General features: G+C 36.0%; 16 protein-coding genes across 36 annotated transcripts; 9 read left to right on the top strand and 7 right to left on the bottom strand.

The window, feature by feature from the left end:
* Positions 1 to 8,338: 8,338 nt before the first annotated feature.
* On the bottom strand, positions 8,339 to 10,123 carry LOC133804825 (aquaporin TIP4-1-like). The gene is made up of 3 exons (XM_062242946.1): positions 9,951 to 10,123; positions 9,617 to 9,855; positions 8,339 to 8,827 (listed from the first exon to the last, which is right to left on the bottom strand). The coding sequence occupies exons 1-3, from the start codon at positions 10,075 to 10,077 to the stop codon at positions 8,450 to 8,452; spliced, it is 744 nt and encodes a 247-aa protein (XP_062098930.1). The 5' UTR covers positions 10,078 to 10,123; the 3' UTR covers positions 8,339 to 8,449.
* Positions 10,124 to 12,886: 2,763 nt separating this feature from the next.
* LOC133804724 (aquaporin TIP4-1-like) lies at positions 12,887 to 14,804 on the bottom strand. The gene is made up of 3 exons (XM_062242863.1): positions 14,678 to 14,804; positions 14,344 to 14,582; positions 12,887 to 13,264 (listed from the first exon to the last, which is right to left on the bottom strand). Exons 1-3 carry the CDS (start codon positions 14,802 to 14,804, stop codon positions 12,887 to 12,889), a joined length of 744 nt encoding a protein of 247 aa, XP_062098847.1.
* Positions 14,805 to 59,358: 44,554 nt separating this feature from the next.
* Positions 59,359 to 62,820, top strand: LOC133807293 (probable lactoylglutathione lyase, chloroplastic). Of its 3 annotated transcripts, none has more exons than XM_062245529.1 (9): positions 59,359 to 59,557; positions 60,122 to 60,263; positions 60,335 to 60,459; positions 60,571 to 60,635; positions 60,854 to 61,066; positions 61,219 to 61,266; positions 61,845 to 61,952; positions 62,040 to 62,180; positions 62,638 to 62,820. In XM_062245529.1, exons 1-9 carry the CDS (start codon positions 59,392 to 59,394, stop codon positions 62,677 to 62,679), a joined length of 1,050 nt encoding a protein of 349 aa, XP_062101513.1. In that variant the 5' UTR covers positions 59,359 to 59,391; the 3' UTR covers positions 62,680 to 62,820. The 3 variants fall into 3 exon arrangements, with proteins under 3 accessions (XP_062101513.1, XP_062101512.1, XP_062101511.1); XM_062245528.1 differs by having other exon boundaries at positions 60,092 to 60,263; XM_062245527.1 differs by having other exon boundaries at positions 60,068 to 60,263.
* Positions 62,821 to 62,844: 24 nt separating this feature from the next.
* LOC133807289 (VAN3-binding protein) lies at positions 62,845 to 66,254 on the bottom strand. Its single transcript, XM_062245522.1, has 9 exons — positions 65,612 to 66,254; positions 65,198 to 65,511; positions 64,891 to 64,956; positions 64,578 to 64,646; positions 64,110 to 64,482; positions 63,687 to 63,848; positions 63,548 to 63,597; positions 63,256 to 63,313; positions 62,845 to 63,168 (listed from the first exon to the last, which is right to left on the bottom strand). The coding sequence occupies exons 1-9, from the start codon at positions 65,616 to 65,618 to the stop codon at positions 62,966 to 62,968; spliced, it is 1,302 nt and encodes a 433-aa protein (XP_062101506.1). The 5' UTR covers positions 65,619 to 66,254; the 3' UTR covers positions 62,845 to 62,965.
* A 4,069-nt stretch (positions 66,255 to 70,323) lies between these two features.
* On the bottom strand, positions 70,324 to 77,304 carry LOC133807290 (casein kinase 1-like protein 3). 8 transcript variants are annotated; one of them, XR_009879251.1, is made up of 17 exons: positions 77,003 to 77,304; positions 76,840 to 76,880; positions 76,137 to 76,206; positions 75,872 to 76,020; positions 75,201 to 75,296; positions 74,904 to 74,974; positions 74,673 to 74,734; positions 74,515 to 74,578; positions 73,338 to 73,422; positions 73,110 to 73,236; positions 72,356 to 72,438; positions 72,078 to 72,132; positions 71,882 to 71,985; positions 71,364 to 71,516; positions 71,186 to 71,286; positions 70,838 to 70,982; positions 70,324 to 70,693 (listed from the first exon to the last, which is right to left on the bottom strand). XR_009879251.1 is itself a non-coding variant. In XM_062245523.1 (15 exons), exons 1-14 carry the CDS (start codon positions 77,076 to 77,078, stop codon positions 71,367 to 71,369), a joined length of 1,233 nt encoding a protein of 410 aa, XP_062101507.1. In that variant the 5' UTR covers positions 77,079 to 77,303; the 3' UTR covers positions 70,835 to 71,268; positions 71,364 to 71,366. The 8 variants fall into 8 exon arrangements, 1 of the variants encoding a protein (XP_062101507.1); XR_009879246.1 differs by having other exon boundaries at positions 71,116 to 71,268; positions 77,003 to 77,303; XR_009879250.1 differs by having other exon boundaries at positions 70,324 to 70,571; positions 71,116 to 71,268; positions 77,003 to 77,303.
* A 210-nt stretch (positions 77,305 to 77,514) lies between these two features.
* On the bottom strand, positions 77,515 to 79,901 carry LOC133807294 (5'-adenylylsulfate reductase-like 4). Of its 2 annotated transcripts, none has more exons than XM_062245530.1 (4): positions 79,509 to 79,901; positions 78,754 to 78,941; positions 78,502 to 78,635; positions 77,515 to 78,367 (listed from the first exon to the last, which is right to left on the bottom strand). In XM_062245530.1, exons 1-4 carry the CDS (start codon positions 79,689 to 79,691, stop codon positions 77,910 to 77,912), a joined length of 963 nt encoding a protein of 320 aa, XP_062101514.1. In that variant the 5' UTR covers positions 79,692 to 79,901; the 3' UTR covers positions 77,515 to 77,909. The 2 variants fall into 2 exon arrangements, with proteins under 2 accessions (XP_062101514.1, XP_062101515.1); XM_062245531.1 differs by having other exon boundaries at positions 78,502 to 78,626; positions 79,509 to 79,900.
* Positions 79,902 to 80,220: 319 nt separating this feature from the next.
* Positions 80,221 to 157,339, top strand: LOC133807292 (N-glycosylase/DNA lyase OGG1). 6 transcript variants are annotated; one of them, XR_009879255.1, is made up of 5 exons: positions 151,518 to 152,337; positions 153,150 to 153,360; positions 153,798 to 154,077; positions 154,236 to 154,281; positions 157,149 to 157,339. XR_009879255.1 is itself a non-coding variant. In XM_062245524.1 (4 exons), the coding sequence occupies exons 2-4, from the start codon at positions 151,646 to 151,648 to the stop codon at positions 154,062 to 154,064; spliced, it is 1,170 nt and encodes a 389-aa protein (XP_062101508.1). In that variant the 5' UTR covers positions 80,221 to 80,224; positions 151,588 to 151,645; the 3' UTR covers positions 154,065 to 154,336. The 6 variants fall into 6 exon arrangements, 2 of the variants coding, with proteins under 2 accessions (XP_062101508.1, XP_062101509.1); XR_009879254.1 differs by having other exon boundaries at positions 157,118 to 157,339; XM_062245524.1 differs by lacking the exon at positions 157,149 to 157,339 and adding an exon at positions 80,221 to 80,224 and having other exon boundaries at positions 151,588 to 152,337; positions 153,798 to 154,336.
* Positions 82,223 to 89,638, bottom strand: LOC133807288 (uncharacterized). 4 transcript variants are annotated; one of them, XR_009879244.1, is made up of 5 exons: positions 88,464 to 89,638; positions 87,682 to 87,826; positions 85,377 to 87,608; positions 84,445 to 84,891; positions 82,223 to 82,668 (listed from the first exon to the last, which is right to left on the bottom strand). XR_009879244.1 is itself a non-coding variant. In XM_062245520.1 (4 exons), exons 1-4 carry the CDS (start codon positions 89,585 to 89,587, stop codon positions 84,538 to 84,540), a joined length of 3,855 nt encoding a protein of 1,284 aa, XP_062101504.1. In that variant the 5' UTR covers positions 89,588 to 89,638; the 3' UTR covers positions 83,029 to 84,537. The 4 variants fall into 4 exon arrangements, 2 of the variants coding, with proteins under 2 accessions (XP_062101504.1, XP_062101505.1); XR_009879243.1 differs by having other exon boundaries at positions 82,223 to 82,585; positions 88,464 to 89,637; XM_062245520.1 differs by lacking the exon at positions 82,223 to 82,668 and having other exon boundaries at positions 83,029 to 84,891.
* On the top strand, positions 136,906 to 140,226 carry LOC133804443 (uncharacterized). 2 transcript variants are annotated; one of them, XM_062242607.1, is made up of 5 exons: positions 136,906 to 137,106; positions 137,413 to 137,857; positions 137,948 to 139,253; positions 139,338 to 139,484; positions 139,572 to 140,226. In XM_062242607.1, exons 2-5 carry the CDS (start codon positions 137,801 to 137,803, stop codon positions 140,105 to 140,107), a joined length of 2,046 nt encoding a protein of 681 aa, XP_062098591.1. In that variant the 5' UTR covers positions 136,906 to 137,106; positions 137,413 to 137,800; the 3' UTR covers positions 140,108 to 140,226. The 2 variants fall into 2 exon arrangements, with proteins under 2 accessions (XP_062098591.1, XP_062098590.1); XM_062242606.1 differs by having other exon boundaries at positions 137,410 to 137,857.
* On the top strand, positions 141,567 to 143,862 carry LOC133803937 (uncharacterized). 2 transcript variants are annotated; one of them, XM_062242080.1, is made up of 3 exons: positions 141,567 to 141,795; positions 142,122 to 142,451; positions 143,400 to 143,862. In XM_062242080.1, the coding sequence occupies exons 2-3, from the start codon at positions 142,154 to 142,156 to the stop codon at positions 143,450 to 143,452; spliced, it is 351 nt and encodes a 116-aa protein (XP_062098064.1). In that variant the 5' UTR covers positions 141,567 to 141,795; positions 142,122 to 142,153; the 3' UTR covers positions 143,453 to 143,862. The 2 variants fall into 2 exon arrangements, with proteins under 2 accessions (XP_062098064.1, XP_062098063.1); XM_062242079.1 differs by having other exon boundaries at positions 141,576 to 141,795; positions 142,075 to 142,451.
* Positions 154,445 to 166,493, bottom strand: LOC133805443 (beta-galactosidase 16). The gene is made up of 21 exons (XM_062243628.1): positions 166,473 to 166,493; positions 165,375 to 165,405; positions 163,737 to 163,825; positions 160,956 to 161,051; positions 160,497 to 160,609; positions 160,264 to 160,330; positions 160,052 to 160,144; positions 159,826 to 159,969; positions 158,313 to 158,407; positions 158,104 to 158,209; positions 157,937 to 158,021; positions 157,736 to 157,854; positions 157,110 to 157,274; positions 156,843 to 157,024; positions 156,304 to 156,395; positions 156,086 to 156,195; positions 155,905 to 155,997; positions 155,683 to 155,796; positions 155,437 to 155,582; positions 154,760 to 155,120; positions 154,445 to 154,631 (listed from the first exon to the last, which is right to left on the bottom strand). Exons 1-21 carry the CDS (start codon positions 166,491 to 166,493, stop codon positions 154,524 to 154,526), a joined length of 2,430 nt encoding a protein of 809 aa, XP_062099612.1. The 3' UTR covers positions 154,445 to 154,523.
* A 5,296-nt stretch (positions 166,494 to 171,789) lies between these two features.
* LOC133803864 (E3 ubiquitin ligase BIG BROTHER-related-like) lies at positions 171,790 to 172,720 on the top strand. Its single transcript, XM_062242008.1, has one exon. The coding sequence runs from the start codon at positions 171,966 to 171,968 to the stop codon at positions 172,641 to 172,643; it is 678 nt and encodes a 225-aa protein (XP_062097992.1). The 5' UTR covers positions 171,790 to 171,965; the 3' UTR covers positions 172,644 to 172,720.
* Positions 172,721 to 178,777: 6,057 nt separating this feature from the next.
* On the top strand, positions 178,778 to 180,658 carry LOC133805442 (receptor-like protein 7). The gene has a single exon (XM_062243627.1). It carries the CDS (start codon positions 178,778 to 178,780, stop codon positions 180,656 to 180,658), a length of 1,881 nt encoding a protein of 626 aa, XP_062099611.1.
* Positions 180,659 to 180,678: 20 nt separating this feature from the next.
* Positions 180,679 to 181,125, top strand: LOC133805441 (putative receptor like protein 25). The gene has a single exon (XM_062243626.1). It carries the CDS (start codon positions 180,679 to 180,681, stop codon positions 181,123 to 181,125), a length of 447 nt encoding a protein of 148 aa, XP_062099610.1.
* Positions 181,126 to 237,891: 56,766 nt separating this feature from the next.
* LOC133805178 (NAC domain-containing protein 2-like) lies at positions 237,892 to 239,764 on the top strand. Its single transcript, XM_062243287.1, has 3 exons — positions 237,892 to 238,175; positions 238,267 to 238,541; positions 238,845 to 239,764. Exons 1-3 carry the CDS (start codon positions 238,016 to 238,018, stop codon positions 239,268 to 239,270), a joined length of 861 nt encoding a protein of 286 aa, XP_062099271.1. The 5' UTR covers positions 237,892 to 238,015; the 3' UTR covers positions 239,271 to 239,764.
* Positions 239,765 to 245,602: 5,838 nt separating this feature from the next.
* LOC133804938 (uncharacterized) lies at positions 245,603 to 246,436 on the top strand. Its single transcript, XM_062243047.1, has 3 exons — positions 245,603 to 245,961; positions 246,079 to 246,126; positions 246,223 to 246,436. Exons 1-3 carry the CDS (start codon positions 245,794 to 245,796, stop codon positions 246,349 to 246,351), a joined length of 345 nt encoding a protein of 114 aa, XP_062099031.1. The 5' UTR covers positions 245,603 to 245,793; the 3' UTR covers positions 246,352 to 246,436.
* The last annotated feature ends 3,700 nt before the right edge of the window (positions 246,437 to 250,136 follow it).

Here is a 250,136-nt window from a genome sequence, read left to right as displayed (position 1 = left end):
TTAATAAAAATTAGCTTTTTACGCATTTTTGCAAGTGTAATCTTAAAGTAACCACGAAAGACCCTTTCCCAGTTACTTGGGGGGCATATGGTACCTGGATATAACCAGGTCTCCTTAACGACTTAGATGTTGATCCTTATCTATGTTTCGTTGTTCTTCTTAAAGAGCTCGAGATACGGATAAGGGCTAACGCTAACTAAGTCCTATCCTGGTTTTAACCGGGTCACAAAACTTAGAAGTTAATGTAAATCCATGTTTAGTTGTTCTACTTAAAGAGCTCGAGATACGGATAAAAGTTAACCCGAACTAAGTTTTCTAAATAAGTTCTTGGTTTTAACTGGGTCACAAAACTTAGAAGTTAATGTAAATCCATGTTTCGTTGTTCTTCTTAAAGAGCTCGAGATACAGATAAAAGTTAACCCGAACTAAGTTTTCTAAATAAGTTCCTGGTTTTAACCGGGTCACAAAACTTAGAAGTTAATGTAAATCCATGTTTCGTTGTTCTTCTTAAAGAGCTCGAGATACGGATAAAAGTTAACCCGAACTAAGTTTTCTAAATAAGTTCCTGGTTTTAACCGGGTCATAAAACTTAGAAGTTAATATATATCCATTTTTCATTGTTCTTCTTAAAGAGCTCGAAATACGGATAAAATTTAACCCGAACTAAGTTTTCTAAATAAGTTCCTGGTTTTAACCGGGCCATATAACTTAGAAGTTAATATATATCCATTTTTCATTGTTCTTCTTAAAGAGCTCGAAATACGGATAAAAGTTAACCCGAACTAAGTTTTCTAAATAAGTTCCTGGTTTTAACCGGGTCATAAAACTTAGAAGTTAATATATATCCATTTTTCATTGTTCTTCTTAAAGAGCTCGAAATATGGAGGAAAGTTAACACGAACTAAGTTTTCTAAATAAGTTCCTGGTTTTAACTGGGTCATAAAACTTAGAAGTTGATGTAAATCTATTTATCGCTGTTCTTTTTAAAGAGCTCGAGATATAAATAGCGGTTAACACAAACTAAGTTTATCAAAAAGATATATATATTGTAGCCAAAAGCATGAAAAAATATAAGTTAAGGGCGTCAGAACGAATTGTCTCGAGGTGAAAACACCTCATGCAAAGGTTACATATCAAAAAACTTAAAAATACTCAAAGGCAAAAAGAAAAAGCGCCCTAGGCTCCGTCAGTTGGCCCTTTGGAGGTCGCTGTTTCACCCTGCTCTGCCGCACCAGAGGCTTCCCCAATCTCCGAAGGCGGCGCCTCTTTCTCAAGGCGAGCTTGAAACTTCACCAGCAAGCTCGCCCAAAGGCTCGGTGACATGAAGGAGAAGTCAGCCTCCGGGTTGAAAGCCCAGCAGTGATAGAATAGATCCTGCATGGACTACTCCGATGTGGTCCGTTCGGCCTCCAGAGCGGCTTGGAACTCAGTCTTCGCAGCCTCGAGGTCTTTCCGCGAGGTGGCAAGAGAGGTCTCGAGCTCTCGGACCTTCATGCGGGTCTTCTCCAACTCGGCCTTCGAGGTCGCCAGGGCATCTTTAGTCACCTTAGCCTCCTGAAGAGTGGCCTGGTGCTCGGTCCTCATATCCTCGAGCTGAGTTTTGGCCCTGGTGATGCTCCGGTGAAGAGCGACGACGCCCTGTGGGAAATGAAAGATAAATTGCCTTAGAGGAAAAATAGGGCAAAGTATAATGGTAGAAGCCTAAGACAAAGAAAAAAGGAGGGGGCAGCTTACCGTTAGAGTCATGCCCATTGAAGACTCCATTACGTCAACCGGGCTCATCGTCTCAATAGCCCGGAGCTCCTTCTCGGTGAACTTATAAATATGGTCAACGGCGTAGTTCGCCGATTCATACACCGTTCCCCGGAAGGCCTCGGGGATCTTCTCCACGTTCTGAGGATTGACTGGGATGCGCACATCGGAGGCCACCGCAACCGGAGCCCCGAGCTCCGTCCCTGCGTCCTGGGTGACGGTTGGAGTTCGCTGGGGTGGTGGAGGCATTTGGCCTGCTCTGGTAGCAGGAAGAATCGCTCCCGCGTCCTGGGCTGAAGGGGTTTTCTCCTTCTCATTTGCCGGGGACTTGGTGGAGGTCCCAGCAGTGCTCCTGGACCCCCGAAGCCTTTTCAGTCTTGGCCTGGCTGAGGGATTTCCCCCGAAGACTGCGCCTCGCAAGCTCCCCTCGGGCTGAGACATCTCTTTTGTCAAACAAAAACATGGTTATTACAAGTTAACAATCATACAAAGATAAAGCCAAAAGGTTAAAGCTAAAAAAGTATACGAATACTAAGGGAACCCTACCCCCCGAGCTGGAAGAACCTAAGACGATTATTTCCCGAACTGGCGCAAGTTCTGGGTCCGGTTCTGACTCGGGGCTAGATTCTTCTACATACTGCCTAAGCCCCGGAGCATAGATACCCCTCTGGAGTGATGGCCATGTGCGTAGGTTGGTCCCATACTCCTCGAATAGGATCGACCTAAAGGCTAGGGTATTATCTACTACTACGGTACCCCTAGGCCGGCTCTCTTGGTGATCCAGCACGAGCCGGTCGACACAATGGAGCAGAAGTGTGTTCAGGTCCGGATCGCTCCTGTGACGATGGACGAGCTGCCTAGGATTGAACCTAGCCAGCTGGGGGTCTGCAGCGGCCCTATCTAGACTCCTAAACAAGTAAGGGTTACCTTGGCCAAAAGGACCCGCGGCTGCTCCGGATTAGATCCTCTCCTCGCCCATACTCTGGGCGACGTCCAAGGTCCTCTTCCTGTTCCTCACGAGCGGAACTTCGGCCGCCTCGTCCTCCTCGTCTTCCTCTCCCGCGACCTCCTCCACGATGACAGGTCTGGTGTCCCGAGCTGGGGGCGGCCCCCGGGGCCTCTTTAGGTTCAGGGTCTGATTTGGAAAAATCAGCTTGCAGAACACCATCGTCTCGTCTGTCACGAGCGCACGATAATCTTTCTCGCTTGGGGGCAAGCCCGCCAACGTGTCATATTGGCCCCCGAGGGTCACGGACTTTTCGGTCCTCGCGAAGATGGCTGCAAGATTAGTTTGAGTTAGAATGGAGTACGGGAGGATCTAAAACAACACTTAAAAGGCGAGCTAAGGACGAGGGCAACTTACGAGGACAATTGAAATAGTGGTGCTCGCAGTTCCAAAAACCAGTCGACATGAAGAACTGGTCCTTAAAGTCATTTGGGTGACTGGGAAGCTCGATGACCGCCGCCGTGTTGGGAAAACGGGTTAAATAGTAAAACTCGTCGCCTCGCCCCCGCTGGTCCGGGCTGGCTTTGAGGCAAAAGAAATATAAAATATCCGTAGGAGTGGGGACCTCCCACTCTTGCTTTTGGAACAAGTACCTCAACCCTGCCAGCAGACGGTAGGAGTTGGGGGGAGCTGAAATGGGACCAACCCCACGAAGTTCAAGAAATCAGCAAAGTATTGATCCAGGGGAAGGAAGGCCCCTGCCTTAAAGTGGTCACCGCTCCAGGCCGCAAACGACTCGTCGAGCGGCGAGCAGCTTCGCTCGCCCTCCGCAGCAGGTCGGGCCACCACGGACGCTTTCCCCAGAGCGATATTGTGGGAAAGGAAGATTTTGTTAATCTTCGCCTGGTCGGTTATCTTCGAGACGATCATTTCCGCCTCAAAGAAGGCGTCAGGGGCCACCTCGACCTCCTTCTCCACTATCAGCCCGAAGCGGGGGATCGGGGAGCTGGGCATCGCCGCCTTCCCTTTCTCCTGCTGGGAGGCCGAGCTTCCAATGTTCTTCTGAGGGAGATTCCTTTTTGGAGCCATCTGATCGCCTAGCGAACAAAAGAAAACACTTTAGAAAAGGTGGCCCAAGCAGGAGGAAGAAGTAATTATTATTTGCACGTGCTGAGGTAAGCCCAGCCCGTGGAGAGTGGAACCACGCGGTTCAGTGAACAAGCGCTTATACTCCCAAAAAATCCCCGATTACTCGGAATTCGTGTGTCAGGAGGTTCATAATAGAATTTGCCTTGGGGGGAAAGTTTCAATAGGCAGAAAATTACAAAACCGCTTATGAGGTGTGTTCCCTAAGCTACCCGGTTTTGCACCCAAAATTCCCAAAACTCCTACCTAGAAATTTTCCCCATAAAAAGTATCCTGAAACCCTTACTCTAAAGCGATTTCCTACAACGAATATGCTAAGACCTAAAAAAGGATGTCACCCTCCATATCCACAAAACTCAGCAAACCCTTGCATGCGGCTACAGTAAATTTTTTACCTAAGCTTCAGTAACATATTTTCAAAACACACAAGGTCAGGAAACTTACAGTGTGTGGCTGGGAGATAGACGAAGGTGTTGCGTGGGTAAGAGCTTCGTTGGTGTAATAGCTTCCAAAGCCTCAGAGAAATCCGTACGCCTAAGCTTCTTGAACGATGAAAATGGCAGCAACAGTTTCGAATGAGGAAAAGGGTTTCGTTCTTCTGGAATATGGAGAGGAAAGAGGAAAAGAGGTTTGAAAAATTTCGAATGAAAGGGTGGCTCGTGCGTAGGGTGGCCACCCCCTTTTTTATATGCGTGAAGGATCACATGTAGAAGGCTCCTGGATGGCCCTGATGAGGGATCCGAGGCCTTCCACTCGAAATACGAAACGACGGCTGGGCATAGGCTAGGCCATTAAATGCGGTTCTCGTAAGACGTACCGTCACCACCCACGATGTTCCACGTGTCAGGCGCCTGCATAAAGGGTGGAATGCGAAGAGTTTGTGGGGAGGTCTAAAAGCCCCTACTATGGTCTTATATACGACGTCATATACCACGAGCAGGAGCTTGGGGGGCAGATGTACGCCCTGATTTTCCCACGGGCTGATTAGCAGGCCGAGCTTCGGACTAATCATGGTTAGTCCATAAACATCCCCCAAATCGGAGCTCCTGTCTTGAGGTCGTACCCCCCTTAGCTCGAGGAATCCTCAAGGACTCGCCAAGACTCCCCAAGACTGGAGCAAGGAATCGGAAGGCCGAAGGTCGGGTCAGATGCACAGCTCGTGGTACGAGCTAGATATGGAGGCTATGACCCCTTGTAAAGTCAACACACGCAAGATAAACGTGCATATATCTGACATCACGTGTCCGATATCTCCCTGACTTCTCGGACACGCTGCAGGAACGTGCGTGTTCAGACACCCACGGCTGGGTTGGGCCGTCCGGCCCATTATCTCCTTACCTATCGATTTGACCATACTTATGTGTCAGGTTTAGGAATTAATCATGAATGTCACAGGATTGATATGACAAATAAGAAGGTCACGGGATGACCTCCTTACCAACTTTCAGGTGCCTTCTCCTATAAATATGGAGACCTTGGGAGTTGATAAGGGTTGGAAAAAATAGTCTCTGAAGAGATATATACTTTGTAACCAAATACCCAGAATATATCAATAATATTGACTAGTGGAGTAGAATGATTTTAACCTTTGAACCACTTAAAAACGTGTCTTGAGTCACCTATTTCATTCACTAAGATCTTATATCTGTTACGGTTCTACATTTGGCACTAATCATTTTCTCTCTTTCTCTTAATTACCTGTTGGCGAAGAACCGCGTCAACAACCACATTTCTCGACGTATAGCATTTTCCTATTGTCGGGTCGCAACATTTCCACCCTTTTCTTTGGCTGTCGTATCCAATGAAGATACACCGTATTGCCTTCTTATCAAATTTGCTACGTAGATGACTTGGCACAAACACGTAGCACACACAGCCAAACACTGGAAAGTGACTTACTGTAGGTTTATAGCCCCACAGTTTCTCAAAGGGTGAGACAAACCCTAACTTTGCTTGAGGAAGTCTATTGATCACATGAGCTGCTGTTTTCATACCTTCTACCCAAAATCTCCCTGGAACATTCTTTGAATGTAGCATGCTTCGACATGTCTCTGCAAGATGGCGATTCTTCCTCTCTGCTACTCCATTCTGTTGTGGCGTATTTGCACATGTGAATTGATGGCGTATGCGGCGTTCTCGAAGATACTCAGAAAATTCATTTGAGGTATATTCGCCACCGTTGTCTGTTCGGAGGCATTGGATTTTCTTGCCGACTTCTCCTTCCACTATTTCTTTGAATTCTTTAAATTTTGAAAAAGTTTCAGATTTTTCTTTCGTAAAGAAAATCCACACATACCTTGAGAAGTCGTCAATGAATGTAACCATGTACCGCATACCGCTGATTGATGATTGTTTGACTCGCCCGAATACATCAGAATGAACTAGCTCCAATGGTGCTTTGGTTTTGAACTTTGAATCTTCATACGGTAATTGATGCGCCTTACCGTATTGGTAGCCGGCACATATGGTCTCTGTTCTGACCTCGAGTTGAGGAAGACCCTTCAGCATAGACTTCTTCATCATTACCTTGAGTTTGTGATAGCTGACATGTCCTAGCCTTGCATGCCATAAATTCGTTCTTTCGAGTCTTGTCTACATAAGCTGATTCTGCTGACATTACATAGACAGACTCTAAATGTTGTCCTTTCATCATCGGTGTTCCAGAGATTTCAAGATCTTGGTAGATCTTGACATCTTGAGGACCGAATACGACATGGTGGCCCGACGTCGTAAGTTGCGCTACTGACAATAAGTTTTTCTTCATCCCAGGTACATGGTAGACATCCTGGAGTGAAACTTCTTTTGAGCTGAATCTCGGCGTGATTGTTGTTTTACCGATATGAGCAATCGGTAATCTTGAGTTGTTGGTTGTTACCACTACACGACCACCTTTATATTATGTTATGTTCTGCAGCTTCTCTTCGTCTCCTGTCATATGATTTGAACAGCCAGAGTCGACTATCCAATCATTATTGTAGTCGATCTTTCCTGGAACAGTAGCTGCTAGAGCAAATTCTTCTTCCTCCACAGCGAAAGATGCTTCTGCGTCCCATTCTTCATCGCTTGTCTTTTCTGCATTTGACGTGGCTGCATTACCTTCTGCAGTTTTCTTCTTGAACCAGCAACTTTTATCCATGTGGCCATACTTTCCACAGTTGTAGCATTTCCCATCAAATTTATTGTTATTCTTTAACTAGCCACGCCGGTTGTCTTTCTTTTGAGCTCCCCCTGTTTGGGAGCTTCCATGATGACTATCCTTGTCATCATTTTTCTTAAAATTTTTGCTAGCATTTGGTCGAGATCGACCTTTCTTATCACCACTAAAGAGTGCTTCTTCGTCACTCTTTAATGAGATTCCAGATGTTTGCTTAGCTAACACTTCTTGGTCAGCTAGCAAGTTTTCCAATTCAACAAGAGAAGGTGGGTTGGCCAACCTTGTATTGCAGCAATAAAAGTTCTAAATTCTGGCCTTAATCCATGAATAATAATTATTCTAATTCTAGCATCTGACATGCCAGCAGCAAAGTCTAATGCAGAGATTTCGCGACAAAGAGATTTTACCTTGGTGAAGTATTGGTTGATCGTCATGTCGCGCTGTTTGATTGAGAGAAGCTCATTCTCCAAAAGCTGCAATCTCGTATCATTCTTCTTGGTGAACAGTGATGCGAAAGTATCCCACGCTTCCTTCGGTGTCTTCGCCGGCCTGATGTGCTCCAACATTTCATCTTCAATTGTGATCTGAATCGCAAACATGGCTTTGCCCGCTTTAATCTTCCATTTCTTCAAAGCGATTGCATCCTCCGGTTGTGTGACTTCATTGCCACCAACGATCTCCCACAAGTCTTGGCCTTGGAGATATGCCTCCATGTGCATCGACCACGTGTTGTAATTTTGGTTGTTAAGTTTCTTAATTCCGCCGACCACTTGAAGGTCACCCATCGTGCAAACTCTCTAGTACTAAACCACACACGATCACTCTAAGAAACTCAACAAAGGACTTTTTCGGTACGACCCCGATCCGGCTCTGATACCACTTGTTAGACGCCACAACACGTGAAAACATAATTACTTTATTGATACAGAAGTAATTACACCAAGACTTGATTACAATTCTTGACCACACACACTAAACACTCTAGCTTACACTCTTTGGAACACTTTTAGATGCACTTTGTGTACTCACTTTTTTTTACTCACTTTTGGGACACTCACTTTGCTACTATCTTGGACACACATTACATTTATATTTATAGGCTACAAAGGAAACATCTACATCTTTCTAGAATTTTCTAACTTTATAATTTATTTAACTACTTTCTTTATTTATCTAAATGTTTCTAGAACTTTCTATATTGTCTAATTAGTTCTAAACTATTCAAGAACTTTCTAATATGTTCTAGGTTCTTCCTAGTATATTCTAGAACATTTTAGAATTCTAGAGCATTCTAGATACGGTAATGACTTTTAACATAAATTAATGAAAAAAACATAAAAGAAAAAAAAATAAGCAACTGATTTTTATTCCCTTAACAATAGCATACATTGTAGCATCATCTTCTACTTCTAGTAAACATAAACACAGACAATTATTGCCCACTGACTAAATTAGAAAGCTTCTTCGTCATTGGTAATACGGACATGAGTTCTGACGATAAAGAAGTTTTCATAGATGAATCCAGCAAGCCCACCACCGATGAGAGGCCCAACCCAGTAAACCCAATGGTCGGTCCAGTTGCCGCTGACCAAAGCAGGCCCAAAAGACCTTGCTGGGTTCATGGAAGCCCCAGAGAAGGCTCCACCTGCGAGAATGTTGGCTCCAACGACAAACCCAACTAGCATTGGGCCAAGCCCATCAAGAGCTCCCTTCTTAGGGTCCACCATAGTAGCGTAGACCGTGAACAGCAGAGAGAATGTGAGGATGATCTCCCATATTATTCCTTGTAAGTAGCCTACCCCAGTTGCCAATGAATGGATTGGAGTAACCTATATTTATTAACCAATAATTAAATAAATATTAATAATTTTTTTATGCTATAACAAAAAAAAAAAATTGTACAAATCCGAAGTGAGGCTCAAATATAATAATATGTGATACTTTTTTTAAATTATTTTGTACTATGAACTAGTTTTAATAATTTTTTATAAAATAACTTCCGACAATCTAGATAGTTGGTTAAAATTTTTAGACAGTTGATCAAAAATGTTAGATATATGTCATTTTACAAAAAAAAATATATATCAAAACTAAGTCAGAATGTAAAATAATTTCAAAAAATATACAATTTTCACAAATTATTATTATAAAATAGTGAAAATGGTTAGATTTTGATTTCTTTTAATCACTAGTTATATGAAATAAAATTGGTATGAAAATTTAGAAATGTAGAAGAAAAAAAATACTTAATCTATAGGAAAAAGAAATATAACTAGATTATTTATTTTTAATTATATTTGTATATACATAAATATATTAAATACTAAAAGAATGAAAATTCTAAAAAAAAAAGAGAGAAAGATTGTTGAAAAAATATATATTTTTATAAGAGAAATAAATAAATAATTTAGAACATATTATTAATACGATTTTCAATCCCAATCTATTCATCCAAATAAATAAAATAACAACTAAATTATTTAATAAAATAATTAGAAGAAAAAAAATCATTATTTTTTCAACACCCATAAATACATTATATATAGATAGTTGTAAAAAAAATTATATTTATCTTAATATATATATAATTAAAATGAGAATATAGTAATTTGACTTACAAGTCCTCCGGTGAGGTAATGCAGAAGGTAGCAAGCTGCGGTGGAAGCCAACAACTGGATGATCCAATAGAGAATGGATCGGACGACGGTGATGTGACCTCCGACAAGGAGACCAAGAGTGACGGCGGGGTTAAGGTGGCCGCCGGAGATGTGGCCGGCGGAGATTGTCACAGCCACTATGAGCGTGTGAGCCACTGCCACAGCAAGCAACCCCACTAGGGCACCTGCCTCTAGCTTATCTGCACGTTAATTTAATCATTATATCACATATTAAGTTTTGTAACACATGCATGTAAATAATAATAATGGATTAAATATATGTTGAAAATTATACCGGCGGCGATGGCGGAGCCGACGCCGGCGAAGACGAAGAGGAAGGTGGTGATGAACTCGATTATGAGAGCTCTAATGCAGTCTGGCTGAGCAGCCTCTTGACTGGTTCCTAAAGCAATTTTGGCCATTTTTCAGTTATTTATTTGAAGTGATATATCAACTAATAAATAGTTTAGATATGATGAATGAGAGTTTGAGCTATATATATATACAAGTTTTTAGTGTTATATATGAGTTTTTTTTTTTTTTTTGTCCATATACGACGAAAAATAGTGCTATTTTTTTAATGGGATAACAATAATGCCATTTAATAATGAGCATTATTATTAATTAGTTATATTCATTTTCTTTTTTATCAACATATGAGAGAACAGTTAGCCGCAAGTTATTATCAACCAACAAATTAATTAATCTCTTAAAGGTCATTACAATAAAACTCTCGTTGACTTTAAATATATTACTCTTAATTTAAATTTGCCATTTATAAAAGGGAAAATTGTTTCAAATGATTTTATTATTGTTGAAAGTTTGAAAAAGTTTAGTTTACGGGAATAATGGTGTGTGTCTTGATAATTTTATGTCATTCATACATGTGTCTTAATTTTTTTTTTTTTTTTTGAGATATTTATTATTTGTGTTGTGTGATAATTTTTTATATATAATAGCCAAATTATGTAGAGTATGATCTGACATGAAAAATAAAAATATGTATATATATATCACTATAAAAAATTTAGATATGAAAATTTTAGTATGTATTAATCACAAAAATTATAATTTGTTATGTTTTTTTATTATACACGATCAAACAATTTTTTATAGTAAATTATTAAGAATTTTTTAAAAATTGATGAGATATTTATATACTATATAACTACAATATTAATCATCATACAAAAAAAATTAAATTGAAATTTATTCACTTTCTGCAACACATAAACGCTCATAAAATAGGAATAAAAATAGCACCTTAGAGCACCTCCAACGCTAGTGCTAGAGGTATTGCTATAGTCAAATGTGAGTCCCCATGTAAGAATGTGGGTCCCAAAGTTAGATTGTGGCCACAAGAGGTTGTCAAATTTTGGCAACTATACTTCTTATTTTAAATTTTTATAAAAATATTTTTATTTAGATGGATGAAAGATAATATAAAATATTAATATTTTAATCTTCTGCATTGATGCTATTATACTTAGGGCTGCAATTCGTGTAAACGTGTCAGATTCGTGTCGACACGATTATAACATGACACGATTAAGGTAAACATGATCACGACACGATTATTAAACGTGTCAAAAACTCAAACACGAACACGACACGATTATTAAACGTGTCATATTTGTGTTTACCTTAATCGTGTCGTGTCATCGTATCATGATCCAAATTGTCACCCCTAATTATACTATAGAAATGCCCTAAATTTATATATATATATATATAAATATATATATCCTATTAAGGAATTTAGTTATGTAATGTATTCTAATGAAAAAAAAGGTTAAAATATTAATTTAAAAGTAAACGATGATGACGACACTCTACTTTGAAAACATTGTCTTATTAATAATTAATAATTAATAATGTCGTTTTCTCATAATGAACATGGCCATCATACATCTTTATGTCCAGTTGACATTTAAACAGTTAATTATTTTCTATAATAACTTAAAAAATACATGTAAATACAAAGAAACATTCAAATTACTTCCAAATAAATATAACAATCACATGTACATTAAGCTGGACTTCGCTGGTTTTCGTATAGAAACCAAGAAAGCACAAGATTTAATTGTTAAAAAAATAGACTATTTATATTATATATATATATATTTATTAAACAGCTCAAAACTAAGTATATACGTTTATATATAATATATCTAGTGTGCAGTCTATAATTATATAAATATATCCCAAAAAAATGGTAGCCATGATTCAAAAATTTGTAATTTAGTACATGATGATTTCACGATATAATAATAATTGTACCATTGCGCATGATCGAATAAATCGTTGTCAAATAATTTTGCATGTTTTAACTTGAAAGTGATACTCACTAGTCATGTTATGCTGAGTTTGCAATGGTGGGACTTTTTTTTCAACCTAATAATTCCAAAACTTTTCTAATGGAAAAGATTCTAAATATATTTGAAAATTTCACTCACTACATGTTATGCATTGATTTTTTTTTTTTTTGGGTTTTTTCTTAAATACATACATTTTTTTAGTTTTTTGTAGTTGTTAATTTTTTTTTTAAAATACGTACTCAAGTTTTTGAAAATAGAATTTTTAAAGTTTTATAATTACAAAAATACAGTTTTAAAAAAAACAACTAGAAAATAATTCATTGCATCAAACTCAAAATAATAAAAAATAAAAATATAAATAATATATATAAGAACAACTATACATAAAAAAAAACCTAAAATAACATAAAAATAATTTAAAAACAACATAAAAAAAAAAAGAGAAAACCATAAAAATGCAAGAACTTCCTTAAAACCCTAAAGGTGAAAAGAAAAAAAATATTTGACTGTAAAAATATAATTTTTTTGCCAAATTAAATATTTTCTGAAAAAAATATTGATTTATTGTTTTAAAAAGAATTTTAATCAAATAAATTGTGAATTAAAAATAATAAGTCCTGATTAGTATAATAAGTCCTAATAATAATTTATCAAATGATTTTGATTTGAATTAAAAATAATTTTACCAAAATTAGTATAAAATGTATACTTTATCGTATACAAATTATTAAATGGTATTAATTAAAATAATAAGTCCTAATTAGTGTTAAGATAACCAACAACAATGTAGTAAAATAATATTAATTAAACAATAAAGTATTAAATTAGTTCGAAGACAATCAACAGGTACTCAAATAATATATTCCCAAAAATAACAATTATTATTTATTACAATATGACTTAGGATTTAAAATTAGAAAGCTTCTTCGTGGTTGGGAATACGGACATGAGTTCCGAACATAAAGAAATTTTGATAAATGAATCCGGAAAGCCCACCACCGATGAGAGGCCCAACCCAATAAACCCAATGATCGGTCCAGTTGCCGCTAACCAAAGCAGGCCCAAAAGACCTTGCTGGGTTCATGGAGGCCCCAGAGAAGGGTCCACCAACAAGGATGTTGGCTCCAACGACAAACGCAACATAAATTGGGCCCAGCCCATCAAGAGCCCCCCTCTTGGGGTCCACCATAGTAGCGTAGACGGTGAACATAAGAGAAAATGTAAGAATTATCTCCCATATTATTCCTTGCAAGTAACCTACTCCACTTGCTAGGGAATGGATTGGAGTAGCCTATGTTCATCATCATCAAATAATCAAGCCTTAAGTAATTAAATAAATATTATTAATTTTTTTAATCAAAATTTACAAAAGAATTACGAAAACAACCTACTTTATATTAATATTATTATTAATTACATAATTTTTTTATTTAAATTTAAAAGAATGAGAATTTGAAAAAAAAAACGGTTTTATATTTTTTGAACCCAGTGTTTTGTCTCATTATCTGTTTGGATTATGTATTTTGACAAATTCATTTTTAGACTATATGTTTTGTAAAATTGTTCAAATAGACCCATAAACTCAATTTGATGAAGATAAAATTGAATATAACAACACAAGTGTTAGGCAAAATAATTTTGTTTTTGTTTTAAATTATTAGTTTGGTGATATATTTGTAATTTTAACTCAGAAAATTTTGATCAAACTCGAGTTTAAGGTTCTATTTGAACTATTTTACTAAATACAGGATCCAAAAAGTTATTTGTCAAAACACAGAATACAACACAGGTAATTAGACGAAACACAATGTCCATAAAAATATAAAAAAAAATGATAAATAATTATTCATGATAAGATTTTTTATAATCCTAACAATATATACATTATTAATTTTGTATGTACTTCCAAATAAACAAACATAACATGTTTCTAATAATAGTTGGAAAATATCATTACATTTTTTTTTGGAATATACCATTTTAGTATACATAGCATGTTATTTATTCTATTGTTAAATAATATACTATTTCAATACCTTGTATATGGTAAATTAGTTCAAAATTATACCTTCCCACCAATTAATATTTTTCTACATAAAGAATTTATAAATATTTATAAAATCTAAAAATGTTTAAATTAAAGAATTTAAAAAAATGTATTTATAATTTTTTTATATCAAAATTAGTGAAGAAAAAAAAAAGAACAACCATAGTGATATATATATATGACAAAAATGAGATATTAATTAAAATAGTGTATTGTTTTTTCAATACTACTATATATAGAACAACCATAAAATCGACCAAATTAAAACAAGAATTTATTGTTTACAAAAAATCAAAAATGGAGAATATATAAATTTGACTTACAAGTCCTCCGGTAAGGTAATGTAGAAGAAAGCAAGCTCCGGTAGAAGCCAACAACTGGATGATCCAATAGAGAATGGATCGGACGACGGTGATGTGGCCGCCGACGAGGAGGCCTAGAGTGACGGCGGGGTTAAGGTGGCCACCGGAAATGTGGCCGGCGGAGACGGTGGCAGCCACTACGAGGGTGTGAGCCACCGCCACAGCAAGCAACCCCACAAGGGCACCTGCCTCTAGCTTATCTGCAAGGCCACACATTCATACTATTATTTACTATATAAAATAATGATAATAATTTAAAACTTGTATAATAAAATATGTTAAAATTTATATATACCGGCGGTGATAGCGGAACCGACTCCGGCGAAGACGAAGAGGAAGGTGGTGATGAACTCGACGACTAGAGCTCTAATGCAGTCTGGCTGAGCAGCCTCTTGGCTGGTACCTAAAGCAATTTTGGCCATTTTATTTAGCTTATTTGGATTATGAGATAATAATTTGAGCTATATTTATACAAGATTTTAGTGTCATACATGACCTTTTTTATAAAATATTATTCATTTTTCTTTTGGTGATCAACATGGAAGATCAGTTGGACGCACGTTAATTATTATTATCGAAATATATAATTAGTATTTTACAATTAATTATATATATGTATAGAATAATTTTTTGGTAGGGCTTTCAAAAAGAGCCCTACCGTAGGGTTCTTTTGTGTTTCTCAATTTTTGAACAGTTTTCGGCGCAATTTTTTTTTATGACCATGTATATTGTAGTTATTTAGAGCATCCTGCAAATTTTCAGAAAATTCGGAATAATTTACAGTGCCGAAAACAGATTATTGCAGGCATGACTAATTTTTTTATGCGCGTGGAAAATAGCATGTTTGAACTTAGTTTTCGGCACTGTAAATTATTCAGAATTTTCTGAAAATTTGCAGGATGCTCTAAATAACTACAATATACATAGTCATAAAAAAAATCGCGCCAAAAATTGTTCAAAGGTTGAAAAACACAAAAGAGCCCTACGGTAAGGCTCTTTTTGAAAGCCCTACAAAAGAATTATCCTATAGGTATATATACTTGTTGACTGCAAATCTATTATTGATTATTGTTAGAAGTTTGAAATGTTTGGTTTATATGAATAATGGTGTGTGTGTTTATATATGTCGACTTGATATATAAATGTTATGCATGCGTTTTATGTACTTGTTTTTATTTTGATCTTTGGTGACGCCGCTTTTCGTCAACAGTGAATAAAGAGCACGAAAACAATAAATGGTTATGGCCAGAAAAATTCAATGAGACAAACAGGATTTTTTACGTGGTTCAGCAGTTATCTCTGCCTAGTCCACGAGTCTTTGTTATTAGAACTTAAGATGATTTCTGGAAATTCTTCAAGAATGAATTCTCCAGAGTTTCTCTCAAGATCACTAAATTTTCCTCATTTACAATGGTGCATGACTTCTCTATTTATAGAGGATATTTCATAATACTATCCCACACATTTCGGGAAGTTATTCTGTATATGTAAATAAATTTAATGGCATTAAAAGCCTGTAACTCCTATATACAAGGAAACGTCCCCTAAAAATCAGAGGGCGTATAACTGAATAATAAATACCCCTTTATTGTACGGGATTTACAACAATGAATGTAGACCGCGTCTCTCCAAAATGACTCATTAGGATATTCAAAGTTATCGATCTACATCGTCAGTGCCGTGCCCACCCAGGTCTCTTAATGACTTTCGAGCTGTAGCATTTTCCCCAAGATCATGTGGCTTCGAGCTCATACTTATGTCAGGCTCGAAGCCCCTGATCCGAGGTCATCCGAGAACAGACGTACTTCGATGTCTGCCTTTCGAGCTTGTGAGGATTTCGAGGCTACCATCTTCGAGGTTGCCCCTGCTTTGTAGGTTTGGTGCCTAGGTGGCGGACACGTGTTCCAGATATTACAAGCCCATTCCTGACGAATCCAGCTTTCGAGATCACAATTCTTAAGGCTCGAAATCTGGGTGTAACATTTTGCCCCCTCAAAACTATTTGTTCGAATCCTATGAGAATGAAACTTTTGAACTACTTTTTTCGAGAACCACACCGTCACACATACTTGAGGGTGGACATGTGTCAGTCGGGTATTGCTCATCCAAGGTACTCGAGTACCTTGGAAATCCGCCCACGATCGTTCGCCTGCCACCTTTTTGGTGCCATCTTGTCATTTGTCCTTGGCCGTCGGATTTTATAAGGATTCTGGCCAATGGCTCAGATTAAGCCCTTTTTACCACTTTTTACTATCTATATATAAGGCCCTAGACATCTTCTTCCTCTTATTTTACACTCATCAGAGAAAAAAGAAAAGAGACAAAACCAGAAGCCATCCCAGAGAGCTTTTTGCTTTTGCATGTTCTCCCAGCCAAAGCAACAAAGGACCGCCAGTTTGTTCGAGACCGTAAGGTTATACCTGCAGCCTCTCCTTCAATCAATGATTTCTCTACAATCGTCATCATTGTGTAAGTATCTGATGATCTTTTCGTTTTCCTTTATGCCTGTTTCTGTCTGTGTTGTTCTTTTATTTTTGGAAATGTACTAGTTTATTTTTTTAATTTGACATGCTAGGGAGCTTTGGCCGATAGGCATTCAAGTTTAAGTTTCCACGCTAGGTTTAAGTCACTGGTTCCAAATCTAGCTTTGATGTAGAACAAGTTCAAACAAGGTTTCTTTTTTCTGGGTTTTCAAAATTTAAAAGACATATCTTGCACACCAAGATATCGAGTACAAAATCTTTGTTTTAAAGAATGCACGATACCCAAGACTACCATTTCTGAATAACCATCACCTTTTTCCCTGATATTTCGGGATTCTGAAAAATTTGATCCACTCCCCTCCTTTTTCTCGTAGAATACACGTTCTGACTCTTAATCGGGTTTCCGGTATCGAGCTCGTTTCGTACCCAAGCACTCTCCGAGCTTGTCTTGCCAAGCTCGTAATTCTTGAATCCTTGCATGCATGACCCTCACCATTTTTTCTTTCTCGCTAGATGTCACAGAGTCTGGAAAGACGGTGGGGGTCGTTGCTGGCAATTCCGCATTCGCCAAAAACTCCGTGCCCAGAATCGTTGTTTGCTCGGAACCAACGCCTGATTCGTGAATACGATCTCACGCGCGAACAGGAAGAAATCCGAGCTCACTATCGCTACCAAATCGTCGAGGTCATAGAAAAGAATAGGAGAATCCTTCGAGAGGCTCTTTATCCGGAAACTGATTCAGGGCCCAGGCCGATCCCCCTCGACCCTAGGTTAAAAGTGACCATCGCGTACACCCCAGGAGAGCTCCAATTCTCACTGATGGGGGAGCCTTCTACCTCACAGTCATGGAGGGAGTTCTTCGAGGCCGAGCACTACTAGAACTCGGTAACCTCGACAGGTCAGATAAACGATGTCCTGGGCTTTCACGGCCTCAGACTGTCAAGCTCCTTAAGGTGTCGAGCCCCTACTTCCAGCGAGCGAAGCTGCCATGCCCCAGGAGATGGAAATCCTGATAGCAAGTTGAGGTACGCGGCTTGGAGCCAGGAGCATATGAAGGCAGGAGCATTACTGCCTTTGAAGTCTTTCTTCAAGGACTTCACAAACTTTGTTGGGTTGGCTCCATTCCCGCTCAACACTAATTCTTGCAGGGTCCTGTCTGCCCTGAAGTCGTTGTACCATGAGTTGAAGTGGGAAGGACCCACTCTAGAAGAGATCTTGTATCTAGGGGTGAGCACGGTGTGGTTTGGGCGGTTTGAACACTTTTTAATACACCACGCCACAAGTGCGGTTTAGTAACTAGAACACACCATGCGGTGTGATTTGGTTACACCAAACCGACCAAACCAAACCATTTTTTGCGGTGTGGTTTGGGCGGTTTTCCACGGTTTGTGTTAAAAAATATGTCATAACAAAATTTAAATTTTTAAAAAAATACTAAACCCTTAGTTCATAACAAATCCTTAATAAGTTCTAAACAACATCACAAGTTATCAATTAAGTTAAGTGAAACACAAAAAAAATATACAAGTCTCCCATATTGGGTAACTATAAAAAATGGTATATATGTAAATTTTTTCTTTTTAATATATTTGTAAGTATGCGGTGCGGTGCGGTGCAAACCAAAATTTCACACCGCCAAACCGCGCACCGCACGGTTTAGCTCAAATACAAACCATACCGAACCATTACACTTTTGACACCGCGGTTTGCGGTGTAGTATGGTGCGGTGCGGTCGGTCACCGCGGTTTGTCGGTTTAGATGCTCACCCCTACTTGTATCTCTTTTGTTTGAAAAGCAATCCCTCCCGAGCTCAGGGAGGGGATGGCTTATACTATCTTTCGAGCTACCCCAAGGAGAAAAAGGTGTTCGAGGATCTTCCCAACCATCCTCCTGACTTTAAGAAGGCCTTCTTCTGGACAGATGGCCTGTCCCCGTCTCGATACTATTCATTCAGACGGATTCGTAAGTACCCCAACCCTCTTTATCTCTGTGCTCGGACTTTTTTCTGTAGGCTCGTACTTAGTTGAAATGTATTTTATTTTCCAGCCAACTATCATCGTCCTACTCCCACTGACGTGATGAAGGAGCATAGAGAGGCTCTGCTCCAACTCCCTTATGGCAGGAGGTCTCCTCATATCTTTTGCATGAGAGTAAGCTCCAATCTTGTGGGCTTTTGGGAGATGGCCAGTCCACCTCGGATTGGTCCAACAAAAAGTACGACCTCTGGGAGCTCGTGCCTTTGCCAACAGGCATCCTCCCTCCAAGGAGAGAGGCGAGGCCCCCGCCTCCGGTTCGCCGACGGAGCCCGCAGTCGGGGAACGAGGCCAACGACGAAGCCTCGAGCTCGGGCTCGGATAATCAAGGTATAGTCATCCTAAGCTCGAAAATGTGGTCCCCCACCCTATTAAAACACAAACCCGATAGGTTAGTATTATGCAAGGACGATAGGGACCATTTCTATATATGGACTTGGGTAGATGATCGGGTTCATAGGTTTGATAGTTGGCTCGGGAAGTATGACACTATGTACAGTCTGAACGAGGTGTGGGACGGAATAGCCGTCTAATATGGGACCAATGAATATAGGGACCTTTCGAAGTTGACGTCCACCTATAGTGAAGGTACTCCCCCCGCCTCTTCTGAAGATGGGGGAATTTCATGGTTTCCAAGTTCAAGCTCAGAGGAGAGTTCCAGTTAGGTTTTTCTCCACTCGCCCTTTCATTACTTTGTATATCTATGCGATGCTGAGTCACTTTATATACTTTTTCTTTTTTGTTATAACTCACATTGTGGTGTGACTGTGTAGGTGAGATGGATTTCGACCTCGACAATATCCTTGAGAGTGGCGGTGCCAAGAGGAGCAAGCGCCCCAGGGGGTCGCGAAAGGTTGACCGGCCTACCAAGGTCCTCAAGAGGACCGAAAAAACACCTCCTCCCCCGGCTCCGCCTGCCACAAGCTCCATTGTGGTGCCGACTTCACAGGTCGGTGCCTCCGTTATGGCCGAGCCTCAACCTCCTGTATTGGTTCACCCGACACTCGGTCCACCTCCCAAAAAGCCTTATGCTTCTCTAACTCACAAGCTGTCAGTTTCTACTCACGTTGAGGAGTATGTAGTTGACAATGCTGCTGGATCTTATGGGGCTACGCTGGGCTCGGACGTCTTGTCCCGAATCGGTCAGAGCTTTAGCAATTTCGACGCTCCCCAATGGCAATTTTTGAACAACGCCCGAGACTGCACCGCCCTCTACGAGAAGAGTATCGAGCTTGCCGCCGCGATAACTTTTCTTCCCCTTTTTTTTTCCTTAGTTATATTTATAGACGGTCCGAGTGTTAATGATGATTTTTTTTTTGTGTCAGATTCTTGCTATTTCTGCCCAGCTTAACTATAAGTTGAACAACGAGATCCATTCGAGCAAGTCCTATGCTCAGGAGGCGAAGGATCTTCAACTCAAAGTGAGTGATGACCTGAAGGCAACAAATGCAAAGCTTGAGGCAGGAGCTGAGGAGCTTAAGGCCAAGGCATCCGAGCTTGAGAAGTTGATTGCTAGGCTTGCGGAGCTTGAGAAGGAGAATGCCAGGCTCGCGGAGCTTGAGAATGAGAACACTCGGCTCCAAGAGGCTAACAAAAAGCTCGAAGAAGACAAGGCCGCCACTTTCGATATAATTGAGGGTGAAAAGGCTCGCCTCCTTGCCGAGTATAAAGAGAAGAAGGACCAGGCGGTTGATTTGGCCATGTACAGAATGTGGGCCAATAATGAAGACCTCGATACCAGCTTCCTAGGTCCTCCTGAGGCAAAGCTCCTTGATAAGTGGAATGCTCGGCTTGAGGCGGAGGAGGTTGCTGGGGAGGCCGCTCAGAAGGATAGTCATGCTATTCATCCTGAGGGGTCTAGTGCCGCTGATGTTGAGAAGGCCAAGGAAACTGCTCCTTCTTGAACCTCACCTCGGAGCTGCGTCCCCTTATTTTTGTAATTGTTTTATTTTATGCCCGTAGGGCTGATACAATTTCTTTTTCTTTTAATACTCATGCTTTTTATTTCTTGGTTTGAAATATTTTTCACATTTTATATTAAAGAATCACATATGTTTATTTATTCGTACAAACATAGTTTGGATTTAGGCTCGAGGCTCAATGCATTCATGCACCGTTTGCTCGAATTATCCGCTTCCGATCTCGTTATTCATCAAGGTCGGATATTACTTTAACCATGAACCTGAAAGTACTTGTATGGTGTGTAATGCAAACGGTTTAGTTATATCTTATTGTTTAGTTACTTTTTCTCGTCCTTGGTTATCTCTCCGAGGTAATGAGTTCGAAACTATTTTTTATAAGATACTCCAGCCTCGATCTTGACTTATCTCGAAGTAGGTTTAAGTTCCAACTTATCGTCGATTAGTTTTAGCTGGTTTGCTCAAAACCTTTTAAGGTTGTGATTGGTTTGTAATCCATACACTTATATGTTTTTTGATAATTTGGTTTTATCCAAACTATCTTAGCTCACGCATTTGGTTACATCCAAACACTTATGTATTTTTTATAATTTGGTTTTATCCAAACTATCTTAGCTCGCGCATTTGGGTACATCCAAACACTTATGTTTTTTGTATATCTTAATTTATTTTTCAAGCTGGTGGTATTTATATATATACCAATGATGCCCCCTTAATATCCTATGAATGTGACCATAGGTTATTAGATTAAGAGAGATTGCAAAAATAAATTATATCAGACGAAATAACTCTTTATTTAACAAAATCCAAAAGTAGGCAAAACAATACAGATAAACAAGCATGGTTACAGGCAACATCCTTCCTACACTATTGAAAGGAAGGTCTTAGGTGTTCACCATTCCATGCTCGCGGTACTAGGCTCCCATCCAATCTCGCTAGCTTGTAGACACTGGGGCGGATGACTGACTCTATCTGGTAGGGTCCTTCCCAATTTGGTCCGAGCACGCCAGCTGCTGGATCTCGCGTTGCTAAAAATACACGCCTTAGCACCAGATCTCCCACACCAAAATTTCGATCTCAAACCCTTTTGTTGAAGTACCTGGTAGCTCGTTGCTGGTAGGTAGCATTCCTCAGCTGAGCTTCGTTTCTTCTTTCTTCGATTAAGTCTAAGGTTTCTTCGAGCTAAGTGTGGTTCGAGCTTTGGTCATAAATGTGAGTTCGAATTGTAGGAATTTCGACCTCGATAGGCAACATAGTTTTGCAACCGTATGCTAGAGAGAACAGGGTATGTCCCGTTGATGTTCGAGCTGTAGTCCTATATCCCCATAGGACTTGGGGCAATTCTTTGGGCCATCGCCCCTTTGCTGTAACGCCCTGGTGACCCCAGAACAGTTACGGTGAACCGGAAATTTGACCCGCTACCCGAGTCATTTGGTTAAAGACGTGATCTAAGTGTTAATATCAGGTTAAGGTGAAAAAAACCAGTAAAAAAGGAAAGGGTACTTTTCGTTAAGTAAATAAACTGCTCATGAGCCTTTCAAAATATTTACAAGTAGTTCGTAATACAAAAGAGTCACTACAGTTCCAAATTTACAATCCCCGCCGGCCTAAGCGGCAAAAATAGGGTAAACCCCTAGTCCCTCTGAGAACTCCTTGACCGTGGCGGTCAAGCGGCCCTGTATGTACATCACATCGGCCCAAGCTCTCCACTCAAGGCTGGTCAAGCTTTTCCTTTCCTTTACCAGCACCACATAGCACCCATGAGCCAAGGCCCAGCAAGAAAACATAATAAAACATGATGTAATATCAACAACGACCATAATAACCATTCAGGACTATCAGTCCAACAAATAGGTGACAATAGCCAAAAGTCACAGTAATGAGCATCGCTTCCTCTAGCCATGTGACGATAGGGTCACCAGGGCTTAACTGATAGGTGATTTCTTTCATAAGCATGTTCAGGACAGGTGCATGGTGATTGGTCACCAACATAACCTTCCTCACGACTCTAGGGTCGAAACTATGGACAACGTCCCTTAGCCACGTGACAAACGGTCACCGGGGTCATATACCTTAGCTATAGTCTTCTGGTCGTAGACCAGGCAAGCGCTTATAAGTTCATCGACCTTAGGGCCGGTCCCGCATTAATGTGTAATGACCCACTAATCTAGACTAATTGGACCATTATCGAAACTATACATAAAACTTACATTTTTACAAAAATACTATAATTTATTGAGTAACTTGAAAAATAAGAGTTATTTACAAAGAAACAGAATACTAAGAAGGATTATGGGATCCCATTGTTTTTAAAACAAAACATGATTTAAAATAAAAGACATTACATAATAATGCGGAAAATACACATAAAAACCATAAAAACATAAAAGGAGACTATATCCTCGAATCGAATAACGCTCGGCCCCTTGACTCCATTCATCATCGATACACATCCTCCAAGCGTCACGAATCTTACCGCCTCTAAACTTATTTTCCTGCACATAAACAGAAAGGAGTGAGCCTAATGCCCAGCAAGGAAAACCTAACACATAGTCATATACATAATTTCATAAGAAAACATAAAGACATATCATAACACATAATTCACTTATTATAATGGCCATTATTACTTGGGGTCCCATAGACTAAACAAGCTTATGCCCATGAGATTAGTGGGGTCCTACCAGCTAAATAGGCTTATGCCCACAATCCTTTTGGGGTCTTGTTAGTCAAATAGGTCATATGCCCAAGCCTACAAACATACACATATATCATAACACTTTTAATAACATAAAACATATAGATAACATAATCACATAACATGTTGATTCTAGCCTATTTCCTTACCAAAGTTACCGAGATTATGGACTGAGTTGGGATTGTTGGAACACTCCTAAAACCATAAGAAAGAGTAAGTCTAAAGAAAGGAGATGAAGTGAAAGAGATGGAAAGACTAAACCATAGAAAACATACTTACCGACTTATATGCTTAAAAGCTTGGATTCCCTAACCAAAATAAGAATAAGGTTAGGGGACTGAGTAGAAGGTTTTGAGAAAGGAAATAACATAAAAATACAGAAAAGAACTAGAGTTTTGGGTTTACCTCAAAGATTGCAAGATCAATCTAACATCCACCGAAATACTATAGCACTCACTTCCCAAAGTGTTTGATAAGCTTATGATGTTTAAGCTTATAGTTTTTCCCCAAACCAAGTGTTTACACTCTCACACTCACTTAACACTAGCAGCCTCTGAACTTAGAGCAAATGGTGAATAATGGCTGGGTACTAAGTCCTATTTATAGAGTTTGGGAATGAAAATATCTTGATTTTATAAAAATAATGGCTTTTTAAGTGAAAATCATTTGAATAATCGTTCAGCAGAGGCTGAAGACTCGTTCAGAAGATGCTGGACTGTTGAAGGAGTTTGAATGGCTGAAGGGAAAAGAATTCAAATGTATTTGAATTCATGCTGGTGGAGGCGATATATCGCCCCCTATAGGCGATATATCGCCTGGACCTTTGTTCCCGAGGCGACCGTGCATCGATTCGTGTTTTCCGTATCTACGTGCTGCGATATATCGCCCCCTATAGCTGCGATATATCGGCATACGCTGAATATTTAAACACGAATTTACACATTTTTAGCTGAGTTTGAATGGAGTAAACAGCCTTGACTAAGCCCTCAACGTGCTCAAAGCTGCTGACTGACCCTATACATTCAAACTTTTACCCTTATTTAATTTAATCCTCAAAAATACTTAATCCTTAATTACCATTCAAAACATGTGCTTAAAATCCTATTGGTTGATGTCTAAACCTTATAATATAATAATATAATCCTTAATATCAGTCACATTAATCAAACCTTAGGTTATACTTAATATTCTTAAACTATAGGTTAAACTTAGAAAATCTATAAGTACTACTATGAGTGTCCAAATAAGTCCCGGTCTGAACCAAAAATCCAAAGTAACAATGATAACACTAAACATACTATAATACTACTAAACAATTAGCTAAGTAAAGTTCTTGGACTCTACAATTCTCCCCTACTAAAAAGAATTTCGTCCTCGAAATTTACTTACCAAATAATTCCGGATACCGACTCTGCATGTCCTCTTCCAACTCCCACGTTGCCTCGCGTTCAGAACTATTGCTCCATAGGACTTTAACTATAGGAAAGCTCTTGGACCGTAACTGCTTCATCCCCCTATCTAGGATGCTAACCGGTCGTTCCTCGTAACTTAAGTCTTTCTGGAGTGCTATGGTATCGTACTTGAGGACGTGAGATGGGTCTGACACATACTTGCGTAACATCGAGATGTGGAAGACGTTGTGACTATCGGCTAGTGCTGGCGGTAGGGCTAGTCTATACGCAACTGGTCCCACTTTGTCCAATATCTCAAAAGGACCTAAGAATCGGGGACTGAGCTTGCCTTTCTTCCCGAACCGCTTGACACCCTTCATAGGAGATATCTTCAGGAAGACTTGATCTCCAACTTGGAACTCCACATCGCGTCGCTTGGTATCTGCATAGCTTTTCTGTCGGCTTTGAGCAGCAAGCATACGCTGTCTAATATGCGTTACTGCTTCTTGAGCTTGCCTAACAGCTTCGGGCCCTAGAAGCTGCCTTTCTCCTACCTCGTCCCAGTGCAACGGTGATCGGCACCTTCTTCCATATAGCAACTCATAAGGTGCCATTTCGATCGTCGACTGGTAGCTGTTGTTGTACGAGAACTCGATCAGCGGTAAGTACTTGTTCCACGATCCTCCAAAGTCAAGTACACATGCGCATAGCATATCCTCTAAGATCTGAATCGTGCGCTCTGACTGCCCATCTGTCTGAGGATGGAAAGCTGTTCTAAGACTTAACTTAGTACCCATGGCTTGCTGTAAGCTTCTCCAAAATCTTGACGTAAACACTGATCCTCTATCTGATACTATCGTCTTGGGGATTCCATGCAATCGTACAATCTCTTGGATGTAGATGTCTGCATATTGGTCTGCCGTATAAGAAGTCTTAACAGGCAGAAAATTAGCCGACTTGGTTAGTCTATCTATGACTATCCAAGCAGAATCATGCTGCTTATTTGTCTTTGGCAGACCCGTCACGAAGTCCATGGCTATATCGTCCCACTTCCACTCCGGTATGCTAAGCGGTTGCAATAATCCTGCAGGTCGCTGATGCTCCGCCTTCACTTGCTGGCATACCATACACTTAGATACATACTCCGCTATGTCCTTCTTCATCCCTGGCCACCAATAGACTGCCTTGATGTCATGAGTCATCTTGGTAGACCCTGGATGAACTGAGTACGGAGTATTGTGCGCTTCTTCTAGGATCATCTTCTTAATACTCTGATTGTCTGGCACGCATACTCGATCCTTATATCTCAATAAACCTTGACTGGATATTGAGAAATCTGTAGTCTTGCCTTCTCTGACTGCATCCATGTGCGTTGCTAGTGAATCATCATGTCTCTGACCATTCCGTATGTCTTCTAGCAGATTCGATTGGATAGACAAGTTAGCCAGCTTGCCTACAACCACTTCTATTTCGGCACTGATAAGCTCCTGCTGTAGTGGCTTTTCTATTCCGGATAAGGCTGCTAAGTTCCCATAACATTTTCGGCTAAGGGCATCGGCAACTACGTTTGCCTTCCCCGGGTGGTATAGGATTTCGCAGTCGTAATCCTTTACTAACTCCAACCACCGGCGCTGCCTCATGTTAAGCTCCTTCTGAGTAAAGAAGTATTTTAAACTTTTGTGGTCCGTATAAATCTCGCACCGTTCTCCGTAAAGATAATGGCGCCAGATTTTTAACGCAAAGACCACCGCTGCCAACTCCATATCGTGAGTTGGATAGCGTTGTTCATACTCCTTTAACTGGCGTGAGGCGTAGGCTATCACCTTGTCATTTTGCATCAGTACGCATCCCAATCCTAACTTTGATGCATCACAGTAAACAACGAACTTGTCGTTGGGTGTTGGGACACTAAGTACTGGTGTTGAGCAAAGCTTATCCTTAAGCAACTGGAAGCTTTCCTCACACTTATCACTCCAGTTAAACTTTTGTTGCTTCCGGGTCAGGTTGGTAAGTGGAGTGGCTATCTTAGAAAAGCCCTCTACAAACTTTCTATAGTAACCTGCTAGCCCTAAGAAGCTTCTTACTTCCGACGCGTTCTTTGGTCTAGGCCAATCTTTCACGGCCTCTACCTTCGATGGATCTACTGCAACTCCGTCTTTCGATATGATGTGCCCGAGGAACGCCACTTGTGAGAGCCAAAACTCGCATTTCTTGAACTTCGCGTAGAGTTGGTGCTCCTTCAATCGCGTCAAAATCATCCTCAAGTGTTCCTCGTGCTCTACTTCATCCTTGGAGTAAATTAGAATGTCGTCGATGAACACAACGACGAATTTATCCAGGTAGTCCTTGAAGACCCTATTCATTAAGTCCATAAACGCGGCTGGCGCGTTAGTAAGACCAAAAGACATAACCAAGAACTCGTAATGTCCATAACGAGTCCTAAAGGCTGTCTTAGGAATATCTTCCCCCTTTACCTTGAGCTGATGATACCCGGACCGTAAATCGATCTTAGAGAATACAGTCGCGCCTTGGAGTTGATCAAACAAATCATCAATCCGAGGTAGCGGGTATTTGTTCTTAATTGTTACTTTATTCAGCTCTCGGTAGTCTATGCACATGCGCATACTTCCGTCCTTCTTCTTCACGAATAGTACCGGAGCTCCCCACGGTGAATGGCTTGGCCTAATGAAACCCAAGTCTAGGAGTTCTTGTAGCTGCGTCTTTAACTCCTTGAGTTCCGTAGGTGCCATCCGGTATGGTGCCTTAGAGATAGGCTCGGTGCCCGGTACTAATTCTATCGTGAAGTCTATTTCTCTAGTTGGTGGCAATCCTGGCAAGTCATCGGGAAATACTTCTGGAAATTCTTGTATGACTCGAACATCTCCAACTTTGAGTGATGTCTCCTTCTCCACATTCGTGATGTTGGCTAAGAATGCTTGGCATCCTTTCTCCATCATTCTCTGAGCTTTGAGAGATGACACTAACGGTGTGCGTAGTCCTGAAGCTTGTCCCATGAAGCACAGTTTCTGGCCGTCAGGAGTATCGAATGTCACCTTCTTGCGTCTGCAGTCGATCGTTGTGCCATGCCGTGCTAGCCAATCCATGCCTAGTATGACGTCGAAGTCTTTGATCACCAGCTCTATCAGGTCTCCTTCTAGTTCCTTGTCCTCAATCTTGATTGGTACGCCTCGTACAATTCGTGATGATAGAACTACTTTGCCCGAAGGCAACTCGGTTGCAAACCTAGTTCTAAATCTTTCACTAGGTTTGTCTAGTTTATCTATCATTCCTAACGAAATATACGAATGAGTGGCTCCCGAATCAAATAATACATGACATAATTTATTGAGGATGGAAACTTGACCTGTGACCACCTTGTTGCTAACATCCGCCTCTCCTTGGGTTAAAGCAAAAACCCGAGCAGGAACCATCTTTTCGTCCTTCTTTCCTTCCGGCTTTTGCTGAGGACAATCTTTCTTGCGATGCCCCTCTTGACCACAATTGAAACACTCCTTGGTGTTGGCACGGCATTCTCCGGGGTGCTTCTTCTGACATTTGGCACAGGACGGCTATTCCACATAGCCCGACCTATTTCCCCCATTATTTGGTCGTGCCCTTTTATTGTTGTCGGCTTGCTTGTTGTCAAGATGCCTTCTCTTCTGTCCGTTACCGTTGTTGTTGGACTGACTGTTGCTGGACTGATTGTTGTTCCGACTGGCCTGAGGTTGGCTCTGCTGCCTAGGTTCCGGCTTGCTGGCTTCTTCTTTGCTCACGTTGGCTTGCAACCTTTCTACTTCAATTGCCATCTCAAGAACGTCGGCATATGAAGTGTTTCCCGGGTTTGCTAGTTTAACCCCCATCTCGATCTTCGGGCGAAGTCCTCTAACAAACTTGTTCACCCTTAGATAGTCGGTTGGAACCAACTCTGCTGCGAACTTCGCTAAGCGATCGAACTGACGAGCATATTCCGCCACTGTTAAATTCCCTTGCTTCAGATTGGTGAACTCCTCAACTCTCGTAGCAAGCACTGCTGAATTGTAGTACTTCTTGTGGAAGAGCTCCACAAATCGGGTCCACGTCATGGTGGCAGCATTGTGGGATTGCTGGACCAAGTCCCACCATATCCTGGCATCTTTCTTGAGCAAAGATGAGACGCAGGATATGCGGTCTGCATTACTAAGGTTCATGTGGGCTAGGATCGGCTCCACATTCCTTAGCCATTCTTCTGCTTCAAAGGGGTCCGTAGTCCCTTCGAAGTTCGGAGCGTGCTGCTTGCGGAACCTCTCGTACACTGGCTCCATGTGCTGAACAGGATAAGGAGCGTAGTTCGTCATAGGCCATCCCCCATACGGACCAACTTTTTGGGGTGCTGGGGCCATTGGCTGTGGCTGCGGCTGCGGCTGTGGCGGAGGCTGAGGCTGAGATTGAGCCTGTTGGCGTTGTTGCTGCAGAAGTTCCTCGACTTGCTGTCGTAGTCTGGCAATCTCTGCAGTGTTGTCAGCTGGCTGTGCCGGTGCGTTGCGGCGAGCAGTAACACGTACTCTCCTTCAGCGAACGGTAGGGACCGCATTGGTCGCTGGAACATCGTTGGAAGCGTTCCCGTTGGTGCGAGCAGATCTTCGGAGAGACATCGTAGCAGAGTTCTAACAGTTAAAAGAAACATGTTAGAACTTTTTTTTTTTCCTAATAGGCTCTAAGGCAAAAACTTATTCTAAAACAAACATATCTCGGACCTATTTATTATGACTTTTTATGAAAAATTATATAGGTCTTTATTTATTATTAGAGTGGGTTTCTATACTTAGAAAAACAAGTCATCTTTATTTTCTAAGTGTGTTTCTAATCATCCTATATGACTTAATTCTCAGGCTCGAAACTTATCTTTGTTCCAAAGTTAACCATATTGAGGGAGGGCTGGGATCAGTAAAATCGTTCCCACTACTAAGGCCCCCTAACTCTCAATAAGGAAACCAGGTTCATTGATTTGTATCCACCCTCACCGAACTCAGTCATTATTCATTTTATTTAGTATTTATTATGATTGTGAAAAGAAAAAAAATTCAAACTCACACATGATATTCAAATAGCATGTTTATTCATTTGGAAAACAATTTCACTTATTACAATCATAACATAAAAGTAAATAAAACAAATAAGAACTACTAATCTAAAAATCGGGATCTTCTACATCCGATCCGTCATCTAACATATCATCATCTATAGCCTCATAGTCATCATTATCATGAGCATCAAAATGCCCTCTAGGAAGGTTTGTGAGAATCCTATTCTTTTGCTCCTTGGTGAATTGAAATTCAAATTTTACGGTGAACCTAACTAAGAGGAAATAGTATCTCATTGCTAATGGTGATTCATCCTCATCATTCATTTCTTCCCATATTTCTTCTAAGGCTGCTATTACAGGATGGAAATCTTTAAACAACCTAATCACTAATACATATTGTTCTGTTGATCTTAGCATTATTTGTTTAGCCTCTTGAAGGCCACCTATTGCTTGGTGAAACAAAAGCAACCTTCGTGTAATCCTTTCTAAGGCTCCTACGGTGTTTCTTGGCTCCCTTATTCTTTTTAAGGCCTTAATGGCTCGGATATCTTGGTAGGTTAAGGCTCCGTTCATTCTTAACTGAAACACAAACACTAAAGTTGTTAGCTATACACATACACAAAGTAACTTGTAACTTGTAACTTAAACACTTACTTGGCGGTTCGATTCGGAGCTTTGAGCATGTGTATCGAGGAGAACTTCATGCGAAGGAACCGTTTTCTCTGATACCAACTGTAATGACCCACTAATCTAGACTAATTGGACCATTATCGAAACTATACATAAAACTTACATTTTTACAAAAATACCATAATTTATTGAGTAACTTGAAAAATAAGAGTTATTTACAAAGAAACAGAATACTAAGAAGGATTATGGGATCCCATTGTTTTTAAAACAAAACATGATTTAAAATAAAAGACATTACATAATAATGCGGAAAATACACATAAAAACCATAAAAACATAAAAGGAGACTATATCCTCGAATCGAATAACGCTCGGCCCCTTGACTCCATTCATCATCGATACACATCCTCCAAGCGTCACGAATCTTACCGCCTCTAAACTTATTTTCCTGCACATAAACAGAAAGGAGTGAGCCTAATGCCCAGCAAGGAAAACCTAACACATAGTCATATACATAATTTCATAAGAAAACATAAAGACATATCATAACACATAATTCACTTATTATAATGGCCATTATTACTTGGGGTCCCATAGACTAAACAAGCTTATGCCCATGAGATTAGTGGGGTCCTACCAGCTAAATAGGCTTATGCCCACAATCCTTTTGGGGTCTTGTTAGTCAAATAGGTCATATGCCCAAGCCTACAAACATACACATATATCATAACACTTTTAATAACATAAAACATATAGATAACATAATCACATAACATGTTGATTCTAGCCTATTTCCTTACCAAAGTTACCGAGATTATGGACTGAGTTGGGATTGTTGGAACACTCCTAAAACCATAAGAAAGAGTAAGTCTAAAGAAAGGAGATGAAGTGAAAGAGATGGAAAGACTAAACCATAGAAAACATACTTACCGACTTATATGCTTAAAAGCTTGGATTCCCTAACCAAAATAAGAATAAGGTTAGGGGACTGAGTAGAAGGTTTTGAGAAAGGAAATAACATAAAAATACAGAAAAGAACTAGAGTTTTGGGTTTACCTCAAAGATTGCAAGATCAATCTAACATCCACCGAAATACTATAGCACTCACTTCCCAAAGTGTTTGATAAGCTTATGATGTTTAAGCTTATAGTTTTTCCCCAAACCAAGTGTTTACACTCTCACACTCACTTAACACTAGCAGCCTCTGAACTTAGAGCAAATGGTGAATAATGGCTGGGTACTAAGTCCTATTTATAGAGTTTGGGAATGAAAATATCTTGATTTTATAAAAATAATGGCTTTTTAAGTGAAAATCATTTGAATAATCGTTCAGCAGAGGCTGAAGACTCGTTCAGAAGATGCTGGACTGTTGAAGGAGTTTGAATGGCTGAAGGGAAAAGAATTCAAATGTATTTGAATTCATGCTGGTGGAGGCGATATATCGCCCCCTATAGGCGATATATCGCCTGGACCTTTGTTCCCGAGGCGACCGTGCATCGATTCGTGTTTTCCGTATCTACGTGCTGCGATATATCGCCCCCTATAGCTGCGATATATCGGCATACGCTGAATATTTAAACACGAATTTACACATTTTTAGCTGAGTTTGAATGGAGTAAACAGCCTTGACTAAGCCCTCAACGTGCTCAAAGCTGCTGACTGACCCTATACATTCAAACTTTTACCCTTATTTAATTTAATCCTCAAAAATACTTAATCCTTAATTACCATTCAAAACATGTGCTTAAAATCCTATTGGTTGATGTCTAAACCTTATAATATAATAATATAATCCTTAATATCAGTCACATTAATCAAACCTTAGGTTATACTTAATATTCTTAAACTATAGGTTAAACTTAGAAAATCTATAAGTACTACTATGAGTGTCCAAATAAGTCCCGGTCTGAACCAAAAATCCAAAGTAACAATGATAACACTAAACATACTATAATACTACTAAACAATTAGCTAAGTAAAGTTCTTGGACTCTACATAATGCCATAGAGCCATTCAATGCGTGATCATCGACTTTAGAGTCGGTTCCTGACTAGTCAGTGTCTCAGACAGGTAATCAGCATTCATTAGCATTTAATATGCAATCCACGTTCACATATATCAACCAACATGCCCCAATATCAAACCATGCATTTCATATACCTGTACAGGGTGCAACTGTATCCATACACTGTTTTCTTACCTCAAGTTCGAGCAAGAAATATGATAAAGACGACCCCTGAGAACGATCGACCTTTTAGTTCCTTAGCGGTTACCTAATCACAACCAATTATAACCTCCATTAATGAGAATCCAAAATAATAGGGTCTTAACCTAAGCACCACCCTCGGGACCTCGAAACATGCCCACACGGTGAGTAGATTCGATCCCGGGCCTTAAGGATTGAAACCCCAAGTCAAAAACCCTTAAAAACACTCAAAACGGGGTTTGGAAGGAACAGGGTAGCGCTACAGCGCTCAACCTCTAGCGCCACAACGCTCTACTCAGAACCTCCCAAAGGCCAAAAACCCTCCTGAGGAGCGCTATAGCGCCCTAGGGTGGGCGCTGTAGCGCTACCTCCAGCCCAAAACATCCCTGAACCGACCTTCTTCATCTCCTTCGTTTCTAACTCGATCTCCAAGCTTCCAAAGCCTATTCTTGATGCCAAATGAACCCAAAAACCATTCCAACACACCCCAAACATCACAAGCATGGGAACCCTAGCCAAAACTCCCAACAAAACCCATGAATTCACCCTAAACATTTCAGCTGCAAAACTAAACCAAAACAGAGCAAACCAGAGAAACGATGGTTAGAAACTTACCCAATGCTCGGCTTATGAAGCTCTTCAATAGTGGAACACACTCCCAAACTCCCAAGGCTTGCTTCCCAAGCTAGAATCCTCAAAGTTGGCTCAAAAACCACAAAGAAAAATGAAGAAAAGAAGGTACGGGAGAACTCCTTTTTGCATACTCTGTTTTCATTATTTTCTTCAGCCAACAAGTGTTATATCTATCCTAGGGGTGAAATGTCCATTTTACCCCTAGGTCAATTAATACTTTCTAAAGGCTCCTAAGGGCATTTTTGGTACTTTCCTCCTAACTCGTTAATCATAATTAACGCTCTCCAATACCCGTTATTCTCGAAAATCATAAACACCAATAATTCACATCCCGTTACCCTTTATCTCCCGGTAACGCTCTAATCATCAAAATCACCCCGAGACTCAACCAAAGTCCCGACACTTAAACCTGTTGTGACTAAACCGCTACTCAATAATCTACGATCGTCTCATGTCAAATAGCTCGAGCAAACCCACATCATAATGTGGTCTCAACACATAACATCGATATGCATACAAGTAACATTATATTACAATATAATTCTCATAAATATGCACAAACACATTTAATAGCGTAATTAAGCAATTATGGCCCTCCCGGCCTACAAATCCAGCCGCTAAACCACAATAGGGAATCCGGGGCATTACATTTGCTTCCTCCATCTTTTTCTTTAGTGAACTCTTGAGAGTTTTGTTTACAGCTTTGACCTGGCCATTCGCCTGAGGATGAGCTACTGACGAAAAACACTTTATTATTCCATTCTTCTCGCAAAATTTGGTGAACAAGTCGCTATCGAACTGGGTTCCGTTGTCGGATACAATTTTCCTCGGCACCCCATATCAGCACACGATATTTTTTACCACGAAGTCAAGGACCTTTTTGGAAGTTATTGTTGATAACGGTTCAGCCTCTGTCCACTTTGTGAAGTAATCTACGGCGACTACAGCATACTTCACACCGCCTTTGCCAGTTGGGAGAGAGCCTATGAGGTCGATTCCCCATACCGCAAAGGCCATGGGGAAGTCATCATGGTCAGCTCGGATGGTGGAGCTCGAGGAATCGTGGCGAACCTCTGGCATTTATCGCACTTCTTTACGTACTCGAAAGAATCCGATTTAATGGTAGGTGATATCGCCCAATAAATTTCTAAGCGGTCGCAGTAGTAATCGGGCTATGTCGTATCCACAGAGAGGTAAAGTACAAAATTAAAAGAAAGATTAGTAAATTAAAAATAATAAACTTTGGAAAAATGTGAATTTGAAAAAGAATATAAACATTAAATGAATAAAATCGAAGGATTAGAATCAGAAAGAAAATATGGAAGGCATAAGTTTCATTCATGCAAACATATATATATTTTAATAAAATTGATTCATTATACTCAACTATAATTCTACACCATTAATTATAGTTGGAAAATATATATATTAAAGCTCACCTTAAAATATGTTCTTTAATTAAATTATACTAACTTCTAATTTTAAAACCTATCATATTATATACTTTAGAGCGACAAAATACCATTGGCAGAATGCAGTAAAAAGCATATAATATAACAAATATTCTAAATTAAATTAAAAACCTAAATTACATAAGAAGAGCATGACTAGACTTATGTAAAAGATAATAATAAATTTAGAACAAAAATTAGAAGAAAATAAATTTAATTGTAACAAATATATAGAAATGAAGAACAAAATAAAGAATCAATATATTAAAAATATAATGTAACACATGAACTCCACTCTAGCCTTTCCACAAGAAAATTTAGCCTAAAATAGGCATTGTTTTCACTCAAGAAAATGTAAAAGAAAAATAGGAAAAGTAAGTGTTTTTCTCTCCAATACTCTCTACACTCTCCTTTGCACAATCTGATATATTTTTCCCCATTTGGTACTCTATTTATAGTGTAAATAGGACCCAAAAACGTGCAAAACCGTGTAAAAAAATAGTGGGAAAGTGGCATAAAAAGCTGGTGAAAGTGGAGTGGCTGCTGGGATGGGACGTGCGTCAGATCGTGTCAGGCGCGTCAGGAGTTGTCGGGCGCGTGGGAGACAGATTCTGACGACATGGGACAGGTGTCGTGCTCGGGTTGGCTGGGCAGCTAGAGGCGTCAGTCGTGGTCGGGTCTTGGGGAAACATGGCAGGCGCGTCAGGCGGCGGTGTCAGACGTGGCAGGTGCGGCGTCAGGTGGCGGCTTGGCGGCTTCGACAGCGGCTGGAAGCTGGCAGCTTGGAGGCTGGCGGCTGGCGGCTTGAGTGGACGAATGGAAGATTGACACGTGGCAGCGAGAGGGAGCAGCTGAAACTTGGGTTTGGGCTCCATTTTGGGCCTATTTCTCCTTCAAAAATACCACTTTATCATCATATTTTTCAATTTTAATTCTTTCTTTCTCCTTTCTTTTTCTTTGTGTCAAAAATATATTTTATTTTCTGAAAATTAAACACAAATTAAATTAAAATTAATATTTTCAAATATAAAATATATGACAATAAATCCATGAAAATATTAATTAAAACTTAATTAATTTACACTTTTAAGACTAAAAAAATGATATTTTTGAGCACTAATCAGTAGGCCAGAAATATCCTTGGCGTATGATTTTCTTGGACAGGCTATGCCCCCCGGTATGGTCTCCACAGAACCCTTCATGAATTTCTTCAATGATCTTCTTGGCTTAGGGTGGAGTCACGCACCGAAGTAATGGCATGGAATACCCCCTTCTATACAGCTTTCCGTCCAAAATGGTGTAACGGGGAAGTTTATACATTAACTTTCAAGCCTGGTTCCGATCTTTTGGAAGGACTCCGGTCTCGAGATATTCAACTATCAGGGTCATCCTAGTAGGTTCGGACTCAATCATACACACGTCTTCCTCCTCCGGCTCGTTAATGCTAGGTGCCGAGAGGTGTTCTATTGGCACAATGTTTAGCTCATCACTCGGCAGAAGTAGCGAGTCGAGCTAAGGCATCTGCATTTGAGTTTTTCTCTCGAGGAATCTGTTCGATTGCATAAAACTCGAAATGTTCCAATGCGGTTTTTGCCTTCTCTAAGTAAGCTGCCATTTTTTTGCCACGAGCCTGGTATTCTCCCAAGATTTGATTAACCACAAGTTGGGAGTCATTGTAGCAATGTATTGCTTTAGCTTTGAGCTCTTTGGCTATACGATGTCCCACCAGTAAAGCCTCGTATTCGGCCTCGTTATTCGATGCATTGAAGTCGAATCTTAAGGCAGAATGAAATCTACTCCCTGCGGGAGTAATCAGAATGACCCCTGCCCCGGATCCATTTTCATTAGATGACCCATCGACATAAAGTTTCCACAGCTCGTGGGCCGGGGTTAAAACTTCATCGTTGGTCATGCTAGTACACTCCACTATAAAGTCTGCCAATGTCTATGCCCTAATGGTCGTCCTCGGGTGGTAGGTGATCTCGAATTGTCCGAGTTCAACCGCCCATTTAAGAAGTCGACCTGAAGCCTCCGGTTTAGACAGGACTTGCCTAAGTGGTTTATCAGTCAATACATGGATGGGGTGTGCCTGGAAGTAGGGTCGAAGTTTTCGAGACGAATGAATTAAGATGAGAGCTAGCTTTTCCATCATGGGGTATCTCGACTCTGCCCTCAGTAATCTCTTGCTGATGTAATATACGGGCATTTGTACCTTGTCTTCTTCTCGCACGAGCACTGCACTTATTGCATGCTCAGTAGTGGCAAGATACAAGTATAGTACTTCGCCCGTGACAAGCTTTGATAAGATGGGAGGCTCTGCGAGGTGCTTCTTAAGCTCCTGGAAGGCCAGTTCGCACTCTTCCGTCCATTCAAATTTCTTGCCTCCCCTCAAAAGGTTGAAAAACGGAAGGCAACGGTCTGTAGATTTCAAAATAAACCTACTTAGTGCCGCCATCCTGCCGATCAAGCTTTGGACATCTTTGTGTCTTCGAGGTGAGGGCATGTCGATCAGGGCCTGGATCTTGTCTGGGTTAGCTTCTATTCCATGAGCGTTTACAATGAAACCCAGGAATTTTCCTGATGATACCCCGAAGGAGCACTTCTGAGGATTTAGTTTCATGTTATACTTCCGGAGCACGCCAAAGCACTCTTCGAGGTCATCAACATGGTTATTGTTAAGTTAAGACTTGACAAGCATGTCATCAACATAAACTTCCATGTTGTTCCCTATCTGCTCTGAAAACATCATATTCACGAGCCGCTGGTATGTGGCCCCAGCATTTTTGAGCCCGAATGGCATGACATTATAACAGTATAGCCCCTTGTCCGTTATGAAGCTCGTATGTTCCTGGTCGGGGGCATGCATGGGAATCTGGTTATATCCATAATAGGCATCCATGAACGACATCAGTCCATGCCCTGCCGTGGCATCCACGAGCTGGTCAATCCTTGGTAAGGGAAAACAGTCCTTTAGGCAAGCTTTGTTGAGGTCCGAATAGTCAATACAGGTTCGCCACGTCCCATTAGGTTTTGGGACCAACACCGAATTGGCTACCCAGTCAGGGTAAAAAGCATCCCTAATGAATCAGTTTGCTTTTAACCTGTCGACCTCCTCCTTCAGTGCCTTCTTTCTGTCGTCATCCAACTGTCTTCGCTTTTGTTGCTTCGGAGGGAAGCTTTTATCAATGTTTAGCGCGTGGCTCGCTATGTTCGGACTTATTCCTACCATGTTCGAATGTGACCATGCGAAGACATCCTGGTTTCTCTTCAAAAAGCAAATTAGTTGCTATTTGGTTTCTTCCTAGAGGTGTTTTCCAACCTTTACCTTTTTCGAGGGATCAGACTCTTCGAGCTGAATCTCTTCGAGCTCTTCTAAAGGTTCGAGGTCAACCTTCTCCTCAACCCTTGAATCGATTTCTTCATCAATCTCCAAGACCGTCGCGTCTTTATTCTGAACAATGACAAGTGCTTGTGCACTCGTCTGTTTCTTTCCTCTTAAGGAAGCGTTGTAGCATTCCCTTCCAGCTAACTGATCTCCCTTCAACGTCCCGACACCACTAGGGGTCGGGAACTTAATGGCCAGATGCCTTACGGACGAGACTGCCCCCAGCCCAACCAGGGCGGGTCTCCCGAGCAGCACGTTATAGGCCGAAGGCAGGTCTACTACCACAAACTCCATCATCTTGGTTGTTGAGACTGGGTAGTCTCCCAAGGTTACGGGCAGTTCGATGGATCCCATGCAAACGGTCCCTTCTCCTGAAAAGTCGTACAGTGTTGTCGCACACGCTTTCAGGTCGCGAAGAGTGAGTCCCATTTTCTCTAGGGTTACCTTATAGAGAATGTTAACTGAGCTCCCATTGTCTATGAGAACCCGATGAACTCTCTTATTTGCTAGCTGGAGAGTGATGACCAATGGATCATGGTGAGGAAACTGAACATGGGACGTGTCGTCCTCAGTAAAGGTTATTGGCTGAGACTCTATCTTTTGAATTTTAGGAGCTCTAGGTTCAGGTTCATAAGGAGACCCGTCCTCAGTTTTTAGCTCGTTCACATATCTCTTTTGGGCATTTCTGCCCACTCCCGCGAGATGAGGCCCTCCTGAGATGGTTATCATGTCTTCTCCATCGATCGGCGGGGGCCTATCTTCTTCCCTGACTCGGGAATTTTTGTTTTGTGTGGGCTGTGGCGCGGCTGCCCTCTGGCTCGTAGACACCTAATTAGCATTCTGGTTTTTGACATATTGTCTGAAATAAACTCTCGAGATCAATCCTTCGATCTCATCTTTCAGCTGTCGACATTCATCAGTAGTATGCCCGGTGTCTCTGTGAAATCAGCAATATTTGCTGGAGTCCCTCTTGGACTTCTGATTTCTCATTGGGTCTGGACGTCTGAAGGGGACTTGGTTTTCATTAGCCAGGAATATGTTCTCCCGAGACTCGTTGAGCTCGGTGTACACTCTGTACACGGAGAAATATCTCTCCCCCTTCTTTTTCTTTCCTCCCTCGGCCTCGGGGTTACTCCCTTCGTTCTTTTCTCTCTTGGAAGGGTTTTCCGCAGCAGGCCTTGAAGCTGGTGGGTCCGTCGAGGTTGAGGCAGAGCTTACGTTTATCGTTGTAGTTACAGGCTGGGAAGTCACATTAAGTGTCGACCTCGCTTACTCTACATTGACAAACCTCTGTGCTCGTTTGTTAAACTCGGTTAGGGACCTCACCGGTTTTCTCAGCATGTCGTCCCAGAGAGCACTCCCTGGCATTACTCCAGCTTGGACAGCCATTAGATGACTACTGTCATCCACATTTCGAGCTTGGGCAACTTCCAAGTTAAATCTTGTAAGGTAACTTTTCAATGTCTCACCTGGCTGCTGTTGAACGTTAGTCAGAGTTGATGCCTCTAGTCTAACCCCCATCATGGCTCTAAACTGCTTCTTGAAGTCTTTAGACAGCTGATCCCAAGAAGTTATTGAGTGTCTTCTATATTTTTCGAACCAACTTTTGGCTGGTCCTGTCAACGATGCTGGAAATAACATGCATCTGAGCTCGTAACCCACGTTACTTGCTCTCATTATGGTATTGAATGTACTCAAATAGCTGTACGGGTCGGACTTTCCCTCAAACGTCAGGACGTGAGGGATCCGAAATCCTTGGGGAAATGGAGTATTAGAAATATGGGGAGCAAATGGTTCAAGCTCCCCATCAGAGTCTTCATATCGACCCTGACCTTGCTCATTTTTCAAGAGTCTGAAGGCCTTTTCTAACTGATCAATTCTTTCCTGGACCGGGTCCGTGAGGGGTCTTGTTTGGAATTGGTTGTCGTCGATCACAATTCCAGGTTCGCGCCTCCGCAGGGGGTTTTTACGCCTATTCAAGCGATCCCTCAGGTCCTGGTTCGTTGGGTTAACATTACCCCGATTCTGATTCAAATCCTCTCGCAGGTCGGAGCGAAGCCTGTGGCTCCCAGTATTCTTCCGACCTCAATCATGCATTCTGACTGATCTGGTTTCTCCAGAGTCGTCACTAGTAAGACTTGTCGCATGATTATTTTGAGATGGATCTTTTTTGTGCCGCCTCATTTCTGTCGTGCGAGACCGGGACATTTGACTTTTTTCAGATAGGGCGCCTCTCCGATCCCGGAAAGCTTCCCTGTTCCCTTGTCTCCTCCCCGCACGTCTTTCGTCCTCATCTCAAACTGGTTGAGCATTCCTACAAGGAGGTGAAGGATATCTTATAGGCGATGGAGGGAACCGTATGGGTGATGGTGGCTGCCACCCGTTTCGCGGCCTGGACGGTCCGGAGTTTGCCCGAGATGGGTTGGTTGCATTCTGTGTGTTCCCAGGGACTTGAGTCCGAGCCTCTGTAAGGGCTCGGTTGTTCTTAGTTCCCGCAGGTACCTCCGCAGGTGGATTAACCGGTGCCCTAGCTCAGGTACTTCTCTGGGGTCTCGAGGGAGCGGATGGATCTGCTGGTGCCGGAGGTTGTTCCGGCCTTCTTGTGGCAGCATTCTTTCGTGGACGCCCACGAGGCCTGCGGGGAGGAACATGCACGTCCCTCGGAGGAGGATCTTGGTTTTCGCGCTGAGGTGGGGGCTGAGCCGCCTGCGCCTCTGCGGCTATCCTTGCTAACTCCTCATTCCGCTTGTTGGCTTCTGCCAACTGCTATTTCAGCTGCCAGTTTTCAAGTTCCACAATGGGAACGTACCGTTCAGGATTGTAATACATATCCTCATCCCTTGGTGGTGCGGGTGGTCCCCGAGAATCAGAGGATTCGCTTCTCTCTTCAGCATCAGGGTTTACCATTGGCTGTTTCCCAGGGCGTCTCGGATAATTTTCTTCAGGAACATTCTGATCGTTAGTGGCCATAACTTGTTCAGGGATTGAATGCTTAAGGCTCTCAATGAAAGCACCAAACTGTTGACGCGGCTTTTCGTCAACAGTGAATAAAGAGCACGAAAACAATAAATGGTTATGGCCAGAAAAATACAATGAGACAAACAGGATTTTTTACGTGGTTCAGCAATTAACTCTGCCTAGTCCACGAGTCTTTGTTATTAGAACTTAAGATGATTTCTGGAAATTCTTCAAGAATGAATTCTCAAGAGTTTCTCTCAAGATCACTAAATTTTCCTCCTTTACAATGGTGCATGACTTCTCTATTTATATGTAACGCCCTGGCTACCCCAGAACAGTTATGGTGAACGGTGAACCGGAAATTTGACTCGTTACCCGAGTCCTTTGGTTAAAAAACGTGATCTAAGAGTTAATATCAGGTTAAGGTGAAAAACCAGCAAAAAGGAAAGGGTACATTTCATTAAGTAAATAAACTGCTCATGAGCCTTTCAAAATGTTTACAAGTGGTTTGTAATACAAAAGAGTCGCTACAGTTCCAAATTTACAAACTCCGCCGGCCTAAGCGGCAAAAATAGGGTAAACCCCTAGTCCCTCTGAGAACTCCTTGACCGTGGCGGTCAAGCGGCCCTGTATGTACATCACACCGCCCAAGCTCCCCACTCAAGGCTGGCCCAGCTTTTCCTTTCCTTTACCTGCACCACATAGCACCCATGAGCCAAGGCCCAGCAAGAAAACATAATAGAACATGATATAATATCAACAACGATCATAGTAACCATTCAGGAATATCAGTCCAACAAATAGGTGACAATAGCCAACAGTCACAATAACGAGCGTCGCTCCCTCTAGCCATGTGACGATAGGGTCACCAGGGCTTAACGGTTAAGTGATTCTTTCGTATGTTCGATCAGGATAGGTGCATGGTGATTAGTCACCAACATAACCTTCCTCACGACTCTAGAGTCGAAGCTATGGACAACGTCCCTTAGCCACGTGACAAACGGTCATCGGGGTCATATACCTTGGCTATAGTCTTCTGGTCGTAGACCAGGCAAGCGCTTATAAGTTCATCGACCTTAGGGCCGGTCCCGCATTAATGCCATAGAGCCATTCAATGCGTGATCATCGACTTTAGAGTCGGTCCCTGACTAATCAGTGTCTTAAACAGGTAATCAGCATGCATTAACATTTAATATGAAATCCACGTTCATATATCTCAACCAACATGCCTCAATATCAAACCATGCATGTCATATACCTGTACAGGGTGCAACTGTAACCATACACTGTTTTCTTACCTCAAGTTCGAGCGAGAAGTATGATAAAGACGACCCCTGAGAACGATCGGTCTTTTAGTTCCTTAGCGGTTACCTAATCACAACCAATTATAACCTCAATTAATGAGAATCCACAATAATAGGGTCTTAACCCAAGCACCACCCTCGGGACCTCGAAACATGCCCACACGGTGAGTAGAATCGATCCCGGGCCTTAAGGATTGAAACCCCAAGTCAAAAACCCTTAAAAACACTCAAAACGGGGTTTGGAAGGAACAGGGTAGCGCTACAGCGCTCAACCCCTAGCGCCACAGCGCTATACTCAGAAACTCCCAAGCACCAGAAAGCCTCCTGAGGAGCGCTATAGCGCCCTAGGGTGGGCGCTGTAGCGCTACCTCCAGCCAAAAACCTCCCTGAACCGACCTTCTTCATCTCCTTCGTTTCTAACTCGATTCCCAAGCTTCCAAAGCCTATTCTTGATGCCAAATGGACCCAAAAACCATCCCAACATACCCCAAACATCACAAGCATGGGAACCCTAGCCAAAACTCCCAACAAAACCCATGAATTCACCCTAAACATTTCAGCTGCAAAACAAAACCAAAACAGAGCAAACCAGAGAAACTATGGTTAGAAACTTACCCAAAGCTTGGCTTATGATGGCCTTCAATAGTGGAACACACTCCCAAACTTCCAAGGCTTGCTTCCCAAGCTAGAATCCTCAAAGTTGGCTCAAAAACCACAAAGAACAGTAAGAAAAAGGAGGTACGGGAGAACTCTAAAACATACTCTGTTTTTCCATCACCTTTTCCAGCTAAATAAGGTTATATCTATCCTAGGGGTGAAATGTCCATTTTACCCCTAGGTCATTTAATACTTTCTAAAGGCTCCTAAGGGCATTTTTGGTACTTTCCTCCTAACTCGTTAATCATAACTAACGCTCTCCAATTCCCGTTATTCTCGAAAATCATAAACACCAATAATTCACATTCCGTTACCATTTATTTCCCGGTAACGCTCTAATCATCAAAATCACCCCGAGACTCAACCCAAGTCCCGACACTTAATCCCGTTGTGACTAAACCGCCAATCAATAATCTACGATCGTCTCATGTCGAACAGCTCGAACAAACCCACATCATAATGTGGTCTCAACATATATCACCGACATGCATACAATTAACATTATACTATAATATAATTCTCATAAATATGCATAAACACATTTAATATCGTAATTAAGCAATTATGCCCCCCCCCCCCCGGCCTACAAATCCAGCCGCTAAACCACAATAGGGAATCCAGGGCATTACAACTATCCCCTCCTTACAGAAATTTCGTCCTCGAAATTTACCTGAACAGCTCGGGATACTGACTCCGCATATCAGACTCCAGCTCCCAGGTCGCCTCCTCGACCTTGCTGTTCCTCCACAACACCTTAACCAAAGGTATCGTCTTGTTCCTGAGGACTTTATCTTTCTGATCAAGTATCTGAACAGGCTGCTCCTCAAAGGAGAGATCTGGCTCAAGCTCCAGATCTTCATAACTCAAAACATGACTCTCATCAGATACATACCTCCGAAGAGCGGAAACATGAAATACATTATGCACGGCTGACAACGCCGGAGGCAAAGCTTGCCTGTAAGCCACTTGACCAATCCTTTCTAGGACCTCAAATGGACCTACAAACCTGGGACTCAGCTTGCTTTTCTTTCCAAACCTTCTCACCCCTTTCCACGGCGAGACTCTGAGGAAGACATAGTCTCCTACCTGAAACTCAACGTTCCTGCGTTTGGGATCTGCATAGCTCTTCTGTCTACTCTGAGAAGTAAGCATCCGAGCTCTAATCTTATCAATAGCCTCATTGGTCCTCTGAACTGCCTCAGGACCTAAGTATCTCCTTTCACCTGTCTCATCCCAATGAATGGGAGACCTACACTTCCTACCATATAGCATCTCATAAGGTGCAACTCCAATGGTAGACTGGTAGCTGTTATTATAGGAGAACTCTATCAAAGGCAGATACTTACTCCATGATCCACCAAAGTCCAGCACACATGCCCGCAGCATGTCTTCCAATATCTGGATCGTCCTCTCAGATTGCCCATCTGTCTGAGGATGATAAGCTGTACTGAACTTCAATTGTGTACCCATGGCTGTCTGTAAACTCTTCCAAAACTTGGAAGTGAATGTAGGGTCCCGATCAGACACGATCGACCTAGGAGCTCCATGGAGGCGCACGATCTCTCTCACATAGAGATCTGCATACTGGTCAACAGTATAAGTAGTCCTCACTGGTAGAAAGTGAGCTGACTTGGTGTAGCGATCCACTATCACCCAAATGGAATCATGCTGACCAACAGTCCTGGGCAAACCCACCACAAAGTCCATTGTGATGTCTTCCCACTTCCATTCTGGGATATCCAGAGGCTGCAATAACCCTGCCGGCCTCTGATGCTCAGCCTTGACCTGCTGACAAGTCAAGCACTTAGCCACATACTCTACTACATCCATCTTCATCCCTGGCCACCAATACAACGATCTCACATCCTGGTACATCTTCGTGGTGCCTGGATGCAAAGAGTAAGGTGTAGTATGAGATTCATCCAGAATCTCCCGCCTCAATGCAGTGTCCAACGGAACACATATCCGTCCCTTGTATCTCAATAACCCCAAATCAGACACTGTATAGTCTCTGGATGCTCCAGCCAAGACATCCTCTCTAATCTTGATCATCTGTGGATCACTCAACTGACCCTCTTTAACCCTCTCTAACATCATAGACTGCAGCGTAACATTGGCCAACTGGCCCACCAGAAACTCTATACCAGCTCTGGTCATATCATCAGCTAACTCCCTGGCTATCAGCCTAATACCATGAATCTGTCCCGGACCCTTCCGGCTTAAAGCATCAGCTACCACGTTGGCTTTCCCTGGGTGATACAGAATCTCACAATCGTAATCTTTTACTAATTCTAGCCAACGTCTCTGCCTCATGTTCAAGTCTTTCTGAGTAAAGAAATACTTTAGGCTCTTGTGGTCTGTATAAATCTCACACTTCTCTCCATAGAGATAGTGCCTCCATATCTTTAAAGCAAAAACCACCGTTGCCAACTCCAAATCATGAGTAGGATACCTCTTCTCATACTCCTTCAACTGACGAGAAGCATAAGCTATAACTCTCTCTGATTGCATCAAAACACAGCCCAAACCTTGATGAGAAGCATCGCAGTAAATCACAAACTTCTCTTGGTCTGTAGGAAGACTCAGAACTGGAGCTGTAATCAACCTCTGTTTCAACTCTTGGAAACTGTTCTCACACTTGTCTGACCACACAAACTTCTGACCCTTGCGTGTCAGCTTAGTTAACGAAGTAGTAATCTTTGAGAACCCCTCCACAAAACGCCTGTAATATCCTGCCAATCCAAGGAAACTTCTAACTTCAGAGGCACTCTTTGGCCTTGGCCAATCTCTGACCGCTTCAATCTTTGCTGGATCTACTGTAATCCCCTCCTTACTGACAATATGCCCAAGAAAGGACACCTGAGACAACCAGAATTCACACTTCTTGAACTTCGCAAACAATCTATGTTCTCTCAGTCTCTGCAGAACTAACCTCAGATGATGCTCATGCTCTGACTCAGTCTGAGAATATACCAGAATATCATCGATAAAGACGATCACAAACTGGTCCAAATAATCCTTGAACACTCTGTTCATCATATCCATGAAAGCAGCAGGGGCATTAGTCAACCCAAATGACATAACTAGAAACTCATAATGCCCATACCTGGTACGAAAAGCGGTCTTCGGTATGTCTCCCTCCTTAACCCTCAACTGATGATAACCAGAACGAAGGTCGATCTTAGAGAATACCGTCTTACCCTGCAACTGATCAAACAGATCGTCTATCATTGGCAAAGGATACCGGTTCTTAATTGTCAACTTATTCAGTTCCCTGTAATCTATACACATCCTCAGATAACCATCTTTCTTCTTCACAAACAGAACTGGCGCACCCCAAGGTGAAAAGCTAGGTCTGATAAAACCCAAGTCCAACAGCTCTTGCAACTGTACCTTTAATTCTTTCAACTCAGCTGGGGCCATTCTGTATGGTGCTCTAGACACTGGCTCCGTCCCTGGGGCCAGTTCTATAACGAACTCAATCTCTCTGTGTGGTGGCAACCCTGGCAAATCCTCTGGAAACACATCCAGAAACTCACACACAAGTCTAGTATCCTCTGGTCTCACTGGCACGACCTTGGTGGTATCAACCACACTGGCTAAGAATCCAATGCAACCCTCTTGCAATAAATCCCTAGCCCTCAATACTGAAATCATAGGAATACGGGGTCCATGCACAGCACCAAAAAATACAAAAGGATCCTCACCCTCTGGCTCAAAGGTGACCATCTTCCTTCTGCAATCAATGGTTGCCCCATACTTGGCTAACCAGTCCATACCCAGTATCATATCGAAGTCAGTCATAACCAACTCTATAAGATCCACCGATAACTCTCTGCCCTCCACCAGCACTGGCAAAGATCTGACCCACCTCCTGGATACAACTAGCTCCCCAGTGGGTAACAAAGTACCAAACCCCACAGCATAGAAATCACAAGGTCTACACAATCTATCAATAACACTACTTGCAACAAAGGAATGTGTAGCACCAGAATCAATCAATACATTATAAGCAGTTCCTGCACTAATAAGCTGACCTGTAACAACTGAGGGTGAAGCCTCAGCTTCTGCTTGAGTCAAAGCAAACACTCGCGCTGGGGCCGAGCTGTCTGCCTTCCTGGGCTCTTCCTTCCTTGCCTTAGGGCAATCCTTTTTCATATGACCCATTGCTCCACAAGAGAAGCAGGCCCTTGCCTTACACTCTCCCAAGTGATGCCTCTTGCATCTAGGACACTCGGGATAGGACTTCCAGGCTTCATTGCCCCCAGGACGACCTATTGTAACACCACGAGGTCTCCTGTCAGGACCTGGAACTGGGAAGGTGTCAGGAACCTTCCTCTTCTGATCACTGGGGCCAACACCTCTTCCAGAACCCATAAATGGAGGACCTGGCCTCCTAAAATCCCTTCTGGCTGCACTTTCACGCCAGATCTTAATCTCCGCTGTTTCAGCTGTAAGCGCCTTCTCCACCACCTGAGCATAAGTAGTCACTCCTGCCACAGTGGTGATGCGCACATCTCGGGCTAACCTGGGTTGTAGTCCCTGTAAGAAACGCTCTCTCCTGGTCCCATCAGTGGGCACCAGCTCCTTGGCAAACTTTGCCAAACGGTCAAACCTTAAGGCATACTCGGTCACTGATAAGTTCCCCTGAAGTAGCCTCATAAATTCATCAGCCTTCGCCGCTCTAATGGCGTCATTGTAATACTTTTCATTAAACAAGGTCTGAAATTCCTCCCAGCTCAGGAGATTAACATCCTTGGTCTGGCCAACCACTTCCCACCAAATCCGGGCATCTTCCCGAAACATATAGGCGGCACAGGCCACCCTCTCAGTACCAACTACCTTCATAAAATCTAAAACAGTGGTAATCATGCTCATCCATTGTTCAGCTTTGGTAGGATCGGCACTGCCTTCAAACACAGGAGGTTGCTGCTTCCTGAACCGCTCATAGAGAGGTTCCAATCTGTTTTCAACCCCAGGCAGTGGCCCAATAACTGGCACCGACACAGAAGGTGCCTCTGCAACACTGGCTACCACTGGCACTTGTTGCTGTCTTAGGAGACGAAGCTCCTCCCCTTGTTTCAACACTATAGCCTGCAAATCATTAAACAATTGTTGCTAGTTTGCAGGTGCTGGCTGTGGAACCTGAGATTGGTCATTCTCTTGACCCTGACTGTTATTATTTTGGCCTGGATCACTCTGGCCAGCTGACATGTCTGTCTGTCCTGAGTTCATTCTGTCACTGATACCTTACTGAAACAATAATCAATACGGCCAGTCAGGTAGTAATAACTAAGCCTCTTGCCGCCTCACGGTCCAAGAACAACAGACAACTATCACATTCCACCGTCATTCAGTATTCATAAGCAGATACATGTTTATGGCACTCAGCACTCAGCATGTATCACATAATAACTTATAAACAACCATACTAATAAGCAGGCACTAGCAATCTCAGTACTAATTAGTACACATTTGCTGAAGATATGATATCTCAGGGCACAAGCTCAACATATTATCTCATGCACACAAGTAAAGCATATATATCACATTTAAGCAACTATACATGTAACCACTTAGATAGTTACCAAACCATGAGTCGAGCTTGTCTTCGGTGATGTGTGTACATACCCAGCCAGTCTATAGGAACCCTAACCTTGGCATTGCTCTGATACCAAGTTGTAACGCCCTGGCTACCCCAGAACAGTTACGGTGAACCGGAAATTTGACTCGTTACCCGAGTCCTTTGGTTAAAAAACGTGATCTAAGAGTTAATATCAGGTTAAGGTGAAAAACCAGCAAAAAGGAAAGGGTACATTTCATTAAGTAAATAAACTGCTCATGAGCCTTTCAAAATGTTTACAAGTGGTTTGTAATACAAAAGAGTCGCTACAGTTCTAAATTTACAAACTCCGCCGGCCTAAGCGGCAAAAATAGGGTAAACCCCTAGTCCCTCTGAGAACTCCTTGACCGTGGCGGTCAAGCGGCCCTGTATGTACATCACACCGCCCAAGCTCCCCACTCAAGGCTGGCCCAGCTTTTCCTTTCCTTTACCTGCACCACATAGCACCCATGAGCCAAGGCCCAGCAAGAAAACATAATAGAACATGATATAATATCAACAACGATCATAGTAACCATTCAGGAATATCAGTCCAACAAATAGGTGACAATAGCCAACAGTCACAATAACGAACGTCGCTCCCTCTAGCCATGTGACGATAGGGTCACCAGGGCTTAACGGTTAAGTGATTCTTTCGTATGTTCGATCAGGACAGGTGCATGGTGATTAGTCACCAACATAACCTTCCTCACGACTCTAGAGTCGAAGCTATGGACAACGTCCCTTAGCCACGTGACAAACGGTCACCAGGGTCATATACCTTGGCTATAGTCTTCTGGTCGTAGACCAGGCAAGCGCTTATAAGTTCATCGACCTTAGGGCCGGTCCCGCATTAATGCCATAGAGCCATTCAATGCGTGATCATCGACTTTAGAGTCGGTCCCTGACTAGTCAGTGTCTTAAACAGGTAATCAGCATGCATTAACATTTAATATGAAATCCACGTTCATATATCTCAACCAACATGCCTCAATATCAAACCATGCATGTCATATACCTGTACAGGGTGCAACTGTAACCATACACTGTTTTCTTACCTCAAGTTCGAGCGAGAAGTATGATAAAGACGACCCCTGAGAACGATCGGTCTTTTAGTTCCTTAGCGGTTACCTAATCACAACCAATTATAACCTCAATTAATGAGAATCCACAATAATAGGGTCTTAACCCAAGCACCACCCTCGGGACCTCGAAACATGCCCACACGGTGAGTAGAATCGATCCCGGGCCTTAAGGATTGAAACCCCAAGTCAAAAACCCTTAAAAACACTCAAAACGGGGTTTGGAAGGAACAGGGTAGCGCTACAGCGCTCAACCCCTAGCGCCACAGCGCTATACTCAGAAACTCCCAAGCACCAGAAAGCCTCCTGAGGAGCGCTATAGCGCCCTAGGGTGGGCGCTGTAGCGCTACCTCCAGCCAAAAACCTCCCTGAACCGACCTTCTTCATCTCCTTCGTTTCTAACTCGATTCCCAAGCTTCCAAAGCCTATTCTTGATGCCAAATGGACCCAAAAACCATCCCAACATACCCCAAACATCACAAGCATGGGAACCCTAGCCAAAACTCCCAACAAAACCCATGAATTCACCCTAAACATTTCAGCTGCAAAACAAAACCAAAACAGAGCAAACCAGAGAAACTATGGTTAGAAACTTACCCAAAGCTTGGCTTATGATGGCCTTCAATAGTGGAACACACTCCCAAACTTCCAAGGCTTGCTTCCCAAGCTAGAATCCTCAAAGTTGGCTCAAAAACCACAAAGAACAGTAAGAAAAAGGAGGTACGGGAGAACTCTAAAACATACTCTGTTTTTCCATCACCTTTTCCAGCTAAATAAGGTTATATCTATCCTAGGGGTGAAATGTCCATTTTACCCCTAGGTCATTTAATACTTTCTAAAGGCTCCTAAGGGCATTTTTGGTACTTTCCTCCTAACTCGTTAATCATAACTAACGCTCTCCAATTCCCGTTATTCTCGAAAATCATAAACACCAATAATTCACATCCCGTTACCCTTTATTTCCCGGTAACGCTCTAATCATCAAAATCACCCCGAGACTCAACCCAAGTCCCGACACTTAATCCCGTTGTGACTAAACCGCTAATCAATAATCTACGATTGTCTCATGTCGAACAGCTCGAACAAACCCACATCATAATGTGGTCTCAACATATATCACCGACATGCATACAATTAACATTATACTATAATATAATTCTCATAAATATGCATAAACACATTTAATAGCGTAATTAAGCAATTATGCCCCCCCCCCCCCCCCCCCGGCCTACAAATCCAGCCGCTACACCACAATAGGGAATCCGGGGCATTATATTATAGAGGATATTTCATAATACTATCCCACACATTTCGGGAAGTTATTCTGTATATGTAAATAAATTTAATAGCATTAAAAGCCTGTAACTCCTATATACAAAGAAACGTCTCCTGAAAATCAGAGGGCGTATAACTGAATAATAAATACCCCTTTATTGTAGGGGATTTACAACAATGAATGTAGACCGCGTCTCTCCAAAATGACTCACTAGGATATTCAAAGTTATCGATCTATATCGTCAGTGTCGTGCCCACCCAGGTCTCTTAATGACTTTCAAGCTGTAGCATTTTCCCCGAGATCATGTGGCTTCGAGCTCATACTTATGTCAGGCTCGGAGCCCCTGATTCGAGGTCATTCGAGAACAGACGTACTTCGATGTTTGCCTTTCGAACTTGTGAGGATTTCGAGGCTACCATCTTCGAGGTTGCCCCTGCTTTGTAGGTTTGGTGCCTAGGTGGCGGACACGTGTTCCAGATATTACAAGTCCATTCCTGACGAATCCAGCTTTCGAGATCACAATTATTAATGCTCGAAATCTGGGTGTAACAATCTCTCTAAAATATTGCTTTCTTAATTCAGAAGTGAGCTTATATAGCTTAGTTTGTGTGAGTGACTGTGGAGGATACACTACACACTATACATGAGTTGACATTCTATAGTTTGTTAGTGATAACTCATAATACTTATTAAATCCAAATGTGTAGGATACGATATTGGATTGCACTAATAGCAGTATGCCACCTCCTTATGGTGTTGGGCACCAGTGGTGCCCCTTAGCATTTCTCATACTTATGACATGTAATTAGTTTTTTTTTTTGTTAAGGGTGACATACAAGTAGTTTTTAGAAACAAATATGAGAAAATTGATACTAAGAATATTTTTATTGAGAATTTTTTAGGTAGAGCATTGTCACTTTTGCTTCTACAAGTATGGGCGTCTTTGTTTTCGGTATATACGTAAAGAAATTATGACCCAATTTTTTTTATATAATGGTGTATATTATAGTTATAGCAGATATCTTATTAGTTTTCAAAAAATTTTGAATAATTTACAATATCGAAATCAATGTTTAAATAAGTTGCATGCTTGTTTTTAGGGTTATTAGGGGCGAAATAAAAACAAGCAAGAGTGCAATTGTCTATTTTAATAATGATTTTGACACCGTAAATTATTTACAATTTTTTTAAAATAGGTGAGATGACTCATATGACTACAATGTACTTCATTATATAAAAAATTATATTATTATTTCTCTACGTATAAAAAAAAGAGACGTCTCTACTAGTAAAGCAAAAATGACACCCCACCAATTTAAGGAAATTAGTATCCTAATAAAAAAAGTAAAATTAAGAGTAAAAAATAAATAAATAAACCCTAGCCTCTGATGCGGACACATCCTACTATATAAGCATTGTCTTATATATAATTAATAATGACATTTTCTCATATATTGAACATGTTCATTATATAAATATATATATATATATATTTTTTGATACATTTTAAATAATAATATAGCTTGTAAAATATCCTAAAAAATATGTAAATCAATCTAAAGAAACGTTCGTTTAAAAACTACTTCCAAAATTAATAATAATTAATAACATATATTAATTAATCACATGTACATTAAGCTGGACTTCGCTGGTTTTGGTATAAAAATTATTCCAAGAAAGCACACGAGGCTTAATTATTAGTTAAAAATTAGATTAAATATTAGTTAATTAACAGCTCAAAACTGTGTAGTCTATCCTCCATTATTGGACCCAAAAAAATGGTAGCCATGATTCAAAAATTTGTGATTTATACATGATCGATGACTCCATATAATAATTATAATTAACATATATATATATAATTATTGATCAGTCTTTAGTGAATAAATCGAGGTCATATAATAATTTTGTTTAAAGTTAACTTGAAAATGATAGCTCATCTCTACGTGTAGAGTACTGAATTTGCAATGGTGGGACTTTTTTTTTAACCTAATAAATCCAAAACTTATTATCAAATTGAAAAGATTCTAAATATTAATTTGAGCAACAAACTTTTTAAGCATTGGTTGTAGATTGATACTCTCATTACAGTACAATCTATATAATTAATATATATACACACATTAAACACATTTGAGATTAATTGAAAAAATTTGATGTGAATCTTAGATTGCATCACAGATTGGATCATAAAATTGTTACACAATTGATTCCTTATTTATTATCTTAAAAATAGTTTTAACTTCTCTTTTTTTTAGACTTTTCTTATTCTTTCTTGTCTTTTCAACCATTAATATTTTTTCTTCTTCAACGACGTTTTTCTCTAGCAGAATATTCTTCTCAGGCAACAAACATCGACTGTTAGAATTTTATATAAACTAATATAATCTCAAATGTTATTCCATAATCACCACCATTAATTGTAGTGCCTAATATTGTCGATAACCATAATGAGATGGGTTAACACTTATTAATTACATTAGAGACATATATTGGCACATCAATAACTATAAACTGCCCATTAAGCTTTAGTTCACTAGGCCCAAGAGTCCAATAATATCTCTTAGGATATTAATGGTGAATATGAAGAACATAATGGAGAGTGAGTGGTAGTAGGGAAATAGAGAGAAGGGGTTGCTCTCCATAAGTCCTCTCTTGCATGTACTTTTGATCTTGTGTGTTTTGGCAAATTTTTAAGGTGTGGAAATGGCTCATGAAGGGATAAACAATATGGGATGTATGTTCTTATTATTTTCTAATTAATGTGCTAAATAAAATGTGTTATTGGATTTATTATAAATATCTTTGATTGTGTTGAATCTGTCTTGAGCATTTATGATGCTCATATTGTGTTTACAAACTTACATCGACATCTTCTCTGGCACTAAGCAGGGGGACTTCTCTGGTGGTTGCGTTTTCTTCAAAATTATCTCATAAAATATTTTTAGAAGTTTCAATCTTTATCATATACCATTTCAAAATGAAGCACGAAGAACAAAATAAAAAAGGGGATGAAGAAGAAAATTGAAAAAGAAAAATCTTAAGAATGAAAAAAATAATCTAAAATTAGGAGGAGACTCAAAATTTTAGTCTACTCATGAGTCGCGACGTATATATATAAATTTATAAAACATGCGGTGGTCATCAGCATAGTCTAGTAGTGCTATATTTTTCTTCAAAAAAATGAGATCCCAAACTCGAATTCTCTTTGAGTGTCAAAAATAATTATATAAAATATGTTTATAAAAAAAATTAATAGGGATATATTAATAAAAATATATAATTTTAGAGATAAAATACAAAAAATTATATGTGAAAAGTGGTATATATAAATTCTATAAATAAGAAAACACAAAAATAAAAATTAAATTATATATAAAAAAAGTGATTAAAAAAATTGAGAAGGTCACCAACCCACCTAGGACTTACATAAGTCCGCCACATGTAAAAATTGATTTCTTAATATATAAAATAATACACATTTTATTTGAGTTAATTTTTTTGTTTCCATCAATCTATCTTACATAAAAATAAAGATTTAATTTATTTTTCTCCTTTGCTCTTTTTTTTATGTGATTTTTTTTCTCTCTTCTTTTGCCGATAAACATAAACATATATATATATATATATATCTTCTATACAAGAAGTATCTAGACAATATAAATTTTTTATTTTAACGATTTATTTTGTTAATTTTATCGGAATAATCTAAATATTTAATAGAATATACCTTAAAAACTAATTAAAAATAGATATTTATTAATTATATTAATATAAATTCAAATATTATAAAATATTATTATAATAATTGTTGTCCGTGATTTCATCATTGTACACGTGGCAGTAGTTAGAGGAGTAATTGAGCTCCTCGAGAGATCATAAAGCTCTGTAGATCTCGTCCAGAGCTCCTTGGAGTGTAATCTCCTCCCGGCAAGCCATGATCCATTTTCCGGCGTGGATGTCTTTAAGTGACGCCACGTCCCGAGGACCACACTAGCAGTCTACACTAGCGGTCCTCCCGTCTTCTTAACCTGATAGTCATCCACGTCTAGGAGTTTTTCCCTCGAGCATGGAGAGAGCGTCAGGTGCCAATCATTGTAGCCTTGGGCCACCACAAGATCGTCTGACAACTTTTTGGGGTGCCTCGAGTAGTGGCTTCAAGTTCGTACACTCGACAATTGGTATTTCCCACAACGCCACCTCACACGGAAAAATGTGCAGCCGCATTTTGACAATGTCAAAGGTGTGTCTTCCGTAAAGTTGGTGGGTTGTAACCTACGGATTGGGCCCCGTGCGATACGCTCGGGCCCACGGTCTTAATTAGAATATTCGGATGGGCTGAATAACAATTAACTCCCCAAATAATTGGGAGAAATATTTGTAATAAATGATATTAATAACCCAAGCCTTTATAAATAGGGCTAGGGCACCATTGTAAAATAGTTCACAATTTTTGTACTCAGAGATACACTGCCTAAGAAATATTCAATTGAAGCTTGCTTTCTCTGGTTTCAAGAATACCAATACTAAAGACTCGTCGACTAGGGTTGTTTTATAACCTGAACGACGTAAAATCTCGGTGTTAGTCTTCTTTATTTTATTTGAGTTTTGTTATTAAGTTGATAGCGAAAAAGACAGTCAACAATAATAATATATAATATAAGACTAGATATTTAATAATTATATTAATATAAATTTAAATGTTATAAAATATTATTATGATAATAATATATAATCCTAATTTTTTACTAATTATATTAATATGAATTCAATTATTATAAAATATTGTTATGATAATAATATTTAATAGAAGACTATATATTTAATACTTATATTAATGTAAATTTAAATATTATAAAATATCATTATAATATAATATTGTCTATGTCATTCTTTTATATATAATATTGTTTATTTATTTGACAATTATACAAATTTAATAAAAATAACTAATAAATTCTATAAAACTAAGCAAACATGCATTACACGTTATTTGTATCTAATATATATATATACTAGATACAAGCAACGTGCAATATGCATGTTTGCTTGGTTTTATTTATAGAATTTATTAATTATTTTTATTAAATTTATATTAATGTGATAACAATTTCAAACAAATATCCTATTTTAACTTAATAATTTATTTATTTTTGTTTAAGTTTATGTTTGTTCTAGTTTTTGAATTTATGAGTGACAAAAAGAGATTATATATTATATGTTTAATGTAATATTAAATATTATACGTAGATTTTAAAATTAAGTTTTTTGCTAGTTTTTTTTAAAAAATAATTTGTTGCTAATTCACAATAGATTATATTATATGTTTAATATGATATTATTCTACTAAGTGAGTTTAAGTTTAATTAAATTTTATTTAAGTTATAAAACGTATGGTTTATTATTTTTAAATAATTATTATTGTAAAATATCTCAAAAATATCATATTTTAATTTGTCTAATTATTTATCATTGTAAAATATCTAAAAAATATTATATTTTAATATATTTAATTATTTATTAATTTTAAAGAATTATCATTGTAAAATATCTCAAAAATATACTATTTTAATTTTTTTAATTAATTATTTTATTTAAATTTAAGTATTTATTTACAAACTAACATTAAATATAAAAATATTCTGTTAAATATAAGAATATTCCATTAAAGTTAACATTAAAAAAAACACCGTTAAAATCAAGAATTTCCGTTATCTACACACTTATTATATAGAAGATATATATATGTAAATCATTATGGGTTTACTCTTAATGATTACTACCTATAGATGGTTACTTTAATATTAACTATTAGATTAAGATCAATTGTCCATATTTATAGTTGTTAATTAATATTTCTAAAAATAAATTTTGATTTTTTTCAAATTTTTTGAAGGGTTACCTGATAAAAAACGTGTATTTATTATGAAAATATAATATTGTAAATTTTTCATTTTTCAAATGCATGTCAATTTCTAAATATAGCTAGTGTCTCTCATTGGTTGGAAACAACAATAATTATGGCAAAAAAATTAACTAAATTTGAAATTAATGTAGAAACAAAATATTTACATGTTGGTGACTTATTATATCAAGTCACTATGTTGCCACATCATCATAATTATAAGTATCCATCTAAATATAGCTAATGTCTCTACTAAAGGGAAGTCTTCCATCAATTTCACACAAATCCTATAATTACTAAAGTGTATTGGAGATAATCTTTGAAATAACTAAGAAATCAAAGAATAAATTAAAATCTTCAAATATAAACACATAATATCATTTAGTTATAATTCAATTAAAAGATGAATTGAAATGTTAAGAATAAAAATATCAAATTTTTTTTACTAGAATTAGATTCAAAGTTATCTCTAGTTCGTTTTAACAATGGTAGAGTCTGTTATAGATTTTTATTTTTAAAGAAATATAGAGTTATATCTAGTATTTAAATAAAACTCAAAGTATAAAATAGTAGAAGTTCTTCTTAAAATGATGCAAAACTTTTATTTTTGCTTATAGCTAAAAGCATAATATAAGAAAAAGTTTATTAACATCTTTTTGAATGAAAAGTTATTTTAAAGTGTTTGGATATCAATAAAAAAAATCTTTTATAAGTGAATTAGGAATAATAAAATTATTTTAATTTATAAAATAGTTTCTAAAAAGGTCTTTAAAAAAAAACAACAAATCCTATCTTCTCAAAAAAAATCTTTTAAATTAAAAAGAATTTTTTATTTTTTTATCAAAACACTCCCAAAAGTATTTTTTTAATTCTAAAAGTTAAAAGTAGCTTAAAATAAGCTAAGTCAAACAAGGAAATATAAGTGTTCTATATTCCTAGCTAGCTTGCCTAAGAATTTCATAAGTATTTGACTTGAAACTACTTTGGTTATCTTGGATAATTCTAGCATTTCAACTCTACAACATTTTTAATATTTTATTGTTTGTTTATCATTGACATCATATGTTGTCTTAGATAATTCTGAGTAAGATAAAACATTATCGTGGTGGTCTATTTCTCTGAAAATTTCGATTAATTTTCCATAAAAGAAAAATATTTACCATTTTGTTTAGTAGTAAAAACTTTCATCATTCTCATTATAAAGTGTTTTAAATATAACAATCCATATTTTCCTAGCAATGGCACTCAACGATTAATTTGTCCAATCAATTGATACCAAACATCATAATTTGTCTCTGAAGGAAAAATTCAAGAATTGAAAATGCATTTAGGCTGAATAACCATATTTACAATAACTTCTAAAAAAAGTTTTATTTTTAATTTTGAAATATCTTTTATTTATATTTTATAGCTAATTTCCACAAATTAAAATAAAATAAATAAGAAAACTAAAATCCTACAATATAACATATATTCTAGAAATTTTGGTTGCATTCATTTTATTATTTTTGCGACGAAAATACTTAAAGTTATACTGAAAGTTGTACTTAAGTACCGAAATTTATTTTTTGACATCAAAAGTACCTAAGATTAAATTTGTTGTTAGATAGTAACATGTCAGATTGATTTAAAAAGATATTTGGGGTGATATATCTTTAATCTATTCTTTATCTGTTTTATATATTTTAAACAAATGGATATTTATGGCAAAAGTTTTCAAGTTATTATGTTTTTAGCACTTAATACCCAAATTATTTTTTTGATGGCTAAAGTACTGTTCGTCTATATTTTTGTGCAGCCGTTAAGTCTGTTTATGTAACGTCAAATTTGCTTATAACTTGAGTATTTTTGCTGCAAATATTCATTTAATTGAGTATTTTCGTATATGTAGGAAAAGACAGCTATACCAAACTGCACAAAAATATTGATGGAAGATACTACAGCCGCCAAATGAGTAACTTGAGTACTTAAATAATACAAATATAATAAGTGAGTACTTTTGCTATAAATATAAAAAAAAATTAATAATTTCATCGACATATATTGGGAAGATTTCATTGAAAATTATTTGAGAAATTTGGAAAAATCCAAATCAATCCAAAGAAGATATAAGTTAAATAAAAGTACTCAATAGTGACATTTTTGTATTAACTAAAATTGATATTGATAGATAGTGGCTATTTTGCAAAAAAGTTTGAAATTTGAATGGCCCAAATTACGTTTTGATGTGGGCCTGAGGCCCATCATATTGGCCCAATCCAATCCTTCCACCAACTATATCTTCCTCAGTGTCACTCTTCCGAGCAAGGTTCAAGCGAGCCAATAGAGGAGAAAATGGCGTCTCATTCTTATGTATCAACTACTCTGAATCTCAATCTCTCAACTCTTACAGCTTCACTTCCTCCATTCTCATCACCTTCTTCAAAACTCTCTGCTCTTCGTATTTCTAACTCATCATACTTTCCTTCAAGAAGACTCGCTCTCTTACACCTCGGCTCAGGTAAGCATTCCAATCCTTACTTTACAAGTTTTTCTTTTTTTTTTTCATTCTTTTCTCTCAAAAACCAGGAAATATGAATAACCCATTTTCTGAAAAACCAAAATGTGTTCCTTTTTTATGAGTTTCTGGGTTGTCGTTATTCATGGAAATATGTAATCTGCAATTATAGTATGAATGTCTATGTTTGTGGATTGTTGGCCAACAGTTGATATGGGTGGAATTGGAAATGTATTTTTTTTGTATTTATATGTATATCTTATATTTATATATTACTCTCCATGTTTTCTTACGTAGCTCAGTAATAGTATGGGGAAGCTCTCATTTATATTTTTTCTCGTTGAAAATGTTGATGGAAAGCTTGTTAATAAAGCTTAAATAGTTGCAATGTTTAACTTACAAGATACACTCATGGAGGGAGGCATTTCACTTATGTTTAAAAGTTATTTAAATGCTTCAATTGTATCTTCCTTTTGGCTTACTGATGTTTTTTTTTTTTGGATGATTATTTAGTTCTTCCATACTCACCATTGTTAGATGTAAAAGCATCAAAATTATTAAGAGCAGATGGGAGCACTGCAGATAGACTTATGGCACAAGCAGCCACTTCTACTACCACAAAGGAAAATGTATTAGAGTGGGTCAAGAATGACAACCGAAGAATGCTCCATGTTGTCTACCGAGTTGGAGACTTGGAAAAGACTATAAAGTATGCCAGTTTGCAATTGCTTCTATTAAGAAAATTTTCCATAGATAGCTACTTATTCCCTTGAGATGCAGATTCTATACTGAATGCTTGGGAATGAAGCTCTTGAGAAAGCGTGACATACCTGAGGACAGGTACACGAATGCTTTTCTAGGATTTGGGCCAGAAGATTCTCATTTTGTTGTTGAACTTACGTACAGTAAGTCAATTTTTACTATAATGCAGTTAATATGATGTTGCTGTTTGTAATTGGCAGTTCTAAATCACTAGCTTCTTCTCACTTGAGTTTTCTATTTTTTGTGTGTGCTAGATTATGGAGTTGACAAATATGATATTGGTACTGGTTTTGGCCATTTTGGTGTAGCTGTTGAGGATGTAAGTTCCCATTCTTTGAAATGGATATGCTATGGTTTACTTTTGTGCCAAAGTACTGTACATATATATATGTTCTAATTTTATCCCACTTAAATATATATGAACCATTTCATGTAGGTTTGATATTATTATTTAGTAAAAGTCATATAATTTCTTGATAGTTCAGCATTTTAACTATAAAGGAGTAGCTATAATCTTCTAAACAACTTTATTTTTAGGTTGATAGAACTGTTGAACTTATAAAGGCAAAGGGTGGGACTGTTACCAGGGAGCCTGGTCCTGTTAAAGGTGGCAGTACAAAAATTGCTTTTATTGAAGATCCTGATGGTTACAAGTTTGAGCTTTTGGAGAGAGGACCTACTCCTGAGCCCCTTTGTCAAGTAATGCTTCGAGTGGGTGATCTTGACCGTGCTATAAACTACTATAAGAAGGTGTGCATGGTGTTTCTCTTTCTTACTATGTAAAAACATTGAGCAATTATTCTTTCTATTTTTGCTAATGCGGTTTGGTTATAATTGGTTTAAAAGTTCTTCTCTTCCCTTCCCTTCCTTTCTGTTTTGAATTTTAATCTATTTTAATTTAGGCTTTTGGCATGGAGCTTCTTCGTGTAAAGGATAACCCCGACCACAAGGTAAATACTAAATGGTCTCCCTCCATTGTCAACTAATGCAAGTAAGCCTCTGAGATGAATTAGATGCTTATGATGATTATGCACATTTATAATGCAAAAAGTGATAAAAGATTCAAAGCATGACATGGTTAAACCAGTCACACAAATTGCTGATATACATAGAGCTGTAGCTTTTTCTTTTCTTATTCTTTGGTTATGAAGACCCCTACTAAAGTTTTGAAGTGCTCATTTAAATGGTTATCACATTCTGATTAAATTGTCATTTTTTTGTACCAGCTACTTATGACCCTCTGTTTCTTCTTACATTGGGATTTTGAGTACTGGCTATTGCAAAGTTAGTCCGATTTTTTTATTTTTTATTTTACTTGGAATCAAGCTTTCAAGAACCATATCACTACTTAATGCTTGAATTCCTCTCACTCAAAGAAGCGAAACCACAACTTGTTATTAGGATGCTGATTATAGCAGATAGATGGCGAATTCTTACCCTGTGAAGACTCTTTGTGTTTCTATGTTTTAGCTATATTCTTATCTGCTTATTGCTACTCAACTTGCTTTTGGTTATGCTTGTTCTCCAGTATACAATAGCCATGATGGGCTATGGTCCTGAAGATAAGAACGCAGTGCTGGAATTGACTTATAACTATGGGGTCACAGAGTATGATAAAGGAAATGGTTATGCACAGGTCATTGTTTTTTTCTTCTCATATCACTTCCCATGAGCAGACTTTGTTTGCCCTATAATGGAGCTTTGGTTTTGTATTTTTTGACAGATTGCAATAGGGACAGATGATGTTTATAAGACCGCAGAAGCAGTTAAATTGTCTGAAGGGAAAATAGTCCTCGAACCTGGTCCCTTGCCTGGTCTCAATACAAAGGTTACTGCTTGCTTGGACCCAGATGGTTGGAAAACGGTATATGACTCTTCTTCTCATAAATAAATGTTCTGTAGGAAGCGTTAAGCCGTAATTTTCAAATTTGGCCTTACTACTAGGAAGGAATCAGCTCACAAATATATGCTTCTAACACCATACACTTGGCTGACATCTACACTAGCTCTCATACTTATTTACCTAGGAATCGTTTTATAGCAATGATTGTATGCTACCTTATCATCTTTTTGTTAATATAAAACTTGTGTTTCTTTTTTTTTTTAAAATAAAATAAAGTAACTATCAAATGTAAGAATGGGAATTCGCAGAGGAAAACCTTCTTTAGAACTATTGAAAACTTAAAAGTTGTTGTAAAAACGTTTACCATAGTAACCACTGCATGAAAGTTATAAAATATATTGATTTTTAAAATTCCTTGAATAGTAATGAATCATGTTTATTGATCCACACATTTTGAAAATTTATCTCTCTTGTACAGGTTTTCGTTGATAACATTGATTTTCTGAAGGAGCTAGAATGACCAACTGTCAAATAACAACTGCCAAAACCTCTATCCTGAACCCAAGGAAGCTACATTTTTTTCTGTAGTGCCATCAGTGAATTGAAGGAAGCTTACTGCTTAGGGTAATTATCTAAAAGCAGAACATCAGTGAACATACCTGATCCCAATTCGTAGATAGATCAATCTGTATATGATTGTAAAAGTTGAAAAACTGGCTTGCTTGCCCAGTGACATGTACACCTAGGATTATTTACTGCAACTGCAAGTTTATTTTTACAGAAGATCACAAGAATCATTATGCCACTTAAGATAATGTTACATTGGCATGACAATTCAATATGTGCTGGATTCCCTCTGTCCACATTAGTTTTTCTTCTTTACTTTTACATTCAAACTCAATGATCCTATCAACTGTCTTTATCCCAAAGTATGCCTTTGATTCTTTGCTACCGTCTTTCTCCCTTCCGGGCCATGCTGGGATATCACAACGAACTTCGGAGACTACACCTGCAACCAAAGCTTGTCTGAGAATAGCTTACAGAGGCAGAGGTAGCAAAATCACAGCTTTCTTATAGGTAATGAGTATTTGCTTACATTTCGTCTTTTTCGTAAATGTTCCACCCATGTACTTGCTTTTCAATTTTGCCACAACCTGTTTCCAGTTTTGTGCAATTTGCAACGAGAATTTAGAAACGATAGAGCACTAGACAAGCAAATATATAAATATATATATATATATATATTACTTAATGTGTTATTCTGTATGACTTGCACCAAGAAATCTCAAAAGAAGGTTGTCATATTCATTCCTTTGAATATCTTTAGCAAGGTTTGTTCTGTTTTTTAAATTAGATGACAAAAGAGTGTCTTTCTGATGCCTTTTTACCTGCCAATTTGAGTTAATGCTGAAAGAAACTTGCTTCCAGTGGAGATCTCCTGCAGCCATAATTATGCAGGTAGAGTTAAGATATTTAATTTAGTTATGCAGAAGTGATTGCATACCAACATCTTTCTAAAGCTTATACCTTTCCTCGTACGTTTGAGAAGTTCTCCTCCTCTGCAAACAAAGTTCAATGCTGTGAAAGCTTTTGATTCATGGCCTTCGCCTTTTTCCTCAGCCAAAGCAAATGTAGTACTTCCACAGCCTTTCTGAAGCCTTGCCCTTAGAATAGCAGCTCCTCTTAAGGCTGTAGCATACACAAAGAAAAAACCCCTCAGAATTTTCTACAAAGAAGCTATTGTTTTTACCAATTTTTACATGCTAATCTATTGTACTTGAGTAATTAAGAATGCTACTTATTCTGTAGCATTCTTTTGTAGATAGATTTTGCCATTTGCCTCAGCCCCATCATTCAATTCACAAATCTTCATCTCAATTTAGAAAGAAAAAAAAAACTGTTGTGTGCTCGAAATCTTAAGAAGCAACTAGAAAAGTCACTGATAGTTACCAGTAGCTGCAGCTGCTGTTAAGGTCATGATATCACCATTAGTCCTTGCATTAACTGCTGAGTTTACCACAGCTAAGATATGGTCGTGATCAGCGCCCATTTCCTCAGCAATCTCAATGCAATGAGATGCTACCAGACCTGCTGCCGATGCTAGAGCAGTGGATGTTTTTGAAGGAGTACTTTTCCGCTGAGCAGCTGATGATCCAGGTGATGCAGCTGAAGCTGCAAGTGCTGCAACAGCTGCGGCAACCCCCGCCACAGAAACTGCTGCGTGTAACTGGGCATTCTGGGTTCTGATTTCCTGCTTCTTTCTCTCCTTCTGATCTTTTAACCATCTCCCCATTGTTTTCTTCCTGATAATGCTCTTATACAGCTGCAGGGCAGTAATGAAATGAAAACAAATATATGATCATAGTAGTAAATATGAGAAGTACTGATCTTCATGACATGACATGATAATTAGATTACCCCATTTTTTATCAACTGTTGGCTGGAAAGGAACTCTGGATTTAGTGCTTGATGAAGTAGAAATAACTCCTGTGGAAGAAAACATATAAAATGGTAAAGTCCAAGTCCTTTGAGAGGTGTTTTCCCTCTTGTCTGAAGGTTTTTCAGGGATTGGGAAAAGAGATGAAGTCTTTTAGAGAAACAGAGTAGGCATTGCTAAATAACTATTAGCATTGTGAACTGATCAGATGTTTGAATTTGACCAAGTTAGGAGTACACTACAGACAAAACAATAAACTGAATAATACAACACTTGCAGAGAGAGAGAACTTGCCTTCATTTCTTCACTGGCTCTTGGTGAAATTGGAGGACTACTCTCACTTGACAGTTGCTGAAGTATCTGTAATAAGTAGAGTTTCAATCATGGCCAAAATAACAAAACAAGCAAACATATAGATACCCTTTTGAACAAAGTATAACACACCTCATACAAAGTACAAATCATCTATAATGACAACACTTATCAGGCTTAGTGTTTTTAAACTCTTGTATGTCCTTTAGTTACAAGATGGTAAATTTTAGTGGGACAGAATATTCACTTAGTTCAGGATCCTTTGCTATGCAAAAAGTTAGAGTCTTACAGATTCCTTCAAAGTGATAGTGGAACTTGCATCATCATCAACACCACCATGCACTTCAGAGCAAGCAGAAGAGACAGTGGTTGTTGAGTTGAGAGGATTCTGAGAAGCAGCAGCATGTGAAGTGGAAAGAGCTTTGGAGAGCTCAACGGCCGAAACACTCCATGATCTTGCTAAAAACTCCATGGATTCTGTAGGAGTTTCTGGTGGCTTGGCACAAGAGGAGATCACTGCCTCCCAATTTGCAGGGCTACTATTTTCCTCTATGCTCTTCAACCTATGCAAAGAACTGCATTTGGTAGTACTAGCACAACTCACTGGTACAAAAACCAGAAATTAGCACAACAAAGAAAATTAACAACACTTATCTTTTTGACCCCAAATAATAAAAATTGAGACTTACAATCATGAAAGTACCTTCCATACTCTCCCCAAAGCCAAAAATGAAGTAAACCCTTTACTTTAATCCCAATAAACTTTCAAAAACAATGCCTAACTTTTCAAGTCATATATAATACTTAAGGCACTCAGTTTGAGACACTTTGGAGATTAGACTATGGCAAGGTCATCTTATATATGTAAACTAAGAAAGCATAAAAGAGAAAATGGTGATGATGAATAGGAGGAAGTGGACTATTAGACAATCATTTAAAAATAGGGTGAAAAAGTAAATTTTGGGTGTATTTCTTTATTGAAAAAAAATGTGTTGTATATACTAAAACTAGTGGGAGTGGGACCCCATCAAAGGTTAATCAACTTCTTCTGCCTCAGTTATTTTATTTTCTTTTTTCTTTTTCTTTCCACTATCTGGAGCCATTTGATCATAAAGAGCTAAAGAATACTTTTTTTTTTCTTTCTTTCTTGCTCTGAGCGGCTGCATACATCATTACTAGGATTCTCTTGTCACCATTATCAGAAATGGTCCAAAGTAAAACACTGAGGCCCCTTCTGCACCCATTATTGTAGCCAATTTGGATGATAACAAAAACAAATTATGTGAAAGCAAATTTCATGCCAAGAGGACTATGAAGAATAAAACAACAACTGTGATTGAGGCTTATTGGTGTCTTTGTACTTGTTTTTTGTTTTTTATTAGACATGAGTCCATGTTCAAAGAATTTTTTATACATAATATATATATATATGTACATACTTCCTTTTCTTTTTTTAAATGTTGAGAGGAGAAAGTAAAAATAGAACAGTACTCACATCACAAAAACTACAATGTGATTACTAAATGATTATCAAATTATCTTATGATATGCCCTTAATAGCAATATAATTATTACTAGTGTGGCCATTTGATACGAGAAGTTTACAGTTTTTATATGAATTTTTTTTTTATTATAGAATGAGAATTTTTTTTGCGAAGTAGTGTATCGAATAAATTTGATAAAACCTTAAGAGGTCATTTGGTACGAAGAGTTTGCAACTTTCATATTACTAAGAAAGTTAAAGAAGGTAATACGACTATTGTAAACTTGTATCACTGTGTTTGATTGTACACTAGAATCAAATTTATGATTCCCAGAAATATCACTTTCCGTGTATGGTTGTGCATAATAATCTGTCATGTTTTTATATTTTAATAAAATTAATATAATAATATATTTTATCAAAATAATAAATAATATAATTACAAATAGCAAATGATATTTAAAAAAATTAAGATTAGATTATAATTTATAAAAAAAAATATACTCATGAAATATTTTTTAACAAAATTAAAAACCTTATTTTATATTTAATAATATTTCATTTTTTATTTTAACCGTGTGTGGAGAATACTATTTTGCAAATAATCATTAAAAGAATATTATATTATAAATAATTATAAATAAAAAATTATTTTCATAATTATGTGAAAAATTATTATGAGGTATGTTTGGAAATTTATCTTTTGAGTTTTTTCAATGATGGATGTTAAGATATTTTCTATTTTTATGTATAAATATATGACACACGAATGCTTTTTCAAATATTTTATATTTCTAAAATATTAATAAAATAAGTGCTTTATCACTTTTGTTAATCACATCGTACACCTTAGACAATTATATCGAATTTATAGCTTGATCTTTAAAATAAAAAAATTAGACAACTAACTAACATTAACAATGAATTATGCATTCTCATAAAATATTTCATAATAGATAGAAAGCAATCATACTATTTATATAAATATATATATATTGAAATGAAGAAGAATAGGTTATATAGGTTGTATGTATTGGCCACCAACCCCAACCGTGCGGCATAGGTCGTCCATCATTGCTAAACTTGATTGAGTTACCCACTTGATAATATTCCAATCTATTTCAATCCAAAATCCTCATCATCATATACTACGTTTAAAATATATATATTTATACATAGGGTTTTATATCATGATCATGGATTTCATTCTGCTATGCATTAGAGCGAGAAGTGTCTTCAAAGGAGGGTCAAAGTGTGATTTTTATTTTATGGGGACCAAACATGCAATTTACAAAGAAAACAAAAATCATATGGTGTTTAATTCTCATAGTAACAATATTGACAACACGTGTAAATTTCTTATTCCTTAGTTTCTTGTGTCTACTTAGGTGTAGAGTTGTAATACTTAAGTAAGAAGTAGAAAGAAACATAAAATGAGTTGATTCTTTGAGAGAAAATAGAGTAAGAGAGTGTGTACCATTTACTTGTTTGTCTTTTCAAAGAGTGATTGTTTACATAGTGTTTGAGAGATTTGTGAGAGTTGTCAAGAACAAATTGTCTTGACTAGGTTTGTATTGTTACTGTTCATAGTGGATTCAAGAACTCGTGTGTGGACGAGCTCTAGTTAAATGTAGGTTCCGTATTAGATTTGAACCAGGATAATTCGTGTTGTATCTGTGAATATTATAAATTAATCTCAAGCCTTATTATTGTGATATTCTAACAAATAATTATTAAAAAATATATATTTATAATTTGAGGGGGCGAAGCTGCCTCCCAATATCGTAGCTATTAATAGCTACAAAAAGCATATTTTTTTTTTACATAAAAAACATATAATTTTTTAATATGTCATATTACTTGGTACAATTTTCTAAAAAAATGTTATAACCACTAGATCAAAAATAGAGGGTTAAGATTATGAGAGAAATGGGTTAACTACTAGTTTAAATGCTAGCAATACAAATAGATGAGCTTCAACTCAAATTTGGTTAACATTTTTATCAAATTAAGTCGAGGACCAAAATACACTTGTATATATATTTATTTGCTAAAGCATATCCAAAGGAGATCTAAACATAATGACACTAATAAAATTGAATATTATTTATATTTAAGATTCCTTTAAGGTGAGTTTTACAAGGTTGATACTTGCCACTAAAGAGCCTTAATGGAGTTTATGAGTAGCTCTCAATAATTAAGCCATGCAATTATCATCTAATTTGGTCATTATCATCAAAACAATCCAAAAATGGGAACTTTTTAATATTTATTAACAAACAAAATTAAAATAATCTCTCTCAAACGCATCCCATTCTTTTGTCGTTTATGTTATTCTTTTTCTCCCAATTTCTTATTAAAAGGGTCCACTCTTTTAACTTAAACCAAAAATTGTAAAGAGAAAGAGGACCTAAGGTCAGAGAAGTACTATGTGACAAACAATAGTCATTGGAAACTACAACATATATTGCTCTTCCTTTATAATTTTGTACCAATATTTATCCATAATTTCATAATTAGAATTTAGAAATATATAATCACTTGATAATTAATACTTTGATTAGTCATAAATCCTTAACTTTTGAAGGAATCTTTCTTTCATTAGTGATTGTAAATCATTAATTTTTCTTAATCTTTTCCACCTTTGCTCCTTGAAAAAGATTGAAGATTATTCATATAATCAATACGAAAATAATGTAAAAATAAATTGAATCTTTTTGTTTGTTAATGTCATTATTGCGTAATTAATGAGTAATTAATTTCAACAATATAATTTAAAACAATGTGCTCCACTTTAAAAAATAGTAATTAAAATTAATTGTACATCACTTAGATGAGTGTAACAACCCCACTTGATTTTTTAAAGAACTAATTATATACTTAAATATAATTGTTACTTATATTAATAATTTAATTATATATATATTTATCTGACTTAAACAACTAACTCTTTCTTTCTTGATTATATATAGTTTAGTCAAATAATACTTCACAAAATTATATAAATTATCAATAAATAGAAAACAAATTATCTAATCTAATGAACATCAATAGTGATACCTGGCCAATCTTATATGGACAATTCAACTCTCATTTCATGTTACTCAATAAAACCACACACACAAAATACCAAAAATACCCCTAATAACTCTTAACATAAACCATCTTCCTTAACTCATAATCTCTCTCTCATTGTTGAATATTATAATTGTGTCAACAATGATTATGTTGTGTTTTACATAATTGTGTGTGGGAAAATAATTTGTATATAACTTTTGATTTGGTTTATTCTTAGTCAGTTGATTGATTTGATTTTTACTTGAAAAACATCCTTAACTTTTTCGGTTTGAGAGGGATGCTTTTCAAAATGCAAGAATATATATTAAAACAAATAATAATAATAAGAGGTATTCAAATAGCTAGATTATACAAAACAAATAGAAATCTTTTGTCTCTAAATTTGATGTCTCATATCTGTCCAACAACTTAAAATTTAGCATTTTTTTAAAATATGTAAAAGAAAAAAAAATACTACAATTTAGAGAGAATTTTTTTTATTCCTACAAAACCATTCTCTTTTTTCTTTCTTTTTCCTCAATTTATTTTGGACTCTTGTGGTGAAATAAATAAAAAGCTTAGAAAATCTTGAGCTTTTTCGTTTTTATCATATCATATCATGAACAATAATGAACCACTAGATTTATAAATTAACATTGCACGCTTACTTTTACCCTTTTGCTTTTCACTTTTCACTTTTCACTTTTTTATTATTATTATTATTATCTTTTTTTTTTTAAATATCATTATTATTATTATTTTGGTAATAATGAATATATTTGCATGATCTCACTTAGTATTGGTAGTAGTTGTAGTAGTTCTATATACTTATACCTAACCCACCATAAAAGGCTACTCAAAGACAAAGAAAAGCATACAAAAGAAAGTAGACAGGTGGTACAAGTAGTACTACTCAGTCAGTCTCATTCTGTTAAAGCTTGCCAAACATCAATGAGATTCTTATCTACTGTGCCAGTCAAAATGTCAGCTCCTGCAATTTTGTTTTTTTTCTTTTGGGAAAATTATATATGCACTGCATTCTTTTCTTCCCTTCTGAAAAAAGATTAAACCTTTCCCAGAAAACCTTGCTCCAATCTCCAATACTACTTACTTGCATCAAACCCTACAATGGAAAATAGATAATTTAACAGAAGATAGAGAGATACACTTCATTTGGCTCAATATTCCATAGAATGTCTCCCATTCATCCTGTAAACCCTTCCCCCTTCTCTCTCATATCAATATCTGGAGCAAAAAAGGAAAAGAAAGAGAAAAAAGAAAAGAAAAGAAAAGAAATGCATATGAGCATATCTCATTTTTTGTGACACCATAGTGTGAAAAGTCTTGCCTGTAAAGACATTTCAAAAGAAAATTATAGCAAGAGGATACCTGAAACACAAGGTTTACTTTTCCTGTTTTCTGAGAAGTACCAGGGTGTATGTACCTAGGGTTCAAACTGATCCAGGTGAACATCCAAGGCTTTGTTTGATCCAAATAAGATACAGCAATAAGAACAGAAGAAAGCAACTCACTCCTGAATTGAATGAAATACATGGTCAAAACAACCCATTAACAGCAAAGAAAAACTCTTTTTATCATATTACTGGCAACAGAATGTTCGGGGGAAGACGTTTACACATCATGAACACATGAAATTAGGTTTTTACATATGCTCACGAAAAAAAACCTCCGGGGTTGACAGGTCATGTCTAAGCAACATCCAAGTTAAGTCCTTACTTGGCCCAGCACCATCCACCGTAGGCGTCTTGTCTTCTGTTGGAGAAATGAGCAATCGAACTGATGAGCACTCCACTTCACACCTGGTAGTTGGAAAAGCACTAAAATTAACGGAAGATTAACTAAGTTATGAATTTGAAATCACACACCTTTATAAGTGATGTTAAAATTCTAGTACCTATTACTTTGCGGAAGAAATTCTGTTTAATGTTGGGAACCAGCTGCTTGAAGAAACTTCTCTCTTTTTTGCATTTTCAGATTGCCCTTCTGCATTGGGAAGGTTTCTTCTGCTACCAAATGAAGTGGAAGCAACTGGCACATTGCTCACAACCTGAAGCACATTTAGTGGTGAATTGAGTATCAAATAACTGTAAGAACACTCGCCCGCAGATTCTCGAGGAGGGCAAAACCATTAAGTGAAATACAAAAGGACACACCAAATGAAGTACTTAGGAAATTTACAAAACTAAAAATCATTAACATCACTGTCTCCTCGGCCAATGTACCAATGGTTTTACTTTAGTTAATTATTTATTTTTCTACCTAAAGATAAAACATGAAGATCTAGACAACAAAGCATATACATTTAGCTAATTGTAAGTTGTAAGAAATAGACGTACTTTCAATGCATATAATAAATAATCACTTGATGACATGAAACAGCCATGAGATTATCTACATCACAATGTTGCTTACATTTTTAGCGATTGACTTTTCAGCACCTGAGATTTGGGTTGCTGTTGGAGATCTGAAATGCGTATGAACATCTGGGTTTGCAAGGTTACTTGAGCTTCTAGGTTCTATAACCCAAGAGTAGAAGAATTATTAAATTAGATTACATAGTTAATCTAGACAAAATAACCAGGTACTTCCCAAACATGTAAAATCTCACCTTTAAGCTTACTTACTCCCATCTGCTGTGCTCGACTGCTACCTACACCAACTGGCTGTAAATTCCAATAGAATGCCAAAAGTATAAATAAACTTGAATGTGAATAGGACCTAAAGTTGCAATTAACAAATTACGCTTATCTGGAAAACAGTATCACTTAGTTGTAAGAAGAGCCTTAATATGAAAAACAAAACACGGTTTTGTAAATAATTGCTGTATCCTATCAGAGACATCTTACGGGAAAAGAAGAAGAAGAAAAGGCGCTTGGAAATACTTACAGATAATTGGGGCTGCGCTTTTGCTTGTTGTGACTGCTGGTACTTCATAATTGTCCAGTCAAATACATAATCAAATTCAAATCCTGTAAAAATGAATATTATATATCCACAATAAACAGGAGCTCCCATGAGCAAGAGCAATATAACAAAAATAAATTTAAAATCAAGATTGTTATTACGTGCTGATACTGGAAAGAACTGCCATCTCCATCTAGAACTTAATTACATACAGAAAAAAAAAACAGTTCTAATACCAAATGAGGCTCCGACAACAGCCAGATTCTCTTTTTATTTGCACATTATGTACTATTAGGCCTCTTGATGAGTAAAAAAAAATAGCATTGTATCAGATTATGGTAAAATGTCTTACCAATGACATATATCAAGAGAGGAGACTGAGTAAACTAAAATTATCTATCTTAATGAGACTATATTATTACATGTTAGTTGGATTAATTAAGTGGTTGGATTTGTCCAATGTGCTCTTTAATCCTGTCCTACTTTCCAGTATTATGAATTTGCATTAAAGTTTAAATCTATATTTACGTATAAATACTCTTATATATCGGGCTATACAACCTAAGTTATAATCAGCACATGTTGCCTTGCAGACAAGTATGTAAGTCAATACCAGGTAGTATCAACTATAGACAAAAGACAAGTTACGTATCATTCTACATAGACAGCATATTATACTGTTCTACAAAGAGAACTATTTCTAGAATGTAAGTCAATATAGTTTTAGTGCCAATACCTTCCCGAGTAAATAAATCGCGAAACAGGCGCTTCAAGAACCCATAATCAGGGCGTTGATCAAAAGTTAAGGAATGGCAATAATGGAAGTATGATGCGAACTCCACAGGATGTGACTTGCATAGAACCTTTGAACAATGTGGTGTTAGTTGAACTTGCATTATAATTTCAATGGTAAATGCCAAAAGAGTTCAACTAGCAACCAAATCGAAATGTTTATGATGCATACCTCAATGGGTGTTGAGACCTTCTTCTCACGTATCTTGTCATACTTTTGCTTTTTTGTGGCAGCTTTTAGACCTTGCCAAGGAAGGCTAAAATCAGAAACAAGTCAGCAGTCTGGAAAAATAATGGGTAATTAGCACTTGGGGTCCCCAAATTTTACTAGTTGTATCACTTTAAGTCCCCAGCCTTTTTTTTTATCAATTAGATCCCAACCTTTACTTTTTGGCCCAGATAGGTCTCAATGTTATATTTTATTAAATAAACCCTAATTTATAATGGTAAAATGGGATTTTAACAAACAAAAAAATAACATAGCTCCCATTTTTTTTCTCTTTAAGCCCATTTTAATTAATCAATTATTACCAAATATATTATTTTGGTAAATTGACCTAAATATTTTCTTCAAATATTAAGAAATAATAATAGAAAATATTTTCTATTATACCTCTAAAATATTTAATATATCACTTATATATTAATTAGTTTATTATTTTTAATAAAAATATTTATGTACTTTAAATTTTAGAAGCATGTATTATTAATGGTGCTTCTATCTATATTCTCATTTTTTTCTCACTACACACCTTTCAATTTAAACTCCTCATGAAAAGCAATAAAAAAATTATATGCGTAGAAAGAATTTTAACAATTCATGAATAGTTTAAATAGAAATGTATGTAGTGAGAAAAATGAGGGGTATATAAAAACAACCTTAATAAGTTTCATACTTCTAAAACTTAAAGTATGTAAATTCTTTAATTAAAAATGATAAAATAATTAATATATAAATGTTTTAGAGGAATAATGGAAAACAAATTTTTATTATTTTATAATATTTGATAAAAATATTTAGATCAATTTACCAAAATAATATATTTGGTGATGATTAATTAATTAAAAGTGACTTAAAGAGAAAAAAAAAAGAGTGATATATTATTTTTTTCGTTAAAATCCTATTTTGCCCTTATTATTTAATAAAATATAACATTAGGAACCTATGTGAGCCAAAAAGTAAATGTTGGGATCTAACTACTACAAAAAAATAATAGAATATTAGGGACGTAAGTGATACAACTAATGAAGTTTGGGGACCCAAGTGCTATTTACCCAAAAATATAATTGATGGACAAATGAAATTGTGCAAATAAAAAATTTCAAAATTAACACAATCAAATTTGTACCTTCCTCTTAAGAAGTACAGAAGAACATAACCAAGAGACTCCAAATCATCCCGGCGACTTTGCTCTGAGATCATAAAACCAAAAGAAATTGATACAACATTACATAAAGTTCTACCCAGCAAATGGAACAAAGTTATACATACACACATTCAGCTTACCAATTCCCAAATGAGTATTGCAACTTGCATAACGTGCAGTTCCTGTTAGGTTTTTGTTCTCTCTGCATAAGTTTATGAAGGGCAATGAAGATTTAAACAGTTCAAACCACATAATTTTTGCAAGACCAAAATCGATTAAATTAATGAGTACAGATAACACTCTCTCAAGAAAGAGCACTACAAACTCCAGATCCAAAAGTGAGCAGCTTTTAATTGGGTCACATAATTTACCTGTAAGGAATGTGTCTGTTTGAGGCAGGATCCCGATATCTTTTTGCAAGACCAAAATCTATAATGTAAACCTGATCACAAATATAAAGATACACATATAAGAGATGGAAAAAATAAAAACAGAGGGAGAGAAAAAAAAGAGGGGGAACCCCTGCAAGTTAGTTTTACGAAAGAACGAATGAAATTGAAATTAAAGTGGATGGATATCGACACAAGTATCCAGAAAACGATAGAAATGAAAAAGAAACCTAAGAGAACAAGTTCACTGTGTGCTTCCAAGTTCCAACCGAACATTACCTGATTTGCTTTCCTGCCAAGACCCATTAGGAAGTTATCTGGTTTGATGTCTCTATGCAAGAACCCTTTGGAATGCACATACTCTATTCTAGTGATCTGCAATTCAGAAAACAAAACAGAGATATATTATTCAAAAGAAAAAATTACCACATCAGCAAATAAACTTGTACGAACTACGAAGTAAGAGAGGGCCAAGGGGGGTTCACAACTCCAGTCCATGCAGGGCCTGGCTTTTAAAGTTAAAAAGTTTCTTCTAGAAGCGTTTAGAAATTTACACAATTACCCAAAAGCTTTTAGGCTATTAAAAGACTTGCACAAAAATTGTACAAGAATTATTTTATCCCATTTAAAATGACAAAATGTAACATACCAAGTACATCTTGTCAAGCTCTTTCACAATTCCAATTTTAAAGATGAATTTTGAAAACTACAATTTCGCTTTATCTTCTACTTCTCTACCCTTCATTTTACTTCTAAACAAAACTAAAAAAAAAATTGTTTTTACGCAAGTCCTATACAATGATATTATAAAATATTACGAAGAGTAAAGAAATGTAAAAATGACTAAAAATGCAGCATGAGCAGCTCACAAATACCAAAACAGAAGGTGGCAAAGACAAGCTTCTACAAGAAAGTCACAGCAACCTATCGTAAAACAGATTGGCAATTACCATTTGATCAGCCAACATCAAGATCGTTTTAAGTGAAAAGCTTCTCCCACAGTACACAAGGAGGTCTTCAAGACTTGGTCCTAAAACATCAAGGACAAGGATATTGTCATCACCGTCTACGCCGGACCATTTAGTATTTGCGATACCACCTTAAAGGTTAAGAAAATATAGGAATTAGATGAGAATAGCATAAAAATCAAATAACCATGTTTCTTTTAATAAAACAGTTTCAAATCAAAAGCTGCTGCAGCAATTGTATCCTTACTTCCACCCTGAAGAATTCTATACACCTTGGCCTCATAGAGAAGTTGTGGATGTTTTGTTTTGCCATTCTCCTACAAGGCTCAAAAATTAACAAAAAAATCAGTTACTAATCAGGCAAAAAGCATCCCCTCACCGAAATAAAGAGCATTAGCAATCAGGGGCAACATTCTGTAAGCAAATTTTTGAAATAATTTTTATCATTTGCTCTATAAAACATATCATGAGATGAACTCCCTAACATGACTTTCATTCTTCAAATATATTAACTTCTATTTTCTCTAAAGATCAAAACTTTTCATAATTTCGAATGCAAAAGTTCAAACAATTACATTGCCAAAGTTAATAGAACCTTATAGTATTACTCACTGACACTGTCTTGTCGAGTAATTAAATTACCATGTTAAGCAGACACCAATATCAAATTCCCATTAAAGCGTAACTTTTTTCTTAACAAAACTTCAGCTCCAAACAGTAAAGTAATTTGCAGTCACGAAAATGAATTTATGATCCGATATCAGAACACACAGCAAAGAAAGAAAAAAAAGAGCTTTATCAAAAATTCAAACAGACCCAGTCGAATAACGAATAAACGACCTGTACAATTACAACATGGGTTGCTGAAAGAAAATTCGAGCTGTAATCAAATCGATTATGTTCATTTGAAAAGAAAACGAAATAAAGAGAAAGAGAGAATCAGGGCTCACAATCTTGATCGCGACGATCTCGTTAGTGTCGACATGGGTTGCTGAAATAAAATTCGAAAACAATATTTTACAGAATCAGTTCTGAAAAAATAAATAATTAAAGCTGGAAACAGCCCAGAGATAATATATATAAATATATATATCGATGAAGCAATTGACGAACCAATAAATATTTCACCGAAGGAACCGCTGCCAATTTTGCGACCCAACTTATACTTTTGTCCAACTTTCCTCTCCATACCGAAGATGAATAATAATTTTTTGAGACTGGATCTGCCGAGGCAAGAGGACGAAATTGGGAATGAATCTATTGATAAAAGAGGGCTCTTGATTCGGGATTGATGGAAATTACAATTTTTTTTCTTCGAACGCTGATCTCTCGAAAACCCTAATTACAAGAAGAAGAAAACGAAAATCGAGTTTGCGTGAGGAACGAGCATAGTAACCAAACCGGTACACTTGATAAGACCACGTCAACCTTATAAAAAATCTAATTTTTAAGTCAGATAATTTTGTCGTATTGTAAGTTCATTTGTTTTTTTCTTTCCTTAAAATTAAGATTAAAAATTAATAATATTCTGTCAGTGATTGCTTTAAGAATATTATTTATTTATTCATTCTTATTATGAGAACCTTTAAATTGAATGCAAATAAAACCCATTTCTTAAAAAAAAAAAAAAAGCAAAAAGCAGAGGTTTTTGTTTTGGTACATATAATGAAAATTACACTAATTATTATCAATTAAACCTTATCTCAAATGGAGGTCTCCAAAGGCAAATCTGAATAACTACTCGTGCTTACTATATTGTAACCTGTTAAAAAAAAAGCATATAGACAAAACGAAAAATGAATTTCTACAGCATCATCAAGATTTAGTTACATATTTCACCTTCATGGCATGACCGTTGAACCCCAAAACTAAAACCCCTAATATCTCAAGAGCTTCAGGATGATTTTCTTAAAAGCTTCTAGCACAAACGCTCTTCTGTTTCTGCTGTTGTTGGACCATTCATGGACGACGACGAGAGAGTCGAAGGCTTTTTCGAGTGGCTCTGAGCTTTCTGAGAAGGTTAGTGGCATTCATTCACTGGCACACACCGGCTGCTGGTGCTTGCATCGCCGATTGAAACAGTGGCAAGGGACTTTGAAGCCCACGCTTTTGCATTCATGGCTCCTTCCTGCAAATTGCTCCTCTTACAAGGCTCCTTTAAGGAATTTGATAACTGTACCGCTCGCTTAAGATAGGCGATGGGATGCTCCAACAAGGCGCCGAATCTCATGTTTCGGATGTACCTTCTCCAAGCACATTGAGAAAATACAAGCAAAGTAGGAAAAATTAAGTAGAGCAATCTCAGTACCACGAACGTGGTGGCCAGTGCCAGATATGTTTCTTGACGGAGCAAGTTCTCTGGAGACCTTGCCCATGAGAATGGGCAGCTTTCCTGCTCGGAGTTGCCATTCTTCTCGTGATTTGACGAGCTTCCAATTTTGTCTAGTGACGCTTCATCATGCGATGCAGTCATGATGCCTACATTCATTCAACATGCCCAATAAACAACACTTGAAAATGACACGAGAAAGTAGTAAAACGTGGCCAAATCATTGAGAAAAAAGTTTCAGGAGATGACTTTTTTTAAAAGAGTTTTCATCCTTATGTCTTACCAGTAACATCGCTGTAGAAAGAAATCAGAGAAGAAGGGGTTCGAGAGCCATGATATCGAATACGCATTGTAGAATTTAAAATGAAGAGAGTAGGAAATCCATGAACTCCATACTTTGAGAGAATACTGCAGAAACTTCAACAATTTTATACTCAAAAACCAAAGAAGACAATAATGGCTATAATTTTAAATACCAAAAAAAAAAAGATGAGGCATATTATGCAAGTAATTCTTGGGTGTATCATTTGCAAACCTTGGCCTGATAGCTGATTCTTCAATGGCAAAATGCGGTATGGAAGGATATAGAGAAGACAGGATGGAGAAGGTTCGCCTAAAGGTCCTCGAGAAAGGACACCAAGAGGCATAGAAAAGCACAGCCACATAATCATAACTATTCTTGTGAACCATGTTCAGGGCCCTTTGTAATGAAACCTCATCTCCCTGCACATCACCATAAAGAGAAAGTCCTTCAAAACATGTAACAATTTTGCAATTCTCAAGTTCAACAACTAGACCATATGAGTAACAATAACAACAAGCTTTGAGAGAGCACTTTCATATGTAAAAATTCTCACCATCTAGATACTAATCCTTTTCCATTATTATGGCATACAATAAGTGTTTCATTCATAGAATAAGAAATCATCAAATTCTCGAGTCCATAGCAAATTAGACAGAACTTCGAATAGTTTCAGAACTAAAACCGATTGATGTTTAATAAGAGACAAAACGAAGTTGGCACAAAGACCCAATACAACAACATTTTGAAAAGCACTTTCTTTGGAAACAAATAACTAAACAAGACGTAGCTTATTTCAAATGCAAAACTTTCCAGTATACTAATCCAAACAATACCCTCAAAACCTCAAAAATCAAATTAGAAGTATTTCAAACAATCAGCTCAATCAACTTCAAAAATCCCAAATTCCAAATTCAAAAATTTCAATCCCACCTCAAAAATAAAATCAACCCAACAAATAAAAAAATATAACCAAAAAAAAAAAGTACCTCTGTAACACCATTGAAACCAAAGGAGAGCGAATCGGGGTAAAGAGGGCAGCTGGATTCTCGGAACCCTAAGATCGAATCAGTAACGGAAATTGGAGAGCAAAAGCCGGGTTCAGCAGAGGAGGCAAGGCTTTCCCATAAAAGCATCATAAGGATCCCGCTAATCCAAACCCTAACCCCCATTACAAAGATCGACGACGCTAGAAATCACCAGACCGGGTCCCCACCAAACCCAAATTCGAAGAAAGAAAGAAAATCCAAAAGGGACCTAGAAGAAGGCGGCGGAGGAGACGAGAAGTGGGGAAGAGAAGGTGGAGATAGAGGCGGAGGTGGGTGGCCGGGACATACTAGCGTCGAGGCTCCAAAGGGTTGAAGATAAAGAGAGAGAATAATAATAATGTTTTTATTTTCTTTATATATTTATTTAAATAATTATATTTGTTGGTGTAATATGATTGGATACCTTTTTTTCTGTTGAGAGTAGAGTAAGAGCACGAACTGGTGGTTTCTGGTTTTGGTCATTATTATTATTATTTTATTTTTTATTGCTAATTATTATTTTAATTTTTTTTAATTGGGAATGGATTATGTTATTATTTTCTTAATTAACATGGGGAATTGAGAATAACACTGAATTATATTGTCAGAAGACACGTGGCGACTCGTATTAATTCTAAGCTCTATTTAGTATTTATAACAAAAAAAAAAACGACAGAATATGACTTATCCTAGTTAGTGTTTGGGAAAAAAGAGGTTTTGGAGTAAGGTTTCCGGATTTAGATAATAACTCCCAACTGTGATTCAATGTAAAGCCAGTTTGACTTTGTTTGAAAACTAAAACAAAATGACTAGTGTAAAACACATTGAATTGGACTGATCTTCCAAAACAAATAACTAATAACAAAAGTGGGATTCAAATTCTAATCCAAACAAAATTTTTTAGTCATAATAATTTGATTTTGGGATACTGTAGACGATAATATTCAAAAAAAAATTCAAAAATTGTACTTTAATACTCAAATTTTTTTTTTGGCAATAATAATATCTAAATATATAATTTTGTTGTAAGAGCTACTACTCACCGTTAACTGTCAAGCTAAAATTTACAAATTCCAAACAACTCAAATTAAAATTGAAATTCAAAATCATTCCAAAATCCATATTATTAATTAGTTTTTAATAATCTTTTAGTTTTTTTATAATTTAAATAATTTAGTCTAAAATCAACCAAAAATTTGTATGTGTCATGTGGATACTTAACGAGTAGTTAAATGCGAGTACTAATGATTGCACCAAAATTGAATATTTAAGTGTAACTTTTGAAAAAATTTAAGTATTATCGCCGTTAATATTATTTTTATTTTAACGTGATTAATACATTTTATCGTGTCAAGTAGTGTTAGGTGTCATACGTTATTTTATAACAATATTCTATTTTATTTTAAGGAATAATTATGGAAAAATAAAATTCAAAATCTTTGGCATCCAAATTACATTCCAAACACAGTTATTTTATTCATAATGTTATTTTAGTATTATTATTAGGTGCCTAATACACTTTAATAATTAATACAATTTAATATCGAATCTCACGTATTATAATCGTCCCAATATCAGTACTTCGTGTCAAGTAGTATTAGCTACCACACTATGCTCTCTATTAAAATTATACTATATAAATAAAAGTCTCCAAATTATATTCCAATGAGATACATAAAGAGTGTTTTAGTGGAAAACTCAGTGGTTGCTCTTTTGTTAAGTTGGTGTAAGATTTAAGCAGACCACAAGTCACTTGACCCACACAATTGTGGAGACATTATGCACTATTTTTTTTTTTTTTGCAGAATTATTTTATTTAAAAAAAAAAAGACAAATTAAAAGCAAATTCATAAATAAATATATATATAAAAAAAAACCTTCACCCACCACGGACCGACAATTTAAAAGAGTGGTATAGAGTGTGGTGGGAGGTATCTGGTACCAGAAAAGTGTCTGTCGACTCCAAATATTAATTGAAAACAAGATCAGAGGACTTGATATACAGACGTACAGCAAATTTAATTTTATCTTACAAAACAAAAATTCCAAGTTTCAAAAGTCAATGATTTTGGACAGTACCAGAATCATCTCCATTATTTAGATATAGTTTCACATTATTTTGTCTGTTGTACTTTTACATCAAATTCATTCCTAACAATTATTTTCACTGAGTGTAACGAGTTCAAAAATAAAAAATTAGCATAACTGCCTCTTAAACTATTTGATTTAGTAATTTAGTTCCTAAATAATAAAATATAACAATTAAGTTCCTGAATATGATTTTTTTTTAACTGATTGATTGTATTGCATTACCAAATTGATAAATATGAATGAGCAAAAATACAAAATACATCAAACTATGGCGTCGTAAACAATTCGATAAACCCAAGATCTCTATATTGCCACTTTACCAATGCCATGCAATATTTTCCATCGATAATTCGTAAAAAAATTCACATACATAAGACTTAATTACCATTATTTAACGAGATTAGAGACATAATTACTATATTTTATAATTCATAGACCGATTTGGAAAGAGTTGAAATGCTAAAAACCCATTATACTATCTTAGTATAATGTAATTACATTATTATTATTATTATAGAGTTTTGGATTGGAGATGCAAAATCATATCACTTTCCAAAATAAAAACACAAGCCATTCATTTGGAGTTTCAACACAAATGAAGATCAATGTTACATTACAGTCCAGTGAGCAAGCAAGGCACTCTAGTAGTAGTCTCTACATGTACAGCTAACAGGCAAACTCTCTACCACAATATAGGCCAGTCGTTTTCCTACTTCTAAAGGCAAAAAATGAGTTAACCAACGAAAAGTTATATAAATTGTCACTAGTCAGTAATGAAATTATTGACTTGGAGAGAAAAAAAAAAAAAAAAAAGACCAACGGTGGTAAGTCAATTTCTAACTGCAAAAATTATGCCCTCAAGTAATGCATAACCTGACTTGACTGACCTCATTATATTTATACCAACAAAATCCTTCCCCCTTCCCAAAAGCTTCCACCTACTACGTCTGGAAAACAATGATTTAATCAGAAAATATTCCATAGTCATTGTCATCATCTAAACACAAGCTTGATTATCACAAATTTTGACCTGAAAAGCAACGACTGGGACTATAAATCTTTGAGCATTGCTATGGGGAATTTCTGATGTTAAGCACCACACCAATACGGGCAAGTTTTACAGCATTAAATTGTAATGTGGATTCCCTTTAGTATTTTCCTAAATCTTATTGTGTACATTTTCAAAACTACCACAAAAGTATAGTAGCCTTAGAAAGCAAAGGCGCCAAAATATAACTAACACAGAAAGAAACATTAGTACACTAATATACATGTCTCTACACCTTGGCATATCAAAACATGACTTTCCTAATTTCTTAAGTCTGCTATACATTACATCATAAGTTTGATCATAACTCCTCTTTAGATCTCCAAAGAAGGAAGTAGAGAGAAAATAAAACCAGATAAGGCTAACTATAAATCATCATATAAAATTAAAGATAAACATGTTTGAAAATTTTATTCATAAAGACTAAATGAAGCACATATATCACTTAGTTAGAGTTAGAGTTAATAGTGACCTTATATATTTCAGTGCCTAAAAATTTGATAATTTTCGTATGTGTTTGACGAGCTGGTAGAAATCTTGACACAAAAATTCTGAAAAGAACATATGGATTGGATTTGGATGCCACAACAATAGAACAAGTTACAATAAATACATAGCAGTATAAATAAGAAGCCATAGGTTGTTAACCAAAAGTTTTGTTCTAGTAAACATTAGGTCTAAAAATTTTGACCAGTTCTTTGAGATCTTAATTTGAAGTAAGAAAGAGAAGCAACATTTTCACACCAAAAAATAACTAATAACATAGAGGCAAATAAAAACTACTTTTATAAACAAAAGAAGAAGATCAAAGGATTAAAAGTACTTCAAGAAACAAAATGAAAAATGTTAAAAGTATTCATAATTACGAAAAGACTTAATGAGTTAGTTTGGAATTTAATAAATAAAAGAAGAAGTCTCTAAAGTTAAATTCCATTTTTTGATGGAAAGAAGAGAGGTGCTAGTCTTAGAAGAGAATATTAAAAAAGGAAAAAAAAAAAGAAATGCAATGTGGCATTCACCCACTTAGATCATCAAATTCTAATATTACTATATTAAGCTTGAGTGTCTTACTTCCTAAATAATAGAATATATTTAGGTAGAATAAAGAAATTAGTGCCCCATCAGTTTAATTTCTAACAGGAATCATTATGAAATTCAGGAACCCATATGAGGGCATGACACCATTCAGCATTATAAAATTATTGCGTCTTAATAAAATACTCCCTGCAATTACAATTGTAACTGAAAATGGCAATAGGTCAATGCAACAATACACTGACAGCATATTATACCAAAGGTCAACCATCAATATCATTATTATCAATACCATTATTAATATTGTTCTTACCCAAAAAAAAAAAAAAAAACTGACCAATCAATGGGTAGTAGAATAATCTCCCAAAGGGCCATTCTTTTTCTTCTTTTTTTAAGGAAAAAAAAAAGTAGAACAATCAAGAATAAAAAAAAACCTAATTCCAAATTTCATGACTCTAACATGTCCCACCCATCATTACATAACATCTAGTTTTTATTAATTGTATAATATAAAAAATTAACAAAACAAATAAGGCTAATAATTAAAAATAGAGTGATGTGTCATTTCATGATATGTGGGAGGTGAGACAAATTGGAGACATGAATTTTAGATTTCAATTATCCAACTATTAGATTATAGCATACTCGTCCAAAGGGTCATTATTCTTGTTTTTTTCTAATACATAAAAGACCAGAAGAAGCTTGATTGAGCAGGGAGATTACCTTGTATCTAAGATGTTCTCTTTGACAAGTGTTGGGTGTATAAAATTGAATCATCGGTGGAGCCAGAGCACTAGTAGACAACTGCCATGACTGTTAACCAGAGAACTTATCCTGGCAGTTCGCACACATAATTCCCATTGACTCTAATTCTGTTCCAGAGCTAACACCCTCATAATAAAATTCCTCTCCACACCAGACACAGACAGTAATGTTTTGATGCCTGCTAGATGTCTTTGGTGGAAAAGTTGATGCTTCATCTGAAAGGCCAAAAGAAGAATCAAAGCCTTGATTCATCTCTGTATGCGAGAAGCCCTTTGATTCATTAGAACGTGTTCCTTGAGCAGTCACAAGATTGAACTGCAACTGATCCATGCTGACTGATCCTAGCCCTTCCAGACCTGATAGGCTCTCAAACTTCTCCTCGGCACTCAGATTTCCATAGGCATCCTGCCCATAAAAGTTTAATTGTTAACTGGTTCTCATGACAAATTAATATGCCAGAATTTTTTAAAGCTTCTAGTTTTAGCAAAATTAAAAATTATTGCAAGAGTGAAGAAGAGGAAAACCATCAACAACAACTAACAAAATCTCTATCTAAACAATCTAAAATTCCAGGAAAGTAATTGAATAAAATAAATCTTACGGCAAAATAATTTCTTACGCACAAGTTGTTGTACAACAAGTAGACTATTCAATTCCACACTACAAATCTTCCGCTATAAAATGAATAAATATAAAAACATCTCTACACATGTTAAAAACAATTGTAGGACTTAATGAGCCATAAGCAGTAATCAGAACCCCCACACCTCAACGTAAAGTGATAAAAGCAACTAACTACGTCCAGATAATTCTATAGTCCTTTTAAATTTCCTTTACATAGTAGTTACTCAGTTGACCAGAATACTTAAAAAAATAATCCATTTTCATACCTTGTCTGAAATTACATTGGAGTTCAAATAAGGGCCCGACATTTGCATTGAAAGTGACAAAGTGTCAGCTAATCTTCTCGACTGGAAGATTTGTTCATTAGTTCTCCAGATATGCTCAGGCGTGGCATCTCCAAGTGTTTGTGCCTGCTTTACTGAGCCAGTAATAGGCATCCCGTTCCCAGACTTGGTAGTATCCTCAGATTCAGGCCGCTGCCAATGTGTGCCAGTAGAACCACCATCCAGATTATCTCCAACAGCATGTATTTTGTCTCTACCAGATGGATAAATTAAACCAATTTTAGAATCTCTTTTCGGCTCAAGCTCCTTTACAGTTCCACTGTAAATATCAGGCACATCATTTGTGATGGGAAATGTTTGGTTACTTCCTGAAATACCAAAGGAATACCCTTCGGAACTCATTCCCTCCACGGTGATTGTAGCAGCATTAGAACCCACTCCTGAATAATTGCCGCCAAAATCATGTGAAACCTCATTATTCGATAAGCACTTCACTTCCTTGATTTTGGAGTCATCCATTGAACTTGATGTTAGGTTATTAACATTATATACTCCATCATAGGGTTGTTCATAATCAAATTGGTTTAGCAGATCACTTTGCAAAAAATCTCTTCCCTGGTCAACTTTCTCTATTTTTCCACTGCAAGCCCCACTATCTTCTGAAGCAAACGTATGTTCGTATGAAGATAAAAGACGTGAATCTCTTCCATTGTTTCCAACTTGATCCATGCAAGAGATGGTCTGTGCTTGTACTCTCTGGCCCTTGCTATCAAAAGCAAGGTTAAATTCACTACTCTTACAGTTTGTCACATCAACAGCACCAATAGAGGACTTATTAACATTTTTTTCATCAACAAATGCTGAAAATACATCACCTTGGAAACTCCTTTCTGACCAGGGTTCCTCCATTTTAAAACTGGGCCTCTCTGTGTTAACAGCATAACTAAAATCTTGCTCATTTAAAGGAGGAACACCAAAAACGCTTTCCAAGTTTCTATCACCAATAGTAATAGCATCCGTGTTTGATGTAACACAATCACTGCTAGAGCCAATATTTTTAGACTCATAGAAAGTGCCACACGAAACATTACTGGCATTACTGACATCTTTGCCAACCAAATGTGTTTTCTCATCAATTAATGAACCACAAAAACCAAGTTCAGTACTTTTTTCATGCACAGAACCCAGAAATCCATTTTCATCCTTTACTGGGGCACATTCTTCTTCATTCCCAAGCCCACAATGATCAGATATTGACTCACCATTCCTATTTCCCACTCCACTAGCAAATTGCTGATATTCAAAATCATCAATACTACAAATATTTTCCTCGCTGGAAAATAAACCAGCTTGAGGATCAATAACTAATTTAGGCTCCTCCATAGAGCCATTAGGAATGCACTTGACAACATCCATTCCATCAGAACGTTCATAAATATCTTTGTCCTCATTGTTAGAATTCACAGCATTTTTAATAGCCTCCTCATGCCTTCCTGACTCATCATTGATCATATGACAAACTATGGCTTGTTTCTCACAATATTCCTGATCTTTTTTGTCTATGCTATGATCTGTAACTTGCTCTTCATACGAAATTGAAACAACTTCGCCTCTATCTGTATTTTGAATGCAAGAATCCTGACATCTAGAAGAGTGACAAGTTAAAGTGACATTATCTTCTTTTATTTCTCCACAACTCACTTCATCTTTAGCAGGCATGGTAGGAGGTTGTTCTTCATCAATTCCAAGTGATTCATTCATCTGCAAGGATGTCGGTGAAATACCACTTAGTGAAGGATCAGATTTCTTTGTTGTGCTTGTCGGTCCTTGTGAGACTTCAATGCTCTCCACATCATCCTTCACATGGGTTGCAACATGATCATTATGACAAAACTTTTCATCTAATATTTTGTGGCAGAACTGGCATTCATAATTCCCATTTTTAAATATAAGTCCCTCACAAAATACAGAATTACACCCATTCGCATCCTTATGAGATGAGAAAAGGTGATGGACTAAGTCATTTTTCTCATCAAAAGTCATCGCATGATGGTGGCATCTAATTAAGACATTTGCTATCGGAACATCCCACGTATTTCTGGTTTCCAAGAGCATGTCCTGCTTCCAATCATCAGTTGTAGAGGTACTTGGAACTCTTGAGCAGCTTATGAGCTCATTTGCATTCTTAGCATCTTCAAACAAAAGATTTGCATCCTGTAGTGTACGAAGAAATAAAAATTATGAATAAAATGGAATAAGAAATAAAAGATCAGCTATAATGACTTACATCTCCAGAACCCCCTTGATTAGCAACCTCCTGAATTTTACAATCAGCAAGACTAGGTTTTAAATGGCCTGCATCTTGAAGTCCAAAAGAGGATAGCAAGTAGGAGGAAACCTCTTTGTACGAGACAAACTGCTGCCCATTAGGGCTGTATAATACCAAATGACTAGCATTAGGTTCAAAATACAAGAACAAAGAACCTATCAACACAAAAAACTATCATAACTTTAGCTTAAACCATACAAAACCGGTAAAGACAGAAAAAAGCAGCCGGGTGTCTTAAAATGTAAAAGCTTGAAGTGTGCAACTGCGACGGTTCTTAAATTACTGAAATATCTATTCTAAATGTCAAACAATAACTCATTGTTTTGCCAAATGGTGTTATTGATTAGCACAGACAAGCATGGATAAATAAGATTATTGACAATATTTTCAAACAATTTGTCTCACAAACTATCTTTTCCGCCATCATGAGCTTACTTACCAGTTTTTCTTTTCCACTAGCGAACAGTATTTTACATTTTTTTTTTAACTAAATTCCCCCACCCCAATTCTGTATTGGGGACTAGTAAATTATAGCAATTGCTATGTAAGTCCCCAGACTCAAACATCAGACTTTGTTGAAAGACTAGAAAGATATAGCAATTACTAGCTAAGTGCCCAAACTCAAACCTCAGAGGAGCAAACCACAGGATGTTTGAAGTCAATACCATATTTTTTGTAGTGAAGCCAAATAACATACACATTATAAACAACAAATAAAAGTAGTTAGAGAAAGGAGAAACCTAACGAATCGCCTACAAAAGAGTGAGACACGGCCTTCTCTTCTCTTTAGAGAGAGCATAATCTTCCAACCATTCGGTAGAACGTTTCCAAACTCACTGGCCTGAACAATCTTCTTCTTCCTCCTCCAACTCCCCCACTCCCCTTCCAACCCTCCCAGAAACCCTAATAACTCCGCCTCTGTCTTCAACCCTTGCGTCCTCTTCATCAACTCCTCCTCAAATGGGTTCTCAGCATTCCCCAAAGCACCCAAATTCACACCATTTCCATTCCAATTCTCATTCACCAACTCCTCTTTCTTTTCCCTTCTTGCCTTTGCATCACAAACAGCCGCATCGCCACCCTTGGCATTCTCAACATAGGGAATTTCGTTCTTACGCGGCCGCCCTCGCTTGCGCTTCACCTGACCACCAACAATACTTGCCGCAGAATCTTCCAAAACCTTGTTCGACGCAACCGGTGCGGAAAAACTGCCAGGCTTAGCATTACTCAATTCTGCATTGGACAGTACCGAAACAGAACGAATGTCTCCACCGGAACTGTACAACAAAGAATTGGGCGAAACCAGCGACAGATCCCCCAACCCAAAAGCCCCATTCTCAACCTTACAGGATAACTCCGGAACCGCATTCTTCCGCGGACGCCCTCGTTTCCGTTTCTTGATAGCGGGATCGACCACGACGTCAATGGGGACGTTCTGCACCACATCACAGAAAGGCTCCGGAACGGAATCATTGTAATCGATAGGTACGCTAACAAGTTCGCCTCTAGATTCGTCGGTGAACAACTGCTTGAGGAGGCCGATTATCTGAAAGCTCTCCTGGTCGAGGGGTTCGGCGGGCGGTGGGGTAACGACGGCGGCGGAAGAGGAAGGAGACAATTTCGAGTTACGAGAGGCGAGGCGGAGGCGTGAGTAGGTCTGCTTGCGGCTTCCGGCGGACTCGTTGAAGACGGAACGGTCAATCTTGGGGATCAAAACGTCGTCGTCGCATCGGCGGAGGGGGTGAGAAGTGGAGGAAGTGAGAGATAGGGAAAAGAGGTCGGACTGAGAAAGAAGGCGGAGGTCGATGAGGGGGATCGAGTCCAGCCGGAGGTGGCGGTGGTCGGCGACGGGGACGGTAGCCATGGCATGGGGGAGGAGAGAGAGTAGTAGTAATAACTGACTTTTTGAATAAAGATTTGGACAAGTGGAGGAGTTGTTTATTGATGGAATTGATGGGCTATGATTAGATGAATCTAGTCTAGGGGTCTGTGACCGTGAGATCGCCTTACATTTCTTACACGTGTCGTCTTTTTATTGGCTTGTTATGTGAAGCGTCGTTTTTTGCAAACCGAGTGGGCTTTGCGTCATAGGCTGGCTTCTTCCCTGTTTATTGCTAAAGCCCAGCCCATTTACGAAAGCTAAAGGAGTTTAGCTAACATCATAATTAACTTTTAGAAAAAAAAATAATTAGAAGAATACTCAATTTTTATATGCCCAATTCATAACATATTTAATAAAATGTAAGACTGAATTCGTAAAGGGTAGACATTTGTAAGTTCAGCATGCAAAAAATATATATAAAGTTTGGAGAGTTAGAATTTTTCATTATTCAAGAATCGCTTAAGTTATCTTTTGGTTACATTTTAACCTATTTAAGATATCTTTTAAATTCAAATAACGATGACAAAGTAAGAGGAGTGAATGGTTGGTTTTTGTTCTTCACGATGTGCTTGCTCCAATAGTACCACCATTTCATCTTGGGGTAGCTCGAGCCTACCAAAAAATCCAATCAAAACCGCAAAATCATTCTTTGTGACGGGTGCATTTGGCCTCCTCTAACGTCGATTGGTGGTGGGACTTTGGCGGACGCTCTTCTATGGTGGTCGAGTTACGATTGAAGGTCGGGTGATGGTGTTAGGTTTTGACAGTTACTTGCATTGACAAGAATCATGAGGCTCCATCTAAAAATCAATTAGTGATTAGTGGAGTTACACATGTTTTTATTAATGGTTCAATATTCTTACACTTATTCCATGTGGGACACAATAGTCTAATATGAGTAAATAGAAAAAGAAAGAAAGAAAGGGAGAGTCTAGAAAAAGTGGGGGAAAATTGAGAAAAAGAAAGAGGACCTTGGCCTAATAAACCATTTCAACCACTATCTTAAAGCTTAAATTCCAAAAAAATTCTCTTACATTGACTCCTATTCTCATTTCCTCTCATTTATTATGCATTTATTTTACTAAATTTCTTGCCAAACTTAATCTTTGGACACTATTTGGCAGCTACCCAATTGTTTTAATTGTTTCTCGAAATATTAATAGTTCTTTTTTTGCTCGTAAATATCATCAAGATGAAATTATGTATCAATAGTAAGCATCGATTGAGATTTGATTTTTGGTTACTATTTGTTTTTCTTTTCGTAACAAAATATGGGAATTTGGTTGATGAGATGGCATATTTGGGGAATCTTTTTTTTTTTTGTGTGTGTGTTCTTTTGAATATTAAAATATGTTACACAAAACCTCTAGCCGTTATTCATAGAAAATGTTAGGTTGGACTTTCAGAGCTTATGTAGTATGGCTTTAAGCATAGGCCCAATTCATGACAATGAGTGGTAATTGAACTAGGCCCAAGCTGAACTCATTCTAGGGCCAATTTGGTATAGCTGTTATACGAGGAAAAATACTTCGGAAAAAGTAACTGCAGCTGTGTAGTGTGGAAAATTTATTCAGTGTTTGGTAAATTACCGATTTTAAAATGTCGTGAGTTGGAAAGTTATACCAAGGTGTCATATTTATTTTATTTTATTAAAATAAATTCATATATTTAAATTAAATATGATTTTGTCAAAATATCGTTAATGTAATCATAAACAAAAATATTATATTATATAATATATACATATTATTGTGTATATATATTATAACTAGTCGATGTAGCTAAGATTCGAATGATAATGACCATGGTATTATAATCTTGTTCACGATATAAGCACAAATATGTAAAACTTAAGTTATCTCAAAAACTTTTTATGTCTTTAATTATTTTTCTTTCTTTTTTAAAACATAAAATTGATATGTTTTTAATAAATTATAATTTAAGAATACTATGAGATACAAAAATAATGTTATAGTGAATAATAAACTATATATTTAAAATAATATATAATAAATATATATTATACAAATAATTTTTGAGCAAAAATAATATTTAAAAATTAAATATTGTTTATTTTATTATAATACTAATTTATTTTAAATATTTTTATTTTGAGTAATATATTGCAAAGTTTTTTCAAAATATTAATTTTATAAAAAAACAAAGATTTAACTTCTTACTATAACTTTTGTATAAATGATTCAAGAAGTTATTTTCTAACTGTTTACCAAACACCATTATTACACAACTTTTTCAAAAAACAATTTTTAACTTTTTAAAAGTTGTCTCAAACGGGTCTTAGTCACTAAGGGACTTTGTAACACCCTCTTAATCTAGGACTGCTACACTGTGTAATTTAAATTATGTTTAACTCGCTAAACGAGTCATTTGAGTTTAAATCGTGTAATTAAAACTAACCACAGGTTTAGGTACTAAAAATTTCAGTCTAAAATAAACCATTTCATTAAAAAGTTTGACTACAATAGGATCCCATCGTAGATTAAAACGGTTACAAAGCCCCAAAAATGAATACAAAAGCCACCTAGGCAGCAAAATCAGGGTCCAACCCTAGTTCTACTGATAGCCTCGGTCGTGGCGGACGAGCAGGCTGCATATGTACATTATGCCCCTGAAGCTCTCTAACTCATGGTTGGTCCAGCTTTTCTTTTCCTTTACCTGCACCATTTAGCACTTGTGAGCCAACGCTCAGCAAGAAAACATAAACATGCTTATAAGCAGTACATTATCAGATCGCATAATCATAACTAGCATGCCAGCAGTAATAACCCTGCTCATGCATGCAATTCATTCCTATAAGTGACTATAGAGTTACACTAGGGATTTAATGCCTATCCCTCACATAACTAGTCTTTGAGTTGGCCAAGCGGGTTTGATGCTTCACATTCTCGACGACCCTAGGGGTGTTCAAGTGTGTGTCTCGCTTCTAGGTCAGCTTAACCCTATCGGCCAGCATTCTGCACGCTATTACCGCCCTCGACTTCTAAGTTGAGCCTTTAACTCTCGACTCATAAGTCGAGTCTTAACCTTTGGCTGATAAGTCAAGTCTTAACCATCGACTGATAAGTCGAGTCTTTATCTTCGACTGATGAGTCGAGTCTTTATCTTCGACTGATTAGTCGAGTCTTAACCTTTGACTGATAAGTCGAGTCTTAACCTTCAGCTAATAAGTCGAGTCTTAACCTTTGACTGATGAGTCAAGTCTTAACATCTAACTATACCTTTGACTATTAAGCCAAGCCTTTCATCAGATAACATAGATAGACCTTCAGCTTATAACCTGAGCTTCCCCAGTCAGATATACAACTCAACAGTTATTGCATAACATAAGTAAACACAACACATTCAATATGTTTAATAAAACATTCTCAACATAACATTAATTTTGTACTATAATTGGGTCGAGCCCTAAACGCAAACCGGGTGCAGTTTTCTTACCTCAGGTCTGAGTATAGCGTAATAATAAGAATGACCCTCAATCACGATTCTGATTCTGAGCTCCTAATGATAACGTAGTCATAACCATAATATAAAATCCCATAAATAACGAGCAAATAAAGGCTTTCGGACTGAGCCCTAGCCTCTGGGACATCGAATTCTACTAAACTGGGTAGCAGGATCGATCCCGAGCCCTTAGGGTTGAGTTCCTGCACTCAAAACCCTTGAGCGTCGCGGCCCCAAGCATCTGAGCTGCAGACCGCCCAAGTCAGAGGCCACAACCTCTCTTCTCACTAAACACGCGTCCCAATGCGACCTCGCAACAGGAACCGCCCCTGACCTCTGGGTTCAAGAGGGCTACGGCACCCCAAGAACTGGGTCGCGGCCCGACCCTATGAACCCAGAATTCCCTGTTTTCTCTTCAGCCAAACTTAACCAAAAACTACCCCAAATCAATTCTAGAACCATAATTCAATCCCCAAAACAGATTCAACACATTACCAGCATCAAAACCTAAGCTTATCTCACTCAAAAACCTCCACCCAATCTCTAATCCAATACCTTACCTCAAGCTCAAGAACACTATAAAAACAGGGCGAAATTCACTTAAAACAAGAATTAAAGCTTACCTCAGCTGTGATTATGTCCTCTTATCTGCAACTAATCAAGCCTCAAAGTCAAGCCTTCAATTTCCCATGTGTACAACCTTTAATCCCTTTAGTTCCTCAATAAATCCTCCAAAAACTGAGAGAGAGTGCGAGAGAGAGAAAGAGTTGGTTGGGAGAGAGCTGGTGAGAGTGTTATTCTGAGTGTTTTGTTTTGTGTGTGGTTTACTTAAGGTTCAAGTAACCTTAAGTTAATACAAAAAACGTCCCCGATGGCAAAATGATCAAAATCCCTGATATCCTATCATATTCTCACTAACTCTAAATATATCATCAAATATTCATTCTTGTTACCTGATAACCTGGTAAGGTACCGATTACCCAAAATACCCATTGACTCACCCTGAGTCGGGTATTGGGTCCCATAGTGACTTTCCTGCTAACTTGCTCCCTAGGATCGTCTCGTGTCGAGTAACACAAATATATCCACATAATAATGAGTCTCACACATAACACATGTATGCCAAATATACACCTAACATGCCAAATTACGAAAATTGCTATTTTAATAAGAAACGGGTCCACATGCATATTTAATACACATGAACATACATATATAGTCATATTATCAAGTAACCCACATAATCACATAATTGCTTGCATACACATCACAAATATCTATAATTCTCATAGATTGTCATCCTTACCCCCTAATAAAGGCCCTAAGCCTTATTAGGTAATTTGAGACAAATGGTCTAAATTTCAACAAATTCCCAAGTTTAGTTTTACAAAAATATCTCATATTTCAAAAAGTTAATCATCATGATATCATATTTTTATCTTGTACTTTCAAATATCTCAAAAGATTTTGGGCATGCATTTGTGTGTAGTGTAATGCATAATAGTCATATTTTATTGGTGCTTTATTAGTTTACGTACTAAAAACTATTTAGTGGCATCCTCACTTCTTCAAATTTTCAAAGCCACTATTATGGAAGAACATACTCAAAATGCCATAATGTGAGCTGAGTTGTCATGCATTCTCTTTAGTTACATATGTTGAATTTTATGTTATGATTAGCCAAAGTGAACTTGAAAAATCCCAAGTTAGTGAGCTAGTACATAGTATATTTTTGCATTACAAATTAATTCTTAATATATATATATATATATATTAGCTGTACTTTAGATTGATTATTCATTGCACAATCTCTAATATCTAGTTTTTGAAAGGTTTCATCATGAATGTTAACAATAAGTCCAAATATTTTCAATATTTAAAAATAAAAACCTTATCTCAAAAATAAAAAATAATTAACTTTCTACACCATGCCTGACAAAAATCATCCTATATAATTTTTTTTTTTTTAGCATTTAACATCCCCACTAAAATCCCTAAATAAGTATTCAATATATATATTTATAATAAAGATTTTTTAGATATATAAAGATATTTAATGTTTTGATAACAAAACGAAAATATAATCTAGAAACAATAGCTTATTTATATTGAAGATAATATCTAGGTAGAATATAATCTAGAAACACTTTCATAGCAAATCTATATTTACTATAAAATATACATTTTAAATAAAATTAGGTAGAATTTATATAGATTGACTAATAATATTGTGATGATATCTATATTACTTTATGGGTGAATAACATAATTTAATAAATGGAAATTTGTAGCAAAAATTATTAAATAGTTTGAAAAGTTGCACTTAAGTCACTAAGTAGTTTCTTTTGTTGCAATAGTCAATAAATAGGGTGAAAAGTTACACTTAAACCATTAAATACATTTTTTGGTAGCAAAAGATAATAAGTAATTTGAAATATTACATTTAAGCACTAAGTAGTTTTTTTAGTTGCAAAAGTCATATTTTATGCTAATTTTATCTCAATTTTAATTAATTAATAAAAACATAAAAATATATAATTTTAACAATGAAAAATTATTTGAAATTTATTTTACAAATAAAAAGTTATAACATGAAAAATGATTTAATTTTAAATAAACTAAGTTTTAAGTCAATTTAAGTTGTATTATTTTCTAAAATTTAACTTAACTAATATTGAATGATATTTTTATATTAGAAATTTTAAAATTATTTTTTATTTTTAAAAGAGATCCCATTTATTATATTGATGTTATGAATATATATATATATTTTAGACATTTATTGATTAATTAAAATTAAAATTAAATTTGTGTAAAATGTAACTTTTGTAACAAAAATAATTATTTAATGACTTCATTAAAATATTTTAGACTATATACTGACTTTTGTCGCAAAAAAAAACTACTTAATGACTTAAGTGCAATATTTCAGACAACTTCCTAACTTTTTCCACACAAAAAATACTTAATGATTTAAGTGCAATCTTTTGAACTACTTAATGAATTTTACCGCAAATTTCTCTTTGATAAACTCTATTATGTCTCTTTGATAAACTCTATTATGTCTATGCAAGATGGAGCTCTGAACAACATTTTTGAGATATGAATACTCTTTTTTGTTAGAAAAAGTATGTTAATATTACATATTAAGCTATCAACTTTCTTTTGAAAATTCACTTGAAACCTAAAAGTTTAGGTTTTAGTGGAAGATCCACAAGTTTGGATTTTGCAAAATAGTTAGAATCGATTTCAAACTTTCTAGACTTTTTCCACATAAAACCATTATTAGAATTCACAATTTTTTTTTTTCAAAATTCAAGCTTTACCTTCAAACATAAATATTTTTAAAAGATTTTTCTCTCACTGCTCATTTTAAACATCTTCATTTTGGTCATAAATATATTTATGAATAGTCTCAAGTGCTCATTTAGAAGTAGATTGCTCTTTTGTTTGTAAGGGAATATATTTTCACAGAATGATGCATTATTTGCCTCTATTATTGTGTTCTTGAGTATATCCACAATATTATATTTATACACAAGTAATTGATACGCATTATTATTTTGTGCAAAGTTGATGTAAATACAAAGACAATTTTCAGAATAATTTTCACCTTTTTAAGTGGTGGTATCATCACTTTATCAAGACATTTCACATTTATAGGTAATTGTAAGATGACTTTCTTTCTCAAGTTATAAGAATAGCTTAATTATCCCCATACTTAGCCAAAAGTAATCAACATTGTATTCATCATTTCTTTTTATATACGACTTTTTTTGCTCAGTTACACTAACAAAATAAGTCGAACGAAGTGTTGAAATTTCATGTATAATCTCATACTATAAGTACAAAATTTCAACAAAAGGGTATTTATACTTACCACTTCGGTCGCTCCTCAACCCTTTTATTTTCTTGTCAAGTTGGTTTACAACTTCATTTTCTTTAAAGAACAAATTTCTCTACACCCAATCAAAATATGTAAAATATGCACAGTTACACATTGCAACTTGAGACAAAGATAAACACTTAAATCATAAAATTGTCCCTAATATAGGTAACAAAAAAGAAAGATTGCTTTAACCCTATAAAAGTGAAATATAAAAAGTTTGGTTAGTTCTCCATGTAAAGTATAAATTAAGTTATCTTAAAGTAAAGATGAAAAATAATAATGGGTCCCAATGTACATATAGGTACATATAGCCTATAAAAATTAAACTACTCAAACTAGTGTTCTTGGGATGTGATGGCCTTCTCAACCAAGGCCAGTCAATAAAATAGATATATTTTGTGGGCAATCTAATCTATGAGAATCTATAGAAGAAGAAGAAAAAAAAAATGGTATTCCCATGTGCCTGTCATCTTCATTAAAAAAATTATAATTTCAGTGTGAAAACTGAATGTTTGCACTTTCATTAAAAAAATTATAATGAAAGTATTTGTCCATGTCAATAATATAATATTTATAAAAAACATAAAAAATTTCTCCAAGTATTACTACTCCAAATAAAACTACTCTGCATGGGATAAATTTTACTCAGGGCCACTTCTTTTCTAGTAGAGTTTATTCAACCCTAATGTTACTTCACCAACAACCAAAATCAAGTATTGATTTTAAATATGTTTAAATAAAAATCCATCATTCTTAATTTGAAATATTATTTAGTTTTCCTTTTATATTTATAAATTTATACATATATAATATAGACTTTGAATGGTAGTGTTATATTTTTTATTATTATTATTTAAAATTAATTTATATTTTTGTCTTCGTGTATAAATAATTTTAATATGTATGAATTTTTTATTTTCTGTTAGAGACAATGTTATTGCCTCAATGGAAAATAAGAACTATTACAACTCTAAGCAAAAGAATACAAAAGACAAGATGATGATTAAATGAGTTTACAACTCTATGACAAAAATTACAAATAAACTAGAAATAGTAAAGCAAAGTATGTAGAAGGAAATAGAAGAAAGATAACAAGATGAACAATAGAAGAAATAATAAACAACCAGAACAATGAATAAATTACTCTCACTTACACAACCAAAGTGAAGAGTATTGTGGATCACCAACTTGAACAATGTTTACAACCTTTGTCCAAAAGTTTATTTCCCCTATCTCAAGCACTAATGAATTTTCTCAATATTGAAAATAGCTCTCTGGAATAATCAAATCTTTTGGTGTATTTCTAGCTAAGTGCTATAGTGGATAGAAATAATGTTGTTTTACAAGTGAGCAATGAGCTCCTATTTATAGAGTTTTGAGTAGAGGTGGCAATTTGGGTCACGACGTGATGACATGGCACGACATGACACGATTAAAGTAAACACGAACACGACACGTTTAATAATCATGTCATGTTCGTGTTTACCTTAATCATGTCATGTCATAATCGTGTCAGACACGATAACACGAATAATTTGCATATGTTTTATGATTTTTTTTCATATAGTTATGATTAATCGTGTCATAATCGTGTTATCGTGTCGTGTTGACCCGTTTAATAATCATGTCATGTTCGTATTTTTGACACGTTTAATAATCGTGTCGTGTTCGTGTTTACCTTAATCGTGTCGTGTCATAATCATGTCGACACGAATCTGACACGTTTACACAAATTGTCAGCCCTAGTTTTGAGACACTCTTTGAATTTCAAATTCCACCAACCCTCATAGCTGTTACCAATGTTTAATTTGATGTTTATGAAATTGAAAAAGAGTTTATGGAGTTACATGAGTTGTTAGAACTGTTCAAAGTGAAAAAAAAAGAGTATAAAATTGGTTGCACACGTCTCTGGTTGCGGCTACCAGCATTCCTGGCCACGACCGTGTGCATCTGTCCACCAGGTCACAGCCAGGGACACTGGTGGCCGTGGCCACAGGCCAATTTTCAGCATATCACTTTTGTGTTTTTTTCCAAACAACTCTATACTCTTCCCACATAACTTTGTAACCACCAAACACATTATGAGGGTTAAAACATGTCTCCAACAGTCATATCACTAACGACTTTGATCAATTCAAATAAAAAATGTGTAACATAAAATCTGCACATTATTGTGTGATATTTTTGAGTTACAAATTTGCAACTGATTTTGTAACTCCAAAATATGTTACATTTGGGTACACATACATGTGTCCAATTTGGTAACTCTTAATTATATGTTACAAGGTGTGACAAATCACATTTTGTCACATTATTTAATCTAATATTATATTTTATGAAAGATGAAGCTCTTCAAAGTTGGATTTCGAAGAAAAGTTATATGTTCAAGGGGAAGCTGCAGCATAATGCAGAAGAATGTTTGAGGTTGCTTTACAATTATACAGGTAGAATGTGTGGCTTTATTGGTGGTGTTGGATTGAGTTTTTCGTTTGGTCTCCTTTGGACTGCGTTAAATCTGATTATTTAGCAGCTACAACTACTCTTTCTAAGAGATTTTCCTCTTCTAGTGACTTAAGATTTGTGTTATAGAATATTAATATTGTAAATTTGTTGTCTAATTTTTTTGAAATTGTCCATAATTCATGTACATCGTATGATCAATAAGGTTGATCATGGATTCGGAGTACATGCTCTTAGAGTGGATAGTACGACTAGAAAATTTATTTTCCTTTTTTCAAGCTGCATTAGTCTTATAAAATTTCGTTGTATATTTTATATATACATAATCATTTGCCTATATATGGAGGATTGTTCTCCCAATATAGCAATACTTACTCTTATGACCAGGTTACGTATCTATATGCTAATATTAAGGGGGCTTCCTTCAATAATATATATATATTTTTTAAATGTTATTATTAGTTCCTAACAAAATTTAATAATTGGTAAAAAAAAATGCAATAAGAATCAGGCTATAATAATATTTATAACATGTTTTTCAGCTCTTGTATTGTTAATGAGTAATTGTAGAAACAATTGTTGTATTTGAATGATTTTTTTAATCAATTAATGTGGAAGATAAGAACGAGTATTTGGAAGAATAAATAATAAAATAAATCGTAATATTAATTTAAGAAGAACATAAAAAATGTGTGTGGGTGGTATGGAATAAGAATACGTAAGTGGTGACATGAAATTGAAAATGAATGTGAGAGTGAGTGAGTGAGAGAATTTGAGAAGAAAAGAAAGGCAATAACGTACCTCCACACCCCTTCATCATAATATCTGTACGCACGTGAGAATAACATGTCTCTCTCTGATTGATTACTATTTGACATATCAACTGTCAAACTGATTTTTTTTTCAGGGTTATATCTGTCTTTTTCCATAACTCATACATAATTGTTGTATGTGTGTAGTTGTTGCGTGTAAGTAAAAAATTTGACGGTAAAACTAATCACTATTACAGATTTGGTATGGTCTTAGGAAAGCCCCTCGGAGAACGTTTTCGTTGTCGTGAGAGTAACATGGCAATCACGTGATTGTACCTGATTGGTCTAATTAATTTTTAGTTTTAATTATTTAATTAATTTAAAATAATAAAATTTCAATCAATTAATTAAAATTTAATGTAAAACCTATTAAAAAAAACTTAAAATTTAACTAATTAAAAATTCCCCCCGACTATTCATCTTCAATCTTCTCATTTCCCTTGACAGATCAATCTCCATCTCCCATGACCTTAGAACCTATAGATTGGATCAGATTGAACCTAGAATCTCATTACCATCCTCCATTTCCAGCTTGTCATGAGTACTCGGCAAAGAGGTGTCGAACTAGAAGAACCAAAAAAAAAAATGTGAAACTCAATGGTGAACCAAAAGCTCAACGCGATGCTACTGTTGAAGTCGACCAAGAGATTCCATGGTGTCGAACACATCTACCTCGTCGTCCCATGCATGGACCCCGTTCACCTCTCTTCTCATTTTTCCCAAATCGCTAATTTAGACCTAGTTCCTCTCCTTGTCGACGTCGTCCCCAGTTGCCATCGACTTTGAGCGTCCCTAGCTTCGTTGTCGATCTCATTCAAGGCGTCATTGTTGAGAGGTTGAGATTGAAGATGTAGTCAATTTGGGGAAGAGGGAGAGGTTGAAGATGACTTTTTTTTATTTTAGATTTGGTTAAATAAGTTCTTACTTTTTTTTTGTTTTACAAGTTTTATTTTTTATTGAGATTTTTAATTTATTGAATGATTTATTATTTTAAATTAATTATATTTTTAGAAATGATTTTTTATATTTTTAATAAATTAAAAATTAATTTGGCCAATTAGGTGCAACCACGTGGCTGCCACATAAGTCCTTGGTCAGACTTTACAGTCAAGGACCTACAGCTACACCAAATCAGTAACGATAAATAATTTTCCCACCAAAAATTTTACTTAAGTATTTAAGTGTAATAAATCGAACTACATAAATATTTATGCCACAAATTGCCATTTTTAAAGTATTACTATAGTGTATTGGGTTGTGTTTTATTATTTGTTATTTGTTATTTATTATTATTGTTGACGCGATTTTTCGCCAACAGTATATTAAGAAATAAAATTGGTAGATTAGTGCTTGATAGTAAACCGCAATGAAAATAACAAGAACTCGCTCAAAAGCACAGAACTTTTACGTGGTTCAGTGGTTAAAATCCACCTAATCCACGAGTCAATATTATTAATGTTTTTCTCTCTATTTTGGCAGAGTTTTGGTATCTCAAAATATGGTCCCCTTCCCTGTCCAATATTCCCAGTATTTATAAGGGAATTTCATGGAAAGGTTTGGGTAACCGTGTAAATAAATCGCGTAATTATATATGGTATATAATTAATACAAATTATTCCCATTTACATTGGGATATGATTTGGTAAAAGAATAAACATGATCCTGCTATCTCGGGTAATAAATAATATAAATATGATATGGCCTGGTCATTAATGAGCGTATAAAGAATTCTCGAGTCTCTTGGGATCCTTCAGCATAGTTATATCAAGGTCCTCACGAGCTGAATGTCTCACTCGAGCTCGTGCTTGACAGGACTCCGAGCTTGTAGTAAGTCTAGGACGCTTAATATTGGGTCTGACCATCATGAGTCTCGACCTGTTCGCATGGTAAATAACTATATTTTACTGGGTTATCTTTCCACGTATTCAACTGCCAGCTGTACCCGAGCTGAGCAAGTGAACTCGTGCTAAGTTTAGGGTACAACAATTATTATTATTATTATTGCAACTTTTGTGATTTTTTTTATTTAATTAAAAACATAGAAAATTTTCCTATTATAATATCATTTTTTTTTGTTAAAAATTATAACATCAATTTAAAAAAAAAAAAAAAAAAACTTATACAATTTTATATATGGGATATTGACGGCATAAATACTTAATTTCACGCTTTTGTTGTTGTAATGTCCCAAATTACCTAATAAGGCTTAGGGCCTTGATTAGAGGGCCAGGATGACAATTTATGGAAATTATATGTTTATGTGATATATATGTGTGTAAGTATATGATTATGTGAGTTATATCATAATATGACTATATATGCATGTTTAAGTGTATTAAATATGCATGTGGGCCCGTTTCTTATTAGAATGGAAATTTTAGCAATTTTGGCTCGTTGAGGGCATAATTGTATATATGTGCATATATGTGATACATGTGAGAGAAGACATTATTAAGTGGGTTTATTTGGGTTACTCAGCACGAGACGATCCTAGGGAGCAAGTTAGCGGAAAAGTCACAATGGGACTCAATACCCGACTCAGGGCGAGTCAAGGGGTATTTTGGACATCTAGTGCATTACTGGGTTATTGGGTAAAGGGAATAAATATTCGAGGATATATTTGGAGTTAGTGAGATTAGGATGGAATATCGGGGATTTTGACCATTTTGCCCTCGGGGACGTTTTTGGTACCCCGAGCCTCGGGATTTGCTTAAGGTTACTTCAACCTTAAGTAAACCACACAAAGGAAAAAAATACAAAACACTCAGCTCTCTCTTGCTCTCCCAACCGACTCTCTCAACTTTGGTGTGAATTTATTGAGAAAACTAAGGGAATTGAAGGCTTGGGTTAGGATTTGGATTTGTTGTAGCTAGGAGGTCATTAAACACAGCTGAGGTAAAGCTTTAATCCATGTTTTAATTTAATTTTTGTAATGATTTTTCTAGAGTTCTTGGAGTGTTCTTGAGCTTTGTGGCTCAAGGTGTAGATTTTGTATTTTGGTAGAATTTTGGTTGAACTTAATGTTGGGTTTTGTTGCTGGTATCATGTTGATGTTATTTCGAGGATTGAATTATGGTTCTATGAATTATTTGGGAGAATTTTGGTGGGTTTTTGGCTGAGGAAAAACAAGGGGATTAGGGGTTCGTAGGGTCGGGCTGCGACCCTATTCTTGGGGTGCCGCGACCCATGTGAACCCAAGGCCAGGTGGGGCTTCTGTTTCGGAGGCGCGCCGCAACCTTTAGGGGCAAGTCGTTGCCCGCGTCTTGTTTCCAGACAGGAGGGGCTTTCTATTCTAGGAGTTACATCGCGACCCTTAGTGTAATGCCCCAAATTTCCTAATAAGGTTTAGGACCTTGATTAGGAGGCTGGAAGGGCCATAATTGATTTATTATGACATTTAATGATTATATGCATGTTTATGTGAATTATATTATTATATGATGATAAATGCATGCATATGGGTCTACATTTTATTATATGGGCATTTTGGTCACTTGGTCCGTTGAGGGCATGATTGTGTATTTTCGTGCATGTGGGTGAATTCTAAATAATACCACATTATATGTGGATCGGTTCGAGCCATTCGGCATGAGACGATCATGGAATGCAAGTTTTCGGTCTAATCATAACGGGATTAAGTTTGGGGCTCGGAGTGAGTCTCGGGGTAATTTGGTGATTAGAACGTTGCTGGGAATTAGAGGGTAACGAGATATGAATTATTGGTATTTAAGAATATTGAGAATAACAAGAATTGGTGGGTGTTAATTATAATTAATGAGATAGGCAGGAAAGGACGGTTTTACCCTTGGAAGTCTTTAGAAGGATTTAATTGACGTAGGGGCAATATGGTCATTTGGCAAAGGATATGTATCATTTAGAAGGCTGTGGAATTGTAAAAAACATAGCATCATTATCATCCTCATCTCCCCCTCCCGTCCATGTTCTTCTCTTCTTCTTCCTTTCAATTTTTGAGAGCCAATTTGAGGTAGCAAGCTAGGAAAGCAAGGCTTGAGGGCTTAGGACCTTGGTTCAATCATTGAAGGGGATCTAAGTCAAGCTTGAGGTAAGGAATTCAGCCATGAAAATCTTTGGTTTATACCCTGTTTTTCTAATAAGTTTTCAATTGAGGATTTTGATGTGTTAGTTGGGAATTAATGGAAGTTCTTGAGTTTGGTTGTTTGGGTTTTGATGAGGGTGTGATGTAGATGAGGTTTGGGGGTTGAATTTGATGTTTTGATGATGTTTAGGATTGGTTTTAAAGGGAAATCTCAGAGGAGAAGACCAGAATTTTCTCTGGTTTGCTGATGGCGCCCCAACGCTAGGCAGGGCAGATTCTGGGCTTCTCTGACTTTGGAGCAGCGCCCCAGCGCTAGTGAATTTTCCAGCAACCTATTTTTAGGGCTCAGGATGACTTTTAAGGCTCGGGGGTTGGTTTTTTTACCCCGTTTGGGTATATTAAGAGTTCTGAAAGTGCGGGATGGATCCCGAGAGTGTGGTTTTAGATTATAAACCATTTTATGATTTATTTTATTGTAGAGTCTAAGAACTTTACTTAGCTAGTTAGATAGTAGTAGTAATAGTAATAGCTAGTAGTAGTTGTAGTATGTTTATGACTGTGGATTTTGGTTCAAGCTGGGACTTAGTTGGAAACTCCTAATAATAGTTATGAATTTTATAAGTTTAACCTATAGATTAAGAATATTAATTATAACATAAGGTTTGATTAATATTGTTGGTTATTAATATGATAATTATTATAACCTAAGATTTAGATAGAGCTAATAAGAATATGACACTTGTCATGAGCATGGTTATTCCTAAGGTTTAGATAGAGCCAATAGGAATATGACACTTGTCATATGTATGATTATTAATGAATTATTATTTTAATGATAAAATAAGGGAAATATAAGACTTAGTCTTCACCAGAATTTGTTAGGAGCATGACATTTGTCACAATTTTATTTATTTGAGATTTAGATAATTAAATAGATTTTTCGTAATTTTAGGATACTATAACTTCCGACCTATTTTTGACCTATTTATGTTATGAGTTTCGAAAAATAGTATTTCTAGAAAGTTGTAGATAATTGAATTAGTTTTCTAACGATATAAAGAAAGTCTAAATCAGAGTCTTACAGCTCCAGATATGTTGATTGTACTACAGGAGAGTTTAGAGTTACGAGATTTAATAAGTTAGAAGTTAAGATTCTATTTGTTTTTATTATTTTTGTTTTAAAAAAATCAAGCTTTGACTCCTTAAATCTCTCTGAACAATTTGACCAAGTCCTAAGCCTTTGGCTAAAGGATATTCAAATATTTTCAATTAAATTCATTATTTTTATTCAAAGCCAAAAATAAGATTTTTATTCCTAGAACTCTATAAATAGGACCTAGCACCAAGCCTTTTCATTCATTATTCAAGCATTAATCAGAGCCTTCTAGATGCTAGTGAGACTATAGAGTGATAAACACTTGGGTTGGGGTTATAAGCTTAATAAACACTTGGGAAGTAAGGTTATAGTGTATTTCAGTTTCGAGGTATAGTACGGTCATAGAAGCATTCAAGGTATTCTTATTCTTAGTTCCTTTCAGTATTGTTTCATTAGTTTTATAGTCCTAACTCAGTCTTCTCTATTCTTGGTTAGGCATCTAAGTTCTTCGAACTTGAGGTTTCTTGTCGGTAAGAATATTCTCGGTGGTTTTTAGTTCATTCATCTCTTTCTTTTATAATACTCACCTCTATATTAATTGTTTTTAGGAGTGTTCCAAAATCCTGACTTTGTTCTCATCATCCTGGCATATTGGTAAGGAAAATAGGATAGTGGTATATGCTTATATGTTATGTTGATATGTTATGATAAGTTATGATAAAGTATGTTATGTTATGTTTTCTTATGTTTCATGGTTATGATTTACCCTACCTCAGATATTAGACAGGGGACGTAGATGGGTTATCATAAACCTACCATGTGATCTAACCTACCTCAGATATTAGAAAGGGGACGTAGATGGTTTATCACATGTTTTAATGAGGAAGGTTATGTTGGTGATTAGTCACCATGCACCTGTCCTGTTTAAGCTAGTGAAATGATCACTTATCTATAAAGCCCTGGTGACCCTATCGTCACATGGCTATTGGGAATAAACCCACCTTAGTGACTATTACAACTGTCACTCTTCTATTTAGGGCTAAAAGCCCTGGATGATTATTATGATCATTAATTGATGTGTTATACTCAACAATACGTGAATTCATTTGCCTGCTTGACTAGGGCTATATCTGTTAGGCGTGTGCCTTATGATTTGATGACATGTTATTACTGTTCATGAGCATATTGAGTTTTCTTGCTAGGCTTCGGCTCACGGGTGCTATGAGGTGCATGTAAAGGCAAAAGAAAGCTAGACCATCCTTGAGTTGGAGAGCTTAGGTGACGATGTGTACATATGCAGCTGCTCGACCACCACGGCCGAGGTTTGAAGAGGAACTAGGGTTAAACCTTGTTTTGCCGCTTAGATCGGCTGGTTGTAAATATTTTCTTGTAATAGACCTTTAAATTATATTTTTGGGATCCCAATGTATATATAAACATTCTAATAAAACGTTATATCTTAACCAAAATTTTTAATCCCTAAAATGCTAATCATACTTAGTTACACATTTTTGGCCAAATGACTCGATTAGCGAGTTTAGCACTGTTTACAAGGCACACTGTAACGGTCCCTGGAGTTGGGGCGTTACACTTAGGGTCAAGTCGCGGCCTGCCTGGGCATCTTTGGCCTCCTTAGGTCTTGAGTAACAGGAACTCAAACCTAAGGGCCCGGGATCGATTCTACTACCCGGTTTATTATAATTTGACGTCCCAGAGGCTAGGACTTGGTCTAGAAGCCTTTAATTTCTCGTTATTGACGGGATTATATATTATGGTTGTGACTAGGTTATCGCTAGGGGCTCAGAACCGGGAACATGCTTGAGGGTCGTTCTTATTATATTTTGCACTCGGACGTGAGGTAAGAAAACTGCACCCAATACGTGATATATGTGATTAGGGCTCGGGCTCCTGAGAATGAACGTGATTGAGTTATGTTTGTGCTTGTTGATTTAACATACTTGAATACTCCATTTCTGGCTAAGTGTTATATGATTGTTTGCATGGTCTGCATAGTTAGGGGTTGTGTAACGCCCTAATTTATCGTAGACTACCGAGAACACAGCGTTGGGTCATAATCGTAAATATTGCTATTTTATTTAATAAAAACTTAAAAAAAAATACATGGATCCATGGTTTTATAAAAAATAAAATACTTGTCTTTAACATAAAAATGAGCAACATTTAAATAAAACAAACTTTAAAATAAATAAATAAATAATTTGGCCCGCTTGATCTTGCTCGACTATATGGTCCCCAACGAATACATCACGAAGCTCTTAGGTCCCACTCGCCACCGGCCTTTCTATCCTTAATTTCCTGAAATAACAACATCATAAGGAGTGAGCTTCTAAGCCCAGTAAGAAAAATACAAACAATGGTTAGTCATATAATCAAACATAACATATATTCACCAAAGTCATACAAACACAAACATCTAGATCATATCATATCTTAAGTCATAATTCTAAATCATAAATCTAAGACATAGATCACAGGTCATACTCTAAGTCATAAGTCATAGGTCATAGGTCATAGATCATAAATCATATGTCATAAATCATAACTATAGGTCATATATCATAATCATAACTAAAAATAACAAGTCAGATATAATAAAAATATAAGTGCTTATACAGGGGTGGCAATTAAGCCCCGAACAAAAGTTTGTCATACACCGGACATAGGTCCGTCATAAAGTTTTGGCAACCGAACCTATCGGACATAAGTCCGTCATACATTATTGACACCTTAGGTCCAAACACACTTACTCCTTTATTGTACCTGAAATGTTAGGTCATACAAAACATAAGCTAGGTCATAAACAAAACTACCTGATTTTCCTTACTAAATTTAGGATATTGGAGACAAGTGCGGGATCGGAAACTCTAGAAACCAAATATTAAAAAAAAACATAAGTTCCCTAGAGAAAAGAAGATGAAGAGAAGTTCTAAACCAACGGAATAAAGACTTACCAAAAACCTTAAGTTTCAAAGAAATCGAGCACCTAACCAAACGTCATTATAACAAGTTAGGATTGAACTAAAAGAAAAGAATAAGAAGAATGGAAATGGACTAAACCTGAAGATTAAAAGTACCTTAGATAGCTTAGAGCTTTGATCTATACCTCAAACACTGAATCACACTATAGCTTACTTCTCAAGTGTTTAAAAGCTTAGATTTGAAAGCTTTAACCCTAAAATCCTAGTGTTTCTCTCTAGAACGAAAATAATAACTTGGAGGCTCTGAAAAATGTTTGAAAGATGATGAAAATGGCTGAGTGAAATGTGTTATTTAACAAGTCCAAGCTGGTGAGGGCTGTTTCTAGCTTCTGATTCCACAGAATTTCAAAAATGGCCACTAGAGCCGATATATTGCCCCTATAGGCGATATATTGCCTGTACTATATTCCCGAGGGTCTGAGGTTTCGTTCATGCAAAGTCGACGTACTTTTCCGTAAAAGCATAAGCAATATATTGACCTTTATAGCTGTGATATATCGGCTTATGCTGATGTACTAAACCACGTTTTTGCACATTTTCAACACACTTAAAGTTTTTTAAACCACTTTGACTGTGTAATACGAGATCCTAGCATCTGAGGGAAGATTCTAGACTTCCTAGACTTATTATTGATTATTTTGCTCATCTAAAACCTTAATTCTTTAATAAACATACATGTGACAAATGTCACATTTTTAATTATTCTATCTAAACGTTAGGTCATAATAAATAATATTTCTAGGACCATCTACATTAATCAAACCTTATGATAAAATTAATATTTCTAAGCTATAGGCTAAACTTATAAAATCCATAACAAGCTTTACGAGTTTTCTGACTAATTCCCGATGTTGACCCTAGATTTGGGCAACTGACACGAAATCAAAATACGCTTGACGTGTATGAATGCGTTGAAAAGAATGTGATGACGAAAATAATAAGAACACGATATTTTATAGTGGTTCGGCCCCAGGATCTGGTAATGACCTACGTCCACTTAGATTGTTATTAGATTGAGATTCAAAGGAGTGATCAAAGAACTAGGGTTCAATGAGTTTCACTAACCTCTGATGAAAAATACAAGTATTCTAGTGTCTTTTTCTCTAATCTCAAAGCTCAAGATACAAAAAATCAAATTTGGATCGGATCCCTTTCTCTGAGCCCTTCTTTTCTATTTATAAGCTCAGAGAAAGTTTACATTAATTGTTACAGATATCATTTCCTAAACAATCGGATATTCAGGAAATCATGGGAGAAAATCTCGGATTCTATCATAACTGCTTAAGATCTTTTCCGCATATAATGTGCGTACGACCAGGCTGGTCATATGAAGAAACCGATCGTATGATACGGGATGCTTTCCTGGTCGATAGTCGAACACAAATTCTTCCAGGTGTCAGCCACGTGTAATTAATGCTTGCCATGTCATTCACTTCTGATTTTTGGGATAACATTTGCCCCCCAAGTTTGTTTGTTGCGACCAACAATGAAGAAACTTAAGGGAACAACCGTTCATATCCCCACGATGTTTGTCAGAACTCTCGTGTGTTCTTGGAAACCGTGACATAATTATGTCTAATCAAGCCTTTTCAGTTTCCAAAAACGCAATTTTGACGGCTTGTCCACTTCCCAACGTTTCGAAAGTGGGAAGTGATGATTACCGTCTTTTGGCTGTCCCTTCGCTCCTTATAAGTAGGTTTTTCTTCTCTTTCAAGAAATTTTTACCCATCAACTTTGCTAAAATCTTCAAGAACTCGCACCAGTGTTCAGAGCTTCGAAAACTAGTCCGACGTCGTGTCGCAGGTCTTCCGATTCAAGTTTTCATCTTTCTCCGAATCCTCATTTTACCCAGGTAAGAATTTTGTTTCTTTAAGCTCTGTATTACGCCATGCATGCCGTTTTTCTACTCTGATATGTCTGCGTTCTTGAATAGGGTTTTTGGTATAAACCGCCTAATATTATGTAGAAGTGCGTCTTTATACCTTGTATGGGTTAGATCAATACTTTGATAGATAGAGTTTCTGATTTGGGACGTTAGGTTGTCGAAAGATTCAACCTTTAAGCTAGACGAAAAAAACCGAAATTTTTTCCCGCCCTTTAGGAGTTGAAAAAAGTTCTTTTTAGAAAACGTTCTTCTTTCCTTTTTTTTTTTCCCACGTTGAAGTTAGCGTAGGATTAGGATGTTGCTGGCTATTTAGGCATAAGCAACGTTATCCCAGCTTCTCCACACTACTTCGTGGATTGTGTCTTATCTCCTCCATTGTCTGTTTGCAGTTCATATGCAAGACCCTTGGGGGGGAGAGAGACCTATCGAAGACAAACTCTTAGCCCAACTGCTCGAAGGCGAAGAGAACCCATCCACGTTGATTCCAGAAATCCCATTTTCACGTTCTAACCCAAATCCTCCACCAGCTCCTACCCAGAAAATGGCCAGAACAAAAACCAAGGCCAGAAAAAGACGCAACCCTTCTCAAAGTCAGCCTCCTGCTGACGCCCCCTCGACCAGTGGTCGAGGGGAATTCCCTCCTGAGACCGAAGTTCAGGCACGTGCCCGTCCTCGTCATGCCAACCAGCCGGATGTCGAGTGGCACGTGGTATCTCCGAGCACAGTGACCATTCGTATGGTCTCCAATTATTTAAATAAGTATAATCTGACAGGGGTGACCCTAGTCAGACCTACCATCGACCAGCGAGCCAACCTGCCAGGGGGGGCTTATAGCGCCTGGTTGAGATACCACATTGAGGCGGGTGCCACCTTGCCTCTGCATTCGTTTTTCCAAGGGGTGGTTAATTACTTCGGGGTGGCCCCTTTTTAGATTACCCCAAACGGATATAGGATGCTGACCGGGCTCTATATCCTATACAAACTCAAGAAATGGCCATCCCCCTCCCCTCATGAGGTCAATTATCTATTTGACCTCAAGTCTAACCCCAACCAAGACGGTACGGGATTCTTCCATTTTTGCCATCAGGAGACCGGACGCACCTTCCTGTCCGAGACCACCCATATCTCCAATGCGGGGAAGTATCATCTGGAGTACTTTCTCACACCTGACATTGCTGCGGACAACCTGGCATTCACCCGAGGAGGTAAGGGGCTTAACGAGCCTTAAACCAATAGTTCTCGCCCTTTAAATTTTTCTTGTCATAATACTCTATTGTTCCATTGTATTCCAGGTCCATGGTTGCGTCCGACCCCCACTCCAGGAATGGAGTCGAGGGCAGCACTCTTAGCCAGTATGTCCAATGCTGCTAAGAGCTTGAAAAATTTGATTACTGAGGCTAACCTTAGGTTGGCTGGCCTTAAGGGTTCCCCACCTGCGACCAGCGAACCTGCGGCGGGTGGTGTCCATGCTGGGGGACGTGAGCAGGGTCCCGAGCAGCAACCTCAGTCACCCCCTTCTAGGAGGAGGCCAACTGGGGCTACAATCAGGGAACCTGCTGCTCCCCACCGAGCAGCAAAATCGTCGGTCCCCAAGGGCAAGGGGAAACAAAAGGCTGCTGATCCTGCCGAACATTCTGACGACTCGTCGAATGCATACGGTACACCATTCTCGTTTTTAAATAACTTGCCAATTCCCATCCACCTATTTGATGGGGACGAAAACTTTAGAAACGCTCCTTCTTTAAATTCAGATTTCTTCCAGGAACTAGGTAGTTCAGTAGATAATGTTATGACCAGTAGGTGTAGCTCGGGTATCCTACTTTTGCAACTCTTATACTCTAACCTCTGTTCCTCTGCGACCCTTTAATCTCATTGTTTGAAATGTTATTCTTTGTGCAGGCATGGATTCCGGGGACTTCTTTGCACACTACCAAGCTGCTGCCGAAGCTTCTGTCCTGAAGAAGGACAGTAAAAGGGCTCGAGGGGAAAGTAGCAAGACCCCCTCGAAGAAGGCTCGAACAGAAGATGCTCCTACCGACGCTCCCTCCAAGGAGAACTTAACACATCCGCCTGCCCCCGAGCAGCAGACTCCCACTCCTGCCGATCCTCGGTCCTCCTCGAAGGCCGTAGACAAAGAGACCACGGACCATTTGTCCGAAGGCTCCCTGCCCAGCCACATAGTTGGCATGGCCAGGGAGAGAATATATCGGCTCTCCAAGCATAAGCGCTCCCAGGTTGCCATCAATGATACTGCCACAATGGATATCAACGAAATCATTAACAGAGGGTTGAACGAGATAGCCAGTGTAAGTCGTCGTTTGCTGCTTTGTCATTTATGCTAAACTTCCTTTCTTAACCCATTTCTTCCTTTCTTAACCCATTTTTTCTTCAGGGGATTTTGTCCTTGACTGCTAGCTGGCGCCGAGCTGGGGCAATGGTCTCTCGAGAGAAGAACTTTGACTCCAGGCTTGCCCAGGCTAAGCAAGTGCTTGAGGATGAGAAGACCAAGCTGCTCGAGGAAAACAACAAGTTGCTTGAGGAGAACAAAGAGTTGGCTAAGCTGAACGAGCAGCTATGCGAGGACCAATCCACTCTTACCCGAGAGCTTTAGGAGAGTGAAGAGGCCCGAAATAAAGCCCTCGAGGAGCCGAAAAAATGGAAGGAGAGTGTTGTCCTCAATACCCAAGAGTGTAAGCAGTACAGTCTTTATCTGACCGCCAGCAGAAATGAGGCGACGAGGCTCGGGGAGCGGGTACAGGAACTCGAGGGGCGCATTAAAGAGCTTGAGGAGGATGGGGCCAGAAATCTGGAGAAGTATAAGGAAGCCACCTTCCTAAGCTTTTATGATTTTTGGAAACACAACCGGGGGGCTAGAATCGACTACCTAGCCGAGAATTTGCAACGGTCGCTAATGGCGCAATGCATTGCTCGGTTGGAGGCAAAAGAGAAGGCTAAGGCCAAGACCCCTGCTGCTGGTGCTAAGGTTGATCCTCCAGCTGACAAGAATGCTTCTGCTCCAAAAGACCCTCCTGCTCCAAAATAACTTTATTTTTTTGTTTTTATCTTTCACGGTTTTTTGCGGCCCACGGGCCTACTTGTAAAGACAATTTCATTCTATTGCTGCATGGGCAGCTTATGTTTGAACAATTACATCCAAGAAGTACTGCTCGAGGTGTAAAGGTTTTTCCTTTTAGTTTCATATTTACATCCGAGCACTAATGCTCGCGGTGTAAACGATTGCCTTAATGATATTATAATATTTATATTATAATACATGTTCGCATGACCGAACTTAGCATAGTACTTTGGTTTGATTTAACAAAATCATAAATTTTGAAAAATACTCTAAGTACCGTAGCATGCTTTCACTTATTTTGTTCATGTGTTTACATACCTCGTGGTATGCTTTGCTATCGATGTACCTTATATGCCCCCCAAGTGATCGAGGAGCTTTAGGTCCTTGGTCACTTGCCTTGACCACGACCTGCTCGAACATTATTGCTCGGTATTAAATTCAACACTTGTAATACAGCAAAACAACACACGTAATGAACAAATACTTGTAAAAATAAATTCACAAAAGTTGGCAAGAATGACTGGCTGCGCACAGTCCCTTATAATCTCGTATTAAAATGGACTAAACATGTATGTACGAGTGATCGTAAAAAGATCTTACACTTATAAGGATTAGCCATACAACGTGGCTAACCTTTTTCGAAACTTGTAAAAGTAAAAATTAATACAAGCCAGTCCTTTAAAAAGGATTGTTCATTGGTAATACTTGCACAGGTGTTCTCCATTCCAGTAGCGTGGAACGAGATCTCCATTCAAGCGTGCAAGTTTGTAGGTGCCCGGGTGAAGGACTTCTTCGATCTGGTACGGTCCTTCCCAGTTTGATCCGAGTACTCCAGCAGTGGGGTCGCAGGTATTCAAGAAAACTCATCGTAGCACTAGCTCTCCGACGTTGAATTTTCTTTCTTTTACTATTGAATTAAAGTATCGGGCGACATTTTGCTGGTATGCAGCCACTCGGAGTTGGGCTCTTTCTCGTATTTCATCAATTGAGTCTAGGGACTCCATCATCAGTTGGCTGTTTTGATCCTGGTCGTATGTAATTCGTCGATGCGAGGGCGGATCTAATTCGACTGGAAACATGGCTTCATATCCGTATGCTAAAGAAAACGGAGTATGACCTGTCGCTGTTCGGTGTGATGTTCTATACGACCAGAGGACTTCAGGCAGCTACTCCGGCCATGCTCCTTTAGCATCTTCAAGCCTTTTCTTCAGGGTATCTTTAAGAGTTTTATTCACGGCCTCTACTTGCCCGTTCGCTTGTGGATGCGCAACTGAAGAAAAGCTTTTGATAATCCCGTGCCTTTCGCAGAAATCTGTAAATAGATCACTGTCAAACTGGGTTCCGTTGTCTGAGACAATCTTTCGAGGTAAACCATATTGGCAAATTATGTTCTTGATGACGAAGTCAAGAGCTTTCTTGGTCGTTATGGTAGCGAGTGGTTCAGCTTCGGCCCATTTGGTGAAATAGTCGACTGCTACAATTGCATACTTTACTCCACCTTTTCATGTTGGCAATGAGCCAATCAGATCTATGCCCCATACAGCGAAAAGGCCATGGACTCTGCATCTGTTTCAATTCGTTTGGAGCTGCGCGTAGAATTTTGGAGAATCTTTGACACTTATCGCACTTCCGTACGTACTCCGCAAAGTCTTCATTCATAGTTGGCCAGAAATAGCCCTGCCTTAAGATCTTCTTCGCCAAACTTTGCCGCCCAGCATGATCTCCACAGAAGCCCTCATGTACCTCCTTCATCAGTTCCTTAGCTTTCTCAGGCGTGACACACCTGAGCAGTGGCATGGAATAACCCCTTCGGTACAAAATACCATCGACCAGTATATATCTCGCGGCTTGCCTTTGAAAAGTTCTGGCTTTGTTTCTATCTGTTGGTAGGGCCCCGCTGGTAAGATACTCCAAGTATGGTGCCATCTAGGTATCTCCCATCCGGATTTCCATACTAGTCACTTCTGCTCGGATGCTTGGCTCACTCAATCTTTCTACTGGCACGATGTTCAGAGTGTCAGCATCTTTTGCGCTTGCAAGTTTGGCTAAGGCGTCTGCATTTGAATTCAGGTCTCGAGGTATCTGCTGGAGGGTATATTTCTGGAACTGTGCTAATAGATCTCGAGTTTTATTTAAGTAGGCTCCCATTTTTAGACCCTGCGCTTGATATTCCCCTAGAACTTGATTCACCACCAGTTATGAATCATTGTAAATATCGAGCACCTTTATATTCATGTCTTTCGCCAATCTCAATCCTGCGAGGAGGGCCTCGTATTTCGCTTCATTGTTCGAGGCTACAAAGTCAAACTTGATGGCACAATGAAATCAATGCCCTTCCGGCGTTATCAATATCACCCCTGCCCCTGCATGGGATTCATTTGACGATCCATCTGTAAACAACTTCCACGAGGGAGATTCATCATGAGGCTCAGTGTAATGACCCACTAATCTAGACTAATTGGACCATTATCGAAACTATACATAAAACTTACATTTTTACGAAAATACCATAATTTATTGAGTAACTTGCAAAATAAGAGTTATTTACAAATAAACAGAATACTAAGAAGGATTTTGGGATCCCATTGTCTTTAAAACAAAACAAGATTTAAAATAAAAGACATTTCATAATAATGCGGAAAATACACATAAAAACCATAAAAACATAAAAGGAGACTATATCCTCGAATCGAATAACGCTCGGCCCCTTGACTCCATTCATCATCGATACACATCCTCCAAGCGTCACGAATCTTACCGCCTCTAAGCTTATTTTCCTGCACATAAACAGAAAGGAGTGAGCCTAATGCCCAGCAAGGAAAAACCTAACACATAGTCATATACACAATTTCATAAGAAAACATAAAGACTTAACATAATACATATAACATACACTTATTATAATGGCCATTATTACTTGGGGTCCCATAGACTAAACAAGCATATGCCCATGGGGTTAATGGGGTCCTACTAGCTAAGTAGGTCATATGCCCATAACCCATTTGGGGTCTTGTTAGTCATATGGGTCATATGCCCAAGCCTACATACACATATACATATCATAACACTTTTAATAACATAAACATATAGATAACATAAGCACATAACATATTAATTCTAGCCTATTTTCCTTACCAAAGTTACCGGGATAAAATGGACTGAGTTAGGACTTTTGGAACACTCCTAAAACCACAATGAACAAGGGTGAGTCTAAAGAAAGGAGATGAAATGAAAGAGAATAGGAAGACTAAACCATTAAACGAAAATATGCTTACCACCACTTAAGTGCTTAAGAACTTGGATTCCCTAACCAAAAATAAGAATAAGGTTAGGGGACTGAGTAGAAGGTTTTGAGAAAAGAAATAACATAGAATACAGAAAGGACTAGAGTTTTGGGTTTACCTCAAAGATTGCAAGATCAATCTAACATCCACCGAAATACTATAGCACTCACTTACTTCCCAAGTGTTTGATAAGCTTATGATGTTTAAGCTTATAGTTTTTCCCCAAACCAAGTGTTTACACTCTCTCACTCACTTAACACTAGCAGCCTCTGAACTTAGAGCAAATGGTGAATAATGGCTGGGTACTAGGTCCTATTTATAGAGTTTGGGAATGAAAATATCTTGATTTTACTTGAATAAAAATAATGGCTTTTTAGGTGAAAATCATTTGAATAATCGTTCAGCAGAGGCTGAAGACTCGTTCAGAAGATGCTGGACTGTTGAAGGAGTTTGAATGGCTGAAGGGAAAAGAATTAAAATGTATTTGAATTCATGCTGGTGGAGGCGATATATCGCCCCCTATAGGCGATATATCGCCTGGACCTTTGTTCCCGAGGCGACCGTGCATCGATTCGTGTTTTCCGTATCTACGTGCTGCGACATATCGCCCCCTATAGCTGCGATATATCGGCATACGCTGAATATTTAAACACGAATTTACACATTTTTAGCTGAGTTTGAATGGAGTAAACAGCCTTGACTAAGCCCTCAACGTGCTCAAGCTGCTGACTGACCCTATACATTCAAACTTTTACCCTTATTTAATTTAATCCTAAAAAATACTTAATCCTTAATTACCATTCAAAACATGTGCTTAAAATCCTATTGGTTGATGTCTAAACCTTATAATATAATAATATAATCCTTAATATCAGACACATTAATCAAACCTTAGGTTATACTTAATATTCTTAAACTATAGGTTAAACTTAGAAAATCTATAAGTACTACTATGAGTGTCCAAATAACTCCCGGTCTGAACCAAAAATCCAAAGTAACAATGATAACAGTAAACATACTATAATACTACTAAACAATTAGCTAAGTAAAGTTCTTGGACTCTACACTCAGGTGCATTAGGTTTTTTGCATTGCTCGTCATCTGGGAGTTCGGTGAATTCCGCAATGAGATCAGCCAAGACTTGTCCTTTTACTGCTGCTCGCGGTGAATATGTGATATCGAACTGCCCTAGTTCGACTGCCCATTTTAACAGACGCCCTGCCGCTTCTGGCTTCAGGAGGACTTGTCGGAGGGACTGGTCGGTCAAAACTATGATTGAATGGGCTTGGAAGTAAGGACGTAATTTCCTAGAGGCCAAGATTAAGCAATATGCTAACCTTTCGATGGGCGGATACCTCTGTTCTGCTCCGATTAGCCTTTTGCTTACATAGTAAACTGCTTTTTGTACGCCTTCTTCCTCTCGTACTAATACCGCACTCGCAGCAACTTCAGTGATCGCCAGGTAAACAAACAAAGTTTCTCTTTCTATTGGCTTCAATAGAACGGGAGGTTATGCCATATGGGTTTTTAAAGCCTGGAAGGCTCGCTCGCAGTCTTCCTTCCATTCAAATTTCTTATTGCCCCTAAGTAGATTAAAGAAAGGGACACATTTGTCTGTTGATTACGAAATAAATCTACTTAGGGCTGCAATCCTCCCGGTTAAACTTTGTACATCCTTGATCTTTTCAGGCGACTTCATATCGATCAGGGCTTTTATCTTGTCGGGTTTGGCCTCGATTCCTCTTGAATTAACAATAAACCCCAAAAACTTCCCTGATCCGACTCTGAAGGAACACTTAAGAGGATTTAGTTTCATTTGGTACTTGTTCAATACGTCGAAACATTCCTGTAAGTCCTTCACGTGTCCTTCTGCCTTTTTAGACTTTACCAGCATGTCATCCACGTATACCTCCATGTTTACTCCGATAAACTCCTTAAACATATGGTTAACTAACCACTGGTAAGTCGCACCTACGTTTTTCAGTCCGAAGGGCATTACTTTATAACAGTATAAGCTCGTATCGGTCTAAAGCTGGTGTGATCCTCATTAGGGGGATGCATGCTAATCTGGTTGTAGCCTGAATATGCATCCATGAATGAGAGGATCTCGTGTCCTGCAGTAGCATCGACCAACTGGTCGATTCTGGGGAGTGGGAAGCAGTCCTTTGGTCAGGCATTATTGAGGTCTGTAAAGTCCACACAGGTTCGCCATTTGCCATTAGGCTTGGGAACCAGCACTGGATTGGAGACCCACGATGGATAAAATGCCACCCTGATGAACCCATTCTCCTTCAACCTTTCAACTTCTTCTTTTAAGGCTCTCGATCGATCCTTATCGAGCAGCCTTCTTTTCTGTTGCACGGGTGGAAAAATCTTGTCTATGTTCAGGACATGGCTGATAACTGCAGGGTCTATCCCAGCCATGTCTTTGTGCGACCTGGCAAAAACTTTCTGGTTCTTCCGCAAAAATTCCACCAGTGTATGCTTCGTGGTTGGTTCTAGGTTTTTCCCGACCTTTACGACTCTAGTCGGGTCTTTTTCGTCGAGTTGGACCTCTTCCAGGTCCTCGACGGGTACAACGTTTTCTTCAAAATCCCCAAAGCGAGGATCTAGATCTCTATCCTCACTTTGGGCAACACCCTATTTGGTGACTTCATCACCGGATTGGGCTTGCGTATCTATTGCCATCTGCAACCTATCCGAGGTAGTGTTCTTTGACGTTCCCTTTTTCGCCTTCGCGACTGAGGCATTGTAACACTTTCTGGCCTCCCTCTTGTTTCTCAATACGCATCCTACTCCTGCGTCTGTCGGGAATTTCATGGCCAAGTGCCACATGGAGGTGATGGCCCATAGATCAACCAGTATGGGCCTCCCAATGACGACATTATACGCCGAAGGACAATCGACTACTATAAAAGTAGCGAGTAATGTCCTGGTAGCAGGCGCTGTACCTGTCGTCACTGGTAGTTTGATTGATCCTGCATGGGCGAGTCCCTCACCAGAGAAGCCGTATATCGTCTGGTTGCAAGGCTCCAGGTCCTTGACGGACAACTTCATGCGTTCCAGTGAAGACTTATACAGGATATTCACCGAACTTCCTGTATCGACTAGCACTCTCTTCACCATCATGTTGGCCATTTGGATTTCCACGACCAGCGGATCGGAATGTGGGAACCGGACATGTTGGGCATCGCTATCAGAGAAGGTTATCTCACCTTCCTCTAATCGAGCCTTTTTTGGCGTGCGGTCCTCCACAGTCATCATCTCGATGTCCTGGTCGTGGCGCAGAGTCCGAGCGTATCGTTCTCTGGCCTTTCTGCTGTTTCCCGTGAGGTGCGGGCCTCCATAGATGGTTAACAATGTGCCAATCACGGGGGCAGGCTGCAAAGGTGGCGAGCGTTGGCGCGTGGGCGCTTGCTCGTTGCCACCTGGAGCTTCTCGTTAGGAATTTCCCGAGGCCCGTACATATCTTCTCAAGTGTCTTTGTTTAATAAGGAACTCGATCTCATCTTTCAGCTGGTTGCATTCGTTGGTATCATGTCCGTAGTCGTTATGATAACGACAGAACTTGGAAGTGTCTCTTTTCGAAATATCTTTTCGAATGGGGGCAGGCTTCTTATAGGGCACATTAGAACTCGTGGCCTGATAAACCTCTCCCCGAGACTCAACAAGGGCAGTATAGTTAGTGAACCGAGGTTCATAACGATTACCTTTGGCTCGTTTATTGTCAGAGGTGGAAGACTCATTGTGTGGCCATTTTCCACCATTCTTGCCATTGTCGTTGCCGTTCCCGTTGCCTTTGCCGTTTCCGTTATGGTTAGACCCATTGGCGGCTTTGGCGGGCTCGGCAGCCTTCTTACCCTTGCCTGAAGGCTTTCCATCGTCGGCAATGGCATCTTCGAGCTTGATGTAACGATCAGCCCGGTCCAAGAATTCCTGGGTAGTTCTAACCCCTTCCTTTCAGAGGCTTTTCCAGAGGGGGGAGCGACGCCTAACCCCTGCGGTCATGGCCATCATTTTGCCTTCATCCCCCACCATTTTTGCTCCAGCGGCTGCTCGCATAAAGCGCTGGATGTAATCCTTAAGCGATTCTCCATCCTGCTGGCGAATTTCAACCAACTGGTTTGCCTCGGTCGGATGCACACGAACTGCGTAGAACTGTCCGTAAAACTCCCTTACGAACATTTCCCAGGAAACTATGCTTGCAGGAGGGAACTTGAAAAACCACTCCTGTACGGCATCAGAAAGTGTTGCAGGAAAGATCCTGCACCGAGCATCTTCGGACACTTTCTGAATGTCCATTTGTATCTCGAACTTATTGACGTGAGATACCGGGTCACTGTACCCATAAAAGTTAGGAAGCGTAGGCATTTTAAACTTGCTAGGAGTCTCTGCCATAGCTATTCTTTGGACGAAAGGAGTGCCTTTCCTCCTGTCGTGGTCGATGCAAGATGTTCTTCCCCCGACCAGCTGTTGCACTGCCTGGTTAAGGGCATTTATCTGGGCCTGCACCGTGAGAGGAATCGCTGTGACCTCCGTTGCTGGGGGGATGTTCTCGCCATGTCGCTCACGGCGATCATTGAGCACATCTCTCAAATCCTTGTCTCTTCTCCGTTGCTCGCTAGCTCCGAGCCGATTGAAGACGTTATTTTTCCTGGGCTGCCCCCCAGCGTCCCGTCTGTTGGGTTGGTCATCCTGAGGTGGCTGACTCCTGCCCCCACCTCTTTCTTCATTCCTCTGATCGGAGTTTCCTCTGCCGGAATCGGCTTCATCATAACCATTGCCATCTCTGAATCGTGACTGGCCATGACGGGATTGACTGTTCCCTCGATTTCTGTCCCTGGCTGAAACGTCCTGAGCGTTAGAGGATGGCCTGCGTTGGTCGTTGGGTCCCCGTGCATTATCATTCCGTTGGGGACCAGAGACTGCAGAGCCTAACTCTGAGTTCCTCCTGTTATCAGGAGGATGCTGTCCTCTGTTCGGAAGGTTCGGCTCGTCACCCCTATGGCGTCTAGGATTGCGAGGTTGATGCCTGGTCCTATTCTGCCTCTCATACGGGGGATTACCGTGATCAGCTTGGGATGGAGGCTGTGCCTCAGGGTCCTGCGGGACATCGTCATGGGGCACCTAAGGCTGTTCGGGCCTTTGGGGACTCAAGGGTTGGATAGGCGGACTAGGATTGGGACCCCTGTGGGGTGGCCCATTTGTGGGTTGATCAGGGTGTGTAACAGGTGCAGCCTGATTCCTAGCCAATTGCAAGGCTGCCTCTAGGGCTGCCATGGCTTCGCTTTGGCGACGGTCCATCTCCGCCTGCCTTTCGCTTAACTCCGCGTGCTGCCGTTCAATCTCTTGCTGCTGCCGCGCCATGATTTCGGCAGCACTTTCTTGACTGGCCCTCAGATTGGCCAGCTCTTCATGCAACGCCCCCAGAGTACTCTTCAGCGTCGCGTCATCCATTTCTTCCTCCTCAAAGTCTAAATGTGGCTCATCCTCAGCCACGCTTGCAGGAGGAGGAGGAGGCAGGTTTGTGGTGCAGCGGCGGCCGCTTGTCCAGTTTTCCTTGTAGCTTTCGCCATTGGTTTTCTCAACGGTGATAAACCAAGCTCTCAACGAAAGCACCAGAATGTTGACCCTAGATTTTGGCAATTGACACGGAGTCAAAATACGCTTGACGTGTATGAATGCGTTGAAAAGAACGTGATGACGAAAATAATAAGAACACGATATTTTATAGTGGTTCGGCCCCAAGATCTGGTAATGACCTACGTCCACTTAGATTGTTATTAGATTGAGATTCAAAGGAGTGATCAAAGAACTAGGGTTCAATGAGTTTCACTAACCTCTGATGAAAAATACAAGTATTCTAATGTCTTTTTCTCTAATCTCAAAGCTCAAGATACAAAAAATCAAATTTGGATCGGATCCCTTTCCCTGAGCCCTTCTTTTCTATTTATAAGCTCAGAGAAAGTTTACATTAATTGTTACAGATATTATTTCCTAAACAATTGGATATTCAGGAAATCATGGGAGAAAATCTCGGATTCTATCATAACTGCTTAAGATCTTTTCCGCGTATAATGTGCGTACGACCAGGCTGATCGTATGAAGAAACCGATCGTATGATACGGGATGCTTTCCTGGTCGATAGTCGAATACAAATTCTTCCAGGTGTCAGCCACGTGTAATTAATGCTTGCCATGTCATTCACTTCTGATTTTTGGGATAACACCCGACTTTAACCAATATCCACGAAAACTAAAATACTACAGTGTAAGCTACTACTATCTAACTAAGTAAAATGCTGAGGCACTGCAGATAATATTGATAGTTCAGGGGGAAATTTTAACAGACTGTATATTTTAGGGGGCATAATCTGGTAGTGTAAAAAATTCAAGGGACAAAAATGTTATTTATTCTTTTTAAAAATATAATGTTATACATATGCTGTTAAAACTGGTGTAAATTCTATAGAGCAAAAGAAAAAAAACTAGTATAAATTCTAAAAAGAACTATATATTTATTTTAGCCTAAATTTTGTATATTTTAAAGGTAATAGTTAAGATTATATAATTTTATTAGAATTTAAAAATTATAGATTTCTTAAATTCAATTTTACTTCTGCCTTTTCAAATAAAGAATTGCTAAGAGAATTACTATTAGTGACCAACATCACAAGAATGTGGCATACTGATATTGGTGCAATCTAATATCGGGTCCCATACATTTGAATTTAATAAGTATTATGAGTTATCACTAACCAACTCTAAGGTGTCATCTTGTGTGGTATTGGACATCTTAAAGTGTCAAATAACAATACTCTTTCAAATAATGGCTAAATGTTGAAGTGAGTATTAATAATTTATTAATAAATATGACCATAAGGTAGAAGAAGTTAAAGCAAATACATTTAAATATATATTATAAATAGAATAAAAACATATATCCTTGGATTAAGAGATCTTAATTTATTTTTTCATGCCACTTTTAAATAATATATATAACTTTTTCTAACTTTCAATAACAACAACCCTGGCCCTTCCCTAAAAATAGTATAATAAGTTCAAATAAAAATAATAATATAAAAGAAAGTTTATTGAAGAATAATTTAAATATTTAAATAAAAGTATGCATACAATAATGTAACGCCCCAAACTCCAGGGACCGGTACGGTGTGCCTTGTAAACAGTGCTAAACTCGCTGATCAAGTCATTTGGCCAAAATCGCGTAATTAAATATGATTAGCGGTTTAGGGATTAAATTTTTTTGTTAAGATATAACGTTTCATTAGAACGTTTATTATATATGTTGGGATCCCAAAAATATAATGTAAAGGTTTATTACAACAAAATATTTACAACCAGTCAGTCTAAGCGATAAAACAGGGTTTAACCCTAGTTCCTCTTCAAACCTCGACCATGGTGGTCAAGCAGCTGCATATGTACACATCATCACCTAAGCTCTCAAACTCAAGGATGGTCCAGCTTTCTTTTGCCTTTACCTACACCACATAACACCCGTGAGCCGAAGCCCAGCAAGAAAACTCAATATGCTCAAGAACAGTCATATCATGACATCAAGCAGGCAAGTGAGTTCACGTAATGATGAATATACAACATCAACCGATGATCATAATAATCATCCCGGGCTTTTAGCCCCAAATAGAAGAGTGACAGTTGTAATAGTCACTAAGGTGGGTTCCGTTCCCAATAGCCATGTGACGATAGGGTCACCGGGGCTTTATAGATAAGTGATCCTTTCACTAGCTTAACCAAGATAGGTGTTTGATGAACTAGTCACCATAGAGTCACAATTGTGGGATTCCGCTCCCTAGCCACGTGACAAGCAGTCACCGAGGCCTTTGGTCCTGACTCTGAGTAACTAGCCTAGACTAGTCAAGCGCTTATAAGTTTCATCGATCTTAGGGTCGGTCCAGCATCAATGCTCCCAGAGTCATTCAACGTTGATATTTATTAGATCTAATCTTTTATCGGCCCTGTGTTCAGGACGCTTATGCCGTTTCTAACTCTTAGGTCAGTAATATGCGACCAGTGCCGTCCCTGACTAGTTAGTGCCATACACAAGTAAGCAATGTTACCAAACATATATCATATGTCAAATATTCGAATGTAGGGCATTCAACATGCTTACTTAACAATTTATAGCATAATTAGGATCATGCATAAACACAGAGGCTCAAGCTCTGAACAATCTCATATTCAATATTCATAACATGCCCTAATCACATGTTTCTCGTGCAACACATGCATCACATTTAATCACTTGACATGCCTCAAAAATTACCATGCATGTCACATTTAAACACCCAACATGCATCAAGAATAACCATGCATGTCATATATAATGGCTCGGAGGTTGCCCTCGGAGGTGCGGTGGCTGATTTCTGAATTCCAGGCTCCGTTCTGACTTTTGTGTGATCGGAATTACAATTTTATGGTGTCGAAAACCAAATAAAATTACATAAATCCTATGCCCTTTAATGGCTTACACAATGATCTAATCATAAACAAATCCTAACCCAAAAACACCATACAATTAACGATTCAACATTCACCACGCATTCAATCACATTAAGCCATCCATTCATAAATAAATGCATAAAATTAAACCCACACAGATTCAATACATATATATGTGAAGATGGCTCTGGTACTATTTGTTGGTTTTTATTTATCAAATCAGAGATTATGCGCAGCGGAACAACAATCAAATTGTCAGATTAATCCCATATGATTTCTAGATCTACTTCTTCACACTCATATATATATTGAATCAAGGACAAGAATAGAAAAATTACCTCAGGTCCTTTCTTGCTGCTATCTTTTCGTATGGCTGAATCCTTGAAATCTCACACCAAGATCTTCCAAAATGTTCTCAGTCACACAAAGAACGAGTGTGGACTCGCTATACAAATAATAGGCAATAACTATTTATCAGATGTTCTCAACACATGAGATCTGATAAAGTTTGGACCTAGGTTTTGTGAAGAACAATGACCTTTGTTTTTGTCACTGTTCTCTTTCTTTGAGAGAATCCTAGATATTTTTCTATCCCTGAAAACTTACCTTCTGTGAAAACTGATATCCCATATTTAATAATATCCAATATATTAAAATATTTGTTATTTTAAACAAATTCAAAATAACTGATCAGTTATCAGATTTTTGTTTAAATAATAATATTTTAATAATATTAAAATATCTCATTATTTATTTAATATTTAAATAACTAAAATTGTGGAATCAAGAGACTCAGTCCACCTCTTATGCGTGTAGCACAGTGCCTGTGCACTATGCCACACGTGTACCACATGCATGTGCAGGCATGTGATTTTTCCCAATTTTTTATTATTATTTAAATACCAAAAATCCCAAAAATAAATTAATTCAAAATTAATTATATTTCTGATAAATCAAATAATTAATTAATTCTTAATTAATTAATTACACATAATTAATCAATAATTATGTTTGATACATAGAAAAATATTTTACGTATCACATAAGTCATTTTTGCCCATTTTTGTATTTGCCTTTGATAGTGATTGTTTGAGCCATTTCGGAGACCATGGACCTATAACATTAAGCTCCAATAAATTGAAACTAAATAATTAAACTCTTTAATTATAATAGTTAATTTATTAATTCTGATATTACTCCACTATAAATTCAGAATTGCACTCTTTATGTTATAGATATACTTTTACAGAAATTTTTTTCTTAAGTCGTCCATTGATATAACCATCTTGCAATAGTTCAACCCTCTAATTAATTAGTTCATAAATTAGAATGGAAGAATTACCATTTAACCTTTCTAATTTACTTTTTATTCCTTAAGTACCATTAATTCACTAGTGAATAATTAATCTATAATCTAATTATAGATTTGAGCTCAAAATCATTCAATTCCAGAATTAACCCTTAAGGGAATTAATATACGATCCGTTAGGAAAGATTAGATTCCGTATTGTTGATACATGTTCCCAACCATCCATGATATTAAATCTCCAAAACAAAAGTCATTAGCCTCATTCTTTGAAGAGACCTTAACGAATGAATCAAAAGATTTAATAAACATGAACATGAGTTCATGAACACTCAGGATTTAGGTTGATCTATAAATGATCATCGGTTATGATATGAATTACAAGTCTTCATTGTTAAATGATTTTTTTTTGGATAAAGACTTTAATTCACATCGGTCCATGTCATATATAATCATATTATATAAAGCACCTTTACCGAGATGTCTTACCACATCAATAATCCGAATTTAGATTATTTGTATCATTATGATACTTAGTAAACCGTACTTACAACTCCAATTAAAGAATTCCATAACTTTAATTTGTTGTTGTTGACTATTTTTTTATTCATTCATGTGATCTTAATTCTCTCGTACTAATACAAGATCACATCCTCAATAATGAATATGGAATTTTTCTGATATTTACAAAATTATTCAAACAATAATTTAACAATCTAAATATAAAAATAATAATAAACTATTGTATTTATTTATTCATAGAAAATCAAATGTCTTTACATGCTTTTAGGACACACTCCTAACAATATATACATAGAGTGCAGTTTTCTTACCTTTGGTCCAAGCACAGATTACCAATAAACAAACCACAAGCATGATCTTTACTCCAAGCCTCTAGTGATAACCTAGTCACAACCATAAACGGTGATCTAATGAGTTCAAGTACTAAAACCAATCCCGGAACCAAGACTTAGCCTCTGAGACATCCAATCCCACTAAACCGGGTAGTAGGAATGATCCTGAGACCTAAGGTTTGAGTTCCCAAGCTTAAAACATCATTTCGGCCATAAATACCTTAAAGCGTCGCGGTCCCAAAACCCTGAGCCGCGACCTTCAGCCAAAACAAGAAAACCAGGGGCAAGCGCCGCGGTGCCCTACACTTGTCGCGACCCCTAGAGCTCCCAAAGCACTCCACCAGCTTCATCGAGCTTGAGCCGCGGTGCCCAAGAACAGGGCCGTGGCCCGACCTCGGACCAGCCATTTTTCTCCGTTTTCAACCTTTTAAAACCTCCCAAAAACATATCCAAACATCTCCAAACTCAAAAATCAAAGTTCCCAAACATCCCCATGATCCAAAACCCAAGTCTCCAATCACCCAAAAACTCATCAAAGCATAAAGTCCAATTCAAGCTTAAAAACTTTAAAAAACTTAAAACTTAAAATTTGAATTACCTCCGATTGAGTTGTTTCCAACTAAATCCTTCGGCTAATAAACTTCTAATCTTCCCTAGGATCGCTATGCCTCGATCCTCGCTTGAATTTGAGTCCTAGAACTCGAGTTACCTTCGAAAAATATGATAGGGAGATGAAAATGGAACTTTGAGGGAGAGAGAACGTACAGAACATTCTTTTTATTTCTTAAAAGGTTACTTCAAGCTTAAGTAGCCTCAAACAAATCCTAACGCTCGGGGTCCCGAAAACACTCCGCGGGGGCAAAGTAGTCAAAACCTCCATAATTTCCCCCTGATCTTACTAACTCCTAATTTATCACCAAATATTGATTCCCATTACCCAATAACCCGGTAATGCTCTAAATACCCCTTGACTCACTCCGAGTCAAGAATAAATCCCGTTGTGACTTTCCCACTAGCTTACCTCCTAGGATCGTTTTGTGCTGGGTAACCTTGGTGTTGACTGTGAATTTAGCCAACGACGTAAGAATGTCAACTACGACAAGCCTTCAAGAGAATAATAAACGACAACAGACAATTTTTATCAATGAAAGTAAATAACACGAGATTTTATAGTGGTTCAGCCCCGATAATCGGTAATAGCCTAATCCACTTAGAGATTTTATTACTGTATTCACACTCAAGATCAGATGAACCGTGTCAACTGAGTTTCTTCAGTGCAAAATATTCCAGAATACAAAAAAGGGTTCTCTCAGGGAAAAACACTTTCTCTCTCTAGAACACAGGTTCACTCTTAATTTTGCCAAAAGTCCTTTTACGATCCTCCCAACTCTCTATTTATAGACCTGGGATTCTCAACTGATATCCCCCTTAGATAGGGATATTTCACTATTTACCTTATATTTATATTACAAAATAAATGTTTAAAATACAACTGATCCCTAAATTCGAGTGAAGAGTGAGAGATTCCCGGATGCTTAGACCAATTCTCACTGAAGTTGTTTTGGGCAGTTTGACGTAGTCTCTCATGCATGTTGATTACTCTTCAAGCTTTTCGTGGGTCAAAGGTGGTATGTGCATGGCTCTCCTCGAACCAAAGGTCATGTACATTTGGCTTTCCTTGGACCAAGGTGGTCCGAGGATACTTACTTTGCTTCTTACCTAGGGCAAATTCGAGGTATACCCCTTCATTGTGTCCGATCGGACACAATGGTTGTCTTCTTTGGCTTAAGGTGGTTCAAACCACCCTCTTTGGCTCCTTCAGTCAAGGTCCGATCGGACCTTGTACTCTCCTCCTCGGACCAAGGTGGTCCGAGCCATCTCTTCATGACACCTCCTCGAACCAAGATGGTCCAAGGCACCCCCCATAGGCATCATGTCTGATCGGACACAATGCTCCTCTCCTCGGACCAAAATGGTCCGAGCTTCCTTTGTTCAACCAAGGTCCGATCGGACCTTGGACCTTTCTCCTCGGACCAAGGTGGTCCGAGCCACCTTTTACATATCATCTCCTTGGACCAAAATGGTCCAAGGTACCTCTCCTATGAGTATGTCCGATCGGACATAGTCTCCTTCTCCTCGGACCAAAATGGTCCGAGCCTCTTCTTTTCAACCAAAGCCCGATCGGACTTCAACATATTCTCCTTGGACCAACGGACCAAGGTGGTCCGAGGTATACTTTCCTCCTTCTCACCTTGTTCAAGCCCAAGTACACTCCTTCCACAACTTACCCGATCGACCATTATGTGGCTTTCCCCTTGAGTAAAACTTGAGCCTTGGTCATTCTCTTTGAACTCATTCAAGCCAAACTTAACAAGAGGTCCCCTAAGCTTAGGTCCGATCGGACCTATTGCTTTTATCCTTTGAACCAAAATCCAAACCTCCCCTTCAACTTCTTGGACTTGGCTTCAAATCAATTATTAGGGTCCTTAAACTAAGGTCTAAGCCAAGCAACCCTTAGACCAAATATTCTCTTCGGTCGGATGTATCTGGTTTGATTATCTGTCCAATTCCTTAACTGATGTATTGGGCCATTACTAAGCCAGATCACCCCACGAACTCATGCCATGTGCCAATTTTACTGCCACGTCATTCTTTTCAATTTTTTGGGATAACACTTGGCATAACCAAAGAATAATAAAGCATCACACACATATCACATATATGCCAATTATGCCTGAAATTGACAAAAATATAAAAATCACCCAATTACTCAGAAATGGGTTCACATGCATATTTAATACACCTAAACATGCATATTATCATTTAATAACACAATAAATCAATTATGGCCCTCCCGGCCCCCTAATCAAGGTCCTAAACTTTATTAGGAAATTTGAGGCATTACAAATAAGATGTTTGAATTTTGTCTTAAACGCTTTAATAAAAAAAAATGCGAGAAGCATGATTATGTTTTCTAATTATATATACATTTTGAAAACAAAACACCTTGACAATTGTCAATCCGAATGAGCCCCAACACATGAATCATGTCTTAGTAGATCATTTCTAATATTAAAGAAAGCATGCAATGTGATTTTATATTTATAAGGGTTTATACTATTTTATAATTTAAGTTTAAGCTAAAAATTATTATATAATTTTGTATATTAAAATTTTCACAATAGATATTATAATTGTCAAAAATCAGAAATAACCTTGGACTTAATTTTAATCAAATTTTTTAATAATTTTTTTAGTAAAATATAAAATTGACCTAAATTACATTAAAACTAAATAATATTATGTATTTAAATTTGAAAGTTTTTATTAATTTTTTATTTTTAAAGGTATTATGTTTTCTTGCTGTATTTAATGTCTGGGTGCAAGTCGCGGCCCGCCCCTAGCACCCAGACAGGGGGCTGTCTGTCTGGGAGGCGCGCCGCAACCCTTGGGGGCAAGTCGCGGCCCGCTTGTTTCTTTTTGGCCAAGCTTGGTTTTAAGAGCGGGTTTTCAAACATTAAGGCTCGAGATCGAATCTACTACCTGGTCTGGTAGAATTTGAGGTCTTGGGGGCTAGGACTTGGTCTAGGAACCTTTTATTACTCATTTTATTGATGAGATTTCATATTTGGTTATGATTAAGTTACCGCTAAGGGCCTAAGGTCAGGATCGTGCTCAATGGTCGTTCTTAAATTATTTTACGCTAAAGTCTGAGGTAAGAAAAATGCACCTATTATGTGACATACATGATTATTGATGAAACATGTTGAGTGCTCTTTATTTGGATATTTTTTGCATTGTAAATGCTTGGTTGCATTGTTTACTTGAGCAACGCACTGACTTATCAGTCGGAAACGACAATAGTGCTAAGTGCTAGTCGTGAAGCTCTGACTTATCAGTCAGGATCGCCAATAGTACTGAGCGTTGGCGTATGACATTGACTTATGAATCAAGAGCGACAGTAGCACACTGAGCGCTGGTCAATATGATTAGATCTAATCAACAGAGCATTATATGCTCGTCCGACCCTATGGTCGAAGAAAACTAAAACGCTTGGCTAGTCTATGGCTAGTTACTCAGAGCCAGGGATAAAAGGCCTAGAGTGTCTTGATGGTCACATGGCTTAGGGCACAGGACCCCAGGATGACTCCACCATCATCTATTCAGAGCACATGACCCCAGAATGAATTCACAGTCATCTATCCAAGGCACAAGACCCAGGATGACCCATAGTCATCTGATTAGGGCTGCGAGCCCCAGAATGATTTTATGATCATTTATTAATACTTGTATACATGCAGTAATATGTTTTCTTACTGAGCCTTGGCTCACAGGTGCTATGTGGTGCAGGTAAAAGGAAAAAAAAAACTTACTTAGCCTTGAGTGGAGAGCTTAGGTGGCGACGTGTACATATGCGGCCGCTTGACCATCATGACCAACGTGTTTCTCAGGGGAACTAGGGTTTAACCATATTTTTGCCTCTTAGGAGCGAGATTGTAACTTTTGAATTGTATTGACAATTTTGGATTGTAAACAACTTTGTAAACGCTATTATGAGAACCCATGTACAGTTTAACATTTTCAATAAAATATCCACTCCTTTTGACCAAAATTTTAACCATGGCCATTACAACACTTAGATGCACGTTTATGTTCTAAAGACTCGTTTAACGAGTTAAATACTATTTAAAGTACACAGTGTGACGGTCCTGACTATCTAAAGTTTTACACTTTCAAATAAGAGCTGAACCTTGAAGTGAGTATTAATAATTTATTAATAAATATGACCATTAGGTAGAAGAAGTCAAAGCAAACACATTTTAAAAATATATATATATTATATATTGAATAAAAATATATATCCTTGGATTAAGAGATCTTAATTTATTTTTTCATGTCACTTTTAAATAATATATATAACTTTTTCTAACTTTCATTAACAACCCCTTCCCTAAAAATAATATAATAAGTTCAAATAAAAATAATAATATAAAAGAAAGTTTATTGAAGAATAATTTAAATATTTAAATTAAAATATGCATTAAATAAGATGTTTGAATTTTGTCTTAAACGTTTTAATCAGTCTTTATACAATAAACACAATCATAAAAAAAAATAGGGTGAAGACACACTCACATATGTGCATGTTGTGAAAATATTTCTTACTACACAATCTTTCCAAAAAAATAAAATAAAAATTATTGTTTAATCATTATAAAAAATTGCGTGAAGCACGATTATCTTTTCTATTTATATATACATTTTGAAAACAAAACACCTTGACAATTGTCAATCCGATAGAGCACCAACACATGAATCATGTCTCAATAGATCATTTCTAATATTAAAGAAAGCATGCAATGTGATTTTATATTTATAAGGGTTTATACTATTTTATAATTTAAGTTTAAGCTTGATATTATTATATAATTTTGTATATTAAAATTTTCACAACAGATATTATAATTGTCAAAAATCAGAAATAACATTGGACTTAATTTTAATCAAATTTTTTGATAAATATTTTAGTAAAATATAAAATTGTCCTTTAATTACATTAAAACTAAATAATATTATGTATTTAAATTTGAAAGTTTTAATTATTTTTTTATTTTTAAAGGTATTTTGATATCTCGCTGTATTTAATTTAGTTAAATAATAGTATATTATAAATTTCATAAAAAAAAATCTTATCAATAAGTTGACTTGAATAAAGTGGTTATCTTTAGTACATTTTATTATTAATCACAAATCTGTTATAGAATTTTTAAAAACATAAATTTATATCATAAAATTGTATAAATCCTATTTTTATTTCCAATTTTTTTTTTTCATATTGAAAAATGAAAATGCCAAGAAGAAACAAAACAAAAAATATTATATTTACCACCATCTTCTATTATTAATAATAATATAATTATTATTTGTTTGTTTGCGTGAAAGGAGGACAAATATAGCAATGGTGGTTAATACTATAAATCAAATCATAGTCATTAAATATGTTTTTAGGTTATGTCATATGTGACATGTGACATGTGACATGTAATGTGAAGCGTGTTAGATGCGCGTACACCCACCTAGTGTATTTTAGTATAGAATATTGTTTATGGTAATTCTCTTATAGGAGTCTTTTACCTGGTATTTTTTATTTGGGAATAGTTTTTGGTGTGATATTTTCGTATGATTGTGTATATTGTAGCTATTTAGAGCATCTTGCAAATTTTTTAGAAAATTTCGAATAGTTTACAGCACTAAAAACTAAGTTCAAACATGTCGTTGCACGCATGACTAAATTTTTTTATACGCGTGAAAATCAACATGTTTGAATTTAATTTTCAGTACTGTAAATTATTTGGAATTTTCTGAAAATTTGCATAATGCTTTAAATAGTTGCAATATACATAGTCATAAAAAAAATCGCGCAAAAAATTATTCACGGGTCAAGAAACATTAAGAATCCTGCTAGTAGGGTTTATAATAAAATCACTGTAAAAAATTGTCTTTTATTTTCTCTTCTCAAAAAAATATTATATAAAAATTTGAATTAAAAAAAAACAAATAATAGTGTAAAAAATATCCATAGTTAGTACTATCATTACTCAAAAGCAAAACCCACGTATCCAAACAATCAATTATTAAGTGTAGAATATTCCAATTTTTATTTTAAAGTTTTGATATTTTGAACAAATTATTTTATTAGAAGCTTTTGGTATGAGGAAGATTTAGTTGTAATCTTTTTGTTAAGGTAGGTTTCACATTACTTTTTAGAATTTCTAGAACTTGTGAGTCATTATATATATATATATATATATATATTTTTAATGTTACGATCTAACATAATTATAAAAGTTTCCATATAATTATTCATACATGAAATTCTTATGTTACAGCCAAATATACTTATACAAATTTCCATGCAATTATATTATATTTCTTAATATTTTTATTGATAAGATGATTAAAAATCCTTGAGCCATTCTTATTTATTAAGAATATTTATATGAATTCATGTCTTAACTTATGTCACAATCAAACATAATTGTCCAAAACAAAATTTCATACCATTATAATATCATTCTTAATATTTTCATTAATCATACATGAAATTAAAATTAATTATACGAAATTTTATACAATCATTAATAAAATGATTAAAATTCATTTATAAATATGTTTATATGAATTTATGTGACTTAATCTTATGTTACAATCAAACATTATTGTACAAAATAATTTTTCATACAATTATACTATCATTCTTAATATATTTTCATTAATCATATATGAAATTTCTATGTAACATTCAAAATTAATTATACAATTATATTATATTTCTTAATTTTTTTTATTAATAAGATGATTAAAACTCATTGAGCCACTAATTTATTAATATATTTATATGTCTTAATCTTATGTTACAATCAAACATCATTGTACAAAACAAATTTTCATACAGTTATACTATCATTCTTAATATTTTCATAAATCATACATGAAATCTCTATGTTACAATCAAAATTAATTATACAAATTTCCATACCATTATATTATATTTATCAACATTTTTATTAATAGGATGAATAAAAATCTTTGAGCCATTCTTATTTATTAAAATATTTATATGAATTTGTGTTCCTTAATCTTATGTTACAATCAAATATAATTGTGCATAACAATTTTCATACAATTATACTATTATTCTTAATATTTTCATTAATCATATGTAAAATCTCTATGTTTTTTATACAATCATATTATCTCTTAATATTTTTATCAACAAGATAATTAAAAATTCTTGCAATTTTATTTAGGTAATATTTAATAGCCAACATATTGTAGAGGTGATTAAAATTTAGCTAGTTATATTATAGTCTTACTTTACTTTTATTAGTTGTTACCTTAGCTCAAGGAATAGGTTGAAGCTAAATTATTATGAGAAACTACTAGTTTGGGTCCATGTGTTTTTTTCGAATACGCGATCAGTTTCTGTGTTTTGTTAAATGATACCATGTGTTTTACAAAATAGATCAAAATATTATACTAGACCCAATTTTTGTCAAAATATTTTCAAATATAATATTTCATTCTTAGCTCATCGACCACATTCTCCACTTCTCAGAATCCATTGCATCGGCAATGACCAAAAAATTGATCTTATAATTAAAAATACCGTGACAAAAATCGAAAGTCGGTACTATTTTGAATCATTTTGTAAAATACGGAGTCTAAATTTTCATTTAACAAAATACATAAGTTGATTGTGTATTAAAAAAAAAAATACATAACCAAAATAATATTTTCCCAATTATTATTTAGGTATGATTATTTTCTTATATACACATTATCAATGATGGAGTTAGAGAGGTGAGCATGGCTGCATGACCCTCCAAATTTTTCTATATTTCTGTACAAAATATTTTTGAAAAAATTGTTATAAATATATGTATCAGTTTATATTGGTTACTTTTAAAATAATAAAAAAAAATTAAACATTTTGTATATTCTGTGTAAGTATTAAAATAATCTTCATTAATTTTTTTGGCCAATTGAAAAAATGAAATATTATTTTCCCTAAAATACTAAACATGTGACTTACACATAATTAAATAAAATATATATTATAATAACACTATTATATACAATCAAATACAATTATTTCTAGGGTTATTTGGCAAAATAACCTACTATTTGAAGTCATTTTGTATTTTTGTTTAATTTTGATAATTTTTTGCAAAATGACATCCGACACTTGTGAAAGTTTGGTCAAAAAATTAAGACAACTGGTCAAAATTATAGACATGTGTCGTTTTGTAAAAAATTATCAAAACTAAGTCAAAGTTCAAAATAACTAAAAAAAAATCATTTTCACCAACTACTCTTGCTCTTATCAATAACTTTTTATGTACAAATAAGTAGTATTTTATTAGTTTATTTTTAGAATTGCTAAAAAGTACTACTGATGCCTAACACTACAAGAATCTGACATAAAATTATTGATATAATCTAATATTTCTAATAAGTATTATGAGTTATCGTTAATTAATAATGAAGTGTCAACTCATGTGTTATAGGTACGTTAAGGTAACAAATAACAACAATTTTTTTTTAAGGGTTTATACATTTTTGAATACTGTGTTTTGTCTCATTATTTGTTTGAACCCTGTATTTTGATAAATTATTTTTTGGACCCTATGTTTTGTAAAATGATTAAAATAGAACCCTAAACCCGATTTTAGTCAATGTTTTCTCAACTAAAATCACAAATAATTTACCAAACTAATAATTCAGAATAAAAATAAAATTATTCTACTTAAAAACTGAATTGTTATATATAATTTTTTCTTCGTCAAAATTAAGTTTAAAGTTATATTTTAATCATTTTATAAAATATAGAGTATATAAAATAATTGGTTAAAATATAAAATTCAAATAAGTAACGGAAAAAACAAAAAGATTTAAAATTAAATATTAAAGTTTAATGTGATACTTGTAAGGCAACCGTGGTCTCCATATTATTAGCGAATGAAGGCGGTGGAAGAATTGCCGTCGTCACCGGTGGGGGCAAAACGAAATAAAAAGGAGTGGCCCTTTCCACAAATTTCTCATATTTTTTTTATGCCTCTCTAGCTGTTTCCAGGCAAGTCCCATCTACCACCGCCTTCTCTCTCAACCACAACCTTATTCTCTCCCCCTCTCTCTTGTCTATTCTGGTCCTATTTCTCACTCTTAATATCTATACACACACATATTTATATCATTGACAACTCTATTATCATAGTTAAAAAAGTTATAGTCTCTCTTTATAATCTTCCATTAACGATCTGGCGAACCTCAGTTTCACAAGGTGCGCTGTTTGATATTGTCTTGTTTTGTTTTTAAAAAGAAAAAAGCTTATGTTTTGTTCTTCTGGGTCTTGTTGATATTCAAAAAGCTGATGGGTTCGTGTCTCAAGAAGGTTTTTGAGGCCTTTTAAGGATTTGGGTCTGTGTCAAATTGCGGTATTCGTAATGGGTTTTTGTCTATTTGTGTGTTGAAACACTTGCATGGTGGATGATCGTGAAGACTATTTCTTGATTGTATTGAAGCTTGTTTGTTATATGGTAGGTTTTTGTGGATTGAGTTTTGTTTTTTTTGGTTATGTTTTTAGCAGGAAAAAATATTGAACAATCTTATATTGGCGAAGCTTCTAAAAGGAAGCTTGAGGATATATAACTCTGGCCGATATTTTAGAGATCTTAGCTAAAGCCGGAGCTGGCGTTTTCCCTTTGTTTTCCGGTCCACGACTGTGTTTCAGTTGGCCTCTTTCACTTGTTTGGTGTCTTCCCATTGATTATGGCTAACTTTTGCTGAAGTTAATTCTCCTAATGTGAACCTCTACTTGAACAATGTTTACTCTGTGGTAGAGGCTCAAAAGTTAACCATTAGAGATGTGAGAATCTATACAAAAAAAAAAATTGCAAGAAAGAAAAAACTGTAGAAAGAGAAACCACCACACAAAAAAGCAGTGTCTTATTTGAGGATTTCAGTCGGTTAAAAAGATGTCCAAGTTCAGTTGTTTCTCTGTAATTGTTGGTTGGAAGAAGAAGAGTAGCAAGGTGAGAATACAAAGTTGATTGCTGTGGGGTTTGTATTGATTTTGCTACTTTGTGTATTGAAATTTTGTTACTCTTTATCTTTAATTTTAGGACAATGAAGAATCTGCAAAAGTTGCTGAGTTTAACAAAGCTCCAGGCACCCTGCAAATCAGGCTACAACAACCTGTGAAACCTTTTGAGACAGATGAGTTGAAGTCATCCACTTTTGGTGTCTCAATTCCATTGGGAATTGATCAGAATTCTGAGTGTAATATCAAGGTTATTAGCCTTGAGAGTCCTGTTGGGTGTGAGGCAGCAGAGGTAGCCTATGAAGGGGAAGACGAGCACGAAGAGAACTCGACAATCAACCGAAACCTTTCTGATTTTGATCTTAAAGTTTATGAAACCAACTCTACTGGAGACTTAAAGATTGGATTTTCCAAATCCTTTGATACTGAATTGAGCGAACAAATCACTAAAGTAACAGAGAGAGATGGTGAGGGGGATGTTGATCTTATGCAAAGTGGGCATGTTAGTGATCCAGGGATCAAGATGACAGAATTCTGGGCCTCTCCGAATCTTCAGCGGTCGTGCTCGAATTTGGAGACGAGTCTTGTGATTAGAAAGATAGCTGATCAGTTGCCTCCTCCCTCAAAGTCTCAATCTTTTGAACAATTGCAGGAATTAGCCGAGAGAATGACAAGAGATATTAACCTTGGATCACCTAAGTCTGTTATGAGCCATGGGAGTGCTGATAAGGTTATGCTTAAGAAGCACTCTTCAAGCCAAGTTCTCCCTTCTAGAAGCAGAAGACTATGGTGGAAATTATTCCTATGGAGCCACAGGAACACACACAAGCCATGGACCCCGAGACAGAAGGTGATTTCTGCAGTTTTGAACCAGCAAGGAGGGTACTCTTCAGATACTCTTGAACCAAATAGAGGTGTAGAGTTCAGTAAGATGGAGTCACCAGGATCATTCACTGGAGAATCTTTGTTCCAAGGGCAAACAATCCATGAAGATAAGCAGAGTTGGGATGGTTTTCATACCGGCGTCTCTGGTTTGTGGCCCCAAAACCAGTGGCTTGCTTTCCCAACTGAATCATCATCCTCCCCATATGCAAGAGTGGAAGAGTGGGTCAAACATATTGAGCCATTCCAGGGTGAAAACAATGAAGATAATGAGGAGGGAATTGTCTTCCCACCCGAGACTCCATTGCAGGCAAGGTTCCCAAACCACTCAACTAGGCGATCCGATATTAATCTGACCGAAGAGATCTTACATGCCAATAGTGTCATTCAGTCTCTTAATTCGTCCTCTACTGTGGCTCACATTGCCGGAATTGGTTTGAAGGCCATTCCCACCATTTCATGCTTTTCTAGTCTTAGATCAGTCAATCTCTCAAACAACTTCATAGGTAATAATGCTAGCATAAAAAAATGAAAGATTGGTTAGTCAATATTATTTAGTCTACTAGTGCTAATTCTTTTCTCTGTTGCAGTTCACATAACGCCAGGTTCACTTCCAAAAAGCCTTCATTCACTCAACTTGTCAAGAAACAAGATCAGCACCATTGAAGGACTCAGAGAGCTGACCCGGTTGAGAGTTCTTGATCTCAGTTACAACCGGATATCTAGAATTGGACATGGTAAAACTTTAGACCTTTGTCATTTTCTCAAACATTTTTTTTTATAAAAATCTTATATTTCCTAACAATACTTGATTTTTGTTTCAGGGTTATCAAGCTGTCAACTAATCAAGGAGCTTTATCTAGCTGGGAACAAAATCAGTGATGTTGAGGGGCTACATAGGCTCCTAAAGCTCACAGTTTTGGACCTCAGCTTCAACAAGATAACAACAGCCAAGGCGCTCGGTCAGCTTGTGGCAAACTACAACTCCTTGCAGGCTATGAACCTGCTTGGGAATCCGATCCAGAACAACATCAGTGAAGATCAGCTGCGCAAGGCGGTCTGTGGGCTGCTCCCAAAGCTTGTTTACCTGAACAAGCAGCCAATGAAACCGCAAAGGGCTAGGGAGGTACTCACGGACAGTGTGGCCAAAGCTGCGCTCGGTAATGGCGGATACAACTCTCGTAGAAAGGCTGCAAAGAAGATCAGCCAAGGCGGGTTGTCTGGGGCTGGACACAGGAGCAGCAGCACAAGTATTGCTGCACACAAAACCAGGCACCGGTTGAAGACCCGAGTTCATCAGCAGACACCTTTGATGAAGGCATCGCCTGCTGTTGCTTCATCGTCTCGTCAAGTGTTTTAATATGTTAAAGCTGTCAAAAGGAAAATGTTTATTTTGAGGGTTGCATTGCATGAACATGTTTTTTCAGTAATTGTACTTTTTGAACAGAGTCTTTGAAAGTTTGTGATTTGTTTGGACTATTGAGTTTGGAAGAGTTTCGGTTTTTTTTGTTGGAATAGACTTTGTCACTGTTCAAGATTGCAAAACATATAAATAGAAGAGCTCTTCTAATCTCGAAACCCCATTGTCTAGTCAAATGGTATGCTTATTTAATCTATAGGTCGACCATCTCAGAGATGTCCAGGAAGATTAGATAATAGATATTTAATATTAGTAAAAATTACACCGAGTTCATTCTGATTAACATTATTATTACTTAGAGCCAAAACCAGATAGAGAGAATTTGAAGACACATCCTAAACTAAGAAAGCTGATAAATTAGCTAGAAGTGTTTCAGTGTCAAATATACATGTATTGTATTATAAAGAAAGCAAGGCTTGTATTTTTCGTTTTCGAGCTCAAAAACAAACCTCTTCTCTATGCCGATACTTCTAAAACCTCTTCTCTATGCTGATACTTCGATAGTTTTATGGGTAAATACTCATTTCTTATCATTTGTTTTATCGAAAAACTCACTTAGTACCTTATGTTTATAATAATGATAATTTGACATCTTTGGTTTGCAATTCGTACAAATTTGGTACCCTCCGCTAGAATGTGATCAACCCATATTTTAAATATGACTATATTGTCCCTCTTTTAACGATTTATTTGATTTTTCTTTGATTTTTGCTATTTTAGAATGATTCAAAAATATTTTTTAAATTAGTAAAATAAAAATTGTTTTATAAAATGAATCAATTAAATGTAAATTTTTAAATAAAAATATATAAATTAATATTAAAACAAAAATATTTAATAAAACTATTTTAATTAATTAAATAAACATACATATGTTTAATTTGAAATATAAATTAAAAAAAAAACCAATATTTTTAAATTAATTAAAGTAAACTAAAAACCTAATAATTTTTTTAAGTTGTAATTAAACTATTTTTGTTTGAATTTATTTGAAATTTGAAATTTTAAGTTTAATGTGTTGATTTTAATTTTTTTAGTATAAGTTTAGGAGTTAGATTTAGTTTTTTTATTTAAATTATTTCAAAGTTTTGATTATACGTTTTTTTTTTTTTATTAATTCATAAAATATTTTTAAAACATTTTAAAATAACAAAAACAATAAGCAAATCAAATAAATCATAAAAAAAATGGGTAATATGGTCATATTTGAATATGAGTTGACCACATCCCAAGGAAAAGTACTAAATTGGTATGAATTGAAGGTACCAAATGATCATTATTACAAAAACATAAGGACAAGATCTTGGAATTTTATTTGTTGTTTAATATAAAATAACGACATGCCGTTTTTTATTAAATTATATATTTAGAACAATTGAACGACAACAAACTCCATTTACAAACGACTTGTCGTTATTATCTAAACGACAATAAATACCATTACACGACTCAATTATTGTTTCTTACAGAATCAAAATCCAACTTTTTTTTTTCTATCTGTTTCTTACAAAGAGCCACCGCCGGCCGCCCACGCACTCACCGTGGTCGTTTGCCCCTTTGTACTATCGTCACCGTCTGCGTCGGTCGCCGTTCATCTTCCACCGTTGATCGCCTTTCGTCCCGTCAAGGTACAATTTTATAATATTTGAAAATCTTATATTCAAATTTGTGTGAATATAGTTTGAACTTTGAACTCACTTCAAACACCCTAGGACCGAATCGTGTTCGATTTTAATTCAAATTTGGTTCGAATTGATTGTGTATTAGATTCAAATTTTGTGGTTAAATGTACTTCAAACTGATTTGAGTTCGAACTAGACTCGAACGAGAGAATTAAACAAATTCGAACTCTGTATATTCTCTATTGTTTTGAATTAATGTCATAATTACTAAATGGCCTCTCTCAGTTCATTTCGCTCAAGACTCAAGAGAGTCTAAATCATATTTGCCAAAGCCTTGGCGGAGTGTGTGAGCTCAGAGATAAAAATGGAGGCTGTGAACAGAATAGTGAACGCTGCAACGAGAGCCGCCAACAACAACACGGTGCTAAACGTGTGCTTGGTAGGGTCGTTCGTGGTGCTCTGCATAAGGTCGGTGAACCAGCAGAAGGACATTGAAGCCCTAGAGGCCCAGAAAGATTCTCTCATCAACTCCAACAAGGCCATCAAGAAATCCATCTGGGAATGGAAGCAAAAGCTCTATGCTGAGGCCGAATCTGATTCCCCTTTGGTCCCTCTTTCTCGCCTTAAAGCCATCTATGGCGAAGCTCCCATCCCCCAAAATGGTAATCTCTTTAAATTCTTGTAATTGTTGATGAACTATGGCATTCCAGTTTGTGCTTAAACTCTAATTTTGATTGAGAAGTGAGTTCCTTTTTGAGTTTGTGTGAGGTATTTTTCTTTGTCAGGAGTTTGTCAAAAATGACAATGTTAAAATGTGATTGCCCAGTGTAATTACGGTCGCTTTGAGCGATCATGGAGGTCATTTTGCGAAAGCCCTCTTTTTTTGTTGCTACTTTGTCTTGAATATTATCAATGATGATTTCTGAGAGCAAATGATCCTTATTGATGAAACTTGAAAATGGCAGAAAAAAGTTTCAACTTGAGAATCCTACTAGCTAGTTTAAAAGGTTGTTCTTGTTTTGAGTTGAGTGTTAAATGTGCACTATATTTGGCTCTTATATTGTTCCTCGCAGCTTACGCACTAGCTAAGCTTGTTTTTTGCTACTTGTTAGGAGACTAATTTTCTAATTTCTGCACTGATCAGAAGATGTACTTGAGTGTACCCGTAGTATAGTCTGTGGTGACAATTTATCTATTTAAATAAACAAGTTTTAAAATAAGGCCTGCCTAACTCACAAATTTTAAGACTGGTGAAGGTGAACTCAGTATATGGAGGAGGTAGCAATAGCAAACAACATGTCGACATGCATAAACACTCTCCTCATGAAAAATATGATGATTAGGCAATTATATTGCTATTAGGTGTGATAGGATAAAACTATTTGATTCATTTATCTGCATGACATTATTTAAATAAATAAACAAAAAGACATTGTATATACCACATTTTGTATTATTTGATGGGTGCATTGTTCTAACGTGTGATAAGCTAGATTTATAGACAAGAATGCAAGATAAATTGATGCTAATCTTTTGCTTTCAATTCATGTCTATGCTCAATGATGAATATCTCTCCTCTCTGATTGTGTCTACTTTTGTAATCCTGGCAGGTAATGCATCAAAAGAAGAAGCTAATTCTACTGCTTCAAAGTTTGTAATATGATGTTATTCTAGCCATTCTTCAACTTGGAGAACTGTTGATATTTAGACTTCAGTGGTGGATATTGTGTTGCCTATTAGAAGTCTCATACACATGGAGGTTGGTATTACTACTTAGGTCTTGAATAGTTCTTATTAGCTCATTCACCTGTGATGCCAAAGAAATAAAGCCAAATGGGTGTTTGAGTTTTTCATTTTACCTGAAAAAGCTTAAACCTTGTTTTGGGTTACAAATGATGTCAAAGCCATCATTGTGAAAGAGGAAAGAACATATAATTTAGGCTGTTGAGACTGTTTTGGCATCTTTGCTTTTTTAGATGAGTGATTTTCTTTGTTTGATATAATTTGATCATAGCGAACTTAACTGAAGGATCTTTTTTTCTACTTTAACACAGTTCCACTTTATTTGTTTTACACATTTGATGGATGTTCAGGCACCCTTGTTGTATTTCTTTGATAGTTTTCTTTCCAAATTCATGATGGACAAACTTTTAGTGTTCTTATCTTCACGTGGCTAACTGTTTAAAAAAGCTGTCTCAGTCCAGTATGCTCTCCAATCTTTACAGCTGAATTAGGCCATGGGGGAAGCACTTTTCAAAGCTTGAAAAGTAAAAACCTTGTTTGATGAACTTGCTAGACTTCTTTTCATAATAATATAACATAGGATATAATCAAACTGTTTTCTAAACTTTTGTTCTTCTTTTGCCAGTCACATACTCAACTCTTTTTATCCTCATTTTTATTAACATGAGAAAGGTAGGTAGGGTAAAATTAGGTAAACAAATTTGCATGCCTTCCACTTTCTAGATATTCCACAATAGAACACTCAGCAAGGTTGACTCGATCGTAGTTAGTTGTTTCGGTTAATCTTTACCTGTCAATAAATTTACTGAAAACAAATTCTGAGATTGTAACTGTATAATATACTCATTCTCCATACTTGTACTATGCTATTTTCAAGCTATCTTCTTCCCCATTATTATGATTGAATAGCTAATGGTTTTGAACTCGTAAGGGGATGTTTTGGTACTTTCTCTTTCTCTACTACTAGCATGATCAAACATTTTGTCTCATTTATTTTTTGAGGGGAAAATGGGAAGATAAGTGTGTGTATGTTGGGCATCAATTTTTTGTTTCCATGTGCATAATGCAGAGCATGTAATAGAAGAACTCAATGTGGTCTTAAACTTATTTCTTAAGACATTGTTTTTTCAATCCCATAAAAGCAATGCCCCAAAAATATGGAGATTCACAAGGGCATCTCCAACCTGATATATAGTAGAACAAAAGGCATATATTTATGGTGCTATAATGGCCACTCCGTTCAAGAGCTATACACATCACCAAATTAGATTGGTGCTGCAGTGTTGTGCCAAGTGCTTTTGGTGTAATTAATTAATGCAGTATCTAAAGTAATGTATTAGAGATGAAATAGTAAATTGGTGTGTATATTGCATTATTATGAATTATAATGTTAAAATTATACTATTTCCATTTTTTTTTTAAATTTTTGGCCCGAGACCTCCGAGTAGCTCCATGTTTTTGAGTCTATGGGAATTCGAACTTTTGAACAACGCAGGTTGTTGGAGATGCCATAAGACAACGATAGGAAAATAAATAAATAGTGAGAGATCCCATTAGAGAAGCCTGGTTTTTGGGTGGGTTGTCTGCATTTATATGTGCAATAAAAGTGATAGTTTTTTTGTTTTTTTTTAAATGTATATGAAAATATTTGTATAAATATATCTTATCTATATTATATATAGAGTGTATAAAAATTTGATATATTGTGTTTTATCGAAATACATACTTAGTACTTTATGTTTAATGTGTGAATAGTTTCTCAGAATCCCAACTAATTCTGTTAATGAGTTGTTTGGTTCTCAACAATCATAACAAACCTCATTAGCTTTCAGTCCTTGGTCTATAAAAGGACTTGTGGGTTTCACTTGTTATAAGACACAACAAAACAGAGAGAGAAAAATGTAGAGAGAAGAACACAGTGAAGAGCACTACACAGATGAAACTACAGAAAAGCCAGATTAGACGAGAGAGCTCAAGTGTGGAAATCAAGATTGAGTATTGAGAAAGATTGTGAGAGCTGGGTTTGGGGAACTGTATTGAGAAGCACAACTGTTGGGAAAGTGCTTGCTCAGGGATTGAGAGGAAAACACCTGTGAGATTGAGTGTTTAGAGAGTTTGATCCAAGATTGTTCCAAGAAGCTCCATTGAAGTCTTGTACTCATTTCATTGATTGAATAAAGAAGAGATAGTGGTTCCTAAAACTGGATTAGGTTCAAGATCACATTGATCTTGTTCTGAACCAGTATATATACTTGTGTTGATTTATGCTTTCATATTTTTCGTTTTCTAATTGTTTGATAATTAGTCTTACTGATTTGTGTTCTTAGATTCATCTCTGATTTTCCGAGATTCATTTGAGGTTCTTGAACTGGGAAATTTATCCTCATTTCCAACATTTAATAATGTTTATTTGGCACCTTGTAATTTGAAATCATACATATTTGGCATCCTATACTCAAAATTTGAACGATAAAATTTTATTAATATAACAAAATTGTACTAAGTTATATGTATTTAAGTAATTAAATTTAAATTTGAAATTCATATAATTGAGTGCAATTTGGTCATATTAATAAAACAAAATGTATCAAATGAGTATTTACCCATATATATACAATTAACTTTTAATTAAATATTAAGGGTTTGTTTATATACATACAACAAAAGTGAATAAACTACTATAATGGTAGAAATTACTATAATAATTCCATTTATACTATTGTACGCATACTGGTTGTCCCTCTGGTCACCAATAGGATATCCTAAAGTTCTAGCTGCTCCCTCAGGTCCGGGAGTAGAATATGGATCTGTAATGACAATCTTTTTAACAGGAGTGATACACAAGGCTAACATTTCTTTAGATGTCACTCCTAAGAATGTACGGACACCAAGATCACTTTCAACATGAACGGGTGTAAACGGTTGGTCACCGCGTGTGTAAGGAACCTCCAATTTCAACCCATACATTTGTTTATCAACTTTAAGTTCCTTGTGCAATATGTCAAGAAGTTGCAAGTACGTTACAATATCCTCCATCGATATCACCATACATTGAGGGCCCTTGAAAATCTATTTATTCCCTTGTAATTCCCAAACACCATTGTAGAATACAAAAATGTAGACAATGGAACCTATGTTAGAAAAAAAATATTGAAATTGTCAAAAAAACTGTCAATTTTTCAGAAATTCATGAAAAAGAATATTATCGAGCTTCAATCGAACTCTATCAAGCCCTCGTCAAGCTCTTATTGAGTTTGTATCGAGATAAAAGTTCTTAAATCGAACATAAAATCTAACCAAAACCTTCATCAAACCCTATCGAGCACGTATCGAGAAAACAACTAGACCAAATATTTTATAGTCCAATCGAACCCTTATCGAGTTTCCATTGAGCACAATCGAGCAACAAAGCGTAAAACTATCGAGCTATTATCGAACTATATCGAGCAACATTGGGCTCATAAAATAACATTCTTCTACATACCATCGAGCCCCTATTGAATCATTATCGAGCTCTTATCGAACAAAAAAATTACAGAAAACCCAGAAAAATACAGATCGCAAAATCTCTCTAAAAAACCCAAAAAACACACCAATATAGGCTCAGATCTGTTCGAAATAGCCAAAATTATGTAAACAAACAATACCCAACACATAAAATGAACAATCTTTTTACCCATGATTTTTCTCCTCCAAAAATCTTCAAAATAGATGTTTTTTTTCATATTGGCAACTTCACAAAAACAATGGAGATGACTAACAACGATTTCAGCAAGAAAATCATACGATTCTATGGGTTTTAGGGAGGATTTCATGAGAATGAGAGAGAGAGGAAGATAAGGTTTTAGGATTATTGATATAATGGAAGGGGTATTTTGGGTATGAGATGAATGTTTAGCATCAAATTGAAAATAATAATTAGGGGTGTTCGTGGTACGGTTTTTCTCTAATTTTTTGGACCGCACCGTATATGCGGTTTGAACAATTTTCCAAACCGCAACCCGCACCACATAGACCTCAAACCGCATAAACGGCACCGCAAAAATGCGGTGCGGTGCGGTGCGGTTTGGGCAGTTTATACCTATCGCCAAATAATTTAACAATTAAATATTATAATTAAGAAAGATTCATAATAAATCTCATAACCATAGAGTATTTAACAAAATAATTAAATGTACAACAAACTAATAAACTTTAAGTAAAATAATAAAAATATAACAAACTAATAACAAATAAAAATTGTAATATAAAAGTAAATATTATTTTAATTAAGGAAGAATATCTTTAGATTGAAGTAGAATATGTGTTAGCATCCTATGAAACATTATATTTCTTTCTAGATATTGTGTATATTATATTATGCTATATAAATATTTATGCATTAACTTTAAATGTAGTAAAATTAAAAAAATATATATATAATGATGCGGTGCGGTGTGGTTTGAACCACATTTATAAAATTTAAAACCGCAAACCGCACCGCACCGCACCGCGCGGTTTGGCAAAAATACAAACCGCAAATTACGGTGCGATGTGGTGCGGTGTGGGCAGTTTGTGCGGTGTGGGCGGTTTTATGAACACCCCTAATAATAATAGTGCTATGATTTTTTAGTAATATTAGACACTATTAAGTATGAATAGTGAATTTTCCCTTTCCATATCCACTTTGAATTATAAACTTTTTAATTGTTTTAAACAAAATTTTAAATTAATTAAACTTTAGGTTTTAACACCCAAATAGTTTCTAAGGCCCAATTTGAATTTGAATAATTTAATTCAAAAATAAATAAAAAATTAATTTTAATAAATTAAAATTGATAATAATTTAAATTTTGGATATTTTAATTATGAAATAGAACAATTAAAACATTTTTAATTAAGTAAAATAATCAATATTATTTCAATGAAAGAAATTTCAAAATTAAAACTGTTTTAATTCAATTTCAGATTTTTAATTAAATGAATAATTAAAACAATTATGGCAACAACACATCAGGGTTTGTAAGATACAAACCCTAGGTGTGTACCAATGTGGGTGGCGGCAAGGGTGTGACGGTGTTGCACGACCTTGGTGTGCGGCAGGCACGGCGTGTGCGCAAGGCACGAGGTGCGGCCGGGCGTAGGTGGGCACGAGGTACGACTGGGCGCGAGCCTAGGCAGGCTGGGCGCGGTAGGGGTGCGGGCCCAGGCAAGGCTGGGTGCGGCAGGGGCGCGAGCTTGGGCAGGCAAGCGCGCATACCAATATGAGATTAATACCACATAGATAAACTTTGAAATTTTATGATATTTACTTAATATTATCAACATAATATCGGACATAGTCTATATATATAATAATTCAATTCAATTATTTATTTCATTTTAAACATTTGTCAACTACAGTTGTTTTAAGAGCATTATTCCCAACAATCTCCCACTTGCCCTAAAGTAAATTGAGGCATCTCTCTCAATGTGTCAATCACATTATCCTTGACGAATTTGTCTAATAAAGTATTTGTTAACAGTTTTGAAGCTATTTTCAAGATCATTACATCAATTATGTAAAATTGTCTAGAATTTAAATGATACTTCATTTTATGTGCTATACCCTCTCATGATTTCTAGCTCTTCTAGAATAGGTGTATCTCCATTGCTTTCGCAATGAGATACTAGTAGTTTATTCTAGTCTAAATCTCTTTCCAAAATGGCAAAAGAACTCAATTAAATCAAATAGCCTATTTAACTGCTCGTAGCTATTACATTTCGGCTTCTATGGTGAAACATATAAATCTGAAATGTCCAATACATTTCCAGATTAATGTGTCTCTTCCACAGTTATGGAAACTGATTCTGATATCAATCTTTGAAGATTTCTACTTGGTTTAAAATCAGTTTTATCATTTGGGATTTTAGGTCACTTCCTAAATACACAAACATATAATCTCCATTATATTCAAAATACTCAAAAAAAAAAAAAAAAACTAAGTCCATATAATTATTCAATGACTCACTCAATCCATCATTTGATTGACAACTGCTGGCCCAAATGTTAATTCGAAGACATAACATTCGATACATTAAACAACCCATCAGAGTTGTAGGAGTACTATCTCATGTCCTTATTTTCTAGTAAAGTAATAAATGAATATTATTATTTAGATAATACATCCTCCTGATCGAGAAGACAAAAAACATTTCTTGGACTTTTGTAAACTAAAGTATTTAAGCGTAAGTCGATTGAGATAGTGCCAAAAGATTGTTCTTTCAATCTCTATAGATTTAAATGTATTGACGCGGTTCTTCGCCAACAGGTAATTAAGAGAATGAGAGAAAATGATTAGTGCTAAATGTGAACCGAAATAGATGTATGATCTTAGGGGACGAAAGGGGTGACTCAAGACACGGTTTTTAAGTGGTTCGAAGGTTAAAATCCTTCTACTCCACTAGTCAATATTATTGATCTATACTGAGTATTTGGTTACAAAGTATTTCTTACAAGGGATTATTTTTCCAACCCCTATCAACTCCCAGGGTCTCCATATTTATAGGAGAAGGCACCTGGAAGTTGGTAGGGAGGTCATCCCGTGACCTTCTTACTTGTCGTATCAATTCTGTGACATTCATGATTAATTCCTAAACCTGACACATAAGTATGGTCAAATCAATAGGTAAGGAAGTAATGGGCCGCCTGGCCCAACCCCACCGTGGGTGTCTGAACACGCACGTTCCTGCTGCATGTCCGAGAAGTCAGGGGGATATCAGACACGTGATGCTTGCTATATGCACGTTTACCTTGCGTGTGTTTACTTCTCAAGGGGTCATAGCTCCATGCTCAGCTCGTACCGCGAGCTGCATGCTGGACTCGACCTTCGGCCTTCAGAGGGCCTGCTCCAGTCTTGGAAAATGGAGGCGAGCCCTTCGGGATTCCTCGAGCTAATGACAGAAGCTCCGGTTTCAGGGGAGTTCATGAGATAACTACGATTAGTCAGAAGCTCGCCTTGCTAATCAGCCCGTGGGAAAACCAGGGCGTACAAAATGAATAGACCATTCTTTGATTTTCTAAATCTAATATTTAGAAATGTTCAGCTAACCATTTATTTTTCTATTGATAATTTCCTTACATCATTCCCAATGATCAAAACGTTATCAATATTAAGAATAAGAATCACAATAGAAACTTTATGGTTGAGATCTTCAAACAATTTTGTCATGTCAGCTATTCGATGTTCTTGCGATACAATCATGAAAACTTGATTTTTTTGGCCAAAACAATGATTTTTCGATGCAAAATCAATAGTGTTTCGATACTCTTGCGATGCAATCATGAAACTTGATTTTTTGCAAAAGCGATGCTTTTTCGATGAAAAATCGTTGGTGTTTCGATACTCTTACGATGCAATCATGAAACTTGAATTTTGGCCAAACTGATGCTTTTTCGATGAAAAATCGATGGTGTTTCAATGCTTTTGTGATGCAATCATGAAAACTTGTTTTTTTTTTGCCAAAACGATATTTTTTCGATGCAAAATCGATAGTGTTTCATGCTTTTGTGATGCAATCATGAAAACTTGATTTTTTGTCAAAACGATACTTTTTCGATGCAATTTCAATACCCTGCACTGAAATTTGACGAAAATTTTATTGGTTCATATTTTTTCACTCAAATGTCCGTTTCAGATGTTTTTTTTTTTAATTTTGATATTTTTTCGAGATCTACAATATTAAATGAGAGAGAGTGAGAGATGTTAGAGAGCGCTTGAACTGAGAGATAAATAAAATAAGTGTTTGAATACCATGAGTATTTTTGTCTAAAAAATTGAAATTATTATATATTTAGAATAGTAACCTATATTACCAAATTTGGCTAACTTATCTAGCATAAAAGATGAAATTTAATTTACGTAGACAGAAATGTTATGGGCCGGACTTTCCTGAATTCCTGGTCGATGGCCCATGTTAGTCTAGTAGTCTCTTTCTCCCTTACGGTGGAACCTCGCCAGAACTCGGGACAGAAGCAGGGGCAACGACAGAGAGAGAGAGAGCGAGAGAGAGGGGTTCAGAGCAAGTCGAGGCAACGAGAGAGAGAGAGGGTTGTAGAGATCAAATTCCAAATTCCAGAAAATATCGCATTCTCATGCACGCATTGAAACTGAGCACAGCCCCAATCATGAAGAAGAAGACGATGCCGACGACTACACCCATTCCATCTCCTCCCTTAACTCCTCCAACCCCACAACTCATCTCCAAAATACCCAAAAGCCTCCTTAAACCCACCTCAACCCCAATCACAAAATGGGCTCCTCTCAATCTCTCAAAATCCGAGCTTTCCTTGCCTCTGACGTTCCCCACGGGCCAAACCTTCAGGTGGAAACAAACCGGGCCTCTTCAGTACACCGGAGCCGTTGGGCCTCATCTGGTTTCTCTCAAGCACTTAACAAACGGCGACGTTTCCTACTGCCTTCACCGTACTTCTTCTCCCTCCTCCGAAGCCGAGGCTTTAGTGGCTTTGAGGGATTTTCTCAATGTGGGTATTTGCCTTAGTGACGTTTGGGAGGTGTTTTCGGCTTCGGACTCGAGGTTCGCCGAGTTGGCTGGACATTTGGGTGGTGCACGTGTGCTCAGGCAAGACCCACTGGAGTGTTTGATGCAGTTTCTTTGTTCATCTAACAACAACATTCAGAGAATAACGAAGATGGTGAATTTTATTTCGTCATTGGGGAATTATTTAGGGACCATTGAAGGTTTTGAGTTCCACGAGTTTCCATCTTTGGAACGATTGTCAACAGTAGCAGAGCAAGAGCTTAGAGAGGCCGGTTTTGGTTATAGGTTGGTGGTGGTTCCTTGTTTTAGTTCTTCCATTTGTTTAAGTGAACTTTGCGTTGTAGGTTGTTCTTACTTATGTTGGGTTTTGGTCAATAATTGAAGTATTGACTACATATATAATGTTATTCTAAGAATATTAATTCATAAGATCATAATGTTTCGCCTCTTCATAGCTCGGAAGAGCTCTATGGCCTCCTCACCAAGTCCCTTGCGAGCATATCCTGCTATGATAGATGTCCAAGTTACAATTATTCTATGATTCATTCTGTCAAACACATTCTTTGAGTCTACAATCTCACCACATTTTGCATGCATATCCATTAGGGAAGTGCCTATGAAAACATCATTCTTGTACATTTCCCTGACTATGGCACTATTGTCAATTGGTTTTGAATTGGAACTTTCTCGATCATGATATCAGAACCTAATTGCTCGAACCAGCATCCAGTCCAAAATAATAGCAATCTAGTTCAAGATTGGTGCTTGCATAGAATGGAAGTGAGAATACTATTACATTTACATCCATAGATTACACCACTCATTATCTAAAAGTACATACTATTACATTTACATCCATAGGTTACACCACTCATTACCAATTCATTTTGACTTAGAATCTATAGATCTTATCAAAAGTACATACTTTCTTTTCTGCCTAATTGTGTTTTAGATATAATGGTTTCATCATTCATGAAGATTTCAATTGTTGAAACTTTGCTTTCATACGATTGGATCATGAATATATTTCTAACCTCAGTGAAGGACTTGTCCCTTTAATTTTTTAGTCTAAATCTTTGGTGTGGTGAATAAACCAGGGCTAAATATATTACTGGTACGGTAAAGGCGCTGCAATCGAAACATGGTGGAGGCGTAGAGTGGCTTTTGTCTCTTCGTAAAGTAGATCTTGACGAGGCCATTGATGCCCTTTTAACTTTGCCTGGAGTTGGTCCTAAAGTAGCAGCCTGCATAGCTCTCTTCTCTCTTGACCAACACCATGCCATTCCTGTAGACACACACGTTTGGCAGGTACAATTACTTTATCACTTGTCACACAGTAATCCTTATTCATGTTATTATGTTTATGTTAAGATGATAAACTTTCAAAACAATAAACATGGTTTATTTTTATAGTTTGGGGATCTATGGCCATGGCAACAGACCTGTTTTTGGTGAATCAGAATGACTATTATAAGAGTTTAATGCTTCTTAAAGATTGCAAGGTTGATTAGGGCCGAAATTTCAATCCCTTGAGTATTCTTTGAAAGTAAAGTAAAAAAAAAACATCTCACAGTCCTCCTAGTTTTGTCAAACATCCATTGATTGAATATCTAGCCAAGTAAATAAAATAAAGAAGGAAAAAGTCTATGCAGTTGAGTGCTTAAAGTTTCATCTTACTGTTTTCTGAGTTTTTAGTTCAATAAGTTCTGACTTAAAATTGTTTTTGCTCATTGTGGTTGAGAAAGATTGCTACAAGACACCTGCTACCAGAGTTGGCCGGTGCTCGCTTGACACCTAAGCTGTGCAGCCGTGTGGCAGAGGCATTTGTGAACAAATATGGCAAGTATGCTGGATGGGCTCAGACTCTGCTTTTTATTGCTGAATTACCGTCACAAAAGGCAATTCTGCCATCTCATTTTTCTAATGCAAAAGGGAAAAAATCTGTCAAGAGAAAGATTGTGGAAACTAATACCACTTCAGAAAATGTAATAAATGATATCGAAGAGGGGTGACTCAAATGGTCAGGTATATGGTTTGCTCCCATAAGATTTGAAATTCGAGTCTCTCCTGGACATAATCGATATTGTTTTTTTCTCCCCAAATATCTTGGGTTAGGGGAGCCTAGTTTCGGGGGGAAATGTAACTGGTGATTGCTAATTCTTTGTAACCTTGAAAATTGTCAGATTGTTTCAGTCTTCTAGCTCCAGGAAATCAAACATCAATGTAAATGTAAGTTTTTTCTTGAGCAAGATTTACAAACTATAAAGATTGTATCGGTTTCCCATGATTGCTTTTACTTGAGCATTAAGATGCCAACTCATTTGTGATTATTGCCTTCTTTCATTTCTTTTACTTGGTAGAAGCCTGGACTGACATTTATATTCTATAGCCAATTATCATTTGGTAAGAAAAAAAAATTGAATAGGCAATCCCTTTAAGAGTATCTGTTTACACTTTTATCCTATGCTACTTCATTTGCATTGTGCATCAACCACCAGAGTTTTGGGTAGTCCTGGACATGGATCCCCAAAATTTTCACTTGTTGCTGAGATGGAACAGCTCTCCTTTCCCAAACAAGCCTGAAAATTTTACATTACATAACCAAGAAATCTATCTCAACATGGGAATGTGGATTATATAACAGCTCATATTCTTTGAAACTTTAACAATTATGAAGCTTGAACAATAATGGAGGAGGAAATCTTACCTGTTCTACAATTGTTTTGGAATTAAATGCATGGCAGCTTCCTTGGGCATAGCTTTGACAATTACCAGAAGGGTTTCCATAGCTTGCAAATAAGATCTGGGAAATGTTCTTTCTCTGAGGACAACGGAGTTGAATGGACGGCGACACCCCTTTGCGAGTGCGATATTTATTGTTCTTTCCTTCTCTTTGCTTCTCTTCTAGCCATGAACTCACTGGGGGTAAATGTGATTCAGATACTAGTCCACATGCTCTTGTTCTTAAAACTCTGTCCACAGATATCCCAAGTGGGTTCCCATTCTCTTCTTCTAAAAGTATCAACGAGTTCCTACTAGGCTTGAGGAAGGACCTAGGAACATTGTACCTGAAAATAATATGTTAGTCTATTGAGATTGAGTAATTAACACTAAACACATTTCCTAACATGTATCAAAATCACAACATCAACTTTCTAACTAAAAATATTTTAGGTGCATATATGAACTTATAAAAGACATGGAGATTACACGGTTGCTAATTATTTGAAGCCTAAGTACATAAAACGAAATTCAAGGTATATTAAATCTAAATATAATTACAAAAGATAAAGTCTAAAGTACAAATGAGATTTGTCCCCAAAAAGGGCAAAATCGAAAGCCATAAAAATATATGTAGAAAACTCGTTAGAGGTCTCATTTTACCATGTTTGAGATGAACTTCCTTTAGGTGTGTGGAAAGAGACCCAATACCGACCAATGCCTTTACCATTGACCCAAGCTTGACCTTTTCCCATTGAACCAAGATTCAATGCAAGAGGATCATTTCCAGCTGGTGCATCAAATTCAATCTGCCAAGGGAAAACGGTAAAAGAATCTCTTCATTATTACTTTTACTACTATATTTTTTCTCCTTTCTACTACATTACTACACAAAACCAGTGTTGATACCTTGTACCATGTGAGTGGTTGTGTTTGATTAGTCAAGCTTCCAAGCTTGTTCCATTGAACTTTTCTTGCTCCAACTTTTGAATAAATTTTTAGTTTCTCACCTACCAACCCAACCTTCGTAATAATATAGTTAAACAATAATTTTAGTACCAACATAAGATTTAGCAAAGGACAGTGTCAAAATGCTCTATGAAGTTTGAAAAATAACAAAAAGATGTTAACCTGGTAACCCCAGGAGTAACTTCTAAGATCTTTATCATCAATATTTACACTACGGATTCCAGCAGCCTTATTCTCCATATAAGCTCCTGAATCCTTTATGTTGAAATAAAATTCAGCTTATTAGTAACAAAACAAAAGAAAAAGGCAACAAAATTCAGAAATGGAGGCTGAGATTTCATACCACTAACCCAACCGTTTGACTAAGTAATGAGATATAGTTCACCCCTTTACTTAAAGCAATGGTACTCTCAAATGAAAAACTTGGATTTTGGTGAGAACCATGTGCAGCTCCTAAGCATAGTAGATAAACAAAATAAGGAAAAAAAAAAGAAAGAAAAAAAACTCTAGACAATATTTATGACAATAGTAGTTCAAGATAGTCTGAACAAGCTTTCTTGCCTACAAAATTTCCATTTACAAATGCGCGCAGAACATGACCAGCAGAAAATGCGCTGAGTGAAGCACGAGGATTCGGCGAATCCTGCTGAAATCTGCAGTTCAAGCACATTAGCTACTCATTAGGATAGGATTAGAATTCTCAATTCATCCATAAACATGAAGCATTCATAAGCCTTTAGAATACATAAAAATCTAAATAAATTTTAACTCGTACTTAATAAATCCCAAGATCTTCCATGTCAAGAACATTAAGAGTAACAAGAAACAATAAAAGAGAATACAGAGTGTTTCAAGAAATCCTAAGATGGTTGTGGGTTATATGTTTTCCTGTATAATATGTATTTCTACTAAAAAAGAGTTTTTAGGAGACCATAATTCTAAAGTATAATTAGTGATTTTTTACTTTTTGGTTTCTATACATAATATGATAACAATTATACATTGAATCACATATGTAGGCTCACTTAGATTATTTTCCAACAGCTCATGCATATGGCCATTTTAGCTAAGTTAAGCTACTACATTTGAGGGGTTGTTACCTGATAGTGTACCAAAGATAATCAGATTCATCTTTTGTTGTGTTCATATGTTCTAGTAACATGTTTGCTCTCACTGAAGTTGTGTCAAAGTTTGGAATAGCCTCTTTGAACACTGCCCATCTCGCTTTCGAATCGAATTTTTCACTTGGTACCATTGTTCTCACACCATATTGTGCACTAATCTGTCAAAAAAGGAACAGGTTCTGCTAGTTAAAAATCCATGCATTTCATCAAGTAATGCAGTGATGTCTGTTCATTATTTTTTACCTTGGCAGTATTGAAAGCAATGTACTTGCAATCTGGTAGGATACTAATGGACACACGAGGCAGAAAATAAGAGACATTATGAAAGAGGACAGTGGCATCTTTGCTATGTCTGTTCACTAGGAAAGCAACACATTCTTCTGAGTTGTAGTCTCCATACACATAAGCCTTGAAAAACAAGATACACCAGTTATATGTACAACCACTAATATGTCCTAAACTAAAGAAGAATCCCTCTTAATTATTGCATTTGTTAAGTTTTACTCCCTTTACTATTCATTTTTTGTTGCAAAACACCCTTTGAACTATTACTATCTTTGTTGAAAGAATTTTTTTGACTGATTATTGATGTTGTTCATCATAGTTTGAGTTACTTTCAGCTTCTATACTCCACTATAACCAGCTATCTCATTTATAATTATATAATTTATAAGAATGTATACAAATGATAAAGTCAGTAATTTATTATTGGAATTAGTAGCTATAGGCTGAGATACTTAAACTATGATGAACTATGTCAGTAATAATATATGATCAGTATATAAAAATAAATGAAACATAACATAAAGAGTATCATCACAAAGAGGGGAGACTATTTTAGTAGCTAGATTGTAGTTTGGTAATCTTACTTGGTGTAGCTCATCTAAAGGAAAAGTAGTTTGGTCTTTAGAAAGTAAAGTCTTTGAGCAAAGCTTTACTGCAGCATGTAGTTCCTTAAGATGACCCCATTTTGGTTCACTAATCAAACCTGGCAAATAAAAAAACAAGCTTAACAATAAGATTTCATATCAATTCTAAAAAGGAATTAGAAACTAGTACTTGAAACTTACCATACTCATCAAGAGGAGCCTGGTCATAATATTTGGTTGTAACAAATGCAGAGGCAGTTCTTCCAAAATTTGTTCCCCCATGATACTAAAATTTTGAACCCCATTTTATCAGAAGAGAAAACATTTGACTATTATTCATTTGACACCACATTTGAGTAAATTCTTACCATATAGTAATTTACAAAGCTTCCCTTTTTGGCAATGAAGAGTGCAACATGGAAGGCAATATCTTCTGCTGGTCTAATGTATTCTTCTTCACCAAATGCTTGATAGCTTAAAACCAAAACAAAAGAAGCTTTAAGAAAATGCTGGGTTTTATTATATATATATATATATATATATTTATATCATTTGTAATAAATAAGCATGCACTTACAAACTTGTCCAGTTTTCTGTCCAAAGAGATGGTTTATTAGGAGAGTTGGGTCCTACAAAGGTTTCTCCACACCTCATTCCATTGCATGTATTAATCTAAAAGAAATAAGTATGTACAAATATATGAGATATTGGTATAATGGTAAAATGTTATAATACTAATGTCTGTCCTTGTATAGCTAAATCCTATATTTTACCCTCTTTTGGTCATTACCTCCATTAAACCAAAAAGTTTACATGTTTTTCAAAAGACTTCTCTTGTAATTTTTGGTGAAATTAGTGGTGTGAAATGCTTATTTAAATACCCTTTGGTTTTTTTTTCCTCTTCTTCATTTTTAGTCACTTATGTCTCCTACCCTTAAAACAAAAAAACATAGGAGATTTTTTGGTGTGTCAAATTTGAAATTTAGCTGTCAGAAATGGGTGATGTTAGTATTATTATTGTTATCCCTGTTGGAAAACGTGGCATGGCATAATGTGTCCATGGGCTCCCTCAAAGAGATACAGGCCCATTCTGAGCCTGATGAACAGGGAAGAAGAAAGTCTTGATAGCTCAATCGTCAATGAACCCAACAACGTTCGATGGACGCGACCATAACAAAGGAACCGGGACCAAGGTGCAGGTCCAACTCATCTTCCTGGTCCCGACCTACTCGTATCCTCCAGGATGCCAATAGAGGTGGCAGGTTCACTAGTCTGGGAATAGACATTGTCGAGAATGAACTGTCCTGGTGAGCAAATCAGGACTCCGGTAAATGAACCGGGACATTAGTAAAGGAACCTGGACCAAATGTTCAGATAGGGCAAGTTTGTCCTTCCCTAACGCTGACAGGTCCCCGAGAAACATAGAAGTTGGTCAACTAACCTGCAGAAAATGGCACACACGGAACGTACACTGTTCCTAGGAAACAGTACTTCCACTACTTTGACAGATCATGTCCCCAGGATCTCATTAGAAGCCCACGCGGACCAGCTCGAGCTAACGTACTATGGGCAATTGTAAGGCTTGGCCATGCCCAAGCCAGCCCAATGGGCCCATATTACTATATTTTATTATGTAACATTATTTGTATTATGACTCCATTGGCGAGTAAACCGTGATTACATCCCTATTGGGTCCGGATTAGTCTAGCCCAAGCCCACTACACTTGACTGCCTATAAATAGGGCCAGTTGTGCAGTGTGGCGGGGATCCCATATTTTATTTTGTAAGCAATTACTCTGCCAAAACTTTAACTCTCTAAAATCTAATACAATACACTCGAGGACTAAGACTCATTAACGTCCCAACCACGTAAAAACTCTGTTTGTTTCTCTTTGATCCTTTCTTCCTAGCTCTTATTTCTTAATCTATTTTTAGTTTCCGAAAAATTCAGTAAAAAATTATTATTATAATAAAATTGAAGTTTTGCTTTTTTCTTTTTCATGGGTAGGGACTTTGATTAAGGTAAAACAAAATTTTAGAAACATAATAGATGGATTAATTAATTAATAAATAAATAAAAGAAAACATACAATTGGGTCAGGAGCATCATCCTGTTTACACATGATCCATGGGACACCAGTTTGAAGGCCCACTGCCATTGATGCAGCCCATTCAACATAAGACACTCCCTTCTCATGAAAAGCTCCTTCTACTGTTTTGTACTCATTCTCAATCTAAATCAAATTTAATTAACTAAAATTAATTGCATTATATAAGATGACAAGTATTTCAAATGTAAAATTGAAATGAAATTACCTGTGACATTATAATTGGTCCACCTTGAGAAGCATAAAGCCTCTCTACTTTCATCATGTCTACAATTTTATTTGTGAACCTTTGCATTTGTTCCTGTGGTTTGGTTCAACACAATAATAATATCTACAAGTGTTTACTAAAAAAATATGAAAATAATTCTAATGGAATAAATATCAATTAAAAACTACATATATTTTGTTTTTTTTTTATACCTTGAAGGGTTCATTCTCAGTTCTATACACAATGCCTGGAATGTCATGTAACCAAAAGGGCAGACCCCTACATCACCAAATTTTTGGTAAAATTGTTAGTGGAAATAGATATATTGAAATAATTTAACAAATAAGCTTAGTTTTTTTTTCTTTCTTTTTTACAAAAATAAAATTTTGTTATAATAATAATAAGAAGGTTAAAAGAGAGAGATTTTAGTAATTTTTAGGCATACCCATAAGACCATTCACTCTCAATAAAAGGTCCAATCCTAAGGCTTGCATATAGGCCTTGTGCTTGGATTTCCTTAATAAATCTTACAAGGTCTTTTCTTCCACTAAAATCATACTGCAAAACCCATATATTGCACCATATGCAGAATTAGCATATTTTTTTATTATTTTTTTTGTTTGTATAAAATGTTTTTGAGTATATTATCTTATTGACATTAAAAAAAAAATCCAAAATTGTATGTTGTAAAATAATAAACAAGTGACTAAAAATGGTCCTATTAATGTAGTCAAATAGGCTTAAAAAACAAAAATATAAAAGCAGTCCCAAAAAAGAAAAATTGAGAAAATCAAAATAACAATTCCCAAGATTATCTATATCTATATTTATATATATATATATATATATATATGGAAATGGATGAACAATAATGATTAAGAATTTTTTTGGAATTGAAAGTGACCTGTCCTTGTTTGGGTTCATGGATGTTCCAGAACACATATGTCTGTATTACATCTAAACCTCCTTCTTTGGCTTTACTTATCAGAGACTGCCACATCTGCAAATCAAAATTAAACACAAATAATTAAATAATTAATCCAACAAAGGATATAGAAATTAGTCATGATGTTCCATATGTAATTATAATGAAAAAAAATAAGCAAAGGTTTTTATTATCATTATTGTAGTGATGAAATCACACATGATATAGCTTATGTAGTAGACTTTTTTAAAAAATAAAAAAATAATAGTCTTATTTTGATATTTTTTTATAAAATGATATTTAGGCTATGTTTGGTAAGATAGATGGAGAATTTAGGAAGAATGAAGATGATAGTTGCTCTCCTTTATGTTGTTTGGTATTACGGTTGAAGTTGGAAGCATGAAGTGGAAATTAATTATTAAAATTACTATTTTATATTTTTAATAAAAATATTTATTATTTTTTAAATTTTTTTAAAAGATATATAAGTAATTTGTATAATATTTTTGTCTTTTTTTTGGATCCCTCCATTATTGGAGAGAATGAAAGATTCAACCTCTCATTCTACTACTCTCCCTCCAATCCTTTTCTTTCACCCATTTCTTATTCCTACCAAACATAGTGTTAAGACACATCGATATCTTATAAAGAATTTTATACTTTGTTAGAAATTCTCAACACTCTGATTGGTTTTCAGATAAAAATTGTTTAGTATATAATAATGTTATGTTTGGACTATGAGAAACAGGAGAATTACCAAGAAAGGAGATAAAAAAAGAAAGAACTCAATTTTTTCTTTTTTATAATTAAAATTGGTCGTTTCTAATCCAAACCTGTCATTAAAAAAATTCCAAATAAACAAAAGAAAAGAAAATATTTCTCTAATTTCCATTAGAGGAGTTCATATTAGATAATACCACCCCATGCATGAATAAAAGTTCTTTGTCAAAAGAGAAATTATTCAAAATGAGAGACAAATTTGACTTACTATATTTTAAATGACAATACTACTTACTATTTTAATGGATGATATCACAAAAATTGATTTTCTTACTTTTGATTTTGATTCTTATCTTGCTAGAATTAGACAATAATCATTAATTTCTAATTATAATTTAATCCATTGTAGAAAGTTATGGATTTTTTTCTTAAAAAAAGGAAAAATACTTATATATAAATATTTATGTATACATATATATATATACTATGTATACATATATATATATATACTAGATACAATTAACTTGCAATGCAAGCTTACTTAGTTTTATTTATAGAATTTATTAATTATTTTTATTAAAATTATATTAATGTCATATAAATTTTAAATAAATATCTTATTTTAATTAAATAATTTATTTATTTTTGTTTAAGTTTATATTTGTTCTAGTTTTTGAATTTAGAAGTGACAACAAGAGATTAAATATTATATGTTTAATATAATATTAAATATTATACGTGGATTTTAAATTTAAATTTTTTGCTAGTTGTTTTAAAATGTAATTTGTTGCTAATTGACAGTATATTATATTATATCTTTAATATGATATTATTCTATTAGGTGAGTTTAAGTTTAATTAAATTTTATTTAAGTTATAAAACGTATGATTTTATTATTTTTAAATAATTATTATTGCAAAATATCTCAAAAATATCTTATTTTAATTTTTCTAATTATTTATTTTATTTTACTTAAGTTTAAGTATTTACAAACTACCGTTACATATAAGAATATTCTGTTAAATATGAGAATATTCCGTTAAAGTTAACATTAAAAAAATAAAAAACCGTTAAAAACAAGAATTTCCGTTATCTACACACTTATTATATAAAAGAGATATATATATATCGTGGAAGAGATGTTGTGTAAGGTTTGTTAGGAGACTTGGATTTATATATATGAAAAAACAAACAATATAGTAGACAAAATAAAATTTAGAATAATAATTAAGTTCATTTTCATTTTCTCCAATATATATAATATATAATAGTACTAGTTTATAAGTCACGTTGTTGATATGACTTATATTTTGTCCTTGGACCATTGTAAAAAATGAATATTTTTTTAATCTTATATAATTAATAACCATAATGTGAAAACATTTAACTACTTTCCTTGTTTAATCATCACGATCAACCAATTAAATAAATATAAAATTGTGGCATATATACTAAATACTAGGCGTACTGAGATTGTGATTAAACACACAAAATATATTTTTCTTAATTGCCAACTACTCAAGACAATGAGAATTAGATGATTTCAATATTTGTTCTCTCAATATTTTTTTTTTATACTTTTGATCACAATGTTAATGTTTTGATTAAATATTATTGTTTGATAACTACAAAGTTATAACATATATTTAGGTGAAGAAGCCAACATATATATGTTCCAAATAGACTATTTTGAATATGTAGTATTCAAACTGGAGAATACTATTGTAATATATATATATATACCACTTTTGTGGCTGCACCGAGAGTGTACATTGTACTCATTTAAGATATTTTTTAAATTTTTAAGAAATTTCGAATAGTTTATAGTGCCAAAAATAAAGTTCAAATATCTTATTGCACGTATGTTTATTTTTTTGTATGCGCGTATAAACTATTTTCGGCGGCACTGTGAACTATTCAAAAAATTTTAAAAATTTAAACAATGTCTTCCATGACTACAATGTATACCGTCGTTAAAAAAATTATTTAGTTACCGAAATAACTCAAAAATTGGTTATACCATAATATATAATGAAGTACCTGAGGAGTGCTTCTGGGATAATGAATAGAACCAGAGAAAAGAAGTGTATGTTGGCCATTGATGACCAAAGATCTGCCGTCGTAGGTTACTTCTCCGCCCAAAGCCACCACCAACAACCACCATAATGCAAACCCTAAATATAACAACAACATCTTCCTCTTCTTCATCATCATCATCCTCATCCTCATATATATATATATATGTTTATATATATAACTAACTTAAATATATTTAGAGCTAGATACTCTCAATTCTCATCATAAGCTATATATATATATATATATTTGTGTATCTATGTTTGTGATTCTCTCTTGCAAGTAACGAAGGATATATTTATATATATATACAACTCATATACAATGTGGGGAAAGAGAAAAACAAAATTTTAATGCATCTATATATATTTTCTTTTCTTTTTATGGAAGATACATTATTCTAATATATGTCCTTTATCATAAAATTATATATATTATTTTATTAAAAAAAAAAACTAGTTATTACAAGAATGAAGTGGCAATTTTGTATGTTTCTCTAAGACCAAAATCTCCTCCTTGTTTTGTATTTTTTTTATTTGATTTGCTTTTTAGTTAAAATGGTCTAAATTGTCATTTTGAAGCATTATTATTATTTAAAAAAAAAAAAACATTATTTATGGATTTAGTATCTACTATGTACTATATCTTGTTTTGCTGCTCTATATAAGAGAATTGAAATCTAATTATGGAATTAATTAGTGTATTTTTTTAATAAGGTATATTATTGTTTATATGTATATGTACAATTAATTTCTTATTTAAGTCAACCGAACCAATATCAAGTTTGAAACTCTAACAAATATATATATATATATATATATCTTCACCAATAGGAAGAGAAAGACAGATTTGGCTTGAAAAGTAAAAATAAAATTTGTAATTTATCATTTAATACAGTTAGATTCTATTTGTTACTACATATCTAAATGTATTTGGACCAAAGTCAAATAATTATCACCTCACCCACTTTAATTAAGTCAATTACTTTTTTCTCTTTTTCCTTTTTTAAATAGATAAGGTTAAATGCACTAACGAATTTATGTCCAATTTATCACTTAATGAAATTCCTATTTTATAACATTAAAACATTGTGTAATAGTTTTTTTTTTAATCACACAACCTTTTCAAGAATCATGTGGATTTTTACTTTTTCCTTTAAAAGATGAATTTGTTTAAGCTTTAATTAAGAATTTGGAGGAGAATTTCCATTAGAAAACGTATCAATAAACTACAAATTTCAATTTGAGTGTCCCAAGAGATTTTAACCAGATTATTGTTTATTCATATTTGTGGTAAAAAAAAGACCCTTGAACTCGAAGATAAATTTCCATTAGAATATTAGAAAAGTCCAATCTTTCGGTCACTTGACTAAGTCAAAATGATACCAAAAGAAAATTCTTAAGCCCAACTTTACGGTAGTTTAGGTAATTATCCAAAATTTGAAATTGGCAGTGACCGAAAACATAAAATGGTATTTTCATAATTCTTTACAATTTATGGTCTTTTCAGAAACATTTATAACATGTTGATATTTCTAAGAGAATGAGAATAATCTTTACATGGGGTGAAATATTAGTAACCATATTTAACACTTTCGATTACCCGTCAAATCTACATATTGATATCCAAGTCCCTACAATGCCATTATATATTCTTTAAATTACAACTAAATTTGTTAGGGGTGTCTGGTCTAATTATTGGATATCCAATTATTATTGGATTGGATCGAATCTAATTTTTTAATATTTAAATTATATCAGATCAGTTGTTAGATGATATATGAAAAAATCTAATACAACTGCACCGATTTAATTATATATATTTAAAATATATTTATTTATTTATAATTAGGATTATGATTATAATATATGCTAAATTTGTATGGTGTTGTATCATTTTGAATAAATTAATATTTTTATTTATAATATTATGAATTATTTGAACAAATTCAGGTAATTAAATGCTCCAAAATATTAAATGGATTAAATATGATCCAATAAATAAGTAGGGGAATACATCCAATTGATAGAACCGATCAAATCCAATGGATAATTGGATCAGATCGAATCCATTGAGACAAGTTAATTTAATTGGATTGATTCATTTGGTTGTAAAAATCCAACATCCAATAAATAATTAGATAGGATCAGATAAACTTAAAAATATTGGATGTGAACCGATAAATACCCCTAATATTTACAATAAAAGAATTAATAAAAAAGCAAATAAATAATATTAGATAGTAAACAAATTAAACTCTATAAAAATAATATTCTGCAAAAATTCAGATTAATCAAACACAACTTCGATAAACCAAGTTGATTAACATGGCTTTGACATCAAATTAAGAATTCTCGTTATATTTTTGACATCAAATTAACTACAAATAATTGGTGTAAATATATATGTTTTTTTTTAAAAAAAAATCATTTTCTAAAATAGTATTCTTTTGATATTTTTTTACAAAATAGTATTTCAAATAAACAAAGGTGTGCTAATGATGTGTGCCTTGAATGATCTACATCTCAGGGTGAGACGCTTATGATCACATTGAACTAGTAGGATAAGTGAATTATTCTCGATCCATCTCCCAAAAGAATCGAACATGATAATTTTTCATCATCTCGTTGCGATCTATTGTATTTCAAATACTAAGTCTCACAAATAGAATACGAAAACTTTCTTTAAATTTTGAATTACAGTTTCTTTCGCTTTTGGCATAGTGGGCCCCCTTTCGAATTCTTACAAGTTATAAGACACATTCAAATTCAATATAATATAAAATAAGTTAGAAATTCCCAAAATGCAAATAACAAAAAAGATTCTAAATATTAATGGGAAGGGTCAAACTTATTTGATTCGTGTCTTAAAATTTGACAATTATAAAGTGTGTAAGAAAGACAACTTTACAAATATTTATTAAAAATATAGTAAAAACATTATTTAAAAAAAAAAGGATAAAAAGTTCATTTTACAATGTGATTTTTTTTTTCAATTACTCCTATTTTTTGCTAAAAAAAATGACATATTGTCTCGTTATTTAGGGGTAAACATTTGACCCGAAAAACCCGCCCAATCGGCAACCCGAAAACTCAAATTTTTGCAAAACCCATCAAATTCGGGTGAAATCCGATCCGAACCCGACATGATTTGAGTCGGGTTCGGATTTTAAAATTAAGGGCACACGAGTTCGGGTCATAATTAAAAAAAATTAATTATCGAAAAAATTAATGTTTTTTTTTAAAAAAAATTACCAAGGCCCAATTTGTAAAAAAATCAACATTAACAAACTAACAACAAAGTTTAAAAAAACATGTTGTTATCCAAAAAACAGGCACGAATGACATGGCAAGTAATTCGCGGACACGTGGCTGACACTTGACGGAATTCTGCTAGGGTATCGACCAGAAGAGATATTACAAGCAAAAGACAGTCGAAGCTTACCTGCGACCAGTGTGGTCGCAGGTTCCGCGTGCCTCATGATACTTTTATAAAGATCTTAGTCAATCCCGAAATTGACTCTCATGATTTCCTAAGTATCCGATTATTTAGGAAATAATATCTGTAACAAATTAATGTAATCCCCCTTGAGCCTATAAATAGAGAAAGAGAGCTCAAGGAAGGGACTTTTGGCTTTCGAATTATTTGAGACTAGAGTGATTCTATTTGATACATTGTCTTGTTCTTCAGAAGTGAGTGAAACTCATTGAACCCTAGTTCTTTGATCACTCTTTTGAATCCTATATCAATAACAATTCAAGTAGACGTAGGTTATTACCAGATTCTGGGGCTGAACCACTATAAACCTTTGTGTTCTTTATCATTTCGCCATCACATTCTTTCTAACGTGTTTGTCCACATCAGGCAAATTTAACTCCGTGTCAGTTGGCCAAATTCAGGGTCAACACATGTGAAAAGTAAAAAAAAATAGTGTAAAAAAATGGTATTTTAGAAATTTTTTTACCAAGGCCCATTTTCGGCCCAAAGCCCATTTTTGGACCAATCCCACACGAAACCCGACCAAACCTGAAACCCGAAAACACCACAAAACCTGAAAATTTCGGACCAGATTCGGTACCACTTTCCTCCACTCAAAACCCGCAAAGCCTGAACCCGATACACCCGAAACCCGACCCGTGTGCACCCCTATCATCATCGACCGCCAACAATTGGATATTCAATTATTATTGGATTGGATTGGATCGAATCGAATTTTTGAATATCTAAATTGGATCAAATTAGTTGTTAGATGATATATGAAAAAATCAAATACAACTGAATCGATCAAATTATATATATTTAAAATATATTTATTTATTTATAATTAGGATTATGATTATAATATATATTAAATTTGTATGGTGTTGTATCATTTGAACAAATTAGTGTTTCTATTTATAATATTATGAATTATTTGAACAAATTCAGCTAATTAAAGACTCCAAAATTAATATTGAATGGATTAAATCTGATCCAATAAATAAGTGGGGACACATCCAATTGATAGAACTGATCCATTCCAATGAATAGTTGGATTAGATCGAATCCATTGAGACAAATTAATTGGATTGGTTCATTTGGTTGTAAAAATCCAACATCCAATAAATAATCGAATAGGAACAGATAAACCTAAAAATATTGGATGTGAACCAATGAATGCCCCTAATTAATAAAAAACAAGCAATTGCAAATATATAATATTAGATAGTAAACAAATTAAACTCCATAAAAATAAGATTATGCAAAAATTCAGATTATTCAAAAACAACTACAATAAACCAAGTTGATTAACATGGCTTTGACATCAAATTAAGAATGCCCGTTATATTTTTAACATCAAATTAACTACAAATAATTGGTGTAAATATATATATGTTTTTTTTAAAAAAAATCATTTTCTAAAATAGTCTTCTTTTGATATTTTTTTACAAAATAGTATTTCAAATAAACCAATGTGTGCTACTGATGTGCTTTGGATGATTCACATCTCAGGGTCAGGCACTGATGAGCACATTTATGATAAGTGAATTATTTTCGATTCATTCTCCAAAAGAATCAAACATGATAATTTTTCATCACCCGGCTGGAATCTATTGTATTTCAAATATCAAGTCTTTTCCTTTTGGCATAATGGCCCCCCTCCTGAATTCTTTCAAGTTATAAGATGCTTTTGGCATAGTGGGCTCCCTCCCGAATTCCTCCAAGTCATAAGACAGTCCAAATTCAATACAATATAAAATAAATTAGAAGTTCAAAAAATGCAAATTAAAAAAAATTATAAAAGTGAATGGGAATGGTCAAACTTATTTGATTTGTGTCTATATTTTGTTCAGAAAAAAATTGACAATTATAAAGTGGGTAAGAAAGACAACTTTACAACAAATATTTATTAAAAATAAAGTAAAAAAGATTTTGTTTTTAAAAAAGAATAAAAAGTTCATTTTACAGTGTGATTTTTTTTTTTCAATTACTCCTATTTTTTGCTAAAAAAATGACATGTTGTCGAGTGGGTTTCATCAAAATTAAATAATTCTACACATGTTTTTTATTTAAAAAAAAAAAAAAAAGTTCATTTTACAATGTGATTTTTTTTTTCAATTACTCCTATTGTTTGCTAAAAAAATGACATGTTGTCGAGTGGGTTTCATCAAAATCAATTAATTCTACACATGATTTTTATTTTATTTTTTTTAAAATAAACAATAATTGTACACATGGTTTGAACGCTTTAAATTTTGTTGAAAACATTTTAAAATCACAGCTGTCATGTTGAAACAAAATGAGTCCTTTCATTAAATAGGCTCTATTCTATAGCGATGAGTACTTAATTGTATGCAATATGCATGCACTTTCTAAGAATGGGTCTAACTATTACATAATTTGGTCAAAAAAAGACAAAAGTTTGAATGATTAAATTGGTTTATACTATTTTATTTTACTTATTTGTGTTTCTTAAATGTTCAATTACATTCTTTGTAGATTCTATAATACCAAATTATATTATGTTTTACTACTACAAAATGCTTGAAGAAATTTTTAATCTATTTTTAATAAAACAATGATATCATTCTTTTGTTTACTTGAAAATATTTGTATATTTTGAGATGTTTTATAAAAAAATTAAAGATTTTATTTAAATAAAACAACATACTTTAAAAAAATAATGATGTTTTACTTTTAAAAACACTATATATTATTACTTTCTTATAAATAAATACATAAAATTCATTTTTGTTAATGTTTATTCATATAAAATATTTTTATTACATATGATACCAAAAAAAAAAAAGAAGCAAAAGCAAAATATATGAAATGGTAATGTATCCTTATTAGCCGTTTGACTTCTATCCATATAATGCATACAGCTTTGGTTGTTGGTTGGCCGGTTCGATGACTCTATATGAATTAACAGTTTTTTATTCCTCTGACTGTGTTCTTGATCCAATGTGGAGACAAGGTATGTTCGTTATACCTTTCACGACTCGTTTAAGAATAACCAATTCGTGAGGTGGTTGTAGTATCACAGTGAGAACTATCATGTATTTTTCTTTTGAACAAAATAAGATATAGAAGAATAGAAGCTAAAGCCCCTAATTCAAAATATTGTCAAGAAAAAAAGTACAAAAAGAGAAAAGAGAAAAAAATACAAAATTCAAAGAAGAAGAAAAAAGAAAACACAAATCACATAAGTCAAAATAATAGTAAAAGCATAGTAGCAGAAAATGAGTGGCAAGAATGCAAATTTATACTTATTCCACAAGCAATTTAAGAAAATGAGACTTTTGTGATAATAATAGTAAGACTACAAACAAAGATGTGTCTATCAAATCACATATTGTTAAAACAACCCCAACTTTACTTATCCATTGAATTTGAAATCAACCTTTTCCGTACGCTATTAAAAAACACACAAAAACAATCACTACAAATAAAGATACATTTTACCGACAATTTTTTTTTATCACAACTTATATTTGATTTGATTAAATTAATGTTATTTTTAGTCCGAACAAAAAACTATCTGTTACTAAAAAATCATACTTAATCACAAATTGTTACTAATGTAGTTTTAGTCACAACTTATTATTTTTAATAATAAAGTTTGTTGTGACTAAAAATACATTTGGTGACAACAAATTATAATTTTTGTCGCTAATACTTTAAGCCACAAACTTTTTAACGATAATATAGGTAAGAAGATTTTTCTTTAGTCATAATTTTTGTACTTACAGTCACAAATTTTATTGTGACTAAAACTTTTTTTTTTTTTTGTAGTGAATACTATTTTCTTATCTTATGTTTGGAGAAGATTAAAAACTAGATAAGGGAAAAGTAGAAAAAAAAAAAAAAAAAAAAGAGATAAAAAGTATTGAATGGGATACACCAAAATTTTCTTTTAATTTTCTACTTTTATTTCTATCCTTCTAATTTTCTTGTTCTCCCATTTTCTTTACGTCTTTTTCATGTAAATATTTTAAGAAATAGAAGACGCAACAAAGCCTTTATATTCTCTTGATAAGAAATTAAGTGTAAGAAACCATGAAATTGTATAGTAAAACAAAAAAAGGATAATATCAATCAAACAAAGTGATTTATTATTTGTCATAATTATATATATATATATATATGAGATATTGAAGTTTCTATGAATCTTATTCTACACATTCATTCATTTATTCATGGTCCCCACGCACAAGTATGAACACAAAACACTTAGAATTTTGTTGACCAAGCCGTGTTTGGTTACCTAAAAGATGGTGCAAGTAAGCACTAATTATTTATTTATTACAAAAAAAACAAAACACAACATATAGAAATCTTAATTTCAAAGTTTGACAATTGGAATAACGTTGTAACCCTTTAGATGACACCTCCTTTGCCTTACGTCAAAGTTTACCATCTCAACAAAGTTTACAAAGAAATAATAATCTTAAAAAAAAGTGTTATCATTTCTCCATAGACTTTTCAACTAGTCTAACTTAGATAAGGATATATAGTACTTGAGAATTTTCTTTTCCTTTTCTCCATTGCTTTCCATGAAGGTTGCTTTCACTCCAAACAAACCCTTTTCTCTCTAATTCTCTCTTTCTCACCTTAGACCCTTTAAAGAATTGGGGAGTTCTTCCCTAGTTTACCATAACATTTCTCATAAAGAAAATTATTAAGGTTTGGTATTCTTCAAAATCTCCATTCATGGCTGACGAGCGTGAAGATCAAGCTACCAAGGAGCCAAGTAGTCAAGCAGCAGAAGACCAAGACTTTGCCCTAGCCATGGCTTTGCAGGAGCAAGAGAGGTCTTCGTCCACAGAGCCCGAGGCCTCCACCACTGATGAAAGCGAAGACTCCAACTACGACTACGACCACGAAGACTACGAGTTCTTCTTCGATTCCAATGGATTCGAAGCCGAGCTAAGGTTTCTAGACGAAGAGGATCAGGACGAGGACGATGATGAAAACATGGAGGATTACGATGACGACGAAGAAGATGATGATGATTTGGATGTGGACGTGTTGACTTATGAAGAGTTGATTGCTTTGGGAGAGTTCATAGGAGTTGAGCAGAGAGGGCTCTCTCCCAATGAAATATCTTCATGTTTGAAACCAGTTACTGTTAGTAATAGCCAGATGATGAAGATGAAGATGAAGAATAATAATGGTGTTGATCGGTGTGTGATTTGCCAGGTTGAGTATGATGAAGATGAACAGTCTTTGGTTGAGCTTCCATGTGAGCATCCTTACCATTCACAGTGCATAACTAAGTGGCTTCAGATCAAGAAATCTTGCCCTATTTGCAGCTATGAAGTTTCATCCTCATCTGCTTCGTCTTCCTCACCTAATCACAAGAACACTAATAATAATAGTACTTGTTGATTAATGTTGTGTTTTTTTTATTTATTGGGTTATTAATTAATTAATTAATTAATTGATTGATTGATTGTTTGATTCTATTCTATTCTGTTATATATGAATATATTTATATACTTGTTTTAATGGTGTTATATATATATATATAATTGAAGGATAAAAACAAATTAATGAGAATAATGAGTATTGAAGATGGAAACAATAATAATTAATTAATTAATAGATTAATTAATGATTAATGGTGTACAAGTTGTGAGGTTGTTGGTCAAAATGTTTGTGAATACAAGATATATACAGGAATGTTTGGGCTTTTTTTTAAGGCCTTTTGTTATTTAATATATTTATGTGATTTTTACAATTATATACATATAACATAAAATAACTACAAAATTTACCTACAAAAATTTATTAATAAAAATACCTTGCCACATTATCAAAAAATACCAAATTTAAAAAATAATATACCTGATTTGGGAACATTCCCAAATCTCAAATTTTTCATTTTTATGAGTTTTCAAAAGTAACATTTTGGTTACTTATAATGAAGATAAGTTACCAATTTGTTACTTTTTCACAAAAAAGTTTATTTTTAGAGCATATTATTTCATATACATTTTGGTTATCTCTAAATTTTTTTTGTTGAAATGTTTTTATCTTAAAATACTTAATAGTCTTTTTTAGGTTATAGTTTTATTATTTAAGATACTTTTACGTTACCTTCAAACTTGTTTTATTAGGAATTAATGAATTACAAGAAAGTACAGCAAATTAATATATAGTTTGTCACCAAAAGTTTCTTTTAGTATACTATATAGTAACTTTTTTTAATGAAAAGTTTTAATTCAATTTTTAGTCACTAATGTAATTTACATTTAAATAATAGTATTTCTTTTATTAGTCAAGGAAAAAAGAAACTTATAAGTTACTTTCGTATTATAATAAAAAATATAAATTTTAGTTTTTTATTTAACCAAATGAAAAAGTAACTATGTAGTTACTTTTTAAATACAACACATAAATTATTATGGATAATATTAAAATTTGGATATTCTATAGTTTCTTTTTACAAAATGTATTTTATAATTTGTTTTTACAATATGGTACTTTCAAATTTGATTTTATTACAGAATTAACCATAAATATTAATGTTGACTTAAAAAAAACTAAAAAAAATCCAAAATTTCCCTTGTTCTTATTTAGATTAGGATTATTGAAATTAATCAAACCCAAAATATCCAAACACCATCTTTTTTACTAATAATGATTTTAGTTTTTTATTTTAATTTTATAAATTTACTAATTAATTAATGTTCGGTTGTTTGGATGTTAATATCTAACGTGAAAGAATGATTTTTAAATAAAATTATATAAAATAAACTAAGAAAGAGTATTTGGATACTTATAGTAACAATATGTAATAAAATCAAAGGTGAATCTACCAAAAACTAAAAACTGAAATAGCAAAGTATTTTTTTAGGGAAAAAGTCAAATTACATGGTACTAAAATATTAATATCACTTATTATTTTTAAAATTTTGTGCTTAATCAAATTTGCTTGCAGTTTGTGACTAATCATCAATATGCTGGTGTTGCCTCAGCCCAGTTCAAACCCAAAAATAAGGGGTTCAGGCTATCTCATGTTTTGGGTTTAAGAGCCTTCAACATTTTTGTCTTCTTTTATTTAGAAGAATTTACATTCAGGAACAGACTCAAGATTTTCTTTTATTGAAGGAAAAAATCAAGTAAAAAAACAACAAAAAACAAAAATTAGGTGTTATATTATCTCCGATAATATAATGTTAGATTAAAACAAGACCCTTAACAGGTAAAAATCTCGAATAAAATATTATGTGATAAAAAAATTATGGCAAATTAAGAAAACTGAGCAAAACCTACTATTAAGTTTGAAAATGAAAATGGAAATGAAGTTTTATGGAAATTTCCAATTTCTGCGATATTTTGAGTAAAATGCCAAATTTTGCCTAAGCATGTGATTAGGACAAAATAAATAATTTTGTATTAAATAATGAGCATAAAAATTTATCTATGTGTGTATGACAATATTTTAAAAATATGGTCACCAATTTTTATTAGGACTAATTTTTCCAAAATCTATGCAATAGTAGGAAAAATTAAAAATAAAATGAAAATTACAAAAAATGACTTACACCAATAGTGTAAATCATTAAAAGTATTCAGGGATATTTAAAGTCTAATGGTGTAAGTCATTAAAAGTGGTGGGAGACGTTAATTTAAAAATATGAATATAAAATTATTTATTTATAAAATATAAGACATGTAAGAGCATCTAATGTCTCCCTGGGAAGACGTGCCACATGGGACGTCTCCCCAAGACAGACGTTAGATGTCTGACACGTGTTCCCAGGGGATACCTTAGATGTCTGGTCTAATATATACTCAGCCTTTCCTTTTTCTTCCCCGAGCGCACGAACCAGAGGCAGAGAAAGGCGATTGTCTACGCGATTTCAGGGCTATTTTTTGACGATTTTGGCCGATTTTAGACTATAAAGTATCATTTGAGGTAAGTTTTTATTATTTATAAGTGTTGTATAATAGTTAAGATAAATTTCATGCTTATTTTTTCTAGTTATTAAAAGATTGATATTGAGATTTTAGGGTTTATGAGTTGCGGTTTTGGGTGATTTTTGGCTCAACAAAGTGGATTTAAAGCATATTTGAGGTAGTATTTCTAGATTAAACAATGTATTATAGTTAGAATGGTAGAAAAAAATTATTTTTGTGCATTTTTTTATATGATTTGTGGGTTTTATTAGAAATATTAGTTTAAAGTATGAAAAATAATTTTTATGTATATTTGAGATACTATGTTGTTTAATTTTAAGATGATACCACATCATTTACTATTTTAAAATTTATTACTATTTAATCCAAAAATTATATATTTTTTAATTAATTTTTAATGTTTGTTAAGTGTATATATGTAAATATGTTTTGCTAAAATGTATTTAATAATTTTGTCTAAAATAAGAAAAATATTTTAATTTTTATTTTACATACAAAATAGTAATTCAAGTTTATATGTTTATAAATTTTTTTAATTTATATTATTATTTAATTAAAAATTATATATATTTGTAATCTTTATTAACATTTAAGTAGGTTATTTATATGTAGTTATGTTATTTTTATTGATTTAGTAATCTTTTATTAATTAATTAATTAAAATTTTTAAGTTGTGGTTTTAACGGAGATTTTTATGAGATTTTTGCCTCAAATTTTCGATTTCAAGCACACATTTGAGGTTTTAATTTTCTAAAATTTCAATAATAAGTTATTGTTAATCTAATTATTTAGTGAAGTTTGTTTAGTAATCTTTTATTTATTAATTAATTTAGTTTTGTATGTTGTGAATTTAATAGCAAAGTGAAGTAAATTCGATAGCAAGGACTATTAATTGCAAATGGTAAATATATTATCTTATTTTTTGTTTTAGTATTATTAAACTTTTGTTAGAGGGGTTTGAATATCTTTAATATTCATCCATAGTGAAGTAGGTTCTGAGATTAAAATTGTGTGTTTCGGTGATAACAGAAGTTGAGAATTGTGTGTTTTAGTGAAGTAGGTTATGGAAAATTTATTTGTGTGCTGCGGAGCTATAAGGAAGAAACTTATTGTGTGTTATTTGAATTGTTTGACTTGTTTTTCACAGATGGTTAAATCGTTATTACAGGGGAAATGCTACTCGATTTTGTCTAGAATTATGTATTCTATTACTATATTTGTATTGTGTTGTGTTGTGCTTATTTGATTAGATTGATAGATGGTTAGGTTACTAATATAGGAGAAATGTTGCCCAATTTTTCGTATGCTTATTTAGTTTTTTTGTTTAATTTTTCACAGATATAGGAGAGGATATGGATAGAAAATGGATGTCAGTGAATATGTTATCCGTGGAATATAAAAATAGGGTCAACCTTTTTCTGACCAGTCTACCAAAACCTCAAGAGATTCTAAATAATATAGAAATTGTGCAACCTAAAGTAAGTAACTACAACTTCAATTATTTTGAAAATCTATAGCTGAATTTTACTAATATTCTTTATGTTAAATATTAGTGTCCACACACCAACCAGACAATGTGGCATTTGGATATTATGTGATGATGATGTTGAAGGATTACATTGAACATCTACGACTTGGACGTTATTTGAAGAAAGAGGTATGTATATATATATATATTTATAAAAAGTTTACGGTTTATCTATTATTAAGTATATATAATCAAATAATAATAATTAAATAATATATTTTACTTTGTATTTTTTGTAGCTAAACACTACGCCATATACACTAGCACAGATTAATGAAATGCGACAATAGTGGGCGAACGATATGCTACTGATAGTTCAATGTCATCGTCCCAAGAAATAGGTTTTTGTTGTTTACTTTTTCTATCTTACTATATGTCTAGCTAGCTAGTGTAATATTTGTTGATTTTGTATGTGTAACAGCAAATATTTCCTTTTTGTATATTTAGCTAGCTAAAACATATTGTATACACATTTCAGTTTTATTAATGAAAATTCACAATTTAAATTTGCATATAATTTAGATTTTTTAATTAATATATTTAATTTAATTTCAAAAAATATATATTTAATTAATTATTATTTTTTTTAAATACAAAAATCAATGATAACTTGGGATAAAAGACATTGAATATTTACAAAGTCTTTTATGGGGAGACATTGTAGGTACCCTACGATGACTCCAAGGGGGAGACTTTGTAGACATTCAATGTCTCCCCCTCAGAGTCATCATAGGGTGTACGGTCTACACCCTATGATTTACTTGTATTATTTAGCAATTGAGTTGTGACATTTCTTCAATCAATTACCTTGCTTATTATATTTGTTGCTTAGAGTTGTATCTTGATTTCTTTATATTCCATTGAATAATATATTCTCTATCATTAACAGGTAGGGTTGTGCAAAAAAATTTGCAATCCGCCCAAAACAACTAGAAAAAATCGACAAAAAATGCAACCCGAAAAATCCGTCATTCATTTCAAACTGACCAATTATTATATTGGGTGGGATTGGAATTTTTGGCAACCCACCCAATGTAACCTGATCCACCCAATTAAAGAATTGTCTATTTTTTTAATTTTATATTTATTTAATTATTAATTATACATATAAAACTAAATTCAAATTAATTTTTTTTATAAACAACCCTATATTTTAAAGTAACAATTATTTTAGTTACTAATACAAACTAAAAATAGAGAAAATAATAAAAACATGAGTGAAAAATAATTTTTTTAGAAAAAAAAAGTATTGGCGTTACCCGCCCAAACCGATGGTCAAGTTGAACATCATTTTTTTAAAAAAATTGGGTGGGTTATGGGTTGAAAAGTTTCAACTCGATTATAAATTTGAGTTTATTAAAAATCTACCCAACCTGCCCAAACCGACCGATGAACAACCCTATTAAGAGGTGACATTAAGTTTATCCCACCTAGAAATGTGGGTTAAATTATTCCAAGTAATTAATTTTGCTTTTTATTTAATTTTTATTTGTGAATATATTTCAAATTTAAAAACACAAGTAAATAGAAAAATTGAAAACTTATCTATAAATCTCTTATAAAAAATTATTTACTAAAATTAGTGAAAATGTTCAATTTTGAATTGTTTACTATACACAAATGTTCTAAATAGAAATTATTAATGAGTGATTCAAAATAAAATGTGCAAGTGTTTAGAGTGTGTTGTTTTCAAATATTGTATATAAGTCTTGGTGTGATAATAAAGTAATTACGTTTTTCAAGCTGTGGTGTGAAATAGACTAAACCCTCCCAACCTCATAAGAAAGGTAGGGTGCAGTGGGGCATGGGGGTTGCAGAAGGGAAACATATACCAGAAAGCTGAAGAAAAAAGCAAAATGAACGAAACACACACAATCCGAATGGATATGCATTAATTAGTGCCATACTTTAATAAAGAAGAAAAAGTGACAGGCATTGAGCAACAATAAAGTTTAGTTTAACATTAAACACGATCACCACAACCAGTAAACTTTACTTAATCAACACCAACTCAACACATATTCCGTCCATGCAGTGATTATTGTTGTGCTCTATGATGATGATCAGAATGCATTTTGCTTTGCCAATAATCTTCCTACTACAATTACTCACTTGTTTCTTCCCTATTGTGCAGCCACTTTGCCTCAGTCATGACAGACTTGCCTTGCTGCAACTCAAGAATAGCTTTACAATAGACAAGGACGCTTCAGAAGAAGCATCGGCTTATTCCAAGGTTGCATCATGGGCTTCGGAGGGGACGAACCACGACGAGTGCTGCTCATGGGATGGTGTCAAGTGTGACCAAGACACCGGACATGTAATTGGCCTTGACCTGACAAGCAGTTGGCTTTACGGTTCAATTGACTCCAATAGCACTCTTTTCAAGCTTTCTCAACTCCAGAACCTCAGCCTTGCTGATAATGATTTCAATGATTCTCCAATACCCTTTTCCATTGGAAGTTTATATTCTCTGAAGGTCTTAGATCTTTCAGGTTGTCAGTTCTCTGGATTGCTTCCACGTTCTCTGGGTGGGTTAAGAGGCCTTAGTTTCTGTTACCTCGCGTATAACAACTTGACAGGTCCTATCCCTTCTTCTCTTCAAAACCTGACACATATAACTGAGCTATCTTTTGCTTATAATCAATTGCATGGTCAACTTCCAGCTTGGCTTGGAAACCTTACTCAGTTGACTTGGCTGAATCTTAGAAACAATATGTTGCATGGTGTTGTGCCACATTCATTTTCTGGACTACGGGCACTTGAAGCTCTTCTCCTCAGTCACAATGAATTGAAAGCTACACTGGAGATCGATATGTTTCTTGACATGAAATATCTAAGGAGGCTACAACTTTCAGGTAACAAGTTATGGTTGCGTACTGAGACCAACAATTCAAATGCAACTGTTTCCAAGTTTGAGGTGTTACACCTTGGTTCGTGCAATCTAAGCAACTTCCCCAGTTTTCTGCGCTACCAACAAAAACTTAAGATAATTGATCTCTGGGAAAACCAAATTAGTGGGAAAATACCAAAGTGGTTATGGAACACTAGCAGAGAATCATTGGGGAAAGCTGATTTTTCTAGAAACTCATTGACGGGCTTTGACCAAACTCCTCCTGTTGTGCTCCCATGGGTTCGTCTGGTTTCACTAGACCTTTCACAAAACGCTTTGAAAGGATCACTACCGATTCCTCCAGCGTCCATCATCCAGTACGATCTCTCGGACAATGAGCTAAGTGGAGAGATTTCACAGTCATTGGGCAACAAAAGTTCCCTACAACTTGTTGATTTATCCAACAACAATTTGAGTGGTGTGCTTCCGAGATGCTTGGAAGAAGAGCTTACCGATTCTTTGTCGATTCTAAATCTGGCAAGCAATAACTTTCATGGTACAATTCCTCAAATAGGAGCCCATGGAAGCAAATTGCAGGCCATTGATCTAGGCCACAACCAGTTAGAAGGACCCTTACCAAGCTCCTTGGCCAATTGCACCATGCTTGAATTCCTAAACCTTGGAAACAACAAACTCGATGATGGATTTCCTTCATGGTTGGGTGCTCTTCCGAATCTCAGACTTCTTCTGTTGAGAAAAAACAAACTCCGTGGAGTTATAAACGAACCAGTTTCAGACTCTGGTTTTCCAAAGTTACGTGTTATCGATCTCTCGCACAACAGATTCACAGGTTTGTTGCCACCTCACTACTTAACGCAATGGAGTGCCATGAAACGCGTTAACATTACCCAATCGTCGTATTTATCTGGGGATTTTGTATTTTTTTATTACGATAATACTACTTACTGGGGGTCTTATACGTACTCGATGAATATAGCGAACAAAGGCACTGACATAGCTTATAGCAATATTCAAGCAATAGATTTGAAGGAGAGATTCCTCGAGGCATTGGGAGTTTGCAAGGGCTTCAGGTGCTCAACCTTTCGAATAACTTGCTGACCGGAACTATTCCATCATCCATGGGGAACATGACCCGACTTGAGTCGTTGGATCTTTCCCAAAACGACTTCTCAGGAGAAATCCCTCCCAAGTTGGTGCAGCTCACATTTCTTGCTTTCTTCAATGTCTCCGATAACCATCTCACGGGACCTATTCCTCGAGGGAGGCAACTCGATGCATTTGATAACAGTTCGTTCATGGGAAACTTGGGACTGTGTGGCGATCCATTATCGAACAAGTGTGAACATTCAGAGGTGCCTACCTTGAAGACCAAAAAACAAGACTCGGGTTCTATGTTTGACTACTTCAATTGGATGACTTTGTTTTTTGGATATCTTGGTGGACTAGTCGTTGGGATCGTTATTGAGAACGTTGTTACAACCATTTATGGATGGTCGGGAACGACAATGAGAGAGTGGAGGGGAGACAGAGCACGAAGCCAGTTTGACCAAAATGACATGATTTAAGCATATGTAAAGTTTTCATTTGGAATATGTAATCATAATCATAATGCCGCGCGCATGATACCATGATAGCTAGCTTCTTCTGAATACAGAGACGTAAGACATGTATGTATGTATGTATGTATGCATGGTTTGGTAGAGAAGACATGTCTGCTGAATCCAGGGCCAAACTACTCCTAATGAAACATTAGTTAGGATTTAACTACATGTTGAGAATACACCTTCACAATATGTGACTATCTATATTCAGAATCAAGCTCCCGGTCAAATTAGTGTGTCTCATACTGTGTCAAACCAATATAATTGTGACACTTCATATTTATATTTCATTTATAAAAAAATTGTCATTGTTCTTTCACAACAAGTTAGGTTTTAACATGAGGTGTCACAACTAAATTGGTTTCATACAACTAAATTGGTTTCATACAGTATGAGACATACTAATTTGACAAAAAATCTTGATTTCTATATTCAGAGACCTTGATTGAGATGGAGCCCTAACTTGTTGTGAAAGAGCAATAACAGTTTTTTTATAAATGAAATATTAAATATGAAGTGTCACAATTATATTGGTTTGACATAGTCTGAGACACACTAATTTAAGAGAAGATCTTGATTCCTATATTCAAAGACCTTGATTGGGTTGGAGCCTCCCCTCTCAACAATTCTAGACATCCTTATTAAGAAGAAAATTGAACATAATATGGAGACACACACTTGCTCACACCAAATAAAATAGATTTCACATATTTATATGTGCCATTACATACACTTTTAGAAAATAGGTCTTTGTTATCCAAATTGGAACAACTGAATAGTATATGTCATTATTAGAGCTGTAAATACGGGCCGGACTTTTGAGCACGGCACGAAACCGGCACGAGCCCGGGAGGCACGAGCACGACACGGCACGAAAAAATATGCGCTTGGGCCAGGCACGGCACGAAAAAATATGGGCTTGGGCCAGGTACGGCACGACACGGGCTTAGCACGGCACGGCACAACAAGCCCGAAGGCACGAACAAACTAGCCCGAAAGCACGACACGATAAAAAACCCGATATTTTGACATTAATAATCATAATAAATTTTTATTTGTCAATAATTAATAAATTAAAATGATAATATATGTCTTATTTTTTTCAATGTTTATATTTTTATAATTATATTAATTTATTTTAAGATTTGTTAGTTAAATTTTTAGCATTTATTAGTAGGTATTAAAATTCTAATAATTATCTTTGATATAATTTTGTGTAAAATATTGTTAAAAAGTATATAAAAATATCTAAAATTATAATTTAAACAAAGTAATGTATTTGGTTTGGTGGTAAGTCCATTGATGGTTAAAGAGGAGGTGGAGGATTCAATTCTCCATCCTCACATTTTTTAGCAAAAAAAAAGTGGGCCTAAAAGTGGGCCCAAATTTGGGCCCGACTATAGAAAGTGGGCCTAAAAGTGGGCCCAGATATAGAAAGTGGGCCGGCCCGACTTGGGCCCGACACGGCACGACATGGGCCGAGCCCATGGGCCTACTATTTCAAAAATGGGCCGGGCCCGGTCCGAATTTATCGGAGGCACGAAAAATGTGGGCCGGGCAGCCCACATTTACAGCTCTAGTCATTACATATATACTATTTTTATTTTAAAATTTTAATTTAAAATTTATTTTTTAATAAATGGGTTCCCTGTAGAGATTCTCCGCCGCAATAAGAGACTCCCCACCCCGCCTTCGACAGAAAATAATCAAGAATGGGACGGAAACGGAGATTTATATTTTAAATGAGGACGAGAATGAGGGAGCACTCCCTGTCAATTCCTCACCCCATGTGCATGGCTCTTGGAGTTGAATTCTATTAATTTGGTGACACCATTGCCAAAGATTCAATTCAATAATTAAGAATTTAAAAAAAAAAAATAAGTGAAACATAATTAGAGCATGATGAATTGATGATGAGAGACAAAAATAGGGATATATTTTAAATTGTTATTATTCACTCACATATTTGTTACACTAAAAAAATATACATCTTTACATTCATATAGGGTCAAAAGGAGGAATGGATCAAAATATCGATCAATAAAAGAAAAATTAAAACAAGTGGGAGCATGGAAAATTATTTTCATGAAAAGATTCAAACTCAAAAGAATGAAAACATTTCAAGAAACTAAAAAGATACTTGTAGTTTAAAATTTATATACAAAATAGCAACATAAATCCAAGATTTTGCGTCTACTTTTTGCTTGCCTTAATTTATTCATTTTTGTACTATAATTATCTTATGTGATCCAATTATTTATACAAGCATATAAAACCATTTCAAGAATATTTTTACAAAATGATTATATATATATTTGAAGAACCGAATATTTTTTTCCTTGAAAATAAAAATGGAGAAACAAGAACTCACTTGTAAACTTTTCTTGGATAGAAAAGCCTTAGCTTATTCATGCCTATTTTTTGTATAAATGATCTGAACCAACACGTATCATTTTGTGATTGTTCTAGTCATAAATATTTTTAAAAATTAATTTAAAATTTTAAAAATAATTAAAAAATAATTTAAAATATTAATAATATAAACTGATTCAAAAATATATTAAAACTTATTAAATCATAAAATATTAACTCATCTAATTCTTAAAATTCATGTGTTCTTAAAAGATTAACTCCTTGACCCTAGAAAAAAACATATGTTCTTAAAATTCATCCAATAACCCAGAAACCATCTACTATAAAATAGCCGAACTTAATATTCAAAGAAAAATTATCAACAACTCATAAACTATAAACCCAGAAATTTTCAACAACCCATAAACCCAAAAATTATCAACAAACAATTGCAAAGTTATCAACATCCACGAATATGTGCATTGTGACAATTCAATAAGAAATAACAATACAAAATATTCAACAACACAAATTATCAACAACCTAAAACTCAGAAATTATCAAAGTTATCAACAAACTCAAATTAATATTCAAACCCAGATTTAAGCCCAAATTTTTTTGACCCACTATAAACCCAAAAGCAAAAATGCAAACCTTTGTAAAGGTTGTCAAAGCTTGGAGCTTGTCGCCCAGGAGCCACCATCGAAGCTTTGAGCTCGTTGCCCAGGAGCCACCGTCAAAGCTCGGAGCTCATCGCCCAAGAGCTGTCGTTGAAGCTCGAAACTTGTAGCCTAGGAGCCACCATCGAAGCTCAGAGGAAAAAGACAGAGGTTGTTCAATCACGGAGCCATGTGGTCGAAGCTGTGGTAGAAATTTGTAACCAAATTTTTTAACTAAAATTCATTTTTTTGTAACCAAAGTTTACAAATTTGTAACTAAAATTTACAAGTTTATAACTATATGACACGATTTTGTAAACATCATTTACAGACTAAATAAAAAATTATAACAGACGTTTACAAAACTATTACAAATTGTTATCTGTATTTGTGTAATTTTTATAAAATTCAAATTTAAAATTTAGAGTGCTATGTGTAATTTTTCTTATTATAGGCGTGGAGCCTAGATTACTAACATTGTGGCGCCAAGGCCGACCCGTAACAATTGGGAGTCCAAGAAATTTTTTGATATTTTTATAATATTTATATATAAAGTGATATTTTGATAAATTTTAAGAGCCTTTTGTATAAAAAAAAATAATAGTATTTTTTTAAAATTTTGAGTCTTTTTACTTAAAGATTTTAGGCACATATCTAACCCGCTTATATCTAGGCCAATATATTAGTGTAGTGCTTAATCCCTCAACAATATGCTCCATAAAAAATATAAAAAACAAAAAGTGAGAGTTTTGCACCAAAATACTTTCCGTACCCACACTCTAAGAAGAATCGGATTGTACCATTATGCTTGGAGCCTATGACTTGGTCAAGATCAGCCTAGTTTAAAGTAGGTCTTTTATGAGAACACTCTAAAATGTATAAAGTTGAACTACATTATTTTATAATTTAACTAACTATGTTTATCAAAATGATGTATATATATTGGTTTGAATATTTAATCAGACAAAGAGCCTTGTATATAAATATATGTTCATATACCTATCTAAGCCTTCGCGCATGGTAATGTACTAATGGTTGTGCTGAGATGTATCTAAAAATATATTAAGATATTTATATATATATATATATAAATATCACCCATGCATAAATATACGAAGCCAATGAATCACGTAAAAGACTATATATAGTAGCTAGCTTAGTTGATTACGTACGTACCTTTCCAATTAACTTGAGTTACTTGTTATACAAGTAACAACAAAGATAATGATGAATTTAACATGACCCGATCAATCCTAGTCAAGTAATAACTTGTAGTTTTCATCAATTAACATCAAGGATTTCTCATCACAATTATGTAACATCGTTTTCTACTAGTCGCTATTAGTGAATTAACTCATAAATACCAATTGAGGAGTTAGACTAATAATAATTCAGCATTTTCATCATTATCCTCATCATCATAAACCTTAAATTTGATAAAATTACGGCCACCTTATATTAAAGTTCTCTAGAAGAAATATTATTATCAAATTATGGCCACCCTATTAAAGTTTTCTAGAAGAAATATTATTGTTGAATAATAATATAACAACGACACATCAAGATTAACCATTCGATGAATATAAATAAATATATATTTTTTAATGTTTTTTTATAAAACTGAATGATATTTTTTTTGTTAAGATTTTGCTAAGTAGCTTTTTGGATAGGGATGTCGAGTGCTCTCCACAATGTTCGACATGATATTAATTATTAAATATGTTAGAGCGATGATTATGTAAAAACTATAAAAAGACTATTATTTTGCAAAATGACATTTAAAAATATTTATTTTGCCAAATATGTCTAGTAATAATAATATAAAACAAGAATGAAAATAATTGAAACTAGGAAATTTTACACAAAGTGTCAAAATTAGGCGGGTATTTTAACTTTTTTTACTATTTAGTATTTACTTATATACTATTTTTTAAGTGTCATATTTACAAAAATATTATTTGCTTTACTTACACCTATCAATTACATTCCCACCTATCAATAATTTTTTCTTTTTCTTCTTCCTCCTCCATCTCATTCTCTCTCTTCTTCTTCCTCCTCCCCTCCAGCACATTTTCTCTTTTTCTCTCTTCTTCTTCTTCCTCCATTTCCTCTCTGCCCAAGCTTCAACTGCTCTTCATCATCACTTCGGTCTCCCCATCGCAACACTCCGACAGCTTCCAACCCCTTTTCTCCATTGTTGGTGTTGCCCACTATGTTTTTGTATTTTTGTTTTGTTGATTTTTGGTTGATTTGATTTTTTCACTCCTTTAGTTGTTGTGTATTTTATTATCTTACTGTTTTTTAGTTTATTTTTGTAACGCCTTGGTTACTCCAAGACCGTTACTGTGGACTTTAAACAGTGCTTAACTCGCTAAACGAGTCATTAGGTTATAAACGTGCATCTAGGTGTTATTAATAGGCTAAGGTGAAAAATCTCGATCAAAAGGAATGGATATATTTTATTTAAAACATAAAACTGTACATGGACCATAAAAACATTTACAAGTTATTTACAATCCAAAATGGTCATTACAGTGTAAAAATTACATCCCACCGACCTAAGCATCAAAAATAGGGTTATCCCCTAGTTCCTCTAAGAAACACCTTGGCCGTGGTGGTCAAGCGGTCGCATATGTACACATCGCCACCTAAGCTCTCCACCCAAGGCTGGGTGAGCTTTTCTTTCCCTTTATCTGCACCACATAGCACCCGTGAGCCAAGGCTCAGCAAGAAAACTTATTATTACATGTATACAATATCAATAAATGATTATAGTAATCATTCTGGGCTTGCAGCCCAATCAGATAAGTGAATATCACTAATGATTCTGATAATTATGCTGGGGCTTGTAGCCCTAATCAGATAAGTGACTATTGAGTCACACGTTGTGCAGGTGACTAATAAGTCAACCTCTAAAGATTGGTTCCATGTATACATGACTTGTAAGTCCATCTCTAGGGTTATGCTCCTTAAATAGATGGCTAATATGTAACGCCCTGGATAGCCAAGACTGCTACACTGTGTACTTATAAAGGTACAGGACTTGCAAATCAAGTCATTTAATTAAAAATGTGCCGCTAACCATGAATGTGCTAGGGTTAAAAAGGGTTTTGGTCTCAAAAGATGCACTTTAAATAATTAAACAGTTTTACACATGGGATCCCAAAAAAGAAACAGTGTTTAAAAGTTGGTTTACAGAATCTCCAAAATACAGACAACCACCAGCCATTCTAAGGAAAAACAGACATTTCTGGTTCCCCGTTCCTACCTTCCCCTCAACCGTGGCAGTTGAGCAGCTGGTCATGTACATTAAGCTCGCAGAGCTCTCCTAATCAGGGCTGATCAAGTTTGCCCGTGCCTTTACTTGCACCACGTAGCACCCGTGAGCCAAGGCCCAGCAAGAAAACATAATATGCATCACAAACAACAATAACAGATGAATAATCCTTTAAACGTGATCAAACACTCAATACTCATATTAACCACATAGCACGTATTCAAAATCAAAGAAGCAACTAAGCATTAATAACAATCAGGTTACATGATAATCAGGGCCGAAAACTTAGGCCGCACCCTCTGTGTAACGCCCTACTACCTTAGAGCCATTACCAAGTGAGTTTAAAAATGTGCAATCACTCGCTAATCGAGGATTTTAAAGCAAACGTGTAATTAAATCATAAACAAAGTAGAAATTTTAGAAATAACCCTATTTCATTGAAAATCATAATAGTTTAACACCTGGGATCCCAAAATACAGTTTAGAAATATCTACAACATATAAATACAATCAAGTCGACTAAACGACAAAATCTACGTTTTATAACAACCATCTCCCAAAATCCACTGGCTGTGGCAGCCAGGCAGGCCAAACCTGTACACGCCGCCTCATGCTTGCTACACTCATGGTTGGCTGGCTTTCTCCTTGCCCTTACCTGCACCACAGAGCACCCGTGAGCCGAAGCCCTGCAAGAAAACCCACAAACAGATAACTTATGCAAAAATCAACACATAGCATATAAACAGGCCATCAATAGGCTAAACACATACGGCCAAGCCGACCCAGGCGCTTTACCAGACCCTAGGTTTGCGGTCCACACCGTGAGGATATCCCAAGTATCCTTTAGGGTCCGCCCTGGCAGCTCGCACTCCACGTGCTCAATACTGCTCCCGGCCCCTTGCCGTACTCGGCCTTGCACTCAACGTGCCCAACGCCGTTCCCAGCCCCTGCTGACCTCGGCCTACACCGTTCCCGGCTCTTGCCGAACATCCACATAATTGCACTCATAGCATAATAAACATATACTGAACACTAACAAATTCAATCAAAGGGCTACGCCCTGAAATTCAAACATATTGGGCTCAGCGCTGCATACAAGCTCTATGGGAACAAGGGTTTCCTTTCCTGAGTCCCGAGCTCTCCGAGCACCGCTATCCCGAGCACAGTCCTCTAACTTGAGCCTCGCCAAAACCCTAGTCACAACACATTAAAAATATCCATCCATCAAGTTCTAATCCATTAAATAACTTTGAGCCATAAATCTAACCTCCGGGTCCTTGAATTCTATCAATCTGGGTGATAAAATCCATCCCGAGCCTTAACCACTGAGTTCCCAAGCCTAAACACACTTAAAAACTCAAACTGGCACTAAGAGTCGCGGCCCTACCCACAAGCGCCGCGGTTAGCCTCAAAACAGAGACTAGCACCTCCCTGTAACACACACGGGCCGCGGCGCACATCACCAAGTGCCGCGATGCGCCTCAAGCTTCTCAGCCTCCCATGGCCGCGCGCACACACGGGCCGCGGCCCTATCCTCCAACCCAGAAATCTTTATCCTTTTCCTGCAGTTTCTTCAAACCAATTCACCCAAAACCAAACTAGCAATCCTAGATAATTATCACAAAGGTTCTAGCCCAGTTTTGACATCAAAACCTATCAAGAACCAGCCCCCAAAACTCAACCTAACAATCAAATCCCAATTCAAACTTAGCCCACATGCAACTTCAATATACAACCTTAAACCAACTGCAAGATTGGCTCAAATCAACATATTAAGAACTTACCTTGATGAATTATACTTCTTTGCAGATTCTCTAAATCCCAAGCTCAGCCTCAATCCTTAGTTCTTGGCTAATGGCCACCCAAAGCTTAATTCCCTTGAGTTTGTCTTAGAGAGTGAAAGAGAGAGGGAGATGAGAGATTATCTTCAGCTGGGAAGGAAAGGTGAATGTCAGTTTCTAAGTCTCCACTAGCTTCTTAAACTTTGTTTTATTTAACGTAAGCTTTAAGGTTACCTCAAGGCTCGGGATACCAAAACGTCCCCGAGGACAAAACGGTAAATATTCCCTCCTAGACATTCTATCCTCAAATATATCTCCAAATATATATTTCCATACCCTAATAACCCAATATAATAACTAATGCCCAAATTACCCCTCGACTCGCCCTGAGTCGGATTCTCAACCCCGTTGTGACTTTCTGGCTAACCCCTCCCCAGGACTGTCTCAGGCCGTGCTACACAGATAAATCACATACATATCGCATTTATCACATTTATCTCAGTTATACCCCTGCTATCCAAACGGGGCCCACATGCACATTTAACTCAACTAAACATGCATATTTATCATATATTCACATATTAGCTTATTAATTCATTTATTGCCCTCCAGGTACGCTAATCAAGCCCTAAGCCCTATTAGCAAATTTGGGTCGTTACAACTATCCCCTCCTTACAAAAATTTCGTCATCGAAATTACCTGAACAACTTGGGATACCGCTCCCTCATCTCTGACTCAAGTTCCCACGTAGCCTCCTCAACCTTGTTGTTTCTCCACAGCACCTTCACCAAGGCGACGGTCTTGCTTCGCAAGACTTTATCTTTCCGGTCAAGAACCTGAACCGGCTTCTTCTCGTAGGACAAATCCTGATCAAGCTCTAGATTCTCATAACTTAGAATGTGCGTCGAACCTGACACATATTTCCGGAGCATGGATACATGGAAAACAATATGAACCCCTGATAAGGCTGGAGGCATCGCTAGTCTGTAAGCCACCTCTCCAACCCGTTCCAGAAGCTCGAAGGGGCCAACAAACCTAGGGCTCAACTTGCCCCGAACACCGAACCGTTTCACTCCAATTAAAGGTGAAACCCTAAGAAACACATGATCACCAACCTGAAATTCCACGCCCCTGCGTTTCATGTCTGAATAGCTCTTCTGACGACTCTGGGAGGTGAGCATTCGCGCTCTAGTTTTCTCAATCGCCTCATTGGTCCTCCGACCAATCTCTGGACCCAAATACCTTCTCTCACCTGTCTCATCCCAATGAACAGGTGATCTACACTTCCTTCCATAAAGCATCTCGTATGGAGCCACTCCGATGGTCGCCTGATAACTGTTGTTATTCGAGAACTCAATCAAAGGAAGATACTTACTCCACGATCCCCCAAAATCTAACACACAGGCTCGCAACATGTCCTCCAAAATCTGAATCGTCCTCTCAGACTGTCCATCTGTCTGAGGATGATAAGCGGTACTAAACCGTAACTGTGTGCCCATGGCCTTCTGCAGACTTTCCCAAAACTGGGAAGTGAAGGAGGGGTCTGTGTCGGATACTATCGACCTCAGAGCCCCATGAAGTCGAACAATCTCCTTCACATACAACTCAGCATACTGCTCTACAGTATAAGTTGTCCTAACAGGTAAAAAGTGGGTAGACTTGGTATACCTATCCACAATCACCCACACTGAGTCATGTTGTCCTACGGTCCCCGGCAAACCAACCACAAAGTCCATGGTGATATCCTCTAGGCACGTTAATCAAGGCCCTAAGCCCTATTAGCAAATTTGGGTCGTTACACTCTGTTTACCCCACTGACTCCGGCCCGCTTAAACCGAGCTCAGTGAATAATAAGCCGTCCTCGGCTACCAGTGGCCGAGCCGCGCCCTGTGCGCTAGTTTAACCTTGGCACTCTTAGGCCGTTGGTTTACTGTATACATGGCATAATGCCATCCTTTCAAGGAATACATGCTAGGGAACCCTTAGTCCCATTACAATTACACAACCGGGTGCAGTTTTCTTACCTTAAATTTCTACCTTCACTGACTACGAGCGACGTCCCTCGAGCACGATCCGTTTCCCGAGCCTTAGCTTTAACACCTAGTCACAACCAAGGTAATGGATTCCATCAATATTCAAATAAAAGTTTCCGGGTACAATGCTATCTTCTGGGACATCGAATTCCACCAAACATGGTGGTGAAATCGATCCCGAGCACCTTAGGTTAGATTCCCGCGCTTAAAATCCCCAAAAGATCAAAAATGCACCCAAGGGCTGCGACCCTTGAAACCTAGAAGTGGCCCGCCCCTAAAACAGATCCCAAGCCCCTCAGTGGGCAGACACGCGCCGCGATGCTCCCCTTCGGCCGAGCCTCCCTGGCTTCCTTGCTTCGTAGGGTCGCAGCGCTCTAGAACAGAGTCGCGATCCTACCCTTCGTGCCCAGAAAATCCACCATTTCTAGCATCCTAACCTCATTCAAAACCATCCCAAGGCACACTAATTCAAAAACCATTAGTCACAAAATTTTTAACATGATTCTAACAGTATAATCCAACAGAAATCTAGCTTAAAAACCTACTAAAATTCCATTTTGATTCCTGAAACCCAGCAACTCAGAACACTAAAAACTGGTCATGCAAACTCAGATTTTAACCTCTAAATTACGAATTGAAGCTTACCTTCTTTGCTGAACCACTTCCTTGACAACTTTTGAGCTAAAACCCAAGCTCTCAACTTCAATTCAGCCCTTAAACATCAAAACCATAAACACCTTAATATTCACCCAAAACTCAGAATTCTAACACCCAAAAAACAAAATTCAATTCTTACCTTGATCCTGGTTGAGTGTCCCTTAGTCAGAACTAAGCTAATCCTTCATAAATTCAGCTTAAACACAGAATTCTCAGTTGAGTTCTCCTTAGGTTTCTGCAGTTCCTTAAGAGAGAATAGAGTGAGAAGAGGAGAAGAGAAGAGAGAACATGGGTCGGTTTGGGTCTTTTTTTCTACTACTTTCTGATTACTTAGTCTAATCTTAGCTAATTAGATCAATCCCGAGCCTAGGGGTACCGGAGGCGTCCCCGAGGGCAAAACGTTAAAATTCCCCAATATTCTCGCCTAAACCTCCTAACCTTAAATATATCTCCATATATTTATTTCTATAACCCGATAGTCTAAATAACCACTCGATACCTAAAATACCCCTGACTTGCCCAAAGTCAAATATTAAGCCCCGTTGTGACTTTTCCCGCTATCTAGCTCCCTAGGATCGCCTCAAGTCGTACACTACAAATCTACCCACATAATAATGTGGTCCTCACAGATATAACATTTAACCACATTTACATTCATATAATCATACAAGCATGCTTATCATATAATCATGCATTAAATCAATAAGCTCACACATAAACCAACTATGCCTTCCCAGCGCTCTAATCAAGGCCCTTAAGCCATATTAGTGATTTTGGGTTGTTACATAATAAGTCCATCTCTCGGGATCCGCTCCCAAGCCATGTGACATGTCAGTCACCTTAGCCTCTTGGCTTTGGCTCTAAGTAACTAACCTTTAGACTAATTAAGCACTTTTGTTTTCATCGAACTTAAGGTCGGTCAAGCATTTCATGCTTATGTTGATAATGCTTATGTCGATTATATCTAATCTTTTCGGCTTGCGTTAGACACGCTAATACCGTCTTGACCCATATGTCAATTCCATACGACCAGTGCTAAGTACCACTGTTGAACTTGACTAATAAGTCATAGCTTCACAGTCAATACTGAAACCATTGTCGTTTCTGACTAATAAGTCAGTATCATTCACATTTAAGCAAGATTGCTAAGCATTTACCATGCAATCAATGTCCACATATAGAGCACTCAACATGCCTCATCAATAACCATGCATATCACATACTGGGTGCAGTTTTCTTACCTCTCATTCGAGCGTGAAATAATAAAAGAACTACCCTTTGAGAATGATCAATCATTTGGCGCTTAGCGGTTACCTAGTCACAAACATTAACGGTGTCTCAATAAGTTTGAATTTCAAAAACCGAATCTCGGGACCAATCCCGCGCTCTCGGGACTACCAATTTCACCAAACGGGGTGGTGGAATCATCTCTCGAGCCCTCGGGCCAAAACCCTAAAAAGTACCCAAAAGCATGCCCTGGAAAAACAGGGTAGTGCTGCCTTCATGGAGCTATGGCGCTACAAGCAGAGCAACCAAGCCATGACCAACGATGTAGTGCCAGAACCAGAGTGTTCAAACTCAGGTTTTTCCTCTTCGAGTTCTCCAAATACCAAACCTCAAAAACTGACCCCAAACCTCAACCAAACCCACAAATGAACCCCAAAACCAGTTCTACATGTCTTAGCATCAAAACCCAATCAAGCTTTTTCCAAAATCCTCATCAAATTGCTACTTCTATAATCAAACCCTTAAGCTCAAAAACCAATTCAAAACAAAGCAAGGAACTAGAAAATCATAGCTGAATTCTTACCTCAAACTCAAGATTGAATCTCCTTCAATGGCTGAAAATAATCCTAAAACCTCAAGCCTTGATTCCCCAGCTTGAATCCTCAAATTGAGCTTCAAAATTTCAAAGGAAAGGAAAGAAAGAGATGATCGGGAGGAAGAGGAAGAAGAGCCTCTGTTTTGTCTTACTTCTTCTACAACCATCTAACTTAACATATATCCCTAAGGTCAAATGACCAAAATACCCCCAAGGGCAAAATCGTCATTTCCCGTCTATCTCGTCAATTATAATTAACGTCCTCCAATTCTCATTATTCCCAATATTCTTCACTAATAAATAAATCATATCTCATTACCCTTTAATTCCTGGTAATGTACTAATCATCAAATTACCTCGAGACTCACTCCGAGCCCGGTAAATAACCCTATTATGACTAAACCGCTAACTTTCATTCTAAGATCGTCTCATGTCGAAAATCTCGAACATATCCACATAATAATGTGGCCTCATCCATAAGTCACCAACATGCATGAAAATATACAAATATGCCCTCGACGGGCTAAATTACCAAAATACCCTTAAAATGAATTGTGAACCCACATGCATACATTTATTATCATATAATAATATAATTCACATAATCATGCATATAATCAATTATGGCCCTCCTGGCCTCCTAATCCAACCATTAAACCTCATTAGGGATTTTGGGGCATTATAATTTTGTTCTATTTTCGTATATCTTAGTACATTTTTTCACTATGTATGCAATGTATTTGATGTAATGCTTGAATGATTGAGATTTGGTTGTTTAGTGCTAGTTTTTATAATTCTTTCGGTGTGTTTGTTTTTTTATTTCTATTAAGTGTTATTTTAGAGTTTTGTGTTGGGTTTTTCTAGTGTTTAGGCTGTGTTTGGCTCTTTTAGGGTTTGCCTAAGAAAGAAAATAAGTAAGTATCTATTGAATATTGGTTATCTTTAAAGGTTTATTCTGTTTTGTTGGTTTCTTTTTTTAATTAGTAATATGTTGTTTCTCTGATGTTCTTTAATGATTGTGGTGTTTTTGTAGTGTCCTTTGATGAGTACTTCGTCGATGAAGAAATTGGAAATATGGACAGTGATGGTGAAGCTCCAATCAAACTCAAAGGTAAATAGGGGGGCTTTGGAGTGGGAAAAATGATCATCTATATCAAAGTAATCAATGCTACAACAACTAGAAAGTGACACAAGAGCTGTTGTTTTTATGCTTTTGACATATGTTCATTCATTTCAAATTATAGACATCTTTATTTTTATATTTAGTTTAATTCGTTGTTATATCACAAATTTGGATTATTGTCCTGTTATTATTTTTAGTTTGTATCAATGTTGGACATCACATTTCATCCATAATTAAGGATTCCCTTGAGCTTTTGTTTTGACAAAATGCTGTTTGTAATTTATGATATCAAAAGTTGTAATTTTAAAGCTTTCGTACTAATTTTAGTTTTTCCAACATTACATTAACACCAAAGCAACACAACATAAACTGGTAAAATAAAAAAATTATTACTAACAACTTTACAACAACACAATAGCAACGCAACTTTGATGCATTGTTGATTCTCTATAGTAGAAAAGGAGAATGGGTGATCGTTGCTTTGGTATCCATTATACTCACATAATGGATACCTTGGAATCAATTTATTTTATTTTCAAATGTAAGTAAATAATGAGACTGTAATCGTCAATTATTTTTAGGAGTGGGTAGCGTTATGTTGACATGATATTGTAGTTGAAGTTTTGTTGTTTTCGTGTTGCTTGGTAGTTGTTAATGCAACTTTTGTAGGAGGTCTTTGCATTTGTAGTGTTTTGGGATCAATTTTCCACCATCTTCAAAATTGGTATCGATTTCATTATCTGAGATATGCATAAATGAAAGTTTTTTAGAATGTCAACATTCTCATTTTCATGTTTATATAAGTTTAAGTGACAACAACGCCAGGGCAACAAGTGAGCAACTGAACAACAACAGAGGTTAAATTAAAATTTTAAAATACCTTCCTTATTCTTAATATATTGTCCAGATTTTTCAATTCAATGTTTTTTCTTCTAGATCTGCAAAATTAACAAGAAAACAACTACATTATAGGGAGAAATACTATTAAAATATGAGAATCAAACAAAGAGCAACCAAATTTGATGAATAAAGTAAACTAACCACACACTAAACAACCTCAGAATTTTTTTTTAATGATTTTGTTTCGGAATGTTTGGGCAACGCTAGATCAACAATTTTTGTGTTCACGTAAATAGTTCTTCCGTGGATCTTCTATCGTCGACGTTAATGGAGGTCTTCCATTGATCTTCTCTTGATGGTTGCTGCCATGGCTGATTAACGAAGAAAACTACTCGCCGACGTTCATGGAGTTCTCTTCTTGCTAGGTTTGCGGTGGCTATTTACGGAAGTTGAAGCTCGCCGACACCGTGGGTCGCCTGAGAAGGTGGGGATCTTGCCGCCTATGAAGGAGAGAGCAAGTAGTATTTTTCGAAGAAAAAAAAAACTTTGTGCAGTACAAAAGATGTTTTTTCCGTGTAACAATAAAAATGTTGTTTTTTAATTATACTTGGTTCTTTTAGAAAAAATCCCTTGAAACTAAGGCCTTGGTTGGGGGTAATGGAATGTGTTATCCCCATTTCCTTGAAGGGCTTTGGGCCTTTGCCCTGGCCCACGGTCAGAGGTCCGACTCGGCATATGGGCCTAGCCCAAGGTCCCTTGGTTTGAATATCGCCCAAGGGAATTGGTACGGACCAGGGACTCTAGACTGGGCCCATCTGGAGGGGTCCGGGACGTACCTTCGGGTTCGTCGTCACCTTGAACGGTCCCGGCGATGTCCAGAGCGCCCGGACCGTCGCGGCCTATGCGTCCCTATCCCGGAGCCTGGTATGGTCCGGGCCCGAGGTAAACGGAGTGGGCCGATGGTAAACGGACCTGGATCACCTCCTCCCCAGTTGAAGGGCCAGGCGTCCTGGATCCTGAAACCGCCTCATTTCGCGTGGGCATTGTCCCCCACTTTTCGCCTGCAGAAAAGGTCGCCTCGGGATTGCCCACTGGTGTGTCAGGACTGCGTAGCCAAGTACCCTGACCGGTCTTGTCTCCTGAATCAGCCTTGTGACTCGAAGTGGTCAGAGCCTAAGCGCCGTTTTGTCGGGAGAAGGCTTGTGTCACAGGTCAACTGATTGGGCCTTAGCTGGTTTGAATTTTGTGTATTATATACCTTTTTATATTGGGCCTCCACTAGAAGACCCCTTGTGCACATTCCTCTGATGGGCCCAGGTCGGATCCGTCCCAGACCTAGTGTCCCCCTCAGCTTATAAATATAAGCTATAGAACAACGTAAAAAAGAGAGAAAAAGGAGAGAGAAGGCAGAAACTCTGTTCAGATATAATTAGAAAACTCCATTGTAAAAGCTTCTTCTAGCTCTAATATATGGACTCGTGGACTAAGACTAGTTAACGCCCCAACCATGTAAAAACCTCGTGTCGATCTTCCATTTTCATTATTATTACTAGTAAATATCATTCATTAATATAGTTGCCGAAAATCTCGGTTAACAGTTTGGTGCTTTCATTGAGAGCTGAAGGAAGCTAGCGCCAACGTCAGGCCTTTTACTACGATGGTGAACACGCGTCACACCACCTTCGACCCTACCAACCCAGAGCAAGGTAACGGAGACCCGCTGCCTTCTCAGCACATTCCTCAAGACCTGAATGAAGACGTGCCTCCTCAGACATCTCACAAAGATGAGTCGCAAGACTACGAGGGTGAGGCAGAGTACGAAGTAGAAAACGAAGAAGAGTACTACGAGGAGGAGAACGAGGGGGAGTATCACGATGAAGCCGCGGACCCCGGGGTCCCTCGCGACGATCAGCAAGACTCGGAGGTGACTAGACTGAGGCAGCAGATCCTGGATCAGGAAGCCAGGATGGCTGAACAGGCGCAGGCGCACCGCCGGGTGCAAGAGTCTCTGCTCGCCCTGCAAGCACTGATGGCCGCGCAGGGCCCGGCAGCCAACCCCACAGCTGGCCCGCAACCAGAGACGCAGCAACCCACTCCCCAAGCGCAAGCCGGGGGCCCCAGGGGTGCCAGCCCGATCCGTCCCCCAGAGCCTTTTCCCGACACGACTCCGAAAGTCCCGGACAAGGAGCGACGGACGACCCGGAAAAAGACCACCCCCGTTGATAAAGCCGGGGCACGTTCACGGCCGTTACCTAGGAAAGAGAAGGTGCGCCCTGTCCCAGGACGAGGCCACCCAATTGATCCGAAGGGAGAGCGACCGCGGAATAATCAGCCCCGGCACGCCTCAGGGGCGAACGGGCGGGAAAGGTCTTTGCACCCAAGTGCCTCGGTCAACAAGAACCGCCGGGACCGGTCTCGCCACGAGGATCGTCACGCTCTCAGCTCAGGGGACGACACTTCCTGGGTAGATCTACGTGACGGACTGAATGCCAGGAAAGAGCGAGCCCGCAAGGAAAAAATCCTTCCTCGAGACGGCGACCTCAGGAACGACATCAATGACAGGAGGAACGAGAGAATCCCCCTGGATGATAGCACGGCCAAGCGGCTCATGGAGCAAATGGCCGCATTAAAAAAGGTCACTGACCGCTTGGTCCGCAAGCAGGAAGGCGCGGACACTGACTCTGACGAAGAGGATAAAGAGCCATGCGCGAGGCACATTCTGGACGTCGTACTGCCCAAGGGGTTCAAGATGCCAAGCCTCACCGCCTACACGGGAAGCAGAGATCCTAGGGATCATCTGTCCCGATACAACCGACTCATGACCGTGGCCCACGTCAGCGACGACGGCAAATGCCTCTGCTTCTCCATCACGTTGGGCGGTCCCGCCGAAGAGTGGTGGAAAAGGCTTAAACCGGGGTCCATCCAAACATGGTCCGGGCTACAGTCGGCGTTCCGGAAGCAATTCGTGGCCGCCATGAGGATGGACATGCAAATCAGCGCCCTCGCCAATATTAAGCAACTACCCGCGGAGACGTTGAAAGCCTATATCCAGCGCTTCACTGAAGAAGCCTCCAAGACCAAGGTCGATGACGGACAGCGCCTGGTGGCACTGCAGTCTAGGATCCGGGCCGGGTCCCCACTCTGGGACGACATGCAGCGCAGTAAAGCCACCACTCTGGAAGAATTCATCAGGAGAGCCCAAGGATTCATCAACTAGGAGGAGGCTCAGATCCAGGCCTTCGGATGGCCTCCGGCTCCTCACCCCATCCCTCAGACGATTCCGAGTGGTGCGGGGAAGTTTCCTGCGCAGTCCTACGCAACGCCCCCCATAGTCCCGGGGACGGCTGTTGCGCCCGGTACCAGTTACACGCCTACGGTATACGGCCCTGCTGCTTCAGGATACGCCCCGGCCCAATCAACGCATTTCTCTGGTTATGGCGTTGCGCCGGCGGGGCACAGTATGGCCCCCATCGTAGCCCAGCAATCGCAGACCGGAGTAGCCGAGGCAAGCGTGAATCCCTCCCGGGGGAAGCGGTCCGGCAAAGGTCAGAACCGGCCGGAGCTGGCCAAAAAAGGGAAGAAGGGATACGAGCCCCAATATTCAGAATACACCAACTTGGTGGACACCCGGGAAAACATCTACCTGGCTACAGAAAGAGCGGTCCACTACCGGAAGCCTAGCCCCATGTTTAAGGGGGGAAGGAATCCCAGAGATACCAGCAAACGGTGCGCCTATCACAAAGATGTGGGTCACACCACCGACGTGTGTCGACAGCTCAAATATGAGATTGAGAACCTCATCAAGCTGGGGCACCTCCATCAGTGGGTAAGAATGCCCGTGGGTGTCCCGGGCGTGTCAGTAATCCTCGGACAATCCACGGCGCCGGTGACGACTCATGCATACCTGCCCTAGGGAGGGTATGCTCCAGGACCCTCAGCGCAGGCCCCTCAGGGGACCATCTCCGCGCAGGCCCCCGGCCCTTGAATGCCCTATCCTACCGGAGCAGCGCCCCCTCGAGTGGATGGGCATGTGGCGACCATATCGGGCGGTCCCCACCTAGGAGGACCTTCGAAGAATGACCAAAAGCGCTATCTGAGCGAGCTGGACCACGACCAAGAGGTTTGCGCCCTTGTCCAGGTCCCGGCTCAGCGCCCTAAACTGATGAACCTCCCCATCACGTTCACGGAGGACGACGCTCGCAACGTCCATTTCCCGCACCACGACCCGTTGCTCGTAGATGCCCAAATTGCCAACAAGCTGGTATCTCGCGTGTTGGTGGACGACGGAAGCTCCGTCAACTTGCTGTTCAAACCTGCCTTTGCCGCCATTGGCCTGACGGAGGCTGATTTGGCGTCCTGCCCGACCCAAATCTACGGCTTCAACGGAGACGCGCTTCTCCCCATGGGAAAGGTCCAGCTGCCGGTGACGCTGGGGGATGGGATGAGCTGCAACACTCGTTCAAGTTCTGCACCTTTGTTGTGGTGGATTGCCCAACCGCTTACAACGTCATCTTTGGCCGACCCGCCCTGGTCGAGTTCGGGGCCATCATCTCCATCCGCCATCTATGCATGAAGTTCCCGTGCCGCAATGGAGGAATAGGGACTGTCCGCGGAGACCAAAAAAGCGCTCGTAAGTGTTACCATGTTTCCGCCTGTCTCGTATATATGGTCCAGGAAGAGCCCGTCGAGCCGGCCCTCCGCCCAGTTGAGCAAGTAGTCCAGGATGAGGACGATCTGGACCCGCGAATAGGAGACGAGCGTGTCCTGGAACCAATGGATGAAATAGAAGAGGTATGCATCAGCGAAACCGACCCGACCAGGGTCATCCAAGTGGGAAAGAGCCTACCGGCGGACATTCGGGCCGCCATTATCGCCCGAGTCCAGGAAAACCAGGATCTTCTGGCGTGGTCCCACTCCGATATGACCGGGATCGACCGCAATATCATCTGTCACGCGTTAAGTATTGACCCAAACGCGACCCCGGTCCGCCAGAAACGCAAACCTTTGGGGACGGAAAGGGTCGAGGCCCTCAAGCTGGAGGTGGAGAAGTTGTCTTCCATCAATTCTATCCGCGAAGCGGTATACCCCGTATGGATGGCCAACCCGGTCTTGGTGCCGAAACCTAACGGGACCTGGAGAACTTGCATCGACTTCACGGACCTCAACAAAGCGTGCCCGAAGGACTGTTTCCCGCTCCCCCGAATAGACCAAATGGTGGACGCTACGTCCGGTTACGAGATCTTAAGTTTCATGGACGCCTACTCGGGCTACAACCAGATCTCCATGCACGTGGCGATCAGGAGCACACCAGTTTCCAGACCGACAAGGGCATCTATTGCTACATATTCATGCCTTTCGGACTCAAAAATGCCGGAGCAACTTACCAGAGGCTCGTCAATCGAATGTTTCAGGCCCAGCTAGGGCGAAACATGGAAGTATACATCGACGATATGCTGGTCAAGTCCAAGACGTCGGGGGACCATTCGGAGGATTTGGCGGAGGCTTTCGCGGTTATCCAGAAGTACGGGATGAAGCTGAACCCTAAGAAGTGCACTTTCAGCGTAGCTTCCGGGAATTTCCTGGGCTTCATAGTGAGCTTCCGAGGAATCGAAGCCAACCCAGAGAAGATCAAGGCACTGATTGACATGGCCTCTCCCCGGAAGCACAAGGATGTTCAATGTAACGACCCAAATTCCCTAATAAGGTTTAGGACCTTGATTAGGAGGTCGGGAGGGCCATAATTGATTTATTGTGCTATTATATGATTATATGCATGATTATGTGGGTCATATTATTATATGATGATAAAGGCATGCATGGGGTTATATACTCTGTTGTGAGGGTATTTTGGTAATTTGGCTCACTGAGAGCGTAATTGCATACTTATGTGTATACTGGTAGGTTAATGTTGAGACCACATTATTATGTGGGTATGTCTGCAGCTTGTGGCTTGAGGCGATCCTAACAAGCGGTTTAGCGGGAAAGTCACAGCGGGGATTTATACCCGGCTCGGTGTGAGCCTGGGGATGTATCTGGGAATTTGGAGAATATATTGGAGATGATTTGGTATTGAGAAATATAATTGGTGACTAACTAGATGACGGGAATTAAGTGGTAAATATTAAAGACACTTGAGGAATTAGTGGGAATCGGGAGCAATGACTAAAATGCCCTTAGAATGTTTAAAGGTTTAGTTATTATTGGGAGGGCAAGGTGGTCATTTGGCTTACTTAAGGTTAGGCTATATTCTTCTTTTTGATGTTAGTGGAGGTTGTAGATAAACTTAGAAACTTAAGGAAAAGAAAAGAAGAAGGAAAGAAAGAAAAACAGAACACTTAGAGTTATCTCACTCTCTCTCATTCGGCTGGGTCATCTCTTCACCATTCCTTGTGGGTTTTGGAGCTGGAATTCTAGAGCAAGCTCAGGATGGAGCTTAGGGCTAGGGAATTTTGTGAAACTTGAAGAACTAGCAGAATTAAGCCAGTCAATTGAGGTAAGTTTTAAGGTTTTTTGATGTGAATTTCTGGGTTATAATGAGATAGTTTTTAAGTTTGAGTTTTGGATGGAATAAAGGGATATGAACCTGAGGAGTTGAAGGGCTTGAAGCTGGTTGGATGCTAGAACAATTCTACAGCTGAGGTAAGGATTAATTTGAAGTTTGATGGTTGAATTTGAGAGTTTTCATGGCTGGTTTTGAGTTTGTGGGTTTGAAATTTCAGAAGTTGGAATTGGGATTTTGATGAGTCTTAGGCTAGATTTTTGGTTGGGTTGTGTTGTCTAAATCATTCTAATGTTGTTATTATTAATTGGTTTTGAGTTGGGGGCTTTAGGATGGCTTTAGGTGAGGTTTAGAGAGTGAAAATGGTGGTTTTTTCTGGGTTCGAAGGGTCGGGCCGCGGCATGGTTCTTGGTGAGCCGCGACCCTTTGAAGTTGTCACATGCTGAGGAAGGAGGGTGGGCCGCGGCATGGCCCAAGGAATGCCGCGGCCCTTACCTATTTTTGTACCTTTGGAGGTTCTGTTTGGGGGCCATGCCGCGGCATGGGTGGCCTATGCCGCGGCGCTTAAGGGATTTTGGGATTTTGAGAATTTAGGCTTGGGAATTTAACCTAGGGTGCTCGGGGTTGAGTCTTTTACCATATTTGGTGAAGTTCAAAGTTCCGAGGACTAGAACTTGGTTTAGAAGCTCATTTAAGATTGTTAATGGTATCCTTTATCTTGGTTGTGACTAGGTGCTAAGCTGGGGCTCGGGGATCGGATCGCGCTCAAGGAGCATCGCTTATAACTAGCTCGTTTGAAAGCCAAAGGTAAGAAAGCTGCACCTGATTATGTGGCTAGGTTGGGACTAAGTGTTCCCTATGTTTGTATGCATTGTTATGTGAATGTGATTAACCATGTGGACACGATGGGACTAAGAGCTCCCTACACTCGTATATCATGTCATGAGGTGGTATTATTATGCCATGGGACATGCGATAACCAGCCTAAGAGTGTCGGAATCAATATTTGCGCACAGGGCGCGGCTCGGCCACTGGTAGCTGAGGCAGCTTATCTATCACTGAGATCGGTTAAGCTGGCCGGAGTCAGTGAGTATTACACTGGGGGTGGCCCAAGTGAGCCGAAGATAGTGTATTAAATAGAGGGTGCGACTAAGGGCGCTGACCCTGAATATCATTTGGTTATGATCGTGAATATTGTGTTATGAACGTGATTTGTTGGCTGTTTGGATAACAAACTGTTAATTTGTCGTGTGATATCACTGTTTGGGTAAATGTTATGAAATGCTAAATTCTTGGTTGTGCATTGTGAAATATTTAATAAATGATGTTGATCTTGCTATGTTATCATGCTTTCTTGCTGGGCCTCGGCTCACGGGTGCTACGTGGTGCAGGTAAAGGCAAGGGTAGGCTGAATCAACCATGAGTTGGAGAGCTCTGGGGGCGAGGTGTACATTGTCAGCTGCTCGGCCGCCACGGTCGAGGATTTGTACAGAGACGGAAACCTAAAATGTATATTTTTCCATTAGAGTGGCTTGAATTATTTGTAGCTCTTGGAATTTGTTATAACTAAGACGTCTAAATCCTGTTTCGAGTTTCCATGTATCAAACTGTCATTTTTAATGAAAATAGCCTGTTTGTGACCAAAATCTTTTATTCCTAACCTGTTGATGACATTGAATTCACACTTTGTTTAAATGACTTGATTAGCAAGTCTTGCATTATTTAAAACACACAATGTAACGGTCTTGGTTATCCAGGGCATTACATTCAAAGCCTGACGGGGCGAGTGGCCGCCCTGAGCCGTTTCGTTTCCAAGGCCACGGAAAAGTGCGTCCCTTTTTTCAACATCCCTCGGGGAAGCCAGTGGTTCGAGTGGTCACCCGAGTGCGAAGAAGCCTTCCAGAAGCTGAAAGAACACTTGGCCAAGGCCCCCATCCTGGCGAAGCCAGTCGAAGGAGAGCCTTTGTACCTATACCTGGCCGTGACCGAGCATGCCATCAGCGCCGCGTTGGTACGAGAAGAGGAAAGGACACAACTCCCGGTATACTACGTGAGCAAGCGGTTACTAGACGCCGAATCTAGGTACCCGCTGATCGAAAAGCTGACTTTCTTCCTATTGATGGCATCCCGGAAGCTTCGACCCTACTTCCAGGCTCACGCCATAAAAGTCTTAACCAACCATCCCATGCGGCAGGTGTTGCAGAAACCTGAGTTGTCGGGGAGACTCCTGAAATGGGCAATGGAGCTGAGCCAATTTGATATATCCTACGTGCCCCGGGTGTCCATTAAGGGACAGGCCCTGGCCGATTTCATCGTCGAATGTTCCGGGATCCCCCCAGAAGAGAGTATCCCTGCATCTTCCGCGGCGCTCGTTTGGAAAATCTTCGTGGACGGAGCCTCGAACATCTTGGTGCACCGCAGGGGCACCAGCTACAAAATGCCCTCCGTTTCCAGTTCAAAGCCTCGAACAACGAGGCGGAGCATGAAGCTGTCCTAGCCGGCCTGCGTCTGGCCCGGGAAGTAGGGGCAACGAACCTCGAAATTTACAGTGATTCTCAGCTGGTAGTCAGTCAGATTTCGGGGGAATATCAAACCAAGGGAGAACGGATGGCGGCATACGTGACTCAAACGAGGGAGATGCTCCAAACGTTCGCGGCGCATTCCATCCGCCAGATTCCCCGGGAGAAGAACGTGTTCGTGGATACATTAGCGAAGCTGGCAACCGACGCAGAGGCCGAACTGGCCGGACTGGTTCCCGTCAACCATCTCCCCGTCCCAAGCATCAGGGCTCCCACCGTCATTACGGTCGACCACTCCACTTCCGGGGAAGTTCCGAACGATCGAGCCGCGACCAGGAAACTCCTATACCAGGCCCACCGGTACGTCATGATGGACGGGAAACTCTATCGCCGGGGACTGTCTATGCCTTACCTCAGGTGCGTGTCCGGGACCGGGCCTAGTCTGTCCAAGAAGATTCTGCACCAAGGATACTTCTGGCCCACCATGAAGAAAGACTGCATAGACTACGTCCGTAAGTGCGAGAAGTGTCAGAGGTACGCGAAGATACCTCGGGCCCCCCCGACAGAGATAACCTTGATGATCAGTCCCTGGCCGTTTGCAGTGTGGGGGATCGATCTTGTGGGATCTCTCCCGACCGGGAAGGGAGGGGTAAAATATGCAATTGTGGCGGTATACTATTTCACGAAATGGGTAGAGGCGGAGCCCATGAACACGATCACGTCCAAGAAGGCCCTAGATTTCGTCGTCAACAACATAGTGTGTCGATATGGCCTCCCCTACAAAATCGTGTCCGACAACGGGAAGCAGTTCGACAGCTTCCACTTCACGGATTTTTGCGAAAGACATGGTATAGTGAAGAGTTTCTCGACAGTCGCCAGACCGCAAGCGAACAGGCAGGCCGAAGCTGTGAACAAAATCCTAAAAGGGACGCTGAAGAAAAAGCTCCAGGCCTGTAAGAGCAAATGGCCCGAGGAACTCCCACGCGTATTGTGGGCATACCGGACGACCGAAAGGACGTCAACTGGGCACACCCCCTACTCAATGGTTTATGGATACGAAGCCGTCATCCCAATTGAAACGACCGTCCCGTCCCATCGACGCGACACATATGATCCTGCCCAGAACCACACCTTGCTCCAGGAATCGCTGGATCTCATCGAGGAGATCCGGGAGGAATCGCAAGTGCAGTTGAAGATGTACCAGGGCAAGATCGCGCGGCATTTCAACTCCAAAGTCAAGAACCGCAAGTTCGAAACCGGCGATCTAGTCCTGCGGAGGGTCTTCCCTGCCACACAGGATCCGGGAGTAGGGGTTCTGGGCCCTAATTGGGAAGGGCCGTATGAGATCCAGCACGAGGTTTGCCCCGTAACGTACCGCTTGAAGCGGCTCGATGGTTCCGAGGTTCCACGAGCCTGGAATGCGGAGCATCTCCGCAAATACTACCAGTAGTCCTAGGACTTGTCCCAGTTTAGTATTTACGTTGTAAGCAATGTACGCCTCAGGGCTAATTCCCTTTTGAACAATGAAAACGACGTGTGTAAAACGTCGTAAAGGGCTATCGTCACCAAGAAAATGTACGCCTCAGGGCGAATTCCTTTCGAATTTCTTTCCCAAGTGACCCCAGACCCGTATCCGCTCACTTGCGGGGGGTATCATCCCAGGCACATTCGAAAAAGAGGACCAAGCCCAAGGCCGATCCCACCCCGGACGAATGATGTCCGGGGGTATATAATAAAAGGGACCAAGCCCAAGGCTTGTCCCGCCCCGGACAAAACGACATCCGGGGATATTAAAAAAGAGGACCGAGCCCAAGGCCGGTCCCACCCCGGACGAATGATGTCCGGGGGTATATCAAAAAAGAGACCAAGCCCAAGGCCGGTCCCACCCCGGACGAACGATGTCCGGGGGTATATAATAAAAGGGACCAAGCCGAAGGCTCATCCCGCCCTGGACGAAACGACGTCCGGGGATATTAAAAAAGAGGACCGAGCCCAAGGCCGGTCCCACCCCGACGAACGATGTCCGGGGTATATAATAAAAGGGACCAAGCCGAAGGCTCGTCCCGCCCCGGACTAAACGACGTCCGGGGATATTAAAAAAGAGGACCGAGCCCAAGGCCGGTCCCACCCCGGACGAACGATGTCCGGGGGTATATAATAAAAGGGACCAAGCCGAAGGATCGTCCCGCCCCGCACGAAACGACGTCCAGGGATATTAAAAAAGAGGACCGAGCCCAAGGCCGGTCCCACCCCGGACGAACGATGTCCAGGGGTATATAATAAAAGGGACCAAGCCCAAGCCTCGTCCCGCACCGGACGAAACGACGTCCGGGGATATTAAAAAAGGGACCAAGCCCAAGGCTCGTCCCGCCCCGGACGAAACGACGTCCGGGGATATTAAAAAAGGGACCAAGCCAAAGGCTCGTCCCGCCCCAGACGAAATGATGTCCGGGGGCATATAAAAAAAGGGACCAAGCCCAAGGCCGGTCCCACCCCGGACGAATGATGTCCGCGGGTATATAAAAAAAGGGACCAAGCCCAAGGCTCGTCCCGCCCCGGACGAAACGACGTCCGGGGATATTAAAAAAGGGACCAAGTCGAAGGCTCGTCCCGCCCCGGACGAAATGATGTCCGGGGGTATATCAAAAAAGGGACCAAGCCCAAGGCCGGTCCCACCCCGGACGAACGATGTCTGGGGATATATAATAAAAGGGACCAAGCCCAAGGCTCGTCCCGCACCAGACGAAGCGACGTCCGGGGATATTAAAAAAAGGACCAAGCCCAAGGCTCGTCCCGCCCCGGACGAAACGACGTCCGGGGATATTCAAAAAGGGACCAAGCCGATGGCTCGTCCCGCCCCGGACGAAACGACGTCCGGGGATATTAAAAAAGAGGACCGAGCCCAAGGCCGGTCCCACCCCGGACGAACGATGTCCGGGTGTATATAATAAAAGGGACCAAGCCCAAGGCTTGTCCCGCCCCGGACGAAACGACATCCGGGGATATTAAAAAAGAGGACCGAGCCCACCCCGGACGAATGATGTCTGGGGGTATATTAAAAAAGGGGATCGAGACCAAGGCTCGTCCCGCCCCGGACGAAACAACGTCTGGGGATATTAATAAAAGGGACAAAGCCAAGGCTCGTCCCGCCCCGGACGAAACGACGTCCGGGGATATTAAAAAAGATGACCGAGCCCAAGGCCGGTTCTATCCCGGACGAACGATGTCCGGGGGTATATAATTAAAGGGACCAAGCCCAAGGCTCGTCTCGCCCCGAACGAATGATGTCCGGGGGTATATTTAAAAAGGGGACCAAGCCCAAGGCTCATCCCGCCTCGGACGAACGATGTCCACGCCAAGGCTAGAGACTTGGAAAATTTAGTTGGGCCTGGTCCCGGCCGTTGGAACCAGGACTGAAACCCCCTACAATCAGTTAGTCGCGGCAACAAATCGAAATCTCTACTGAACAATGGAAGGAAGCTTTCTTAAAAGACAAAAGAAAGCAGCAAGGTTTTAAGTTTAATTACAAGCCAAAAACAATAACCAAAGTACAAGGCCAGGACACGGGCCTACAACGCATCCGCCCGGAGGTCCGCATCCTCCCTCTCCTTGGCCTCGTATTCGGCGCGCTTCGATTGCGGGTCAGGGAAGACGAGGAGGTTCATGTTCTTATCCTTGCACCAGGCCATATAGATGGCCTCGTTGAAGGTAACATCCACCAAGTTATCGGCCTCCTCCTTCTCCTGGCGGGTCGTCTCATGCGCCGCCTTCTCCTAAAGCAGGGAGTCGCCCAATTCACAGACTCGGGCTTTCAGGGCCAGGATCTCCTCCTTGTCCAGGGCGGACTGTGCCGCGGCCGCCTCCAAGATCGTCGCCCTTTCATCGACTACTCTTGTCTTCCGTGACAGATCCTCTTCCAGCCCAGCCTTGGCAATGCCAATCTCCTCGCGCTCCGCCTTCAGGCGGGCCACTTCTTCCTGGAGATGGGCCGTTTCCCGGCTAAAGGTCTCCTTGACGACCTCCCTCTGGTTCACGGCCGCCTCCAGCTCCAGCTTGGCCGTCTCCATCTTTATGGCAAGCTCGGCTACTAGGTCGGCACTCCTCTGGGACAGTAAGTCAACCTGGAGCAAAGAAAAGTTAGAAAATAAAACCAACAAATGACGGGAGGAATATAAGTGAAGCGAACATTATCGCGGTGGCCTGGTGGCGGAGAGCCTGAGAGATGAACAGCACGTCCGGGTTAGCTATCGTGGCGTACCTCTTCAGCTGAAGGTTGGACATAGTACTCCCAACCTGATCCAGCAAGTCAGCAGCCATGGGGGCGATGTCTTGGCCCAGCATGGGGCGGAAGCCCGCCTCGGCGGCTAGCCGGTCCACGATCAGCTGGGGAGCGCTGAACTCGGTAGGACGGTCCGAGAACTCGACCTGACGACGGATTGTCAGAGCCTTGTAAGCGTCGTCCCTCCAGCACCGGCCATTTTCCCAGGTCCGGTTGATCAGCCGGGACTGGCGGAGCAGGGATCTCCTTCGTGGTTAGCCGACTCTCCCCATGCGACTCCTCAGCTGTTTCTGACTGTGTTGTCCGGGGCCTCTTCCCGCGTTCACCTTCCCAGGCGTCGTCTTCCGGGCCCCTCTTTCCTGAGCTCCAGCTTACGGCGTCGCCCGCCTCCAAATCAATCACCGGGGGCCGGTCCGGAGGGACCTCTGCGGCCGGCTCCACGGCCTGGAAGGGGACCCCTGCCAGAGCCTCGCCGGGACAGGGCACTGACCCAGGTGTTTCACTGGTGGGGAGGGGCTCCGGGCTTGCCACGACGTTTGACCTCCTGGCCGCCTTCTTGGTCGACCTTTCCTTGATGAGCCTCCTCATCTCGCTGGCCGGGTTAGACATATCGGAATCTTCTGCAAAAGTACAAGAGAAAGGAGTTAGTATGATAAGCCAGACAGGAAAACACAGCAGTAAAAAAGAACAGCCCGGGACGAACCCTCATCTAGGCCCCGGGCGAGACTCAATTCCCTTAAAGAGAATGAGTGTATCCGGTCTCCTACGTCATCCGGGGTTAGAAACCCCCCATACTGGAGGAACCCGGACAAGAACATTAGGGTCCCTGATCTTACAGGGACGGGAGATGAAGGCCTCATCTCCCCATCAGCCCCAAACGCGGGGTCCGGCGGCTCTAGCCTATCCCTAGCTAAGTCCCCGACTTGGGGAGCATAAGTTAAGATTAAAGGGGAGTTACCTCGCCCCGAAACACTAGCCCCGGGAGTCCCGACGTTTGGTAGGGCGTCTTCGAAAAGCTCCTCCAGCTCTTCCGAGGTGGCCTCTTTCGCCGGAAGCTGATTCTTCTTACGTTGGGCCGCCGTGGCCCGCGCCGCTCTCGCCACCTCGGCGATGTGGTCGAGGGCCAACTGCTCCCGGACCTCGTTATTCTTCTCGCACGGGATGCACCGGAAGCTCGGGACGACAATGGTTTGGGTGGCCGCCAGCAACCCTATTAGCCGGAGGTTTTTATCACTGACATAGCCCCCAACGTCCAGCTCCTCCGTGGTCAGCTTGGCATAGAACCTCCTCCTTTCCAGGAGAAACTCGGTAAGGGGGGTTTGAATGAAGGGACCTGTGACCCGGAAGATACGATAAGAGGTGGAAGCAAAAGATGAGTAAAAGAGAAGGTCCGGGGGAGTACTTACCCACTCGCTGGAAGTCTAGCAGCAGCGTGGGGTTCTTGTCGGTAAGGAACCCGGATGTCATGAACCAGTAATGCCTGACATCCGGAGGGTGCTTCCAGGTGTTGGTAGGAGCAGGGTAGCCACTCCGCGGCTGCAGCCTGTAAAAGCCGTCCAAGCTCTTGTTTTTAACGTTGACTTGCGGCACCAACTTGTAAAAGTACAAGACTTCCGCCGGAGTGGGCTCTGCGATCTCCTTCGCGACACAAAACACCTTCCACCCAGCGAGCAGACGGTACGCTTGCGGTAGCAGCTGGAAAGGTGCGATCCCCACGTATGTCAGGAACCGCATGAAGTAGTTATGAAGCGGGAGCGTAGCTCCCGCGCTAATATGTCCGGTGCTCCAAGCCCCGAATCCATCCGCGGACGTATGCGCCCATTCCTCTAGCCTAGCCATACGATTGTGGAAGAGGCCCGGAGTCGATTCGATGCCCAGCTTCGTCTCCAGGAGCAGCATCATCCGGTAGTTCCGGAACGAGTTGGCCGTTACGTCCATTTCCCACCTGTTGCCTGTGGGCGTCTTGGATCCGGGAGCGACTATAGGGGCCCTATTGACCTCTTCTTCTGAATGGAGTGTAACGCCCATGGCCATGATTGGCTATCTGGGAATAGAGAAAGAAAGACCAAGCAGTCAGTACCTAAACCCAAAAAAGTCGGTCGAGGTACAGGGAGTCTCCTAAGGACTGCTTGGAGTCCCGTCGGACCAGGCCCGGGACCCCGAAAAGCCCCGGGACCCTGATCGGGAGAGAAGGCTACTAAGGTCCTGTAACGACCTGGATAGCCAAGACCGCTACACTGTGTGTTTATAAAGTGCTAGACTTGCTAATCAAGTCATTAAAGTAAAAGCGTGTACTGAAATAGTAGAGGAACTAGGATTAAAAGTGTTTGGTCTCAAAAGTATGTTTTCATTACTAAACATTGTTTACGAACATGGGATCCCAAAATTGACAGTTTAAAAGCCATTTACAAAAGATACAACGTTTAGATACATCGACTGGCCATACTAAGGCAAAAGCGAGTTGTTAGGTAATCTCTGTCCTGACACACTCCTCGACCGTGGTGATCGAACGGCTGGCTATGTACATTACACCTCGGAGCTCTCCACCTCAGGCCTGGTCCAGCTTGCCCTTGCCCTTACCTGCACCACGTAGCACCCGTGAGCCAAGGCCCGGCAAGAAAACACAGAAACAACAGAGCATGAACAACTAGTAACAAATCAATTACACATATAGCATCTCATCAACTCAAGTGTATCAACAGTCAAGTATTTCATAAACCAAGCATCTCAGCTCAAATACATAGTGTACAGACGATAACCAGGGCTAGCGCTCACAGGCAGCTCCCTCTGTTATCCTATTATTTCCGGCACTCAATGGCCAATTCGCGCCCCGTGCGCTAAACTCATGAACGGTACTCTTAGACCGCTTATACGTGTCCCTTGGCATAATACCAACGATGACACAATACAACACTCGGGAGCACTTAGTCCCACTCAAAACCATACACTCGGGTGCAATTTTCTTACCTTTAGTCTGAACGGTTATTGAATTATGAGCAACGCCCCTCAAGCACGATTCGTTGCCGAGCCCAAGCTCTTATCACCTAACCACAATCAAAGTATAGGGTTTCATAAATATCCAAATATAGGTTTCCAATTTACAAAACTAACTCCCAGGACTCATAATTCCACCAAGCACGGTGGTGAAACCAAACCCGAGCACCCAAGACCACTCTCCATGCCTAAAACCCTCAAAATCCCAAGTGGGCAACCAAGGGCTGCGGCCCCCAAAGCCTAGTCGCGGCCCTTCCTCAAACAGAAACTAACCCCACTTTGAACCACACACGCGCCGCGGCCCTTGCCTTGGGCGCCGCGGCGCGCCCCCTTGGCCGAACCTCCCTGCCTTCTTTGCATGCTAGGGCCGCGACGCTCTAGAACAGGGCCGCGACCCTCCCCTTCGAACCCAATTTTTCCACCATTCAAGAGCTTAGAACCTTACCTTAAACCATCCCAAAACTCCCCAACTCTTAACCACCTAATTCCCAACCTCTTAGCATGATCTAAATAGCATAATCTCCCAAGAAAACATAGCCTAACCTACTCAATCACTTCCCTTCAATTTCTGCAACCCAAATGCTTAAACACACATAAACCAACCACCAAACTCAATCTAAGACCTTCAAACCAGAAATTAAAACTCACCTCTGTTGTAGAACCTCTTCACCAAACTGTAGCCAAGCCAAGTCTCCAAAATCTCCTCCTTAATTCAGCCTTAAACACCATAACCAAACTTGTTTCAGCACCCAACTAAACCCAGCAAAAATTCATAATTCAACCACAGAAAACAGAGTTAAATACTCACCTTAATCCCTGTTCTAAAGCTTGATAATTCTCTGAGCTAGACCTTCAATTCCTCACCCCCAAATCACAGAAATCCCAGCTTGTTTCCCCTTTGATTCACTGTATTTTTCCTTCAGTGTTTTCCTTGAACGTGAGCAAGAGAGAGAAAAAGAGCCTAAGTGCTAAATTAAGGTCGGTTTATATTTCTTCTAAAGGCTTCCGTAAGTCTGAATCGCGTGTTAAGCTAACCCCGAGGCTCGGGGTACCGGAACCGTCCCCGAGGCCAAAATGGTAAAGTCCCCCATTATTCCCGCCTAGACATCCTAACCTCGAATATATCTCCATAAATTTATTTTCATGTCCCGGTAACCCAATTCACTATCCGCTTTCTAATAACATTCCTGACTTCTCTAAAGTCATAACTTTAAATCCCATTATGACTTTCCCGCTATCTGACCCTAGAATCGTCTTGAGTCGTGCTCAATGAACCTGTCCACATAATAATGTGGTTCTCACATTTATCACATATTCATATACCACATTTTATAATCATATAAACAATATTAAACACATAATTATTCATTAGATCAAACTTATTCCAATAATGCCCTCCTGGCACACTAATCAAGGCCCTTAAGCCTTATTAGTGAATTTGGGTCGTTACAGGTCCACCCCTTGTCCGGGAAGCATCCGAGCACGGTGCCACCCAAACCAGGTAGCCTCCCTAACAAATTCTAAAGCACAGGGCCTAGGTGCATGCATCTAGAGAGCATAAGTTCACAAAGTTGGTAACGGAATTAGAAAAGACTTACTGAGTGGTGGCGACCGCTGAGGCTGGTGGCTGTTCGACCGTAAGGATGGCAGAACTTCGTTCTTGAAGTGGCACAGCCGATGCAGTAATTCGTCGACGGGACAAACCCGAGAAACGCCGTCAGGTTGAGGAACGAAGGTTGAGGCTCTGGGGAACAGGCGGTGGCGCAGAACTAGCAAGCGGCGGAGTAGTTCGTCGGCGAGGTCGTACATGCAAAGCTCTAACAAGCGTATGGGTTTTTTCTTAAGCTGGTTCGAAAATGGAAAAGTGCCAAATGTTGTTCTCTGGGAGTCTTTATATCGGCCCCCAAATTCAGGCCCACGATCCAACGGTCAGGTGCCTGTTCATCCGACGATCAAGAATCGCGCAGGGGGCATTTATGAGTCCTTTTGGTCTAGATCCTCGACGTCTCAAATCCGACGGTCCAGGAGTGGTGAATGCTAAAGGACACCCCATCCTACGGTCCACCTCGTTCCAGGGACATTAATGATGACTCCCCCCCCCCCCCCGTGCGGATGTGACGCCTCGTGACGTGCGCTGACCCCTAGTCTAGGCCTAGCGGTCTCTGGGAGGCCTAGGCGACTCTTCGAGGCCCTTGCAACAATCACAACGCGACACGTGTGTCGTTTTTCTTGAAGCGGGCCAAGGGTAAACGTCCCCGGACCACGGTGAACGATCTGGGCTGAGCAATCTGCCACTGCCACGGCCTTTTGGCCAAGCCTCCTAGCTTGGGCAGGAACTAGGGAGACAACTTGGCGAGCGCTGTGAGGGTGATGCAACCCTCCTCTCGGCAAGCCCGGGTGAAGGCTTGGGGGGTAAGTGTTATCCCCATTTCCTGGAAGGACTTTGGGCCTTCGCCCTGGCCCACGGTCAGAGGTCCGACTCGGCATATGGGCCTAGCCCAAGGTCCCTTGGTTTGAATATCACCCAAGGGAATTGGTACGGACCAGGGACTCTAGACTGGGCCCATCTGGAGGGGTCCGGGACGTACCTCCGGGTTCGTCGTCACCTTGAACGGTCCCGACAATGTCCAGAGCGCCCGGACCATCGCGGCCTATGCGTCCCTATCCTGGAGCCTGGTATGGTCCGGGCCCGAGGTAAACGGAGCGGGCCGATGGTAAACGGACCTGGATCACCTCCTCCCCAGTTGAAGGGCCAGGCGTCCAGGATCCTGAAACCGCCTCATTTCGCGTGGGCATTGTCCCCCACTTTTCGCCTGCAGAAATGGTCGCCTCGGGATTGCCCACTGGTGTGTCAGAACTGCGCAGCCAAGTACCCTGACCGGTCTTGTCTCCTGAATCAGCCTCGCGACTCGAAGTGGTCAGAGCCTAAGCGTCGTTTTGTCGGGCGAAGGCTTGTGTCACAGGTCAACTGATTGGGCCTTAGCTGGTTTAAATTTTGTGTATTATATACCTTTTTATATTGGGCCTCCACTAGAAAGGCCCCTTGTGCACATTCCTCTGATGGGCCCAGGTCGGATCCGGCCCAGACCCGGTGTCCCCCTCAACTTATAAATATAAGCTGTAGAACAATGTAAAAAATAGAGAAAAAGGAGGGAGAAGGCAGAAACTCTGTTCAGATATAATTAGAAAACTCCATTGTAAAAGCTTCTTCTAGCTCTAATATATGGACTCGTGGACTAAGGCTAGTTAACGCCCCAACCACGTAAAAACCTCGTGTCGATCTTCCATTTTCATTATTATTACTAGTAAATATCATTCATTAATATAGTTGCCGAAAATCTCGGTTAACAGAATGGAATCCATTTTTATTTAATTCACTTATTTGGTTGCAATTTAAATCACTGAAATAGTATTTCAATGTAATAGTTTTTCTACTTTTTTGTGGAATCGTTATTCCTTCAAAAAAATGAGAAGAAATGTCAACCGCCATTTAAAATTGTAGCATTTGAACAAAAGTAAATGAAAAAAAATATATTTATTTTTACTCATATTAAGTTACATTTCATTTATATTTTTTTGTTTTCATTACTTATAATAATAAATAAACACATAATATTATATATCAGCCATATAAAAAATTGTCTAAGTGAGATATTCTTTTTCCTCTCTTGAGCTTTTTCCTTTTGGGTTTTGCATTTGAGGGGTTTTAACGCGAGACCAATTTTCGTTCAAAAGAAAAATTAATACTAAATGAACACATGTATATATTTTTGTTCAAGTATTTTTGTAACGTCCTGGTTAGCCAAGACTATTACACTGTATGTTTATAAAGGTGCAAAACTTGCTAATCAAGTCATTTAGTTCAAAACGTGTTACTGAAACTATAGCTGAACTATGGTTAAAAGATTTTGGTCTCAAAAGCTGCATTCCTTATAAATAAACATTTTCTTTTTACACGGGATCCCAAAAGTAATAAGTTAAAGACTGTTTACAAAAGATTCAAGATTTAAATACAGTGATTAGCCACTCTAAGGAAAAACAGACAGTTAAGCATTTCTCGTCCTGTTCCACTCCTCGGCCGTGGTGGCCGAACAGCTAACTATGTACATTCAACCCTGCAGCCCTCCATCTCAGGATTGGTCCAACTTGCCTTTGCCTTTACCTGCACCGCGTTGCACCCGTGAGCCAAGGCCCAGCAAGAAAACACAATAACAGCGCACAAGCATTCAACAGACAATCAGGTAACTCATACCGCATAAGCATATACTCAACAGTTTAAGCATTCATGTTAATCAAGTATTCAGCATACCAAGTATATCATTTTGTATCAACAATCAATCCACATATGATAACTAGGGTTAATGCCCTTAGGCCGCACCCTCTATTTATCCCACTGACTCCGGCCCGCTTAAACCGAGCTCAATGAATATTAAGCTGTCATCGGCTACCAGTGGCTGAGTCGCGCCCTGTGCGCAAGTATAATTTACAGCACCCTTAGACAATTTATCACATGTCCCATGGCATAATACCATCTATGACATTATACAGATATCGAGAGCACTTAGTCTCATCACAAACACATAACCGGGTGCAGTTTTCTTACCTTTAGATTTGCTGGCTTTGTTCTATTTGATCCTCAAGCACGATCCCTCTTGAGCCCTAGCGTACACCTAGTGACAACCATAGATCAGAATCATCACCAAACCTTAAGTCCAAAACCTAGCCTTGGGACCAATCCCGAGCCCTCAGGAAGCCCTAATTCCACCAAACGGGGTGGTAGAATCGAACCCCGAACCTCCGAGCAAAAACCCTTGAAAATAACCCAAAAACTCCTTTCTGGAAACAAGGTAGCGCTACAACGCTCTAAGGAGAACGCTATAGCGCTACAAACAGAGCCAAAAGGCTCAGAAACTTCAGGGCCTAACGCTACAACGCCTAGTGACTAGCGTTGTAGCACAGCCCTGCACAACATTTTCTCCTTCGAATTTTCCCGAGCCAAACCTTACCAAAACTCTTCCAAACTTCAACCAATCTTAAAAACAAGCCTACTAACGTCCTCCACTCATCCCAACTACACATAATTTAATCACATGCACCCCTAATCAAAGAATTCACCATAGCTGGACCTAAAGCTCAGAAACTCAGCAAAACCACAGAAATCACAAAGCTTGAAACTAAAGTTCCTTACCTCTGATGGATGAGCATAGCCTAGATTATCCTCCTCTCTAGCTTGGCCTTCACCTCCTCAAAGCTCTACTTCAATTTCCATAAAATTCCCCACCAAAACTCAGCTCAAAATCTACAACAATACCAAGAACTAGAAACTGAAAACTACCTTGAACTTTACCTCAAATGGATGGATTGCTCTACCAATTCCTCAAACCAGAACAGGGATCCTAGCCTCAAGCTCTGCTCTGACTCTCCCTGAGTTTTTTCCCCAAAAGACCTCAAGAAATGGTGAAGAAAAGCTTAAACCGAGGGAGAGAGAAATAGACTTCCAATTTCCCTTTTTCCTTCTCTTCTTTCTTTTCCTTCCTTTTTTTCCTTCAGAATTCTAGCCCTTTCTACACAATCCACTAAGTATAAAGCCTAATAACATTTATCCCTTATAAGCCAAATGATCACAATACCCTCTCATAATTCCTAAGTCTTTTAATCCACCTAGGGGCATTTTGGTCACTTCACCCAACTTCCGCTAACTTCTCGAGTGTCTCTAATATTTACCGCTTACTTCCCGACACCTAACTAGTCACCAATTGTATTCCTCAATGTCAAAATAGACTCCAATATATTTTCTAAATTCCCAGAAGTACCTGCAGGCTCGCCCCGAGCCGAGTATAAATCCTTGTCGTGAATTTTTCGCTAAACCGCTCACTGGGATTGTCTCGAGTTACAGATTACAAATATATCCACATAATAATGTAGTCTCGACAATTTATCACAATTATATATAGTTATGCCCTCAACGAGCCAAAATTACGATTATGGCATTCTAACCTAATCAGGGCCCACATGCATACTAATACACATAGGCATGCATCACAGATATTCAATTAATCATATAACACGCGTTTCATCATTAAATTTCATATAATCCAATTATGCTCTCCCGACACACTAATCAAGGCCCTTAAGCCTTATTAGTAAATTGGGTCGTTACAATTTTAAAGAAGTGTAGCATAATTAACACAGTTGATTATGTACAATATTGTCTCTTTTTTTTTGTTTTACATATAACTAGCTTCCCTTGCAATAGTTTTGTAGATTAGTGCCGTAATAATCATGCTTAATCTTAATCCCTAATTAAGCATGATAAGTACCATGAGCTCATCTGGTCCAAAAAGGAACAGCATTCAATGACTATAAATAAATATATCACAATTGTCAACCGTTCACATATCAATCTATTTGGTTGGTTGAATGTGTTTTGATATGTATACAAAAAATCATATTCTATGTCATCACTCTATATAATCTATTTCCCACTTTTCTGTATGGAGGCTGAAACTTATCAAGAATAATAAACCCTTGTTGTGAGTGGTTGCCAGTTAATCAATTTGCTTTAAGGAATTTAGTCATCAAGAAGATAAAGAATAATATTAATACAAATTTAAATATTTGTACACATAACTTGATCAACAAGCAAAACAAAGTAAACCATCTCTAGTTGTTTTTGTCTTCTTTCTTTTTTTCTTTCTAATAGTATCTTCTTAACTATATTCATTTATGCATCCACATCAACTTAAACTCACATGACAAACATATTATGTATTTATTCTAAAAGGAAACAACATGAACATTCTTCCCTTTTTATTTGATATTATTCATTTTTTTCACTAAAAAATATTCATATATAAATTTTTAGCATAATCCTTTCTTAAGTTTTTTCTTATTTGACAATTTAGTCATCATCAATTAAGACAATTTTTTTTTTGGCAACATCAAGTCTTTAATTTAAAAAACAAATAGTTGCAATGAGTCATTAGAATAAATTTTAATCAAATTGTATATTTTTAATGAATAATTAATTTTGATATTTTTCTATATATATATGTATTATACATCTCACTACTACAAAATTGGACTTTTCCGACACCCAACCACGAAAGTTATGTAGAAAAATTGAAAGAAAAAAAGTAAAAAAATATATAAAAAAATAAATGGTAATTTAGCAAAATGATCTATTTTTTAAAATTATTTTGCACTCTAACCTAATTTTGATAATTTTTTGCAAAATAACCTTTGACAATTTAGATAATTAGTCAAAAAATTTAAACAATTGCCAGCCGAAAATATTAGACAACTGATCAAATTTGTTAGACAGAGAATATTTTGCAAAAAATTATCAAAGTAGGCAAGATTATAAAATCACTAAGAAAAATATCATTCTCACAAATTTCTAAAAAAATAAACAATAAACTTATAAGTTGAACTTTTAGCTATAGCCCAAAAAAAAATCTCAATTATAAAATGGTTAAATATAGTGAAAATCTGGAGAGATATTTATTTTATGGTATAATGTATGTATATATAGATTGTGTATTAATTTAGACCATAAATATATATAGATGGGAAATAATTAATAATAATAAGACAAATTAAAGTCATAGAAATGTAAAACTTAGTGCTCATATAGTAAGAGCCGCCATTAGATAATGATGTAATGAAATGGAAGAATGGAACCCTAAAAATTGAATTGAGTGAAGTGTCGCATCGTTCTCTCGATGACTTCCCTTCTTCCCATTGTCGTCTTCACGCACAAAGAATAAGTTCAAAACCAACGACAATCACTCGACCTCTATTGACTAATTAATATATAATAATAATAATAGAATATTATTTATTATTGGCATCGACATATTTATTTTATTGCATGATTATGTATTTGAAAATTTCAAATTATTATAAATCTTAAAAATTATTGTATGTATTCGTGATATTGGAAACAAAATATAAAAAATGTATATATCGTATCAGTGCACATCGAGCATATGTCTTTTTCTTAATAATAATAATAATAAAATTATAGGATTTTTTTGTGTTCTCAACCCGTGAACAATTTTCAGCGCGATTTTTTTTATGACCGTGTATATTGTAGTTATTTAGAGTATTCTGCAAATTTTTTGAAAGTTTCGAATAATTTACTGTATCGAAAACTAGTTTAAAAACAAGTTTGTTGCACGCGTAACTAATATTTTTATGCGCGTGGAAAATAGCATGTTTGAACCTAGTTTTCAGCACGGTAAATTAATCGGAATTTTCCAGAAAATTTGCAGGATACTCTAAATAACTACAATATACACGATCATAAAAAAAAATCGTGCTGAAAATTATTCACAAGTCAAAAATATAAAAGAGTCTCACCCCCTACCATATACTCCAATAATAATAATAATAATAATAATAATAATTTCTTTAATTATTTTTTAAAAATCGGTATTCTAGCAAAATAATTTTTTTTGATATATATTCATTTTACATAATAGTTAATTATTTTACAAAATGACTTGTTAAATACATTTGATACTCTATCCTCCACACTCAATATCATGTCGAAAATTCTTCATATTTTATTTAGCATAATTTTTTTTTAATTATTAATAAGATAATTTTGCAAAAATTATAAGGATTAGATATAAAGATTGAAGACATTATCAAATCAGAACAATACGAGAATAAGGTATAAAGAAAATATTATGAGATAAAAATATATAATATATATGACACAACCTTTTCTTTCCACATTACAACAATACAATTTTTTTTATATAAGATTCACCTACATTAGTCAAATAACTATAATTAATTAAAAAAGAAAATGCATCCTTGATGTAGTCCACTTCTAACGATTTGTATGGACAAAATGACCTTTCATTTTCATGTCTACACAAACCAATTATGACAATAAAAGTGCATTAGGTTAAAATTATGTTACTATGAGCATATCAACAATACATCATTAACACATTCAATGCTGGTCTTATTATTCAAGATCAAAAGATTTATTTAGAGCATTAATTACAAGATAAAGAACAATGACCTTTTCAAATCTGTAGAATACACGAGAACAACCCACAAAGAAAACAAATGCAATAGAGAAAGCTTATGAAGAGCAACTCTTACCAAAATACCACCCTACTACCAATTACCACTTCAAGCCCCATATATCTTATGCCATCTTACCCTAAGGGGTATTAGTGGGCTAATTGGGCTTATTGTAATAGTGGTGGTGGACTATAGTTTAATCGGTCAACACATAGTCATTAGGTGTCACCATGTGCCTCTAATAAGTAAATCAGCACATTATGGTTATTGATAATTAATAAGCACTTTAGTTAATAGTTGTGATTATATTAGTCCATATAATAATTCTACACATTAATCAACAAGAATTTGTAACCCCTAATTTCCCAAACCAAATTCAACATATATATGCTAAGTATGTACTCAATTAATACTTGTTCAAATGAAATTGAAATTTAAGGGGTTTATAGTGATCAATTATCAAAATTAATAATTAATTTAATTATTTTTTAAAAAAAGTAACTGTTAGTGTGAGTTGGATTGATTCAAAATAAGACATCTACATTTAATGGGACTAATTCATCCTTAGAAGTTTAAGAAGTTACCATATGAATCTGAAAAAGTTCGTATCGGTAGACATTTTTTCTATTTTTGCAACAAAGATAAGTTATAATCTTAATTTTTTATATGATGATATATATATATTATAGTTATTAAAGACAAACCTCTCACAAATTTTTAGAAATTTTTTAATAATATAAGGTGTCGAAATCATAACTCAAATATGCGCACATAAAAAATAAAACAGACACGAGTGTAACATTCTATTTGAATCCTAACTTCGGCGTCCTAAATTATTTAGAATTCCTTTAAAATTTGTAGTAAATTTCTTATAACTATAATGTAAACCACCATTTAAAAAAATAAGATTACAACTTATCTTTGTGCTGAAATTTAAAATAAAAAAAATTCTACCGATAACTACAAAATAAGGTCCATACCATAAGAGCGTCTTATTTATATACTAGATACAAGCAACGTACAATGCACGTTGTTTACTTTGTTTTACTTATAGAAATTTTTAATTATATTTATTAAATTTATATGACTATCATATAAATTTCAAATAAATAAAAAAATATTATATATAAAAGAATGACATGAACATATTAAATGAAAAATTAAATTAAAATATTGTTTAAATATTTTAAATATTATAAAAATAAAAATATATAATATAAAAATATTTTTAAACATAAATGATAATTTTTTTAATAAAAATAAAAATTATGTATTATATATTATTATAATTATATTTTATAATATTTAAATTTATATTAATATAAGTATTAAATATCTTATTTTATATTAAATATTATTATTATAATAATAATTTATAATATTTGAATTCATATTAATATAATTAGTAAAAAATAGGATTATATATTATTATCAATACAATATTTATAACATTTAAATTTACATTAATATAATTATTAAATATTTAATTTTGTATTATATATTATTATAATAATGATATTTTATAACATTTGAATTTGGATTTATATTAATATAATTATTATATATGTAGTTTTATATTAAATATTATTATAATAATGATATTTAATAATATTTGAATTTATATTAATATAATTAATAAATATCTATTTTAGTTAGTTTTAAAATAATATTCCGTTAAATATTTAGAATATTCCATTAAAGTTACTGAAACAAACCGTTAAAATAAAAAAATTCTGTTATCTATACACTTTTTATATAGAAGAGATATATATTGGTTTTGGATTTGTCCTCTAGAGAAATAAATCTCGCTGTGCAGTCAAACTTAGGTAGTGTTTAGTTGCAAAATAAATTAGAATGGTAATGGTAAGGTAATAGGAATGGTATGGAATACGATTTCCATTACTTTGTTTGGTAGATACTTTGGAATCAATGACTGAATGATTATTTTGTTTGGTATATTATGGAATTGAATTGAATTAATATTATTTTGACGAAATTGTCCTTACTTTCATAAAATGTTTATTTTTCTAAAATTAAATTATAATTATCTTTGTATATTAACTTTTTTTATATACAAAATTATATATTTTTTAATATTAAATTATCATTATCCTTCTATATTAACTTTTTTTATATACAGAATTATATATATTTTTAATTCAAATTAACATTATATTACTATATAAATAAATAATTAATATATTACAGTTCAATACTTTGTACATAAAAATATAATAAGATACATTAATACTTATAAAAATGTACTAAATTAAATGCAATTTTTTTTATAAAACATAAAATGTCATCTTATTATTATTATTATTATCATTATTTTTTAGATTATTTGTGAGTATATGTTTTTAAGAAAAATATATGATTCTATATGATTTTATATTATATATAAAAGAATGATATAAACATATTAAATAAAAAATGAAACTAAAATATTGTTTATGATTTTTTTTTAAATATATATAATATAAAAATATTTTTAAACATAAATGATAATTTTTTTAATAAAAATAAAATTTTATGTATTATATATTATTATTATAATTATATTTTATAATATTTAAATTTATATTAATATAAGTATTAAATATCTAAATTTATATTAAATATTATTATAATAATAATTTATAATATTTGAATTCATATTGATATAATTAGTAAAAAATAGGATTATATATTATTATCAAAATAATATTTATAACATTTAAATTTACATTAATATAATTATTAAATATTTAGTTTTGTATTATATATTATTATAATAATGATATTTTATAACATTTGAATTTTAATTTATATTAATATAATTATTATTTATGTAGTTTTATATTAAATATTATTATAATAATGATATTTAATAATATTTAAATTTATATTAATATAATTAATAAATATCTATTTTAGTTAGTTTTAAAGGAATGTTTCATTAAATATTTAGAATATTCCATTAAAGTTAATGAAACAAACCGTTAAAATCAAGAATTTATGCTATCTACACATTTTTTATATAGAAGAGATATATATTTGTTTCAGATTTGTCCTTTAGAGAAATAAATCTCGCTATGCAATCAAACTTAGGTAATGTTTAGTTGCAAAATAAATTTGAATGGTTATGGTAAGGTAATAGGAATAGTATGGAATACGATTTCCATTACTTTGTTTAGTAGATACTTTGGAATCAATGACTGAATGATAATTATTCTGTTTGGTATATTATGGAATTGAATTGAATTAATATTATTTTGACAAAATTGCCCTTACTTTCATAAAATGTTTATTTTTTTAAAATTTAAAATTATAATTATCCTTGTATATTAACTTTTTTTATATACAAAATTATATATTTTTTTAAAATTAAATTATCATTATCCTTCTATATTATTTTTTTATATACATAATTATATATATTTTTAAATTAAATTAACATTATACTACTATATAAATAAATAATTAATATATTACAGATCAATACTTTGTACATAAATATATAATAATATACATTAATACTTATAAAAATGTACTAAATTAAATGCAATTTTTTTATAAAACATAAAATGCCATCTGTTGGCGCCGTTTTTCGTCAACAGTGAAATAAGAGCACGAAAACAATAATTGGTTATGGCCAAAAGAAATATGATAACACAAATGAGATTTTTACGTGGTTCAGCAGTTAACTCTGCCTAGTCCACGAGTCTTTATTATTAAACTCAAGATGATCTCTGAAAATTCTTCAAGAATGAATTCTCCAGAGTTTTCTCTTAAGATCACAAAAATTCCCTCCTTTACAATGGTGCATAATCTCTCTATTTATAGAGGAGATTTAAGAATATTATCCCACATATTTCGGGAAGTTATTCTTTATATGCAAATAAATTTAATGGCATTAAAAGCCTGTAATCCTATATACAAGGAAACGTCCCCTGAAGATCAGGGGGCGTATAACTGAACAATTAATATCCCTTGATTATAGGGGATTTATAGCAATCTATGTAGACTGCGTCTCTCATTGATGATTCACTAAGATGTTCAAAGTTATTATCTTATATCGCCAATGCCATATTCACCCAGGTCTCTTATCGACTTTCAAGCTATAGCATCTTCCAGAGATCATGTGACTTCGAGCTCATACCTGCGTCAGGCTCGGAGCCCCTGATCCGAGGCCATCCCGAGAACAGGCGTACTTCGATGTCTGTTCTTCGAGCTTGTGAGGATCTCGAGGCTACCATCTTCGAAGTCGTCTCTGCTTCGCAGGCTCGGTGCCTAGGTTGCAGACACGTTCCAGACATTACGAGTCCATTCATTACGAATCCTGCTTTCGATATCACAATTCTTATGGCTCGAAATCTGGGTGTAACATCATCTTATTATGTGTTTAAGAATATATAATTCTATATTAACATTAACAATTAACTAATATATATATATATATATAAGTTGGTTTTATAATTTTGGGTCATGTGTTATTATTTCTCTCCTTAATAATTTTGTTTGCTATATAAAAAAGATTGATTATTATGTAATTTAAAATTTTGTGTGTGTACTGAAATATTTGAAAAAAATGGCAAATTAGACATAATTTAAAAAAGTATTGGGAAGTATGGAAATGAATAGCTTTTCCTATGGTTTAGTTTAAAGAAAGTGAGTCAATTATATATATGACAATTACTAAGAAATGAGTTTTCAAAAATCAAAATGGAAATCAAACAATTAAATGTAGTTTAGGAATGTCAATTTTATTCTCACGTCCATTACTATGAATCAAACACCTCCTTAGTTTTTATTCTTATCTAAATTTAAATGTAATGTATTCTATATTTGATTTTATATACTTAAATTAATCATCCAATTAATTAAACAAATAAACGATTATAAACCAAATAGTGTTGAAAATTATGAACGAGCCCACGACCGTTGAAATATGGTTTGTAAGTTGTGTAACATATATTTATATATAAATATTATTTTAATATTTTTTCCTATAAATTATTATTATTATTATTATGAGGTGAAGAATTAATACTGGCGGCTGAGCTGAGGACATGCAAGTGGGGTTGCCGCCGCTGCCACTACGATGTCGACCACTTCTTTTTTCTTTTCTTTGTTTCCAAGTTTCTGAGATGAGATAAAATGAGGTATCTTCAGAGTCAGATTTTTTGACAAAATTAAAAGAAAAACGTGTTCAATTCACTTGGACATGGAAAATTATTATTCAATTTACTCTCTTCTCTTCTCTTTGACCAAATTAAACTTACACATATACATTTCTTCATCACACACATACATACGTATATATATAAATATATATTTGTTCATGGACCCAAGTGCTATATGAGCGTGACCAACCTAACCCCACTTGTAATTCAATCAATCCATCGAATATCATAAATTTAACAATATGAACAGAGCCACCAACCAAAAAGAATAACTTCCCCAACAATAAAACTTATATAAAATAATATAATTATTTTATATTGAAATATATAACTTTTCCCTAGTGAATAACACCACAGTTAATAACTGTCGGTAAAGCCTAATATAAGCAATGACGACAGTTAGCCAATTGTTAATTATCGCCGTTGTTCAATAGAGATAGTTGAAAATTGTTGGGAAAATTCAACTAGGCCGTCTCCAACTCATAACATCATATATTAACACAATTTTTTTTTTTCATTTCAACCACAACACCAAAAGTATATTCATAATTATTTAATTATTTTATCTTATATATAAAATAATATACATATATATTTATTATTAAATACTAATATAAAAAGCAAAATAGTATTGATTTTTGTTTTTTCTGTTACTATGGTGGGGTACTGTAACTTGACAGCATAATAATGAGATAAATGGAGTTTGGTTAGATTTAATTTTGTGTATTTTGGAGCTGCCCTTAATAGTGATATAACTTTCTCTCGTAAAAATAAATTTTATATTGTAATAAGTTGTAATTTTTCTAAGATCGTATTAAAAAAATCATATTCTTGTAGTAATAATTATCTAAAGAAATATAAAATAATACTAGTTATATTATCTTGAATCTCAAATTATTTTAGACAATAATTTATTATTTAAAATTGTTATGCAATCTTTAAATTTACAAATAATAACTCACTAACATAGTAATAAAATTCATTGAGGACTGCTAGAGTAAGACTTTATTTCAGACATTTTTACAGACATATATGTATAATTTGACACGTGTATATTGCTGTGCTTCATAATTACTTAATTAAAAGATTCATTTTATACAAAATTGGCAGTACACTTATTTAATTTTATTCTAATAATTAATTAATTGAATTGATACCTTGTTTTATTCGTTTATTTTTTCCTTCCTCTTCTCACTGTCACATTCACACACATATATATACTAGTTAAAATATAACTGTGCCTTTGAGGTAGTTATAATTTACCAAAAGCTTAGCTACATATAGTATATATTATTTACATTTAATGATAAATTACTTTTTGGTATTTTTTTTATAATTTTCTTAATAAGGTATTTTTAAAATATTCGGCTTCATAATTCAAACATATTTATTAGACTATTTATACAAATTTAAAATTTAGTAAAGAAAACAACTCTTACTTTTTTCTCATAAAAGTAACAACAAATAAAGGAAAATCTATTTTTTGAAATAATAAATATAATTTTATTAATTAAAGAAAAATCTCCTAGTTGACATTGAAAAAAATCACTACAAGTTCTAACCATTGAATCATAATTTAATATTTAATTGCTTATTTATTGATTTATTTTTAAATTAATCCCGTATACAATTACAATTACAAAATTATACAATGATATTTCATTTTAAATTATTAATTATTCATTTACTTAATTGGTTAAAATTATTTTTTCTTCTTTAGCCTTTTATTTTTCAAAAAGTAAAAAATTATACCCTCTAACTTTTAGACAATAAATATATAGAGAAAATATATTTTATTTTATCATTTTGTTTTTCAATCTCATTTTCTTTAATATATGTGAATGTGATATTGAGAAGAGAAAGGGAAAAAATAAAAGAAAAGAAGAAGGTAAATATATATACAATTATATATATCAAATCATTCAATTAATTAATTATTATAATAAAATTAAATAAGTGCACTGCCACTATTGTATATAATGACAGCAGAATCCAAAAAAAAAACTATGAGTATATAGATGGGGTAAATTAAATAGTATAATATGAATTTTTTGTTAAGTAATTAAAAAGTAAATCAAGAATTGTCATGGTGAACATTGTCACATTAATAATGTCGTGACACTGTTTATATCTACTATTTTACAGTACCATTTAAAGTTTCATTAGAGTAAAATGCAATGTAGGATCAACACTAAATTACTGTTTTGCAGTCACATTAAAATTGACCATAATATCATGATTAATTAGACTACCTAATATAATATTTACTATACAAAATCTATATACAACAATGCTATTTGGAATTCATAATATTGAATAAGTTTTACTAAAATTATGTTAAATACAATAAATATAAAAAATAATGAATTTGACTAATCAGCTATAATGATTGCATTAATTCACTGATGTTTTTCCCCTTAATTTGTAGTCTTATCACAAAGATGCTCTACTTTCACACCGAAATATAGACATGTTAATTTATTAACCAGTGATAATTATTTTACTTATCAATTATTAGTTTTAATAATAATCAATACTTAATAATGACAATTATTATTTCTTCAAAAAAAAAATAATGACAATTATTATCATCCACGTAAAAGTAAAATTCCACTAAGTAAAATATTTATATATATAGTGGTGAGTGACAAAAGAATATTATAGGTAATATCAAATAATTTATTAAAGTATCTTTTAATTTCTATTTTTTAAAATTATTATTTAATTTTGTTTTTCAAGTTCAATGGATTTCGGCAGTGATTCAGAACCGTTCTTTGTTGTAATAAGGATCGATGAACTCTTCTACTGCCGACTCGTTAATTTTTATAATTTTCTCAAATGTTGAATAGTATATATATATAATAATATATACTTTTTTGTCGTTTTGTATTTATTTTTATTTTAGAGAATCTTGTCGTTTTATAGATATTTCACCATCAATTTTAATTTATTATTCGTCATAAAATATTGCACCATGATAACTTAGTTTTTGGCTTTTGTGGATGCCATTTAAATTTGCAAAACCTTAATTTGAAAAGTATGGTTTCAATTTCGATGTGAAATGTGATTTAAAAAATGGAAAAAACATAAAGTTATTAAATAAACAATTGATTAGAAACTGTAATTAAGTGCATTATATTATTAATTATAATGAATCAATGGCACCAAATAAATAGTGTACTAATTAATTAATTATTTTGTGTAATCATTGTTAATTTCAAACAATTTGACCGATATTGACATTACAAATATGGTTAAAATCATTTCAAAATAGTATTAGTATTAAAACTTCAAAATTTAATTATTCAAAAATACTTAAATTTTTTTAATCTTAGAAGTTAGAACATTTATTATTCTAAAATTGATTACTCGCAATAATTATAATCAATTTTTACCAAAAAATAAATTTTCTTTTCCATCTTAATTCTTTTTCTTTTGTTTTATTTTTTTTCATTCCATTCTATTTATTCCCTTCTTTGCAAAAAGTAATGTAAAGAAAAGAGAAAAGACTAAAAATAGAATAAAACATCATATGTAACTATTTTTGGAATTTTGTGAATAAACAATATATTTTTTTCTTTTTTTATGAAACTATTACTAATTCGGCTTCCAATGGTGTGGTATTAATATAGTATGTACTTTTTTATGCTCTTAATAATAAATTTGCACTTTCACATGGCATCACCTTTATATAGCAAATTACTATTCGTTCAATCTTAGCATTGCCTTTATCCCCTTTTGGAATATACTAAATAATATAGATATAAATTATATAATTACATCTATAATATATAACTTTATCTTATATGTGAATAAATGATAAAATATTACCATGTATAATTTTGTTTTTTGAAAAAGGAGTTTCATTCATTCATAAGATTCAATAATTCTTACCAATTTGGTGAATAATACATCAGTCAATTACATTATAAGATAAATGATAATAATCGTATTGAAGCTAATTTTTGCCAAAGAATGAGATACTTTATTTCCTTCACAGGAAACAAAATACATAAGCCAATTTGGCAAAGGTACTTATAATATTGGATATCTCCAACAATAATATCGTCTATATAACCATTTTTCTTGTGAATAACCCTAATAGCATTATGACAATCGCTTTCAAACAAGTGGATAGTAAAATGCTCTTTGTGGCACCATTTAAGATCTTCCAAGATTATCATCAGCTCCATAGTGAGGGGTGATTGGCGTGAACGTACCTATTATGTATAGCAGCACACTAGGTATCCCCTATCATCACAGATAACTGCCCCAAAAATACAATGTTTAGCTACAAAAAAAGTATAATACATTAGACTATCCCTATAAAAGAAAATAATTTTAGTATTATAATTCATTATATATCTATTTTACTTTTCTTAAATGTTTATATTTGATTCTACAAATACAAATAAAGAACATATGTATAGAAAAAATGTTGAAAACAAAGAACAAAAAAATTAAGAATGAAAAAAAAAAAGATTAAAATCACATAATTATAGAAAATTTACTATGTCGAAGACTAAGTGGTAAAATAATATTCAATATTGTAATTATTAAATCTTGAACATAAAAAGTTTTAACAAACTTAATCTCTATGCTACTATAACAGAATTCTAATTTTTTTATTTGATCAGAAAATGTCACACCACGAACTTCTAGGGCTAAATCAATTAAAACTTGGGCCACAAACACATTAAAAATAAAGTGCACAACTATTTAATGATCTGCATTGTTATATTAATAAAATATAAAATCTTCATTTTTTTTTCATTTTAAAAAATTAAAAATTGCACAACTTGGAGTATGGAAACTTCGAGGAAAGTTCTAAAAAATACATACCTTAGCTGATTTCAAATTTATTTTTTCTTTAATAATTAGTCAATCAACTTTAGACCATGTCACATACTATGTTTAAAACCACATGGTCACAGTCACAGGTCCAAGTAATTGACTTCTCCCTCAAATAAATTTAACAAGAAAAATTAAAACGTTAGCAAAATATATATACTATGTTTAATGTCAAATGCCCCCACTTTCTAACTTTACATTTTTTATAAATAATCAATTAGAATAATCAACGGCGTTGATTGGGACATAATTATGATCAAGCGTCCACAGTCATAGACCACATATATTAAGCTAAGCACTTTCCATAATTTATTTTGACCACCATAGGATTAGGATTAGCATTAGACTTTTCAAGATAATGACAAACTAGTGATGCACACGGAGCGGGGAATTAGCGGGGAGTGTTCTCCCGTCCTCATTTATAATTTTAATCACCGTCTCCGCTTCGTCCTAGCTTATTCCTCGTCAGGGACGGGGTAGGGAATCCTTTTTTGAGGTGGAGAATTCCACGGGAAACTCATTTACTTAAAAAATTAACTTTAGATTAAAATTTTAAAATAAAATAGTAAATTATATGTAAATTCAAATATTACACAATACTTATGATTTAAAATACTAAACATAATCCCAACAAATTTAAAATATTAAAAAAGTTACTAATATACTACGATAACACATAAATAAAGATATAAAATATTAGAAAAATATATAATAATTTAAACGGGATCTCGACGGGCCGGGAAGTGCTATCCCCGCCCCCGTCCCATTTAACATTCAGGGACTAAAAATTATCCTCATCCCTGTCTTATTCCTCATTTAGACAAGAATTCCCCACCCCAATAAGAGTGTGTCCCCACGGAGCCCCGTCCCCGTATAAAAAATATGCATCCCAGTAACAAACTCATCTAATCTATTTAGATTTATTTATTACCTAAATCTCAAACTTAGAAACTTACTGGCGTGTTAATACCGCTACCAATAATTCGTACTACCATTTTTGAGCCAATGGTATTGAGCCACGTGGATATGGGAAGCGCAGTTTGGGAATAGAGGACAAGAGAGTGGTCTGGGTTAGGTGAGTGAGTAAGTGAGAGAGTGAGTCCCCCACCCTCAACCCCTGACTGCTCCACTCCACATGTCTAGTCTATGCATTTACACTCAGGCTGACGTGGCAGCTTCAATTGGGGAAGGTGAGAACTGGTGCTTGGGAGTGAACTGTTAATTCTTACGTGGCGCATTTCTATTGGTGGTTGCTTTGACTGTTTTATTATAATGTTCAATAAAAAAAACAAATTATGAAACTCTCTTAATTTTTTTATACTCAAATTAAATAACTATAATAAATAATATATTAGGAGGATTTTGTAGTAAGGACACTACTTTTGTTTGCCTCTACGAGCATGTACGTTTATATTTTTGGTATGTAGAGATATTATAGACTAATTTTTTTATATGATGGTGTACATTATAGTTATAACAGATATCTCACTAATTTTCGAAAAATTATGAATAATTTACAGTGTAAAATATACAGTTCAAACCGTTAGTAGCATACGTGTTTTTTTTTTATCCGCATGCAATTTACCATTTTGAAATCTATTTTTCAGCGCTGTAATTATTAATTTCTCAAAAATTAGTAGGATGACTGATATAACTGCAAAGTATGTCATCATATAAAAAAATTAAGTTATAATTTTTTTACGTGTCGAAAATAGAGTTGCTTCTACCAGTAAATGCAAAAGTGGCACCTTATTATGGAATTTCCCTATAGTTTTATATATTTATTTTAAAATAGAATATACAAAATATTATATTAAATTATATCAATAATTTGCTAATTTTATATATTATTTGTGTCCCAAAACAATTCACTATGTTACCATGCCATCATAATTTTTTACTTAAGGCGACATATAATTTCTAACACTGAAATATTGTGAATGATTGTATTTGATAATTTTATTATTTTAAATTATAATAAATGAGGATTGAGTTTAAATTTAATAACTTAGAGTATCTTCAATGAAGTAGCAAAAATCTGGTACAATATTATATTTAGTATATTTTACAAAAAATATAAGTGATATTACAAAAAATGTGTCAAATTTGTCATATCAATAAATGCTATTTTTTATTTACTATATTACTATTAATTATTATAATTGAGTAGTTGTTAATTAATAACTAATTATATATTATTTTTTATTTTATTTTTTAATGACAAATTTTGTTGAGTATATAATTTGGATAGTAAATAATTATAAATATTGTTTACTTATTTTTTTTATGTTGGTTAATGGATGCATATCACTATTTTTTTCAATATTCTTTCATGAAGGTGGGAATTTGTATGGAATTTTATTAATTATTTTATTTTGTCATTATTTTAAAAACATTCAATAATTAAAAAAAGAAAAAAGAAAAAGTGATAAGTGTGACTGTCACTATGATACTACCCTGGTAACTTCCTTTGTCTTTATTCAACTTAAAACACGATTGACACGTAAGCAAAGACCACCAAAGAGGAAAAAGTTTATTACTGAAAAATGTGATAATGAAAGACAATTAAATATTATAATGAAAATACTTTCAAAAATAAAATATTATAATGAAAATAAAATAACGTAATAATTGTTAAAATAATTACACGTAGTTACTTGTATTGGGATTTGGAAGGGGGAATCCCTGGAGTGTATGACTACGTGGATGTTACTGTGTAAAGAAATAATTTTTAATTTACTTCGAAAAAAATTCATTACGAAAAAATAAAGGACTATTTTCCTTCAGAAATTTGTGTTTATTGAGTTAGAAATATGCTTTAATTCATTTCTTTATTTTCCTTAATTTTTATTTTTAATTCTGATTATTTTGAATAGAGTATTTTTTAATGAATGTGTCGAAATCATAATTTAAAAAATTTATTTTACACGCGTATAAAAAAAATAATCACACATATAATAAATTATTTGAATTCTAATTTTGGCACCGTAAAATATTTAGAAGTGTTTGTTTGGTAGGAATGAGAATGTCAAATCTAACCCATGTTTAATAAATTTATTTTTAATAATAGTTGTTTTGGGGGCTATTTTGCTCATTGCCCCTTTAAAAAAATTATTTTACACACGTATAAAAAAATAAGCTCACATACAATAAATTGTTTGAACCTTGATTTTGGCACTATAAAATATTTATGGGGATATAGTATGAAGACTTGTTTTGTGGGAAAGAGAATGTCAAATGTAACTCATGTTTGGTAAATTTATTTTTAATGACTTGAGAGTTTGTGTTTCTAAGTGAGTCTCATTTTTTAGCTTGATTTGTGGGTAATCTTAATATCTTTAAACACTTGAGTTTCATATTCCCTTATTATAAAACTCCTCTAACTCTACTTCCACAAACTCAAACCTCATATCAAACACCATCTTAAAATATTCTAAAAATTTGCAAGAAACTCGATATGACTACGAGTTATAATTGATTTACGTGTCTTAAACATAATCGTGAATCCTGTTTTCCTTATAAGATCGAAAAGTATACCTTATAGTAGAACTTTCTTAAAATTATATATTTTAATAAAAAAATCATAAACTCCTTTCAATGAAAATAATTCATTTGAAGAATTTTTTTTTTGCCCTTTAATACCTGTAAAATCATTAAAGCTAACAATAGAAACATGAGTGTTCATTTAAAAAAAAAAAACCATAAGTATGAGAGCACCATTGTTTGTCAAGCTTTCGCCACCTAAAACTCTTGTAAATAAATCATCATATTATTTCTATGGAACCATATTCACTAAAATAAAAAAAATAAAAAAGCAAACTTTTCAAACATTTTAGTCTTTGGTGGTTTTTTTGGTATAACTTATCTTGCCACCCCAAAAAAAGGCTAACTTATCCACACAAAAACTTGTGAGAAAAGACAATGGTTGACTATTAGAAGAAATATTCATTATTGTCTCAAAGAAGTTGTCATAATTTAATTTATTATGGTTTACAAAATCATATGTTATAAAAATAACTTATCCACATGTGTTAAAAAAGAATTACAAAGATAAGCCAAGAATTGGAGAAAAAACATATATACAACAACTTTACGTAATTAAATAATTTAAGTGATAATAATTACAGCTGGGCTTGATTTTGATGGTTTATTGCTAAATCAGATTTAGATTTGGATAGGAAATCATATAATAAATATACAATACAATATATATTTAAACAGATTCGATCTTTAATTATAATTAAGAGGAATCTAATTATTTGATCCATAAAAAATAATTTGATTGATTCTTTATCTATTTCCCTAGCTATGTAATCTTCCTCACCTAGTTTGAAATTTCATGGATATATACTTGTATTATACAGCTACCCACCTACCATTCAATTATACAACTTTTTGTCAAACTCTGACATAATTTTACACGTTTACTATCAAGCTACACACCTACTATATATATTTATGTTTTTTTTTTTGGAAAATAAGTAATCTTTATTAATAAAGTCAATATTATTACATAACAACTTAAATCAAACAATATCAATTACAAACTATTAACATTAAAAAAAAAAACTCATAGAGAAACTTCAACTAATTTCAATAGACTAACAATTTAACGCCCTTTGAAGTAAATAGTAGTGGTGTTGATTGATCGGTTTTGGGCTAGTTAGATGTATTTTTGACAAACTTAAACTTATAATTGGATTGGTAATTTTCAACCCGTAACTCACCCAATTAAAAAAAAATTAAAATTCAATCCGACCATCAGTTTGGGCAGGTTAACCCACCTAAACTGCTGAATTTTTTTAAAAAAAAAATCATTTTTCACTAATTTTATATTATTTTCTCTATTTTTAGTGTGCATTTGTAACTAAAATAATTGTTACTTTAAAATATAAAGTTTTTTTATATAAAAATATTAATTTGAATTTAGTTTTATATATGTATAATTAATAATTAAAAAAAGTAAACAAATTTTTAATTGAGCGGGTCGAGTTACATTGGGTGGATTGCAAAATTTTTTAACCTGCTCAATAATGAAAGTCAAGTTTTTCAGATTTTATTTTTTGTCGGTTTTTTCGAATTAGTTTAAACGAGTTATTAGAGTTGGGCGAGTTGCAATTTTTTTTGCACAACCCTATAGTAAATAGAGCTTCAATTGTGATAGCAAAATGACATATCAACTCCAATAATAAAATAACACTCCAAGTCAATCCTAAAATTTATATTTATATCTTTAATAATTTAACATATATTAATGATTAAAATTATACTAGCAAATATCTTTAGCCAATCTCACCTCGTATTATATTAACAATGTTTGTCTAAAAGAAAGAGATTACTAATAATATAATAATGAGCAATACTACATATATAATAATTAATTAATGAATACGTAAAGATTAGGACTGAGGCACCATTTTATTAATTTATTTCAAAACTTCAATTTGATATATAATTTTAGAGTAATGTTAAGAGGTACAAATAGAAGTCTTTACTTGATAATTTAATAATGTGATGTCATCTATAGCACTTGTGGTATTATTTAATATTTTTATTTATCTTTCTCTGTTTTCTACAACAAATTTAATAAAATGTATTCGAAAACTATTTAATTAAAGAAAATAGAAAATAACGTTATCATGAATATAATACAAATACTTAATATATATGTATGAAAATTATTTAATTATAAATTGTGTCAGAAAAACAATTTTCTTAACATTTATATGTTTTAAAATACTTTTGTTTACATATTAAATTATCGCCTATGTCATGGTCAACATGGTTCATTTCGTAATCAGTGACACTTATCTAATATTAGCATCTAATACTAATTTTAATAATTCAGCTTCCATATTAAGAAATCATTTATTTAATTAAGATAAATATTGTTTCGATCGACATGTTCGACCACGAAATTATAAATATATTTATACAATAAATAAATAAATATCACGTTGAATCAAATAATTATTAAACACAGTCAAATGACTATTTGTACTGAACTTTGATTAGATATTTAAATTAAAATCAACATAATAATAGAGATTATAGGATAATCAATCGAGAATGTTTTCAAGTAGAATTTTACTAGATTCTAGTTTTCAATCTCTTATTAGAATGTATTTTTGTGATTAGTTATTTTTAGCAATTCATAATATGATTTTAGGCTTGTTTGGATTTTTTTTTTCAAAATTTAATCACTTTTATAAATAATAATAATTAAAAAGTCAGCCCTGTACTCTCACTCTTCATGTGTTTTTTTTTTACCATTATCTAGGAAAATTTGATAAAAATGTACACGAAGAGAAGAGTCAATATCGAGTCCAATTTTAAATTACTATTAAAATCACCACCACATAATTATTAAGGAAGATTAATAGTCATACATTAATTATTTTTTCACAAATTACAAAAGCTTAAATCCAGAGCGCACGTGGATAATTTCTGATGACGTGGAATAAGATCCACCGTTGAATTTTCGGCCCAAAGATCAAGAAAAGGCAAAACCCGCCGACTCTACTTTGATTCCGAGAACATTAGGTCCGGACCGACTTCCCTAGCAGTCCAAATCAGATGAGGTAAGCAATGACAAAACTAACCCATGTGCGACATCGACACGCAGTCACTACATTCCACGCTTGCCACGTGTCCCACAAGAGGTCAGCTGCACGAACCCAGTAAATATCAATTTTTATAAAATTAAAAAAAACGAACAAAATATTTAATTTTAATTATTTATCGTTCACGTGTATTCCAGAAAACCACCGGTTTAACCCGCCACGTGGCGTCCTCCTTTGTCTATAAATAGCTGTCTCTCCCATTCGTTCTAAGTTTCAAGCCCCGTCGTAGCTCGAATCTACTAGAACAGCAGAAGAGGATAACCCAAAAGCTACGAGCGAGTTCAGATTTTTTTTATTTTTTTTAATTCGAAAAAAAAAAAAGAGTGAAGTTAAGAATGACAGGCGAGTTGGAATTGCCGCCGGGATTCAGATTTCATCCGACGGACGAGGAGCTCGTGATGCACTACCTTTGCCGGAAATGCGCGTCGCAGCCTATCTCCGTCCCGATTATCGCCGAGATCGATCTCTATAAGTACGATCCATGGGATCTTCCAGGTAATTTTTCATTCTTATTTTTTATTTTTTTATTTTTAAAATTTTTTATTCCATTTTTTTATTAATTTATTTAAATTTACTACTTCTTCAGGTTTGGCATCATACGGTGAGAAAGAGTGGTACTTCTTTTCGCCACGAGACCGGAAATATCCGAACGGTTCGAGGCCGAACCGGGCGGCGGGAACCGGGTACTGGAAGGCGACCGGAGCTGATAAACCGATTGGGAATCCGAAACCGGTTGGGATTAAGAAGGCTCTGGTTTTTTACGCCGGAAAAGCTCCGAAAGGAGAGAAAACTAATTGGATTATGCACGAGTACCGCCTTGCTGACGTGGACCGATCCGCTCGAAAAAAGAACAGCTTAAGGGTATATTACACTTCCTAAACTCCGAGATATTAGTAGGGGTAGTTTAGTCATTTCGTTACATGGCCAAGTGGTGGTAATAATTGGGACCCACGTGTACTAGCCGCCAAATGGCGGCCATAAAGACTATTCCAATTTTAATCGGTGAACTGTGGAGCACTAGATTAACGCCTCTAATTTCTTGCTAAGATGCTTATTATCTGAGTAGGACAGAAGCCAAATTTAATTAATTAAAATTAAAATTAGTTATTTATGAATAATATTCTTTCTTATCTATTATTGATCCAACGGTTCTGATTTTTACAGCTGGACGATTGGGTTCTGTGCCGAATTTACAACAAGAAGGGTAGTCTCGAGAAACAAAACCAAATCAATTCGAATCGGAAGCTGAGCTTCCCGGAGCAGGAGGACAAGAAGCCGGACATATTAAACACCTTACCTCCGCCGCCTCCGCAGCCGGCGGTAACCATCACCGGACCCAACGATTTCGTCTACTTTGACACTTCGGAGTCCGTACCCAGGCTCCACACGGACTCGAGCTGTTCGGAGCACGTGGTTTCGCCCGAGTTCACGTGCGAGGTGCAGAGCGAGCCCAAGTGGAAGGATTGGGAGAAAGCCCTGGATTTCCCTTATAATTACATGGATGCCACTGTGGACAACTCGTTCGGTCCGGGTGGTAGTCAGATGTCGCCGTTACAGGACATATTCATGTACCTGCAAAAACCGTACTGAGGGCTTTTCTCTCACCACTATTGGGCCGAGATGGACTGGCCTGCTCTTTAATGGATTGCTATGAAAATTGGGCCCAAATGGGCTGAACGGATTAAAAAGTAGGTGCATCGTGCGGCAACACGAGACAAATGTCCATGAGTGTTGTGGGCGCGACCGCATGGGATTTTGAATTAGAATGGGAATTTTTGCTTGTGGGGTCCAGTATTATGGGTCCTAGGGTGGAATTGGGTACGGGAAGGTGCACATTGAGCTTGCATGTAGCAGTGGCCATGTGTACAGCAAATGTCTTCAGATGTAGATACACATATATATAAATATATATATAATATGATATAATATAAAAAATTAGTCACTCGTGTAATGTATGTATACACGATGATTTAGTGGGAAAGGCCAGCATTGATTGGCTATGATCCCAATAACCAAAATTAAATATATTTGTGTTGTAGTTAATTTGTTTTTGGTAATGAGTTTCTTTGTATGGTTTGTCTTTATTTTTATAGTTGGTGAGTAGTTTTTCTTTTATAATTTCAATCAATTGGTACAAAGTCAACAAAACCACTCGCTGAAAAAAAATATATTAATGGATCTTATTCATATAATAGCTTGAATAAGAGTCTACAATATACAATGAACTAGAATGTTGACATTTTTTTTTACCTCTAATATAGCCAAAGAAATTTTGATTATTATTTTATTTATAATGAATAAGATTAAATATGGTCTAGTTATAATGTTCTTTCTTGTGTAATAATAAAATGGTCCTTAATTTTTTTTTGAAAAATAAAACTTGGTGAAGACTTGTCCATATAAGACATTTACAAATAGGTGAATTAATTAAAACACGAGATATGGATGATAATAATACAAAAGGAAGGAACAGAGTCATTGTCAAAAGATATTAAAACATTTGAAATGAAAACACATGGATTTGAATAAGCAAAGGCCACACCCACATGTTACACATTTTATTGGTTTAATTAAGTCTTCATAAGCCTAAGATAAGATAAAGATAGCATTGGCATGTGCAATCTCACCCACCCAATTTTACATGTTTTGACTCTTTTTCATTTTATTTTTTACATGTTTTGACTCTTTTTCATTTTATTTTTTACATGTTTTGACTCTTTTTCATTTTATTTTGATTGGGATAAACTTGCCATATAAAGAGAATGGTGAACTAGAGAATTCTAGGTGATTTATGTGATAGAATCAAAAATATTTATTTCGGTTGTTTTGTTGATAAAGCCAAATAAAAACAGCCACGAATTTAGTTGAGGAGTAGGGGCTCACCCCTCAATTTATTAATATTTTTCAACAAAAAAATAATAATTTAACTCTTTTTAATAATGGGTGAAAATGACTTTTTTTTAAAAAATTATTTTATATTCTGGCCTAATTATGATAGTTTTTTGCAAAATTACCTCTGTCTAAAAATTTCAACCAGCTGTCTAAAAATTTCAACCAGTTGTCTGAAGTGTCGGATGTTATTTTACAAAAAATTATCAAAACTAGGCTAGAGTGCAAAATGACTTCAAAAAATAGGCCATTTTGCGAAAAGACCTAATTAAAAACTACAAATAGTTTCCTCATTCGAAGGTTCGGTTTCATTCTCGAGTGAGAAATATCTTTCAGTTTGAAAACTTAGGTAAAAGACAATTCCATGACTAGTACCTTTATTTGAATTTTGAAATAGTGTTTGTTAGGATTTGTCAAAAAAATTCGTTTATATATTTAATTTAGGGTTTATATCTTTTTAGACCGATTATGTATTTCGTAAAATGGTTCAAGTAAACTCCTAAATATGATTTTGATGATAAAAAAATTAAATATAACAATTATGTTGTAGGCAGAATAATTATGATTTTGTTATGAGTTGATGGTTTGGTGAATTATTTGTGATTTTAGTTCAAAAAATTTAGGAAATTTGCATAAATACCGCAAGTTAATAAAAAAAAATCTAAATATACGGTAATTGTAATTAATTACAAATATACGACACCCAAATGATGCCAACTAATAAATAATCTATTGGTAAATATGACACACAAGTCCATTCAATAACACATATAATTTCTTCATAATAAATTATTAATGTTTTTAGAAATTAATAATATAATTATTAATTATTAGTATTATAAAGACTAATCTAATAATTTGAAAACTATTTATTTAATAATATTATAATATGACCAAATCTATCACTATAAATTAGTTTGTTGGTTTGATTTTTTTTTAACGTATTCTCTTTTAAGTAAATTAATGAGAACAAAAAAATATTCGCAAAATAAAATGTTACTCGTGAAAACTAATCTAAATAAATATTAATTTTTTTAACAAACAAATAAATATAGATTTTAATACTTAAAATTTAGTCATCATTAATTTACTAATTTAAAAATTCATTATCACGGTAACAAATTCTTTTATTTTGTTAACATGTTTGTAACAATGATTTACAAAATTAATTTTATAAGTAAAATATTCAATTTTTGTAACTAAATATTTACAAAAATGTTAGATGTTAGAACAACTAATATTAATATTATAACAAGTAGTAACAAAACTATTACAATTAATAATAAAATTGTTACATGCAATCACTAAAGCTCATTAAAAAGTATAAATATGTTACAAGATTGTAACAAGTAGTAACAAAACTATTACAATAAGTAAATAATTCTTTACAAATTTGTAAATAACAATTACAGATTAATTTATAACAAAAAAAAGTCTATTTTTGTAACAAAATTTTACAAAACTAATTCACAAATAAAATTATATTTTTCAAATAATAATTGCATAAATAATTTATATATTTACTTAACATAATTGTAATAAAAATTTACTAGTTTTATAATTTAATAGTTATTTATTCTCCTAATTTTATTCGTAACACAACGTTACTAATTTGTAACATCTTGTTATTATTTTAATAATTACTCATCTTTTAATATTATTTAAAGAGATTAATTTTAGGGAAATTTACAAAAATACATTAACATTTAAAAAAAAATATGAAAAATACGATAGATTACAAAAATACGGAATTTTCATGAAAAACACGGAATGACAAAAGTGTAAATACGGAGTAGCAGTAAAATACAACTTTTTTTTGTTAATAGCCGTTACAAATTCGTAAACATGTGTTATAGATGCGTAAACCAGTTACATAAAAATATTTTTGTAAACAACATTTACAAATATATAAACAAGTTTTTCAGATTTGTAAACAAATTTTACATTTTTGAAGACAACATTTACAGAATAATTTGTTGTTTATTTATTTATTATTTTTTTTGTAACAATGGTTTACATAACTAATTTTATAACTAAAAAAAATTATATTTGTGACTAATATTTTTAAAAAGTAAGTTGTGAATTTAGTTAACATATTTGTAACAAAAATATATAAAACTAAGGTTGTAACTAAAAGAATTTTATAATTAGTATATACAAAAATATTAAATTGCATTAAACAAGTAATATATATTTAAAAAAAAGTTGTAACAACTAATAAAGAAATAAATTATATTGATTAAATACATAATATTTTATGTAAACATAAATATTTATTTAATATTAATAATTATATTTATTTTAAATATTTATAAGAAAAATAAATTTATTTGTAATTATTATTATTATCATACCAAAAAAGTATCTATGTATTTATTACATGAGAGAAAAAGACAAAAAGAATTAAAGTAATGAGACTTTTTTTTAAATATATAATATGAAAATTGTAATATTTATATTATAGAAATTAATATAATTAAAATAATTTATAATATAAGATTAAAATTGTATTGATTTGACAAGAAATATTAAAGTGATTTGATATATAATATTTAAAATAAAAGTTGATTTGACAAAAAAAAAATATGGTGGTTCAAAATTACATATCAATAAGATATGGGTAGGGAGAAAAAAACATGTGTACTACATACTAGTTGGGAAGAGTACAGTAATTTTGTAATTTTTTTAAATTGTCGTATAAAACGAATTTTTATTTAAATTACCGTGTATGATGTATTTTTCCCAAATTTTTTTGACCAAAATCGAGTTTAAAAGTCCGATTCAACTATTTTACAGAACCTAAAATCCTAAAAATAATTTGTAAAACACAAAGTTCAATAAAGTAATAAGACAAAACACAAAATAAAAAATATATATATAAATCCTTCAATTTATTCCAAAAAAAAAAAATACAAAAATTGTAGTACGAGAATTTATTGCGTGAATGTTCATTTCGTTTTTTTATTTGGGAGCTTAGTTTGGATTTAAAACTATTATTCCGAATAAAAATATCTTAAATAAATATAATAGGTTTTGAATTTAAAATTAATAATCCAATATCTAGATATACAGAAAAGAAAACATAATTATTATTCTAAAACCAAATTACGGAGTCTAGAATTTCCCCGTATAGCTTACTTTTCGAACTTCTTATTTTTCTCATATATATTTATATACGATAATTTTATAGCAGGGACTTCAAAAAGAGTTTTACTGTGGGGCTCTTTTCTGTTTACAACTCATGAATAGTTTTTGGCGCAATTTTTGTTTATGACCATGTATATTGTACTAATTTAGAGCATCCTGCAAATTTTCAGAAAATTTCGAATAATTTACAGTTCCGAAAACAGATTATTGCACGCGTGACTAATTTTTTTATGCTTGTGGAAAATAACGTGTTTGAACTTAGTTTTCGGCACTATAAATTACTCAGAATTTTCTGAAAATTTGCAGGATGCTCTAAATAATTACAATATACACGGTTATAAAAAATTCGTACCGAAAACTGTTCAAAGGTTGAGAACACAAAAGAGCCCTACGGTATGGCTCTTTTTGAAGGCCCTACCAACAAAATTTCCTATATATAAAAATATTGTTATTCTAATTAGAGTTTAAGTTCAAAAAAATCTAGATATTTAAAAATATAAATAATTTAAATTCGTTAAAAAATATCTTTCGTTTCTTTTCTTTTATCCTATATATTATTATTATTCTAATTAGATTTTTCGTAATTAGTTTAAAAAAAATAAAATATAAATTAAAAGGTGAATATCTAATAATTTTAAAATACACATAATAAAAATATCTAGTTATTTAAAAAGAGAAATAATTTAAATTCCTTAAAAATATCTTTCCTTATTTTTTTCTTCTATATATATAGGAAATTTTTTTGGTAGGGCATTCAAAAAGAGCCCTACCGTAGGGCTTTTTTGTGTTCTCAACCTTTGAACAGTTTTCGGTGCGATTTTTTTTATGACCGTGTATATTGTACTTATTTAGAGCTTCCTGCAAATTTTCAGAAAATTCTGAATAATTTACAGTGCCGAAAATTGAGTTCAAACATGCTATTTTCCACGTGCATAAAAAAATTAGTCACGCGTGCAATAATCTGTTTTCGGCACTGTAAATTATTCAGAATTTTCTGAAAATTTGCAGGATGCTCTAAATAACTACAATATACATGGTTATAAAAAAAAAATCGCGCCAAAAACTATTCACAAGTTAAGAACACAAAAGAGCCCTACGGTAGGGCTCTTTTTGAAGGCCCTACCATAAAATTATCCTCTCTATATATATATCTTACCTATTATATAAATGGCTATCTAACGGTGTTTGGTATTTAACGGATTTTGGTATGGTTTAACAGAATTTGTTACGAATTTAACAGAATATGCTAAAAAAAAAGTTAAATTTAGATAAGTCATCCAAACTGAACAATTGCTTCTATTCCCAAAAAATACAATAATTGGTTCTTTACACAATCAAATAATTAATGTTAAAAAAATTAAACAATACAACACTTCAGAAGTACACATCCTTTCAAGAGTACACAACCCTTCAGAAGTACACATCCTTTCAAGAGTACACAACCATAAAAAATTTCCCTGATTTTGTTTTCATATATATATTTGGTGATTAGCAAGAAGTACTCAATTCATCAAAATCAAGAAGTATGGCCAAGTTGTTGATATTTACTACTGCTGATGATGAAGAGACTAGAAGAAACAATCGTGAAGAAGTGGTTAAGAAAATTATAAGAGATACAATGGTGGTTGTGAATGCATCGATTCGTAAAATACATATGAAACTTGATAAAGATGTTAGAGACGAATGGAATATGGAGGACAGAATGAATGCATACACGTAAGTATATATATATGTAAATATAATATTCCCTTTTGATTTTCAAAGTTTAAACATATATTAATAATAGATTGTGTTAATTATATTTTAACATATTACCCATTTCCATGTTATACAGAGCTGTTTACAACGTTTTCTGTACGAAAGACATACATGGTTTTTGACATTATGTAATTCGTGAGTTTTATGATAAATATGAGAGCATTTTGACACAAAAGATTTCAAACTATGTAAGCTCCGTGACTTAATTCATAGGTTTTTTTTTTACCTAGAATAAAAATGAAATCATATAGATTCTTTATTAAAAACATGATATTATTAAGTTTGTGTGTTGGTGTAGGTGATTCCTTCATTGGAAGATATGTACGGCGAAGAGTTCATGATTGAAATTGTGATACAATGGACAGAGCTAGAACAATACAAAAGATATCTTCAGATAATATTTGCTCGTGTGGAGAAAGTTGCAGCGCATTTACATCTAGAAAATCATTCATTGATTGATATTTGTAAAACCCAATTCTGTGACAGGGTATATATATATATATATATGTTCCAATTATCTTAAAAGAAAAAGAAAAAGAAAAAGAAAAATTATTTGATTTTTTATTTTTTAAGTGTTGATGTTTTTTTTTCTTTTACTTTTTAGGTCTGGGATAGGTTCCACACTGAAATCGACTTTTCGGTAACTAAGATGGTAAAACAATCCTCGCCACCATTTCTTGTTTTTATTTAATTGTTTATATATTTTTAACAAGATAATAATTAATTATATGTGTTATATATAACACAGAAGGAGGCAGGGGTGTTTAGCAATGAAAATCCATTGAAGAATGACCTGATTCAATTCTTCACTGACATGGAGAAAGTACGTCCCAATGAACGATTTCAGACGACTTATGATATTGTCAAACAGCAGTAGAATTTCGATCATGCCCAAAATTATTGAAGATTTCGTTGGATTTTATATATGATTATGATAATTTTATAATGATGATGATTTTATAATGCTATAGCACGTGCCTCGTACGTGCACATAACAAGGCACTAAATGGAGGCATCATGTTCTATATTTTGCTTCACCGAAATATAACGTGCATATACCTAGTATATATATATATTGTGTATTCAATTACACAATTTCATTAAAAGATTCAAAGGTTGTTTGATTCTTGTAAAGCACAAGAGACACCCAATGGATTCAGGAAATGATTTTGGTTTCTTTCACTAAATATTTTTATGTATGAAATTCTTCTTAATTTTCTTTTAAAAAAAAGTTAGCCAACTCAATTTTCTGTGATCACGATTTTCTATTATTTTGTATTAGTTTGGAAACTTTTAGATTATAATATTCCCTAAATTGGTTTTATTCAGTATCGCACTAAATTTCACATGAAAGAAATTGTTCATAATAATATATATTTTAGTCAACAATATTATTCGTCCATTTATTTTGATTACTGTTTTGTTTTTCTCACCGTTTATACAAATATGTTATTTATTTTGATATATAAAAATGATAATGTTCTAAAATGTATATATAAAAATAATATTTTTGAAAATTGGGTCGGGGCCTGGCCCATCTTCTGCCTTGCCTGTAACAAGGGTCGGCTTTGGTAGTAAGGCACATTATAAACTTAAATTTTCTATTTTGTCCATCAATTTCTACACTTTATGGAGAAATTTTCATCTTTTAAGCTTACTCAATATGAGAACAAATGTGAATAACTACATGAATCGCTTCTTCTACTATTAATTATTAATATATTAAGTTGTAACGCCCCACGTCAATATGGCTGCTTCCTGGAATGACGACTGGCTTTGCAAACCAACACGTCTTTCTAGCGTACTTTGTCCTCACTCGTATGCTTCCTGGGAAAACTTCCCAGAAGGTTACCCATGATGAGACTATTCCAGGCCAAGCACGCTTAACTTTGGAGTTCTAATGGCTACCGAAAAGAATATGCATCTTGTTGGCATAGGTAGTACCCAACAATCCATTTAAGTCATCTTCAACTGTGTAGTCACATACCTACATAGTCTTAGAATCATCACACTTGACCTACCCCAGGCAATGTGGGATTGCATAGCTTTTACCCGGTCTTTCCCCACGCGAATCACAGAATTTTGACTATCACATAAGTACTAATTTTTTATTTTTTCACATCATTTCAGATTGGGAATATCTTCCTAAGCACCTTGTAGACTTGATTTTTGGGAAAACGGAAACATTAAAAGATGCTTTGACATTTTCCGCTGATTGTCGTGAGTGGTACTCTGTAGCTATGGATAATAAAAGTAAGCTAATCAAATTGAATTGTCATATAGTACCAAAACTTTTGGTTCCAAATGAAAGCAAGAGTAATGATTCATGAAGTATTAAGACTCCAAACTCATCACAACAAAAGGAGTTTTTACTTCCTTCATATGATAAACCTCTTGCAGGCTCATCTCAAGGATGGTTAGCCACACTTGATAAAAATTTGGCTGTAACCCTCTACAGTCCTTTTATGGAGAATAGAGAAAAATGTATCATTATTCATCTTCCTCCATTGTTTCCTCCAACAGATGTATCAAATTTAGAGCATATCTACAAAGGTCGGCAATGGTATATCATGAGGTTTACAATATTTAAGCCAGATCCAATATCAAATCCAAATGATTTTATCATGGTAGTGATATATGGAGAATTTTCCCAATTGGCCTATATTAGACCATCCAAACACAATACATGGATTAGCATACCTCCCTTATTTCTTTCATCATTCCCTTCATCTTTAGATGATGTTTTATATTACGATGATACATTTTATGCCCTGCTTCCTTTGACCTTACATACGATTCGTCTCAGCCAAGTATAAAGTTGGTTGTTAGTGCACCTCCAATAGATCCTAATGAAAAAGACAACTATACTTGCTATAAGAAATATTTGGTAGGATCCTATAATGGAGAGCTTTTGCAAGTTCAGAAGTATTGTGATTTTGATGAAAATGATAATCACGTGACAATGAAATTTAAAGTTTTCAAATCGAGCTATGATCGATCACGCGGGGTTGAAATGAAAGATTTGAAAAAAGAAGCATTGTTTGTTGGTGATAATGAATCAATATTTATCAAAGTTTCATCAACATCTACACAATGCGAGAGTAATTTTATATAATTTGTCGATGACAAAGATACAGGCGGCTTTGGTGATGGACCTTCAGATGTCAGCGTATACAATCTTAAAACTCATTGTTTGAGACGTCGTTTCAATACTAATAAGAAACTTTTTACCAAAATGGGTGGAATAATATCGATTTGAATTCTACCTACCATATTTAAATTTTTCATATGTTTGAACATGTTTATTTGATTCCTGACTATTATATTTACATAGTTTATTATTTCGCTTAGTATCAATTCAATTTTATAACAATATGTGTTTTATTTTTTTATTTTTAGTTATGTGAATGGTAGTTCAAATTTCTTTATTAGTAGGTGTATATATTTTTAAAATAAAATTTCAAAAGTATAAGTTTTTTATGGAATGGTATGCTGTGTAAAGTGATGTTGGGCACCGTGGGTACCATATAATAATGCTCATTAGTTTACTATTTTTTTAAAATTGTGATAGACCATTACTATAAGTAGCAATATGATCTAATAGGTACAACATATCACATGAGGTTTTGCTCTTTTGGTGAAGATGGATTATTTTTATTTATTTATTGCTTTTTTAAACCAGAGAAAAAAAACTTCAATTAATTATGTTAAAAGAGCTAAAAAAAAGGCTAGCAAAAATCTACACAAATACATTCTCCTAAAACTAATTGATTAGCAATAAAAATAATTAGTATGTGGGCTTCTTTATCTGCAATATGTGAAATATAATGATAAGTGTCACTAATTACATGATTAAATAACGAGAAAATATTTATTTAGTATCATGTGTTTCATTGAAATATAGTTGTAAAAACAAGTACTTTTTATACAATTTTGGTGGATAATTTTTAAATAATACCCAAATTTCCTTCCATATTAATGAATTAAATAATTTTTTTTGTTTTTTTATTTGCAACGCCCTACTTTCTTAGAGTCGTTACTAAGTGAGTTTAAAACATGTTAATCACTCGCTAATCGAGATTTTAGGTTAAAAGTGTAGCTAAATTGTATTGAAGGTCGTTTAAAGGCATTATATATATGTGTGTGTGATCATTCATTGAAAATACTAAAAGTTAAACATTTGGGATCCCAAAATATTGTTTAAAAAATATTTACAACTCAAAATACATTTAGGGTTGACTAGGTGACAAATTCAAGTTAATACATAACATTTCCCAAAAATACCCTTGGCCGTGCCAGCCAGGTAGGTCGAACATGTACTCGTCGCTCCACGCTCTCCATACTCATGGTTGGTCAACATTTCCCTTGCCTTTACCTACACCATAGAGCACCTGTGAGCCGAAGCCCAACAAGAAAACTCAACACAAAACATTTAACATATGCATATCTATCAATCAACATATAACAAAACAGCCAACAGGCTAAACACATAGTGGTCATGCCGTCCCAGGCGCTTTACCAGGCCATGAGTTTGCGGTCTTCACCGTGAGGATGACTCCAACGTCCTAAGAGGGTCTCACCCTAACGGCTCGCACTTCGCGTCCTCAACGCCGTCCTAGCCCCTTGCCGTACTCAACTTTGCACTCTGCATGCTAGTGCTGC

Source organism: Humulus lupulus, chromosome X (assembly GCF_963169125.1).
Source record: "Humulus lupulus chromosome X, drHumLupu1.1, whole genome shotgun sequence".
In the NCBI taxonomy this organism is placed as follows: domain Eukaryota; kingdom Viridiplantae; phylum Streptophyta; class Magnoliopsida; order Rosales; family Cannabaceae; genus Humulus; species Humulus lupulus.
This window is presented reverse-complemented; position numbering and strand designations above follow the sequence as displayed.

Bases quoted from the DNA above. Each gene is read 5' to 3' on its own strand.
- LOC133804938 (XM_062243047.1), top strand. From the start codon at position 245,794: ATGTACGGCGAAGAGTTCATGATTGAAATTGTGATACAATGGACAGAG. The intron at 245,962-246,078 runs GTATATATATAT...TTTACTTTTTAG, and splicing joins AAACCCAATTCTGTGACAGG to GTCTGGGATAGGTTCCACAC. The intron at 246,127-246,222 runs GTAAAACAATCC...TATATAACACAG, and splicing joins ACTTTTCGGTAACTAAGATG to AAGGAGGCAGGGGTGTTTAG.
- LOC133803937 (XM_062242080.1), top strand. From the start codon at position 142,154: ATGGAGGCTGTGAACAGAATAGTGAACGCTGCAACGAGAGCCGCCAAC. The intron at 142,452-143,399 runs GTAATCTCTTTA...TAATCCTGGCAG, and splicing joins AGCTCCCATCCCCCAAAATG to GTAATGCATCAAAAGAAGAA.
- LOC133807288 (XM_062245520.1), bottom strand. From the start codon at position 89,587: ATGGCTACCGTCCCCGTCGCCGACCACCGCCACCTCCGGCTGGACTCG. The intron at 87,827-88,463 runs GTTTCTCCTTTC...GGTATTATACAG, and splicing joins TTTTGTAGGCGATTCGTTAG to CCCTAATGGGCAGCAGTTTG. The intron at 84,892-85,376 runs GTATGAAAATGG...TTTTATGGGCAG, and splicing joins CCAATGTAATTTCAGACAAG to GATGCCTATGGAAATCTGAG.
- LOC133807289 (XM_062245522.1), bottom strand. The intron at 64,647-64,890 runs GCAAGTTCTCTC...TTTCTTCCACAG, and splicing joins GAGCCAGTGAAGAAATGAAG to GAGTTATTTCTACTTCATCA. The intron at 63,849-64,109 runs GTAACTATCAGT...TGTATGCTACAG, and splicing joins AACAGCAGCTGCAGCTACTG to CCTTAAGAGGAGCTGCTATT.
- LOC133807292 (XM_062245524.1), top strand. From the start codon at position 151,646: ATGCACGCATTGAAACTGAGCACAGCCCCAATCATGAAGAAGAAGACG. The intron at 152,338-153,149 runs GTTGGTGGTGGT...TGAATAAACCAG, and splicing joins GAGGCCGGTTTTGGTTATAG to GGCTAAATATATTACTGGTA. The intron at 153,361-153,797 runs GTACAATTACTT...TGGTTGAGAAAG, and splicing joins TAGACACACACGTTTGGCAG to ATTGCTACAAGACACCTGCT.
- LOC133807294 (XM_062245530.1), bottom strand. From the start codon at position 79,691: ATGGGGGTTAGGGTTTGGATTAGCGGGATCCTTATGATGCTTTTATGG. The intron at 78,636-78,753 runs GTTTGCAAATGA...AAATTGTTGAAG, and splicing joins GAATCAGCTATCAGGCCAAG to TTTCTGCAGTATTCTCTCAA. The intron at 78,368-78,501 runs GTAAGACATAAG...GAATGAATGTAG, and splicing joins TTTCTACAGCGATGTTACTG to GCATCATGACTGCATCGCAT.
- LOC133807290 (XM_062245523.1), bottom strand. From the start codon at position 77,078: ATGGAGAGGAAAGTTGGACAAAAGTATAAGTTGGGTCGCAAAATTGGC. The intron at 74,975-75,200 runs GTAATGTTCGGT...ATTTGTGATCAG, and splicing joins TTGGCAGGAAAGCAAATCAG to GTTTACATTATAGATTTTGG. The intron at 74,735-74,903 runs GTAAATTATGTG...AAACTTATGCAG, and splicing joins AACAGACACATTCCTTACAG to AGAGAACAAAAACCTAACAG.
- LOC133803864 (XM_062242008.1), top strand. From the start codon at position 171,966: ATGGCTGACGAGCGTGAAGATCAAGCTACCAAGGAGCCAAGTAGTCAA.
- LOC133804724 (XM_062242863.1), bottom strand. From the start codon at position 14,804: ATGGCCAAAATTGCTTTAGGTACCAGCCAAGAGGCTGCTCAGCCAGAC. The intron at 14,583-14,677 runs GTATATATAAAT...GTGGCCTTGCAG, and splicing joins CGGTTCCGCTATCACCGCCG to ATAAGCTAGAGGCAGGTGCC. The intron at 13,265-14,343 runs GTAAGTCAAATT...TGATGAACATAG, and splicing joins ATTACCTTACCGGAGGACTT to GCTACTCCAATCCATTCCCT.
- LOC133804825 (XM_062242946.1), bottom strand. From the start codon at position 10,077: ATGGCCAAAATTGCTTTAGGAACCAGTCAAGAGGCTGCTCAGCCAGAC. The intron at 9,856-9,950 runs GTATAATTTTCA...ATTAACGTGCAG, and splicing joins CGGCTCCGCCATCGCCGCCG to ATAAGCTAGAGGCAGGTGCC. The intron at 8,828-9,616 runs GTAAGTCAAATT...TAATAAATATAG, and splicing joins ATTACCTCACCGGAGGACTT to GTTACTCCAATCCATTCATT.
- LOC133805443 (XM_062243628.1), bottom strand. From the start codon at position 166,493: ATGCCAAAAGCGAAAGAAACT. The intron at 159,970-160,051 runs GTAATTTCATTT...AATTTGATTTAG, and splicing joins GACCAATTATAATGTCACAG to ATTGAGAATGAGTACAAAAC. The intron at 155,797-155,904 runs GTTAACATCTTT...ATTATTACGAAG, and splicing joins GTTACTCCTGGGGTTACCAG to GTTGGGTTGGTAGGTGAGAA.
- LOC133805178 (XM_062243287.1), top strand. From the start codon at position 238,016: ATGACAGGCGAGTTGGAATTGCCGCCGGGATTCAGATTTCATCCGACG. The intron at 238,176-238,266 runs GTAATTTTTCAT...CTACTTCTTCAG, and splicing joins CGATCCATGGGATCTTCCAG to GTTTGGCATCATACGGTGAG. The intron at 238,542-238,844 runs GTATATTACACT...TGATTTTTACAG, and splicing joins GAAAAAAGAACAGCTTAAGG to CTGGACGATTGGGTTCTGTG.
- LOC133804443 (XM_062242607.1), top strand. From the start codon at position 137,801: ATGTCCAAGTTCAGTTGTTTCTCTGTAATTGTTGGTTGGAAGAAGAAG. The intron at 137,858-137,947 runs GTGAGAATACAA...CTTTAATTTTAG, and splicing joins GGAAGAAGAAGAGTAGCAAG to GACAATGAAGAATCTGCAAA. The intron at 139,254-139,337 runs GTAATAATGCTA...TCTCTGTTGCAG, and splicing joins TCTCTCAAACAACTTCATAG to TTCACATAACGCCAGGTTCA.
- LOC133805442 (XM_062243627.1), top strand. From the start codon at position 178,778: ATGCATTTTGCTTTGCCAATAATCTTCCTACTACAATTACTCACTTGT.
- LOC133807293 (XM_062245527.1), top strand. From the start codon at position 59,392: ATGGCGTCTCATTCTTATGTATCAACTACTCTGAATCTCAATCTCTCA. The intron at 59,558-60,067 runs GTAAGCATTCCA...ATGATTATTTAG, and splicing joins TCTCTTACACCTCGGCTCAG to TTCTTCCATACTCACCATTG. The intron at 62,181-62,637 runs GTATATGACTCT...TCTCTTGTACAG, and splicing joins ACCCAGATGGTTGGAAAACG to GTTTTCGTTGATAACATTGA.
- LOC133805441 (XM_062243626.1), top strand. From the start codon at position 180,679: ATGGGGAACATGACCCGACTTGAGTCGTTGGATCTTTCCCAAAACGAC.